This window comes from Suillus fuscotomentosus, assembly GCF_016647785.1.
Source record: "Suillus fuscotomentosus strain FC203 chromosome Unknown F5891scaffold_47, whole genome shotgun sequence".
NCBI lineage: Eukaryota > Fungi > Basidiomycota > Agaricomycetes > Boletales > Suillaceae > Suillus > Suillus fuscotomentosus.
The window spans coordinates 1-269,413 of NW_024539559.1; the positions used below are offsets into that span (position 1 = coordinate 1).

Here is a 269,413-nt window from a genome sequence, read left to right on the forward strand (position 1 = left end):
GCTGCTGCGACCCATACATTGCGGATGGGAGGATAGTGATACCGAAAGCTCTCAGCAATGAATGTCTCAGTCGGAAGAAAAGTGAGTGGGCATTTGTTGTTGCACTCCCAACTGCGAGGTTCACAGGATGTAATCCAAGCCAGAGGAGAGGTATAAAATCAACCCTTCCTGCCAGGAAGGCCGTGATTCCACGGATGATACGGCTCATTTGTCACACTCTATTGACAATGTTAGTCAACTGAGACATGCGGGAAATCGTTCATACTGAGTCCGGGTGGGATGATCCGGTTGTCCAGGAGACGGCTCTCTCAAAGTCATCGCCGGCCGATCCTTACGACTGCGCATGGGAGGATGATGCTTCGTTGCCAGAAAAAACAACAACAACGGGAGATAGCACCGATATACATATGGATGCGGGCGGCAGGACTTTGCGATGACCACAACTGCCGAGGATATTTCAGGATCCTTCCAACGAACATGGGGACTATAGTGCAAATCGGCACATTGTTCCCACCGATCGGTCTAGGTCGGATTCAATAAATTCATTCAAAGTGGATGACGTTGATATGGAAAACACACTTCCAGACATTCAAAAGGACAGCACCGAGGATCTTTACGATTGTGGGTGGGACGATCCGATGGATAACACAACTATCAAGGAGCAACCGGAAGTGTCTGAGATGAGAGAGGAAATTGATGTCATTGACCTGACATCGCCAGAGGGGAGAGAAGTTATAGACCTTACATCTTTACCTGCCACCTCAAGTAAGTCATATGTGACTTGCTGCATTCTTTGCTAATGTCCGATATATACAGGGTGGTCCTCTTCACCAGCTGATCCCAATGCGTTTGAGGAGGCCGAAGAGTCCATGCGTCGAGCTATCCAACGACTAAATAGCATAGGACATAATGACTGTGAGTATGTTGATCTTGCAGCTCCATCACGCCTGACCTACACATGAGGCAGTCGATCAATATATACACAGCATTGTCACACCAGCGGTCGCACGTGTGCCTGACCCTCGGCTGGCAATCACATTCATGGCAAATCGAAGTTTGTTTGGTGCATACGCAGATGCCAAAGATCGGGTGACCGAACTCGGTGCAGATGTCATTAATATTCACCGTTTGCTCAACATTCACTGCCGGATAATGGACCCACTAGATGCCATGATCACCAGTATAGAGCAGCGGCAGCCTCGCATGCATTGACTCAATTGCAGTATATAATTAGTCCAAATAACTTTCAATGTTGGTGTAAAATGAGCTAGTGAGCAATACAAGGGGGCCGGACATACAAAGAACTCGACCATCTAAGGCGCGGGTGTCATAACACTCCGAAATGCCTTAGGGCTTCACATAATCGTTGTACCGAGAGTTCGGCTTCCGGGAGCGCTTGCCTGCAGCAAGTTGTGAAGTCTTACTCCTCGTCCGTTTGGAGGGTGACCCATTGGTAGCTTCTTCAACCCGTTTCTTCCTTGGCTTCTCCTTAGCCTCTATTGAAGCCACTTTATCCTGTTGAACTCCTTGACATCTTTTCCGTTTAGCAGGAGATCCTTCCAAACATTCTTCGGCAGTCCTTTTCTGCCCTCGAGCTTTTGCGCCGACCACAGCATCTTTGCGCTCACGAGACGATCTACCAGCTTCCGTTGGTAGATCTGCCATCCGCTGCCTTGGTGCAATGGCTTTGCGTGTCACGGCGGATGCCGAACGGTCAGGGTCAGGGCCCTTTTGCACATGCTTCGGAGGGCCGTCTCTTGGCTTCTCAACCGCTGCACCCTTCTTTGATGATCTCATATCAATAGCAGCGGCCTGGATCGGAAATGCACCCTTTTTGCCTCGTGCGGGTTCAACAGACTTTTCACAAATATTTTCCTCAACCTCGCTGTCGGAGTCGTTGCTACCACGGATCAGGACTGGACGACCTCTAAGGTGTTTTGGCACAATCGCCGTTTGGCCACTAGGAATATCATCCTCCGATCCATTGGATTGTTCAGCAAGGGACTCGTCGCTGATTGTTTGTGTGTCGTCAGATTCTTTGTTTGATGGCCTCTTCACCTTATGATTCTTTTGTGCACGACCTGAAGCAGCGGTTCCATGTTGGATGTTCGTTTCCGGCTCTTGTCTGGCCCTTTTTGTCTTCACATTGATACCGGATTGCGATCGTCCTGCTGGAGACTGCTGCCGTGGACGTGCCTGCTTCCTTGGCGGATCTGACATCTCCTTGAGCTTTCTCTTATTCTTTCTCGCTGTTGTCACTGGTACTTCCATGTCTGCAGCTAGCACCATATCCTCTTTATCATTGTCCCACCAACCGATAAATTCCAATACGCGCTCTTCGCGCTCTTCCTGTCGGTTATACCAGAACTGTAGCAGTTCCGTGGCATGGATCTGCCTTAACTTTGAAGGCTCTGCGAGATTGTGTCCTTCCGGAAGGCACTCTGTTGGAATGATCTCGCCGCATCTAGGAATGACATACTTCCATGGGATTGAAATTTTTGGATCCCCACAACATTTTCCTTTTAACAGTGAGATTACTTCCGAGAGGCAAACAGCGACCTACTGTAATGCCAAGTCAAAAATGTGCGCACGACTGCTTTCTTTGTGTCCAGATCCATAGAATCACATGCAGGGAGCACGGGATATCCGTCGTCTCCAACATCAAGGATGTAAGTCTTGTCCTGTCGACCTTTTTTGCGAGTTGCAACTGCATCGCCATCCAAGTTACCATCTAATTTTCGTCAGTCTCCGCTACACGGAAGCCGGTTTAGGACTCTACCAAATGCGCTCTCTGCATATGAATCCCATTCCGGGAGGATGGCATCCCATTTGCGAGTCTTCATGAAAGAGTCGGCACCACCATATTCATTGTTATAGTCGTGACTGCCGGAAATGTGAGAAGCTACTGATTGCATCCATTGGATCACTCACCCGGCACATGAATCTTACCCTCTTCATTTTTCCAAGCTGACACAACAAAGACCCTCATTCCCGCCCGGTTCCACATCTCGGTTGCGAAATGATGAATCATGTCATCACTTTTTTTCCTGGCAATGTCGGACTTGACATCGTCCGGAACACCCTGACAGTTCCATATATCAGCCGTCTCTTTGGCTTCTTTGAGTTCTTCTGGGGACAAGGATGCAATGAGGAGGTTGAGCTGCTTGGTGTAATGGTTGATCATTTCTTTCATCCCTGGCTTAGCTCCAGTCTCGTCTTGTATTGTTTTTAATAGTTCTTTCTTCCGGAGGGTGTCTATAACACTTCTTTCGGTCCATCTCTGCCCCATCTTGATAGGGGGTTTAGCCGGCTTCTTCTTCATTCCTTGGTTTCGGAACCATGTCTCGTAGACCTACCGAACATCAAAGCTTATTTGGTGCTGAAAATGATACAATACTCACCGCTTTGCGATCTTTCAGCAGTCATATACCCATCACTGGAGCCTTTGTCCGAGCCTCAGTTGCAGCTGCTTTCAAGACCTTGTTGCGGTCCGATACCTCAGCCGAGTCCCATTGCTCAATGTAGGACCGCAGGATAGCGACCTCATCTTCATTTAACGCAGGCTGTTTGTTAGATTCAGATTCAGAGCCAGAGTCGTGATCAGACATTATATACTACGGAGGATAGTGATAGGATGTACTGGGGTGTGATGGTGAGTGTGTGTTTGTTAAATGTTTGTAATAAGAGCATTTATGTGCCCTCCCTTCATTTCGGCTATTAAGCGAGCAGAGGTTGCTGCTGTAATTCTACTGTCCTATATTTCACACAACTTCATACCACGTTCATGGGTAAATCTAGGGTAAGGATATTGAGTCCTCCCAGAACAGTTCAGCTGGTCAAATGGAAAGTAAAAAAGACCAGTCGGGGCCGGAAAGGCAAATGGTGTCCGGTGAAACGACACCAGCCAAGTCAATCCGCACAGTCATCTCCAACAAAGTCTCCCACAAAACAAAGCTCCAGTACGACGCTCCCTCAGTACACACCTGACTTCACTTTCCATAATGCAGACTGGAGTGATCATGGCCCTATTGGTTCGCTTAACGTGTTGTTAGCGAAAAAAAAGACCAAGGTATGATACTCTGCGTTCTTCACCCGTTCAAAGCTGACCAGGATCTCAGAGCCCAAACGATTATCTCCGGGAATGGATGGCTCGGAAGGACGATTACCTTCTGAGAGGGATGTCCACTCCCCATCGACAGGAATGTCTTGACTACCAAATGAACGACTCAAATTTTATGAAAATGATCAGAATGAGTTGAGATATATTCTTCCTTACATATCTAATACTAATGCTCTCCAGGTGGTTTCCTATGTCGGAAATATCGAGAAGCAGTGAAGGGAGTGTCCGAAAGCATGACGGCATTTGAGAAGCTGAATGAAACCGCAGATTCTGCCATGGTCGAAGCTTGGGTGGAACAAGATCGAGAAGCACAATTGCATCGAAGCACAGATCCATCGGCAATGGACATATTCGACGTCCAGCTGCAAAAGGGTGAGTCATGGCCGATATACGTCCAATCTGCACCATCAGTGATCAAATGTTCATAGCACCGACCAGGAAACAGCAAGAGTTGGCTTTACTGTCTTCTCGGACCGGTAACGGAGGAGGGCACGCAAAACGCGGTGCTGCTACGTGGATCGCATCCGGTATCACTATAGAAGAGCTGCAAATATCTCTCTTGATCGACATCCGGAGGTTGGGAAAACACTCCACCGAAACGCAGCGCCTGGAGATAGTGAGACGTCGTACAAAGCTGCAAAGTAGGATAGATGAATTTACAACCACGGCAGTCAATCATTTCGGAGAAGACTTTGATCTGGATGACGATATCAGAGATCTCGAGGTTGAATTTATAGATGACTCAGAGGGCGAAGGAGACGTGTTTACCGAGAGTGACCATGATTCCGACCATGTCCCTCAATGCAATTTCTTCCGTCCCGAGAAGGTGGTTATACCTCTCCCATCGAATATTGGCATCAAAAGGTGTACTGTGCTGGGTGTCATCCACCTTGTGGGTCAGGAAGTTGCACTTCGGGAAGGGCAGGCCAATGACACCCTGCAAGCAATCCGAGTTCTGCTAGCTGATAAGGCTGTGCTCTTCCGCACCACAGTTCGTCTGGCCAAATCCCAGGCAAAGTCAACCAGGGCGTGGACTCAGGTACATTCGGTGGAAAGGGTCATCAGACAGCAAACGATGATTTATTCGAAATGCCGGGCGCAACTCGGCAATCTACAAGCTCACAACCTCTTGGAGAAATATCTCCGGATGGAGAGAAGTCATCTCAAAGCTACTGCCGCTGTAGCCGATCCCAATGCTCGGGGACAAAGAAACTCCACGCTTCCGTGGTTCTGGTCTCTTGATGTTCAGGGAGATTCTGTCAGCAGCGATTGGATGAATGAATGTCTGTAACGGTTCACTTATTATGTTAACCCATCAATGACAGGGCACAGTTTACAGGGTTCATTGGCTTCGCACGAAAGCATTGCGTGATCGGTGGTCGGAAGAACTGCTACTGGTTGGCCATGAAATGGGTTGGACTGTGCAGTTCTTCCTGCACAAGGCACGCTCATGGTTATCACGCATCACCCACAACGGCGATCCACTCCCAGAAGGGCACAAATGTTATGCAATTCGGCAGGCCCACATGTACCACGACTTGGCCGAACATGCACGTGCAAGTTTTCTAAAGGCAAATCCAAAGTTCACGATAAATGCTTGATTGTTGAATGTATAGTATTATTAGTTGATCGTAGCATAAATAATATATGTCATTCAGGATGCATTAGATCTACCGGTCCGGGCACAATCATTTGAACAATGGAAATTGTTCATTGTGAATTACATTACCGGATGTGGATTTTGAATCTCCGACAACACATATAAACCAGGAGGTCAGGCCCGGTTGTATCTCCCTACTGTTGTTATCATATCAGAAATCATGACCAACCAGATTCCTGCACTCTCCGAGTCTCGCGTCGGCACGTTGTCCATTTGGGATGCAGCCCATGTGTTCGAATACGCCACCTCCAGATTCACTGCGATCCATATTGCCCAGATGACAAAGCAGAACCCATCAAGCGCTTACCGGCATTCATTTATTCAACACCTGATTTGGGAAGTGGATGTAAGTTCATTTCCAATCCTGTGCGGACCGCTTGACTAATCTGGAGTTCCAGCGGTTTGTGACGCCGTTTGTCGGCATGTGCGCAGCTATGAATATCAATACAAGTATGCCGACATATCTCAGAAATGTTCTCTGGCTTGCTGCTACCTACCAAACAGAAGGTGATCGCGTCAATCTCTTTGAGAACTTCCGGAACTGTCCACATGATGATGCTGGCGATGCAATATCTGGCCATCGCGTTGTTCCAAGATACCGGCACTGTTGGTGGACGGCCGCATTCCATTATTTGCCTATGCAAATGCCTCTGCGGTTCTCGGTAGCCGAGGTGAAGGACCTAACGGCTGAGCACTTCAAACAGCGGGTAAGTGATCCTGAATATACTTCAGTATAGATGCTGATTGTTATGCACAAATAATCAGCCTGCCTTGGGGTTGATGATGCCTGAACCGATCATCCACCCACGCAGTGAGGACCTGCTGCTTCAACAACTTCAAGTGCTCCGGACTGAAGTCGCCCGACTCGGTCTCGACCTTGGCCACCTCCTTGTCAGTAAGCTTGAGGCCACCGGAGCAGCTGTGGATGCAATGAATCGGCTGGAGCAGCCGGTAGACGAGGTCCGTGACGCAATGGCAGCGTCCCATGCAGCCGTGGCCTTATTGGAGCAGGATTACAACAATGGTCGGATAGGAACATCCCCTCGTGGAGATCCATTCCCTGAGTTACATCCCTTTGTACGCTGATGCAGAGCCATTATGTAAATAGTCACGGAAGCGAATTTTATGTGTAGTAAAGTGATTCGTTTGTATGTAAATATTATGTAGCCTATCTCCGGCATCTATGAAAATGTTACAACGGGATGACACGCGCCGTTCCTATACCCCCGGATGCCTTGTGTTTGCTATTAATAATATTGAGGAGTGTGATATTTTACATCATAAAGACAACCGCAGGTTGGACATTATCCGTATAAGATGCTAGCTGTGCTTGCAGGACTTACCGTGCCTCCACCATGATATCCGATGAGTATTGGACTACCTACCATGAAAAACTGGCTGAGAGTGATCTACATACGCACACAACGTCATTCATTCCACAGGATTGGGCTCTGAATGCCGTCGACATAGCAAGCAAATGGGTAGAGCAGCAGTTCGCTGTGCATGTTGCCGGGAGACCTCTTGTTCCTACGCCTCCGGAACTCGATCCTGAAACTGCGCTTGCTTGCGGACACCTAGCCTTTGTGCTGGCGGAAGCATATCAACATCCCAGTGAGTTGAGGCATTGATTATTGCTACTCTGCTCTGACAGATGTAGTCAAATTGGATATCGATATCATTAGGTACAACGAGGCCTTGGCCAAACAGGAGTCAGGGTTGAATGACGCTCGTGAAGAAGCATTGTTGGCAAAGTTTCCTCCTGCCGAACGCATGTTCTTAGATAGCCCATCGGTGGTGATTGACGCTGGTTACCGGATCATTCTATGGTATCTCCCGGGTGCGTTGAATTGGTCTCTGCAGGTGGGCGGAGATTCGTTCAAAGATGACATGACACTGACCAAAGCACGTAAAGCGAGATATGTTCATTGCCACAGTCGGTATGGGGGACTTGTTGAGAAAAAGCATCACCACCAGAAATGAGTCAACTGGCAGGACAAGCAAATGGTGGACCAACAATTCCAACTTCCGCGCAGCCATGGAACCTGGTTTGATTCCCGGGTGCATCAATATTTCTCCCTGCTGGTTCCAACAGGGGCGGGAGGTGAGCACAAGTTTCGCTGTAATCACGTCATCCTGAATGACAGTAGTGTCAAGGCCCACCATCTCGGGATCCCAGGAAAAGGTTCATACCGGAAGTTTCGGGTACCCTTAAAGGCGATAGCAATCTCTCTTCAATTATGGATATGCAGCGGCCGGCTCTCCTGTCATCTGCTGCCCTTCGGGTGATGCATCTGCAATTATACCGGGCCTCGATGTCCACTCATGTTAAACTTGGGCTTTGGGCAGCGGAGCAAGGGCAAGATGAGATGTACCGCTGTTTGCAACATTGGGTGTCGGCATATACCGGTGCCGCTGTTGTATGCAACAGAGACACGCCGGGTCATCGTGATCCCAAATGCCCCCCGGAAGGATTTGACATTCTTACTTCGATCGGAAGCTATGACAATGCAGTCATGAATCTGACAAATTTAGGAATTGATCTAGCTTATAATCCGGGCGTCATGGTCAGCTATTCTGGCCGACTTGTGAGGCACGGCATCCAGGTTAGTGAGGGCGATAGAATTGTATGGGCCTGGTTTATGCGGGATAGCGTGCACAACCATGCTCGAACTCCCTGGACAGAGTATGCAAAGTACAATTTGGCCGACTTCGCTATGTACCACCTTGCCAGATACAATCAGGCTGATTTTGTTCGGTACCGGACATAATCGTACTGAATGTTTATGAATCCCTTTCGTGTACCCGCTATATCCGTATATTTTACAAATGTATAAATTTGAGGATATCACAACGTTGCCGACCATACGATTTCATCATCGGTTGGAATTCCGACATTGCCGTTGTCATAGCTTCCGAGATGGTGCAGTCGGTATGCTTGGTTTGTCAAGCCAAGTTTGCCTCTGATTTATTTGAAATCATTACACCTCCTTCCTGTAATACATATATATATATCCGAGATCGTGATGATCTGCTTACACATGAGGGAACTTGAGCGGTTATTTGGCCCTCTCGGCCTTCATACATACATATGTACACACATGGTGATATAAATATATACTACATTTATTTGTTTCTCGGGATATGATATATTATCTACATGGGCAGGTCACTTTGCACAGTTTGCTATCAGGACATCCAGCTGCGTCATAATGCGGCAGTGGACGTTGAGTAAATGGTGGACAGCTGCAATGTCCTCACCCAGTTCCGCCACTCTGTTTCTTGCCTCCGTGTGAGCCCCTATACTGCCTTGAGTCCCGAAGGAGGTCGGTATCAACATGGGGTCGAGGACATGCTCGGCAGTTGTTGCAATGCCGTTTGCATTGTGATGAACTACCGAAGATGTCAACGGCAGTCGCTCTACAATCTGAACACTTACTATTGTTAGGCCGAATGTCATGCAAGATTCGGATCGCAGACCTCATAGAGTGTTCTGCATGCTCGAAGACATTTGTTTCATTGTCTTCTAGCAACCTCGGCCAATGCTCTACAGAAAATCAGGCATTATGATACAATACATGTATGGAAGCATTTACCTGCTTGCTCACCGGAAGAGGCAAATGCATTCACTGTGTTACTGCCGGTGGCAGTTTGTCTGCTGACTTCCGGGGCAGCCCATCCACAGTCATACGGATCATCCCCTGCCGATCCTCCATCTTCGGATGCTACTATGCCAACATATTCCTCTGTCACATTTGAAGAGGCTTCTGTCGCATTCATATGGTTGTCCCATCCACAGTCGTAGGGATCCGCTGCCGGCTCACCCGATTGCAGGATGGCCTGGTCATCCATCGGATGATCCCACCCACAATCATAGGCATCCGCTGCCGGCTCACCCGATTGCAGGATGGCCTGATCATCCATTGGATGATCCCATCCGCAATCATAGGCATCTTCTGCTGACTCACTCGATTGCAGGATGGCTTGATCATCCATAAGATGATCCCAACCGCAGTCATAAGCATCTTCCGCTGACCCACATGATTGCGGGATGCCTTGATCATCCGTATGACGATCCCACCCACAGTCATAGGGATCTTCCGCTGACTCGGCCGAACTAGGATCATCCCATCCGCAGTCGTAGGAATCGCCATACCTTGTTCCGGGTGCTGTCTCCGCGTAGGTGGAACATTCCCCTCCGGGTAAAGTTACTTGCGGAGTCCGGGCAACATTTCCGGATGTTTGCTGGCATTCCATAGCATACATGTCTTGCACCATTTGTTGAGTGATGAAAGAACCTTTGGGCTAATGGGAGACTCACCGGCCAGCATACTCCCTATCTCGTCGAAGTGGCCGTTGAAACAAAGGTCGTATACTATGATGCATTGTCCGGTGAGTGAAAATCATTGCTCTCGAATGAACGAACTCACCTTGATCCCTTTGTGCGAACAAATCATTAAGCTTTTCGTGGTCGGTAAGAAACTATTTTGTCAAGTCGTATTCTGTTGTTGCACCGTTGTTAGTATTCTGGCAAAGACAAAGCCGTTCTTACTTTTAAACTTCAGATAGTTTTCCAATCCGACAACTCCTTTCATCCTGGGTTTCCTCGACAATGCAGGAGGAGTCCACAACTCCAATGGGACGTAAGAGACCAACCAGTCGATCAGACCCTTATCAGAAGCACGCCCTAGCGCTACCGGACCGTCTTCGCTGGCATCGCTGCTGTAGGTAGAGCAGGTGGAGGCGATATCGCCAAGATATGGCTCTTCGGGAGTAAGAAACCTAACTTTTTTGAAGGTCATGATGGTCTGGTTCGATGAAGGGAGTCGATGATGATTGCAATACAAATCGACTGGTGCCACTGTGGTAACTCAATGTAGTGGAACAATGGTAGATGTGGCATACTATTACGTCATAATGAAATCCATGGGTCGTGCATCAACAGCACTCGGAAAGAGCCACAACCGACTCATGAATATAAATCCCGACCCGTGTGCAAGTTTTTCAAAGTCCACTTTTTGTTCCTTCCATTATACCATAACACCTGTTAACCTACAACATTTTATTTTTTTAATTTCATCATGACACCTGCTGATACAGCTAACGAAGCGCTGGATACTACGCTGGCGGCCGTGCAATTGCTGATCAAGCGGTGCACGTTGTTGGAGTCTGGCTATCCAGAGGCCCTCAGAATCTCGGATGAGATTGCCAGACGCGTGGTGAGTACTTTTTCTTGCTCGCACTTCATTATCTCATCGATATTAACACATTCGCCGTAGGCGAAAGACTTAAAACTTCATGGAGGGAATGCGACATCCTTTTCCCCGCAGCTACTGTCATGCACTGCCGTTGTGCGAGAGTGCTCAAAGGCTGGCACTTTTCAGACAATGCCGGATTGGACATCCATGATAGACAATGATCCGAGAATCAAGGGTCACCCGCGGTTCAACAAGACGCTAAACTACCGCTCTCGTGCAGCAGATGAGATTCCCATTCTTTTGGATTCTGAACTGGTGACATCGTCCGGAACTCATGCGGCCGTCCATTTTGCACCGTTGGCCATAGCGCCTCCACCCACCTTGTCTCCTCTTCCCATAGATAGGGCCTTTGTCAATAGTCCTTCGCAGGCAATTGCACCGCCGTCGCCTTCTCCCACCTCAATGGCGCTGGAACCTCTGACCCCGCTTCCCGTGTCTGCAGTTTCTATCCCCTCCAAATATAACCTATTTGTGCCAGGGACAAAGAACGCTAAGACAGCACCAAAGGCCGGAAACAGGAAGAAGAGGAAGGCGGAAGATAACGGCGCGGAAGAGGTGAAATTGGGGAACATACCGAATGCTCCATCTCGGTTGGGCAAGTCGAGTCAGAAGAGAAGCAAGCATGTATCGGGTGACGACCGGAATGAGCATACTGACATCGCCTCTGTCATAGAGGTAAGTCCCGTTATCCTAGCTCAGGCACTGGTGACCCACCATTCTTATTGTTCCCTCCGATAAGAATGTGGCACCGGAACGTTCAGATTCGACCAAGATGGCTGATGAGAGAGGTTTCTGGGATGCAGAGACCAGGGTGTGTTAACTCCATTCCACCTACCACCGATTCTGACTTTGATATTGACAGCCCGTTGAATGGGGTAGGGATTCTGCTATCGCCACGGCAGCAGAGGTAAGCCAGTGAGTTTGTGCATACCAATCTTAGCTAAAACATGCAAAGTTTTCCGTTTGTCACCACCCGCAGAAGTGTGATAAGTGTAGCAAATCGGGGGTGGCCTGTCTTGTCCTTCCGGACAAGAAATTCAGATGCATTCGACTTGCCTGCGCTAATTGTGATGAAATGAAGGTCACATGTGCAATCAACGGAGTTGGTGTCCAGGAGAGAATGCAAGCAAAAGCCAAGGCCATGGCAGCCGAGGCAGTTGCCAATCCTACCAGACGCTCCAAGTCGCGTGCTCCGAAGTCCCGAGTTATTAACAAGACGGTGGTTAATACTAGGTCCCGGAAGATGCCCATGCCGCCCAATCGGTCATTGTCTGTAGTTGAGGACGATATAGTAGAACATGAAGGTGAGTGTTGCCGTGGCACTGATGGTACAGAAAACTTAAGCAGCTTCAGATTTGGCCTTGGCGGGTGAGCCGAAGTACATGGATGTCGCGCCGGCTCAAGCAGAGGTTCTGCCAATCCCAACAATGGGCTCATGCGTGTCCGTCGAGCCCCAAGGACAATCAGTAGCACTCGTGAATCCTGTGGAATGTGAGCCAACTGCAAGGGACATCCTGCAGAGCATTCAAGACCTGGGCAGGCGACTTGATGGTCTCGCTACTAATGACAGGGTCGATAATTTGGAAGAACGACTCGATTCGGTGGAAGAGGTGGTTGGGCGGCGGTTGGACGTACTGGAGCGAAAACTCAGATACTCGGATTCGGAATGGAAAGCAACATCGTCATCGCTCAGACATTTAACCATGTCCCTTCGGGATCATATGGATGATCTGACCGCACACCGTCCTCGGATCGACACCACTGCGTATGCTCCCCCTCACCATGGGAATGTGCACCTTCCGGCTTGGCTAGCTAATCACGATGACGATCCTAACATCTCTGCCATCGGTAGACAGTGGACTCACGCATGGGATGCGTCCGTTTTGACTGGTGTCCACGGCCATGTCGGGACTTCTGCATCTGCTGCACACATCGCCGAAACTCCGGATCCTGCAGTTTTGCCGGTCGATGCGGATGCATGCGTTGAGCTCTGCAGTGAACTTTCAACTATATCCGATTGATAGGTATCGGATCCTGACACTCATAATTGTATTACTGTCTTTACTTGTTTTCATTACATACTGTTGCACATATTACAGTGACCTATTTCCGTATAATACGAGGGAACGGACGTGCATAATATCCCGTATGATATGGGCCAGCGGACCATGGGCCCATGATCAAAATATCCTCGACTATGACGGATGGGCCGGGAGGCAAATTATTCCCGATGGAGGCGGGTGGGCCCATGCAGGGGATATATAGAGTAGATGAGTGGGCCGATGTACATGAATATTAGGTAGACGGGTGGGCCGAGGTAGTTGGATATTATGCAGATGGATATATTAAGGTAGATGTGTATGAGATAGATGGGTAGGTACTTGTTATCACATTCACGGGTGGGCCCAGACACATATTAAATTAGATGGGTGGGCCGAGGGTATTATACAATATTGTATTATACGGGTGGGCCCAGACGCATATTAATTAGACCGGTGGGCCGAGGGTGTTGTATGGGATGTTGTATTAGACGGGTGGGCCGAGGGTGGTATAAAATATAGATGGGTGGGCCCATGTGTATCATAATTGTAAACACGATGGAGCTGAGGTAGTTGTACATCAACCAAATCAGAGGAGGTAATAAAATCAAAGTTACCAAGTTCCTGGAGCAGCAGGTGATCTCCTGACATGGCCTTTGATGGTGCACAGGTTGTCTTGCAAAATTTGGAATCCGGGGTGCGAAGCTTGTGTTACCCTATGAGAAGCCAAGTTCCGATTACCAACCTTTGGGTCAACCGTACTCAGAGGAGGTAATAAATCAAAGTTCCTGAGTTCCCGGAGCAGCAGGTGATCTCCTGACATGGCCTTTGATGGTGCACAGGTTGTCTTGCAGAATTTGGAATCCAGGGTGTGAAGCTTGTGTTGCCCTATGAGATGCCAAGTTCTGACCACCCAAATTTGGGTCAACCATACCGACTTCCAAGTTCCGGGACCCGGGAGTCGACAAATGAATATCTGATGACCAGCACACTTCCAATCAGGTAGTATTTCATTGAGCAATGAATCATCCAAGGGGTCTCTTATCAGACTCGGTAGTCAATATAGGCAAATGATAATGAAAACATGAAAGTTGTTATTATGCTATTTTTCAAACCCGAGACCCTGAAACCCATTGTTCAACATGTCCATTTTTCACTCACTGCACAAATCACCAAGTTTCGAGTGCCAAAGCGTGAAACTTGAAACCCAGTGTGCAACATGTCCATTTTTCATGTACATTACACAATTCATTGAGTTCCGAGTGCCAAGTGCCGAAACCCGAACCCCGAGACCCGAAAATATGTATGCAACATTTCCATTTTTCACTTGTTGCACAAATCACTGAGTTTCAAGTGCCGAAACCCAAAACTCGAAACCCGGCATGCAACATGTCCATTGTTCAATTATATTACACAAGTCATTGAGTTCCGAGCTCCGAGGGCCAAAACCCGAACCCCGAGACCCGAAAATATGTACACAACATGTCCATTTTTCACTCATTGCACAAATCACCGAGTTTTGAGTGCTGAAACCCAAAACTTGAAACCCGGCATGCAACATGTTGATTTTTCATTTACATCACACAAATCATTGAGTTCCGAGGTCCGAGGTCCGAGACCCGAACCCCGAACCCCGAAAATATGTGCACAACATGTCCATTTTTTACTTGTTGCACAAATCACCGAGTTTCAAGTGCCGAAACCCAAAACTCGAAACCCGGCATGCAACATGTTGATTTTTCATTTATATTACACAGATCATCGAGTTCCGAGCTCCGAGGGCCGAAACCTGAACCCCGAGACCCGAAAATATGTACACAACATTTCCATTTTTCACTCATTGCACAAATCACCGAGTTTTGAGTGCTGAAACCCAAAACTTGAAACCCGGCGTGCAACATGTTGATTTTTCATTTACATCACACAAATCATTGAGTTCCGAGGTCCGAGGTCCGAGACCCGAACCCCGAACCCCGAAAATATGTGCACAACATGTCCATTTTTTACTTGTTGCACAAATCACCGAGTTTTGAGTGCTGAAACCTGAAACTCAAAACCCGGCATGCAACATGTCCATTTTTCATTTATATTACACAAATCATCAAGTTCCGAGTGCCGAGGGCCGAAACCCGAACCCCGAGACCCGAAAATATGTATGCAACATTTCAATTTTTCACTTGTTGCACAAATCACTGAGTTTCAAGTGCGGAAACCCGAAACTCAAAACCGGGTGTGCAACATGTCCATTGTTCAATTATATTACACAAGTCATTAAGTTCCGAGTTCCGAGGGCCGAAACCCGAACCCCGAGACCCGAAAATATGTGCACAACATGTCCATTTTTCACTCACTGTACAAATCACTGAGTTTTGAGTGCTGAAACCCGAAACTCAAAACCCGGCATGCAACATGTTGATTTTTCATTTACATTACTCAAATCATCGAGTTCCGAGTGCCGAGGGCCGAGACCCAAAGCCCGAAACCCAACATCATGTACACAACATGTCCATTTTTCACTCATTTCACAAATCACCAAGTGTCGAGTGTCAAAACCTGAAACCCGGTACTTCAAATGGACACAAATTGTATTTGTATGTATTATCCATTGGTGTAGGGCTCAAATAACCTGGGAATTGTATTTGTCAGTACTCGGTACTTGGTACTTGGGACTTGGGACTTGGGACTTGGTACTTGGTACTTGGTACTTGGCACTCAGTGATCGGTGGTCAGTGGTTGGTACTTGGGACTCGGTACTCGGTACTCGGTTCTCGGGACTCGGTACTCGGGACTTGGGACTCGAGACTCGGGACTCGAGACTTGAGACTTGGGACTCGGGACTCAGGATTTGGGACTCGGGACTCGGGATTCAGGACTCGAGACTCGGGACTCGGGACTCAGGATTCGGGACTCGAGACTCGGGACTCGGGACTCGAGACTCGGGACTCGGGACTCGAGACTCGGGACTCGGGACTCGGGACTTGGGACTCGAGACTCAGGACTCGGGACTCGGTACTTGGTACTCGGTGATTGGTGGTCAGTGGTTGGTACTCAAGACTCGGTAGTTTCTCCCTGATACCCACCAAAAAACCCACACCCACAAGGTGGGTGTGGGTATATCATGGGGTATGGGTGGGGGTAGTGCTACTCATACCCCGGGGTTCACCCACACTATTCCCTATCGGTACTCGGTACTCGGCACTCGGTGATCGGTGGTCAGTGGTTGGTACTCGAGACTCGGTAGTCAATATAGGCAAATGATAATGAAAAATGACAGTTGTAGTCCATGTCAAGGTGAGTGATTTGGTAGTCTTTCCTTGTCATTCAGCAAAACATCAGCAATAATGAAAAAATGAAAGTTGTTATTATGCTTAACTCCTTACCAAAGGTTGTAGTCCAAGTCCAGGTGAGTGTAGTGGTAGTCTTTTCTTGTCAATTGGTTATCTTGTTACTCATTACGCAGTACTTGGTACATGGTAATTGGTACTCAGTATTTGGTTTTGATACTCGGTATCTGGGAATCAGTAGTCAGCTTAATCAAGGTTGTAGTCCGAGTCTAGGTGAGTTTATTTGTAGTCTTTTCTCGTCCATTGGTTACCATGTGACCAAGATATAAGCTAAAGAAATCCAAAACATCAATAATGACAAATGAAATACATGTGTGCAGTAAGTGAGTCTAAAGATAAAGAATGAATATTAATAGCGAGACTTGCACATTATGTCGAGATATCCAACATGACAAGCCTGTGATGTGATCAGAGACCTGGAATAACACCCATATACATCCATTATAATAGCTTAAAAGCTTAGAAATATTCATGAAGGATTGATGTAATGATAGGCAAAATGATGTGTGGAGAGTGACAGTAGACATCTTTTATATAAAGTCACATTTATATATGATTCAGGCCAAAAATATCATTACAAATATGTAGGATAGATTGTAAACTACCCAAGGAACCCATACTGCCTACTGCCCTGAGGGTAGGGGGTGGGTAGAAGGGATATAGTGAAAATATGAGTTGACCCAGCATTAAAGTCCTACCACTGCTCAACTAACCATTTTCGATGCTTTGGGTCTTTGAAGTTTCCCACACTCAATTTCTTACCCATTTCACTTCCTCAGTACTCAATTCTTGGTTGATTTGTCTGTAAATTTATGTCTATGATACTTAAGATATTTGAAATGTACCCCAGGTTTCTGATTATGAAGATTCAATGTTTTGAAGGCATGGGCCCCTTATCAGGCAAAATGGCAAGTATGCACACTAGCTCACAAACTCCAGCCTATTGTGAGCTGATCTTGGTCATAAGAAGCAAGAATATAAGCTATGCTCATTATATATTAAAAGGTTGGATCATGGATGCAAGGGCAAGATACTGAAAATTGTGAAAAAATGTCACAAGTGCAATTGTCTATGCTTTGTTCCTGGAGAAGGATCCTGTGTGTCCTGGGCTGGTTATATGATATATCTACTCCGAATATGCTCAGGAATAGACTCCCTACAGTCCTTGAGGTCCAGCTTTACAGGGAAAAACCCCCAGCGGGTGAACCACCAGAAGAGGGGGAGGTACACTATACAATAAAGGATTACCCTATGGTCCTGAGCTCCTGATACATTGTTTCTATTGTTGAATAGATGATTGAGATATAATTCCAAAGTCTGTTCACCTAGAAATGAACACATAGGAACATATTTTGTATTTTTATGTATATATGCAATATCCATTTAAGCACCAAGTCTCAACTACCGATTACCAAGTCCCGACACTTGATAGTTGATAGTCAGTATTTGAGCTCCGAGTGCCAATATTGCCTACCAATATCTCAGTCAAATGATAACCAAACCAAGACCCAAGTTCCAAACCTGACTACCGAATACCAAATATCAGTACTCGGGACTCGGGACTATTGGCTGGAGTACCCAACTATTGATTCCCAGGTACCGAGAATTAGAACCAAGTACCAAGTACCTGACTACTGATTCTCGGGTACCAAGTATCAGAACCAAGTACCAAGTACCCGACTACTGATTTGAAGTACCGGGTTTCGGGTTTCGGCACTCGACACTTGGTGATTTGTGCAATGAGTAGATGGGCATGTGGCATACATGTTTTTGGGCTTCGGGTTTTAGGATTCTGCCCTTGGCACTCAATGATCTGTGTAATGTAAATGAATAATGAACATGTTGCACACTGGGTTTCGAGTTTCGGGTTTCAGCACTTGAAACTCGGTGATTTGTGCAACAAGTGAAAAATGGAAATGTTGCATACATATTTTCAGGTCTCGGGGTTCGGGTTTCGGCCCTCGGCACTCGGAACTCAATGAATTGTGTAATGTACATGAAAAATGGACATGTTGCACACTGGGTTTCAAGTTTCACGCTTTGGCACTCGAAACTCGGTGATTTGTGCAGTGAGTGAAAAATGGACATGTTGTGTACATATTTTCAGGTCTCAGGCTTTGGGTCTCAGCCCTCGGCACTCGGAACTCGATGATTTGTGTGATATAAATGAAAAATCAACATGTTGCACACTGGGTTTCAAGTTTCACGCTTTGGCAGAACTCGAAGTTGTTGATTTAGATATCACCCAAAACCTGAACACCCGAATGTCAAATTTTCAGTGCCGAACCCCCAACCCTGACTGCCGGGTGCTGAGTCCCGAAGTCCGGAACTCAGGATTTGACATTTGAGATGAATGAAATTTTTCAGACATGTTTGAATTAATCTACGTATATCTATAAACATTTCACTAACCCCTGAACCCTGAAAGATATTTTTGTTGTCTTACATACCAAATTCCGAGTTCCGAGTTCCGGGACCCCGGACCCCTGAAACCCGGCAGTCCACAATTTCGGAGTTCGGGGGTTGGTAAAATGTGTATGGATATATGAAGGGTTGGTTTAAACATTTTAAAAGATGTCTCATATCAAATGTCAAGTCCCAAGTTTCGATTTCTGGGTTTCAAGAGTGCTGAGTCCCGAAGCCCGGAGTCCCGAAACCCGGAGTCCTGAAACCCGGAAATCAAAACTCGGGACTTGACATTTGATATGAGACATCTTTCAGAAATGTTTCAATCAACCTTTCATATATCCATGCACATTTTACCAACCCCTGAACCCCGAAATTGTGGACTGCCAGGTCTCGGGGTTCGGGGGTCCCGGAACTCGGAACTCGGGAAATTTGGGGAGATCAATAAAATTTGATTTACCCATGTTGAAAATATATTTTTGTTCTACATACCGAGTTCCGAGTTCCGGACCCCCGAACACCGAGACCCGGCAGTCTCGGGGTTCGGGGTTCGGGGGTCCCGGCACTCGGAACTTGGGGAGATTTGGGGAGATCAATAAAATTTGATTTACAATTGAGTTGATTGGCAAACACATTGACTTACCCATGTTTGAAATATATTTTTGTTTACACATACTGAGTTCCGAGTTCCGGGTTCCGGACCTCCGAACCCTGAAACCCGAGACCCGGCAGTCCACAATTCTGGGGTTCGGGGGTTGGTAAAATGTGTATGAATATATGAAAGGTTGAATGAAACATTTTTGAAAGATGTCTCATATCAAATGTCAAATCCCGAGTTTCAACTTCTGGATTTTGGGAGTGCCGAGTCCCAAAACCTGGAGTCTTGAAACCCGAAATTCGAAACTCGGGACTTAACATTTGATATGAGACATCTTTCAAAAATGTTTCATTCAACCTTTCATATATTCATACACATTTTGCCAACCCCTGAACCCCAGAATTGTGGACTGCTGGGTCTCGGGTTGTGGGGTTGGGGGGTCCAGAACTCAGAACTCAGTATGTGTAAACAAAAATATATTTCAAACATGGGTAAGTCAATGTGTTTGTCAATCAACTCAATTATGAATCAAATTGTATTGATCTCCCCAAATTTCCCCCGAGTTCCGAGTTCCGGACACCCGATACCCGAGACTCAAATTGTATTGATCTCCCCAAATTTTCCCAAGTTCCAAGTTCCGGACACCCGACACCCGACACCCGGCAGTCTCGGGTATCGGGTGTCCGGAACTCGGAACTCGGGGGAAATTTGGGGAGATCAATACAATTTAATTTACAATTGAGTTAATTGACAACACATTGACTTAATCATGTTTGCAATATATTTTTGTTTAGACATACTGAGTTCCGAGTTCCGGACACCCGATACCCGATACCCGAGACTGCCGGGTGTCGGGTGTCGGGTGTCGGGTGTCCGGAACTCGGAACTTGGGAAAGTTTGGGGAGATCAATACAATTTGATTCACAATCAAGTTGATTGACAAACACATTGACTTAACTATGTTTGCAATATATTTTTGTTTAGACATACCGAGTTCCGGACACCCGATACCTGAGACCCGGCAGTCTCAGGTTTCGGGGTCCGGGGGTCCGGAACTCAGAACTCGGTATGTCTAAACAAAAATATATTGCAAACATAGTTAAGTCAATGTGTTTGTCAATCAACTTGATTGTGAATCAAATTGTATTGATCTCCCCAAACTTTCCCAAGTTCCGAGTTCCGGACACCCGACACCCGAAACCCGGCAGTCTCGGGTCTCGGGTATCGGGTGTCCGGAACTCGGAACTCGGTATGTCTAAACAAAAATATATTGCAAACATGGGTAAGTCAATGTGTTGTCAATCAACTCGATTGTAAATTAAATTGTATTGATCTCCCCAAATTCTCCCAAGTTCCGAGTTCCGGACACCCAATACCTGAGACCCGGCAGTCTCAGGTTTCGGGTTTCAGGGGTTGGTACATCTCGGTTTGGGGTTTGGCACTGAAAATTTGACATATATATTTTTGTGGGTGTTGTGCTTCTGGTGTCCATGCTTAGAAATAGGATTTGTTGCACACCAGGGTTCAGGTGTGGGGTTTTTCCACTTCAGTCCTGGATTATTGGTCAATGCCACACATGATCGATTCATGTTTTTGTGCTTAGGGGTTTAGATTTGGTGGTTGATGGTAGGTATATGCACTCATAGTGTACATGTATCCTATGTGTTTGATTCGCTGGTGGCTACATCAGCTGTATGTCTTGATGGAACATATCTAGGCTCACCCATATATGTAATACACCCCCGACGGCCCGCCCATCTATGTATTATCCCCCACGTCAGCCAACCCATCTATGTAATACATCCTATGTTGGCCCACCCGTCTATATAATACATCCTGCATCGGCCCACCCGTCTATATAATTATACCCCACCTCGGCCCACCTGTCTATGTAATAAATATTTTATAGCACCCTCGGCCCACCGGTCTATTTGATATCCCTTTCGTCGGCCCACCCGTATATGTAATACATTCCATGTCGGCCCACCTGTATATGTAATACACCCTACGTCAGCCCACCCGTCTATGTAATATTTCCCTACCTCGGCCCACCCATATATGTAATACACCCACGTCGGCCCGCCCGTCTATATAACAATATTTGCCTTACATCTCTCTTCAGCCCAGCTGTCTATAATATCCTACTCTACATATTACCCAGATGGGCCCACCCATCTCCATGAATGATCATATTCCCCCGGCCCATCCGTCAACATTAAGGATATATATATCATTGGCATACATGGGCCCACCCGTCTCCATCGGAAATAATATGTGTCCCGGCCCATCCGTCATCATCGAGAATATACACAACATGGGCCCATGATCAGCTGGCCCGTCTCATACGGGATATTATGGAGGTCGGGTGGCCCGTATAATACGGAATTTGTCACTGAAGGGGCTCACTGTTGTTGCACCTGGCAACGCTCACCTTTTTAATATTGAAGTCAAGCGCCACTGGAAAGTGTCAAGGATATCATGCCGCAGAAAGATATGAGTTCTTAATAAGCACAGTATTGAATGGCACACAAGTGTTCCCTGATTTTGCTGTGTTGTAGAGTCTATACACATCTGTCTCATTGTAGATTACGCATTCCTCCTTCAGGACATGCTAGTGCTTCACTTTCCCACTTGACTTAGACGTATTCCGCACCTCGCGCATTATCTACATTTATTCACAGAGTAATTGCCACAAGGAGTCAACAGATCCTCATTATATTGTACGGATCCTCACTACAAAAATTGTATTCGAACTATGTGAATCAAGAGTCGCCTATCTTCCCTTCAAGGAAGCCATACTGCTTCTCCTAGGTCTATGGCATCCATGATACGCGAAATCCCATCATACAAGGACCGTGCACGACTATATGAAGATGTTTTCACCCCAATCACATGGGGGGAAGTGCGTGGCCTGTGATTCAATATCAGATACTGGAATTAGAGTGAGGAAAAAACCGCACCATGTATCAAAAACGCCAACATGGCGACCTCGGTTGACAAGGTAGAATGGTCCATTTGCGTCAGCAGATGGAATATCAAAGGTGAAGCTATTGTATTGCTGCTGATGCCTTTCCTCCCCATTGAAGGTTGTTGTGGTTGTTGGGAGGATGGATGAAGATGGAACCGAGAGGGACACAGGAGGCTGAAGAGTCTGCACAACAAGGGGGGTGGGAGATTTAGTCTGCGCAGTGGGAACTGGAGTCTGCAAAGTGGAAGCTGGAGTTACAATGGGAGAGGTCACGAGATGAATCTGGGTAGTGGGGTGAGGAGCAGGGGGCTGAGGAGTCTCCAAAGTGGAAGGTGACTGTAACTCGGTACTGTCGACAACAACTCGAATGAGATTGTGAGCGTCGTCCAGGGAGAGCGTCAACGAGGATAAAAGCTGTATTACAGCATCTGCCAATAATGAGTGAGAATCAATGATCAACGACAAAACAACGTACCAAGGATAGTTTGACCTTCACGGTCCAGACGGTTGTGGTTCACCATGAAAATCAGTAAGGACAAAGAAGAGACGAATGAACTCGCGAGTCTCCAACTTAGATGACCTTTTATGCACGAGCCGTTGGATGCATCGTTGACCGTTAGCAAGAAGGAATATGATCAGGTACAGTGCTGTATGACGGTTTAGGATTATTACATAAGCGACTTTCACAACTGTATGCATACATGGTAGAGGAATTTCCTGCCACATTGTTTACCAAAACTGACAGCCGTTCACGCACACGAATGGCAAAGGTACTGCCACTGTCATCCAAGAATCTAGGTAAGTGGAAGATCAATGTCAGATCGCTTACTAATGATTTCACAGCTGATGAGTTTGTCGCTGGGTGGTACTTGGCGCGTTTCGCGAGCATGAGCACCTCTGCTAGTGCTGCTTTGCCCTCTGCAGGGGCAACATCATCCCAGGTGATCCATTGCACTGAAGAACTATCACGAACTCTACATGCCTTGTGGCCGAACAAGAAGCGGAAGAAGAATCCCAAGCTAAATTCCTACTTGCACACTTCCAAGCCATCAGGGATTCAGCATCGTCAGCATACTCAGTATCAAGTTCGCGTGGATGGATCTATTAGCTACACACGGTCATATCTCAAGCCTCCTAAGAACACCCAGGCAACAACCCAGCCTAAGTCGACAACATCAGCCCTTATCCCTGCTCAATTTGATAACACTGTTGAATCATGGGATGTCGATACCGTGCCGTTCAACGATGAAGATGTAAGAATAGGTCACGCACCAGGAGTAAGTTTTAGATTCGGATCATGTGTTCTCATTGCTCAAAGTGTGTAGGATCATCCGTTACTTGTGTGGTTAAAGGATCACCCTCTGTTTCTTGAAGAGATATTGCATCTCGAAGGCAAGGGCAACCTCAGGAACGCGCCGTGTTCTGGGTGCAGTGATCTTTCCCCCAACTATCATTGTGAAGACTGTTTTGGCGTCAATCTCCAATGTTCATCCTGTATCAAAACTGCACACCAACTCCATCCACTCCATAGATTGCAGGTCAGTTGTCCGTTTTGATAATATGAGATGTTCTGACCGAGCTCTGCAGAAATGGAATGGAATGTTCTTTGAATGTGTCACCCTGAAAGCCCTCGGGCTCCGAATCCAATTGGGCCATGCACCTGGTCAGGTGTGCCCCAAACCCCATCGTGCCTTCAACGATGATTTCGTTGTCATGGATTCTCATGCTATTCATGAGGTATCACTCGACTTCTGCGGTTGTTCAAATGCAGTCGCACACGTACAACAACTTCTTTGAATCTCTTGGTTTCCTTCCACGACGGCCAACCCTAAAACGGCAGCAACATTCCGTCTCCTGGAGGAATTCCATATATTGTCTTTTGAGTCTAAGGTATCGGCTTATGAATTTTACAATGCTCTTACGCAGAGAACCAACAACACCGGTCTGGCCCCTGTGAAGGTTAGTAAGTGTGTTGATCAGCACGCTCGCAACAAAGCTAATGCGATCACAAAGTCTCGATATGAGTGTTTCATGTGAATGTTACGTGAATGGCGACATTTAACCATGCTTAAGCGGTCTGGCAGAGGGCATGACCCCAAAGGCTTGGATGCTACAGTAGAAGGAGAATGTGCTGTGTTGTGTCCAGCTTGTCCGCACCCTGGTAAAAATGTACCAGACAATTGGGAGAATGCTCCTCAGGCGAAACGGTGAGTCGGAGGCTCTATCATATAGGTGGATACTTAACGGTTTTGTCAGTTGGATGTATGCATTGTTTGTCGCCATCGACGCCAACTTCCGTCTCAAGCAGAAAGTTGTTTCCAACAATATCACGGACCCCAGTTTAAGTCGCGGCTGGACTTATTTTGTAGAGGAGGCAGGGTACAAGGAATTCCTCACAGAGAAGATCGACATTGTTCAAGAGGTAAGTCTCTGGTCCGCTGTACTGCGGTGGTTACCTGCTGATCGTGTTTAGAAATCTACTTGTTCCAGTCATACTGCAGTCAACATGGCAGACACGAAGATCAACCGGGGCCTGGCTGCTACTGGTCTGGGCACCATCGACTGTGCCCGTCACAATATGAAACGGCCAAACGCAGTTGGAGACCTTCAAAAAGGTGAAAAGTAAGTATTATTGAACTTCGGGATATGCATTGACTGACAGCCAATAGGTATATAAATATGGACTACTTATTCTTTTCAACCCTTCGCCATTTGTCCCTGAAAACTCTCAACATCTCCTACAATATTGCCTGCCAGTGGCATAAAAAGCTATGGCAGCGTATGAGCACATTCCCTACTTCAATGCAGTTCGATCACACTTCCAAGGCCATCTCTTTCTTCGTGCCGAAGTTTCACTTACCTGCGCATGTCGAGAAATGCCAGACTACCTTTTCGTTCAACTTCAAACGAGGTGTTGGTCGCACGGATGGCGAAGCACCAGAATGTGGGTGGGCCAACATCAACCCCATTGCATCCAGCACCAAGGAGATGGGACCTGGTGCATGGTGGGATACCTTAGATGATTTTTTCGGCGACTGGAATTGGAAAAAAGTTGTTGGTCTTGGTTCGTATGTCTCTTGTGTTGGGGAGTTGGGCTCATTTGTTTTCTCAGGTAATACTATGCAGCGCAAGCTTAAAGAAGCTGTGCCTCAATGTGCGGATCATCAAGCAGCCCTTAACGACCTTGAAGAAGGCCTTAAAGAGGAGTATGGGGAGGTTTTAGAGCAATGGAGATCGCAGGTGGAGGCCTGGGAGAATGATCAAAGTCAACTTAATCCCTTCAAGCGAAACTCAGATGGTATGTGACCCATTCACCATTACGAAGTACTGACACATTGGTTTTCATTTCAGTAATAACACTAGCGTCTGTTCGGCTAGCGCTGGCCAAAGAAGAGGAACAAAGCATGCAGAGCGGTGCCCGTATCTCACTTTATGAGGATTGCTCCCCTAGTATATTGATCAGTTTGGCGCTGGAACTTGAGTAGCAACAGTACATCTTTTCATACATTTTCACTTGCATGGTGACTCATACTTTCTCTCAGACGGTGCTTGAGAGCTGACAAGGATGGTCGTGGTTTACACGTCACGGACAATCAAGAAGGTAAATTAGTCGAGTGTAGTAATGCATTACAGTGTCGCCTTGATTCCTGGGTCAAGATCCAAGAGCTCTATATGCCCAACATCGCGGCCATGCGGATCTCGGACAATGCAACCGCTGCAAACCCTTCCTCCATCTCTTCCACCGCTGAAAGCTTCAAGTTATGGTTACCTTCACAGATCGGGAGGTCTCTACCTTGCGATCAATCCCTGCAGAGGACAGAATGGCAACTTTGATACGCTCAAGGCCACAATGTGCTTCGCTCTTTGCGCTCCTGCCTGCACGCTCAAACAGCCATTCTCAAGCACAAAGACCGACACCTTCAAGGACAAGGGGCGAATACCAGAGCTCGCAACACTCTCAAGGTGATTGACATTAGGATTGAATCCGCTACTAGGAGATATGAAAGTGCACATAAGGCACTGGTGGTTCTAGGTAATTTGTTGAATGAGTCCGGCTGGCAATCTTCGCTATGTCCCTTAAGCCGCCAAGACATACGCTCGATGTCCGACATTCTTTGGGGAGAATCCAAAGGCAGACGAAAGCTCTCGTGGATCTGGAATATGCGGGGCGCTGGTGGAAGCAAAAAAGATGATAATGGAGCTTTGGAAGGTAAGCATTATCCGAGAATGAGTTCTCTTTCTAACGATGCTACCTACAGACATGAGGATTGAATGGTGCAAAGCGAGAGCTTGCACAATGCGATGGGAGGAGGAAGTAGCACTCCTTCGAGAGGAAATGTGTCGCATAGGAGCATTCCTGAGGTGGGAAGCGAGGCGTTGGGATGAAAGGCGCAATGAGGTTGTACCGACTGACACGGAGCATGAGGATGGGTGCGTAGTGTATGCACATCGTCAGGCGCACTTGCGCATGCAACTGGCAGCCTCGTTTGAGGTGAATTGGGCACAGACACTATCTCATCTGAATGTGCAGGATGGGTCCGAAGAATGTATTATATAGCCAGTAGCTAGTAGTACATCTACCAATATATATCGTGCATCAAACAAGCAGCGGGAATGGCAGGGGATGCATCAAACAAACAGCGGGAACATCGGGGGATGCATCAAATAAACAGCGGGAATGGCAGGGGAGCATCAGCGATGAGGAGTCATGCATCAGAAAATATCGGGGGATGCATCAAAACAACAGCGGGAGTGTGCATCAGCTGGGAGGAGTCATGCATCAGAGAACACCGAGGGATGCATCAGAACAACGGTGGGAGCGTGCATCAGCTTCAGATAATGCATCAGTGTTATAGGGAGACAAGTGATGCATTAGGGATGAGTGGGAGGAGTAATGCATCAGGTATACAAGTATTGCTACTATGCGGGGGCACTACAGCTGTAGGATGAATGCATCACAGATGCTCTACAATTAGAGCAAGTAATGCATAAATATGACACGAACCTGTGATGTTTTTTTGTCAGACAATCATTACCACAGTTTGGTTCATGTTTACTGTGTGAAGCTGTAATTAAATGTATACTTTGTATGGTCTGTATCATGTGTGCAGTCTGTATCATGTGTGCAGTTTGTCTGCATTGTAACAAGATGTACAGATTGTAGGGGTATGTGACAGCATTGTAAAGGGGGGACTTTCTTGTGTAATTGTAATGTTTGTACAATGCTGTACAATCTTGTACACTATTGTACAGACACCCCCTAGTTTGCTGATGTGGTCATCCACATCTGATACTGTCTCTGAGTCTGATGTGTCAAGCTCAGCAAAATCTGTTTTCAAACTATCAAAGAATAAGTGCAGAGGGAGGGGGCTCTTCATCAACATATTCTTCGGGACTTGGTGCACAGAACCTCAGGCTGGGCTTCAAGGCATTGACTCGAACTTCGGTTCAGAATTGTCTTGGTTCAACAACTGAGTATTTCGCCTAGGTCTTTTTGAGTGTGCCATGAGCAGACTCGGATGGGTGAGTAGTGCAACTTTATTAATTTTTTTGGGGACCAAACTATAGACATTCCTCATTTTTGACCCCAGGGTCAGACAGGCTTGAAAAAGGAGTCGATCGCACTATTTCTCGAGATTTTAGGCACTAGTTTGAGGTACCGGCCAAATTTTGGGGTCTGAGTGACCACAACATCGTAATTGGCAGCTTGAATCGTACTTTGTACATCTGTAAATAGTCTAATTATGCTTAGTGTGTCGTTATCCAGGTGTTTCAGAAGGCTGTGGAAAGGTTAACCATACTTGTCGATTTTGCTTGTCCGCAACTGTAGTGTCCGAGAACGACTGTAGCTATGACATGGCAGGAAATGAGCGTGAGTGCTAGTACAAGTGAATCCATAGATAAGTAAATGCGTGCATGCACGTATTAGTGAACAAGGTACACATTACAAACCACAATCATTGACCGCTGTCATGTATGCAGGCCCGCACACATCTACCACTCTTCGTCTGCTCGCAAATCCACGGGTCCAATCCTCGTTCTTAGGTCCTGAACTTCTTCAGCCTTGATAGTATAGTCGTTGATCAATCTAACAATCTCATCCAGCGCATGGTCCCCCCCGTTACGATTGACAGACACATGGTGGGATTGAATTGCTAAGTGAACATTGCTTTTGCCCGCCCCCTCATAGGCTCTGATGGCAATTTTAATGATGTGAGGAGAAATAGGCCCCGTCGGTGCAAGCAGGAACAAAATCTGCATGATGCATGTTAAATCCACGATGTATGTCATAATCCGCCGCAAGACAATGGTTCTAGATTGGTCACCTTATGAACTACGTTTCGAACGGAAACAACGTTCATTTACTTACTTCTGTTGATAGGTATCATAAGCCAATTTAGCCAAGACCGCCCCTGCGGCAATCGGCACAACAATTGGTAGGGCCGGGCCAGCCAGCACTGTCAAAATCGATGCAATTGCCGCGACCACGGTGAGGCCGAATCCACTGCAAATGTTGCTGTAAATTGAAAATGTCTCGGAGTATAATAACAAATAACTCACAAAGCTTGTGCTGCACGTGGAAGGGCGGCATTGTCTATATCTTTTAGTATCAGTTCTTTGAACTGGTCACTGGCCAAGTGCTTCACAGGAACGTGTCAGCAGCCTGCAACATAAAATTAGATATATATCTTACAGATTTAGTGTCGTTGAAGTTCCAAACGTCAATGATGTCCTTGTGAATCACAGACAAGCAATCCAACATGGTAAAGCCTGCAAAGTTCATGCTCGAAGCGAGACCTCTCCAATATCCTAGAAATTCGGAAGTCATCAAGGCGCAGAAGACTGTGACGAAACTAACTTTTCTCGCCGATCCTGTGGAGAGTAATAGTTTGAATTTGAGGCTCTACCAAAATAATAGTGGTCGTGCGTACGCAATTGATGCCTTAATTTTAGAACCAATGTCTACTCGCTGGGCCATCATCATGACCAATGCCGCTTCTGAGGCGACAAATGTTTCGACGTTCGTGGTTGTAAGATCGACCAGTCGTCTTATGGTGCTCTCGTGCTCTTGCTTCGCTATAACGGTGTTTCAGCATCGAAAACTAGAGAAGTGAAACCCCTTTACCAGAAACAGTTATATGCAAGATGTCACTCCCAGCTACTTCCTTAAGCGGCCGGATACACAGTCTATCCAATTCGTCAACTTTGAGCTGTTCGAGCGCGGCTTCATCATATTGGTCGGAATCAGCAGCTTCGAGCTCCAATTCGCTGACAAAAACGTCATGCTTGGTGAAGACAGCAATAATCGGAACTAGATTTGAGATGTAAGTTATGAGAAACTAAATGAAAACATTGCGCACTATCGCCTAGTATTTCCTGCCTTGATTTGAGAAATTCCTCTACTCCGTTCTCAAGCAAACGTCCATTGGCATGAGGTATCGAGAGGCAGAGCCTTCAAGCAGTGTCAATATGGAAGAGTGGCAGCGGAAGCCAGAAGACCGTACCAGACCGCGTGGATTTTGTCCTGCAATTCGGGCTCGTTGCGGCGGCGGGCAATGAAGTCTTTTGCAGTCTTAAATATCATGCTATCGCCAGCTTCAAATCCCTGACTATCGTGGACAACAAATCGCTCATTTTCTGGCGCAGTGAATTCCTCGTTGATATCCGCTTCACCACGCTTGTTTTCATCAACTTTCTGTGAAGGGATAGGTGAATATCAACAACTGTCCCCACGTGGCACTAATTCACGGACTCACTACTTCTTTGATTTTGAATGCCTGCTGAATCAGTGATGACTTTCCGACTCCGGTCTACAAAGTGGATGCGTGAGTCGTCTATGTTTGAAGACAATGTCAGAGACAGACCTTCCCTATTACCAGTAGCCGGAATCTTGGGCAAATCTCTAGAATACTGCTGCTAGTCGACTGCAGCTGTCTGATATCAATAATGTGGACGATGATTCCCAGTTTGCTTCTAACATAAGAGACCAATACACTGACCGTATTGTAATGACAACTGTCAGCTTCCTCCGAATCACCTTATACACTATCACATCAAGTTATAAGTTTAATGCGACACAGCTGAAGGGAAATCGGTTCACCTCGTTGGCCGTCGTGATCCACTATATTGGCCAAGATGTCTTTTCTGTTTAATGGAAAATTCACGGCGATCTTCCGCGGAAACAAGCCCGTAGTATGGTAACAGTGTACAGATAAGGAAACCTGCTCAGTGGTCACCGGACTGTGTTACGATGTTCTGAACGAGTTGCTCCCAGTCACATAGTAGGTAGAGCTCACATGGCGGGGTCGAATTTTTTACTAAGGTCCCTGTCTTGATCCGAGATGTAGCGGATCTCCTGTTGCTGTGAATCGATATTCAACTCGGCAAAATCGACCTTCTTCTTCGAAGTATCATCAAGGCGGATGACAATATCTAGGAAGAAAAATGTTCAAGGGTGAAATGCACGGTAAGTGGGAATTTCTTACTGGAGATGTAGAGAGGAGCAGAGGAGGCGACTACGGTAGGGGTATTTCCAGACATTATCCTTCGAATCGATGGGAGTCAGTGGAAGAAAGGGTCAGGAGTGAATGGATGACGGGAGAGCAACAAGTAGTAGCCCTGGGACGCGAACGTCGTATCAGCGCTTGTTTGCACGTGCCGACCCGATGCCAGTAAATATGCTTGAGACACTTGCAGAAGAGTCTTGTCAGACCTGGAAGCGCTGGAAATTTAGTGACCTTTCATTCGGGACTTGACGCAAGAGGCCCGTGTATTACATGGACCCACATCGCAGGGTTTAGACTGCTGCTGAATTTGCAATAGCTAATAGCAACTTGCTCGTATGCTGCATGTATGCAAACAGCCGTAAATAAATTAAGTATGCACCATTACATAATCATTGCACTCCAATGGTGTCGTGACCGGCATTACAACACCTCAGGCAGCACTTTTCGGTGCCTATAAAGGGTCTAAGAGACCCGGTTTCTATGTTGTGGGAAACTAGTCTCTGAGACCCACCCTCCCACCATCTAATTATAGTTCTTGCTCTCGTATTCCTTCCCGGGCCTCCAGCACCTCCCTGCGTGCCTCCATTAACCCTCACAATAGGGCTCTAGCACCACTTTATCCACCATTCAATCATATTTTGTACTCTCGCATTCCCTCGTGGGCCTCCAGCACATCCCTGCGGGCCTGCATGAACTCTAAAAGTGCTATACTACTTCATCCGGCATCTGAACTCTTAGGCTCTCGTCTACGCTGTCTGTCGTTTGGTTTTCACAAGGTATGTCACGAACCTATCTCGTGTCTACCTCGTATGCTTATTCAAGATGACGTGGAACCCTACGAGTCTCCATCCCATATTCCAGATCACGACCCTCCGCCATATAGCTTCTCGTCAGGTTCTACGGTTGTAGTGTTAGAACCTGACATAGCGTCGCCCTCCTCATCTCTAGGCACCTCATTGCTCTTCTCCTGCGCATATCATTGCTCTCCCTCCTCTTGGCACCTCATTGCCATCCTCTTGGCACCTTGTTGCCCTCCTCTCGGCACCTCGTTACCCTCCTCCTGCGCACCTCATTGCCCTCCTCTCGGCACCTTGTTACCCTCCTGCGCACCTCATTGCCCTCCTCTCAGCACCTTGTTACCCTCCTGTGCACCTCATTACCCTCCTCTCGGCACCTCATTACCCTCCTCCTGTGCACTTGTTGCCCTACTTTTGGGAATTTCTTCCCATGTGTCACATGGCTTTGCGACAAGCTGTCTGGCGTCTGTAATATGTATGGTCTTTGTGCATGTAAGTTGATGGCATTCTTCTCGCCATGACTCCAACTAAATCCCTCAACACTCGTAAAGCTCAACTTGTTTCCTCTGGCCTTGGGCAACACTTCATAAGCCCAAGGAAAGCCAGGGATAGGAGGAAAACTCAAACACTTGTTGAGTTGCCTGGCGCACAACTCAAATGTCGTCGTTTACTTGCTCAAATGCAACGACTCTTGGATCATGCACCCTCCCAAACAGGGTCTTCTCCTTGTACCGTGTTAGGAGGTCATGCCGGTGAAGTCAACAAGATGAACATTCTGGACGACTTGGATTTCACAGGCGCTGAAGTTGAAACATCAGGGGAGTCATTTTCTGATAGGCCTGCAACCTTGGGGAGCAATTCACACAAGCGACGTGTTCTCCCCGATAACCCGACGAATATATTATACACTAACTGGCGAAAGCTCATACCTACCCTTGTGGACCCGCATTTGAAGTATTATGCCCGAACTATTGGTCAAGGCTTGGACAAGCCTCACAAAGTGATCTCAGCATGTGCAACTCTCTCCTGCGCACAGAAAAAGACTGATTTATTGTGTCTATTCTTTGACAGTAAGTACTCATGCTTTCAGCGCACCTGATGATCTAATGAATGTCAAACACATCAACAGGATTTGAATTGATCGAAGTACTGAGCTGTGAATGCTCCAGCCTTCCGCAGGTCCTCCTTCATCATGGGCTGTTCCCTACTGCACCTTTACAACCTCGTATGGCAGTATCTGTTGATCTACTCTCCTTTTATCGCGCACTTTTCGAGCGCTCTTGTGATGCAATCAATGCTCTCGCATCGGCTCTCAAAACGCACTATTCATGCAGAGGTTTTCAAGTTACTGACTCGCAGGTAAGACATATCCATATGAGATATCACATCACTGAACTAGCCCCAAGGGTGAAATCGTGCAGGACCCATTTCATCGTGGTCTAGGCCATGCTGTACAGTGGTACGATATCCTACAAGTCGAAATCGAACAGCAAGTAGACACAGTCCTCCAACACAGTCGAGACTGTGTGGCTATTCACCGACCACCTCAACCACCTACTGTAACCAGCAATGAAAGTTCAGCATCAACTATCTTGCACTTTGGCCGATGTGCACCACTTCTTGCACAGCGCTGCCCAGCATGCTTTGGTGGGACACTGTATGGGAGGCCCATTGATCAAGGCGCGGACATACATGTTGCTACAGATGGCAATTTTCATCATCGCCACCGACGTTCTGCGGGTGATTGTCCTCACTTCTATGAACCAACTTACTTCCTTTCAAAACAGTTTGTTGATGCAGTTGGACGTCGAATTGATGGACAATGTAAGCGACCTCCGAAGCCACACACATCCCTCGTACCTGATGAAGCTATCGACCAATGTGAGAATGCGTATGAAGCAGCTGATGGGAAGAAACAAAAACCGCGATGGACAGCTTCGACGACATGGGAATCATGGCCCTCATCTGCCGTCATGATATTCCCTTATTTTTCGCTAACATTGATTCTCCGGGCGAACAGCAGAAATATTCGGTAGCGCTGATAGAACATCTGTTCACATTACTCCCTCCTCAAGCCACAGTTGTTACCCTCTATGATGTAGGCTGTGTTCTCGCTCGGTCCCTCTCAAAGGTATGTACACGATTGTAATCGGATTTATTGCTAATTAGTTTTAGTTTGAGATTCTCCCCCCTGATGTTGTATCACGTCTGCGCTTTGCAACTACGGCTATGCATGCCTATGGTCATGAATGGGCCTGTCAGCTGGTGTACAATCCACAGATGTGTATAGGCCTTGGCTTATCTGATGGCGAGGGGACTGAGCGGCTGTGGTCGCGGTTTGTTCGGTTGATTGGTGTAGAAAGGTCGTCATCAGTATGTTACATTATGTTCCATTTAACAACATACTAACTACCTTGAGTCATTCAGCGCCAACGCCGTCTGTGGTTAATCGACCGTCAAGCAACTGCAATAGGATCAGAAATGAAAGCAGACCTTGGAGACTGGATCAAACACCGTCTCAAGCGGGGCATCAATGCCCAGAGCTCTGCTGCCCTCGACATTATCAACCGCTGTGAAATGCCTGTGGAGGACCTACAGGCTCAGTGGGCTCACCAACGACAATCCCAGCTCTCGATTCGCACTCATGAGTTAGCTCATAATTCACACACAACGAGTACTTATGTTGGATGTTTCTAGATGCTCCTGCTCGTCTCAAGAAGGAGCTGGATACTGTTCTCGCTCTACAAGCTGACTTGGATGTGTCAGATCGAGCCCTGCAGACTACTAGGACTATGCTGGAGAAGGAGGCATCATCCGACGACACCTTCAATGTCCTCGCGAGCCTACAAAGGGGCCACGATCGTCTAATGACTAAAGTCGAAGCATTATACTCTTCTCTTAATGTTCAGGATAGATTCCCCGAGCTTGACGGAGTCAATCTTAACTTCGTCCAGGTCCTTCTTATGGCACGTGATCTTAAGATAAATATTCGAAAGCGTGCTATTGCCAGCTTTTTTGAATGGGATAAGCTTGATCGTGCTGTAGGTGGATCCCACCAAGCATTAGGTAACCCTTCATGTATGACCATTCCTCCATTCTAACCCTATTGTTCAGGGACAAAGCTTCATCAACACACTCGCAAAGCTATAGCAAAACGCCAACCTGCTCTCATGACGGCAATTAGAAAATTCAATTCTTACTGTGAGCGCTTAGAGTTGCTTTACAATCCTGCTTGGAATGTCCCGCTTCCTACTCCCCTCCCGACAAAATTAGCTGAACTACGTGGTGACCAGACGTTAATGCAAGATGTCTGGGTTACACCCTCGATTGGAAATGTACCCCGATGGTTGGAAGACTCAGACGTTAGGGACGGAATTCGTGCCCTTCTTAAACGCGACTGGTGCAGGGAGGAGCAAAAACGCTTAGGCATGGAGGCTGACAATTTGTGTCGCTTCTTTGAAGAAGAGCTGACAGCATTGGAGCTTTCGATTCGATTGTCCCAAAGTAAGTATGGTTCTCACTACTTAATCATTCAAGGTTTCATTGACGACATTCTTATTTATAGATGAGCGCTTCCTCGTTCCATTAGAACAGAGGCGCTCACATTTTCTCAAACTTAAGGTGCAATGGTCAAATGCACTAGCATCTTCGGTTCGGTTTAGCAGCCGTGCAAAAGAGGCACTAAACAAGGCTATAATCTACTCTGGAGGTACTCATGGTACCCCTCTTCATTTGGCGAGTGTGATGGTGCAGGATCCTGTTCCGGAGGATGAGCCACTACTGCCCGAGGCAGATGACCCCGTAGAGGTTGAGCCCGAGCAAGCTGCACTTGCTGACATTCTGGAGGGTCATAGTGCTGGAGCGGATTTCAATGAGGATCAAGACTTAGTGTCTAATGTTTGTGCTGACATGGTCTGGGATTGCCCTGAGGTACGTCAATATCGTTGATAGGCCAAATATCACTAATGTATTGGCAGGGTCTCCTAATTGATGACTTCTGCATCCCATCTCAAGACTTGCATGTCATTGTGCCTGGACGCATAGTAACTAGAACCACGTCATCAACTGGAGCCTTCCCCTCCCAAGTGTTCGAGCCGAGAGACATAGCTTTTCTCACTCATCCGACCGCATTCCTCAATGATGTGTGTATTAACGGTTGCGCTGTCCTTCTACAAATGGATATGCCAAATCCTGCTGTGGCTGTCTTCTCTACGCATGATCTTCCTCGCATCCGCTATAATGCAGCTGACGATATGCTCTGGTGCAATACATCACGGACGCGTTATTGGGAGAAAGATGTGTGGGTTCTTCCTATTCATAGACCATCTGATGTTGGGCATTGGGTTGTTTGTGTAATCTACTTGTCAAGAAAAGAGCTTCATCTCTTTGATAGTCTAGCTGAACGGAAACCATGGAAACAGGATGTCAAAGTCGGTTTCCTTCAACTTTCATCCAATGCTCATTTTGATAGATTTGCAGGATATCATGAAACTCATCTGTCGACTTCTGATGGTGGCACGTCAACGAAATAAGAACATTCACATTGACTTGGATAGATGGGTAGCTCGTCCATTGACTGTAAGTTCAATGACTTTTCTCTCCTCTTAGCCCTCCGTTTTTGATGATGCGCGCAGGTCAAACCTCTTCAGACTAATGGTTATGATTGTGGTGTATGGGTATTAGCGACAGTCATTGCTGTCCTACGTGGACGACAACTTATGCAACTCTGAGAGGATGAAATGAGTGATCTTCGATATTATCTACGATCTCGCATACTTTCTATACCACTATTCTAGCATGCATGTAGGTTCAAGCCAAGTTGAATTAGTGTAGTATGATGTCTAGACATATGGATTCTTCCCAGCAATTAGCAAGTCCTTCTCCGTTTGATACTTCACGATCATTCGTGCTACCCACTGGTGGTAGCATTCAGCCATGATCTTATGTCTTGCACATGCTTGAAAGCGGGAGACACAAGTATGAAGCTCATTCCAGCCTGAAATCAAACTCTTCTGCACCTCTCGAATCTCCTTGAGAACCCTGTCACTCTCTCCCATATTATACATGGCTGTGCGGTGTGCGCAAGATTCCCTTTCGACCTGCAAATGTCGTCCATGCATCACATCGACGAGATTACAAGTAAAACGCTCTTCCTCTGGTGAGTCAGGTGGATCGGGGAAATCGTAAGGAGGTGATTTGTCCCATTGCGAGAGGTCGGATTCGTCGATCAAGTTTGAACCAGCAAGGGATTGGTGAAAGAGATAAGAATGGGGCAGGGGGAGAGCCGCAAAATGAAACAAGGAGGATGTCAGAGGTGCTTCAGACAGGATCTTGAATGTACGAGGTCCACGTCAACCATGACACTTGGCGTAGGCACAAGCATTCTGAGCTTGCCTCGTCATTTTACCTCTGTAATAGTGAAAACTTGTGAATCAGACTTGGACAAGAGTTGTATAATGCTTACCGTTGTGACTGAGAATATGATTCTCTGTGTCGTTGTGAGGCATCTGCTTTCTCGTCTAATGTAAAGTACTTTGCTCGTCGGCCCATGATGATTGGGATAAGTAGATGAATTGTAAAAATGGTCCCTAACAAGATCACAGTTGTTGTGAAGTCCGTACTACTGGTACATTGTGCTGCATTGGAGAAATAGAATACCGCTGGCAATGATTGACTGTGGTGTTCTTGTTCAAAATTTGGTATTAATACAATGGGGCGCGCTGCTGGAGTTCATGAGGCTAGTTCAGACACCTTGAATGCTAGTGAATGCCCGTATGTTTGTCTTTTTAATTCAGTATGATGTATATATTCAAGCTCATTGGCTTACAGATGGTTTCCACCTTGCAGGAGGCTCCCAGTAGCCTCAATGCCAAGCCTCCAGGCAAACTCTGCGTCAAGGCTCATATGTGCCGTGTTACATGCACGTCACACCGCGTCACAACCACGGCAGGCTCGGCAGGACGACATCAAAGCTGCGCCCATGTCCTGATGCCCCATTTGGTAAGTCATGCTTTTCGGCGCTACCCTCATTTAATGCTTCTTCGAATTTATTACTCACATTCCAAAGATTTCTATGGCCTCTTTTGTGTGTTATCCATCAACTCTATCCACTCTCTTGTTTGTACTCTATCAGAACATGACTGCGACCATATTCAAGCCCTCGCACCTTGTCGATGCTGCTACGCAGACGGACGCCCATTCCTTTACAATTACTCACCTTGTAAGCCCCCCAGTCAGTTTCATATCCAGATTCTGCTAATCGCTTCTAGCTTGTAGATGCGGCAGTATTGACAGAGGACCCAGGAGTTAGTGAGGTTACTGCCAGTCTCCAAGTCAACGATGAATGGAAGGCCCTTGATGGTATTCCTTGTATTATAGGTGGCATAACGGTGCTTGCTGGTAAGTCTTGTGAGTTCACTTTTACACTAATTTTGACTTAATTTCAGCTTCTGTTGGTGGCACCCTGCGCGGGCGTGCCAAAAATGACTTCCCCTGGAAAAACCTGCCTAAAGAACTAGCACGGCTCGGATGTTGCCTTGTGAACTATCCGGAAGAGACTTTGATGCCTGGCGAGACTCGACCCACGCTCAATCGGAGCAAAGGCATCCACGATTTGACCTTCCGTCATCGTGATAATCTTGTCAACGCTCTCAAGACAGGTACCCTCACTATTCGAGCCATCACAAGCGATGTTGCCCGAGCACGCCTTATAACATCCAAAGACCCAATTATCATAGGCGAGGCACCCTCACATCGTTCAATTCACTCTCGCGGGCGACGTATGTTTGCTGACGGTGATATTGACCGCAAAGGGCCTCGCCGTCTCCCCTCACCTCCTGCTACACCATCTACTCATTCTGCTACACCATCTACTCACCCTGCTACACCTGCTACTGCACCTCCTCATTCTGCTACCCCTGCTACTCGTCGTCGTGTCCAAGTTTTTGTAGAGATATCGCGCCCACCGCTGCTGCCAGCTTCTAGAGCTGTGCACAAATCAGCACCCCCATACATCACTCACACCAAGGACCTCATTCCACCGATAACTTCTGTTGAGCCGCTTTCGTCTACCTCTGAATATGCCGAGGATTCTGATGATGAAAGTATCACTGTGGATGAGGAGCCGTATGTTAATAAGAGTGGTCGTCCTGCTAAGTGTCTCAGACGTTGATGGGTATAACTGCATAGATATCATGTTAGTATAATAATTGTTTTCGAAGTTGTACTTTAATTTCTGACATGCAATATCAAATCTCATTTGATATGCAAACTCGGTAGAAGTAGAGCTGATCACAGTGAAATTGACGGTCCAGCAGACAACAACATTTGAACCGCAGATAGGCTCGGAAAATGCGCGGAGGGCACCGGACGGGTCTTTGCACTGTCTACTACTATATCCCTACCTAGCTGTTTCTGCAGGTAACTTCAATCTCGCTTGGGCATTTGTCCAATAGTTTATGTTTATAAACCATACATTCTCTTCTAATCTACTACTGTACATACAAGTATGCACTACATAATCTAGTTGTCTTATGAACGGAGCGCTCAAGAGCTTTTCCAGCACACCTGTGACCATGAACGGAGCACATCGGTACCTGGTGCAGGGATTTGGTGAGTCTTGAGGGCCAGACAGAGACGGCACATACCTATAATCATGAACGGAGCGCTCATGAGCTTCTCCAGCGCACCTGTAACCATGAATGGAGCACGTTGGTACCTAGTGCAGAAATTTGGTGAGTCTCGAGGGCCAGGCAAAGATGGCACATACCTATCATCATGAACGGAGCGCTCATGAGCTTCTCCAATGCACCTGAACTTGGCAGTGTATTGAGGAGCCTACGAATAGGAACCAGGAGATCCATGGCCTCGACATAGCGCCCTGCATAAGAAAAGGTGAGCATACCTTCAAGAAATTCATACTAACAACACTCACCTCACTGATCTACACCACTAGCGAGACCCATCGTCCGGCCAATGAGTCTTGGATGTCAATTGTGCCAATTGTCAGTGGTCCAGGTCCAGGTGGAGCGCGATTGGCAATCGAGCCCAGGAAGCAAGCAAGCGCCGTGGTTGAGTCATCACGCGTCACATGTCACGTTTGCAGTCTCAAGCAAGGACTGCAAACGCCACTGGTGGAACCATCAATTTTTCGTAGGAAGTAGAGGTAAGTTCATCCTTTCATAGATAAGTTATCTTTAGTCATGACTCACAATATGACATTCATTTTCCAACCTCTCTGTAGCCTCTCTGTAGCCTCGCTGGCCTCCCCAAACACTCCCCTGCTTACTTCCTCACTCTTCAGCTATGACCAGCATCTAGCGTCACAATTACTGTTTCTGGCTACCCCTTCATTTTTGGTAACCACTTCGATTCGAAGTTTTGATATCCAACATTTGGGAGTCTAAATCATCAATTGTAAAGTAAGTCACCTGTACTTTTTAATGCTCATTTCAGCCTTTCTGACACGATGATACCACCAGTCCGAGTCTTCAGCTGCAAAGTAAGTCATTTGTGTTTCCTTATGCTCAACTCTATGTGTATCTGCATCTGTATTCGGTGCTGTACATCTTCACATCATCCTTAATATTCTTTCAGCCTTTCTGATATGATGGTACTACCAGCGGGTCTAGACCATATCTTCGGCTGCAATGTAGGTCGCTTGTGCTCAACCTTATCTGTATTCACATTACTAATGGGAACCTCTCTTCAGCCTCCTGAGGCTCCCCACACCCTCACTCACCCTCACTCACAAGCTTTTGCATCTCGGTCACTATCCGAATAAATTTAATGTCTTGTACGTTTGTTTAGCTTCTGTTCTACCGTTCCAATCTAACTTTTTTAGTCCAAATGAAACTATGGATCACTGTTGCACAGAGGGACCCGGTATCAGCTCAAACGAGCCGCATAAGTATCAGGGCTCCAGTGCTTTATTTTTGTGTCCCTTCCGAATTACCACCAGATTTTTTCTCTAGTATTTCGCATACAGGTCAGTAGGCATGCACTCACATTCTTCTTCTATGGACTATCATTGACTACATACTGCAGAAATGACTCAAGATGCCCCCGATAACCCACCATCTTCTCACTCGAGCTATGTGGGCCTATCTTCAGATACCTTCGATTACATGCAAGAACAGTTCGGTGGCGGTCGTCGATGTGCAACACCACCTGTCGAGCTTACTCCTTCACGACTCAGGAGTAAGCTGAAGGCCACAGCGCGTGATGTTGGCCTTGTCAAAGGTGCATCGATCCGCCGCCAGGCCTATGAAAACCTCACTGTGGGAGATCAAGATCCCACACCTGTGCAGTCTAGTACAACAGACTTCACGCATATGGTGGCAGACGGCACTTCGACAAATGAGACATCATCGCTAACGGGCCACGTGGCTAGTAGTCGACACGCATCGCCATTTCCGACTACACATGCTCCTGCGCAGCTCCAGGATATTTTTTACGGCTCTATGAGCCAGCAACCTGCGTGGATGGATCCCAACTCTTCTGACGCCTTCAGCATGATGGGGACTACATCTTTTTTACCTGGAGGATCACAACATCACCTCATCACACAGGACATGAACCGCTTAGCACCGCCCCCAAGTTTTAATTTCCCTACAAATTCATCAGGTCAAACAATGGCTTCTCGTGCATGTTCCCTAGAGCCTCATGCTACAGGCCAAACACCTTCAGGATTTACGCAGGATTTTTCAGGCGAAGTCGCACCATTCATCCTTCGGCCTGTTCCGTCATCATCACCTCAAGATCATGCGCCTCCCCTCCCAGCAACAAACATTATTCCACCAACACCATTTCAGACTAACACTTCCACCTCGACAAATTCCATTGGCGTGGTCACTACTTTTCATCAACGCTTTCCCGAAGAGCATGAGCCAGTGACCCATCAAGAGGGGAATACAGTCACCGGGCGTAGGTCCGCAGAACTGAACACAGCACTCGATGTAGGGTTTGCTGCAGTCGAGCGCTGCTTTCTCGATCTTTCTACATCTACTACACTTCCTGTTTCACAGTTAATTAACTTGTTCTTGAAGAGTCGTGGACGCACCGTGAATGGCACCAACTACTGGAACTTGTACGCCAACTACTTCAAGGAGCACATCAAGACAGAGCTTGCACGTATTGGCCGAGAGGCCCCAGCCGGAGGTGGCACACCTAGTGAGTACCATATTACGTCTTGTTGCACAGGAGCTTATATTTCTTACAGGTGCAACCGTGCATACTCAATGCTACGACAAATTCAAAGAGGCGTATCCTGAATCTTATCAAGACCTTCTGTTGATGCACAAGGAGGCGTTACTCCTTGGATCGTCTACCCAGACAATAGCTCAGCGGGGACAGGGATTCCAGAAGCATTATCGAAGAGTAATACAGATTGTATGTTATCTCACCCGAAGTTTCATCATCACCTCATATTGTTATCTTAGCTTGACTCTGCTTCCGCTAAGTGTGGCTTTGAAGCAGCCGTTGTCTTATGTGGCAAAGTGGTAAATGAAGATGGATCACTGGGTCACTCGTATAGTATGCCGGGTGCTGCAGGGGTAAGTTCTTTGTTGTCTAAATCCTTACATATACTTAGCAAGATGTAGTTCTGGCAGACACGATGCCGAGCCAGTGATGATGCCATCATCGGACATCTTAAAGCACACGTGTAGTAAGTATGACCATGACTACATTTATGCTACGACTGACACTGTCTCCAAACAGCAATAACACATCGTTAGCTACGGTGGATGAAGTGTTCCATGACGATACCCACAGCGACTCATTGACCCCCCGCTCGACTTCAAACAACGGTCGCGAGCAGTCTCAGGCTCCTGAAGGACGTGATGATGGTTTAAAGTGGGTTAAGCTCGAGCTGATCAAACAAGTCGGTATGTTTGAATGTTACTGGTCTTTTGGTTCATCTGACTAAATGTGCACTAGCCCAGCTTGGGGGCAAGTGTGCCTGGGACGAAAACTTCCCTTGGAAAGGCATGTCCAGCGCACTTGCTGATGCCAATATCTGCATTAGAGGGTATCCGGCTGACAGATGTCTCTTGCCTGGCGAAGCTCACAATGAGAACTCGAAGAACAAGGGTATTGGGGCGCTGACCCAGAGAGAAATCGTGGTGCTCGTGGAGGCATTGAAGTCAGGAACTATGCAAGTTGTCAAAGTTGACAAGGTACATCGAGGTAAGTTTTGATTACGTTGTTGTAAGAACATTATAATTCTAATATTATTTGTAGCATCTGTTATGGCCTCCGAAAGGCCGGTCATCACAGGCATAGCGCCTCCCTCTGACTGGCCACATGCCGGTGCTCGACGACTGTTTGTTAATGGTGACACAGACTACCATGGCCCAGCTCGTCTTAAGTCTAGCAATGCAGCTACCAAAGTCAAGAAGGCCGATAAAGCGACAAAAGCCCCACCACCACCTGATGATGATGACGACGACAGTTCAGATGATGACCATCCAGTGGTACCTGCTGTTCGTAAGTTCCGAAAAGCTAACATGCGAGTAGAAATCGCTGCACCACCACCAATACCACCCCCGTTTAAAGTTGTTGCACTACCACCCTCACGCCCATTCAAAATTGTTCCAAAGCCAGAACCGACTGCGGCACATGATGAGGTGATCGAACTTACTTCGGCCGGGGAGAATGTCGCCACAGAGCCTGACAGCGAGTATGAAGAAGCACGTGGAAAGAAGAGAAAACTGAAGTCTAGGAATACATCGCATGCATCAAAGAAGCCAGCCTCATCCAACGAGAAGGCTGACGTGTCAAAAGTGGGGAAGAAAGCTGCACATTCAAAGCAACCCAAAGTGCCTGCCTTACCAACCTCAACAACTTCTCCAACGAAGGGTGGCCCTCTGTCCCCATTGACAGTGGGGTCATCGAGTGTGGCGGCATCACCAGAGCCTAAGGCTGGGGGTGAGTACCCCCCTTTATTCTAACTTAACTCTAGTTGACTCAAGGTGTATAGCTGCAGCAGTAGCATCACGTCAGGATGGTCCTTCTAACGTGCGCACAAAGGGTAAGCCTTTTCTTTTCTAAATCAAATATTCTATCTATTGATCTACCCTCCATCATCTACCGTCTAGTAAAACCACGTCCAATCACCAGGGAATCCAAGGGTACAATGAAACATGCTCTTCGGATGGCATACAGCCACTCGGACGGATCTGAAGTGGATGAGGGTAAGAAGATGGATGTGGCTGTGAAGAGTGCTGTCTCCCCTGCTTTAGATAATGTTGCCGTGGAAACAGTACAGGAAGACTTGCCTTCAGAGGCTCAAACCACCAATCCCGTCGAGGAGGATCTTCACCATATCGTTCACGACCCTCATAACCCTCCAGATACCACACACCAAGCTCATGATGAGCTTCCTGTCCATCGTAACCCTCCCGAGGGTATCCAGCGAGGCTCCAATGAGGCTGTCCAGCGAGACCCTCATGAGGGTGACCCTATACATCACCCACGGGAACCTCAACGTGAGGTTGTCCCTCTCCGCAATCCTCACGAGCCTCGTCACAATGTCCTCCATGACCCTCGAGACATTCCCCATCACGCCCCTCGCGACATCTTGCGTGACCCTCGTCAGCCTCTTCGCAGTCATTCTCGTGAGCCATGGTACATGCACGAGGCTGTGCATCGTCGTGAAGTCCATCATCTGCGTGAAGATTCTCCAATAATTGAGCGTGACGCTCTCCACCCTCGCGATGCCTTCTATCACCATGACCTTCGCAATCCCCGTTATCCTAGTTTGCAACCTCACGACCGTTACGGATCCAATGAGCCTCATGCCAACAGTGACTTCACCACACGGGATAGCTCTCCAGCCTTGGAGGTATACCGTGATGACCATTATGCTCACGGTGAGCGTGAACGTACATACCCAGGTCGATACAGCCCAGTACTCGGTCCTGAATATGCTCATGAAAGCGGATATTCTCGACGTGATGATCTTGATGAGCGCCGGGCATTTGGTGGAGGAGCTTACCGTGAAAGCGGATACCCTCCAAGAAGAACTCGTCACCTGGATTCCAGATGGATGGATCGTCGTAATGCTCCATCTTTGGACTATGCTCATCATGAAGCTGTGCCCCGATCATTCAGTCGAGATCCAGTCGACTCTCCACGCCCTCCTTCATCTTAATTGACTTTCGATATGGCCGCACTTGTGTTTTTTAGCTCATTATGTTAGCTCATCTTCGTGCTTGCTTTGTTTTTTCGCAGTGATAGTTTGATGGTTTGCTCATTCCTGCACTTGTCCTGTCGTACTCTTGCCCCGTCGTACTCTTGCCCTGTCATACTCTTGCCCTGTCCCTCTCATACCCTACTTATGTTGCTATGGACCTTGTTGTTTTGACTTTGACAATATCAGTTTAGTGGCTCCAGCAGCTGCTCTTGTTTGCTTCAGAACAGGCTCAATATTGTTAAGAATGACCATAGTGGGGTGCGATATGTTTTATTAGAATAACATAAGTACAAACAATGAATATAATTTCAACGAAGAAAAACATGCGATGAGATAAGACGACATAGGCGTAAGTAGAAACACAGCGGATATGACAAAGAGGAAAACATAATGCATGTGCGAGGAGCACCAGAGGCTGCATATTATCTTGAGGGCAGTGGGATCCACTGGCACGATAACATGCTTGAGGGCTCTTCTAGGAGCACGGTGTGCCACGGACAACCAGAGCCAACCCTTCAACGAGGCCTACAAGGGTACTCCAGAGGATTTAGGGAGACTCTCTCAACGAGGCCTATGAGGGTACTGTGGCGACTCTGGAGGATTTGAGGGAGACCCTCCTAGGAGAGGGTTGTCTCAGAGATGTGTTATGTCCTACTATAAAACCGGGTCTGACAGACCATGGGAAGCACTAAAAAGTGCTGCCAAGGGTGCATTACAATGTTTTTGTCATGAATATTCATCACCAAGTATAACAGATTCCTGTCCCACTGAACCTGCAACCCACTACTAAGTTACACTTATGTAGCTCGAGTTCAAAGCTTAGTCAAATGTATACTTAGATGAGCACTGTGCACATATGTACACGTATTAGTGAACTAGGTACGTTTTGGAAACTACAAACCATTGTCATGTATGAAAGCCCGGTGACCGTCTACCACTCTTCCTCTACTTGCAAATCCACGTGCCCAATCTTCGTCCTCAGGTTCTGAACGTCTTCAGCCTTGATAGAATGATCCTTGATCAATCTAACTATCTTCTCCAATGCATCGTCCCCTCCGCCACGGGTGACAGATACACAGTGCGATTGAATTGCTGAGTGAACATCGCTTTTGCACGTCCCCTCATAACCTTTGATGGCAATTTTTATGACGTGACGAGAGATAGGCCCTGTCGGTGCTAGCAGGAACAAGATTTGCATGATACATGTTAAATCCACGATGTATGTCATGATCCGCCGCAAAACAATGTTTCTAGATCGGTCACCTTATAACCACCTTTCAGATAGAAACAGAACGCATTCACTCACGTCCGTTGATAGGTATCATAAACCCATTTAGTCAAGACCACCCCTGCGGCAATGGGTACGACGATTGGTAGAAGCGGGCCGGATAGCGATGACAAAATCGATGCAATTGTCGCGACCACGGAGAGGCCGAATTCACTGTCAAGATTTCTGTAAATTGAAAGCGTCTCGGAGTACAATAACTAACAACTCACAAGGCCTGTGCTGTGTGTGGAAGGTCGACCTTGTCTAGATCTTTTAGGATCAGTGCTTTGAACTGGTCACTGGACAAGTGCTTCGCAGAAACGTGTCAGCGGCCTGTGACATGAAATGGAATATATATCTCACACAATGAGGGTCGTTGAAGTTCCAAACGTCAATGATGTCCTTGTGAATCACAGACAAGCAGTCCAACATGGTAAAGCCGGTGAAGTTCATGCTCGAAGCGAGACCTCTCCAATATCCTAGAAAATTGGAAGTGGACAAGGCACCGAAGACTATGGCAAGACTAACTTTTCTCGCCGATGCTGTGGAGAGCAAAAACATGAAGTTAAGGCTTTTACCAAAATAGCAGTGGTCGTGCGTACGCAATTGATGCTTTAAGTTTAAGACCGATGTCTACTCGCTGGGCTATCATCATTGCTAATGCCGCTTCTGAGGCAACATATTTTTCGACGTTCGTGGTTGTAAGATCGACCAGTTGTCTTATGGTCCTCTCGTACTCTTCGTTCGCTATAATGGTATGTCAGCATCGGGGACTAGATAATTTAAACCCCTTTACTTGAAACAGTTGCGTGCAGGATGTCGCTCCCAGCTGCTTCCTTAAGCGGCTGGATACACAGTTTATCCAATGTATTAACTTTAAGGTCTTCGAGCGTGACTTCATCGCATGATTCACCAGCGTCGTACTCCAATTTGTCGACAAAGATGTCATGCTTGGTGAAGACAGCAATGAGCGGAACTAGATTTAAAATATGAGTTATGAAAAACAAAATGCAAACGCTGCGCACTATTGCCTAGTATTTCCTTCCTCAATTTGAGAAATTCCTCTACTCCGCTCTCAAGCAAGCGTCCATCGGCATGAGGTATCGAAAGGCAGAGCCTTCAAACAGTGTCAGTATGGCAGAGTGGCAGCGGAAGCCAGAAGACCGTACCATACCGCATGGATTTTGTTCTGTAATTTGGGCTCCTTGCGTCGGCGGTCAATGAAGTCTTTTGCGGTCTTAAAAATCATGCTATCGCCAGCTTCAAACCCTTGACTATCGTGGAGGACAAATCGTTCATTTTCTTCCGCGATGAATTCCCTTTCGATATCCGCTTCACCACGTTTGTGTTCAGAAATATGCTGTAAAGGACATGCGAACGTCAGCAACGGTCCCCACGCGACAGTAATCCATGGACTCAACTACTTCATTTATTCTGAATGCCTGCTGGATCAGTGATGACTTTCCGACGCCGGTCTACGAAGTGGATGCGTGAATCGTCTATGCTTGAAGATAATGACAGAGACGGACCTTCCCTATCACAAGTAGCCGAAATCTTGGGCAAATCTCTAGAATACTGCTGCTAGTCGACTGCAGCTGTCTGATATCATCAATCATGATCGGGTCAGGTTTCTTCTGAGATAAGAGACCACTATACTGACGACGTTGTGACAACAACAGACATCTTCCCCTCAGTCATCCTATACTCTATCACATCGAACTATAAGTGTTATGCAGTACAGCTGGAGGAAAATTGGTTCACCTCGTTGGCCGTCGTGACTCACTGCATTAGACAAGATATCTTTTCTGTCTAATGAAAACTTCTTGGTGGTCTTCCTCAGAAACGTGCCTATAGTATAGTATTGATAGTGTACAGACAAGGAAACCCGGTCAGTGGTCACCGCACTGTGTTACAATGTTCTAAACCAGTTTCTACAAAAATAAGTAGGCTCACATGGCGGGATCGAACTTCGCACTGAGGTCTTTGTCTTGTTCCGAACTGTGGCGAATCTCCTGTCGCTGTGAGTCCAACTTCAACTCGGCAAAATCGATTTTCTTCTTTGAGGTGTCATCAAAGCGGATGACAATACCTGGGAAAAAAAAATTAAGGGACAAATACACAACAAGTTGAAAATTCCTACTGGTGATGTGGAGATGAACAGAGGAAGCGACTATGGCAGGGGTATTCTCTGACATTTCCTCCGAGTCAATGAGATAACGGGTAAGGGGGGAATGATGATGGGAGAAAAAAAAGTAGTAGCGAGTTCGTATCAGCACATGTTTGCATGCTTGAGGCTTGAAGTCCTGCAAAATCTGAAAGCGCTTGATAGACTAATAATTTACCGTTCGTTCGGGACTTGGCACAACTCATGTGGTACATAGACCCGCATCCCAGGGTTCAGGTGTTCACTGCCTCGACCCCTGAATTCACACTAACGCCAGGAAATTGGTCGTCCGACTAGCATGAGGCAGCTGCATGTAAGTCTGTATGCACCATGATGCAGCGATGCTGAGAAAGATGTGATTCAAGGCGCTTACCACAATTAATAGGTGCATACCTGCCAAGATGGATGTTACATCATTACATATGTGATAACATTTGCGCCAGCCACGGGCGTCCGATTGAGGGCGGCCTATGATATGATGAGAATCGAAGATGATGATGGTCTTGTCTTACAAATTACATAAATGAACGTACATATGTAATAACATTTGCGCCAGCCTCGGGCGTGGGTGACGTTCGTATAGCCGCCGGATCTGGGATTGAAATCTCGTTTCGGGCAAGCGCCTCGCGCCCATATACTCAGGGGCCATTAGATAGAAGAACAGCAGGGTCCCGGGTCACCAACACAATAGGAATAAAAGGTCCAAAGCATCGGTGTGACGGGGATTCCAGTTCCCCTTACATGTACAGGGTCCTGGGATATACTGTTTTAAATTATCATAAGAGTCCCTACTGTAGGGCGGCTATGGGGATGCTATCCCAGCTGTCCGAATTAGACTCACTCACTAGCCACCTCTTCATATGTTGATCCTGGTATCCGCTCGGTTTCAAGCCTGGCTGAACAAGTGGGCAAGGAATATATACTCGTTGCTTGCCAGCCTTGGGCTTAGCTGGAAGTCGGCACAAATAAATAATGAGTTTGTTTTTTTATGCAAATTTATGTTTCGTGTAATTTTGACCAAGTGTCTACGGATCAATAGTCTGCTTGACCTCACTGAGCAAATAAGCAAGGAGTCATCCCGATACCCTGTCGCTCAAGGCAGTTTTGGGGACGTCTGGAAGTGCATACGTAAGCACCCTCGAATCACGGTAGCCTCCTTCAGGTTTGGACCTGTAAATATGCACTCATACTGTCTCCCTTTACCAGGTTGCAGTAAAGTGTCTGCGACTTGAAATTCCGAACGATAACTGCAAGACAAAAATTACCGAGGTTCGAATGGCACCACGCACCAGTAATACCACGTGCTTATTTGCTAATGCGTGACACTTCAGAGGCTCGAACACGACTTGCAGCGGAATACTAAGCTGAAACACGCCAATCTGTTACCTTTGTTGGGCATAACTCAAGGATTTGGTCCACTGCCTGCTATCGTCTCCCCATGGATGAACAAAGGCTCACTTACCATACTTCTGGAACGTGATTTCCAACAACTCACTCTCACTCGAATGCTTCAAATTGTGGGTCCTTCTTCGTGGTATGGCTCGTATCTTAATCTTTGACACTACAGCTCAAAGATGTCGCTTCAGCTATTGAGTACTGTATGCGGCAAACCTCAGTATTCGACGCAAAGCTAATGTGAATATTAGTGCACTCCGAAAACATAGTACACGGTGATCTCACCGGCGTGAGTACCACAGAGATCTCCTTCAAAACAATTATTGACGCGATCCAGAACAACATTCTCATCGATGAGAACGGCAAAGCCTTCGTGGCTGACCATGGAATTCTCATTTTTTGTGCCGAGCTCCATGGCACGTCATACATCAGAAGCAATGTGCGATGGGCTGCACCTGAAAACTTTCAAGTTCCGGAAGATGACGAGTCAATAAGCTCGCCCCAATTGGCATCAGACATCTATTCTTTCGCGTGCATCATGTTGCAGGTTTGTCGGTGGATCTTGACATCATGCGATGTAATTATCGATCTCTTTGTAGGTCTTCACAGGAAAGGTTCCGTATTCTGAATTTCGGAGTGACCATCAAGTTACCGTACAGATACTCAGAGGCCGAAAGCCTGCCCGACCAATGACTCCATCCATCGCTGATGCTTTATGGGATTTCATGCAGAAGTGCTGGCTTGATAAACTGGAACAAAGGCCTTCAGCCAACGAAGTCCTGACATTTATACAGGGACAGCTAGAAGAAAGCTCCTGTTCTCATGCGACTCGTGATGCCACGGCAGTTTCCTAGCTTTGTATGTCATATGCTCTATCTTGTGCTCTGTCCGACATCATGTTCGCGAGATTCCATACCTTGATATCTCTCACAGCTGCGATTTAAGCGTACAGCTATCATGTTAACATGCTCACAGATGTCCTCGACATCGCACCAGCTATTTTTCACAACGAATGTAGAATAGTAGATACACGATATGCTACACCAGCTTTGACTTATGCACATTACTAGTATTTAATCCTACTAGGGTACATACTAGTACTTAGTCATTATGAGCGCCGTCTGCACTGCAGAAACCTATGGTTCCTGATTACAACATGATTACTCAAATTAGCAGGATACGTTCCAGCGCTGGTTCAATTCCCCTTGACTAGTAGTCAACTTTCGTGTCAAGTTCGATGGTAAATACGACAGTCCAAGTTGTAGCTGCTACTGCGGTATGTTGGCCACTGTCGGATGTCGTAGTCGCCCTCAGTTACTAGACCCCTTCAGCTTCGCCAATTTGCATTTTTCGATGCTCACCCTGTGAAGGACGTCCATGACCTTGCTAACCCACCCGATATTTTCAAAAACGCCTCGGAAATCTCAACTGTCACCTCATCCAGTGCTGGGTTGCTCGTTGCGGATATTCACGGCAGTATACACACTCTAAACAAGGAGTTCGTATCGACAACGAGCTGGGTCGCACATGTGGGAGGACGAGTAATGCACATGGCAGAGAGGAGTGGTGTGTTGGTGACAATTGGGGAGGAGAGCGCAGTACGAGGTAGTTTGCTCAAGATTTGGGATCTTGGGAAGACGGACAAGAGAAACCAAGCACCAGTGTTACTGAAATCTGCCAAGGTCCAGCCTAGCAACAAGCCTCATCCAGTGAGTAACTCACTACGTTCAGCTTTCACTCGGTGAGCTTGTAATTCAGGTCTCTTGCTTTGCACTTTCTTCTGCACTGTCTTTCCTTGCCATCGGCTTGGCCGACGGGACGGTGCTACTTTACAGGCATCTGGACCAGTCGCTGTCTTCCACAACGTCCCTGACTGCACTGCCTAAGACACGGATCATTCATGAATCATCCCCTGAACCTATCACTGGCCTTGGTTTCCGAGAACTTCCGAGTCCCACTAATGCCGATGCTAAGGATAACAACTTGCACCTTTTCATTGTGACCACGAACACGGTACACTTGTACCACGTGTCTGGCAAAGGGAGTGGGGGATCTAGCGTGTTATTAGACGATATTGGATGTGGATTAGGATGTGCGGTGATGGATTGGCGCGCCGAGAAGATCGTGCTTGCGAGAGATGAGGCAGTATATGCGTATGGTTTACATGGGAGGGAGCCGCCATATGCTTATGAAGGTGAGCGGATCGGTACGAACTCAAGTACTGAGAGGTGATGTTACGTCTTTCACAGGCTACAAGTCGTCGATCCACACCCACCTTAACTATGTGATAGTCGTTTCACCACCCACAACAGCTACAACGACGTCATCTGCTACGCGAAAGCTTGCAGCGCAAGTGGCAGGTGGAGACGGTGATGCGTCGAGGGTGACTGTGTTTGACATGGAGAATAAGGTAGTTGGATATACCGGGGTGTTTGCGGAGGGTATCAGAGAGGTGATCTCGGAGTGGGGAAATATCTACATCCTCACAAATAATGGGCAGGTGCGTCCTAACGATGCTCAGAACTGTGGCTTGACTTTCAATCTGACGTCACTGCCCTTGTTCAGCTGACTCGCCTTGCCGAGAAATCCACCTCTGCAAAACTCTCCATGCTGTACGCAAAGGCTCTGTACCCACTTGCACTGAGTCTCGCGCAGACACAACACCTCGACGAGAGCTACGTGGCTGATATTCATCGTCAGCACGGTGACCACCTCTACACGAAAGGAGATTGGGATGGCGCGATGACGTGCTATCTGAAGACGACAGGTTGGGTGAAACCAAGCTATGTCGTTAGAAAAGTCAGTTATTTGTGTTTTTTTCCAACAAAATAGATCTGACGATGGTGGCGCAGTTCCTGGACGCTCAGCGCATTCACAACCTCGTTACCTATCTGCAAGAGCTACATGCCCTTGGTCTGGCAAACGCTGATCATACCACTCTTCTGCTTAATACCTACACCAAACTCAAAGATGTTGCACGCTTAGACAGCTTCATTAAAACAGAGTCTCGACGCTCTGGTGCGGCAGAGTCGAACGGCGACCTTCCATTTGACCTAGACACTGCTATCCGGGTGTGTAGGCAGGCAGGATACTTTGATCATGCCAGCTACCTTGCGAAGCGCTATAAGCGACACGAAGAATATTTGAGGGTCATGATTGAAGACGCTGGGAAGTATGGGGAAGCATTGATGTATTTGAGACACTTGGGAGCAGTCGCGGTAAGCCTTATCTTCGTTATTCGGTTTTGGTTTTTTTTTCCTGTATGAGGCTAATACATTTATATAGGCGGAAAGCAACCTCGCTAGGTATGGACGCGCTATGCTAGATAATCTTCCGGAGGAGACGACACAGCTTCTTATTGACCTTTGCACCATCTCTGGGCCCCTCATCATCCCTGAAGCAGAGGACACTACTCCACAACAGTCGAGCGCACCAGCAAACGCCCCATCTTACCTCTCGTACCTTGCCCTCTCCCGTACACCCGCGCCTGAAGACAAAGTTGAGGAATCCAATCTGGACAAAGAGGAGGACCTTACGGAACCTCAAACAACGCAGCCCAGCGCACCAACACTATCCAAAGAGAAACGACCTTCACCTACACTCTATTTCGCACATTTTGTTGATCATCCGTCATATTTTGTCCGTTTCCTAGAAAGCGTAGCCGCACGTCGGTGGGGACAATCACTTTCCTCTCTCCCATCTTCTCTTCTAGATACCAGTCTGGACAAAGACGAAGACCTAGAGAAGTACAATCAGGCAGCAGTTTGGAACACGTTGCTTGAGCTCTACCTTGACGGAGGCTCTCCAGAACAACAGGAAAAGGCACTCAAAGTTCTGACGAGCGACACTTTACCGTGCGATAAAACACATGCATTGATTCTTTGCAGCAGCTACAGCTATACCCGAGGTCTGGTCATACTTTGGGAGAAGCTGGGTATGTATGAAGACATTTTACGGTTTTGGATGGACAAGCACAACACATCGCCATCCGAGTCTTCTGCATCAGCAGAGGTCGTGCAGGCCCTCCTACGATATGGCCCAACACACCCGCACCTCTATGAGCTGGTGCTGCGCTTCTTAACAAGCACGCCGGAGCTGCTCACGCGGCACCAGGCGGACGTAGAGAAGATTTTGGAACACATCGAGAAGGAGCGGATAATACCTCCGCTTGGTGTAGTCCAGATACTGAGTAGGAATGGAGTAGCGAGCGTAGGCCTTGTTAAGGACTGGCTCATGGGACGCATCAAGGAAGCAAGGGAAGAAGTGCAAACTGTGATTTCTTTACATTTCTTTCTCATTTTCACGCTGATGATTTTTCGTGTGATAGGACCAGCAACTGATCAACTCATACCAGCTAGAAACGAATGCGAAGTTGAAGCAAGTGGCTGAACTAGAGGACCCCATGCATGCAAAGGTGTTTAGTGTGACGCGCTGTTCTCAGTGCAGCGGGCAGCTCGATCTCCCCAGCGTCCATTTCATGTGCAACCACTCGTATCACCAGCGGTACGTATTTTGCTTACTTATTAACTGTCCGAATTATTCCTTTCACCTCTTCTGGCTATCTCGTGATGTCAGTTCTAATGTACATTTCATATAGATGTCTTCTGGACCACGAGACAGAATGCCCGCTTTGCTTACGCCAACATGGGATCATCCAGGAGATTCGGAGGAATAACGAGAGGATGGCAGATCAACACGAGCTATTCCTCGCAGATGTGCAAGATAACGGGTTTAAAGTGCTTGCGGGTGGATTTGGTAAGGGGGTGCTAAATATGACTCGATTGGACGATGTTGCTGTATAACCTGTATTGCGCCGTGCTATACCTCTGCCACATGATCTGCATCTGTTACGGTATCAAATAGTAAGTTATCAAATACATTTCGTTAATAAGTTCGGGTTGATCCACAAGCGATGGGCATTTGCAGATTAGTTCGGTCCGACCCAACCATCGATTGCTCGTCCTTTTATACATGCAGTGGTTTCGTCTTCAGCCGGCAGACATTCCATGTCTCCTGATCCTTTGAACTTAAAGCGAAATCCCAGTCAAGTATGTGGATGTAGTTTGGCCCGTTTCCATGTCCATCCGACGATAGGACTCGGTCCTTGAGATCTGCATGGGGATCAGTGAATTGATCACACGCACCTAAAGCATGGTCCTTCCGAGATTAAACTTCTGGAAGAGAATACCGCCAACACATCACCGAACCACTATCCTTCGCATCTAGGGTGCCGTGTCTCTCGGCTCGAACTAATAGCAGAGAATCCACAATCGGCGAGGTCGAGATCCTTGACATCACCGTCAACAGAGCAGTTTTTTAATTGGGAGCTTATGAACTCTATACTTAGACGCGCACGCACATCACTCAAGTTTCCGTAGATGGTGGACCGTAAAGCTCAATATGATGCATACATTAGTAAGTCACCCTTATCGGATGGGTGGTCTAAAGCGTGGTCTTACAGTGGTCAGAAGAACAACACGAGTCATATAGGCGCCGCCTCGAGTTATTATCATAGAAGAGATAGATCCATTTATTTTAGGATGAGCGCATACTTCTCAGCGCTCGAAGTCATGATCAGACGACAGGCAGCGTTTGCTAACATTGAATTGGTTATCAAGATTCACATCCACCACAGGGTTGTCGCCGAAGTCGATGCATCGCGCATAGCTTGGGCTAAAATTTCGATTGGTAGTTCTATATCCCTGACCACGCCTCAGGAAATCTGATGAACTCGGTGTCTGCCTTTACTTGATGCGTTTATGAATAGGATAGGCGTTTATGTGGTGGAAGGTCAGCTCCAGCGTAGATTTCATTCAATCCCAGTTGCGGCTTTCCTGGTGCGCCTTCTGCAATTTCTATTCCCGGGAGCTATCAGTTGATCGCGATATCAACGGGAACCGTTGTAATCCTTGTGTATAAGACGAAAAACAATTGTTGCTGAGAAAGCACATCGACATCCTTTTGTGCCTGTGTTTTCCTATCGATATGTCGATTTTCACTCCTCTGAGGGCTCTTGCACGTCAAGTCCCTCTTTACCATGATCGACCCAGCTCACCCTCTCCATCTGACGTTACTCGGTTCTCTTCTGGTGAGCGGCAACCTTATTTAGGCCAGACCTCCTTTGAATATACCTCCGAAGACGGGGAAAGCGGGCGCGATTCCATCTCTGAAGGGGGCTCGCAACTTATTCATTTAATTCCGACCGCAACTACTCAGACATCAACGTGCAGTTTGTTCACTGTGGACACAAGCATTGCTACCGGGAAAACCAAATTTCCGACTGCTTCGGGTGGACTTGCAGATGTCTACAGATGCATATTGAACAGGGGCGCGAGTCCGGAAGAAGTATGCCACACGTCGATCATCCATGCTTACGCTCACCTAAGCTCAGGTTGCAGCCAAATCTCCACGGTATCCAAGTCTTACAGACGCCGTGGCAATTGCCAGAATAAATCATGTATGTTTGGGTAGTATCTGAAACCTCCGCGTGTCTGAACTTCTTTGGAACACAGAAACTTGAACGCGAAATCAAGATCTGGACCGGATTGAAACATCAGTATATATTGTGCCTGCTTGGCATCGCAACAGGTTTTGGTCCATTTCGAGCATTGGTTTCCCCCTGGATGCCGAACGGGACATTGAACTCCTATCTTCGTGAAAATACAACCCTTGCGAGGTTGGACAGGCTTCGCATTGTAAGTTTCTCTTTCGACGCCGATTACCGGAGCTTACTGTTTCTCAAAGCTTAAACAGATTACCGAGGGGCTCAAATATCGTAAGTAACATATTGGCTTGGAGACGACCGGCTTGACTGTATACTGCGGGCAGTCCACGACAATGACGTGATTCACGGCGATCTGACCAGTGTAGGTTTACCTACATTATACCTTTCGTGACCCACTGATCATTAGTATAGAAAAATGTCCTAATCGCTGTTGATGGATCCCCGCGCCTTGCAGACTTCGGTGTTTCGAATATCATGGTAGAATCTAATCCGGCATTCTCCTTCCACAATGGCGCAGTTTGTTGGGCAGCTCCAGAACTCCTCTTCCCGGAAGGTGAAACCGTGCCATGTGCCACCAAATCCAGTGATATATATGCTCTTGGGTGTATCATGCTTGAGGTCAGTGCCTCATTTACGTTTTTTTATGACGCTAACACGGTATTCGCAGGTATTATACAGCAAAACACCCTACTGGTGGATTAGCCAGAATGCCGTGCAAGTTGTGTCATCAAAGTACAAAGGCCAAGAGCCCATAAATAACACCATGCAAATTCAAGCACGTCATCTGGATTTCTTGCGGCGGTGCTGGTCAATCAATAGTGAGAGTCGTCCATCAGTGGAGGAGGTACTGGGCTTTCTCGCTGAGAAAGCTATGTCTGACTGGGTCTCATCTACATAATATCGCTGTTCGGAACTGGTTCATTCTCGTCTTTTTTATTCTAGCTGCCTCATGTTGAGAGCCGATGTGTCCGAGGGAAGTAAGGCCGAGAGAGAGAGAGCTGAGAAAGGAAAGGACGATACGGCCGAAGAATAGAGCACATCGAGTGCGAGCGTCTCCAAACGGAGAACGTCGACGACGTGTCAACGTCGGCAATCTTTTCGTTCTTTAAGTATATATTTTTCATCAAAGCTATTGCTGGCAGACTCACCGTATAAGAGGACGCTGTTTTCGTCGAAACGTCTCAGATTCGAAACGAATACTGAGACGTAAGTACAAGTCCCACTGTAACGTTCGAGCGCAAGCGCTGACGTACATCTAGTCGTACCTTTGTTCTAGGTACAAACAATTGTTAATAGAGATTCGAAACGAATACTGAGACTCGTACCTTTGTTCTAGCGTGTCGTAAAACCTCCCGCGTGTATCGTTCCTCCACAGGTTATGAGCCCTGTCTCCTCCATGGACTTGTCGACTCCCAGCACCAATTCAAACCTTTTTAACATCCCGAAGCTCGCCGAAGATGGCTCGAACTGGATAACCTACAAGGAAAGGACGTTAACGGCTATAGGTGCACGAGGACTTACGAGATATACCGATGGACGAGCTAAAGAGCCTACGCCTTTCGTAAAGAGCTCTACGGGGGCCGTTACGAAGCCGGATGGTACAACACCTACGCAGAAAGAAATCGATGAGCTCGACGCAAAGACCGATGAGTATCAACAAAAGAACTCACTCGTAAAACAGCAAATATTTTGCACGATCACAGATCGGCTGCTGTTACGTGTCCAAAAGTTAGCATCCGCGTCCGAAATCTGGAAGGAAATATGCCACATACATGAAGGCAAAACCGAACTCGTCCAGATAGATCTGAGACGGAGGCTCCAGGAGACGAGGTGCGAAGAAGGTGGTGACGTCAAGGCTCATTTTTCAGAGCTTTTGCGCCTGAGGGAGTCGTTAGCTGGAATGGGGGTAGCCGTCATTGATACGGACTTTCATGCCATCATCCTAGGGTCCTTACCTGAATCCTACCGGCCGCTACTGTCGTCGATGAACGCAGCGGCCAAGATAACGAAAACTCCCCTCTCGCCCTACGAACTCATCACCATCATCACAGAGGAATACGAGCACCGGTTACTCACCGAACGACGTCCCAACAAACGCGGGACCAACAGTGCGCTCTCCGCGAGAACAAATGCAGGGAGGAGCACAAGCTCGCAGAGCTCGGCTCCAAAATCCAACCCCGACGCAGTCTGTACGAACTGCGATCGTAAGGGCCACTGGAAGAGTGACTGTTGGCGAAAAGGTGGAGGAAAAGAAGGTCAGGGGCCGAATCAACGGCAGAGACAAGGAGGACGCACCCAAAAACAAAGTGCCAATGTAGCCAAAGAGCCGGAGCCAAAGGACAACTACGCTTTCGCTACGTCAGACCTCGCAGTCATAGCAAAATCGATGGACGTACCTCCAGAGCGCCGAGGAGCAATAGTAGACTCCGGCGCGACCTCTCATTTCTGCCCGGATAGGGCAAAATTTGTATCCTTCGTTGAGATCGCCCCGCAGAAGATATACACTGCGAATGGAGCTACTGTCAATGCGACAGGACGAGGAGACGTGAGGATGGACTTACCGTTGGGCTCGAAACGAACGACCGTGACGCTAAAAGACGTCCTATATGCCCCCTCCATGGCATTTACCCTTATCTCCACCAATAAGATCGCCTCCGCCGGTTTGGCCGTGCTGTTCGAAGGAGGAATGTGCAGGATACTGTCTGCTCCCCCCGAACGAAGGACGATCGCAGAAATACCCCAAGTCCAGGGACTTTACGCTGTAACGTCCGACCGTAAGCATCGTGCCAACGTCGCCAGGACAAAGCTTACCATCAATGATGTCCATCGTGCCCTAGGGCACGTATCACATGCGGCCCTTCTTGACGCAGTCAAGAAGGGCCTAATCCTGGGCATAGACATAGATCCGGCGCCCGCCATCCAGTTCTGTGAAGTCTGCGTGAAAGCTAAGTCAGCTCAGCAGTCCTTCCCAAGAGAAACGAAGATGCGCGCACTTACATACGGAGAACTAGTCCATACGGACCTCTGGGGACCGGCGCAGACGACGAGTTTGGGAGGCTGTAAATATTATGTCAGTTTCACGGACGACTTTAGCCGGCAGACGCGACTCGAGTTCCTCAAACAAAAGAGTGACGCACTTACCGCGTTCAAGTCCTATGAGGCATGGGTGGCCCGTCAATCACCAGGTGTGCGCGTGCGCAAAATCCGTTCGGACAGAGGAGGAGAGTATCTGAGCGCCGAGTTCGATCAATACTTGCGTCAGCAAGGTATAGAGCGGCAGCTAACAGTGCACGACTCACCCCAACAGAATGGTGTCGCCGAACGACTCAACCGGACACTCGTCGAGCATGCGAGAGCAATGCTCCTAGGCAGAGATATGCCAAAGTACCTGTGGGCCGAGGCCGTTAGTTACGCCACTTGGCTCAAGAATCGCCTACCTTCAAGGGCGATCCCAGGTAGCACGCCCTACGAGTTGGTGCGCAAGTCCAAGCCGGACTTGTCGCAGGCCCATGAATTTGGGGCCAGGGTCTTCGTCCATATGCTGGAGGCTGGTAAGCTGGAGGCGAGGGCGGAGGAGGCAGTTTTTGTGGGGGTAGACGCTGAAAGTAAAGGATACCGGGTGTATTGGCCCGGCAGACGGCGTGTCTCGGTGGAGAGGAATGTGACCTTCACGCCGATCCTGGCAGCCGATGGTATGCCGGACGAGGGGGAGTCTGCTGTAGTCAACGAACATAACAGCGGCAAGGGTAATAATAACTCACCTAGTAGCGTCCAGCCCATCACCATGCCACAGCAACCTCAACCATCTACTCCTCAGCAACCTCAACCGTCTACTGCCCAGCAACCTCAACCATCTACTCCTGAAGCGAGGTCGACGAGGGTAAGACCACCCCCAGGGTACTATGCGGCGCTGAATGAGGGCCAAACGGCAGCCCTAACCATGGAAAGCCTGTTGGAAGCGTCAGAACTCGACCTCTTGGATGAAGAGGCGCATATTCACCTAGCATTGGCCGCCGTCCAACCAGAACCGACCCTCCAACAAGCCTTGAAGGGCCCAGACGCTGCAGAGTGGCAAGAAGCCATCAATTACGAAGTCAGTCAACTCGAGAAGCTAGGTACGTGGGAAATCGTAGACGCACCTCGAGGCGTAAACCTTATCCCATGCCATTACGTCCTGGCCACAAAGCGCGGGCCGGACGGCGAGAAGCTGAAGCTTCGCGCGCGCCTAGTTGCAAATGGGCAGCGCCAGAAGTACGGGGTCGATTTCTTCGAAACCTTCGCCCCCACGGCCAATATGAGCACAATACGTGCAGTCCTAACGATGGCTGCTCAGCACGACTGGGAAATACACCAAGTCGATATTAAAAGTGCGTACCTATATGCGAGTCTGCAGGAGGACATATATATGCGAGCGCCCCCTGGATACTTGAAGGATGGTCAGGAAGGGAAGGTACTGAAGCTGAAAAGAAGCTTACCTGGACTCAAACAAGCAGGATATGAGTGGGCGCAGGAGCTAGCTGGAGCCTTCAATGAAATGGGCTTCAGCAGGTCAAAAGTAGATCAAGCCGTTTTCTACAAACGCACCTCGCGCGAACACGTCGTCATCACCGTCTCTGTCGACGACATGGCCGTCACCGCCAACCATATATCCCATATCCATCGGTTTAAGTCCGAGCTGCGCGCGCACTTCGAGATTAGCGACCTAGGGGAGTTGAGCTGGTTATTGGGGCTGAAGGTGACGAGGGACCGCGTAGCACGCACCTTGACACTTTCACAGAAGGCATACGTCGAGACGATCCTCGAAAGGTTCCACCTGGAGGACGCGAAGGTCCTGCACACGCCCATGGAACCAGGTACTGTCCTTTCCATAGATCAGTCCCCTGCAACACACGCCGAACTCCAAGCTATGCGAGACATACCATATCAACGCGCGATCGGTTCGTTAATGTACGCAGCTACGAGTACCCGGCCAGATATCGCTTTTGCGGTGGCAACACTGTCGCAATTTATGAGGAATCCGGGGAGACCCCATTGGGAGGCCACCAAACGCGCCCTGCGGTACCTGAAAGGCACCGCAGACTATGAGCTGACGTTGGGATCCAGCGAGGGAGGAATTGAGGCGTTTGTCGATGCCGATTGGGCATCGCAGCCACATAGGCACTCCATGAGCGGGTACATCGTACTGCTCCATGGAGGCCCCGTTTCGTGGAGCGCGCGCAAACAGCCTATCATAGCCCTGTCAACAGCTGAAGCTGAGTACATAGCGTTGACCAGCGTGGCAAGGGAAGTACTTTACCTGCAACTCCTCATCCGCGAGCTCTACGACGTCCAAGACCTCCCCACACCCATCTTCTGCGACAACCAAGCTGCTATAGCGTTAGTCTCGACGGGAAAATTCCAATCGCGCACCAAGCACATAGACCTGCGATACCACTTCGTACGCGGCCACGTGAAGGACGGTACCTTCAAGATAATCTACTGCCCCAGTGACGACAATGTCGCGGACGCGTTCACGAAGCCATTGGCACGTCCCCGACTCCAGAGGTTGAGGACATTGATGTGTTTGGATAACGCTCGAGGGGGAGTGTTGAGAGCCGATGTGTCCGAGGGAAGTAAGGCCGAGAGAGAGAGAGCTGAGAAAGGAAAGGACGATACGGCCGAAGAATAGAGCACATCGAGTGCGAGCGTCTCCAAACGGAGAACGTCGACGACGTGTCAACGTCGGCAATCTTTTCGTTCTTTAAGTATATATTTTTCATCAAAGCTATTGCTGGCAGACTCACCGTATAAGAGGACGCTGTTTTCGTCGAAACGTCTCAGATTCGAAACGAATACTGAGACGTAAGTACAAGTCCCACTGTAACGTTCGAGCGCAAGCGCTGACGTACATCTAGTCGTACCTTTGTTCTAGGTACAAACAATTGTTAATAGAGATTCGAAACGAATACTGAGACTCGTACCTTTGTTCTAGCGTGTCGTAAAACCTCCCGCGTGTATCGTTCCTCCACACCTCACTGGCATAGTGCAGTGTTCAAGTATAATATAGGATCGCATATCCGCTGGCTCGGTACCTCATGGCAATGTTATTGTCCATAGAATCGTACGACTCATGCATACTAGTCTATCGTAGAATCAGAATCTATAACTATGGCTATAGTACAATGATATGAAAGACCTGAGTCCGGGAGTTCACATTCATTTTTTCGAAAACGAAAACAGCTTTAGGACGGTCAAGCGGCAGCATTCGGCAGGATGAGTCGGACTCTGAAACATGCGCAACGTGAAAATTGAGTAATACGGTACTATCCCACAGAAGTCGGCAGTCACGCAAATGTCACTGTGAGTCATGATATGTCACGTAGGCCAATTTTAAAGTCAGTTCGGCAGTCAAGCAAGTGGGCAAGGTCAATTAGTATTCGTTCGAATGAGCAAGTATAGTATTGAATAGTAGATATACCTAAGTACGAGGGCGACTGTTATTAGTGCCGTAGTTGTAAAATCGAGGTGGATATATAGGGAGACCATGTGCATTGTGACATGACGAAACACGACTCACATTCTGTTCTTTTGCTGCAGTATAACCCATTTGCAATTCTCTGAATTGAAACCTGAATGCGTGGCTCATATGTCGGGTCTGACGAAGCTCGCAGCTTTCCTCGTCTACCGCTGCTAACTTAAACTTGTGAATGCGGACGCGCAGCGCTGCACCAGTCGGCACTTCCAAAGTGGGGGTGCAATTTGAAACTCCGTCATGGCATGTATCGGCAGGTGACATTTCTGCGTGACTTCGGCACTTTCGACTATCTCACTCAATTCTGCTTTAATCGTGGTCGTTCAACCTCGTAATGAGTTGTATTAGAGAGAGAATGATACAGATGTTAAGAATTTTGTGTTTAAGTAGCTAGAAATACGAGTTTTGTGAAAGTGCCGACTTCTGTGGGGTGCCGATTGCAGTGGAAGGGATAGTACTAGTACGACGCACTTGGTGGTTTACTGCCTATAGATCGCTTGCCCAAACCATGATAAAACATAAGCGGCCAACATCGCATGCAGCTGCAAAATATGTTCCTCCCAGGGCCTGCAAGAAGATGGCCCCTCTTGTGCTAGCTCAGTTGACTTGGATTTCAACAGAGAAAATGTTACTGACACAGACGAGACGGGTGACACGAAAAAGCCGCCGCAGCGCGTCATTATTCAGTATGTGTATTGTCAGTATATCTTGAGAACTGAATATTGATTCAGCAGCTTGCTGGTGTTCAGTTTGAAAGGGCGTGGTATTTTGAGAATAGTCCCGGGTCTACGCTAATCTAGGTTGCAAAACTGTTGTATGATAATAATTTATCTTTCGATGTGGCAAGCACTTGGGTGAGCAACAATGGTGGTGTCTTTGGTCAGATCTTGTTGAGTTGACTTCTGCTCTGCGCAGTGCGCAATCTACAGGTAAAAAAGGAACAGACATAACATCGTCTTCATTGTGCAGCATCTTACGGGACTACAGAACCCTATCCCATAAAAGCGGGTTTTGAGTACTAAATCGTGTGGCAATATCCTCCAACCTTGTCACTATAATTGGTATACACTATCGTGATATTTCATTACACGACGACACTTACCGTGGCCCCAGAAATCTCATGATATCGTCTATCGTCGGACGATGGGCTGATATCTCATTCAAGCATGGTGAGAATTGTTGATACACCCCATGACTCTCTATGCCCCTGAAAGGTGCACGTCCCTTCTGCATAGCGCCCATAACTTGTAGAACACTTGTTATCCACGCGTAGGGTTGCTTTCCCACAAAGATCTTGGATTATTGTAAGAAGACTGTTTTCGTGTATTGACAATCCGACAGACCTGAAACACTATGCAGCCATACGAATAGACATCCCAAGCTTTAGTTGGCTTCTCGTCTTTAGCTTCATCATCATCTTCATCTCCGTCTCGGAGAGCCTCTGGGGGCATCCAACGTACGTTTCCTGCGTGACAGGAGTTGAATGTAGCGTTCCCTGCCTCGGCAAGAACCATCGATAGACCAAAGTCTGCGAGACGGAGTCGACCGGTGCTGTCAACCAAAACGTTGGTCTGTCATTGAATTCAGCTACACACTACATGTGGATTGGGATAAGACCTACCGCTGTCAAGTCGCCGTGCACGATACCCTTGCCGTGCACTAAGTGGATAGTCTTTAGTAAACAGCGCGATCGCTACATCTGTTAACAACGAAACTCACGGTAACTAATACCAGCAGTTACCTGCCATACCTGAAATCATGGCTAAGTATAAGCTAGTGCAGTAGTCATTTGACACTTACAAGCTCTCGTTTTCCAGGTTCGGACAGTCTGGGGAACTTGCGCTTCAAGTAATCGTCCAGCGATCCTTCTTCCATCCATGGCGACACTAATGCTGGAAGTAGCCCGAATTCTTCAGCGAAAGTCACGCCCTCGAGAGGGAGAATGTGATCGTGTTCCAACTGTATCCAAACATAGGCCTCACGACGAACTTTCTGGGGAGTAGATGTATCAGCGAGTGGAACTGCGTATCAATATCCGCCCTAACCTTGCCTATCGCTTTCAATATTTTCGCATCTGTTACTGAAAGGACCCTGATAGATTTGACGGCGACCTTGATTATAATGAATGATGAGTCTTCTACCCATGTCTAAACTCACAGGGCGTTGAGTTCCAGATCGTGTAGTCATTAAACATTTCCAGATGTCACCAAGCCCTCCTGTACAGGTAGGAAAGTTGCCATCTCTTACGATGTTTGTCGCAGGAATAAGGTCTGGTTCAATTTTGAATTGAACTGACTCCTGCCAATGATATTAGTATATCGTCAACGTGAAAACATGGAAGCCATATTGACTTACGGGTGGGAGATCGCCCATTGCGAAGTAAAGCTAGATATCAGAGTTCAAAATGAGACAACTGGGATGTAGGAGACGAAACGGGCATCTCTATATACCACTACTGAAGAGATAAATCAACCATGCCGTCAACCCAAAAATACCACGGCCATGAGGCCATGCGACCTGGTTGAGCCCGAAACCTAGCGCCTTGATAGCGAATGTAATGAAAAACCCTGAGAGGCTGTATTATTCAATGGTCGTATACATCGGTGATTGGTATACTCCACATTTTCCATCAGACTCGGCGGAAGATAGTTTGCGATGCACATGTTTGATTATATGAATCCCTACCATGCATTCACACACATACAAGATTAACGCTCACCTATTCAAATCAAACCTTCGATCGAAATGTTATGCTTCAAAATTCATTATGCAAGTACATGCGTGGCGCTTGACAATTTTTTCCCAGTTATCGATCGGAGGCAGACTCGAACCGGGCCAAGGACTGTATCACCCTGTGCGATGATTGAAGAGTAATGGCATTTCGCGATATCGAAGATCAGAACACTTCGAGCCGGAAACGATTTTGGGTAAGGCCGAGGGAATGTGTAGTAAAGCTGCACGGGATCAAGCTTCCTGTGTGTGAAGCAAGTTATATGGCTTTATGTGGCCTAGATCATGACGCTTGTCTTGTTATTAAAGGGTTGCGCCAGCCAGTTATTGTGTAGCGCCAGATCATAAAGCTTTCACCTGTCATTGGCAGATACGATCAATATCAGAACACTAGTAGTAATAACGCCATGAATGATTATTTGAGTGCTGCGTGACCTGGAGAGAAATTAGCTAAGGGAGATGGTAAGATTTTTTTTCCCCCCAATGAGCGAGCTCGTCCCACTGGCCGACTGTCGAACACCTAGAGTGTCAGGACCGAGGCGTCAAACATCACTTTTCAGACACTAAGCACGTACCTTGAATGAGGGATCACATAGTCTAACCATGATAAGTGTGCGGTTAACTCGGGAAACTACCCAGTCCCGACATCAAACGTTCTATGTAGAAATGCGAACCCCCGATAAAGCTGGACAAGTGAATGAAACGAACACTTGGGGTGGATTTTCCTCAGCATGTCTCATCTGAGGCCATAGTGCGACAAAGAGATGTGACTGAGCATAACCATGAGGCTCCTTGGACTGCGTTCACGCGTGAGCCTTTTCTGAATCCCCAGTTGAAGAGCGAGCCATCTCAAATCTGGTGGAAAGCAATAAGAGAAACGGTATGTTCCTGGCGGGTCATCCCGCGGCAATTCTCCACGCTCAAAATTGGTCAGGGAGCGGTCAAGTGTGTAGATGAGTCTACAGGATCACTGTTTTTACTGCCGTTTACGGACATCCCTTACATACCTTTAAGAACTTCCAGAGCGCTGAAGATTTCGGTTTGACTGTAGGCACTGCCAACCAGTGCGTTAGTGGAGTCCTTCGTGATGGTCTGATAGAAGACCTATATGTTTCTAAGAAGATTTCATCCATCGCGTGACAGAATATCTGGACTGCTGCTATATGTATCATGAAAGCATTCACGATTGGATGAGGCGACTACTCCCTGAGTCCCAACAGAATTGTGTACCCGCGCCCAGATCTGGTGTCTTCTAATAACAATGTGGGCGTAATAATCACGAAATAAAGGCGTGTGCTGCAGTGGTGACCGGTGACGACGAGCGCTTTTAAAGTCGTGGACACATTGAAGGTGGAAGGAACTTGATGACGTCATTTACATAACGAAAGAACTTTTTGTTAGTGAACACTGCCACAGTGCGGCCTCGTGTTGGTACATCAAGCTTACATCTTGCAGTTTGTAGTATCAAAGTTCTACACAGACCGGCATTAGTGATGGTGTGACAATTCACTGCCCCACCACGCGGTGTCTGTTGAGCGTCTGTAGTATTCTCAATTATATACCTGCAGACCAACCGCTTCAAGTTAACAACGATATCGTCTCTACGGCTGCCTTTCGCCACCTCGAACGCTGTGGCCTAGCATTGCTGTTATCCTGTAATGGGTAATTGCTGCTCTCAAAAATCTGTGGTAAGTTCATGCCCTTGTATTCAATGTGAATAACAATCACAGATTACCTCGGGCCTCGATAGAAGGGAAATGGCAGTCCCCAGCCCCTTCACCGAGTTGATTTCAAAATTAAGCCAGATAACATTCCTACGACAGAAGTCACAAAACTTGAGTCGTTTCCCAGTGGTACAGGAGGGCTCGGTGATGTCTGGAAGTGTTCTTGGTCTCGACCTCAGGTTGGAACATTCAAGGTAATTCTGCACTCGATCGAAAATTCACAATATCAGCTACCTTTTAGGTTGCAGTCAAATCAGTCAGGGTTCCTCAAGCAGATGATACAGAACTGGTGAATAGGACAAGCAAGGTAGGAGCAAGAACCAACTGAAAGTCGTCGTGTTCACCCATTTTAACTCACAGAGAATTCGTCGCGAGGCTTATGTTTGGATCACCCTAGAGCATGAAAATATTCTTACTTTCAATGGTGTTATTGATGGCTTCGGGCCACTCCCTGCCCTAGTTTCTCCGTGGATGGAAAATGGATCGCTTGATAGTTATTTGAAAAAGGGATGTGTTCCTTCCAAGACCGACAAACTGAGAATGGTATGCACCGTATCACAACATTCGGACGAGCTCTAACATGTCTTTAGTTAAAACAGATGGCGGCTGGCCTCAAGTATTGTGCATCTATATTTTTTCTGTATCTGGATCAGACATGCTCACCGACTTGTCAGTACACGACAACGAAGTGGTTCATGGCGATTTAACATGTGTACGTGTTAAAAGTCGTATCTCTGATGTCTTAGTATGACAACTCGATCTACAGACCAATGTTCTACTCAGCGCCGATGGGAAGCTCCATCTTGCGGACTTCGGTCTCTCAGTAATCCTTTCAGAATCACAAAACTCTACCTTCAATTCGTGCCACCAAGGAAATGTGCGGTGGATGGCACCTGAGATGCTTGCTTTACCTGAGCAAGGGGGAGTGGTCGTACCAACCAAAGCTGCCGATATATATTCATATGGTTGCATCATGCTTCAGGTGTGTTCCCCACCATTCGATTGCATGTCAGTTACTGTGCTGATCATGTGCAGCTGTTTTGTGGACGTGCACCTTACCTCTGGCTAACGCAAGCATATCACATCATTACTGCAAGAGTCTCAGGAACAGAACCCTTCCGTCAATTCACTGACATTGAAGACGTACACAAGGAGTATTCGTTGAAATGCATATCTGTCAGATCCGGAGATCGACCAGTGGCTTCCGCGATTGCGAAGTTCTTAGGAGCAGAGTAACAACAATACGATGAACTAGCTTAGGATGCTGTGTACTCGGAACAACATTCATGTGTTTCCTAATTTATCCTTGTTTACATACACTATGAAGATTGGTAATTGCATGTAGTCTGCTAGCGCATTAGTATTGCTCCTACATAAATACAAATACAGCTAGTGAATCATACGACACTGAGAAGTGAGAGCGGACACGGAGCAATCTGATATATGGTAGGACACGCCCGGAGTTAACATAACAACAAGAAAGAGGATCACTTCAAAACCAAGACTTTATACAAACGAAGCCTCATTCAACAGTGCTTCTTGAAGATGATTTATTACCTCTTCTACTGACGGCCGAAGCTCACTCTCCGTTGACCAGCACCGCCGCATGAATTTCAGGTGATTACGCTGGATTTCGATGGAGGAGTCAACGGGCTCTGTGCGTTTGAGCTTAGCAGAAGTAACGTGCATGGCAGACTTCAGCCACCAGTAAGGCTTTTTCCCATATAGGACCTGCACGCAGGCGAAGTTAGTATCACCAGTCAGCCAACGCGAGACCACGAACCTGAAGCATGATACCGCCGAGAGCGTATATGTCAGTGGATATCGTTGCGCATTGTATGGGTTGCTCTTCTGGGGGGTCAAGAAGCTCTGGAGCGACCCAACGTACTGCACCGGTGTGGTAGGAAAAGGCAGGGTTGGATTGCACCATGATATTGGAGATACCAAAATCTGCAAGACGAGGGGACCCGTCGGCAGCAACCAGAACATTACTCTACGATTATCATAAGATGATTCCGGTTGCATGGCATCTGTGAACTTACGTTGGTGAGGTCGCCGTGTATGACGTTGTGGTCGTGGACTGCAGAAAACAAAGTTATATTTGTGACATCCAAAGTTGATCCATCACTCACGATACCGGAGCCCCTCAGTAATTTGTTCAAGCTGTTTGAAAACGTAATAAGTTCCCGTACTCGTCGTCGTGGATATGACTCACCAGCCGAAGCCTATTTATCATCGAGAGGGTCTCATGTACATGCTTAAGGTAAGAGTCCAAAGTCCCGTTGGGCATCCAGGGGGAAACCAATGCGCGAAATGGGCCGAACTGCTCTACAGTGCCATGTAAGGGCAATACATATTGATGCTTTAACGCGGCCCATATACGGATCTCGCGGTCAAGGTTCTGCGTCTCACAAGTTCATATGTGCCGCCATCAGACCGGCACCCAACATACCTTGTTGATTTTGACAATTTCAAGATCACTTAGACTTGGGAATCGTGGGGATTTGACCGCCACCTGAAGTCATAATCAGGATATGCAGAAAAAGCAAGTTCATGAAATACCTCATCAGAGCTTGCGCCACGGTTCCATTTACACTTGTAAACATCTCCCAAACCACTCGAGGCGGTTGGGTAGCTGGTTTCCCGGTGGATATCACTTGGATTGATACAGGGGACACTATTACTGTTCCATGTTTATAAAGTCCTGCTGAGGCAAAGAAATGACATACAAGTCCTCTGTATCGTCGGAAGGCTGAACAGGAGATGTTTGGCCACCTGGTGCATGGCCAACCTGTTAAAGTGAGATGAATGGATGGCTCCATGGACAATGTCAACAAACGTACAAGACCATGCAGGAATTGTTGAACGCGATCGAGCATGTCGACGAGAAATCACAGTGGAAGATGGTCCTGTTCCCTAGCATCGATGAACTACAGTCTTATATGCAAAAAACACTAGTGCGACGATATCGCAAAGTTATCCTACCGATAATTACGGTGGAAAGAGGCTGCGTAGGGTTCAACCGAGGACACCACGACTAGTATTGGTCGAAGCAGCGCTGTAGATGAATTAGATCGATGATGAACGCTGGCCTTCCACTACAGACGCTCACGTTATTAGGCGTCGAGGGGAAATTCCACTTCCGATCTATGGCGGACAATGAGACATCTTGAAACGTGTTGTCAGGGATGTGAACAGCAAGTGAACAGCACTGGCAATACTGAAAAGAGCAGTCGCAAAGCCATATTCACTCTCGGCGGCTAAGATAATCCTCATGGAAAAGAGATAAGAGGTTCGAAAAATATGTCATGTTAGTTCTAACATCGCCTGCTACAAAACGATGTTAAAGCAAGTCAGTCGTTCTGCGAGGGTCAATGTTTGTTATTGAAGGCTTGAGCCAAATCGAAGCAATTAATGGCTTGTGCGTTGGCCTTGTCTGAGTCAGTCTTGACTGAGAAAAGCAACTGATGACTGAATGCACTGAATTGGCCCGTCCCATTCTACCTGCACCAATGATTTTCGAACCACTCGTTCATATAGTAATAAGGCATGCAAGGCGTCTTTAACGCTCGCACTGCATAGGACCTCAAAGAAACATTCCCACGTATGACAAGTTCTATTGGCAACTGGGCCATATTGAAACCGCACCTTGATCGTGAGGTTTTCATGCAATATGACTCATGCTCCAAGATATGGAACAGATCGGTGATGTAAGGTGACATGTCGTGACAGGCGAGGGTAAGGTTCCGTAGTTCTGATTCTTGTTTAATTCGATCATCCAGCGTTGATTCGCGGGTTTCTGCCACCGAACCCTTGAACAGGTCAGTCCTCTGCCTTGATCAATCATGAATAATTTCCTTCGTTTCAAATCACCAATATCTGCACCTAGAGGTTTGGGGCTTGCATAACAAGACTCGCATCCCCTGACTATCATGTAGACACTGGCTTTTAGCTCATGTATGGTATGAGTCACCTGCACAGGGAAAAACCTTGAAGGTTTTGCACGCAGACCTAAAATGAACGTTTGCAGCATGTAAACCAATACTAATTTGTACATACCTTCATGATCATCGCTCCAAGGGAAGTTTCAGGACATTGCCGGACACTAGTTGCTAATAGTACCATGTTGAATAAAGTGGTAGTGATCGGCTGGCGCACAAGATCCACTGTGGTGGCAAGAAGTTAGTCAGGGTTAGTTAGTCCCGTGGTACAGAGAGGCACCTATTGATCTCTCGGGCAACCAGCCAAACAAAATAAGTATTGGAAAATAAACTTACCAATGCGCATCAACGCTCATGCATACAGACTCCGAAGTTGGAACCTAGCGACATAACGCAACACTGGCAAGAAGCGCGACTCCCAAATATTCAACTCTATCTCTCCGAGAACATCGTACCATAGATCTCCTCCCGTACGGAATCAGTGTCGGCCTTTCCCCGACATCGTGCTGATGGGGGGTCCACGGAGTGCACGTTTACCGTATATTCAACACGTCATACTACATACACACTTACGATAGATAAGCGGCCCCCGTGAATATATCATAGGCTACATCCGGCATGGGTCTTCAACTCGAAAGGACAACAAATTTTTTCTTTAAAAGAAAAATGCCCACTGAATCATGCGTTGGAATGCTGAGTGGACACAACTGCAGTGACTAATCTATACAAGTCCAACATGAGATAAGTAGAGGCGACTTGCTGAAAAATTCGAGCTTACATAATAGTAGGAATGCACCTCACCACCGTGAAACCTCAACGTAAAAATGATATCATAAATCGATTGGCGATCGATCAGCTCTGTGTTTGTTTAACTAGCGCAGTAATATGATCTGATCCTAAGAAGTTCAGAACATCAACGGCAGAGGGGCGACGTCCTATATCACCCCAGCATTTTTCGATGAAATCCCAGAAAGAATCTGCGTCGTGCGGACTCGATGGCCTTGTAGGCTTCTTACCCTTCAGTATCAGGACAATGACTTGGTGATCGCTTCGCACATCTGCGTAAGGTGGTCTGCCTGTCATAACCTATGGAATCTTTAGTCGCAAACTAACGCAACCACTAGGGAACGCCTCGAACCTGAAGCATGATGCATCCGAAGGAATAGATATCGCTGGCTGGTTGTGGAGTCAATGATTCTTCGCTCTCGGGGACCTCGAAGAGTTCTGGTCCAGCCCACCGCACGTTGCTCCTGATGTATGAAGTCCCTGAGAGCTCAGAACACATGGTAAGAATTCCATGGTCTGCTACGTGGACATTGCGGTCTGAGTCTATCAGAATGTTGTTCTGGCGTTTCAGATCAGAACTAGAAGGCATGTATCAGACAACAAGTACATACGGCGGTAAGGTCACCGTGGACAACGCCCTTCGAGTGGACTGTAATGCTGTTACTTATTGTTTTCACAAACTATTGAAGATTCCACACACGGTAGCTGATGGCTGCAGCGACTTGCCGTAACTAAGGTTCCAATGAATACCATGATGTAACAGCACTTCTGAGAAGCAACTCACGATCAGGAGCTTTTGTTTGATGGTCATTTCTGTGAAATGATGTTCAAGATATGTAGTGAGCGAGCCGTTGTGTATCCAGGGAGAAACCATCGCTGGAAGTAGCCCGAACTCATGACTGAAACCGAGCAGAGGCAAAAGATTTTCATGATGCAGTTGCTTGCGTGCACGAAAATCGCCCAAGAGTCTCTATGAAGACATGAGGTTTGAACAAGCGCATCACATACAAAGGGGAAACCGATAACGTACTTGAGTAACTCGGGCCCTGAATTCGTCACCTGCGACATCGATCCTTATAGATTTGACTGCCACCTGTCATGGATTCAGATTGCAGGACAGTCATACGTGTAGCATGCTTGCCTCCAGGCCTGGACGGTTGGATGCGATATAGGTGCATTTCCACACATCCCCGAAACTACCGTGCGCTATTGGGTGAGGCGAGTCCTTGGATACAAATCCCGTAAGGTCGAGCAAGCTGCATGAAAAGTCGCATGAAGAAGTGCATGGCCACAAGGTATTATGGACTTACTGGTTGTCGGGGTCTATCCCACTATCACTGGTGACAGACGGGCTGCTTCTCCACCACAACAGCTTCCTCCTGACATTCTCTAACCAAGACCTGCAGTGGGACAAGAAAGGTAGAATCATTTAGTTTAGTAGACTCATAGGTGTGCTCTTTTAACGAGGCAGGTTGAGCGCAGAAACAATAAGACAATAGTATATTAGTACCTTCTTTTACAATATGAATAGTTGGAGATTATTTGGCCAACAGTCTAGTGAATCAAAAGTCGCGCTAGACGTCCTCCGTTTCTTCCATTGGATCAACCAATAACCGGCTGACTTTCCCCAATGGGCTCCCTTATAGCAGCACTACCCGCGACAATAGTCACTTCCTTGCCTTCCGCCTCGTCGTGCAGAGTGAATGAATCGACTTCAAGTAGACGGAACTTCCCGTTTGAATGGGCGTTAATAATCGTAAATTTTCGTTCTCCGCCAGGGTGACTACAACATGGACATATTGATATGAACCAGTCGAGTCCTGCGGTGTTTTGCCTTGAGACATACACATTGCTAGAACAGAACAGCCTGCATGATACTATATCATTTCATTCATTCGCAGGAGACAGATAGAACGGCCGTACTGCCACAGTTTAGGCGCATGATTCCAACACAACCAGGTAGGGGTTGGCAATATAGCAAGCCTTGGAGTGTGCGGATCGAATCGTGGATCTCCCAAGCTGGCTCTCCTAAAATCGATGAACCCCCATATGTTTAATGTGCACGGAATCGATTACCAAACTTGTCTGATACAAAAACATGAGTTAACACATAGCATCTCTATAGCGATACATTAAATCTCGGACATCAACAATAGGAGGTCGTTGTGATGACTCAACCCAACATTGCTCGATAAAGTTCCAGTGACAATCTTCGATGGCAGGGATGTCTGGACGCTTAGGCTTCACACCTTTGAGGATGGCCACAACCACCTGGTGATCACTGCGAATGTTACAGTATGGCTGCTTGCCCGATAAAACCTGACATAAATGAGGACAAGAGCGCTGCAAATACACGTTGTCGACAGACCTGGTATGCGATGCATCCAAATGAATAAATGTCACTTTCTAGTCTTGGTGAGCTAGATGCATCCTCGGTGTCCGGAACTTCGAAGAGCTCAGGCGCAGACCATCGTACATTACTCCTGATGTAAGAGGTCCCGTTCAGGTCGGAACATGTAGTCAAGAGCCCATAGTCTGCTACAATAGCTCTTCCGTCTTTATTGATGAGCACATTGTGGAGGAACGATACACGCGGGAGGTTTTACGACACGCTAGAACAAAGGTACGAGTCTCAGTATTCGTTTCGAATCTCTATTAACAATTGTTTGTACCTAGAACAAAGGTACGACTAGATGTACGTCAGCGCTTGCGCTCGAACGTTACAGTGGGACTTGTACTTACGTCTCAGTATTCGTTTCGAATCTGAGACGTTTCGACGAAAACAGCGTCCTCTTATACGGTGAGTCTGCCAGCAATAGCTTTGATGAAAAATATATACTTAAAGAACGAAAAGATTGCCGACGTTGACACGTCGTCGACGTTCTCCGTTTGGAGACGCTCGCACTCGATGTGCTCTATTCTTCGGCCGTATCGTCCTTTCCTTTCTCAGCTCTCTCTCTCTCGGCCTTACTTCCCTCGGACACATCGGCTCTCAACACTCCCCCTCGAGCGTTATCCAAACACATCAATGTCCTCAACCTCTGGAGTCGGGGACGTGCCAATGGCTTCGTGAACGCGTCCGCGACATTGTCGTCACTGGGGCAGTAGATTATCTTGAAGGTACCGTCCTTCACGTGGCCGCGTACGAAGTGGTATCGCAGGTCTATGTGCTTGGTGCGCGATTGGAATTTTCCCGTCGAGACTAACGCTATAGCAGCTTGGTTGTCGCAGAAGATGGGTGTGGGGAGGTCTTGGACGTCGTAGAGCTCGCGGATGAGGAGTTGCAGGTAAAGTACTTCCCTTGCCACGCTGGTCAACGCTATGTACTCAGCTTCAGCTGTTGACAGGGCTATGATAGGCTGTTTGCGCGCGCTCCACGAAACGGGGCCTCCATGGAGCAGTACGATGTACCCGCTCATGGAGTGCCTATGTGGCTGCGATGCCCAATCGGCATCGACAAACGCCTCAATTCCTCCCTCGCTGGATCCCAACGTCAGCTCATAGTCTGCGGTGCCTTTCAGGTACCGCAGGGCGCGTTTGGTGGCCTCCCAATGGGGTCTCCCCGGATTCCTCATAAATTGCGACAGTGTTGCCACCGCAAAAGCGATATCTGGCCGGGTACTCGTAGCTGCGTACATTAACGAACCGATCGCGCGTTGATATGGTATGTCTCGCATAGCTTGGAGTTCGGCGTGTGTTGCAGGGGACTGATCTATGGAAAGGACAGTACCTGGTTCCATGGGCGTGTGCAGGACCTTCGCGTCCTCCAGGTGGAACCTTTCGAGGATCGTCTCGACGTATGCCTTCTGTGAAAGTGTCAAGGTGCGTGCTACGCGGTCCCTCGTCACCTTCAGCCCCAATAACCAGCTCAACTCCCCTAGGTCGCTAATCTCGAAGTGCGCGCGCAGCTCGGACTTAAACCGATGGATATGGGATATATGGTTGGCGGTGACGGCCATGTCGTCGACAGAGACGGTGATGACGACGTGTTCGCGCGAGGTGCGTTTGTAGAAAACGGCTTGATCTACTTTTGACCTGCTGAAGCCCATTTCATTGAAGGCTCCAGCTAGCTCCTGCGCCCACTCATATCCTGCTTGTTTGAGTCCAGGTAAGCTTCTTTTCAGCTTCAGTACCTTCCCTTCCTGACCATCCTTCAAGTATCCAGGGGGCGCTCGCATATATATGTCCTCCTGCAGACTCGCATATAGGTACGCACTTTTAATATCGACTTGGTGTATTTCCCAGTCGTGCTGAGCAGCCATCGTTAGGACTGCACGTATTGTGCTCATATTGGCCGTGGGGGCGAAGGTTTCGAAGAAATCGACCCCGTACTTCTGGCGCTGCCCATTTGCAACTAGGCGCGCGCGAAGCTTCAGCTTCTCGCCGTCCGGCCCGCGCTTTGTGGCCAGGACGTAATGGCATGGGATAAGGTTTACGCCTCGAGGTGCGTCTACGATTTCCCACGTACCTAGCTTCTCGAGTTGACTGACTTCGTAATTGATGGCTTCTTGCCACTCTGCAGCGTCTGGGCCCTTCAAGGCTTGTTGGAGGGTCGGTTCTGGTTGGACGGCGGCCAATGCTAGGTGAATATGCGCCTCTTCATCCAAGAGGTCGAGTTCTGACGCTTCCAACAGGCTTTCCATGGTTAGGGCTGCCGTTTGGCCCTCATTCAGCGCCGCATAGTACCCTGGGGGTGGTCTTACCCTCGTCGACCTCGCTTCAGGAGTAGATGGTTGAGGTTGCTGGGCAGTAGACGGTTGAGGTTGCTGAGGAGTAGAAGGTTGAGGTTGCTGAGGAGTAGATGGTTGGGGTTGCTTAGGAGTAGAAGGTTGAGGTTGCTGTGGCATGGTGATGGGCTGGACGCTACTAGGTGAGTTATTATTACCGTTGCCGCTGTTATGTTCGTTGACTACAGCAGACTCCCCCTCGTCCGGCATACCATCGGCTGCCAGGATCGGCGTGAAGGTCACATTCCTCTCCACCGAGACACGCCGTCTGCCGGGCCAATACACCCGGTATCCTTTACTTTCAGCGTCTACCCCCACAAAAACTGCCTCCTCCGCCCTCGCCTCCAGCTTACCAGCCTCCAGCATATGGACGAAGACCCTGGCCCCAAATTCATGGGCCTGCGACAAGTCCGGCTTGGACTTGCGCACCAACTCGTAGGGCGTGCTACCTGGGATCGCCCTTGAAGGTAGGCGATTCTTGAGCCAAGTGGCGTAACTAACGGCCTCGGCCCACAGGTACTTTGGCATATCTCTGCCTAGGAGCATTGCTCTCGCATGCTCGACGAGTGTCCGGTTGAGTCGTTCGGCGACACCATTCTGTTGGGGTGAGTCGTGCACTGTTAGCTGCCGCTCTATACCTTGCTGACGCAAGTATTGATCGAACTCGGCGCTCAGATACTCTCCTCCTCTGTCCGAACGGATTTTGCGCACGCGCACACCTGGTGATTGACGGGCCACCCATGCCTCATAGGACTTGAACGCGGTAAGTGCGTCACTCTTTTGTTTGAGGAACTCGAGTCGCGTCTGCCGGCTAAAGTCGTCCGTGAAACTGACATAATATTTACAGCCTCCCAAACTCGTCGTCTGCGCCGGTCCCCAGAGGTCCGTATGGACTAGTTCTCCGTATGTAAGTGCGCGCATCTTCGTTTCTCTTGGGAAGGACTGCTGAGCTGACTTAGCTTTCACGCAGACTTCACAGAACTGGATGGCGGGCGCCGGATCTATGTCTATGCCCAGGATTAGGCCCTTCTTGACTGCGTCAAGAAGGGCCGCATGTGATACGTGCCCTAGGGCACGATGGACATCATTGATGGTAAGCTTTGTCCTGGCGACGTTGGCACGATGCTTACGGTCGGACGTTACAGCGTAAAGTCCCTGGACTTGGGGTATTTCTGCGATCGTCCTTCGTTCGGGGGGAGCAGACAGTATCCTGCACATTCCTCCTTCGAACAGCACGGCCAAACCGGCGGAGGCGATCTTATTGGTGGAGATAAGGGTAAATGCCATGGAGGGGGCATATAGGACGTCTTTTAGCGTCACGGTCGTTCGTTTCGAGCCCAACGGTAAGTCCATCCTCACGTCTCCTCGTCCTGTCGCATTGACAGTAGCTCCATTCGCAGTGTATATCTTCTGCGGGGCGATCTCAACGAAGGATACAAATTTTGCCCTATCCGGGCAGAAATGAGAGGTCGCGCCGGAGTCTACTATTGCTCCTCGGCGCTCTGGAGGTACGTCCATCGATTTTGCTATGACTGCGAGGTCTGACGTAGCGAAAGCGTAGTTGTCCTTTGGCTCCGGCTCTTTGGCTACATTGGCACTTTGTTTTTGGGTGCGTCCTCCTTGTCTCTGCCGTTGATTCGGCCCCTGACCTTCTTTTCCTCCACCTTTTCGCCAACAGTCACTCTTCCAGTGGCCCTTACGATCGCAGTTCGTACAGACTGCGTCGGGGTTGGATTTTGGAGCCGAGCTCTGCGAGCTTGTGCTCCTCCCTGCATTTGTTCTCGCGGAGAGCGCACTGTTGGTCCCGCGTTTGTTGGGACGTCGTTCGGTGAGTAACCGGTGCTCGTATTCCTCTGTGATGATGGTGATGAGTTCGTAGGGCGAGAGGGGAGTTTTCGTTATCTTGGCCGCTGCGTTCATCGACGACAGTAGCGGCCGGTAGGATTCAGGTAAGGACCCTAGGATGATGGCATGAAAGTCCGTATCAATGACGGCTACCCCCATTCCAGCTAACGACTCCCTCAGGCGCAAAAGCTCTGAAAAATGAGCCTTGACGTCACCACCTTCTTCGCACCTCGTCTCCTGGAGCCTCCGTCTCAGATCTATCTGGACGAGTTCGGTTTTGCCTTCATGTATGTGGCATATTTCCTTCCAGATTTCGGACGCGGATGCTAACTTTTGGACACGTAACAGCAGCCGATCTGTGATCGTGCAAAATATTTGCTGTTTTACGAGTGAGTTCTTTTGTTGATACTCATCGGTCTTTGCGTCGAGCTCATCGATTTCTTTCTGCGTAGGTGTTGTACCATCCGGCTTCGTAACGGCCCCCGTAGAGCTCTTTACGAAAGGCGTAGGCTCTTTAGCTCGTCCATCGGTATATCTCGTAAGTCCTCGTGCACCTATAGCCGTTAACGTCCTTTCCTTGTAGGTTATCCAGTTCGAGCCATCTTCGGCGAGCTTCGGGATGTTAAAAAGGTTTGAATTGGTGCTGGGAGTCGACAAGTCCATGGAGGAGACAGGGCTCATAACCTGTGGAGGAACGATACACGCGGGAGGTTTTACGACACGCTAGAACAAAGGTACGAGTCTCAGTATTCGTTTCGAATCTCTATTAACAATTGTTTGTACCTAGAACAAAGGTACGACTAGATGTACGTCAGCGCTTGCGCTCGAACGTTACAGTGGGACTTGTACTTACGTCTCAGTATTCGTTTCGAATCTGAGACGTTTCGACGAAAACAGCGTCCTCTTATACGGTGAGTCTGCCAGCAATAGCTTTGATGAAAAATATATACTTAAAGAACGAAAAGATTGCCGACGTTGACACGTCGTCGACGTTCTCCGTTTGGAGACGCTCGCACTCGATGTGCTCTATTCTTCGGCCGTATCGTCCTTTCCTTTCTCAGCTCTCTCTCTCTCGGCCTTACTTCCCTCGGACACATCGGCTCTCAACACACATTGCTCTAAGAGGAAACGGGGACGTGAGCAGTGTCACATATCTGCATACCACAGTTGCTTACACCTGTGAGATCCGCATGAACCACCCCCTTAGAGTGGACTAGGCACAATATACTGTCAGCTTATCTTAATGCAATGCAAAAATGACATGGCATACGATATTGAAGACCAGCAGCTACATCAGCGAGCTGTTATGGCGCTCGTGAGTTGTGGTGCAGCTAATGATCATCGAGGAAGACTTACCAAACTGAACTTGTGAGCCCCAGAGAGGCTGTCATAATTTTTACCAAGATACGTGCTCAAGGATCCATTGGTCATCCATGGAAATACGATGGCTGGTACTGGACCAAATCCGTAGGCAATCCCGTACAAGGAAAGAATGTTATCATGACGCAGTAGTTTCCACTTGCAGAAGTCATCCATTAACCTCTGCAAATATATTCATATCATTAAAGCGAGTGTTCTACATCATATCGGCCCACCTCGCTGACGATTTTCTTGAAACTGTCATCCTGAATTTCGATCCTGACACATTTAACCGCCACCTTAAAACTTATCATCAGACGTCAGAATTTACCACGAAACTCATACCAACCTCCACATTGCTATCTTTATCTGAGAACACGCACTTCCATACATCACCGAAACTGCCCTGGGCAGTAGCATATGCCAATTCCTTCATGACCTTCATGGTGAGGTCGACCGGGCGTCTAAATCAGTTGAAATTTTTAGCAAATGAGTCAGCTTTGTTCAAGGTACAGCCCTACGTCCACTCACTCGTTATCATTGGAGTTTACATCCAGGTGTGTCGCGCCCGACGTTTCTGTTTCCGGTTGGACTTTCCGCCATTTCTTAGGCAGCACACTCAGGCTGAAGATCCACGCGGAAAGAGTATTCATCTGTCGCCCTGGCAACGCAATGAGGTCGAAATCTTATAGGCCCGGGGCAGTTGGGGTAACCACAGAACGAGGATAAATACTAAACTTTGCGAGATTCCTGCCCTTATATCGACGTTTGAGAGGCTGCTGGCTGTAGTAGATACTAGAAACCAAGGCGCTACATTGATGAGAGTATTTACCACGACCACAGGAATATGCCGTGGCAGGAACGTAACTGTCTTCTGTAGTGCTTCCCATAGGCTACCAATCAGAATTCGAAATGCTTGAACTGCTCAAGGTTCCTTGGTCTCAGTTATGTCCTGTAGTGTATCAGAATGCACAATGCCCAGAGACTCCGACAGGACTTCCATACCCTTGGCTATGGTCAACGAATAGAGGATCTCCCGACCAAATGGAATTCAATGCTCCGATGCTCGCGCAGTAACGTTGATTATATCACAAAATTTCGGTGCCGATCAGCGATATGCCATACAGCTAATTATGCGAGTGCAAATGGAATCCTCGTTCCTTAGCAGTCCATAAAATCGAGGTAAGTTCCTAATGATACAGGAAGCAATACACATACTTGAAGCATAATTTCTACATAAAATTTGATACCACATCGCCTTGATCATAACTCGGAGAATTATTACCACTGCAGAAGACGCACTTTGTCAATAGCCACACCTTCTTTGATTACTGGCTAGTTGTAAAAGACGTAGTCGCTTAAGACTCTGTGTTATACATGAGCACGTTGACAAACCAAGAAAATGGGTATCAGTGTTATTCGGCCGAATACCACTCACGTACATCCTGCATGCATTGCAGTCCAAATGTAGATTTGTTATATCTCGCTAAACCATCGCAGAATCTGAGTTCACTATATCGTAACTCATGAGTGACTAATAACAGTTCAGATAAAGAAGAATGGCGTACAGCATCAACATTCAAAGTTACATCATGCAGAGCTACTATATAAAGGTATCGACAACGAGCTGTGGTGTTGTTATAGCGGGTACGACTCGACAATCAGCACACATACCGTAAAGATGATCCATGAGTTAACGAAGTGGCGGGATTTCGGACTTATTTGAGTTTAGAACAATATAAGTGTATACAACACAACGGAATAAGCCAAAAATGTAACGCACCTCTATTGTGAGTTAATAAGACGAAACGTTCACCTAATCTCTCTCGCTCATATTCCTATTCACAACATGTGGGAGGGCGAGTAATGCACATGGCAGAGAGGAATGATGTATTAGTGACAATTGGGGAGGAGAGCGCAGTATGAGGTAGTTTGCTGAAGATTTGGGATCTTGGGAAGACGGACAAGAGAAACCAAGCACCAGTGTTACTGAAATCTTCCAAGGTCCAGCCTAGCAACAAGCCTCATCCAGTGAGTGACTCACTACATTCAGCTTTCGCTCGGTGAGTTCGTAATTCAGGTCTCTTGCTTTGCACTTTCTTCTGCGCTGTCTTTCCTTGCCATCGGCTTGGCTGACGGGATGGTGCTACTTTACAGGCATCTGGACCAGCCAATGTCTTCCACAACGTCCCTGACTACACTCCCTAATACACGCATCATCCATGAATCATCCCCTGAATCTATCACTGGCCTTGGTTTCCGAGAATTTTCGGGTCCCACTAATGCCGATGCTAAGGATAACAACTTGCACCTTTTCATTGTGACTACGAACTCGGTATACTTGTACCACGTGTCCGGCAAAGGGGGCAGAGTATCCAGCGTGTTACTAGACGATATTGGATGTGGACTGGGATATGTGGTGATGGATTGGCGCGCCGAGAACATCGTGCTTGTGAGAGATGAGGAAGTATACACGTATGGTTTGCAGGGGAGGGAGCTGCCATATGGTTATGAAGGTGAATGGATTGGTACAAATTTAAGTCCTGGGAGGTGATGTTACGTCTTTCACAGGCTACAAGTCGTCGATCCACACCCACCTTAACTATGTGATATAGTTGTTTTGGTCACCTGCTACGCGAAAGCTTGCAGCACGAGTGGCAGGTGGTGACGGTGATGCGTCGAGGGTGACTGCATTTGACATGGAGAATAAGGTAGGTTGATATACCAGGGTGTTTGCGAAGGATATCAGAGAGGTGATCTCGGAGTGGGGAAATATTTGCATTCTCACAAATAATGGGCAGGTGCGTCCTAACAATGTTCAGAATTGTGCATTGCTTTTTAATCCGACGTCACTGCCCTTGCAAACTCTCCATGCTGTACGCAAAGGCTCTATACCCACTTGCACTGAGTCTCGCGCAGACACAACACCTTGGCGAGAGCTACGTGATATTCACCGTCAGCACGGTGACAACCTCTACACGAAAGGAGATTGTGATGGCGCGATGACGTACTATCTGAAGGCGATAGATTGGTTGAAACCGAGCTACGTCGTTAGAAAAGTCAGTGTTTTTTTCAACACAATAGGTCTGACGATGGTGGTGCAGTTCCTGGACGCTTAGCGCATTCACAACCTTGTTACCTATCTGCAAGACCTACATGCCCTTGGCCTCACAAACGCTGATCATAGCACTCTTCCACCACTCTTCTGCTTAATACCTACACCAAACCCAGAGACGTTGCACGCTTAGACAGTTTCATTAAAACAGAGTCTCGACGTTCTGGTGCGGCAGAGTCGAACGGCGACCTTCCATTTGACCTGGACTGTAGGCAGGCAGTATACTTTACTCATGCCAGCTACCTTGCGAAGCGCTATAAGCGACACGAAGAATACTTGAGGGTTATGGTTGAGGATGCTGGGGAGTATGAGGAAGCATTAACATATTTGAGACACTTGGGAGCAGCCGCGGTAAGTTCAATCTTCGTTATTTTTATTTTTATCTTTTTTCCTGTATGAGGCTAATACATTTATATAGGCGGAAAGTAACCTCGCTAGGTACGGACGCGCTATGCTAGATAATATTCCAGAGGAGACGACGCAGCTCCTTATTGATGTTTGCACCATTTCTGGACCCCTCACCATCCCCGAACCAGAGGATACCATTCCATAACAGTCGAGCACACCAGCAAACGCTCCATCGTACCTTGCCCTCTCCCGTGCACCCGCACCTGAAGATAAAGTTGAGGAATCCAAAGCGGACAAAGAGGACCTCACAGGGCCTCAAACAACGCAGCCAAGCGCACCAACACCATCCAAAGAGAAACTGCCTTCCCCTACACTCTATTTCGCGCATTTTGTTGATCACCCGTCATATTTTGTCCGTTTCCTAGAAAGCGTAGCTGCACGTTGGTGGGGACAGTCACTCCTCTTTCTTTCAAACACTAGTTCGGACAAAAACGAAGACCTGGGGAAGCACAGTCAGGCAGCAGTTTGGAACACGTTGCTTGAGCTCTACCTTGACGGGGGCTCTCCAGAACAACAGGAAAAGGCACTCAAAGTTCTGACGAGCAACACCTTACCGTGCGACAAAGCACACGCATTGATTCTTTAGAGCAGCTACAGCTATACCCGAGGTCTGGTCACACTTTGGGAAAAGCTGGGCATGTTGAGGACATTTTACGGTTTTGGATGGACAAGCACAATGCGAATCTTCCGCGTCAACAGAGGTCGTGCAGGCCCTTGTACAAATATGGCGAAACACACCCTCACCTCTATGAGCTGCTGCTGCGCTTCTTGACAAGCACGCCGGAGCTGCTCACGCGGCACCAGGCGGACGTGGAGAAGATTCCGGAACACATTGAGAAGGAGCGGATAATACCTCCGCTTGGTGTAGTCCAGATACTGAGTAGGAATGGGGTAGCGAGCGTAGGCCTCGTTAAGGACTGGCTGATGGGACACATCAAGGAGGCAAAGGAAGAAGTGCAAACTGTGATTTCTTTACATTTCTTTCTCATTTTCGCGCTGATGATTTTTCGCGTGATAGGACCAGCAACTGATCAGCTCCTACCGGCTGGAAGCGAATGCGAAGTTGAAGCAAGTGGCTGAACTAGAGGGCCCCATGCATGCAAAGGGGTTTAGTGTGACGCGCTGTTCTCAGTGCAGCGGGCAGCTCAATCTTTCCAGTGTCCATTTCATGTGCAACCGCTTACATCATTAGCGGTATGCGTTTCGCTTACTTATTAATTGACTGAACTATGTTTTTCCTCGAAACCTTTTCTGGCTATCTCGTGATGGCAGTGCTAACATACATTATAGGTCCCTGCTAGACCATGAAATCGAATGCCCGCTTTGCGTACGCCAACATGGAATCATCCAGGAGATTCGGGGGAATCACGAGATCAAACACGAGCTCTTCCTCGCGGATGTACAAGATAATGGGTTTAAAGCGGTTGCGGCTGGATTTGGCAAGGGGGTGCTAAATATGACTCGGTTGGACGATAACCGGTATTGCGCCGTGCCATACTTCTACCACATGATCTGCATCTGTTATGGTATTCAATAATAAGTTATCAAATCAATGTCGTTCATAAGCTCGGGTTGATCCACAAGCGATGGGGTATTTGCAGATTTCTCCACACATTGATTACTCGTCCTTCCATGAATTCTTCTTCAGCCGACAGACGTTCCATGTCTCCTGACCCTTCAAACTTGAAGCGAAATCCCTAGTTTGGCCGTTGTTCCATGTCCATTCAACAATGAGACTTTGTCCTTGAGATCTCGAGACTATGGAGATCAGTGAATCAGTATTGCTGATCAACACGCACCTAAATCATGGTCCTTCCGAGATCAAACTTCTTGGGGAAAATACCGCCAATACTAATCGAACCACAATCGAGAATCCACAATCGGTGAGGTCAAGTTTTTTTTTTTCATCTTTGTCAACAGAACGGTAGGAACTTATGAACTTTATACTTGAATACGCACGCTCATCACTCAAATTTCCGTGGATGAAGCTCAATATGATAGATCATGATCAGGATTCAGGACGCAAGTTCCCCTTATCGTATGAGTGGTCTTACAGTGGATAGAACAACACGAGTCGTATAGGCGCCGCCTCGAGTTGTTATCATAGATGGGATAGACTCGGAACCATTTCATGAGCGCATACTTCTCAGCGCTCACATGATCAGACGACAGGCAGCATTTGCTAACAAAGAATTGGTTATCAAGATTCACATTCCATCGCAGGGTTGGCCGGTGCTTCGCAAGCTGTTTAGGCCAAAGTTTTAATTGATAGTTGACCACGCCTCAAGACTTTCTCCATTTGATGCGTTTAGAGATGGGCGTTTATGTAGTGGATGGAGTCAGTATCTAGCATGAATTCGATCCATACTAATTGTGGCTTCCTGTGTGCCCTCTGGAAATTCTACTTACCGGAGCTATCGATGGATCGCGATATCAGACGTAACTGTTATAGTTCTTGGGTATAAGACGAAAAACCACTGTTGCTAAGAAAGTACATCCGCATCCTCTTGTGCCTGTACTTATCCTATCGATATGCCGGCTCTCACTCTGAAGACTATTGCACGTCAAGTCCCTCTTTACCTTCATCGATCCAGCTCACTATCTCCACTACTCAGACATCCGAGTCAACGTACGGTTCGTTCATTGTGGACGCAGGCATTAAAACCAGCCAAACCATAATTCCGACTGCTTCGGGTGGACTTGCAGATGTCTACAGATGCATATTGCTCGGCGACGCGAGTCTGGAAGAAGTATGCCACGCATTGATCTTCTCCATGCTTACGCTCACCTACGCTGAGGTTGCAGTGAAATACCCACGGTATTCAAGTCTTACAGACGCCGTAATTGACAAGATAAATCATGTATGTTTGGGTAGCCTCCGAAAGCTCCGCTCGTCTGAATTTCTTTGGAACACAGAATCTTGAACGCGAAATCAAGATCTGGACCAGATTAAATCATCAGTATGTATTGTGCTTGCGTGGCACCGCAACAGGTTTCGGTATATTTCGAGCATTGGTTTCCCCCTGGATGCCGAACGGGACGTTGAACTTCTATCTTACTCATAAGAATAAAACCCTTGCGGGGATGGACAGGCTTCACATTGTAAGTTTCTCTTTCGATGCCGATTACTGGAGCTTACTGTTTCTCAAAGCTTAAACAGATTACCGAGGGGCTCAAATATCGTAAGTAACATATTGGCTCGGAGACGACTGGCTTTACTGTATACTGCGGGCAGTCCACGACAATGACGTGATTCACGGCGATCTGACCAGTGTAGGTTTACCTACATTATACCTTTCGTGACCCACTGATGATTTTTATAGAAAAATGTCCTAATTGCTGTTGATGGGTCCCCGCGTCTTGCAGACTTCGGTGTTTCGAATATCATGGTTCAATCTGACCCGGCATTCTCCTTCCACAATGGCGCAGTTTGTTGGGCAGCTCCAGAACTCCTCTTCCCGGAAGGTGAAACCGTGCCATGTGCCACCAAATCCAGTGATATATATGCTCTTGGGTGTATCATGCTCGAGGTCAGTGTCTCATTTGCGTTTTTTTTATGACGCTGACACGGTATTCGCAGGTATTATACACCAAAACACCCTACTGGTGGATCAAGCAAGCCCACCAAGTCATAGCATCAAAGTGCAGAGGCCAAGAGCCCATTTTGAAAGAAAACACCATACAAATTCAAAAACATCATCTGGATTTCATGCAGCAGTGCTGGTTAATCGACAGTAAGAATCGTCCATCAGTGGAGGGGGTACTGGACTTTCTCGAGAGAGCTATCTCTAACGGGGACCCATCTACATAACGTTGCTGCTCGGAGCTGGTTCATTCTCATCTTTTTTTGTTATAGCTACCTCATTGGCATAGTATATAGTGTCCAAGTATGTAATACATGATGGCATATCCACAATTCAAAATTTTAACAGTATGAATAATGATATTTTGCAAGAGCAGAATTATATCCTGCTACAGTTCGCACGGGTACAATATCAAGGTCTCATCAATTCACTGATGTCTCAGATCTGGTAGAAAGTGATAAGAGAAAGGGTATATTCCTGCAGGTTATCCCGCAGCAAGTCTTGACGCTCAAAAATCTGATCAGGGAGCGGCCAACTGTGTATATTAGTACGCAGGATCCGCCGGCCACGGACATGCCTTACTAGTAGATACCTTTGAGAACTTCCAGAGCGCTGAAGAATTCTGTTTTACAATAGGTGATACTTGCAACCGGTGCAGCGTTAGTAGAATCCTTCGTAAGATTCTGATAGAAGACTTGCATTTTTCCACAAAGATTTCATGCATCGCGTGACATGAAAGTATGCGGCATCTTGCATCGAGGCGACTGCGGGAAGAACACTCCCGAGTCCCGACAGAGTCTCGTGTGTTCGGTGCACCTGCACGCGGGGATCTTCCGGAAGGAGCTTGATAACAACTTTGCACTGCTAATACTCCCCGTCACGGAGTTGTCGAGTTTCCGAAACAAATTTTCACCCAAACTGGCATTGATGATACGGTCTGAACGTTGAACCCCACTACGCGGCGTCTGTTGAGCGTCTGTATCCTCTGTTATATACCTGCAAACCAACCGCTTCAACAATGGAATCGCACGGCTGCCTTTTCCTTTTGTCACCTTGAACACTGTGGCCTAGCACGGTTATTATCCTGCAATGGGCAATCTCTTTTCTACAAATTCTGTGGTATGTTCTGCCCTTGTATTCAATGTGAATAGCAGTCACAGGGAAACCGCCAGCATTCTCCCCCAGTTAATTTCAAAACTGAGCCATACAATATTCCTGCGACAGAACTCAAAAAACTCCAGCTGTATGCCAATTGTGCAGGAGGGTTCGGTGATGTCTGGCTGTATTCTTGGTCTCGGCGACGACATCCAGTTGGAACGTCCAAGGTAATTGTGCACTCGATCAAAAATTCACAATATTAACTACTTTTTAGGTTGCGGTCAAATTAATCAGGGTTCCTCAAGCAGATGATACGGAACTGGTGAATAGGACAAGCAAGGTGTGAGCATGAATGAACTGAAAGTAGTTGTATTCATCGATTTCAACTCACAGAGGATTCGTCGCGAGGTTCATGTTTGGATTGACCTAGAGCATGATCATATTCTTACTTTCAATGGTATCGTTGATGGTTTGGGGCCACTACCTGCCTTGGTCTCTCCATGGATGGAAAATGGATCACTCGATAGTTATCTAAAACAGGGACCTGTTCTTTCCAAGGCCGAGAAACTGAGAATGGTACGCACCATATCTTGCATCACCGTGGGACGCGTTCTGACATGTTTTCAGTTGAGACAGATAGCGGCCGGCCTCAAGTATTGTGCATCTATTTTTTTTTCTGTATCTGGATCAGACATGCTCATCGACTTGTTAGTACACGACAAAGGAGTGGTCCATGGCGATTTAACATGTGTATGTGTTAAAAGTCGTGCCCAAGATGTCTCGTTATGACAACTCGATCTACAGACCAATGTTCTAATGAGTGCCAATCAGACGCTCCATCTTGCGGACTTTGGTCTCTCAGTGGTTCTTTCAGAGTCACAAAACTCCACCTTCAATTCGTGCCACCCAGGAAATGTGCGGTGGATGGCGCCCGAGTTGCTTGCTTTACCTGAGGAAGGGGGAGTGGTCATGCCAACCAAAGCTGCCGATGTTTACTCGTATGGTTGCATCATGCTTCAGGTGTGTTGTTCCCCATTCGATTCTACGTAAGTTACTGTGCTGATAATGTGCAGGTGTTTTGTGGATGTGCACCTTACCTCTGGCTACCGGATGCGTTCCGCGTTATTGCGGCAAGACTCACAGGAACAGCACCCTTCCGTCATTTCCGTGACATCGAGGACGTACACAAGGAGTTTTCGTTGAGATGCATAACTGTCGATTCCGGAGGCCGACCAGTAGCTTCTGAGATTGTAGGGTTCTTACCAACAGAGTGACAACAATATGAATGAACTAGCCTAGGATACTATGTACTCGGAACGACATCTATGTGCTTCCCGATTTATCACTGCCTTGTTTACATACACTATGAGGACCGGCATTGCATGTAGTCTGCTAACGCATTAGATTTAGTATTGCTCCTACATAAATACAAATACAGCTAGTGTATCATACACATACGACACCGAGAAGTGAGAGCAGACACGGAGCAATATGATATATGATAGGAGACACTTGAAGTTAATTTATCACCCCTTCTACTGATCAATGGACGAAGCTCGCTCTTCGTTGACCAGCACCGCCGCATGAAATCCAGGTGATTAGGCTCGATCTCGACGGTGTCAATGGGCTCTGTGCGCTTGAACTTGGCAGAAATAACGTGTACGACAGACTTCAGCCACCAGTAAGGCTGTTTCGCATAGTCAACCCACCACCCACGATATTAGAGCCCCTCGGCAATTTGTTTGAGCTATTGAAAACGTAGAAAGTTCCCGTACTCGACGTCGTAGACAAAACTCACCAAATCATGACAAAACATAAGCGGTCGATATCACATGCAGCTGTAAAGTAAAGTCTGTTCCTCCGAGAGCTCACAAGATGGCCACTCTCGTGCTAACTGCAGGCTGACAGCAGTTGACTTGGATTCCAACAGAGAAAATGTTACTGACACGGACGAGACGGATGACACGAAAAACCGCCGCAGCGCGTCATTATTCAGTATGTGTGTTGCCGGTATGTCTCGACAACTGAGTGAAGTTGATTCAGCAGCCTGCTAGCGCCCAGTTTGAAAGGGCATGGTGTTTTGAGAATAGTTCCGAGTCTACGCTAACCGTTGCACAATAATAGTTTGAATTCCGATAGTACGCACTCTACAGGTAACAAGGAACAGATATAACATCATGGTCACCGTGCAGCATCTTACAGGACTATAGAACTTTATCCTACAAAAGCGAGTTGTAAACACTTAATCGTGTAGCAATACCCTCCAACCTTGTCACTATAATTGGTACACACTATCATGGGATCTCACTACATGACAACGCTTATCGTGACCCCAGACGTCTCATGACATCGTCCATCGTCGGGCGATTGGCTGACATCTTATGCAAGCACGGTGAGAATTGTTGATACACCGCATGGCTCTCTATGTCCTTGAAAGGGGCACGTCCCTTGTATATCGCGCCCGTAACATGTGAAACACTTGTTATCCATGCGTAGGGCTTATTCCCAAAAAAGATCTTGGACTATTGTTAGAAGACTGTGTTCGTGTATTGACAATCCGACAGACCTGAAATACGATGCAGCCATACGAATAGACATCCCAAGCTTTAGTCGGCTTCTCGTCTTTAGCTTCGTCTTCGTCTTCATCTCCACTTCGGAGAGCCTCGGGGGGCATCCAACGTGCGTTTCCTGGACGACAGGAATTGAAGGTGGCGTTTTCTGCCTCGGCAAGGATCATCGATAGACCAAAGTCTGCGAGACGGAGGCGACCGGAGCTGTCAACCAAAACGTTGGTCTGTCATTGAATTCAGCTACACACTACATGTGGATTGGGATAAGACCTACCGCTGTCAAGTCGCCGTGCACGATACCCTTGCCATGCACTAAGTGGATAGTCTTTAGTATACGGTGCGATCACTACATCTGTCAACAACGGAACTCACAGTAACTAATACCAGCAGTTACCTGCCATACCTGAAATCATGGCTAAGTATAAGCTAGTGCAGTAGTCATTTGACACTTACAAGCTCTCGTTTTTCAGGGTCAGACAATTCCGAAAACTTATGCTTCAAGTAATCGTCCAGCGATCCTTCTTCCATCCATGGAGACACTAATGCTGGAAGTAGCCCGAATTCTTCAGCGAAAGTCACGCCCTCGAGAGGGAGAATGTGATCGTGTTCCAACTGCATCCAAACATAGGCCTCACGACGAATTTTCTGGAGAAGATGTATCAGCGAGTGGAACTGCATATCAATTTCTGCCCTAACCTTGCCTATCGCTTTCAATATCGTCGCATCTGTTAATCCGGGGACCCTAATAGATTTGACAGCAACCTTGATTATGATAAATGGCAAGTCTTCTACCCATGTCTAAACTCACGTCGCGTTGGGTTCCAGATGGTGTAGTCATTGAGCATTTCCAGATGTCACCGAGCCCTCCTCTACAGGTAGGACAGCTGCTATCTCTTGTGATGTTTTCCCCAGGAATAAGCTCTGGTTCGATTTTGAATTGAACTGACTCCTGCCAACGATATTAGTATATCATCAACGTGGAAGCAATATTGACTTACGGGGCGGAGACCACCCATTGTGAAGTCAAGCTAAAACTCAGAGTTCAAAATGACAGGTGCTAGGCAACTGCGATGTAGGGGACGAAGCGAGCATCCTTATATACCACTGCTGAAGAGACAAATTAACAATGCCGTCAACCCAAAAATACTACGACCATAAGATCTATGGCCTGTTTGAGCCTGAAACCTAGCGTCTTGATAGCAAGTATGATAGAAAATTCTGATGGGCTGTGTCATCGATGGTCTTGTCCATCAATGATTGATATACTGTACATCTTTCATCAGACTCGGCGGAAGATATCCTGCGATATACATGTTTGATTACATGGATCCCTAGGGTGCATTTTACACACGTACAAGATTAACACTCAAGCATTACATTCCTAGTTGCATACCTTTCTCGCGACTTCCCCATCCAAAGCTACGATGGAAGTAGCATATCCAAATTCATTATGCAATACACGTGTGCCGCTTGATCGTTTTTTGTTCCAGTTATCTATCGGAGACAGATTCGAACCGAGGCAAAGACTGTATCACCCAGTGCGATGACTGCGGAAACGGTATTGGGTAAGGCCGAGGATCTCGTGTATATAGTCCTGCACGGGATCAACATTCCTGTGTACATCAAGCTATATGGCCTTTATGTGGCTAGATCATAGCGCCTATCGTGTCGTTAAAGGGTTACGCCAGTGATTGTGTAGCGCCGATCGTAAAGCTCTCACCTATCATTGGCAAATATGATCAATACCGGAACACCAGTTGTAACAACATGATCTGAGTCCTGCGTGGCCTAGACCGGGATGGTGAGAATTCTTTTGTCTTCGATGAGCGAGCTCATCCCACTGGTCGACCGTCGAACACCTAGAGTGTCAGAACCGAAGCGCCAAGTACTACTTCTCAGACACTAAGCACATACCTTGGATGCATTCTAACCGTGATAGGCGCGCGCTTAACTCGGGAAACCATACAGTCCCGACATCAGACGTTCCAGAATCTATGCAGGAATTTGAACCGCGGATAAAGCCGGACGAGTGCAATTTTTGAAACGAACGCTTGGGCTTGATTTTCCTCAGCATACGCCTCATTCGAGGTTAAAGAAATCTAGTGTGACAAAAAGGTGCGACTGAGGAAAAAACATGAGGCTCCTTGAACTGCGTTCTTTCTTGAATCCCCAGTGTTGAAGAGCGAGTCATCTCAGATCTGGTGGAGAGCAATAAGAGAAACGATGTGTTCCTGTGGGCCATGATCCCGCAGCAAATCTCGACGCTCAAGAATTCGGTTTGATAGTAGGCACTGCCAGCCAGTGCATAATTAGTAAAAACCTTCGTGATAATCTGATAGAAGACCTAGTAATAGTATTATTTTTTTTCACAAAGATTTCATCCATCGCGTGACAGAATATTTGATGAGCGCTGAGTTCAAATAGAGTCTAGGCTAACGGCAGCTGCCGAGAGAATTTTGCACTGCCACAGTGCGGCCTGTACATCATTGCGGCAGTTTTTGAATTTGCTATCAGCGTTTCAGTCAGACTGGCATTGATATTGTAATGATGACAATTCACTGCCCCACTACGCGGCGTCCGTCGAGCGTCTGTATTCTCAATTATATACCTGCAGAGTCCAGACCAACCGCTTAACACCGACATCATCTACGCTTGCCTTTCGCCACCTTCAAGTTGAACGCTGCGACCTAGCCTTGTTATCCTGCAATGGGTAATTGCTGTTCTCAAAATGAGGTAAGTTCGTGCCCTTGTATCAAATGTGAATAACAGTCACAGATTACCCTCGGACCTCGACAGAGGGGAAATGGCAGTCCCAAACCCCCTCACCGAGTTGATTTCAAAATCGAGCCGTATAATATTCCCGCGACAGAAATCACAAAACTTGGGTTGTTTCCAAGTGGTACGAGAGCACTCGGTGATGTCTGGAAGTGTTCATGGTCTCGACGATCTCAGGATTCTGAGGTCACTGTGCACTCGATCGAAAATTCACAATATTCATTACCTTTTAGGTTGCGGTCCAATTAGTTAGGGTTCCTCAAGCAAACGACACGGAACTGGTGAATAGGACGAGCAAGGTAGGAGCAAGAACGAACTGAAAGTCATCGTGTTCATCCATTTCAACTCACAGAGGATTCGTCGCGAGGCTTATGTTTGGATTACCCTAGAGCATGACAATATTCTTACTTTCAATGGTGTTGTTGATGGCTTTGGGCCACTCCCTGCCCTAGTTTCTCCATGGATGGACAATGGATCGCTCGATGATTATCTGAAAAGGGAACGTGTTCCTTCCAAGGCCGACAAAGTACGCGAGTTCTGACATGTCGTTAGTTGAGACAAATGGGCCATGGCGGCCGGCCTCAAGTATTGTGCATCTAATTTTTTTCTGTATCTGATCAGACATGCTCACCGACTTGTTAGTACATGACAAAGAAGTAGTCCATGGCAATTAAACATGTGTACGTGTTCAAAGTCGTAGCTACGATGTCTCGTTATGATAACTCGATTTACAGACCAATGTTCTAATGAGTGCCGATGGGAAGCTTCATCTTGCAGACTTCGGTCTCTCGATGATCCTTTCGGAAGCACAAAACTCCTTCAGTCCGTGCCATCCAGGGAATGTGCGGTGGATGGCGCCTGAGATACTTGCTATACCTGAGCAAGGGGAGGTGGCGAAATCAACCAAAGCCGCCGATGTTTACTCATATGGTTGCATCATGCTTCAGGTGTGTTGTTTTCCATTCGATTCCATGTGAGTTACTGTGCTGATAATGTGCAGCTGTTTTGTGGACGTGCGCCTTACCTCTGGCTAACGCAAGCGAACCACATTATTCGCAGGAACAGAACCCTTCCGTCAATTCACTGATATCGAAGCGGTACACAAGGAGTATTCGTTGAAATGCATATCTGTCAGATCCGGAGATCGACCAGTGGCTTCTGCGACTGTAAAGTCCTTAGGAGCAGAGTAACAACAATACGATGAACTAGCCTAGGATGCTGTGTACTTGGAACAACATTTATGTGTTTCCCAATTTATTACTGCCTTGTTACATACACTATGAGGACTGGTATTGCATGTAGTCTACTAGCGCATTAGTATTGCTCCTACATAAATACAAATACAGCCAGTGTATTATACGACACCAAGAAGTGAGAACGGACACGATATATGATAGGAGACACTCGGAGTCAACATAAGGACAAGAAAGAGGATCACTTCAAAACCGAGACCTTATACAGGTGAAGTCTCGTTTGACAGTGCTTCTTGAAGATAATTTATCACCTCTTCTACTGATGGACGAAGCTCGCTCTTCGTTGACCAGCACCGCCGCATGAAATCCAGGTGATCAGGCTCGATCTCAACGGAGGAGTCAATGGGCTCTGTACGTTTGAACTTGGCAGAAATAACGTGTATGGCAGACTTCAGCCACCAGTAAGGCTGTTTCGCATGTAGGACCTGCACACAGGCGATGTTAGTCTCTCTAGCCAGCCCACACGAGACCACGAACCTGAAGCATGATACCGCCGAGAGCGTATATATCGGTAGATTTCGTGGCGCATTGTATGGGTTGCTCTTCTGGGGGGTCAAGAAGCTCTGGAGCGGCCCAACGTACTGAACCGGTGTGGTAGGAAAAGGCAGGGTTGGATTGTACCATGATATTGGAGATACCAAAATCTGCAAGACGAGGGGATCCATCGGCAGCAACCAGAACATTGCCCTACAATCACCATAAGATGATTCTGGTTGTACGGTATGGTATGTGTAAACTTACGTTGGTGAGGTCACCGTGGATTACGTCGTTATCGTGGACTGCAGAAAACAAAGTTATATTTGTCACATCCATAGTCAATCCATCACTCACGGTATTGGAGTCCCTCTGCAATCTGTTTAAGCTATTGAAAACGTAGTAAGTTCCCGTACTCGGCTTCATGGATAAGACTTACCAGCCGAAGCCTATCTATCATCGAGAGGGTCTCATGTGCATGCTTAAGGTAAGATTCCAAAGTCCCGTTGGGCATCCAGGGGGAAACAAATGCGCGAAATGGGCCGAACTGCTCTACAGTGCCGTGCAAGGGTAATACATATTGATGCTTCAACTTGGCCCATATACGGATCTCGCGGTCAAAGTTCTGCGTTTCAAAAGTTCAGATATGCGGCCGTCAGACTGGGCCACAACATACCTTGTTGATTTTGGCTTTGTCAAGATCACTTAGACTTGGGAATCGTGGGGATTTGACCGCCACCTGAAGTCATAATCAGGATATGCAGAAAAAGAAAGTCTATTGAAATACCTCATCCGAGCTTTCGCCGCGGTTCCATGTACACTTGTAAACATCTCCAAGACCACCCGAGGCAGTTGGGTAACCGGTTTGCCTGTTGATATCACCTGGTTTGATACAGGGAACACTACTACAGTTCCATGTTTATAAAGTCCTGCTGAGGAAAAGAAATGACATACGAGTCTTCCGTAGAGAGGCGCCCACTTGAAACATGATCGTCGGAAGTTCTATTGGGAGTGTCGACACTCGGGGTCCGGCTTGCGGTACTGTCATCAGCGGAATGCTGAATAGAAGATGCCTGGCCATTTGGCGCACGGCTAACCTGTTGAAGTGAGATGGATGGATGGCTCCACGGACGATGTCAACAAACATACAAGATCATGAAATAACTGTTGCAAACGTTCGAGCATGCTGACGGGAAATTAGTGGGAAACAGTGCTGTTCCCTAAAACCGATGAACTACAGCCTTTTATGCAGGAAACACTAGTGCGGCAATATCGCAAAGTTATCCTACCGATAATTACGGTGGAAGGAGGCTGCCTAGGGTCGAACTGAGGACACCACGACTGATACTGGTCGAAGCAACGCTGTGGTTGAATTCGATCAATGATGAACACCCTTCCACTACAGACGCTCGTATCAGCAGGCGTCAAAAACTCACTTCTGATCTGTGGCAGACAATGAAACATGTTGTCAGGGATGTGAAGAGCACTGGCAGCACCGGAAAGAGTAGTGATTGTGCAAGGAAACACCTACTCTCGGCGGCTTTGTTAGCAATAGATAATCCTTGTGGCAAAGAGATAGCGCTTCGAGAAAGATGTCATGATAGTTCTAACTTCGCCGGATACAAAACGTTGTTAATACGAGCCAGTCGTTCAGTGAGGGTCAGATTTTATTCTTGAAGGCTTCAGCCAAATCGAAGAAATTGACGGCTTGTGCCATCAGCCTTCTCTGACTGAGAAAAGCAGCTGATGACTGACTGCAATGAATTGACCCATCCCATTCTGCCTGCGCCAATAATTTTCGAATCACTTGTTCATATAGTAATAGGGCATGCAGGGTGTCTTTGACGCTTGCACAGGACCTGGAAAAAACATGCCCACGGGTGACAAGTTCTAAGATGAAGATACGCCGCAACGACCTGTGCTGTCGTTCGACCGATCACCAAGGAAATTGGCAACTGGGCCACATTGAAACAGCGCTTTAGTCGCGAGGTTTTTATGCAATATGACTCATGGCCCAAGATACGGAACAAATCGGGGATGTAAGGTGGCATGTGGCGGAGGGTGGGGGTAAGGTTCCGTAGCTCTGCTTCTTTTGTAATTCGATCATCCAGCGTTGATGCTCAGGTGTCTGCAACCGAACCCATGAGGAAGTCAGTCCTCCACCTTGATCAATCATGAATGTTTTCCTTCGTTCAAATCACCAATATTTGCAGCTAGATGTCTTGGGCTTGCATAACAAGACCCGCATCTCCTGATTATCGTGTAGACACCGATTTTCAGCTCATGAGTGACACAAGTCACCTGCACAACTCGAAAACCCTAAAGCTTCGTAAGCAGACCTAAATCGAACGTTTGCGGCATGTAATTCGATACTTATTTGTATATACCTTCATGATTTCCGCTCCAAGGGAAGTTCGGAATCATTGTCAGGCACTGGTTACTAATAGTACCACGCAACGAATGGATAAAGTGATGGGCTGGGGCGCAAGATCCACTGTGGTGGCAAGGGGTGGCTGAAAAGACGTTTGCCTGCCTTCCTCGCCGCGGCACAGAGATGCACCTATTCTTCCCTTTGGAAACCAGTCAAACAAAATCAGCATTGACAGATAAACCTCCTATGCTTATCGACACGCACACATACAGACTGAACCTAGGGACCTTCACGCCTTAAGGCGGCGTCAACGTCCCTGCAGCCGCATGGACCATTGTACAGCATCGATTAAAACATAGAATAGCCACACACCTCGAAGCACAATACAGTATGCAGTCTCCACCATAAGGCCCTGCCCCAGGACAAGAAGCGAGGGAAAAATTAACTAGGGACCAGGATCACCCGCAGCGCGACGCTGGCAAGAACGATGCACGACTCCTAAATATTCAAGTGTTTCTCTCCACGCACCTCGCACCACAATATTCCCTCTGCATCTTTGCCCGATATCATGCTGACGGAGTACGCGTTTATCTGTTCGACATATATCAGACTACATACACAGGGACACTTACAATAGATAAGCAGGAGTTAGCCCCCGCTATGTTTGACATAGGATCTTCGAGCCAAAATGACAATAAATGTGATTTTTTTTTATAAAAAAAACAAGACACGCTCACTGAGCCACGCATCGCGATTGGCAAGGCGCGTACGCTGAGTGGACTGCGGTGACTTCCTGAAAAGTTGAAATATCCGCCGGCCAAAACCGATTATGTAATTATGTACTAAATAATAAACCGTCAATGATATATACATAAACAAATAAAATAAAATCGATCAGCTCTCTGTTTGTTTGACTAGCGCAGTGACACGGGTTGATCCTAAGAAGTCCAGAACATCGACGGCAGAGGGGCGACGTCCTATATCACCCCAGCATTTTTCGATGAAATCCCAGAAAGAATCTGCGTCGTGCGGACTCGATGGTCTTGTAGGCTTCTTACCCTTCAGTATCAGGACAATGACTTGATGATCGCTTCGCACATCTGCATAGGGTGGTCTGCCTGTCATAACCTATGGAATCTTTAGTCGCAAACCAACACAACCACTAGGGAACGCCTCGAACCTGAAGCATGATGCATCCAAAGGAATAAATATCGCTTGCAGGTTGTGGAGTCAATGACTCTTCGCTCTCGGGGACCTCGAAGAGCTCTGGCGCAGCCCACCGCACGTTGCTTCTGATGTATGAAGTCCCTGAGAGCTCAGAGCACATTGTAAGAATTCCGTGGTCTGCTACGTGGGCATTGCGGTCCGAATCTATCAAAATGTTGTTCTGGCGCTCCATGTCAGAACTAGAAGGCAAGTATCAGACGACTAGTACATACGGCGGTAAGGTCACCGTGGACAACGCCCTTCGAGTGGACTGGAATGCTGTTACTTATTGTTTTCACAAACTATTGCAGATTCACATACGGTAGCTGATGGCTGCAGCGACTTGCCGTAACTAAGGTTCCAATGAATACCATGATGTAACTGCACTTCTGAGAAACAACTCACGATCAGGAGCTTTTGTTTGATGGTCAATGCTGTGAAATGGTGTTCAAGATATGTAGTGAGCGAGCCGTTGTGTGTCCAGGGAGAAATCATCGCTGGAAGTAGCCCGAATTCGTGACTGAAACCGAGCAAAGGCAAAAGATTTTCGTGATGCAGCTGCTTGCGTGCACGAAAATCGCTCAAGAGTCTCTGAAGACATGAGTTTTGAGCAAGCGTATCACATACAAAGGGGAAGCCGATAACGTACTTGAGTCACTCTGTCCCTGGAATCGTCGCCTGCGACATCAATCCTTATGGATTTGACTGCTACCTGTCACGAATTCAGATTGTTGGACAGCCATACGTGTAGCATGCTTGCCTCCAGGCGGTTGGATGCGATGTAGGTGCATTTCCACACATCCCCGAAACTACCGTGTGCCACTGGATGAGGCGACTCCTTGGATACGAATCCTGTCAGGTCGGGCAGGCTGCATTAGAAATTACACGAGGAAGTGCATTGTCAGAACTTGTTACAGGGTACAATGATCATGCACTTGCTGGTTGTCGGTATCGATGATCTCACTACCACCGATGGTAGCTATCATAACAGACGGACGGCTTCTCCACCACAACAATTTCCTCCCGATGTTCTCTAATAAAGACTTGCAGTGGGACAGGAAAGGTAGAATCATGTAGGTTGGTAGACTCATGCATATGCATTGTGCTCTTTTAACGAAGCAGGCCTGCACTACATACTAGTACTGCACAATAGCAGAAACAATAGTCAATTCATTAATTGTCATTTTCCATTCCACCCGCAGTCTCGTGAATCAAAAGTCACGTTAAGCCACGCTAGACACCCTTCCATTGAATCCGCAATATGTACTAGAACCAACGGCCGGTTGATTTTACCCGATAGACCTGCGAGACCTGCACCCGATCAACGCGAATATTACGCTTCATTTCACTGGAACAAGATCTTGCGGTCCTCACAGTAGCACTACCTGCAACAATAGTCACTCTCTTACTGCTTGAACCACCTTCTCTGGGCGTTCCACCACTGTGGTGTACACTGGTAGTAAATGAATCGACTTTAATTCTGGTGTGTAACGTTGTAGCCCAATTGCAAACAGAACGCTTCAATTCCCGTTGAAATGCGCGTTAATGCAGAAAATCTGGAAATTGGCCGGTCTATATAGACTTATCACAGACTCCGCATGCAGGTCCGTGTTAAGTCTATATAGACGACCAATTCCATGTTCTCCGTTAATGGATTGTGGAATTTCATTCTCCGTTGACCATCACGTCACAACGGTGACTACAATGGCATAGCCATAGCCATATTGATATGGGCGGTGTTTCGTTTTGAGACATGATACACGTTGATGAAACAAAGTAGCCTGCATGATCCGTATATCACGTTTCAGCTTGTGTAAATGGCCAAATAAAATATATTTACACTCATTCGTGACCAAGACTACCAGGCAACTTGAATATCATGATAGCAAGCCTTGGAGTGTGACGGTCGAATTATGCATTACCAAGATTGATTCTCCTAAATCGACGAACCCTCATTTTATGTGCACGGAACCCCAAGAAGTCGATGGCCATGCTTGTCTGATACAAAAACATGATTTGAAGGCCGTCGCCGTAAACGGCAAACACTAGCGGACGATCAGACAACGAATAACGTGGATGAGCAAATGGAATTTAACGGTGAGGTAAGAGATAAGATCCGCAACGTATGAGTAACGCAGTATGAGTAACCAAACATTCGTCAATACCGTGTGGTGTTCAATCGCGGCGTCGATTACATGCGAAGACCGTAAGCCCTGGGTTAACACATAGCATCTCTATAGTGAGACATCAAATCTCGGACATCAGCAATAGGAGGTCGCTGTGATGACTCAACCCAACATTGCTCGATAAAGTTCCAGTGACAATCTTCAATAGCAGGGATGTCTGGACGCTTAGGCTTGACACCTTTGAGGATGGCCACAACCACCTGGTGATCACTGCGAATGTTACAGTACGGCTGCTTGCCTGATAAGACCTGACGCAAATGAGAACAAGAGCGCTGTAAATACACGTTGTCGACAGACCTGGTATGCGATGCATCCAAATGAGTAAATGTCACTTTCTAGTCTTGGTGAGCTAGATGCATCCTCGGTGTCTGGAACTTCGAAGAGCTCAGGCGCAGACCATCGTACGTTACTCCTGATGTAAGAGGTCCCGTTCAGGTCGGAACATGTAGTCAAGAGCCCATAGTCTGCTACAAGAGCCCTTCCGTCTTTATTGATGAGTACATTGCTCTAAGAGGAAACGGAGACGTGAGCAGTGTCATATATCTGCATACCACAGTTGCTTACACCTGTGAGATCCGCATGAACCACCCCCTTAGAGTGGACTAGGCACAATATACTGTCAGCTTATCTTAATGCAATGCAAAATGACATGGCATACGATATTGAAGACCAGCAGCTACATCAGCAAGCTGTTAAGGCGCTCTTGAGTCGTGGTGCAGCTAATTATCATTGAGGAAGACTTACCAAAGTGAACTTGTGAGCCCCAGAGAGACTGTCATAGTTTTTACCAAGATACGTGCTCAAGGATCCGTTGGTCATCCATGGAAATACGATGGCTGGTACTGGACCAAATCCGTAGGTAATCCCGTACAATGAAAGAATGTTATCATGACGCAGTAGTTTCCACTTGCGGAAGTCATCCATTAACCTCTGCAAATATTCTCATATCAATATTCGAGCGAGTGTTCTACATCATGTCGGCGCACCTCGTTGACAATTTTCTTGAAACTGTCATCCTGAATTTCGATCCTGACACATTTAACCGCCACCTTAAGACTCATCATCAGATGTCAGAATTTACTACGAAACCCGAACCAACCTCCACATTGCTATCTTTGTCTGAGAACATGCATTTCCATACGTCACCGAAACTGCCCTGGGCAGTAGCATATGCCAATTCCTTCACGACCTTCGCAGTAAGATCGACCGGGCGTCTGAAAATAATTTTGGTACATAAGTCAGCTTCATTCAAGGTAAAGCCCGTCTACTCACTCATTATCATTGGAGCCTACATCCAGGTGTGTCGCGCCCGACGTTTCTGTTTCCAGTTGGACTTTCCGCCATTTCTTAGGCAGCACACTCAGGCTGAAAATCCACGCGGAAAGAGTATTCATCTGTCACCCTGGCAACGTAATGAGGTCAAAATCTTATAGGCCCGGGGCAGTTGGGGTAACCACAGAATGAGAATAAATACTAGGCTTTGCGAAATCCCTCTTTATATCGACGTTCAAGAGGCTGAGTGTAGCGGCGCTAGACTTATGGGAATTTGCCACGACCACCGCAATGCCCCGTCGCATCAACGTAAAAACGGTTGGACAGCCGTCACTTGTGTAAATTTGGCAAAGGTCAACTTGAACTGTTCAAGTCTTAGCTGTATCCTGTACAGTATCAGAATGAACAAGTCCCAGAGACTCTGGAATTCCATGCTCTCGGCTATGCTCCCAATAAATTGAGGATCTCTTGACCAAATGCTTAAGATAAGGCGAACACTACGCATTTTTTTCGGTGTTCTCGGGCCGATGTTCGCGCAGTAACGTTGGATGTATAAAATTTCAGTGCCTACTAATCATCCGAATGCAATGGAACTCTCGTTCCTCGGGAGTCTTGGAAATCGAAGAGGTAAATTCTTGATAATATTTACAGGAAGCAATACACGTACTTGAAGTATAATTGTCCATACGTGATATCACATCATATTGACAAACATTAACGTTAACTGCAGAAGAAGCACCTCATCGAAAACCACACTTTCTTTGATTACTATGTAGCTAGCTGAAAAAAGACGTAGTCGCCTAAGACTCCGTGTTATGCACGAGCACGTTGACAAGTAAGCCAAGAAAGTGGGTATTACTCTTATTCGGCCGAATGCCACTCACGTAGATTCGCTATATGATCTCGCTAAGGCATCGCAGAATTTGAGTTCACTGTATCGTAACTCATGAGTGACCAACAGTTCAGATGGAGTAAGAAGAATGGCGTACAGCACCAACATTCAAAGCTGCATGCAGAGCTACTAGCTAATTATATAATTACCTTGTGATGCCGAAAGAGCTTCAAGCTTCAAGCTCGGGTCCCAACTGAGATTTGTCTGCTCGTAGCGATATGCTGGTCTCAAGACATAGTATAGTAACACAGGGAGCAGCCTTAAGATGGAAGGGATCGTGTCGGACCCAAGATCGAAACTTGAAATGTTGAAGACTCACGTAAACTCATCCTGAACTATAATTGAGAGAGATCATCACCATATCATAGTGCGTATCCGGATCTCGCGCTGCCGCCTGGTATATTTGTGGGGTCTCTGAATCTTGACTCGCGGCGTATGTCGCTAGTTCATAGCCATCGATATCCTATGTAGCTATGAGGCGACGATCATGATACAGAGTACGCATGAGGCGATCAATTGACCAGTCTCACCTTTGAGACTGTCACAAGGCGGTTGGTGACGGATTCAGATTATAGCCATGCATCAGGGAAACGTAATTCACTACAGAATGCTACAGAGCGCTCTGTAACATTCCGTAGCACAATCCAACCCGCTGATAGGCTGATTCAGTCGATATTGAATAGATCTAATACTTGATAAACGTCAGAACATATGCGCTGTGGCAGACCGTGCGCGTGATCAGCGGAAAAAATTATGATGTTCACAAAATCAATCATGGTGTGGTAGTAAGTAAACCGTAATTACAAGTTGTAAGGCTTTAGACCACTGCCAATGGTCCTGGCAAACAAATCTTGAAGCAGTGGATTAGAAGTACTATTATGTGACTCATCTGGAATACTAATCTTTACTTGAACCGATGCAAGTCACGCTGACAGAATGTTCATGGATTTATATACTGACTTTCTGGAATAAAAGATGAAATGTTAAGACGCAGCCATAAGTGTCTCGAGTCTACATAGCCAGCCGTAGTATGTTCCTCTAAGATATTTCTCACGCTTGCAGTGCATGTTGACTAACGACAATGAAGTATGCCACAGGAATGACCTTTCGATTGCTGACTATGGTTCTAAGGAGGCCCTTGGCTCACTAGGGGTAGAGCACGGTGTAACAAATCTAATCGGTGTAGGTATGACAATAGATGCCGAACGTCCTACCGCAAAGTGCTGTGATGCTGTTAAAATGGAGACCTTCCTGCGCAACCTGGCGCAACCCTATGTCAAATCTATGATGTGAACTACTATACATCGGCGGATGTTTGGATGGGTCACGGTGCATGTATTGCATTCGATGGCGCTAATAGGGACTGCAGCTGTGAAAAGCGATTGTAAGAACGTCATACATCCAGCGCAGTTCTCAGGAGTGGGAGAAAACAGGGTCCCAGGAGATAGAATAGGGTCTACCACCACAAAGTGTATTACAATTCTTACCTGATCCAGTACCACTGCCGAGGGCAAATTGCCAGATTCATCGCCTGTATGGTGTTCAGAATCCTGATGAGTAGCAGCTTGACTCGGCTAGATGGAAGTTCATTGAGAAGTACGACAGGTTTTATTGGTAACACGTACACCTGCGACTAAGTTCGTCATACTCGACCCAGATCCTCCCGCAGCACCAGTCCCTGTACCACTCTGAGTCAATCCCGTAAGTCCCTCCTCTCTCGGGACAATATCTATGAGGAAGTCGAACTGGTCTGACTTCGCAAGCGCCTTGGCAATATCAGCGCGCGACAGTGTTCGACGCTTATTTGAGTCAGCAATAATAAATGCACGAGCAGTTATTTCCGAAATAAAGACTTTGATAGGGAAGTTGCGTGAAATTTTATGTGACAAAGTGGGGAAGAGAATGTGAACATCAAGTTTTTGTGACGAAAAGGATAACACCGGACGCACTTTCACACGCTTTGCAAAATAAGATGGGTGCGTCTGCTGCGATCATCTGTGAACGTAGTAAGCGAGAACTCTGCATTGTTCTATGACGGAGTGACATACCTTTACGTCTGGATCGCTCTTCATGACTTTCTTAATGCGAGCGAGAGGGAGTGGAGGATGCCTGTAGTCTGGTGTCTCTTGCTCTGCTGCATCCACTTGCCGCTGCCAAAATGAACGAAGGAAATCATTGAGGGGCTCCCCGGACTGCACGTATGGGGTGGTGGGCGACATTAAAGAATAGGTGGGAAGATCTGTCGATCGTATAGGGTATTAGTAACCTTAACCCTAGACTAAGGGCAACCACAATTTATTGGGCTTGCTCAACAAGCGCCCATCCAACCAGCTTTATTTCTGAAAATTTCCACTTGCCACTTTGTCACATTGGACGCGCTGAATTTAATATGCGGGCCTTGGTAATGTAGAAAAGACTCTTCGTTGCGGGAAACTATACCTGCTGTGACTATGCAGCAGACTCAATCAAGCTTGGTATGAGTTACAGCTTCAATATGTGCAAGGCTGTGTCTACATATACATAAGAGGGTGCCCTCTATTCAATCTCAATCCCATGGAAAGTGTTTTGAGAGTTCAAGTGGATAGGTCCGTTAATATCCATATCATTTATTTTCATGTCATAAATAACCATCTTAGTTTGGTTGACTTGGAGAAGTCACGCAGTATAGAACAGCTGTCTTCCATGACGATAGTATGCCTAGGGGAGGCGGAGAAGTTGCAAGTTCATATCGAAGTGGCGAGCTGCGGTGAAGAACTCCAGATGCAAGGTCTTGATGGAAGGTCAGGGTTTATTACTTGCACGTTCCCAGACCCTTGATCCGTGGACAAATATGTTTTTGGCCATCAATCACAGGCAACTACTTCACTATATCCCGCAAACTCCTATCACTGGCAGTCTGTCGATTGCTTTTGATGCATGTGGTGGATTAGCTCTGCGTTAAATATGGTTCAATTGCAGCGTGGTGAGTCGCCTAGCGCTCGTCTGTATCCATGAAGGAAAATCATTTATGTGCACCAACCTTTCTTACTGTGTCTTTCCCCATGTGCAGTAGTAGAGCATGGTCTCTTCATCCTTCATCAGTATTATTTCGTGGTGTTGGTCCATTCTTTGTTTTCAATTCTCAAGAGGACTGGCCGGATCAGATCCATGCATTGGTAGTAAAGATCCGAATGCGGACCATGATGATGTTCCAAACGATGCTGTCAATGGACCATCTCGTGCTTGTTGTCAAGAACATGAGCTTTTAGAGCGCAAGTCTGTAAGTGATTCTTGAAGATCCTTCCGCTGTGGTGCATCTTCATACCGATTTATGGAAGAACTGATTTATACTACGGCAGACTACTGAAACTTTGGTCTCGCCCAGAAGTCAAGACTCAGCTGGCGATGTTTTACGTGCTAGATTCTCGTCTGGTACAGCAAGTTTACTTTCTAGAATGCCAACTCAACTTTACACCACAGATCCACACCATAAACCAGTGAAACGAACATACAAGCTCCAAGTTTTCTCCAAAATGCTTCAGACATTCCAATTTCGGGTGACGTCACTTGGAGTATCTCCCATCAGTTCTCCACAGTCAATTCCCCACCCGAATCTTAATGATCAAAGAAACCAGTGAGACCTCAGCCAAACATTACGGCATCGAGGCTGACTTCAATGATTCAGAATGGATAGCCTGCCTGATCTAACTGGCCAACTAAACCGCACAAGTGCTTATGCTACTTCTTTCGGAGGCCTGAGTGACATCTGGCGATGTACATGGGACAGAAGTGGTAGCATTATCGCAGTGAGTGCGTCCCGATGTTCATGTTCGAGTCTGACGAAGACATACAGGTAGCTGTGAAGTCAATCAGGAGTCAAGCACTAGATGAAGATGATGCGAAGAAAAAGAGCAGGGTGCGTAAGTGTACTCCGTACAATTCGGTGTTGCTTATTGGTTGTTATAGAGGCTTCGCCGCGAGCTCAAAGTTTGGTTGAGACTTAGACATGATAACATCGTTCCACTGTACGGCACTGTATCAGGCTTTGGCCAATTCGTTGCCTTGGTTTGCCCCTGGTATGACAACGGATCGCTTTCAAGTTATCTGGAATCCCACGGCGAAAATTTGTCCATAATCAATCGTTTCCAACTGGTCTGTCTTGTATGCAATGATCTGTCTGAAAGCGTACTCATACCTTCGTAGCTCAGTGACATTTCCGCGGGTCTTCAATATCGTGAGTGACTAGCTTAGTTTTGCAACATAGTTGATAATGGTTCTTTTGCCCAGTTCACTCGTGCTCTGTTGTTCATGGCGACCTTACTGGGGTGAGAAGAGGGTTTCCTGAATTTGTTACTGGTGATATTCACATCTGCAGTCCAATGTCCTCATCTCATCCGATGGGAGGGCTCATCTATCCGACTTTGGTCTCTCCGTTATAGTTGCGGAGTTCGCGGGCACGTCATATTTCACGTCTGCCTTGAATGGCACTGTGCGATGGATAGCACCCGAACTTCTTGCAATTCCTGAAGAAGAAGGCGCAATCACGATCCCGACATCAAACAGCGACGTATATTCGTTTGGATGTATTTTTTTCCAGGTTTGCCCAATATTACATTCCTTCAACACTGAGCCTCACCCTTGCGCCAGGTATTGACGGGAAAAGCACCTTACTCCGAGTTCAAGCGAGACGCACAAGTTGTGGTCGCAATTTCTCTCGGAACAAAACCGTTGCGTCCCGAGTTTCCCACGATCATTGATAGCCATTGGAGTTTTATTCTGAATTGCTGGTCTACTATCGAGGACTGTAGACCATCTTCTCAGCAGGTAGATGAATACATCAAAGGCCAGCTTCACTTCTTACAGCATGACACATCATCTCTCGACTAATCTCTTGAGTCTGGCTTACCATCATGACTGTCTGTACGGACCTTACTTCTTACTCGTGCAACAAAACCTATTTGAACCAAGTCCTGTATTCTCGGATGTTCCTCTATATAGTAAGCACCGTATAACAATCATGGCTGCAACTCTTCATTCGGTATAACTAAGAAGTGGGCCACTCACATCAGTAATCCGTCACAGGCTATTATCTCATACAACGAGGCCACGCTCTCCATGAATAGCTCCTGAATGTTGTTGGAGCACCCAAATCTGTCGTGAAGAAGCCAGTGTCACAACACCTTGCATATATGTCATAGATCGCTCTGATGGCGATCATCCACTATCTAACACTGCTCACAAGCACTGTCGTTCGTCTTACCCAAATCATCTCAGTGCTGATCACCTCATTGCTAGAGCGTCAAGGATGACTTGATGTCTCGCTCGGGATGGTAATTACAGTGAGCGCTCTTTGCGTCTGAATCTTATTCTTTGAGTTTCTCCGGCACCGGTATCTCAGGCTGAACCTGACAGGTCAACGTGCCAACCATAGTGATCTACCAGATCTAGGGCCTGTTTTCTTGCATAAAAGGTGGTATAATGACTTGTGTGGTACTGTACTTATTCTCTTCCTACCTTACTGTTACTTTCTGATGTCGGAACAGAACGCCGAGTCACCAGTTAGCCCAACTCGTGGCTGGTCCACAAATCCAATTTGGGAAGCAGTCCTCCGTATTCTGCCCTCCTTGAAGCCACCTGTGAACGGCTGTTCCGATCCAGTTGTCCTAGTGTGTAATTCTACTTCCTTTGTCAAGAGTAACTGTCGAACCATTTACTGCAGGATCAACCTTGGATCGACATGTTGCATCACATAGAGGCATTACAGCGAGTCACAAGCCATGAAGCTAGTGAACCAATGTTGGTGGCTCAGCGATTCTAGCATTTCACTCTAAATCATATCATGGCAAATCAGAAACCTTCACCCAATAGACGGCCTTCCTGATCTCAGTGGACAGATCAGGGACAAGGGTGCCTTCCCTGACAGCATTGGCGGATTCAGCGATGTATGGAAATGTACATGGATTGGGAAGAATATGAATCTAAAGGTTGGTCTGAATTACGCCCGTCAACCCCGCACTGACTGTCCTCTAGGTTGCTGTCAAAACAATCAGAGTTCAACCTGATGTTAATGATAGAGAGAAGAAGAGTAGGGTAAGCTGTCTACATCCTCTGTGATCCCACGATCTCATTCCGTTTTAGCGATTGTGCAAGGAGGCAAAGATATGGGCCACCCTGGAAGATGCACACATTTTGCCGCTCATCGGACTTACATGGGGGTTTGGTCCTCTTCCAGCCCTAGTTTGTCCATGGGTTGAGAACGGTTCACTGCAATCTTATCTGGAATTGAAGAATAGGGATCTCTCTTTGGAGTGGAGATTCCACATTGTAAGTACCTGTTCGATCCTCTGATTTCACCAAACAAGGCCGACTTACGTAGTTGATACTCCAAGCTCCTAGGATTGGTATCAGCGATCTCATATCGTGAGTACTCTCGAACAAGTACACGGCGATTTTTTATTTATGGACTTCTAGTTCATTCGAAGGACGTCGTACATGGTGACATCACAGGAGTGGGTTCATGAACTATAATCATGATATTCATTCGGGATTTGACATTTTCATCTGCAGTCGAACATACTGATTAACGGACGAGGGGAGCCACTTTTATCAGATTTTGGCCTCTCCTCTCTGGACGTGGAGCTCACGGGAAATTCATACTTCACATCCTGCAAACCAGGGAATGTACGATGGGCTGCGCCAGAATTGTTGATTCCCCTGCAAGACGGATCTCCGTGCCGTGCGTGTGTAAAGAGCGATATTTACTCTGTGGGCTGCGTGATGCTGCAGGCAAGTCAGTCAGCCATGTTGTGGTAGAATATTGCTGATATGATGTTGGTTCTACGACAGGTACTTTCTGGCCGCGTGCCCTACGATATTTGGACCGATTTTATGGTCATCAACGCGAAGTTCAACGGCAAGGAACCTCTACGAATTCTCGAACCTCCCATTGATGACCGTCATTGGGAATTCATGAGGCGCTGCTGGCGTAAGAAGCAAGAACGATCTGTAACAGTCAAGGATATAGCCGACTTCATCAGAAGGGAACTGGATGATTCACGGAAGTTTGGAAGGTTATAACTTGAAGTGGTTGCCTAGTACATATACTGAGTATTCTTTACTGCATTTGACTCGTTCTATCGAGTACTATATATATAATATGTATCTGTGTTGTATCTGTGCTAGTTTAGTCTCGCCGGCGGCCGCCGCGGCGATAACTTTGAAAAGGTATCTCAGAGAAGAACCAGCGCAAACAGCAACTTGAACCAAACTTCGAAGTTGAAATGCTCCATGCTCCAACCCCCCAATATCGCAACATCTCATGACGCGTGTACGGAGAGAGGCGAATTGAAGCTTGTAGCGGGAGAAACGCTTGCCATAATGCAGTGACGATGAATTATGTGAAAATTTGAATCATTTCACACTGCTAGCGCCTTAGCGACTATAAGTTAACGTACATTTGCATTCCTCTCAAACTTTGCCCCCGAAGTGCTGGCACTTACTGTAACTGATGTCTGAGTCTGAACACGACAACCGTTTTTCAGCCCAGTCATGGGTTGGAGCTGTCATTGAATTCCTCCGACAGTTGCCTCTTCCGAGTCCGGGCTGGTGGCAAGATCAGGTAAGTTCCACTTTTTTTCTATGCTCAAGCTCGAGCAGCACCTCCTCAGTCATTCGTGTACCTTTTCCACAGTATGCTGACGCGCATTGCATTCGAATTAGGCGCATTCCACCAACCGTCAGACAAGGTATCATTCATTTCTACTCACTTGAAGTCACTTCAACACTAACGTACACCGTGTTATTCAGTGGTATTCTTACGGGACAACTAGAAGGAAGGGGATCCTATCCTACAACATACGGAGGGTATTGTGATGTGTGGAAGTGCAGCTGGAGGAGGAAGGATTCCGGAACCATTGGGGTATTTATATCTCATTGGTGTTTGAGAGTACATTAACTGACGAATCACAGGTAGCAGTTAAATCTGTTAGGATACACGGAAGTGACTTAGACAAAGAACGGAAGAGCAAGGCGAGTCCTTCGGGTTGGCCTTCCTGCTGGTGTACTCAATGTGAAATACAGAGATTGAGCAAGGCAATTGAAGGATGGCTGGAATTGGATCACGATAATGTGATGCCAATTTTCGGCATGGCACTTGGATTTGGCCCATTACCAGCCTTGGTGTGCCCATGGATGGAGAATGGCACTCTGACACATTACTTGGAGCAGAACTACCATCAAATTACCGCCTCAGCCCGAAAGGCACTGGTAAGCAGTCATCACAATTATCACAATTGCTGTCCCATTTCACGAGATGATATAGCTTTTGGAAATCATTTCCGCAGTTCTTTATCGTACGCATTGAACTTTCTTCTACTACTTCCGCCAATTTAAGTTTTTGTGACAGTGCATGATCATGGCGTTATCCACGGAAGTCTTTCTGGGGTATGGATTATTCGATCCTATTAGGCGACATTAATTCATCGTTTTAGTCGAATGTCTTCATCAACGATCTCGGACGAGCATGTGTGGCTGACTTCGGGATGGCAGCTCTACTATTGGAGTTTTCTAGCGAGTCATATTTCTCTTCTTCCATTGGAGGGGCGGTGAGATGGATCGGACCAGAGCTTTTCCAAGTTCCGGACGACTCAAGCGATTCTGTGGGCTTCCCTAGTACTCAAGGTGATGTATATTCCTTTGGATGTATCATGCTTCAAGTGCGTATTTTTGCGTGTCAGTGAATATGTCCTCAGCATCGCCCCTAGGTTCTTTCTGGCAAAATCCCATATCATTACTTCCAGCGTGACACACAGGTCTTCTTTGCGATATCTACAGGCGTCAAGCCATTGCACCCAGACACCTCCTGTGTCAATGACGCTCAATGGAGCGTTATCCAGCAATGCTGGTTGGCTCCACGACAACGCCCCATTATGGAAAAACTCCACTATCTCGTTAATGAACTAGAGGTCTGATTCATGAGGCTTCCTTGTTACGGCCTTACGAACCTTGTCTCCCTAGGTGCTATAGTCCTAGCACAGCACGAACCCGCGATGATTTGCACTATTGATAGGTACCCACCGCCAAGCTCGGGTTCTTGGAGTTCGCGTGTTATTTTTCCATAATCACTTGTAATGTTTCATATCCGTGCTATGTCCCAATGTCGAATACTGAGCGTGCGCAGGCTGACGTATCACATTGTTGTCGACACTGTTCAAGAGACGCTGATCCTAAGCATCACATCAGCACGTTTTTCAAGACATCAGCCTCCCACAGTTTCGCCACCGTCGAGGGCACGATGGGTATGCGTGTTGAAGTATCTGATATCGGAAATGACGTGACTCATATCCGACTTTGGGTTCTGACTTGAGTGGCGACTTGTGGCGACGAGCTATTGTACCTATTGATCACCGGTGTGTCATGCACATGCGGGATTTGGGCATCAATGTGTCCATGAATCATAAATCCTCAGCTGTCCATACACCTGACTTGATTCATTTCATGATGATCCGAGTTGCTTCACAAATGGAGATAGGTCATGGCGAGAGTTTCAAACAGTGCAGAGTCAGGTATGTATCTCCCCAAGCTTGCGCCTACATGCCATCCTCGCTTAGGAAACGAGACCCTGAAATAGAATTGAAGGTATCTGTGGTTTCGTACATAAGACTGGGCCATTGAATGTGCAAAAATATCCTGGTGACGTGACAATCTCAAATACAGACGTATGAGCAAGATAGGGTACTAAGAAACGGCCGCATTCTAGTTATCTAAACGCTTGGTGCCTGGAGGGTCAGGCCTCAGGCCTCAGGGTGAACCTAATGTGCTTGTTTTTGGACACGGTAGGCAGGACTCATTGTAAATAATGCGTGGCAAAAGTCGTACAGGACATCGCTTCGAGTGATGCAATTGATTAGCGAATTTCGGGGTTTATTCGAATACTGCTACCAATTCAGCGACGAGTTCGGAGAAACGTGACTTCAGTGCTCGAGGGTCGAGGTATTGCTGTACTACAGGATGCCCACCATGATATCATCGGCGGACCATCTGAGTGAACATACACCGAACCTGGCAGACTACATGCAGTTGATGAATGATCAAATTGCAGCGGGAGTACGGCACGCCCAGAGAAAGTATTTACGGAAACGGCGTTAATGTTCTTCCTCTGCAACAAACACCGCGGGCTGAAGATGTCACAATCACAAGTGTATGTGTGCAAAACTGACAAGAGAAGACGCATTTCAAGTCAACGCCAGCGATTTGATAGGTCTGATAGAGAAGGACTCACTTCTTAAACAGCAACAGAGTGAATAACCAGAGGATACGCACAATTTCTATGTACAGCTCGCGCTTATATTTCCATCTTGACATCGACTTCGTGCGGTGATTGGGTCTCTCCTATGGTTTTTTGATGGCGTATGCTATTTTTCACGCATTGCCATACTTCCGCCGCGGCTTCTCGTGCCACCTCTCTAGCCCTTACAAGTTCAGCCTGATCAAATGATGACCCAGGGCGAGCGCTGTAAGTCGACCAAACATCCTCGCAGGGTGGAGCACTTCCTTTTATCGGCCCTGACAGCGCGAATCCAAACAAGAAAGCAAAACATCCACCTCCCTCAAGCACAACATCGTCGGCTACGTCAACCTCCACGGAAATAGCGCTTCCCTTCTTCACTCTACCGACAGGAACTGCGCAAACCACACCCCGCATCGCGATTGAACCGGCGTTGATAAGAGCAAGCGTGCATGCATTTATTTCGGCTGCGAGAAGGGCATAACCGGGGGTCGGATTCGTCAGGGCTTGAACGACGACCTGGATGAGAGTGCGAGGATGTTGTGCGAGAAGACAGGAACGTTCTACGATCTCTCGTATTGCCATTCCACGTGATTTCTCTGCCGTTCCTGGAACCGATGAGAGTGGACGGACGTACACTTCGACGGTTGCGCGAGCGGGGTGCTCAGCTGCTAGACGGGCTGTGATGGGACCACTGACTGAAGCAAGAGCTGAGCAAGAAGGGTGGAAGGAGAATCTAGCTGATCCGTCGACGCCATCGAGGCCTTCTTCGGAGGAGATGCTGATCGATCGCAGAGCTGTGGATGACATGGTCGTATTAGATGGCCGTTTCAAGTTGGATGTTCATGTTTTTGCAAAGGGAGGGAAACCTAAAAATGGGGTTAGGGTTCCTGATCAAATTTCTCACATGCTCATGGAGGATGAACGAGTTCTCGCTTATATCTGTAAAACTCCTTTGCCTTGATATTTTCCAAGGCTGGATCGCAGCATGAAGAGAGTAATAGAACACATTATTGACATGGAAGTACTCTCCGCGCGCTTTTTTACGTTGTTCCGCGAAAAAATGACAATTATCTTGATCCCCAATCCCATAACACAAGTATGACTTTAATTGGTAGGATTACTGGAGGCTCAGTTCGTATTCAAGGTCTGACGTTACTGACAGAATCTTGTGGGAGGCTCATTAACGCGAATACTGGCACTGGGAGCTGCAGACTGCATCTGAAACATCTCAATTCTTGTTGTGTTGTCATGGCCTAACATTTAATCAATATTTGGCGAGAGCTTGTTCCTGACAGTGTCTACTGGCATGGCACGTTGGGAAATCGATACTCTGGTGGTGAGTTTAGAGGCACACAAGTCGATCCCACGATTGCCTGAATCGATAGTAACATTCCGCCTGACCACTGATAACAAGTAAACCGAATTATGTACGACATGTATGAGTAAGTCCCAGTGAGATAAGTAAGTTGTACTTCTGCGAAGATGTCCTAAACCCTATGACAGCATTTATGAAGTCTTGTCCGCCCCGCTGGATCCTACAAAGACATCGATAAGCCTGTCTTCTGAAATTACTCGTTGCCTCTGGAGCAGATAAGCCAGTAGAATATCTTCCCGTAAAGGCTCTGCGTCATATTCCAGTAAAAACGCAGGCTTTCCATTTGACACTGTGGCATGAAATGAACATGATGCTATTGGTCTGTCCAAGTCATATTGAGCGTAAACCTGCAAGACAGGCAGTGGTGAGAAAAGGTACTTTGGTGAAGAAGAGAACTCACCTTTTGACGATGGCTCGAGATTATCTTCCACACGTATGGCCCGTAATCGGTCCCCATGACAAAAGCAGTTCTACAGTAGCTAGCTCATGAATTCTCCAAAGGTCGTCCTGCAGGTAAAGCACGGCTTACGTTCCGTCTGCAAGCCTAGTTTTTCGGAGCCATTTTTGCACGCTGATCGGTGCGTTACCATTCCGTTCTGGGAACGAAATAGTATTTGGGAGAATTTCTCGCTGGTGGAAGATAGCAGCAATCCGACCAGGAGTACGACGGTCGTTGACTATCATCTGTTTCCCATCGTCGGTGATCGTGTACAGTGGGATACCAGGGTGTGCGTAGAATGTGGCATTCTTTGAATCAGTACTGGTTAGGAAGTAGGGTGTAGGCGGAGTGGGGTTGACGAGCGTCGTTGTAGAGTCCATGGTGGATCGATGTCTGAGACGAGTCTGGGAAATGTCAATGGCGTCAGCGTTAAATCTGGCCGAACATGAGAAGCGACGAAGTGTCACTAATGTTTACACCTCGATTGAGTAGGAGTACGTACCTTGTACCCAAGCCAGTTCGCTACATGTGGCACGAGAACTTTTCGCATGATGATCTGGGCACGTATCAACCATCATCCGGTAAGAGTCCTGTCAGTCGGACTCAAACATCCATAACAATATCGAGTTTCAGAATCAGGACGAAAGCCCACATTACGATCTAGATGAAAGCAACCGTGTCACGAATTTCCTCTTGGGGACTTTGAGCGCTGGGTGACTGAAGTTTTGATTTAATTAATAGGAATGATCATTGAACATTCTATAATGGGCTGTCTGGACTCTGGGGACTGGGGTTGTCCCGACGCTAATGGCCATCCTGATGTTCGCCATTTGGTGCATACAGAGGAGTCGCAGTCCCAAATTGTGCGTACGATGAGCATGTAGACGTAGTACAAGTCAAAATCAGCAATTAGTAACTAAATATAATTCCCACCCGATTTCTGACCGCAAGTTCACAGCTACTTATATATCTTAGACCAACTTTAGACTACCATTTAGACCATATGTCGACCGTTCGTGCCACATACACAGCCCGACATTTTGTTCTATTCGGGTCAAGATGTCAAGTTCACCGTAGCTTGCCAGGTCGGACCAACCTTCGAGGATTGGCAACCTCCACAGAAGGAGTAAGTCGGTGCGAACCTGCTAGGCCAAGCATTATCCTCACACACTTCTATTCAGACCCTCAAGAAAACAGGCCTGTACGAATTTCATATCAAGAACGATGCGAAGATGGTGCCATTCGCCGGATATCAAATGCCTGTTGCCTACGGGAACGTTGGCCAAGGTGCGGTCACAGTCGGCTTTGAGAAGCATCGCAATAATGATTTATTTCTAGGTGCCAGTCACGCCCACGTCCGTACCGATGCTGGTTTATTCGATGTTGGGCACATGGTACAATCCAAGTCGGTCGAGTTCTGCATTCATCATTACCAAACTGCAAACTGAAACAAAACAAGTTTCCGGGGACACACTGTTACAGCGTTTTTAGAGTGGTTAACGCCCTCGTCGCTAACGTCCCTCGCCCCGTATACCTCTACCTTATCGGTTCTCCTGAATGAAAAAGGCGGCATTATCGATGACACCGTCATCACGAAGCACTCAGAAGATGCCTATTACGTGGTGACAAATGCTGGAAGACGGGACAGGGATCTTGCGTGGTTCAAAGAGAAGCTTGAAGAGTGGAATGCTAGTGATAGCGCAAAAAGTGGGAAGGTAGAGCACGAGATCTTGGAGGATTGGGGACTTGTTGCATTGCAGGGTCAGTGTGACCTAACTGGTTTCTCTAAATTCTGACTGTGTTTCAGGTCCTGCCGCTGCGCAGTATTTGCAGCGCTTGACCTCCTTTGATTTACGTGAGCTAACGTTTGGCAAGTCTGCTTTTGTGCCCATTGAAGGTTTCAACCTGCACGTCGCTCGGGGAGGCTATACCGGCGAAGACGGGTTTGAGGTGGACACACATCGACTATTTTTAAGGCTTGCTTTCTCACAAAATTTTAGATCTCGATACCACCATCTCAAACGTTGGATGTCACTAAATTGCTTTGCAACGCTCCAGTGCAGCTGGCTGGTCTGGGTGCTCGGGACTCTCTACGTGTAGAAGCTGGCATGTGTTTATATGGTAATGACTTGGATGAGGATACTACACCTGTCGAGGCCGGTTTGTCTTGGGTAATCGGTGAGAATCACTTCTCGTGAGAATGATGTAATGAAACTGACTGCACGTTCAGGTAAGGAACGTAAAGAAACTGGAGGTTTTATTGGAGCGGAAGGGGTACGTAAACATTTGAAAGATGGCCCTCCAAGACGCCGAGTGGGATTCATAGTGGATGGTGCACCCGCACGACGTGAGAGCAGTTGCTACCTCATTTCGTGAATTTGATGCTAACACTTCACAGAGGGCGCCCAAATATACTCATCGCCTCAAAAAGAATTGATTGGCGCGGTCACATCAGGTATTCCTTCCCCCATGCTTGGGAAAAATATTGCGATGGGCTATGTGAAGTCTGGCTTCCATAAGAAAGGTACCGAGGTTGATATCGATGTCCGAAACAGGATGAGGAAGGCCATCGTTACACCGATGCCTTTCATGAAACCAAATTATTGGAGGGGATGAACAGGGTGGACCTGTGTACGCTTTCGCCTGCTCAACTTAGGCGATCGACGATAATTTTATTTACACTAAGTAAATGTATCAACTTCTGGTATGCATGTCTTCTTCAAGTCCGCGCGTGCGTCCCCGTATACAATCCCAAAGAATGGTACCCCCCTTTTAGCTGGGGGACCAGTTCACCTCAAGAACATCTATGGCTTTCCAAACCAAGCGCTCTGCATCTCAGATCCATGACGTGGATCCACATCCAGGCAATCACGGTGTATCAACGTGATATCCCAATACCGTTCGATTTTGCTCGAACTTGCCCCCGCCGACGACGATGTTCTTTTCAGATATTCTTAGGCGTTGTTCAAGAATCAAGAAGGATATGATGACGTCGTCACGAATAAGCTCCGCTTCTCCCTGCATGATCACTGCGAAGTTTTGAGTTCGTGTTCCCTGTTGGAGGTGCGCAATAGGATTGGACATGTCATCCTTCCGATATAACTGACAGAACGTAATTCACGGGAGCAAACGTCAGAGTGGCACAGAGGCGATGCATCGCGTGTTGACTTACAGCAAGCCGGTAATCGGCGTCCGACTTCCAAACATAAGTTCCATGCGCAGTCTCGATGGAGTGGATATGACTGTGGTACACTGTCAGTCACCTGGACTGCGCTCACCTATACTAGCCCACGTACTGTCCGTTCTCAAGCTTGCTTTTCTGCAGCCATTTACTAAGGTTTATTGAAGAGCCACCATTTCTGTTAGGAAACGTGATGGTGTCTGGCAGGATATCTCTTCTGTCGATCCGAGCCAACAGATGATTGCCACGAGCATCATAGATGTCTGTCCGCTTGTCTGACTTCGCGTCGGTGACCACCGAGTACAATGGAGAAGCCGGTTGGTTATTGAATATCTTTGTGTTTTTCATATTCTCTAGGCTGAAATTGTATGATTTAGGTGGGGCGGGTTTTGTCACCGCTGAGGCTGTTGCCTGCATTGTGCGAAAGATGAGCGAAGGTAGGGTGTGCTTTGTACTAGACGCATGGGTGACACACCCAATTTATAGAATACAAGCTTTTGAGGCTGTGCAGCTAAGACATTCAAACGTCATATGTCAGGCGGTACGATGCGGTATGGAGTAATACAGCCCCACAGATACAGCTTAAACTGTTCCTGGATATAAACTACGAACCAGTAAGGAACCATGCCTAAAGATCTCGTGTGCACAGGTTGGGAGATACCGCCGTGACCGTGCCTGGCACTGCGGTCCCGCCCTCGAGAGGTACTAAGAAACACGGATTGCGATGTCTTCTTTTTACCCGTTTAGGCTAACCTAATGCCGACGACAGTACATGTGATTCGGTGCTAAGTATGCTGTATCAGACTTTGATCATTAACACTTGTCCATTGGTTCGAGCAATGTCTTCTAGAAACGGACCTTGCATCGGTTGTAGAAAATAGTGTAACGACAGATGAGAGCTTTCGTCACGTAGCTCAGAGCTCGTATTGATAGTCTCGCTGCTTGCGTCACCAGATGGCCTCCGGGAGCCGCGTCGTGCGTATGCGGTACACATCTCGTGCGCCCAATTTGTCATGATTTGCAAGCTACCGGCATGACTGTGGCTGTTCTTATCTCTGGTGCTGCTGTGAATACAGGCTCACCCATAGTGTGGATTATAGCACAGCTTATGCTTACCGGGCTTCCTCAGCAGGCTATGGCTCGTGGATCCTCTGGGCTCGGTTAGGCCCGCGCTTCTAGATCCTGTATACATAATACAGACCTTCCGGTACATCGCGATTAGAAGGCTGGATCAAATTTCCCTTGGGTATACTGCTCATGCACCATGGCGGAGACAGAAAGATGCGGAACAGGAGGTTAGAAGACAGACGCAAGTACTAACAGCAAAAAACGCGCAGTAGCAACGCAGTAGTATGACGACGCCCTAATAGCCACCGAGCCGCCGGTTATGGCGAGCTTATACACTAACCTATTGTAGGGTTAGGGTCAGGTAGTCACTATCGAACTTTGATATTGCCATCTAACTATCGGATACAATGTCTGCCAGCATAGATCAAGAAGATGCACTTGTAACGTCCACCGATCCTCTCCATGTGAGCCGTATCTGTCAAATGTTGACTCGACTTGTGATACTAATCATGAATCTCATCGCCGATGATTAGCCCGCAAATCTTATATCAGAGTTATGTGCATCCTTCTACAGATTGGGATGGGTGACCGGTACTGGCGGAGGTATCAGTATTCGCACTGAGTTCGTTTCTTGTCGGCTGTACCTTACCCGCACTGATCGGTTTCCGGTAGCGATAAGGTGTACATCGCTCCCTCGGGCGTACAGAAGGAGCGCATCGAGCCTTTGCATATATTCGTCCTGCCTTATCCCCAGGCAGAGCCGTCTCCACATACCGATAGGATTTTCCTTCGTCGCCCAAAGTTGAACTTGAAAGAGTCTGCATGTACCCCGCTTTTCTGGAATGCTTTTACGGTCCGTAACGCTGGCTCCTGTATACACACTCATTCTCAGAACGCGGTGATGGCAACACTGCTCTGGGAGAAAGAGAAGATGTTCAAAATTTCCCATCAAGTGAGTCGGGCTAGTATGCTATGAGCATTTCATACTGATCTTGTTTTACAGGAGGTATTGAGCTTTTACTTTGTATTCTCCTTTCATTGATCTCTCGAGAGATGATCAAGGGTGTCCGAATTGGCGGAAATGGCCCGACCCTTTCGTACCTTGACACCCTTGAGGTCCCGATCATCAACAATACGCCTAACGAAGAAGATTTAAAGGACAGCATGAAAGAGGCCATGGAGCAGTATCCCAGGGCCGCTGGTATCCTCGTTTTGCGTCACGGTATCTATGTATGGGGTATGTCATCGGCCGATCACTTCGGTTTCTACGTGTTAACTTCCTCCATCAGGCGACGATTGGCAGAAAGCGAAAACACAGACAGAGGTCAGTCACAACACATTTTAGATTTAGGTTAAAAGCTTAATCATATCAGTGCCTGGATTACTTGTTGGAAATAGGAGTCAAAATGAAGTTAGCTGGTTTACCGACGGTACTCAATGAATGAGCGCTGGATGCTCAACCTGTGATCTATTTAGGGAAACGAATGTTACAATTAGCACCTCGCCACTGATGCCATCACAGACCTGAACCACGAGACTTCGGAATATGAGTGTAACAACCTCCTGTGACTATATCGTTCTACTAACGTGACCATGATGTGTTTCGGTTACTCACGTTCTTATGCCCCGTTTGCATGAACATTAATCCTGGTGGGTATTGGATGCAGATACACGAGAAAATGCCGTTTCTCTTTGAGTTGTAATCGATTAGCAACCTTTTGACTGCATCACATGCACGAGAAGCACGGCCCGATTGCACAGATCCCTGCATTCCCTAGAATCATAGTGCCGTGAAGAATTCTGCCACCCAGGCTGGCTGCTGACGACGTATACAACAGTGTCACGTAAACATCTGGATGTAATGTGCGATCGTACCTCCGAGTCCAATTACGGCAAGAGTAAGATTCAAGGGGTCGAGAGGCATACGCTGAATCAACAGGAGGAAGTAATTTCATTGGTCAAAGACTCAAGATATACAGTAGATTCGATATACAATAGAACAGTAATACAATCGCGTTAGGTTCATGCAGTGGGTACGGAAAGGACTAGACTACGGAGATAATGCCGCAAGTCGCTCATCTGTGTCTCCTCAAGGTTTGTAAAATGTCTGCCGCGCAACACAGCAATCATGGCTGCCAATATCCACAGCCCACAATCGTAAGCGTTGGTCTGGCATGGAGCAACCTGATCCAACCAGGTCAGCAAGCAACGTTACATAGTGTGAGCAACAGAACCTACGTTTAACATCCGACCTCGCCAGCCCTCGAGATCAATTTGAACGTCGCTGTGTAGTCGACGTGCTATAGTGAGGTACCGTTGGATCAATTTCATGATGTCCTGTAAAAAACATTTCGGTCATGCGGTTATTACCTAGTATAAAAAATAAAAGAACACACCTCTACATCCGGTCCCCAAGCTTCCTCATCAGCAAGACTGTCAAACAGATGGAACTGTTTAGTCTTGAAATAGATTATACAGATCACCCAATGGCCGCCGACGACATTTGTTCGATGGATTGGGAGGATCCACACATCTTTCTCCCAATAGGAAGTCCAGCATGTGTTGCGCCAGATGCGCTCGTCAGCTGCCTTGGCCCTGATGCGAGGAAGGTCGAAGGTGGATAATATAGCGCAGTTCACAGCTGGGATTTTGAACTGGGAATAGAGGATTGCAGCGCAACCATTGATGACCCCGTCATTGAGACGTGCCGTAGGAGAATTGAGACATGCAATGTCCTTTTGCTCAAATATTTGACGATAGAATCCATCACGTGGGGGGCGGATCCTTGTAGTGACTACGTCGGGTACGATGGGAAGGCGGTCTTCTGGTGGGATGCAGAAGTCGTCCATTAACAAATCCTACGCAGACCTTAAGTAAGGATATGATATCCACGACGGTTCACGTCAACATACCTTGGAAAAGCCACTAGCATCACGCATGTTAGTATTGCCCTCCAGGGAGCCGGCTTGCTCAACCTCAGACTCCGTGGGACCTGCTGGGACCTGTACCGCATCCTCACCGACAGGATACGCACCCCCTAGCAACGATTGCATGTTACGCGGGTTATGGTATACTGAAGGGGCCTCAGAGTACGTGGTGTATTGAGGCTGAGGTACAAAAGACTGAGCAACAGGCGAATAGTTGGCGGTATTGTAGGTGCTGCCGGGCAATGGGCCTGGTCGTCTGATGGTAAGCGTCGAAAGGAATGGCTACAAATATGGCGAACTTACCTTGGAGAGGTTGACCAAGCGAAGGATTTGTACCCACTGAGATCCCTCCTGTGACATCGAAAGATGTACTATGGGGTGCTGGTTGTTGCACGAAGACGCGGTCTCGAAAAGCCGTGAACGATGTTGAAATCACACTGTTGATAATAGCATCGAGCTCGTAGAATTCTGCTTGAGGGTCGACGGTACTATTATATCCGCACGGATGCCCCGTCGCGACATCTGACAGGGAGTTGTCAAGAAGCTTGAAAAAGCGCCTGCGGGTCTCCTGAATTTCCTCGCGGACACGTCCTTCTAACATGTCAAGGTGATCGAGACATAATTGTATGGCTGGTCTCGTTGAATCTAGTTTAGACATCTTTCTTAGACGCGAAGACAACAGGTTTTGTAGCAACGATCTGGATGAATTTATGGTAAGTTCATGTCGTCGTCTATGAAGCATAAGTAGGCTTACTTTGCGTTTGCAGATTCCAGTAGCAAGGGAAATGGTGCAAATGTGGCAGAATATGGCAAGTCTTTGCGAGAGCGGGGAATGAGAGACAAACGTTGGAGGCTTTTATCTAAGCTCCATGACCGTGGCAGTGGTCGACTTATGCCTATGGAGGGTCTAGTGGATCAAGGTCTAGTGGATCGAGGGTCTACTAGTGGATCAGTGCCCATTTTGGGCCTGGTGGGATCATGCCATAGTGGTCTGGTGGGTCCGTGCCACTGGATGGCCTGGCGGGTTCATGCCCACGATTCTGGTAGGCCCTAATCAAGGCAAAACTGACATTCTTCATGCCTTTGAAACCCTGGTCCGGATCATCCTCGCGAGCTGCATGTTGGTAACTTAAGGTTCTTATAGATATTGGTGATTGAAGGAGGGATTGGCCATAAGTATAGGGTGAGTCCAAGACGAGTCAGAAGTGAAATTAGCGCGCGAACAGCCCACGTCCGTGGCAAGGTTCCGGTTAGCGCTTAGGCACGCATGAGCTGCTGCGCTCGTCGCGCTGTACTAGGCAGTAGGATCTCGTGCACCCGAACAGTTTTTCCTAGTAATCAAGAGTTTTGTCACTTGAACGGACAAGTTCGATTCTTGCCATGGGCAGGACCACGGTGGGCGATGAAACGTAGCAGCGTAAGGCGCCTACCCCCGAATAATATTATTGCTTCGAGTACACGGCCAGGAGGAGGGACGAAAGTCGCATTCTTGGAGGTGAATTCATGTGTGATCGTTTCTCTCGAAAAGCTCGCATGGTCCAAAGATGATGCCTATGCCTTTCAGTATTGAACTGGTACCGTCATGTACTGCGGCAAGTTCGTATCCTGCGTCAGATATTTTAGAGAGGAGCTGCATGACATTAATTATTCGAGTGTAGATAGCAAAGAGGTATGGCGAGGACTATGCGGAGAGACATCCTCTAGAATTAGCAGCATAAGCAAGTGGTCAAAATCCGAGAAAAACTCGAGCGACCTCTACACAGATGGAGAGGGCGCAAGTATTCTAACTGAGACTCACGGGCGGTCTATGTCAAGGTGATACCCTCGACGTGGTCGGCGCAAGCTCCACCCTAGGAATTTTCAATGGCGTATCTTCAAACTCTGCCCATCCGCCTCGAAGCCCGATCTCCACCACCCGCTCGACGATTCTCGCCAGCTCATTATTCCGTGCACGTTCTGATTCGACATCCCCCAAGCTTTCCTGGATTCTCTCCAGACGCTCTGTGAGTGATGCGACGTTCGCAGAGAGCTCCTCAATTCGTTCGTTAACGTCGCCTCGCTGTTTGGACTGACTTCGAGACGATCGCCATGTTTCGCCTATTATTAACAGTGCGGCGACTGAAAACAAGAAACCTTCTGCTAATGCATTGGCACCATTTTCGATTGCTCTGAGATGCGAATGAAAAAGAATCGGATATGAAAATGATGAAATGCACACCTCGTTTCTGATAATGGTTTGACATGTTGCCTGGCCGGTTCACCGAGGATATTCGTCCTCAGCTTAATTTCGCCCACATGCATCCTCTGAGCAAGGGAAATACATATCGAACGGAAGGTTTCGTGCCTAGAAAAATCTCAGAATCTGAATAAGAATCAACAAAAGTTGAACCACTGCACATACTGCTTTGCCTGGTTCTTTATTTGTGCGGAGATGGGCTTCGCAAGTGTCTGTCACATCTGGACTGAGATCTCGAGGTAATGCAGGAATTTGGCTCGACTCACTCGAATAACAAGGGTAGCAAGTTTGACGGTAGCCATGTCGCTGTATGTTGGGGCCGGAGTCTTGCTAGTCAGAGCAGAGCAACGTCAAAGATACTAGTTTAGAGCACTATGCCGAATCCGCACGTCAGCTCAGAGCCGTCGGACCTGAACTAACTTGAACACCCAAGAGTTGTCAATAGACTACCAGAGGAAATGTAAAACAAGTAGAACGAGACGTCTTCAATGAGCGGGATGGCACAACTTATACCTTTCGAAAGACACAGCACCTCCGGGTTGCTGAACCAAAGCCTTCGCACTGTCGACCGCTTATTGAGGGGTCGCTCAATCTCATTATGTAAGCCCCTCTTAGCGCTGTGTCTTGTGGGTTTTAGTACTTATTGACTTGCTATTAACAGCGCTTTCTTGTTCACTAACTACGATGAGCTCAACGATGGACTCAGACCCGCTATTGGCTCTACGTCATGCGATCAAAACCAAATCTCCAATAACGTATGTCGCAAATTCTGAGCCTACAACTTCCCTTCTTGCTGCATCCCACATCGTTCTGTCTCCGACTCTTTCGCTTCCAAAATCAACTACAACACGCTATTCGAAACCTGGAACCTCTGCATCTTCGCCGTCGGATTTCTTCACCCTTGAAGCCGTATATTTAGCATGGCTCCTCCGTGATGCGCCTGTTGCAGAATACATGAAACAGGCTCGGGACAACGGTCTTGCAGTGGGATTCGTGAGCGTTACGGAGAGGAAGAGCATTGTCGAATGGCTGGAAGGCAAGGTAAATGATTTGAAACGAATAGTGCCGCTTGCAGGTATGTGGATATATAAACCCTACCTGGAGATGTCACCGAGCTTCCTGCAGCAGCAGAGTCGACAACACCTCCAGGCACACCTACCCACCCCGGCGCAGCCACAATGCCCCTCATTACTCCGAAGCGCACAGCGCATACTGCAGATACCACCACCACTCCCTCAAAGCGACGTTACGTTGCTGATCAACAAGATGTTGAAGTTGTAAAACGGATCAAGCAGAATGAGGTTGAGCTGCGCGACAGGAATACCGTACTACGAGGAACAAAACCAAATGTAAGTCTGAATCCTATCTTGTATCTGTTTTACCAACGGCGTTCCAGAACTTCTCTGCCTTACGAGCTACATACTCTGAAAGATTGAAGAAGCTTAAGGAGACAAAACCTGGGGCTACCCCAGTTTCTGCGCCAACTGCTGGTCTTCCCATGCAGTCCCGCAAAGCTAGTAGGTTCTCGTTTTAAACATCTTACTCAAAACTCTGATTGGCTGCAGAAAATTTATACCCTATCATCATGATTTCCTCTTCTCCGACTGCTCTTATAACTATGCATAATGTCAAGCGTTTCCTTCAAGAATCACTGTGCGTTCTGCTCCACAAACCAAATAGTTTTCGTTATTGATGTCTTGCTCTCGTAGATTCGAGTCTTCCTCGGCAGCGCGTGAACGTGCTGCAGCTGCAGGCAATTCCCGCGCTGAGGATGTCATTCATATTGACAGGCGGCGTGTACCGCCTTCTTCATCCTCACAACCTACGTCTACGTCTCGCGGGGACATTCAACGGTACTTTGTTGTTGATAGCACTGACGCTTTGCAGAAATTTGGTGCGGATGCATGGGAACGTGTTGTCTGCGTGATGACCACCGGTCAAGCATGGCAGTTCCGTCCGTACCGGTGGAGTGAGCCCCGAGCTCTGTTCCATCACGGTACGCGGTTCTCCTCTCACTGATTCCAATCGCTGATGATCCTGGGCTGCTTTAGTGAAAGGCGTATATGTTTCATGGGCAAATGATCCGCCCAACACAAAGATTAAAGACTGGAATGTTACGGAACTGAAGGTGTGCCTTGGCCTTTCCATCCTTTCATTTAGGCTTATAACATCACGCTAGATCGACCCACACAGACGACACATTGACAAGTCTGTTGTGGCGCATTTTTGGCAGCTCATTGATGACTGGACAATCGCCAACAAGCCGTGGTTGATCAAGTCATGATGTATGATGTTCTGCTTTCGATCCGTTATTGGTGGCAGCGAGCTGCTGAAACAAGGATCAGCTTTATTTCCCCGTTTTTCACTGGTTTGTACCTTTTGAGCCTCCTTTACCGGAGATGCTCGCTTATGTATCGGAATTTCATTTCTTGTACTCAACAAACATAACATGTAAGGACCGACGACCTACAGGTGAATCTGTGGGCGATTATAAGCCAAACATAGAGAATGTGAAAATAAGAATCGGAAGTGTCCATGCAAGCTGGCTATGTCAAGGATCACGGCGAGAGTCTCGCCTGGATGGTAGCTATGAGAGCAGTGGTCCAAGTTCACGTCATGACCATGACAATATGCTCAACCTGCAGCTGCATGCGGCTAAAATTTGCAAAATGTAGGTTACAAGGTGAGTGGACTGCTTACATGCCATGTAAGTACAAAGTTGAATCACAGTGTGGGCGAGAACCAGTCTCCCATAGTCAGACCATGCACGAACGAAGACAGCCGTTCTTTTTCGCCTTCGAACATCTCGCCCCTCGATCATTCCTTGATATTCACGATCTGCCACTCGATCTGTCTGTTTGCCCAGAAAGGCACGACTGTCTTCCCCTCACTGCTATATTTAGCCTGCACACTCACCCCTTGCACCTTCTCAACAAAAACCTTCGGAGCATCTGAATCCGCCGGAATCTGATAAAATCTGCGCCCAAAATTACTCGTAAAATCAGCCAACCTGTCGATCGCACCGAACGAATCGAGGAGGTGCGCGACGAGTGGGAGAAGGATAGGAGATGTATAAACCCCTGCTGCACACCCGCTTGTCGCTGTCGCTGTCGATTTTGAGAGGCTCGGATGCGGTGCAGAATCAGAGCCAAGGAAGAATTTCTTGTTGCCGGATTTGATAGCTTCTTGAAGAGCGCGACGATCATCTGGAAACTTGGCGACAGGTTTGCAGAAGTGGAAAGATTGGCCTGCCCAATCATCGACTGTGAGGGAGAGGTGGTGCGCTGTGATTGTGCATGCGACATTGTCACCGCAGGCTTTGACAGCATTGATGGCTGCTGCAGTCGTTGCATGTTCGAGAACGATACGCAGCTTGGGATATTTGTTCGCTAGGTTTGCGAGAACGGGAAGGAAACGTTCCTCAGCGTTGAGGACGCAGATGTTTTTGGAGTGGTCGGATGGAATTTCTCCGTGAAGGTTAAGCACGATGCCGTGCACCTCCATCGCTTTGAATAGCTCATCGTATTTATCATAACTCTCGATTCCTTCGTCCGAGTTCGTGGTTACGCCACGAGGATACGATTTGACGCCGACAATACCCGCAGCCTTCCAATTCTTGACATCGTTGGGATGGAGAGCGTCGGAAAGATAGAGCGTCATGAGGAACTCCACTTTAGATGATCCAGAGTAATCCTTCAACCTTTTCTTGTATTCGATTGCCATCTCTGTAGTGGTAATTGGAGGCACGAGATTTGGCTGCGATCGTCAAATTGATCGTTGTCCTATGAACTGAGATGTAATCAGCACGTACCATGACATAGGCAAGATAGAAACCACCCTTATAGACGTGGGGGGTAACGAGCCTTGATAATTCACCATCCCTGAGGTGAACATGAAAATCGGCGGGGGCGGTCACTTCTATTATGTCTCCATAATTTGCAGTGGACATGATCGTGATGGAGAGAGCTTCATCTAGCCAAGAGTTCATATTATATATATCCGGTCCGTTCCAGCCCGTTCCGAGGTCGCCTTCGCGATCAGTGCGATGAGCTGTCGTCGGGTACTATATGCATAATTACAATCACTATAGCTAGACACTGGTAACAAGACAGACAAAATGCATTCTGCACCGGGAACCTGACAGCACTGGTGTTTCCACCGCTTCAGAAAATGTAACAGCACCATCACAGTCAGAATTTTAGAGCGCGTATGACTTCTGGAGAAATATTACAGTAAGTCACTAGTAACTAGAAAATATTGAGGGCGAGATCAAGTCACATGCATGGGTCGAGAAGTCGAAGGGGCGTTTCGAATAAGTGAATCCTGAGACTTTCTGGAGTTTAAGGACTCCGCTGGCTCTTAATTCATGTATTTCGAAAATCGCTATCAGGATCTGCAATTAATTCGAGGGTAGGAATAAGGGTAGCATCCGGCGCCGAGTCACCACAATATCGCCGCCTTCTGTTCCGTCAACGGAAGGGTAAATTATTCGTGTATAAAAGGACGATAGTCACCGTATCCCAAGCTTCCTTGAATCCTAAAGCGGGATCACAGACACCCCGCCAGATCCTTTGCTCCCGGGCCAGTGAAGACATGATGAGGCGGGCACAAACGTGCAGGACAATAGGTATGCGGGTGTGCAGAAAGAGGGGCGGGCGGGCAACACAGGAAGGAGGCGGATGAGAAAGATGAGCAGGAGGACAGCGAACATGGCGTGACCATAAGGTAGACTTGGGGCGGAGCCTGAAAACAATGTTCTATATGCAGCGGCGGGGAGACGGGAGGTGTTCATCAGTGCTTGAAGTCAGCGATGAGCTACCATATGTGTGCCTATGTTGCTGTGAATATGAACACGTCGCTGTGCAGGATAATCGGATTTAACCACATAACTCACTTGCGCACCTTACTAGGGTCCGGGATCTGCCAGCAGTAGTTGGTCGAAATTGAGCTGGCAGCTCGAGGGACACGTCGCAATAGTGAGTCATATCTTTGGCATCATGGCTGATGGTGCAACACCTAGTTCGGGGACGTCAGTACAGTTGCTTTCGAAAAAATTTCGTACTGCTCGAGCAATATGAATGTATCTGAAAATGACAGGCTGTCTCTACTCTTGCTCGTGGTCCACTGAGCAGTCAACTTCTAAACGTTGTGGCTGCGCTGGCAGGGTCGCTGCATGTTCAAATGGAGAAGTGATGAGTGAGATTAGGTTTTCATACGAAGGTCATACGGTCGTAACCACTCAAATAGGTTCTTGCAGGTTCTGTCTAAATTTGTGCCATTCGACAGCAACAACAATTCTGCCAAATCAATCAGAATCGTGCTAACGCATGATATAAAAGCTGGCCGTTGTCCTATGGTAGTCCCCCATCCTTAGCGATATCATTCGAGAACCCCCTCAGAAGATTCCACATCACTTCACACAGCAAATGCATTTTTCCCTCCTCGCCATTGTTGTCGCTTTGACAGCATCCATGTCTGTCAATGCAGCAACTCCATGTCTGCCTGGCAATGAACCCTGGGCGACTTGCCAGACAAATAAAGATTGCTGCGATGGCTATATTTGTTTCTATCATGTGAGTATGAGCAAGTCGCTGTGCATCCATTGCTCACCTGTGCACCCTAGTATCCGGGATCAGACAAGATCTGCCAGTTACCACTAGCAGTCGATTGAGGACTGAGCCGGCAGCCCGAGAGACACGTCGCGACAGTGAGTCATGTTTCTGTTTTCGCTTTGGTATTATCAGGGTTGATGGTACAATATCTAGTTCAGAGCCAATCGGTAAAGTTGTTTGTATATATACAAGCACTCGCCTTCAGCTCATAGAGTTACGAAGGTGTAAGCCTATGCCATTCAATGCAATGTTCGCACAGTCTTGTTCTTCGTTCGTCTCTGATAATAAGCACAACGTGTCTCTTCACGTTCTGACTGTCGATAACGCTGTACACAATTCACCGTGAGCAAAAGGATCTGTTCTCAAGTCGAGCACGGTTCAAATTGCTTGAGCGTAGTGGGAGGAACCGTCTCGGAAGCGTCGTCAGTAGCAATAACCATGTCAGAAGGTCCTAATGCGATGTCTTTGACAATCACAATGCACCGATCTCCGGCAATGCTCCGCACAGTGCCCTGGACGACGACATCCTTGCCAGCAGTAGGCAGAGGAGTTTTGCTGAAGCGTGGATGGCTTTGAGGATATATGCATAATTATAATCACTATAGCTAGACACTGGTAACAAGACAGACTAACAGACGAAGTCTATTCTAGCCCGGGGATCCGACAGCGATGGTGTTTCCACCGCTTCAGAAAATATAACCGCACCACCATAGTCAGAGAATTTTGAGAGCGTGCATGACTGCTTGAGAAATATTAAGTTATACAGAAAAACAAAAGGCAACGTACTAGTCTGACTTTCCACATATTTATATGATGTATACTACTATGTTTATACATAGGTGAACATGATAGTCAGTGTCCAATAGACCTCCAATTCACATGATCGAACATCCCTCACACCATCCTTCGCTCAGTAATCCCGCCTGCTCCAACCATCCGGCGCACCCGTTTCTCGCTCTACTCTCACCGGTACACCCAAGTCCGAGTGCGGTGGCTTTGATGGCGCCCGGTGAACGGCGGACCTCTATCGTCAGCTCATTGTCCTCCTTCTCGTCCATTGGCGTGGTGTAAAACCAAAGAAGTTTCTGCTCCGACGCGAGAAGCTCTACTCGGCCTTCGGATGCAGTGACAGTGATGTCGTACCAGTCGTCCTTGAATATGACTGGCAACATTGCCGCTTGAGAAGTCAGGGGAAGGGTGAGCGCGGATGATGTATATACGCGAGGTGTTGTTGTTCCTGATGTACTGCGGCTGCTCCCTTCTTGCTCGACATCCATGGAATCATCGACTTGGTCCTGGGCGTTAGAACCGAGTGCTTTAGTTAAGCAAGCGTCTGAGGCGAAATGGACGAGAGGTAAGAAAATTTCAGTAGGTAAGGAGCTATCCTTGCACAATCCTTTCTTTCCTGGTACTAGGTCATCATCATCGTCAACAGGTACATCGTCTGCGTTGACCTTGATAGTAAGATGGAAGGTCGCTTTGGATATGTCGAACTGGATATTCGTAGGAGTACCAACCACCGCTATTGGCCATGGGCGACAGAAAGCGCGTACGGCACGAGCGCCGTTTGTAAGGAATGAAAGGAGGGAGGCGGGTTCGTACTGCACAGGTTCGACCTCTTCGACGCTAGAGGTGGCATAAGGCGAAGAGTACGTTGGAAGAGTTGATATAGTCAAGGTCGATGCTTGTGCTGGCGCCAACGAACCCATTGAAAATTTGGAAGGTATCCGCAGGGCTGGGACCCTTTCCGCTTCTCCTGTACGTAGGTCATCGCTACACCATAAGCTGAGATCCTCCATATTCCACCCATCCCCCCACGGGTGCGAGCTATCGGAGCAGTATGTCCATACTGTCCAGTTCAAGCAGTTCTCACCGTCCGCCGCGTTTAAACTTGCATCAAGCGCACGCTCTTGCCGTGAGTAGTCGCCCTTGTACTTGCCACCATCAGTGTATCCATACGAGCGCTTAGCATCCATGTCGAAAGGTGTTCCAATCTCTCCAATGATAGTTGGGTATCGCGCTGGACCGGTGGGTGGAAGCGCACCTAGTTGCGTCGCGTCTGCCTTGAGATAGCCGAGCTGGGTTTGAAGGCTGCTCCGTATGGCGCGTTCACCTATGCGTAAAGCCTGTAACTGCGTTGCATATTTTCCCCGTATGAGACCAAGGGCATCCGCGTTGAACCAGTTCCAGTGGCGTGTCACGAGCGTCAGACCATCGTAATAATGTGTTGAATAGCATGCCCTACCCAGCAACAGCTCCTCAGGTATCGAAGGAGGCTGTGCAAACACGGGCGGCTGCACGAACGCGATGGCTTGTGGGTGGTGCGCTCTAATTGCTCTCAGGTAAAGAGTGTATTGGGGAAGGAAAAAGGCGCGCAGAAAATGGACGGGTTCTTGTGTGCCTGGAACATGTGCAAAATAGTTGGGCTGCAGAACGTATCCGCTCTCTACATCCCATACATCGTGCAAGGCCCATATGCATTTGCCGAGTGTCCAACCAGGGTCACGTCTCCAGCCCCAGCGCGGGTGAATGTTTCCTGGCTCTGTTGAGGGGTCAGCCCATGCCTTGACACCGTTTGGGTCGATGGTGACACTGCCATCACGCTTTGGACCCATGGAACCAAAAGAGTAGTTGTCAAGCGTCTGGACCTGGCCCATACCGAGACGAAAGCTCTGCGCTGGGTACGGAACGGTGCCCTTCTTGAGCGTGGAACCCTGCTGCTGTGGATATGCATTGAGGTCATCCCATGAAATGAGCCCTTCTGCTGGCTCATTCATGCTGTCCCAACCGATGACGACTTCGTCAAGAAGGTCACCGGCTGCTGCCACTCGCTGCGCCAACTCTGCAAAAGCGTTTGCGAAATGCGTCTGGAGGTATTCCTGAATGTTGACTCCATCAATGATGCATTTTGGCGCGAAGGTTGAGCCGCCGAAAAAGAGCGCGAACATGGTTTGCGAGACAAGTTTTCCGTAGTTTGTTGACCATATCATGGCAGGCATTTCTGTGGGGTTGCGGGACGCGGGAGTGGGATACTCGCAATGAATTATGGCTGCTTGGGTGGCACTGAATGCACATGGATTAAAACCGCATGCAACGAGTGTCCAATAAGGCGCTCCCGAACCGCCTGAAAACCGAGACCACTGAATGGCAGATTAAGAAACATAGCAATGTATTTGTGAGGAAGCTTACGGTATCTTGGTGAGGATTCAAATAAACTTTGAACCCATGTGCTTTGCATTTCCGCAGTATCTCTATTGTATAATCCATAAAATCATGGTCATATTTCCCTCTGGTCGAGCCACTGTCATCACAGGCTGGAGACTACGTTGATTAAGCACTCACGGTCCTTCATGTTCTAGGGCCTCCCAGGTTACAGGAAAGCGTAGCATATTGAAACCCCAACCCCGCAGGCGGGCGAGGTGTTCGTCCGCGTCCTCCAGCTTCAGCGGCCGGCCTATGAAGCTCTCGCTACCAATCTTAGCTTCTTCCCAGAATCCATCTAGGACTTGAGAAGACTGGTTCACGGGTGCCTTAGAGGAGCCAGATAGGTTTACGCCACGTAGTAGAAGGGTACGACCAGCGTTATCGACGAAGTTACCATCGAGCGTATGTATGAATGAGGCGTTCCCAGATGGTACACGAGGCATGGCTGCGACAGCAGAAGTTTTATTAATCCGAAATCCTTATTTTTCTAGCAATTTCGCCGTCGTTAGAAGCGCAGTAGTTGTACTGGCGTGGTGAAGGACTGTGGAGAAGTACCAGCTCCAATTATCGTACCACAAGTAACAAAGGCACACAACAGGCACAATTAATATGAAATGCCGGCGGTATCGTTACTTATGGTAACAGCTGCTCCGACGGGACGACGTCGGAGGCAGTGTGACGGTTTGTACCACCTGCACCTAGTCTTATCTCAGTCAAAATAGCTTGTAGCAGAGCTCAACACAACCGAAACAGAAGTAGGTGGCAAAACAACCCGAAGTTCATGACAGGAGCTACTTCCCTAGACATGCGTAGCAGCGACACCATATGGAACTGCAGAACACGCACGCATCGACAGGTGTGCTTGCAAATGCACACTGCGGCTTCTCGCTTGGCGTCAGTGACCCTTCGGCTTGGGAAACGCGAATTCGTGGGATTAGCCACTGTGGAAATAACTCAACTTATCCTGACCTCGTTTCCTCGATAATCAGAGTCGGACAATGGATTTAGGGCTGGAAAACATTCATGTCCTTGTAACAGGTTCAGTCATTCTCTCGTCGGCTTGCTCATGATTTCCTCACCCACGTTCCAGGCGCAAGCGGAGGCATTGGTCTTGAGACCGTCAAACTCTACTTGTGTAATTCCATCGCCTTTGTGCCTTCAGAGATGTGACTGACATCCAGCTTTTCTTTTCAGCCCTCGGCGCAAATGTGACTGCACATTACAACTCTAATTCCAAACCCATCCAGAATCTCCAAGTCAAATTCCCTGCACTCCAATGCGCACAGGCAGACCTCTCCTCTGAGTCTGCCGTGAAGAGTATGTTCGATGCGCTCTCAGGGACCCCGTTCGGCCCTGTGGCAGTAATCGTGGTCAACCACGGCATATGGTCGCCCCAGGACGTACCTATCGTTGATATGACCATTGAGCAATGGGACCACACCGTCAGTGCAAACCTCACCTCAAGCTTCCTGGTCTGCCGTGAGTTCTTGCGCCACTTGCGTGCAGCAACAGAAAGCGTGAAAGATAGGGCTGCGATTGTGCTCATCGGGAGCACATCAGGCAAATACGGCGAAGCGAATCACGGCGATTATGCTATCAGTAAGAGTGGTGAGTTTTATGTTTGTCGTGAATCGGTCATGTGCTGAGCGCGGATATGGGCAGCGATGATGTATGGCTTGACGACGACACTCAAAAGTGAGATCGTGAAGATCGCACCGAGGGGACGTGTGAATTGTATTGCACCTGGATGGGTTTCGACGCCGATGGTACAAGAGGCCCTGAATGATCCGGCCGTCAGCGGACCTCTATTAGCCGCGTGAGCCACGGTCATTTTCTTCACCTACTTAGTGGCTTATCTTCTTTATCAGCACTCCGTTGAAAAAAACTTGGGACACCTCTGGACGTTGCAAACCAAATAGTGGTAGTGTCTTCATCTGTGATCTCGGGACATGTGACAGGGCAAGTGATCTTTGTAGAAGGCGGTTGTGTAGGGGACATTTGAACAGTGACTGAATGAGTCAAACACAGGATCGTGGCTCGCGTCAGTATATCATGAAAGTACATATTTGGGCAGCAGACACGTGAAGTATATGTTGTGAGCTCTGCAGCCTGAGCGTGATGATCGTATAACTAAGCACCCCGAAACGGACCTCTGAGATTGCCCAGTACCTCCAATTGAAGGGGGAAACTACCCAGCAAGCCGTGCATAGTTAGTGGCAACAAAATGGCAAAAATTACAGTCAGGGCGCTCGTTCTCTGCACTTGCTGTGATCCATCCCTTCCTTGGATCGCTTCTAACAAGGTAAGTATCACGCCAGCTCGCCTTTGTACATGCATAATCATGACTAATAAGACTGTCCTCAGATTGCTCCGTTTATGGAAGGTAATTTGAACTTAGGGTCGAGGGCTGGTGTTACCGCGCTTATTTTCTATTGGATCTGCACTTAAAACTTAAGTTTGACTGCCGGCACGTCCAAGGTCAGACTGGCCTGTCTGCATTGACTCGGAGTGTCCTTGAACGTGATCACAAAAGCAGGAAAGCCAGTGACTTGCGTTCGCACCTTTTCATATCACCGGTTCACTGCATCAGGCATTTGACTGCCCAATGGCAAAGCTATAGATAGATTTATCTAATACATAATATAACAAATATATATCACAATTGCAGATGTCAAGATAAAGGAATAGATAGGCAGACTACCATGGTGGAATCTACCAAAGCTACAATATTGGTGGAACTATGTAGCAAGTTGTGATCTAGTGGCACACTGTTATTTTCTATTAGATGTATCTATGCCTACACTAATTGCTAGTAATGGCAGCATCCACCATCACTAACAGTGTGGCAATATGTGACACTGAGCTATCAAGTCATAGCATACTGTTGGGTCTCCACCATATGTATCTAGCTTTAGATAGGCAGACTCCAGTGGCAGCATTTATCATCACGAACAGTGTGCCATCATGTGATACTGAGCTATCAAGCCATAGCACACTGTCGGATTTCCACCATACGTATCTAGCTTTAGATAGGTAGACTCTAGTGGCAGCATCTATCATCACCAACAGTGTGATAACATGGGACACTAAGCTATCAAGCCATAGCACACTGTTGGGTTTCCACCATATGTATCTAGCTTTAGATAGGCAGACTCCAGTGGCAGCATCCACCATCACGAACAGTGTGCCATCATGTGATACTGAGCTATCAAGCCATAGCACACTGTCGGATTTCCACCATACGTATCTAGCTTTAGATAGGTAGACTCTAGTGGCAGCATCTATCATCACCAACAGTGTGATAACATGGGACACTAAGCTATCAAGCCATAGCACACTGTCGGATTTCCACCATATGTATCTAGCTTTAGATAGGTAGACTCTAGTGGCAGCATCTATCATCACCAACAGTGTGACAACATGGGACAATAAGCTATCAAGCCATAGCACATTGTTGGGTTTCCACATATGTATCTAGCTTTAGATAGGCAGACTCCAGTGGCAGCATTTATCATCACGAACAGTGTGCCATCATGTGATACTGAGCTATCAAGCCATAGCACACTGTCGGATTTCCACCATATGTATCTAGCTTTAGATAGGTAGACTCTAGTGGCAGCATTTATCATCACGAACAGTGTGCCATCATGTGATACTGAGCTATCAAGCCATAGCACACTGTCGGATTTCCACCATATGTATCTAGCTTTAGATAGGTAGACTCTAGTGGCAGCATCCATGATCACCAACAGTGTGACAACATGGGACAATGAGCTATCAAGCCATAGCACACTGTTGGGTTTCTACCATATGTATCTAGCTTTAGATAGGTATCTTATAGTGGCAGTATCCACCATCACCAACAGTGTGACAACATGGGACAATGAGCTATCAAGCCGTAGCACACTGTTGGGTTTCTACCATATGTATCTAGCTTTAGATAGGTATCTTTTAGTGGCAGCATCCACCATCACCAACAGTGTGACAACATGGGACAATGAGCTATCAAGCTGTAGCACACTGTTTGGTTTCTACCATATGTATCTAGCTTTAGATAGGTATCTTTTAGTGGCAGCATCCACCATCACCAACAGTGTGACAACATGGGACAATGAGCTATCAAGCCATAGCACACTGTTGGGTTTCTACCACATATATCTAGCTTGAGATAGGTATCTTTCAGTGGCTGCATCTACCATCACCAACAGTGTGGCAATATGTGACACTGAGTTTTCATGTCATAGCACACTGTGGGTTTTCACCACATATGTCTAGCTTAAGATAGGTAGGCTCTGATGGCAGTATCTACCAGCATTGACTGTGTGGCAATATACGACAATGAGCTATTATGTCACAGCTAGCTGCTAATATCTTGTCAAATATACAAACCCTTACAGGTATGGCTTCTGATGGTAGAATTCACCATTAATAACTATGTGCCTAGGATATAATGACAAGTTATCTTATCGTACCCAGTTGCCAATATTTTGGCAAACATACACATTCTGGCAGAGTGATCCATTGTATTGCATGGGCCAAAGAATCATCAATTGCATTTGAAATCTATTTACTACAGAGCACACATATAACAGCATCAAACATTGTGAACAACTAATTAGTATTGCCCCATGCTCGAAGAGCAGTGCGTTTTTCGCGAATTTTTGATAGCACGCTGTTCTTGCTGGTGCTTCGCTGTGAAGAGGAGGAATTAGGAAAAATGCGACTGTAAGGTGTTAATGTAGAGTTCGAAGATTAAAGATGCATCACAAACCGTGTCCACCAAGTCATCAGGTCGGCTACTTCTTCACATTCGTCAGGATCCTCCAAAAGATCAAGAATACTGTGGTAGAAGGTTTCCGAGTCCGTGACCGTGTCCGTGCGTGAAAATACTGATGAAGAGCTTAATGAAAACCGAACCTAGGGTAACAGTGAGTGGGGGATCATTATAAAACTTCCAATGCACCTGTGTGGCAATGTAAGCTAGGGATCCTTTCGTTACAGATTTCATCCCGTGGAGGTATGCGTTACCGGAGCGCGTGGCTTTTGGCTCCTTTTCCACGGAACTTGGAGAGGTAAATACGTGTTTGAAACCCTATTAATAGAAATGGCATTTAGTAAGAACTTGACCGCTAATAATGACCTTACGAAGACAAGTATGTCGCTCCTCAATAGACCCTGCCATGGAGCTTCAGGATCATAGACATACCCAGCATACAAAAACATAGGCCATTGGTCGCCACGGACCGCCGTTTCGCCACTTTTGAGGCTCTGCTTGGTTCTGTGTAATATTATGACAGTAAACTTATTGAATGATGGAAAGACTTACTCTGCATTCGACCAGTCAAGGTCTGCAGGGCAGAGCAATGCACCGGTCACTTCGTGATTGAATCCACGGTCGGATTTAATATTTCGGGAGAGGGGCGGTATGAGTGGCTGTCCTCGGGGCATAAGCCATTCGATGACGGCAGATTTAAGCGTCTTGGTGTCGTCACCTCGCGCACCAGACGCTCCTTTGCCCATCTACAGGGAGGTGACTACGAATACACCTTTAAGCATGCAAGACTTACCAATTCTCCGACATGAATGATGTCCTCCTCCTCGCCAGCTGTCAGACGCTCTAAGAGACCAGGATAGGAATCTACAAGCTCCATAAACACCCTATGTTCACGTCGAACACTAAAGTTAAAATTAATGTAAGACACTACTAATATTCAATCGGCACCATTCCACATACTCAGCTGGATAATCTTCTATCAAAGAGTCTTGTAACTCTTCGAGCCGAAGAATGCCTCCAGTTAGGAGAGAGGGATAATTGCATAGTGCAAATACTGTTCGACCGAAGTGTCGACCATGGAGAACGAGGGGATTTGATGAGGTACTGATTAGGACACGTCAATAGTGGTGCGTTTCACGACGTGAAACATGGCTTACGCTTTTTTACGTGGGCCCATATAAAGTGCAGAACCACTACATTTGCGTGAAGAGCTGCCAATGTGGGGATTATTCTCATCGCCGCTCATACTAAGTTGAAGGAACAGATGGCTCTCACAACACCAGAAAACGAGACTTTATATGTTCGAGTACGCCATCAGGATTGAAACGGGAGTGAACCAGCACCCTATGCCATAAATATCATAGATGGCGCAATATGTGAGCGTCATCCGAGCGTGCCATCCGAATCGGGACGGAAGTGAACACTATCACCTACCAAGAATGGCATAGATGGCGCAATATGCGAGCGCCATCCTGAGCGTGCCATCCGAATCGGAACAGAAGCAAACACTAGCGTCTTAGAGCCATAAGTATCTTGGATGGCGCATTATATCATCTAGCAGTGAAACTGGCACGCACGTATATATATATGTAGATAAATCACTGGCGCTATTACAGCAGCAATCAATATCATTATCGGTGGGACTTGGTATGCTCGACTTCACCTCGCAGAAGCGTTTGAAACAGTGTATTCTCGTCGCAACTAATATCACGCTAAGGTAAGTTCTTCAATGTGGTATACAGTACGAAACTTACAAGGTTCACCTGAAGTTTCCAACTCCCCCCAGTACAGATACCAATCGGCACTGAGAGCAAGTGAGTGATACTATTACAAAAAAACTCAGAACAAGACCCACCATGCAGGCAATAGAGCAACACAAACTACAAGTAAAAGTGAGATTTGAAATTTAGACCTGTCCGTTGTCTAACAAAAGACCCACCTAGGCGTCGGCGAACAATTTAAACACGAAACAGAATTTGAGCTGCATCAAGTCAAAGAACAGCTCAGAAACGCGGAAGAGAATATCGCGTACCTCTCAGATAGGGTTATGACGTACAGGTATAGGTGGCTGGAAGAGTATTACCGTGCCGACAACCTGGAGCGTCATATGCCTAATGGCATCCATGTACCCGACCTTGGTCAGATTCCCCTAGGTGCCCCCTCTCCCGGCTTCTCTACAGAGTTCTTGGCCTGGGATGACATGTGAGGGTTGAAAGAAGAGCGAGATAAGATGTCTAACAAAATCCATGGGGGCCCTGTGCTGACTGTATCATGTGGCGAAAAAACTAAATTCATGACTACTGAAGTATAGTATGGTCATAGTCTATCACATCATGTTTTGTACCTGTTCTACAAGACATATCTGCTCGAAACGCAGAATAACACAAGTCATAGGTGAAAGCGCAACTTCAACAGTATTTTTTTTTACATTACACTTTGTGACAGTAAAGATCTGACCACAAGAATCCCCGTCTAGAACGAGAACCCGTTGATTTTTTTTGTGTGGATAAGCTGGGCTCAAATCTTTGGAGGGGATATGGTAATGTTGAATCGCAGCGCCTGCATTGTTAGATGTGCAGAATACAGCAACACAATTTTCAGGTGTGGGTCCGTTAGCACCGCAAAAAGGGTCAGGGCAAGCCGTTGACACAAATCGTTTATGTAACCTGCCTCCCATGAAGCCCACTCCGACTTTCAATACCACATGATGAAAAAGGAATGTCGAGGAAAACTCCTTGCTCATTAACCAAGGCAACAGGCCTGCGATAAAATAACATGAGTAAACATTTGATTCCTCCACCGAGGTACTCACCACTGTCTTGGAGAGACACTGCTCTGGTGTCAATATTATCTTGAGTGTCCTCGGGATTGACAATCCAGCGATCAAATGTCGACGAGCTGGGAGCGATGCTCGATAAAGGGTGGTCTACAATACCCTCTGGGTCGGCGGCCCAGGAGGTCCATGATGACAGGCTTCTGCCTGATGAGCTAGATGGAAGTCGGACAGGCGGGGGGGTAATGCTTCGATGTTGCGGCATCGTCGTGTACGATCTTCTCCGGATGTCGCAGAAGGAAATCAAATCTGGACCTTCCAATATAGCACCATTTAATCTCATTCCATAACTAACAATCATTAGCAATTTAGTCATCGCGAATATTGGTGCGGTGTTCACCTGGTGACAACGTCCTGGCGTCTAAGAGTAGTGCGCGCCTGCCCGTGCACAGTGACAGTGCAAGTGTCGGAAGCGACGTCGTGTAGTGTAGCTCGGTAACCTTTTCGGTCGCCCCCAACAATGAAAACTTCATGGCCAATAATCTTGTTGAATGAATCCAAGCTCACATTGGATTTCTTGATTACAAAGGTGATAGGGACATCAATCTGCAGCAGGTCAGACATGCTCGAGTCGATGTGTTTGATACTTACGAGGGAGTGATCACTATCAGATAGAAGGGTCAAACGAGCAGTTTGGAAAGTCGACGCTCTGTACGACCCCTTTGCTTTGATAGTCTGGCCCGCGGGCGATACACACAACGTCTCCAGGCCTCACGTCATAGCCCTTGTCTTTTGTATATCTTAGCGTATTGGGGAGCTTGGTCCGCTGAACGATGGTTACAGGAACTTGGATTCTGAACGGTCCGACACCAGACTCCACATCATCCCCAGCCAAGACAGGGCTTGCATCACGAAACCACAACATGGTTCCCCCCGTTGGAATCCACTCCACGATGCCGCATTTCTTCCAGTGCTCGCCCGCAAGCACTTCAATATGATCCCCGACTTGCAGAGATTCGGACTCAGGGGGCGAGTATAGGTGTTGCTGCGTGGGCAGCGATGAATGGAGGATGTGATGCAAAGGGCAACGGTCTAAATAGTACCTCGAAACAAGTACCTATGCAACTGAGTGTTAGATTATTTTGATATTGATTGCATAAGTCTTACTTCTTCTTTAGAGACTCCTTGGCAAACGTGAAATACATCATCGCTAATTTGAATGATTTGCCCCTCCAAACCCAGGTATGGACCTGCTACCACTCGAACTGTCGTCACCGACACAAAAAATATGTTCCACATCCTCGAGTCGAACGTCAATTGACCTTCGGTTTCCATCAAAGATCGTTTCCAAGCACGCGGAACCTAAAACATGATCTGTCGAGATGACTGTACCTACATTAGGTCGAAGTTCCCCTGCGATCACTCTGGCCTGAATCGCCTATGCGCATGAACTGCAAGGAAAATGCAGCCAGTGTTTTCTTGACGAAGGGTGTGTCAAATCCGGATTCCATATGTAGTCGAATGTCATCTGCATGAGGAGAGGCGACAAGTTCTAGGTGATCACGGTGAAAGTTCTTGAGTAAAAGTCCCTTGTAATACTGTTCTCCTTTATAAGAGAATCCTATAACTTTCCCATCACAGATCACTGTCGCGAACCGTCCTGACCATTTGGAAGGCGAAATCGGTCGAGTAGGGCCACAGATCTACCAGGCATGGGATAGAGGAAACGCCAAGGGAGGAATTAAAATAGCGATGAGATGATTCAACGGATCAGAATCCAAAACTGTAGCCTATGTCGCCCTTGTAGTTGCCGTGTTTGATTCTCACCCACGCTGGGCTGGGGAGTTTGGAGCATGAACACTCTACCGCTTCGCATTCATCTTCTGAAATTCGAAGATACTGCTTGACAGCGAAAGTGTGTGATATTGGAAGCGATGCCGTGATGGTTCTAGGACTGTCTGCAACAACATACAATTGGCCTGCTGTCCAGATCGACACCGTAACATGAAACCCTTGACTGCCGAAGTTGTTCAGCGATGTAATCTGTGCTATTTCCTGAGATGCAATGAGTGATATGTCGTGCCAGTTTGTTTTTAAATCAATAGACTGTACTGGTGACATGAAGGAGATACATCCTAGGTGCAATCACAGAGGAAGACAGGGCGGCATCACCATGGTGGGCCTGGCGCCCTTCTGATGAAAGGGATGGGTTCTCTGCGAACCTATCGAACAGGGCGTCGAATGTTGTAGCTAACCTATCCTTGGCTGACGGTTCCGATAATGTGTACAACCTTCGGTGACTGTGCAGAAGGCCCATCTGCATCATCGTCATCCTCCTCTCCTTCTGTTCCATCTTCTGCTTCGGTCAAGATGTACGGATTAGACTATATATGTTGTTTATTATTGTAATCAAGTCATCAGAAATGAAGACACGCTTACTTTGGGACGTCCTACGCGATCATTGAACACAAATCCTTGACAATCGATCATGCTGACTTCGACTACATTATTGTTTAGTATCCTAAGTCATCAGATCGGAAATGATAACACACCTTATGACTATGTGATAGTTGAGCGGAAGTAGATGACAAACAACTGTCCGGCCTCGATGAAGACGAGAGCAAGAGAATGTGCCTTGCTCTCACGGCGCGAAGATTTGTCAAGGCGATGCTGTCACAACCATCACCAGAGAACAGCGCATCTCTGGCATCCTTCCAGTTCGCTTCGCAATGTATCGATTACCGAGGTATGCAGAAAACGCCTCCTCCATCTGAGGGTACATCATGTCTGTAGTGAGATACTGTTCAAGAATGTCCCATGCGCCTGAATCTGTCAATGGCGATGGCGCAGCTGGATAATTCGCTGTCATGCAAACAAGCTCATCAGTGAAGATGACCACGATATCTCATCACAACTTATCGTCATCAGTTCGGACAGCGTTTGGGAGCATGCTCATCATCACTACATGCCGCGCATTTAGACATTCTGTCTGGGCTGCATCAATCTCTGTAGCACGTAAATAACCCACAGCCTCACATACTATGTGCGATAGTCTACTCAATTATCCAAGTTCTAGGTGGTGGTAGCAGAAAAGAAGCCTACAAGCGCGTAGGCTCAGTACTCGAGGTGAACGACTAATTTAGCTTAGCAAATGTGTTATTTTATTATTACTGATGGAATATGAAGTATAGTATAGTAAAGTAAAGTACTTGTGCGGAGTTCCGCAATGCAAAAGTACATTAGTATGAACTGCGGCCATCGTGGGAGATACACATTTAATTTGCAGACCGTAGTACCTGCGCTTGTCTAACGGGATAGAGTTGCCAATGGCTATACTGCATTAGGACACAGGCTGGCAGGTGCGGTAGGAATGTCAGGAAAGAAGTTTCGTCTTTACAGAGCACTGGTTTATATACGGAATGACTAATCTTCATTGAAACCCAGCCGGCAATTGCCCTGGATTCAGAATCACTCACGCCTGTTTCTACAGACTCAGTTTTTTCCGTAGAGATGAATATGTTATCTCTAATAATCCTGATTACTACTCGTAACTACTCCTGTATACATATTTATCAAATTCTGAGATTCTGAAGTTGTGTAGACACATGGGAACCAGTTTGCTATCTACTTTATTCCAAATTTAATCTAATATGTGTGGGAACTATGACCGTATAGTACTTATGGCGCAGATGGGGTTTGGAACATCGGGTGAAGACGTATGCAGTCATGAGCGCATGTACCGTCGTGCCCTCATTTTTGTGTCTAGTAAAAGGCTGGGGTAAGGCCATAGAGGGCAACAAGGACAAGCTATCGCAGTGATAACACCAGCCAAAGGAGTCCGCACGCCCGAACTTGACTTCAAGGCAGAGCGGGAGAACGATCCTGTAGCGGGATATGCATGGAATATAGTGCCGAGCGTGTTCGTGACGCCTATGCGATGAGCTCTTGGTTGGGATTGATCTTGTATCCATTGACCCGTCCAAATGCTGCAAGTAGTGTGTCAAAAGGGCATAACGGTCAGATGATCAGTGACTTACATCTGGCAATGGCGATGTGCTCAAGGAGAATTATGGTGGCGACAGGGATCTGTGGCCCGAGGGCTTTGACGAACTCGCTATCGATGACAGGGACACCCACAGTTTTGAAATCCTGCAGGAACAGTTTCCAAGATGGCAATCGGATATTTACCGGAGGCGGTTTACGGTGTCAGGCAGTACAGCCAAGAAGCGAAGGTCACCACTATCACCACAAAAGCATTTCTTGTAATTGAGATGAAAAAGAAAAGTCAGGCTGGACAAGATACCATAAGAGTTTTGTCATAGGAAGATTACACAGATTACAGCTTACCTCGTCTGGGGTACCATTTGGATAATTGGTTACAATTGATGTGAATTGCAGTAGAGCGAAAAAAGGCCTGTGAGACCCCAGGCAGCATCTAGTTTCGTACGGGGAAGCCCCTTGAGAGTATTGATGATAACTTCGTACATGGCAGCTCGAGTACTATGAAATATGTCACAAATTGCATTTCGTTCGAAATCAATGACGCCCTTACCTGAACCCGGTAATGCCCATGAGGGCAGGAACCTGACCTGCAACTATATTTATCACAGATCCAGTCATATACCCGCTGACTGCTGGCACGGGTATGAACTCGACTGATCCAGCTGATGCGCAAGAGGCCAATCTGGCCGCACGTTTGATCATCTGGGAGGTGGAAGGTTAATGTTCTTGGAGACTGAAGAGACTGAGAGGAGAATACTCACTTCACGTGCCCACCACAGCGTCTTCTTCGTCTCTTGCTGCATACCTGCGCTTACTACAGAATTCATGTGCGATCCATTCTTCTAGCAGGTGTTCTTTGATCTGGCCGTTGGGGAAACAGTCTGCGAGGTCACCGATGAGGCCAAAGGAGAGTTTCACAATGGAATCGGATCTCTCCTCGTCTGCTAGACATTGGTGGACTGAGCTCGAGGATACTGGGTACGTGAGGTAGTAGTGCGGGTGCTAGGGACGGTTGTGAGTGGCAAAATGAGTCTACAAGAAAAACGCAAACTTTTCTCGGTATTCTTGAATCCAGTGACAACCCCAGTGTATGCCTCTAGAATTCCTTCCCGTAGTTGAGCGACATAGTCCATGAGATCAAAGTCAAGCTAATGAGCACCAGTTAGCACTGAACACGTTCAGAAATAAACCAGCTCACAGGATTAGGTTGCACAGAGCCCGCTTGTCTCAACACGTCCATGGTTGTATTCAAATAAGAATCAAAAGCAGGTCCAATAGCGAGCGCAATATCGCCAAAGCAAGATAGTATTGATATCTTGACATTGCAGGTTAAGAACGTTGCTCTGCAGGTTCTCTAGTGAAACGTTCATGAACGCGCCTGCATACTGGGCACTCTGATCGCCAAGTGCACGTGGGATATCTCTGATGATGCCGACAGCAACCATGCACAGCTGGGTATTTTCATGTGCTTTGAGGGCGGGATACAGGAATGGCAAGAAAGCTTGAATGTATGGTGTGAATCCAGCTTCCAATGCTGGCAAAGAAGCTCAACATCGGGGTGGGCGTGATCGAGAGGGAAACGTACCGGCAGCTAGCGATCCAACAACCAGGAAAGCATCTTCAAGCACTGTTGATGTCTTTCCTGCTCCTTGGATAAGCTGGAGAACGAGGGTCATGATTTGATCTGCCATTGGTTGAATGCCTCTGCTGAGCCTCCGAATAACGCTCTGTGGATGTATGAGCTACAACACGAAATAACGAACATGATGGCATATGATGACAACACTGCAGAGATTGCTCTGTAGCTCATTCCAGTTATTGCGGTCGTCAACGCTGATGATTTGGTTCTTGAAATGGACGTAAAGATACAAGTAAAATCATGCAGTGATGAAACACACCTGCATGTTCAGAAGTTGCTCCATTCTCTGCAAAATAGCAATGACGGTGTTTTGCATCACAGGAATACAATCTGTAGTTGAATGGGATACATAGGATGTGATGGCTTCATATGCAGAGGTTCAGAAGTTGGATTCGTTCGCAGGTCCTATGAAACAAGATCAGACTGAAGGTCACGTGAACCAACAAAAAAGTAAAAAGTACGGATGTCTCGGTAACCCACAGAAGGGTGCTTACTATCCCCTCAAAATATGGTGAGAGCAGGGCTCTCGGAGGCAGAAGTGATATATTCGTCGAGGTATATTTCGATCTGATCAGCGAGGTTCATGAGTGCCCAACAAGGTATGACCCTGGTCGACCTGTGTCACGCCCTAAGTTGGTCACGATGCGCAGGGCGATCCGAAAGACCATTGACGAGTGCCGGGATTAGAGGATGAAGATGCACGTCAGGCTTGATCGTTATAATTAGAAGATCGCAGATTCATCCGAGTGTCCATGCTGTTGTATCTTTCACATGCAGATTCTCATCATTCATAATGCCGATCAGAAGGGGAAGCGCCTGGTTGACGAGAGGGGTGAGAACCTGGGGATCAGGACCCTCCAAAATAGAGCCAAACAGCATTATGGCTGCTTTGCGCTGGTGCCAGTCTTGCGCCTTGATGTGTGCCTCAATGAAGGGGATGACAGCGGGAACAATTGCATCTGCTACGGCTTGAGCCATGTAGTTGAGACAAGTACCGGTGCTCATGGCAAGGTTCCATTCACCTTCGTCGGTGTTGGAGCAGGGGAAAGGGTCTGCGCCCAAGGTCTGGCTGAGAGAAGCAGATGATGATTACTGATGCGACCAAACTCAGTACTACTTGCTGACTAAGCTATGGAAAGAGCTGATGGTGCTCAGTGGCTCTTGTCCTTGGAACCCCTAGGAGGAGATTAAGAAGAACCGGGATTACTTCCGGCAGGGCAACCTTGGCAAAATGCTTGGACTCTAATTCGGCTCATCGTATTCTGCAGCCTGCAGAATACGTGATTGGTTTGAATAGTATTTGTGCATCCCGCGTACCTCTCGTGCCTCATGGGCGAGTTCAATCTCTTCCTCACATACAGTGGTCCAGAACTCTATGGCTTGCAGTGCGACCCGTTCATCAGAATGTTTCATGCCCATCACAGTAAGCTGGAAAGTATGTTCTGTCAGGAGGACTCAGGGCAGGATAAACAAGCGGTCGTGCGCCAAACAAAGCCTGTTCCATATAAAATGCCATCTTGTCGTAGTACAGTGCCATAATCTTCACTAAACATTCGAAAGCGCCGACTTGGTACAACAATTCAGATGGTGAGTCTGAACAATGTGTTGGGTCTTGCAGAACCTAGCTGCTATTCGACTCTAAAGGGTTTCTGGACCAGGCTCAAGGCTCAGAGGAGAGGAAATATCATAGAAACTTGCTTATCTCTCAGACTCATACTGGTAACTGGTGAAAAGATTGCTTGATTATGTAAGCTACAAAAGTGCCAACATAAGGTAAGGTAAAAACAGTCTCTACAAGCCCAACCAGAAATGAATCCCTACAGCGCATCAGTAAAGCAAACACCAGAGATTGAAAAAAAAAGTACTTCTCAGTCAAAATTGTCCCGTACGAACTCCAGGGAGTCGAATAGCGCATGGACCGCAGCAAGCTGTACTTCCGACGATGACTCCTCCTTGCGAGCGCCATGAATTACAGCCGTCAAAATCTCATTCAACCTCAATGCCAAGACCTCCGGTTTCAGTGGCGCGAGATGAGGACAAAGTGGTTGAGTGGCACAAGGTAAACATACTATAGTTTCACAGATGTAACCAATAGCTTGCAAAGTGGCAATCTTCAAGTTCGTGTCATCAGACGTGTTGATAAAACCGAGAAGAATTTCAACGAGATCTGGCCATTGGCCGACAGGTAACTCTACGGCTGCGATCGCAGAAACGACTTGGGCAGCCACAGCACCTGCTCTTGGTTGAGGAGATGCAAGAGTTAAAAGGGATGCCTCTTTGATCTTTTGTCTAGCATCGACATCGAGGGCCATCCATCTTGCAGAGTACTCGTCTTGCCTTGTTGAATCCTATACGCGATGTTTAAAGATCATGACAGGTCACTGAAGAACGTGTTTTACGTACACGGGCAGAGAGAGCATTTTTGAGTGCAAGACCAGCAGCATTGCAGGTATGGATTTGAGAATTCTCGTTGCGGAGCTCATCTGATAACATCAACATATACACCCAAGTACGATAAATCCACAAACAAAGGCCAATGTGGTGGCTATCCGTGGGCCAGCCCATTTATGAGGGTACTTTGCATCTACAAGCAATGATGATCTGAGCCATGGTTTGCGACATAACTGCCACTGGTCCGATAGAAACATCTTTCGAAGTCGCAAAGAACTACGAGTAAATTTAGCACCGCGATTATCCAAAGTAGCGTGCACGTACGCAGTATATAAGAACACCAACGAAGGATGAATACAGACCGTACTGCGCAGGAAGCGAGGCAAGCTACGAAGGCTTGTCAATCAACGGGAACAAGATTCAAGACAGAATATTACTATTGCATATGACATTCCTTACGGGACTAGCACCATCCCTATGGTAAGGCCAGCAATAAGGTCGCCAGTGAGCCATCCCAAATCTGAAAATGTGTATGATTAGCCTGAGCTTGTCACAAGTTGAAGGGAAAATGCAGTATCTTACTGTATCGAGTGATCCATCCAAAGATTGGGAAAAGACTGGTCAAGTATTTCACCGCCTAGAATAAGACAATCCAAATCGAGTACTCAGGGCGAAGAAAAGTAAGGATTTGTACCTCATGCCTTGGATCTTTCACAACCTGAATGCCCTTCAAATAGGTTTCAGTGGAGATTGTGGTTACTGTCTGCTCGAGGTTTCCTATAATTCTATTGCCAACATGCTTGCTGTCGAAAGCATGGTCGAACTCCTGAGTCAGTGGCTCCGAGTCAAATGGGCCCACCGGGAATGAGAGGCTCAGGTAGATATTTATGGGTAGATAGGCGCTCAGCAGTGGACAAATGGAGCAGATTCAGGCGGCTTTGTTCAAGGCAATCAAGACTGGCTCCAAACAACAGGTTATCACTACAGTTCGCAACGTAGCACGGTCGCCTATAGAGTTTTCTGTGATGTTGCGAAGAATGGCTAGCCAAACGAAGGACGTAACATGATGCCGTGGACGGAAAGAGCCGCAAAGAAGGCAGTAACATAGCACGACGTGCTCGAAACTGGTACTGTTGCACCTGGATACTCGGGTACTGCCAGCAGGTGTTTGATTCGGAAAGTCAATCACTATATCATTCCTTTCAGCGTCATAATTGTTCTCTTTTCTCATCTCTCATCTCTCAACAGAGTATGTGAGGTTATAGTGAGATTATTGTAGTATGATTAGCGCCATGTTATCTTACATTAGCGCCATGTTAGCTTACAAATTAGAGAAGTGAATGAAACCTTAGAGGTCAAATGGACTATGAAATGACTTGCAAATACTATGCGCGTCAGTGAGGTCTGCTTCCTATCCATATGACCAAGATGGCTAACAGTAACGAATGCAGATTACCCTCCTGTACATATTATCTATTCAAGTTATTCTGACATACCGTCAGTTTGGGCAGGAGGGCTATTTCTTCCGAGGATAATACATCGTCGGTATGTAGGCTTTTCCGACGAATTTCTCAACATTCACTACATTGAATATCAGCCATCCGCCATGCTTAATCGCGGGGGAAACTTACGCATGTAACCACAAGTACTGGTCGCGCATTCCGCAACGTACTCCCCTCGGAATACTCCACGGGTTCGCTGAAACACCGATACCTCGACATATCTGTCGCCTGTTGCACAAAGACAACATGGATATCGAAAGACGTGCGCCTCACTGATATGCCGCAAATCGTGAAGGGTGGATTTTACTGCCCATGTCGGTTAGTTGGCCTGTAAGGCGAGTTCAATCAGTGAGTCAAGCACTGACCAAGTCGAATGCAAATATTGAATTCACCATGGGTAAGTTGACAGTTCCCCTGTCTGAGCATGGTATTGAAGTATACCATGGCGAGCAGTAATGATCCGAACCAGCAACTTCACAACGTTAGGGTCAGCTTCGAATTCTATGGGTGAGAGTGTTGAACATTCAGAGCATGGAGAGGGCGGCACTGACATCTCAGGCTATACAGATGGGGAACAAGACTCAGGTTCTCAGGGTTTATATAGGCGACCGTATGTCTGCCCATATCAATATGGCGATAGCCGCGCCATCACCTGTGCGCATTTGGCTATGGACGAACCATACGGCAATTGCTGCCTGCTCCATTCATCATTTCCAGCGGATTGGCTATGGGTGCACTATTCCATCGACACTTCGTTTAAAACCAATCGAAGACAGACGGCATACTTCGATTAGCCCTCCATGTCAGGTATCAAGCTACACTTGCATCTGCAAGCGAACTTTCACAGCACAGAATTATTTGAGCACACATAAGCGCTCGTGCTCGCACACAAAAAAACGATTGTCATCAGCTATCACCTCGTTCAAGGAGTTCGTAGGTCGCAGGAAAAGAGCGCGTACCTCACCTGGCCTTGTTGAGGATGATGGATCGCCGAGCATGTCCAATGTGCTCACCGCTCACTTCAGCCCGGGTGATGTCGGTACTTCAATGGCGACTCATTGTTGTGATGCTGGTGTAGCTCCTCTGCCTACCCAATCGACCTCTTGTGGAGGAGGGATCGTGACCCCAGATCTCGAAGGAGGAGACATTGATGAAGGGGAGGAAGTCAGTTTGGCACAGCGGAGAACAAGACGTCAAAACCGCCAGCTGCCTCTGAGATTCAGGGATGTGCTTCCTCAACCTCCGCCTACAGTACCTATGGAAGTGCGAGACCAACCTCCGGAATCTGTTGGATCTGTAGTCACTACAGATCAACGACCTGCCTTACCCATGCGCAAGGTTTTTCGTACCCCCCCAAATATATTTGGGCTAGTGCGCCAATACTTCTCTTCGGAACCTCCATCCCACGATCCGGAAGAATACATCACACTCGCAGACCTTTCGTTTATACCAGGCAGTCTTCCTGTCACTGAAGAACCTCCTACGTTTGCTGCGTCGAGCAGTGACTCCCAGTACCATCCCTATCCCAATCGCTCGTCCTTTCAGCTTGGCGATTGGTACTGGAATCAGGGGATTCAAAAATCGCAAGGTGACTATGCTAAACTGCTGGAGATTTTAAGCGACGATACTTTTAATACTGCCGACGTGTCTTCTACCCATTGGAAGAGAATCAACCACCAGCTGGGTGCAAATAAGTACGATGAAGGAGATGAGGACGAATGGGAGGACGAGGATACTGGATGGAAAAAAACCCTGGTTTCCATCGAGGTTCCCTTTTCCCGCACCACTGATACACCAGGCCCTCGATCCTACCAAGCCGCAGAGTTGTACCATCTGTTCTCTGGTGGCTGTTATGCGGGAAAAACTTGCTAACGCTCGGGATGACAAACTCTTTCATTATGAGCCGTATGAGCTCCGTTGGAAGCCCCCTCACCTGGATCGCGAAGTTCCCATATATGGGGATCTGTATACCTCTCCGGCTTTCCTAGATGCCCACAGTCAGCTGCAAGAATCTCCAAGGGAGCGAGGTTGCGACCTGCCCCGAGTAGTTGCTGGACTGATGTTCTGGTCTGACGCTACACAACTCACGTCGTTTGGAAATGCCAAGCTATGGCCTACCTATATGTACTTCAGGAATGAGTCTAAGTATCGTCGGTGCAAGCCGTCGTGTAACTTAAGCAATCACGTCGCTTACTTTGAAACGGTAAGCGTCCCAATGTTGTGGGTTTCAATGTGCACTTAATTTTGTGCTTCCAGCTCCCAGACTCATTTAAAGATTTTGCCGGCTGGTACCAGCGAGGGCGCAACCCACTGCCGTCGAGAATTATTTCAGGAGCAATGGAATATCTTATTAGACGAGGAGTTTCTAGAAGCATATGCTCATGGAATTGTCATTCACTGTTGTGATGGCATCACGCGCAGATTCTATCCTCGGATATTCACGTACTCTGCGGATTATCCTGAGAAGTGCGTGACTCTTCCTTAGTCGAATAGTGCTCATTCTAACTTGACCAGAGTACTTATAGCCACGATCCAAAATTTAGGAGGGTGCCCATGTCCTCGCTGCCTCATTCCAAAGGACCGGATACAGAATATGGGAAGGACTCGGGATAGACAGCAACGCAAGACCCTGGAACGCAATCCTCAAAAGAGGGGAACTTTGGTCAGCGCTGCACGTAAATTGATTTACGAGAAGGACTACTCAGTCGGTAGCGCGCTGGTGGAAAGCATTCTTAAGCCAGAGTCCTGGGTACCCACCTCAGTGAGACTTGATCCCCTGAACGTTGCTAAGTGCTAATAATCCCTTAGAACTCCTTCATAGACCGTCTCGGTCCAATGGGGTTCAATATCTTTTGTGCTCTGGTGGTAGATCTTCTACACGAGTTTGAGATCGGTGTTTGGAAGATGCTATTCATTCACTTGTTGCGCATTATTTCGGCCCAGGACAAGGACCTGATACACCAATTGGACAAGAGGTACGGTGTCAGATACCACGTTGCTTGTTGCATCCAGCTGACCTCTACTATCAGATACAGGTAGACTCCGACGTTTGGTGCAGCCACCATCAGAAAGTTCTCAGCCAATTCTTCCGACATGTCGCATATGGCGGCTCGAAACTTTGAGGATCTCCTCCAGGTATGAGCTCCGTACGTATTGACGTTGGATAGACCACTGACGATGTGTACAGTGTTCAATCCCTGTGTTTGACGGTCTTCTTCCAGAACCACACAATGGGACTGTGCTTAAGTTGCTTTTCACTATGGCTCATTGGCATGGGCTGGCAAAGCTCCGGATGCACTCAGATTTGACCCTTGAGATTATGGACGAAGTAACATCGACGCTTGGGAAACAATTTTGTGAATTCAAGACTACAGTTTGCGCTGCGTACCAGACCCGCGAACTGCACAAAGAGGTTGAGGCTTGTGCTCGATGCCATGCGAAGAAGGCGGGGAAACAGACAGCAGGGCATAAAGGAAAAGAAAGCTGTAACCTGGAAAAGCAGGCGCAGTCGACTCAAAATGTGCACCGAACAAAGGTATTCAATTTTCAAATGTACAAGTTTCATGCATTAGGAGACTACATATCTACAATACGCCGGTATGGCACATCTGATTCATATAGCACTGAACTGGTGTGTCCTAACTCATTCAACTATGAACTAACTTGTTGACTTTTTAGGGTGAACTTGAACATTGTTCTCCCAAAGCCAGATATTGCCGCACCGATCGCAAATCATTTGTGAAACAGCTGACTCAAATTGAACGTCGGCAAGCTCGCATTCGCCGTATTGGGGACAGAATTGTTCATCGCCCCCATGTGGAAATCTCCGAGTTGGCGACAAGCCCTGAAGCTCACCACCGTATCAGCCTCACCCAAAAGTACCCTGTGCACATAGGATCATATTTGCGCAGTCACCAAGGTGATCCTGCTATTATAGTGAGTCTGATCGTGCATACCGAGAAACATCTAACATGGTCGCGCAGAATTTTGTTCCGAAACTGAAGGGCCACCTACTGCATCGCATCAATACTTCAAGAGATTCTCTGTGTCCTATCCAAGAACATGATATCAATACACTCATTATTAAGGACGATCGGATGTATCGTCATAACATCGCCAGGTTTAACTACACAACCTACGATGTTCGCAGAGCCCAAGATGTGATTAATCCGAGGACTTCACACTGTAATGTCATGGTTCTTCGCTCCGACACCGACATAGAGGACCAAGGGCACAGATATATGTATGGCAAGGTACTAGGTATATACCACGTCAATGTGATCTATATCGGAAACGGTATGATCGACTACACTCCCTCTCGAATGGAGTTTTTGTGGATACGCTGGTATGAGCCCATCGATCAATGTTCCACCTGGGAGACCTCGACCTTAGACTGACTCACCTTTCCGCCCCTATTGCATGAGCACTCCTTCGACTTTCTTGATCCTGCAGATGTCCTCAGGGGTTGTCACATTATACCTCGTTTCTCCAGCCGCAGGAAACATGTTGATGGATTAGGTATGTCGGCAAACGCGGGGGATAAGGATGATTGGTGCGAATATTTTATCAATCGGTGAGTGAGTCGTATTGTGTCATTGATCAGTAATATTAAATTCTTCATGTCAGGTTCGTGGATCGTGACATGCTTATGCGATTCCACTTCGGGCTTGGTGTTGGACATGTATATTCCCACCTTCAGCGAGATGGTAGCGCGGCGCAGTCTGTATCTACTTCTCATGTCAAAGAACATGATGATGACAACGGTAGCCTCGGAGACGAAGAGGAAGCTGCGCAGGACGATGAAGACGATGAAAATGAGGGTCCGTTGGTGGACCCCACTGAACGGTGGTATGACAGTAGCCAGGAATCACTAATAGAGCAGTATGAAGAAATGTACGCAAGCGAATTAGAATTAGATTACAAGAATTAGATTACATTGTAACGGAGAACGTAATTACAACTACTGTAGGCATCGATGGCGTCGAATGCTGCGTCAAAGACCACTTCAGGCATGTGAAGCGTCGAAGTGTCTCGTTTAGTTGGGTGTCCTGACCTTAGAGGAGGTATGTATGTCAGATAATTGGGTACCGAAAAAGCTAAAGAAGGTTCAGGCATCCGTTTTGCGACAGTGTCAATGTGTCTCGCTTAATCTGGTGTTCAATAATTAGAGCTTTAGAGGTGCGTTTGTAGGGTGGTTCGACGGCGACCTAACCAAGCACCATTTAAAAGCTGCAGATATCTCTCTGCCTTGCTCGCAACTACAATGGCTTCATCTTCGCATCACAATCCCCAGATCGGCACACCAGCACTATTTGATTCCTTCATATTTGAAAGTATCGGCCTCATGCCGCTTTATGTCAGTTTTTTTGTCCTTTCGAAGTTAGTACATACACTCACCTGGTTTCTTTCAGGGTGATTTTGTTGGCGTGGACGATGTCGACTTCATGGCGTATTTGGCTCTGGGACATGGGCCGGCATTGTACCCTCTATACACGAGTTCTTGTATTTCTGAAGTGTTTACGTATCATTTATTCTGGCCCTAGTGTCGCATGGCACTACATGACCAAGTACCTAATCGATTCTATGGGGGGACTACACACTCACTCTTTCCTAGCTGAGAGCACAAATCTCTCTATATGCTTATGTATTGACATCAACTGTTCATCTTTCAGCCTTAGAGGTCACACAGAGCAAGGAAGTCCCTGTGTATGTCAGTTCCGTAAGTCGAGTCTCCACCGTGTCTACCCTCCCACTGAGCAGCCTTGTAGCTTTATCCTCAGATCGAACGATTGGATTTCCCTCCTAAGTCTAAAGGATAGGTCCTGATAACCGTTTTTATGTTGTATATGACTTCGTAAGTCCGCCCCCCAATTCTACGTATCTCTCGCGTGACGATACACCATAGGTTGGTTCTGAAAACTCCACAACTATTGTTCATCTCGCGCGCCATCCCACTGGTTATCACCCTTGGGGTGACATTGACTTTACTACCTTCGCGTCCATGTCAGACAGTATTGATCGTGCTATCATTCCTGATGAGTATATTGCTTCGGACACCGTGATGTCGGACGACATAGGCCACGCCTACCGTTCCAATGACGCTACCTTCACGTCTACGTCAGACAGTGTTGGTCATGCGATCATTTCTAATGAGTATATTGCTTCGGACACCATGATGTCGGGCGACGTAGTCCGCGCCTACCGTTCCAATGACGCCGTCATGACAGATACACATTATGGTGATCGACATATGACATCCGAAGATCTAACTAGCGACAATACATCTGAGGTAGTCATGTCGAACTCGCCCACCATCTATTCCTGGATTTCATACTCGGCTAACATGACGGATAATGGCGCCCCCAGTGTCTGTCAATCTCGTGCAGACCGCAGACACACTCGGACCAAATCCAACAAGAAAAAGGCAGAAAAATCAGCTAAATCCGAAAAGTCAGCTAAACCCGAACAGTCAGCTAAACCCGAAAAACCAGCTCCATCTGAAATGGGCCTCAAAAGCGTTATGAAAAAATACCCAGGGTGGAAAGTGGCCTTTGCCCACCTCCGGTCCTTACTACGAATAGCGGTCTGCTTAGGCAGAGTCGGCAATCCCCACCTACTCAATTTTGAACGGAAGGCAGATGCTATCCGTGATACCTGGCCTCAAGCTCTCCTTCTGGCCAATATCAGGGCTGATGATTTGGAAGAAGGTCAGGAGATCGATTCCTCTGATACCTGCTAGATATGCTGACTCCTTTTTAGTTGCGTCGCTTACCAGCAGCACTCCTATGTCTCATGAAAATGTGTTGAAACTCGTCTGTATAGATTTTTACTTTCATCATTCTTATATCTTACCCAGAATAGGCCAATCCTTCGCTATCAGAGTTTATATACGATGCCAGGCACTTAGCGTTGTGCACAATCGGCCACTCTCATGCAGGCTTTGGCTTTGACGACGTACCTGCGGGTGTATTGTTGCTTGACCTAGTCCAGGGTGTGCTTCAGCAGTTCATGAGACCAAAATCAAATAGATTTCCGATCAAAGTGCGTGTTCCGTACCTCCTTCAATTGTCATTCTTATTTCAACCGCAGGATAACGGGTTTGCTTGGTTCTTTGGCTGCCAAATAGCCAAGGAGATCATGTGGCACATTATTTTTCGTTCTTCTCCGACTCATGGTGTTCGACTCGTGTTGGCCGATATGGAGCCGGCAACATTCAGAAATGTTGATCATCCGCCGTTTCCAACTATGTCTCTGTTGGGGTCTAGTGTGAGTGTATTTCCACTCTGTTTTCATTTAATTGACTCGTGTCCAAGTGTTACAGTGCTGTTCTGGAAAAATACTCGGACTTAACAAACATCCCCGTCGACCTACTTACACAGTATCCAGCCACAGAAGATGTGTACGACCAACTCTGCGAGACGGCTGTCGAACTTGTGGGGCAGTCCGATGACGAGGATCACCCGAAACTCATGACCGACTTGTCTAACCTATGCAGGATTGTGTAAGTTTGTTTCATCTGCTTTCCGCACTATTGCTGATGTAAACGCAGCATCGACGATGTCTATCGGCTTGGCCGACCGTCAAAAAAGGTAAGCGCAGAATAGATGGAGTTGAGCCCTATATCCATGTCCCCATCTGTATGTCGTGCTGTAGTCTTGTCTTGGAATGCGCATCGATATCCATTGAGTCGCAAATGTGTTCGGTATAGTCTAAGATGAAAGTGGACTCGCCAGAGTAAGCATGATATACCAAACGTCTCGAGTGAGATCCTGGCAGCCAGAATGTTCAAAGTAAGCAATGATATCAATGTCCAAGTTCCTAACACTTAAAACGCAAACCAGGCACTCTTGTCGTCCATGTTTTAAGTCTAAGAGACGCTCAACGACACGGAACACTCTTCTCTCATGTATACTTCAACACAGAGGCCCCAATGACATACTCCTTTCAAACAAATTCCAAGCCTAGGAGGAGTTCAATCTCGTTCAATTCTTCCCACTGCCTCCTCAACTCGTCTCGCTTTTCCCCGACCATAAGCGTCAGGATACACCTGTCACGACGGGACATCGGGACGGCAGGGTGGGGCGCACGCGCTCCGTGGGGATCATCTCGCGCGTGCTCTTGGTTATCCTGCACGATAACTTGCGCGTAGTCCCAGAGAGTCTAGTAAGTGCAGAGTTGGTCAATGATACACAATCACTGATGATAATTGAACAACTCACCATGGCGGACGTCGTGATCGCGACACATATTACAGTGACCTATTTCCGTATAATACGAGGGAACGGACGTGCATAATATCCCGTATGATACGGGCCAGCGGACCATGGGCCCATGATCAAAATATCCTCGACTATGACGGATGGGCCGGGAGGCAAATTATTCCCGATGGAGGCGGGTGGGCCCATGCAGGGGATATATAGAGTAGATGAGTGGGCCGATGTACATGAATATTAGGTAGACGGGTGGGCCGAGGTAGTTGGATATTATGCAGATGGGTATATTAAGGTAGATGTGTATGAGATAGATGGGTAGGTACTTGTTATCACATTCACGGGTGGGCCCAGACACATATTAAATTAGATGGGTGGGCCGAGGGTATTATACAATATTGTATTATACAGGTGGGCCCAGACGCATATTAATTAGACCGGTGGGCCGAGGGTGTTGTATGGGATGTTGTATTAGACGGGTGGGCCGAGGGTGGTATAAAATATAGATGGGTGGGCCCATGTGTATCATAATTGTAAACACGATGGAGCTGAGGTAGTTGTACATCAACCAAATCAGAGGAGGTAATAAAATCAAAGTTACCAAGTTCCTGGAGCAGCAGGTGATCTCCTGACATGGCCTTTGATGGTGCACAGGTTGTCTTGCAAAATTTGGAATCCGGGGTGCGAAGCTTGTGTTACCCTATGAGAAGCCAAGTTCCGATTACCAACCTTTGGGTCAACCGTACTCAGAGGAGGTAATAAATCAAAGTTCCTGAGTTCCCGGAGCAGCAGGTGATCTCCTGACATGGCCTTTGATGGTGCACAGGTTGTCTTGCAGAATTTGGAATCCAGGGTGTGAAGCTTGTGTTGCCCTATGAGATGCCAAGTTCTGACCACCCAAATTTGGGTCAACCATACCGACTTCCAAGTTCCGGGACCCGGGAGTCGACAAATGAATATCTGATAACCAGCACACTTCCAATCAGGTAGTATTTCATTGAGCAATGAATCATCCAAGGGGTCTCTTATCAGACTCGGTAGTCAATATAGGCAAATGATAATGAAAACATGAAAGTTGTTATTATGCTATTTTTCAAACCCGAGACCCTGAAACCCATTGTTCAACATGTCCATTTTTCACTCACTGCACAAATCACCAAGTTTCAAGTGCCAAAGCGTGAAACTTGAAACCCAGTGTGCAACATGTCCATTTTTCATGTACATTACACAATTCATTGAGTTCCGAGTGCCAAGTGCCGAAACCCGAACCCCGAGACCCGAAAATATGTATGCAACATTTCCATTTTTCACTTGTTGCACAAATCACTGAGTTTCAAGTGCCGAAACCCAAAACTCGAAACCCGGCATGCAACATGTCCATTGTTCAATTATATTACACAAGTCATTGAGTTCCGAGCTCCGAGGGCCAAAACCCGAACCCCGAGACCCGAAAATATGTACACAACACGTCCATTTTTCACTCATTGCACAAATCACCGAGTTTTGAGTGCTGAAACCCAAAACTTGAAACCCGGCATGCAACATGTTGATTTTTCATTTACATCACACAAATCATTGAGTTCCGAGGTCCGAGGTCCAAGACCCGAACCCCGAACCCCGAAAATATGTGCACAACATGTCCATTTTTTACTTGTTGCACAAATCACCGAGTTTCAAGTGCCGAAACCCAAAACTCGAAACCCGGCATGCAACATGTTGATTTTTCATTTATATTACACAGATCATCGAGTTCCGAGCTCCGAGGGCCGAAACCCAAACCCCGAACCCCGAAAATATGTACACAACATGTCCATTTTTCACTCATTGCACAAATCACCGAGTTTTGAGTGCTGAAACCCAAAACTTGAAACCTGGCATGCAACATGTTGATTTTTCATTTACATTACACAAATCATCGAGTTCCAAGTGCCAAGGGCCGAGACCCGAAGCCCAAGACCCGAAAATATGTATGCAACATTTCCATTTTTCACTTGTTGCACAAATCACCGAGTTTCAAGTGCTGAAACCTGAAACTCAAAACCGGGTGTGCAACATGTCCACTGTTCAATTATATTACACAAGTCATTAAGTTCCGAGTTCCGAGGGCCGAAACCCGAACCCCGAGACCCGAAAATATGTGCACAACATGTCCATTTTTCACTCACTGTACAAATCACTGAGTTTTGAGTGCTGAAACCCGAAACTCAAAACCCGGCATGCAACATGTTGATTTTTCATTTACATTACTCAAATCATCGAGTTCCGAGTGCCAAGGGCCGAGACCCAAAGCCCGAAACCCAACATCATGTACACAACATGTCCATTTTTCACTCATTTCACAAATCACCAAGTGTTGAGTGTCAAAACCTGAAACCCGGTACTTCAAATGGACACAAATTGTATTTGTATGTATTATCCATTGGTGTAGGGCTCAAATAACCTGGGAATTGTATTTGTCAGTACTCGGTACTTGGGACTTGGGACTTGGGACTTGGTACTTGGTACTTGGTACTTGGTACTTGGCACTCAGTGATCGGTGGTCAGTGGTTGGTACTTGGGACTTGGTACTCGGTACTCGGTTCTCGGGACTCGGTACTCGGGACTTGGGACTTGAGACTCGGGACTCGAGACTTGAGACTTGGGACTCGGGACTCAGGATTCGGGACTCGGGACTCGGGATTCAGGACTCGAGACTCGGGACTCGGGACTCGGGACTCGGGACTCGGGACTCGGGACTCGGGACTCGGGACTCGGGACTCGGGACTCGGGACTCGGGACTCGGGACTCGGGACTCGGGACTCGGGACTCGGGACTCGGGACTCGGGACTCGGGACTCGGGACTCGGGACTCGGGACTCGGGACTCGGGACTCGGGACTCGGGACTCGGGACTCGGGACTCGGGACTCGGGACTCGGGACTCGGGACTCGGGACTCGGGACTCGGGACTCGGGACTCGGGACTCGGGACTCGGGACTCGGGACTCGGGACTCGGGACTCGGGACTCGGGACTCGGGACTCGGGACTCGGGACTCGGGACTCGGGACTCGGGACTCGGGACTCGGGACTCGGGACTCGGGACTCGGGATTCGGGACTCGAGACTCGAGACTCGGGACTCGGGACTCGGGACTTGGGACTCGAGACTCGGGACTCGGTACTTGGTACTCGGTGATTGGTGGTCAGTGGTTGGTACTCAAGACTCGGTAGTTTCTCCCTGATACCCACCAAAAAACCCACACCCACAAGGTGGGTGTGGGTATATCATGGGGTATGGGTGGGGGTAGTGCTACTCATACCCCGGGGTTCACCCACACTATTCCCTATCGGTACTCGGTACTCGGCACTCGGTGATCGGTGGTCAGTGGTTGGTACTCGAGACTCGGTAGTCAATATAGGCAAATGATAATGAAAAATGACAGTTGTAGTCCATGTCAAGGTGAGTGATTTGGTAGTCTTTCCTTGTCATTCAGCAAAACATCAGCAATAATGAAAAAATGAAAGTTGTTATTATGCTTAACTCCTTACCAAAGGTTGTAGTCCAAGTCCAGGTGAGTGTAGTGGTAGTCTTTTCTTGTCAATTGGTTATCTTGTTACTCATTATGCAGTACTTGGTACATGGTAATTGGTACTCAGTATTTGGTTTTGATACTCGGTATCTGGGAATCAGTAGTCAGCTTAATCAAGGTTGTAGTCCGAGTCTAGGTGAGTTTATTTGTAGTCTTTTCTCGTCCATTGGTTACCATGTGACCAAGATATAAGCTAAAGAAATCCAAAACATCAATAATGACAAATGAAATACATGTGTGCAGTAAGTGAGTCTAAAGATAAAGAATGAATATTAATAGCGAGACTTGCACATTATGTCGAGATATCCAACATGACAAGCCTGTGATGTGATCAGAGACCTGGAATAACACCCATATACATCCATTATAATAGCTTAAAAGCTTAGAAATATTCATGAAGGATTGATGTAATGATAGGCAAAATGATGTGTGGAGAGTGACAGTAGACATCTTTTATATAAAGTCACATTTATATATGATTCAGGCCAAAAATATCATTACAAATATGTAGGATAGATTGTAAACTACCCAAGGAACCCATACTGCCTACTGCCCTGAGGGTAGGGGGTGGGTAGAAGGGATATAGTGAAAATATGAGTTGACCCAGCATTAAAGTCCTACCACTGCTCAACTAACCATTTTCGATGCTTTGGGTCTTTGAAGTTTCCCACACTCAATTTCTTACCCATTTCACTTCCTCAGTACTCAATTCTTGGTTGATTTGTCTGTAAATTTATGTCTATGATACTTAAGATATTTGAAATGTACCCCAGGTTTTTGATTATGAAGATTCAATGTTTTGAAGGCATGGGCCCCTTATCAGGCAAAATGGCAAGTATGCACACTAGCTCACAAACTCCAGCCTATTGTGAGCTGATCTTGGTCATAAGAAGCAAGAATATAAGCTATGCTCATTATATATTAAAAGGTTGGATCATGGATGCAAGGGCAAGATACTGAAAATTGTGAAAAAATGTCACAAGTGCAATTGTCTATGCTTTGTTCCTGGAGAAGGATCCTGTGTGTCCTGGGCTGGTTATATGATATATCTACTCCGAATATGCTCAGGAATAGACTCCCTACAGTCCTTGAGGTCCAGCTTTACAGGGAAAAACCCCCAGCGGGTGAACCACCAGAAGAGGGGGAGGTACACTATACAATAAAGGATTACCCTATGGTCCTGAGCTCCTGATACATTGTTTCTATTGTTGAATAGATGATTGAGATATAATTCCAAAGTCTGTTCACCTAGAAATGAACACATAGGAACATATTTTGTATTTTTATGTATATATGCAATATCCATTTAAGCACCAAGTCTCAACTACCGATTACCAAGTCCCGACACTTGATAGTTGATAGTCAGTATTTGAGCTCCGAGTGCCAATATTGCCTACCAATATCTCAGTCAAATGATAACCAAACCAAGACCCAAGTTCCAAACCTGACTACCGAATACCAAATATCAGTACTCGGGACTCGGGACTATTGGCTGGAGTACCCAACTATTGATTCCCAGGTACCGAGAATTAGAACCAAGTACCAAGTACCTGACTACTGATTCTTGGGTACCAAGTATCAGAACCAAGTACCAAGTACCCGACTACTGATTTGAAGTACCGGGTTTCGGGTTTCGGCACTCGACACTTGGTGATTTGTGCAATGAGTAGATGGGCATGTGGCATACATGTTTTTGGGCTTCGGGTTTTAGGATTCTGCCCTTGGCACTCAATGATCTGTGTAATGTAAATGAATAATGAACATGTTGCACACTGGGTTTCGAGTTTCGGGTTTCAGCACTTGAAACTCGGTGATTTGTGCAACAAGTGAAAAATGGAAATGTTGCATACATATTTTCAGGTCTCGGGGTTCGGGTTTCGGCCCTCGGCACTCGGAACTCAATGAATTGTGTAATGTACATGAAAAATGGACATGTTGCACACTGGGTTTCAAGTTTCACGCTTTGGCACTCGAAACTCGGTGATTTGTGCAGTGAGTGAAAAATGGACATGTTGTGTACATATTTTCAGGTCTCAGGCTTTGGGTCTCAGCCCTCGGCACTCGGAACTCGATGATTTGTGTGATATAAATGAAAAATCAACATGTTGCACACTGGGTTTCAAGTTTCACGCTTTGGCAGAACTCGAAGTTGTTGATTTAGATATCACCCAAAACCTGAACACCCGAATGTCAAATTTTCAGTGCCGAACCCCCAACCCTGACTGCCGGGTGCTGAGTCCCGAAGTCCGGAACTCAGGATTTGACATTTGAGATGAACGAAATTTTTCAGACATGTTTGAATTAATCTACGTATATCTATAAACATTTCACTAACCCCTGAACCCTGAAAGATATTTTTGTTGTCTTACATACTAAATTCCGAGTTCCGAGTTCCGGGACCCCGGACCCCCGAAACCCGGCAGTCCACAATTTCGGAGTTCGGGGGTTGGTAAAATGTGTATGGATATATGAAGGGTTGGTTTAAACATTTTAAAAGATGTCTCATATCAAATGTCAAGTCCCAAGTTTCGATTTCCGGGTTTCAAGAGTGCTGAGTCCCGAAGCCCGGAGTCCCGAAACCCGGAGTCCTGAAACCCGGAAATCAAAACTCGGGACTTGACATTTGATATGAGACATCTTTCAGAAATGTTTCAATCAACCTTTCATATATCCATGCACATTTTACCAACCCCTGAACCCCGAAATTGTGGACTGCCAGGTCTCGGGGTTCGGGGGTCCCGGAACTCGGAACTCGGGAAATTTGGGGAGATCAATAAAATTTGATTTACCCATGTTGAAAATATATTTTTGTTCTACATACCGAGTTCCGAGTTCCGGACCCCCGAACACCGAGACCCGGCAGTCTCGGGGTTCGGGGGTCCCGGCACTCGGAACTTGAGGAGATTTGGGGAGATCAATAAAATTTGATTTACAATTGAGTTGATTGGCAAACACATTGACTTACCCATGTTTGAAATATATTTTTGTTTACACATACTGAGTTCCAAGTTCCGGGTTCCGGACCTCCGAACCCTGAAACCCGAGACCCGGCAGTCCACAATTCTGGGGTTCAGGGGTTGGTAAAATGTGTATGAATATATGAAAGGTTGAATGAAACATTTTTGAAAGATGTCTCATATCAAATGTCAAATCCCGAGTTTCAACTTCTGGATTTTGGGAGTGCCGAGTCCCGAAACCTGGAGTCTTGAAACCCGAAATTCGAAACTCGGGACTTAACATTTGATATGAGACATCTTTCAAAAATGTTTCATTCAACCTTTCATATATTCATACACATTTTGCCAACCCCTGAACCCCAGAATTGTGGACTGCTGGGTCTCGGGTTTTGGGGTTGGGGGGTCCAGAACTCAGAACTCAGTATGTGTAAACAAAAATATATTTCAAACATGGGTAAGTCAATGTGTTTGTCAATCAACTCAATTATGAATCAAATTGTATTGATCTCCCCAAATTTCCCCCGAGTTCCGAGTTCCGGACACCCGATACCCGAGACTCAAATTGTATTGATCTCCCCAAATTTTCCCAAGTTCCAAGTTCCGGACACCCGACACCCGACACCCGGCAGTCTCGGGTATCGGGTGTCCGGAACTCGGAACTCGGGGGAAATTTGGGGAGATCAATACAATTTAATTTACAATCGAGTTAATTGACAACACATTGACTTAATCATGTTTGCAATATATTTTTGTTTAGACATACCGAGTTCCGAGTTCCGGACACCCGATACCCGAGACTGCCGGGTTTCGGGTGTCGGGTGTCCGGAACTCGGAACTTGGGAAAGTTTGGGGAGATCAATACAATTTGATTCACAATCAAGTTGATTGACAAACACATTGACTTAACTATGTTTGCAATATATTTTTGTTTAGACATACCGAGTTCCGGACACCCGATACCTGAGACCCGGCAGTCTCAGGTTTCGGGGTCCGGGGGTCCGGAACTCAGAACTCGGTATGTCTAAACAAAAATATATTGCAAACATAGTTAAGTCAATGTGTTTGTCAATCAACTTGATTGTGAATCAAATTGTATTGATCTCCCCAAACTTTCCCAAGTTCCGAGTTCCGGACACCCGACACCCGAAACCCGGCAGTCTCGGGTCTCGGGTATCGGGTGTCCGGAACTCGGAACTCGGTATGTCTAAACAAAAATATATTGCAAACATGGGTAAGTCAATGTGTTGTCAATCAACTCGATTGTAAATTAAATTGTATTGATCTCCCCAAATTCTCCCAAGTTCTGAGTTCCGGACACCCGATACCTGAGACCCGGCAGTCTCAGGTTTCGGGTTTCAGGGGTTGGTACATCTCGGTTTGGGGTTTGGCACTGAAAATTTGACATATATATTTTTGTGAGTGTTGTGCTTCTGGTGTCCATGCTTAGAAATAGGATTTGTTGCACACCAGGGTTCAGGTGTGGGGTTTTTCCACTTCAGTCCTGGATTATTGGTCAATGCCACACATGATCGATTCATGTTTTTGTGCTTAGGGGTTTAGATTTGGTGGTTGATGGTAGGTATATGCACTCATAGTGTACATGTATCCTATGTGTTTGATTCGCTGGTGGCTACATCAGCTGTATGTCTTGATGGAACATATCTAGGCTCACCCATATATGTAATACACCCCCGACGGCCCGCCCATCTATGTATTATCCCCCACGTCAGCCAACCCATCTATGTAATACATCCTATGTTGGCCCACCCGTCTATATAATACATCCTGCATCGGCCCACCCGTCTATATAATTATACCCCACCTCGGCCCACCTGTCTATGTAATAAATATTTTATAGCACCCTCGGCCCACCGGTCTATTTGATATCCCTTTCGTCGGCCCACCCGTATATGTAATACATTCCATGTCGGCCCACCTGTATATGTAATACACCCTACGTCAGCCCACCCGTCTATGTAATATTTCCCTACCTCGGCCCACCCATATATGTAATACACCCACGTCGGCCCGCCCGTCTATATAACAATATTTGCCTTACATCTCTCTTCAGCCCAGCTGTCTATAATATCCTACTCTACATATTACCCAGATGGGCCCACCCATCTCCATGAATGATCATATTCCCCCGGCCCATCCGTCAACATTAAGGATATATATATCATTGGCATACATGGGCCCACCCGTCTCCATCGGAAATAATATGTGTCCCGGCCCATCCGTCATCATCGAGAATATACACAACATGGGCCCATGATCAGCTGGCCCGTCTCATACGGGATATTATGGAGGTTGGGTGGCCCGTATAATACGGAATTTGTCACTGAAGGGGCTCATCGCGAACCCAGGTTGTAACGCTTCCTCCTGCTGCACCTATCTCGCGGTGTCGTCAGCCCAAGAATGCGGGACGGACTATGCTATGCGGTACGTGCTACAACCTACATTGTTTACTTCATTTCCATCGTTAACTTGCTGAGTCTGTCTCTGACAGTTTCGTCAGTCCACACAGGTCAAACGCTGCCAACGACTTACCATGTTTGCGTTTTCGCTATCTTGGACTTGGGCCATAGTGTGTAGAAGGGGTACAATATGAAGATGTGCTCGATACGAAGTAGTGACTTTAAGTGTGAAGCTTACGTAATACAAGTGAGCACGCACAGTTCTTGGGTATCCTCTATGACGTCCTCATCTGGGCTCTTAACAGTCTGTCTCTATGCGGTGCAAGCTGACATTTTCTCATCTTTTCATTTGATGACTTCGACGGGCAGAAACATAAGTCTTTTCGACAAACCAAGGTAATGCTTTCGCATGCATTACATGATTGGTAGACAGTAAGCCCCGAACCTTGCATTCGCGCCCTTATTTAATAATTTTAGTGCTCAAAGCATCACAAGGAATTTTCGGATGCGCTTTTCGCACCATGCTGCTTTTCTCAATAACCTTGGACTTGCACAGGCTCTACGAGAAATATCGATCGACGAACTTCAGATCATATCTTTACCTTTGGTGTGTGTCTCGGTGGGCTGCCTTTATACTGAATCAGATAGCCTGTAAGTCATCCCAATTTGTGCAACTCTTCCCTTAACATGTCTTCGAAGTTTCTAAGGTTGAATTCGGGAACGAGTCAAGTGGACAACCATCTCCGAATGGCATTGCATACTCCTCTCGAATCGTCTTCGCAGAAACTCCCGTCTTCCTGATTCTCTCTTGCGCTCCGACCAAACGACTCTCCCATGATCTCAACAAATCGAACTTCTACAGTAATGTGTCTGTCCGAGACTTATCCTTCCAGTCTCTTCCCTCCGCTCCATCTTCTTCATCAAATCCCAATCTTGTTGCGTTTGCAACTCCGGCTTCTGAAGCACTTCAACTTGGCCGGTCTGTGTGGTCAGTTGCACAGAACGTATAGATTTCTTGCATTAATTCAATCGATCTGTAGGCATAATTCACGGACTCGGAGGAGTGGCACGCACTGAAATCAGCTCCAGACGGTACACTCTCGCCAACTACGCCTGCGGTGCCGGAGTCCGCCAATGTCGTGATGCCGTTCACCTGGGACACTTGTCATCTCCGCCCTATTCAACACACTATGTCGAAGCCCTTTGGTGACGCCTTGGTGGTCTGAGGTCAACATGGTCGATGCCCTCATGGTCTTCTCCTTGATCTTTGCGCTGATCACCTAATGTATGTTCTCTCCTGCTTTTATTGTGTAATGCGCTCAGAGTGTCTCGCAGCCAACAACAATTGCTTCCCCGCATACTTGCCAATCTCATCCTACTTGACTTTCGACGACACTGGATTGCAGTATGACGCTGCTCGGGTGGTCGCCAATGCCTCTTTCAATATAGTGCAGCACGAGGCTTACTGGCCTATCTTCATGACGGCAACCGTGGCTGTTGCATATGGTGTTGCATTTGCTGCTTACGCCTCAGTAGTTGTGCACATATTCTGTGAGTTCTTTTGGTGTCGACTTTCAGCCCTGCCAATCAAACCCATCGCAGTGTTGCGTTGCTCACGATGCCCGGTATATCAAGTAAACCTGATGATCTCACTCCTAGGCCGAGCAGAGTGGGCCTGCCAACTCTTGGTCCTACTCCTGAGGCTCGGGCGAACAATTCAGTCGAACTCCCTCCATCTCCGATTCCTTCATCCACGCCATATCCTCGCAGGACCTCTTCAGTCTCTGTAGGCTCTGCCTCTGAGCCCTTGAAATCATCCTCTGCGTTTACATTGAAGGGCGAAATCAGACATTCCACAGATCTTCTCGTTGCCGAGATTGTCGTAGACTCAAAACTCTATCCAGTGGGCTACGAAGTTCTTATTACACCTCGTCCACGAGACAATGCGAAGTTTATCTCCCTCGAAATCTCCCGCGAGAACGACATGGAACCGGCTTCCAGTGCAAGTACAACTGACCTGCCCATCAGTTCAAGCGTATACACCATTCCTGCTCTGCCACTGCACTCATCAGGACCGAACGCTGACCGGCCAATCTGTGTGTTGCCCCATTCTGGCAGTCTTATTGCAGCGTCTCAGCGGTAGTCTATGCCAAGCCCCGTAATACTTCTCCTCTTCATCACGGCGGAGATTCTCCCTACGGATATCTCTGTCCGGGCTGTTTGCGTTGCTCTCGCTCCACTCCTCGCTGGCATGCTCCAAGCAATTACCGATCCCTCGCTGCCTTCCAATTCCATGATTGTCACCCTCGTGCAGGACTGGATGTTTGCCAACATCGTGGACATCTGCACACCACCTTGCCTCAGTTCTTTACTTACCCGTCCTCTAGCACCTTTGAAATCACATCGCTTTGTAGGGAAGCATCGACCTCCACCATCTCTTTAGTTGTTGTGCTATGTACAGCCCATTGCTCTGGTTCTTTGCCGTCGATACCTTCCTCGCCAACCCGTTCTACTACCTCGCTCGCTGTTTCCCTATCTTACTAGAGAAATATCAACGTCCCAGTATTCCTCGCAGGCATCAGCTTCGCGTCTTGGCCAATTGTCAGCTTCGAGTGGGCTAGCATCTATCTTTGTTGAGTACGTTTTGAGTTCTTAAAATTGACAAGCATACAGCTTATATGCTAGCCCAATTTACAGAGTCATACAACTCGAAAGCCACCCGCGTCAGCACTTAATACCCGTAAGTTCTTTGCCGTCGCCGTTTCCGTTTCCCTAGTGCACTCTGCACCGGCTGCATTTGTTTTCCAACACTGCACCGGACCATCGGCCCAGAGGGCTCTCTCCGCCGCCTTATGAGATTTTCTCTAGAGCGTTTTTGCATTCCACTATTGTTCTGACTCGGACGCATTTTACAGCAGTTGATTGTGTCACGTGACGAAGCCGGAATCAAAATCTCGTCGCTAATTAATTTGATTGCCCTGATGTCATCATAGTACGCCATCCCGCCCAAACTAGGACAAGGTCAAAGTGCATCGTCGGTTCTGTATTATAAGTGTATAATAAGTATCCAACGATCGTGCGAGTATCCCTCGAGCCTTTTGCTCCCTTACTAACTTTTCAAAATGTCAAATATCATTTCAACTTTCCTTTCTACATCCCAGCCATCTCTGGATACCCACCTTGAAATCGAATACACCGAGTCTGCACTGAGATCTTGGCTTCAGGCACGGGGGACTAAAATTGTTAGTATGCTCACATGGCTTTCGTGTTGGTCTCTCATAAGTTCACCTCCAGCTTCCAGACTCCCTGTTTGTTGCAGTCTCCGTGCTGCTTGGATCAGTAGACCTCCATGACCTTATATCCCTCCTTGACACGAGCCTCAGAGAGGTCGCGACGCGAAAACAACTGCAGCCAGAAGAGGAGAGTGGGACAGCACTTCCTGTGCAAACTGGGCGATGCCTGATGGAAGAGATGATGTATAGAGCACAAATGGAAGTTTCCTTGTTCAGTACAGCTATGGCAAACTTGTGCGAACAGCTGAACACTACAACTAATGCAACTAATTCACGTGAGCTATTCTGTTCAAAGGATCGTACCAAAAAATCAATTTTATTCTTAGCTACATCATGTCTTACTCCAAAGAAGTTGTCCGTGGACGCTGTCGATTATGCAGGATCATGTCAGGAGTTCCGTTCGGCCCACTTTGACTGCTTCCCACCTACACGATACAAATGCATGGCGTGGCTTTCCGCATGCCACAAGGCGTCGGCTCTTACGTCATCGCATCTTCACGATCGTGCTACTGAAGTTGGTGACAACGCCGGCCGAATACTACTTCATGATTCCCCACAATATCTAAAAGATTCTAGTCTCCATAAACCCCCCTTAAAGGTGAGTGCTACTAATAATACGAGGGACTCGTTCTGACTTTGTTCAGCCCGGTGATCGAATTCCTTACCTACCCATTTATTTGAAGGCTCTTGTTGGTGATATGACATATCGTGCATACGTGAGCGCATCTGTTGCAGAAACCAACAAGTCACTAGCACGCACCTGCAATAGCGACAGCTCCAATGCAGAGTCCAAAAAGCTGGACGAACTTAAATCTGACTTCCGTATTATGTACTTGAAGAAGCAACGCGCACAGGCCGAGGTGGACATGTTTGCTGAAGCCATAGCACGTATTGTTGTTGGTGAGCGTGATAATTTTTTTGCTTCGAGTTTCCTTAAATTAACATGGATGTCGCTCGCAGAAGGCACGTCTGATGGAAGTGCCACGACATTTGAATCACATCCACCTGACCACATTAATGATTGGTTTGACGATTGGAACTCGACCTCGTCTTTATCTTCTTCCAGTGCCTCTGCACACCTGTGACACCCTTGTTGTTGTACCACCTTCACGAGTAAGTGCTTCCTTCCCAAAGTGAAAATTCGTTCATAAATTTCACTTATGTATAGGTTGTACATCGCCCTTGGTTTATGTTATTCTTGCTGCATTTTCCATCACTATATTTATTGATTTTCATCTGCATTATGACTGCGCTTTTGACAGGTAGATGTACATCCCACCCATGAAATATGTATTCGACTCACCTGCTCTAAAGTCACCCCTCTTCTCTTATTGTCCTTCACATCAACTTGCTTCTTACCCATTTGCTTCGAACTTGGTTTTGATATATAGTATCGGAATTTGCTCTGTTTGACTTGTATGCAACCCGAAATACTGAAGTATATCTGGTACCCTCACTGATTTCAGTTATAGACTACTACTGTATCTCATCTCTCGCAATATTCATTCTTCCATTTCGGACCTGTGCAGATCCCACTGCGAATCGTGTAAGAGACTTACCCTTGAGTTTATATTGGATAGTATGCGATGGTCGGCGTAGTTGTGCACTGCTGCTTATCCCTGTAGCTTGTGGATCTGAGATCTCGAGTTACAATCAAGTACCGCTGAGTGAGATTTTGAGATGCCGCACTTGGCTGATATGCGATACCCAGCATTGTACTGCTCTGTAATCACTTAGCACCATTGGTCCATTGACAAACTCAGTCTGAAGTAATCCATGCCTGTCAAGCTTTGTAGATGCCAGCCATGTTGATGGCCGCCAGACAGATAAGTGCAAGCAGACCGTCACAATTGTAGTTTTTGCAGCTTCTATACAATTTAAATAAGATATATAAAAATGTCACAATGCATTATAAGTCTATTCGAAATGTGATGATTTGCAGTCATTCAATTGCAGGATATGGACAGCCCAGTTATCAAAATGTTGTCTGCTTTTAATATGTACATCACAGTGATATTCCTCTGGCATGAACATATCTTGTTTCGACACCATGATAACAATGTATAATTCTCATCTAGACATATCATAATGGGTATTATTTGTCAGCTCTTATAAAATATGCATCATAATGACAGGTCTATGATATAGTCATATATTCTGTCAGATACTTGTTGCATCCTTGTAAGATGCATATCAAAATGATAGGTCTATGATATAGTCATATATTCTGTCAGATACTTGTTGCATGCTTGCAAGATGCAAATCAAAATGATAGGTGCATGATATAGTCATATATTCTTTCAGATTCTTGTTGCATCCTTGCAAGATGCATAACAAAATGGTATGTCCCTGGCATACTTGTATATTTTTTCAGACATATGTTGTGCAAAGATAATAATGTATAATTCTAAATAAAGATGTATCATAACATATCATAATGAGTTTTATTTGTCAGCTCTATCTGGCCATATCAATTCCGGGTTGATTTCCTGATGCTCCGAACCGAGTCTGTACATTTTTGCACAAGTAAGCTTGCATCACGCATGGCTTCGACATCCGATCGACACTCTCGTCACAATCAGGGCTCAAGCTGTCAAGCGCTCAAGATTGCAATTATGTTGATCGACGAAATGATGCATGGCAATATAGGAAATTGAGGGACCCGGCCGAAATGTAGATTTTCATAGATGAAGTTGTTTTCAACACACACACACCTTGTAAGCTTAATTCCACTACTTTAATGAATCTACACGAAGTGATTTGTGAGCCAAAATTAATAGTATCGGCGAACTCAAGAGCTACGGACAAGGCGATGCAGATTAATGAGAATAAATGCCGCTGAGTATGGACCGGGACATGCCGGTTGAACCCCCTAATATTGTCGACGCGCTGATTGAATTATGGTTTGTCTTGTCAGCACTCCCTCTCCGCACCAATTTACTTGCAGCGTGACAGACGTCTAACGAAACAAATGCGTTGCCGAATATGTTTTCCGTTTCAAGTGAAAACGGATGAAAACCGAGCGGTTGCCAAACAAACCCTCAGTAAGTAACTCCGCATCAATTCATGCAAGAATTGGACGATTCGAGCATGCATTTCTGTTGCCTTCATGATCTTGTATCGAAGTTTACTCCCTTGAAAACACTTGGCATTACAAACAACAGTGCGTCTTGTGCATGGAAACGAAGAGGCGGTATCATAAACACGCCAAATTAGCATCAGGTCGCCACAATGATAGCTCAGTTGCTCGCCTACCCTGCTACCTCCGTCATCGTACCCTCCCTCTAAGTATTTCGGCCCTAAAGGAGTCGCATAGCAAGAACAAAGCTGAGCGCTGGGAGCACCTCTGGCGCACATCTCCCCTCTGGCTCTTGCTCGCAGCTCTCACTCCAATGCTTGCTCACACCTCCTCACTCGTGGCTCTCACTCTCATTCTCACTTGTTGCCCTCACTCAGGCTCTCGGTCATCGTTCTCATTTATTCACCTCAATACACGTGGACCCATACCTGTACCCGTACTATTGCCTACCCTCACATTCTCAAACGTTCCTTCGTCAAACTCCGCCAATTTCCCAAAACGTCTCACCAGCTTCTACATCTTCCTACGCACGGGACATGCTCCGCTTAATGAGCCCTATATATACAAAAGTCAGCCAGCCCTTGTTATACAAGATAACAATCTAGGATCTTCCACATTCGGTCCGAAGGACATGCTCCCTCATCAGATTTGGGCGCTTGAACCCTTGTCCGCAACTAGGACAAACAGCCCTAATCTTCCCCTCGTGCACCTCGTTGATGTGACGAGCGAGGTTGTCTTTGTTGAGGTGCGTCGAACACCCGTCCCTAGTGCATTTTACTTTGCCCTTGGCTTGGCTCGCCTGCACAACGGGAACAGGCAGTTCTGCGTCGGGTCTGGCTGAAGAACTTGATGGGACACGCTCCTTGAAATCCATGTCCTGGAGGGGTTGCATAGCGGGCTCATGGACGGAATCGGACGTGCCACGGAGCGATAAACCTGGGGATGCATTGTAAGTGTCTCAATTAAAAGCTGCGAATGATAGCAAATTCACCGCGGTGAGCAATAGCATTGCGGCCATCGAGTCCAGCTTGGGACTCTACGATGCTATCACATCCGTCGGAATCCGTCATTGTGACATTTGACTGGTAATTGTCAAGGATATTTCTAAAGCGACTGCGCATATCCTGTATTTCCTCATGCATACGACGCTCTAAGCTGTCGAGGCGGTCGAGGCACTGGAGACATGACTGCAAGACTAGTCCCGTTGGTTGTTGGTTAGGGACCTGCCACGACTGTGATGACGACGGGCTTTGTAGCATTGGTGTGGATGAATCCATGCTGCGCTCACGTTTGTGAACTATAGGCGACTGCGAATGTGAGTAGAATACTTGCGAGAGTTGGGAGATTGAACTCAATTTATATACCTATGCTCCGCAGCGTGTCTGACAGGCGTAATCTGGACTTCCCTCATTCAAGAAGATTGGAGACCTCATGTTACATGGCAAGCTTTAAAATGAAATACCAGCACCCGGTATGGCGACAGTTTGTCTTACGTGTGACGGAATTCTGAACCAATGCGAATAAACGCTTTTACGACATCATGGGATGCTGTCATACTAGGCAGGACACTTGATATTCCGTGCATAACAAGGAGAGAAATAGCTGGGTACCGCACACGAGAATGACTTTAACGTGCTTGCAGTGCTAGTCTCTATTCATCTGAGAGTCCCTCAACTCTGCGTGAGGGGCAATGGCAGCGGCCATATCGATCACGGACACCGACTGCATTAATCATCCATCATCCACACATGCCATGCTGGATGATAAGAAGATCCAGTTAAATCTGAGCGTTTCATCCAAATGACTACTGACACCGATACATTTTGATCCACGGTGGAGTCCAATGAATGAGTAATGTGGCAAGCCTACACCATACTTATCCTAATCACCGGCCGACTTTTTTTACCCGATGACGGTCCAGCGAATCTTGCACTCAATCAGCGCAATTTATTCAAGTCTAGTTTGTGTCATTGTAGCTCGAACAGATGCTCAAAAGGATTCAATTATGCGCGTTATGACTGTGAATTTCCACAGACTTGCATGATTCATATGTCATTTTCATTCATTCGCAGGAGACAGATTGAATATTCAAGAAGTTGATTGTCTTGTAGCATCTAGTATATATATATATAGTGCAGCGATAGGAGGGCGCTGTGATGGCTACCCAAAATTGCTCGGTGACAATAATTTCTCGGTGACAATGATGTCTCGGTGACAATAATCAAGCAGCCATGTTTGAACCAGTTCCTAGGATCGGACCTTTTATCGCTGTTCCTTAAACCCTGGACTCAGATCACGGTGCTTGGGCTTGTCCGTTGCTCTGACAGTCTCGAATCAAGAACTTCCCAACGATGGAAGCTCCGTTCTGTCGACGCACATTAAATTTATGCCAGTACTTTGGGTACCGAGTTTACTTGCAATCTGTAGACCAGTCTCCGTCAGGCAATCTCTTGCCCGTGACTGTCAGTCGCATCATTGACCATTTTTCGATGTTCACTGGTGAACAATACCTTGAAATGGTGCGCGCGCATGCACCGTCCGATTTGCTTTGGTGGGATTCCTAGGCGTGATTTTTTCTCGACTCATCTTCCCTGTCCCTTTTGCAATGGACCATCATGCGCCGCTGCTCGGCGGTCCATGTGTTCTCGCTTCAACATTCTCAGACGCAGACACTCGATGCTCAACGTCATTTTGTGAATTATTGTTCGCTCTCCCGGTGATGCTGTTGTTGCACAAGATCCAGAGCTTCCAAATATCCGAATGTTCGAAGAGAAGCGAAAAATCATCCCCGACTCCTAGGAGGACTTTGTTTTGATTTTGATGATCGATTTTCTCCCTGTCATTCTCGTGGTGGGGTGTATACCCCATGAGCTTTATTCGGCATCGGATGTTTCATTTTTTGAGTCGGTCTAGATTCGTTCTTGTTTTTGTTAGTCTTACTCATTACCCTTAGATTATCGTCACATTCGTCCTCGAGAACGTTGAAAATTTGTCGTTCATGACGTTAAATAAAATTGTATTAAATGATTGATGTCCTGACAGAGTTAGTGGGTCGAGAAGTAATTTGGTTGACGTTCTCGTGGTCAAACTGAACCCTGATGTTGATAGTTTCCCCTCTCTTTGGTCATACAAACGGCCATCTAATAGCACGACCATGTTATCCACATCTCTACGATCGATCAGCATCTCATGCGAAAACGGCTTTGATGGCGTTGGCGGATCAGCTAAATTCTCCTTCCGTCCTTCTTGTTCAACTCTTGCTTCAGTCAGAGGTCTCATCACAGCCCATCTAGCAGGTGAGCACCACCCTGCTCGCGCAACCGTCGAAGTGCACGTCCGCTCCCTCTTACCAGTGCCAGGCAAAATTGGAAAGAGACATAATTGAAATCGTCGTCTGCAGCTTTCCCTTCACCATCGTCATCCCCAACACCATCATTTTCCTATTCATCTATCAAAACCCCCATCGTCAGTATAGTGCATATGTGAACGTGCCTCAATCGACGAATCTGGTTTAGATCTCGAAGTTCACGAATCACCACATGATGGCAGAAAGATACATCAATATGGTTAATGATCCATAAATTGTGATACATACTTTCCTATAGTTATCCATCAGTCTAGGATACATCCTGTTAGTATAGTTATCCTGGCTTCTAAAAGCAGAAATTCATTCCTATTTGACTCGTCAGGACTTCCCACAATGGGTGACTATCCGTAGGCTGAAATAATGCGGAATAAAATAAGATAGAATAAAAAAGACCATATAAGGAAGTCGTGCCGCGATGCCGCTGTTCATTTGTGTCGGATGTTCAAAACATATTATTTTGAGGCTCTTACAAACTCTAAATCTAGAAGGGGCCCCCCCCCCCTTACAGATTAATCCGGATTATAAACAACAGATTAAATCCGTTTTGGGCCACTACACCTAAGTTATCTGCTGACTAATCCAAGACTTGAGGTCCGCCTGACACATGTTCAGCATAGTGAAGGTCGCCACCTGGTCCAAACATTTTCCAATATACGCAGTCCCATCCCTGAGCTCCCTGGCGAAGTTTTCAGCTGAAATTTTAAGATTGCTATCAGCAGACGACACTGACACGTACCACTGCGACCGGCCAGGGTACAAGGTGAGCAGTGCCGACACCATTCTCTCCCTATAAGTCTAGACTTGCAAAAACAACTCGTTCCCCAAGCTACCGCAACTGTTTTTTTACATTAAAGACTTGTTTTCCTGTGTATACTAATGTATTCCTGTGACCACCACAGGGTCGTTCTACTAACTACGAACATCTAGTTTTGACCGAATTATTTTAATCCAGATGCGTTACGGTTGTGTTTTCTGTACATATTAAATTTTGCAGATATCTTTCAAAGTCCGTTATAATCTATTCCGCATTATTTTGCCTACGGATAGTCACCCAATATTGCCACACCGCATTTTTAGCCCCACAGCGTGGGAATTACCCCACAACGCCCAAAACATCGACCATTTTTGGAATCTCCACAATATCAATTATTCCCACACCCTCCCCACCTCAGTGCAGCTTCACCACTACACCAAAACAGGTCCCCCTTCATATATATGTATAATATAATATAATAGACCACTTTTTTTGCTCATTTATGTACCTGCTCCTCCTCCAGAGACCATTTAACATATAATAGGATACAGAATACTTTCGCATTTTTGCCCCTATGGTAGGGAAGTGTCCCAGGTTATTCAGAACATGTTTAGGAGTATACATGAAGAGATTCCCATCTTTATTTTACCTCCTGGAGCCTTCTGCATCAATAGATATAGCATATATATGAGAAAATACAAAATATGATCTCATTTTAGTATTTCCAGGTGGATAGACTTCAAAAAATGATCCCCAGCATCTATTTAACAGTAGGAACAATGCATCAGGAGCCCAGGACCATAGGACAAGACCTTGTTGTGTTGTATATCTCCCCTCTCCTGGTGGTTCACCCCCTGTGAAAATTTTTCCTGCAGTACTGGACCTCAAGTATGGTAGGGGGTCTATTTTTATTCATATTTGGAGTATATATATCATATAGATAGCTCATTACACCAACAGGATACTTCTACAGGAACAAAAACATAGAAAATCACATTTTTGATGTTTTTGATGTTTTTCAGCATCTTACCCTTGCACAGATGATCCAACCTGCTCATATACAATTAGTGTAGCATATATACTTGCTTTTTATGACCAAGATCAGCTACATATAGGGCGGAAGTTTGAGATCTGATGTAAAGGGGACATTTTTACTGATAAGAGACCTCTATGATAATCAAGGGTATATTTAGTGATCAGAGGCCTGTAGTACCTCTCATATATATATTTGAAGATAGCCTTGAAGTTTCAGAAAGATCCATGAAGTATTGAGTGAATGAGAAGCAAAATAATATATGTGTGAAAAGTGACAATACACATCTTTTCACACAAAAACATATTTATATATAATACAGGTCGAAGATTTTATTAAAAATATGTAGGATACATAGTAGACTACCTAAGAAACCTATGCTACATACTGCCCTGAGAGTAGAGGATAGGTGGAAAGAACGTAGTGTAGATATGAGTTGACCCAGTATTAAAGTCCTACCACTGCTTAACTGACCATTTTCGATGTTTTGAGCATTTGAACTTTCCCACACTCAGTTTCTTATCTACTTCACTTCCACAACCCTCAGTTCTGGGTGGATCTTTCTGTAAATTAGGGTCTATGATATTGAATATATTTAAAATGTGCTCCAGGTGTCTGATCATTAAAAATTGATAAGTTGAACATATGGGCCTCTAATCAGTAAAAATGTCCCCTTTACATCAGATCTCAAACTTCCGCCCTATATGTAGCTGATCTTGGTCATAAAAAGCAAGTATATATGCTACACTAATTGTATATGAGCAGGTTGGATCATCTGTGCAAGGGTAAGATGCTGAAAAACATCAAAAACATCAAAAATGTGATTTTCTATGTTTTTGTTCCTGTAGAAGTATCCTGTTGGTGTAATGAGCTATCTATATGATATATATACTCCAAATATGAATAAAAATAGACCCCCTACCATACTTGAGGTCCAGTACTGCAGGAAAAATTTTCACAGGGGGTGAACCACCAGGAGAGGGGAGATATACAACACAACAAGGTCTTGTCCTATGGTCCTGGGCTCCTGATGCATTGTTCCTACTGTTAAATAGATGCTGGGGATCATTTTTTGAAGTCTATCCACCTGGAAATACTAAAATGAGATCATATTTTGTATTTTCTCATATATATGCTATATCTATTGATGCAGAAGGCTCCAGGAGGTAAAATAAAGATGGGAATCTCTTCATGTATACTCCTAAACATGTTCTGAATAACCTGGGACACTTCCCTACCATAGGGGCAAAAATGCGAAAGTATTCTGTATCCTATTATATGTTAAATGGTCTCTGGAGGAGGAGCAGGTACATAAATGAGCAAAAAAAGTGGTCTATTATATTATATTATACATATATATGAAGGGGGACCTGTTTTGGTGTAGTGGTGAAGCTGCACTGAGGTGGGGAGGGTGTGGGAATAATTGATATTGTGGAGATTCCAAAAATGGTCGATGTTTTGGGCGTTGTGGGGTAATTCCCACGCTGTGAGGCTAAAAATGCGGTCACATTGGATAATCTGTTTGAGCAGTGATTTGTAAGCTGGCAAGTGCCCAAAGCTTCTATAAATGATTCTCCTCAAGGATACATCCTGTTGGACAATTGGATAGTTATAGGTAAGTATGTATTGGTATTTATGGACTGTTGTCCATTCAAGATGTATTAATATAGTGCTATGGGCTGCACAAATCACATGAGGAGTTCTTCTTCGCGGAGCGCCCTTATGCACGTGTTAGCATCTGGTCTGAATTTTGAGTTTGGGTACGCTTCAGCCATCACATTCACAACATCTCTCTTCGTTTGGAGGTCTAGTCATGATGAACCTAGACTTGCTCATGTCTTGATATTTGCAGTCTGACTGTCTGAGTCACCGCCTTCTATCTTATCAACATCCTAACGTTGCAGCTTATCACCCTTGGCGACATATCAAGATAATCGCTTCTGTGAGCACCAATATATGAACTAACCACCACGGTCCACATCAGGCATTTGACCTGAGAATGGCAAAGATTTAGCTAGATTTATCGAAGCTATATTACTAAAAATATATATCACAATTGCAGATCACATGACAAAGGAATAAAAAGTTAGACTAAGATGGTGATTTCTCCCAACCCTATAATATTGACAGACCCATGATATCTACTTGTGATATACTAGCATACTGTTGTGTTATTGTCAAGTGTGTCTATTCATACATAGGCAGCCTCTTACTGCAGGGTCCATAATTACTGACTATATGCCAGGGTCAGATATTATATTATAAGCTACAGCATAATGCTGGTCTTCCACAAAAGATGGCTAGCTTTAAATAGTTAGCTTCCGATGGGAGGATCTGCAATCACCGGCTGTATGTCAGGGTCAGATATTATATTGTAAGCTACAGCACAATGCTGGTCTTCCACAAAAGATGTCTGGCTTTAAATAGTTAGCTTCCAATGGGAGGATCTGCAATCACCGGCTGTATGTCAGGGTCAGATATTATATTGTAAGCTACAGCACAATGCTGGTCTTCCACAAAGGATGTCTGGCTTTAAATAGTTAGCTTCCAATGGGAGGATCTGCAATCACCGGCTGTATGTCAGGGTCAGATATTATATTGTAAGCTACAGCACAATGCTGGTCTTCCACAAAAGATGTCTGGCTTTAAATAGTTAGCTTCCAATGGGAGGATCTGCAATCACCGGCTGTGTGTCAGGGCTAGATATTATATTGTAAGCTACAGCACAATGGTGGTCTTCCACAAAGGATGTCTGGCTTTAAATAGTTAGCTTCCAATGGGAGGATCTGCAATCACTGGCTGTGTGTCAGGGTCAGATATTATATTGTAAGCTACAGCACAATGCTGGTCTTCCACAAAAGATGTCTGGCTTTAAATAGTTAGCTTCCAATGGGAGGATCTGCAATCACCGGCTGTATGTCAGGGTCAGATATTATATTGTAAGCTACAGCACAATGCTGGTCTTCCACAAAGGGTGTCTAGCTTTAAATAGTCAGCTTCCAATGGGAGGATCTGCAATCACTGACTGTGTGTCAGGTTATGACATTTAGCTGACATGCCACAACATGATGCTAAGCTTTGAGCAAACACGTCTATGACTATATAGCTAGCCTCTGATGGAAGGATATGCAATTGCTGGCTGTGTGCTATGGTATAATAATACATTATAAGCTATAGCATGATGCTGGTTTTTGATAAAAAATTGTCTAGCTTCAGTAAATAGCTTCTGATAGGAGGATCTAAAATTGCTGGCTGTGTGTCAGAGTATGATGCTGGGCTGTCATACATGACATGATGCTAGGCTTTTGGCAAACATGTCTATGGCTATATAGATAGCTTCTGAAGGGAGAATCTACAATTGCTGACTGTGTGTCGCAGTATGGTATTAGGTTGTCATGCCATAGCACAATGTTAAGCTTTTGGCAAATAAATCTACTGTTACATGGGCTGCTCGAAAGCTACGATCAAAGATGCTGATATCACTTCAGAAACTGGTGTCAACCTTTCATGGCATACATCAGATTTACATTCACACTATTAGGGGGTTATTCATCAACTGCTTCATGATTGACATGCTTGACAGACAGAATTACAGACAGAATAGCACGAAATAAACTAAGTAGTGTTAACATTGACTCGTGCTTGCAAGGCAGCACATTTCGCCTGAATTTTGGACAGCGCACTGTCTTTGCTGATGTCGCGCTGCGAAGATGAAGAATTAGGAAAGATGCACCTATGTTAAGGTGTTAGCATAGACAGCCTGCGACTAGATGAATCACGAACCTCGTCCACCACATCATGAGGTCGACGACTTCCTCACTTTCATCGGGATCCTCTAACAGGTCGAGGATGCTGTGATAAAAATTTTTGGAGTCCGTGACGGTGTCTGTGCGTGAAAATACAGACGATGAACTCAATGAAAACTGAACCTCAATGAATAATCAGAAGTGCGAGGCATACTTTATCAAATCTTCTACATACCTGTGTGGCAATATAGGCCAGTGACCCTTTGGTTACGGACTTCATGCCGTGAAGGTAAGCGTTGCCGGAGCGCATCGCTTTTGGGTCCTTGTCTACCGAACTTGGGGACGTAAATACATGTTTGAAACCCTGTCAGGAGAGATGAGAGATGTTCATTGCTAAGAGAATGAGCCTACAAATATGAGTATATCGCTCCTCAATAAGCCCTTCCATGGATCTTCGGGATCATAGTCATACCTAGCATATAGGAACATGGGCCACTGATCACCACGAACTGCGGTTTCACCGCTCTTGAGACTGAGCTTGGTTCTAAGTCGTAGTGTTATGACATTGAGATGATTGAACGGTGGCAAGACGTACGCTGTATTCGACCAGTCAAGGCCTGCAGGGCAGAGCAATGCACCGGTGATTTCATGATTGAACCCGCAGTCCGACTTGATGTTTCGGGAGAGGGGCGGTATGACTACCTGTCCTCTGGGCACAAGCCAATCAAGAACAGCAGATTTAAGGGTTTTAGTGTCGTCGCCTCGCGCACCAGAGGCTCCTTTACCCAGCTGCAAAACGGTGAGTATGACGAGCTTCCAGTTTTAAACACTTACTAATTCTCCAAGGTGAATAACATCCTCATCCTCACCCATTGTGAGACCATCTAAAAGACCAGGATATGACTCTATTAAATGCATGAACACTCTATGTTCACATCGAACACTAACATTGTGAGTATTCTTAAATTCTGGCGGCATGCAATTGTCACAACTACACTTACTCCGCTGGATAGTCCTCTATGGGAGAGTCTTGTAACTCTTCGAGCCGGAGGATCCCTGCAGTCAGAAGAGCAGGGTAGTTGCATAGGGCGAACACCGTCCGACCAAAATGTCGCCCATGAAGGATGAGGGGATTTGATGATGTCCTGGTCAAGAGGACGAGGTCAGGAAGGTAGTGGTTCACCAGTTGGCATACTTACGCTTTTTTATGTGGGCCCAATTGAAGGGCTGAACAACTACGCTTGCGCGAAGGACCGCTGGAAGAGGGATTGTTCTCGTCACTACTCATAATAAGTTGAAGTGGGCGACTGTAATACCATTAATAAACCAGACTATTTATATGTCCAAGAAAACAATGGCGTGATATATAAAAAAACTCGCCATCCGAGTGCCATAGATCTCATAATGAAAAAGTCTTGCCATCCGAGCGCCATAGATCTTGTTATGGAAAAAATAAAGTCACCACACGAGCGCCATAGATGATGGCACGGCGTTTGTTTCGCCTGGTAGTACGAGATTGGTCATCATCGCACGTATAGATACATAAATCACTTACGCTGTCGAAACAACTACTCGTGACATTTGGATCAAGAATGTCCAGTTCACCCCCTCGGAAGTGTCTGCGACGATCCATCCACGTTGGAAGTAATGTTAAGCTAAAGTACGCTCTTCAACATGCCACACAGCACAAAACTCATCCAAGTTCACCTGAAGCTTCCAACTTTGCTTAGTGCACACACAGATGAGCTCTGACATCGATGAGCTAGACACAGACAAGTGAGTTTTAAAACGTTGCAGAGAGCAAATCAAAATTAGACTTACCGTGCAGGCAATTCTGTCAGATTAATGAAATGGTCCCTAAAGGAACTCAGACAGCTGGTGAGAATTGATCATTCAGAGACTGAAAACCATACGACGAACGGGTCTGAAATTCTTACCTAGGCAAGGACGAAGAGCTCCAAGACAGAGTAGAATTGGAGCTGCGTCGTCTCAAAAAACAACTAGAGAACGCAGAAAATGTTATTGCGCACCTTTCAGAAAGGGTGAATACGTACAGATACAGATGGCTGGAAGAATATTACCGCGCCGACAACCTCGAGCGCCATATGCCGTGTGACATCAATGTGCCTGTGCTTGGTCAAATTCCGGAGGGTACAGCATCTCCCGCTTTCTGTCCAGAGCTCTTCACTTGGAATGAAGGAGGATCAGAACAAGGAGATGGGGCTTCAAAATGGGGTGACAATAAATTGTTAGAACAGCATGGCACCAAAAAAAGGACCGCACCTGGTGAATGGGAGGATTATGGAGCCGAGAAGAATCTGTTGGCAGAGGATGAGATGCGCAGAACATAAGTTTTGGTGTGCTTACCACTGTTTCCAATGGGTTGGCTTGTTGGGACAATTTTATGGGTGTTCTTTGCATTGCAGCCTGTCACGAAAATAACGTTGGGCAGCGCGCTACTTAATATCACAGCGGTAGGCGCACCGTACGAATTGACAATACAGCCGCAGTGCGTGCCCGACTCTTTTAATTAACTGAGGCCCGTCATTTCAAAATCTATTCATGCTTTAGGTGTAACATATAGGAAGGTAGTCAAACTAATTAAATTAACCTAAGGTAACGCTAACAACATTAAGGTAAAAGATGTGATCGAGGTTAGAAAGAGGGACTCATCATCGACAGGAATGGGTACATATAGTGAACGACTATATTCAAACTCAGCCGGCATTAAGCGCCAGTGTCCCGACAAGCTTAAGTAATATAAGATTGTATGATAAATACATTCAGACCTAGGTTACAAAAGTCATTATAGTCTACTGGTTTTCGATTGAATATTACGTTTATGCCCGTGTGCTTTTGCGTTCGAAACCAGTCGCATACATTCTTTTTTTGCCACACTTAAGCCAAAAGGCACCCTCCAGGTGTTGCCGTCTGAGTTTAAATATACTTGCAGTCGTTCAGTATATCAACTGTGCTCTTCGCATAATTCACTTCTTTTCCGACTCACAAGTTTCAACCAATAGTATATACGTACTACATAGATCACAGATAGATTATACTTACTAGTATGTTACTTTATATTTAGCACGTATGTGAACTAGCAGAGTAGTACGGGTGGTTCGATGCGGGCACGTCACTGGCAGCTTTAGCATGCGTAGTAATAGTCACTATGCATGACGCCTTCCATACTTCGTACTTGGGGCTTCGCTACATACATTTTCATCTCGGAATTTGTCTGTACTATATGTGGGCCTGACTTGAGTGCCAACAACTTAGTCCTCACTGGCGACGGTCGGTCCACAATCCATATCCAAAAATTACTACAGGACAATGGTGCGCCATCGGTCCATTGTGCAGCGCCCACCACAATTCTTACAGCCACATCCGTATGTATTAGCTAATCCACCAAAGTGATTCACTATAAAAGCTGACCTTGCGCATTAACAGGGCTTCTTTCCAACTACCTCAATACGATATGTTAGTACATAGATTAGCTACCTGACAGTCGATTCAATAGACTTTGAAAAAAGTATGTCAAAAATGAAGTTCGTCGCAACCTTGAAATTGATGCATGTCTACAGATCACACAAACTCATGTCCAAACGCGCCGGATCACCTTACGGTGGTGATGAACCTACCCCGAAGCACCTTAGGATCGGTGAAGGTAAGTCGTGATTGTGATATAGTAGTTTATATTGACATTCATGAGTGATGCAGGGAATAAAACAACCCCATCGGCACTTTACGATCCCCTTGCATGGGCAATTCTTTGCCAGTTCCTCACCAGCGACATGTCAATGGATGAAATGGACGCTGCTCTTGAATCACACCTCGGCAGTCGATTCTCTGCAGATGACTGGGAGGAACCGCGACGTCTGTTGTTCTCCGGTGATGGAAATAACGCGCAGTCCTTGGCAAACTTGATGGAACTGAAGCTCAGGTATGTACCCGAGCCCGAATCTCCACGGGCCATACCCGTTCAACGATTGCGCAAACCGCGCAAAGTAAGTCCATCATGAACTGATAATTTGATCAATTGATTAATTAAACAATTGTAGAAGAACAATCCATATATACTCGATGAGGCCGAGGAGGAGGAGGAGGAGGAGGAGGAGGATGATGAAGAAGAAGGTAGAACATCTATGCGGTTGCCGAACGTGACACATTTGTTGGGCCCATCAGCCAAAGATAGGTTGGCTGCAACCTTCGATAACATGGTCACTCGGTTCGAACAGAATCCGACCACCTCATCACGCAGTCGCCAGTTTCCCACTGACGACAGAATGTATCTGTTTCATGTTCAAAGTAGGTCTGATTTTTAATGGCATAGTATATACTCATTGCGTCACAGGAACTGCTACTGAATATATCGCTGCACACCTTCGGAGACGAAATTTTTCAGTTACTGTGTCAGCTTGGATACCAGGCCAGCTTTACGTGGTGGCAGACAGCCCCAAAACTATTTTACAATCACTGCCTTCCTCCCTTTATCACACCATGAAAGACTATACCCGCATCACGGATGAAGAACGCGAAGCGGTCAATCGTTTACGATCCAAGCTTCCCGACACGGTGTGGGTGAGGGTCACGAAGGGCAAGTACAAAGACGACGTAGGCAGGGTCTTTGAATCCAAAGAGGACCTTGTTGAAGTCTTGATTGCTGCACATGACTTCCCCTATCAAATGCCTCAGGGAACTCGAGCGTTGGTCGAGCGATCTCGCCTTCCAGATAGCAAAGGCACTCAGGCATCCGACATCATTCGGAATGGTGAAGTAATAGGGTGGTCATACAAAGGAGAGAGTTATTACAAGGGTCTCCTAGTCAAGACTTTCCACCGCGACCACGTAGAACTTGTCGCCTCCCCTCATATCAACGACATTCAGCTGCATCTAGAATCTGGGTGGGACCTTCCCTTCCTGAAGGACACCGTGGCATCGTTCTCGATGCAATTTTTGCGCGTCGGTGATCCGGCCAGGGTCATCAAAGGCTCTCTTCGTGGAGAGTCCGGTACTGTTGTCTCCACTGACCATACCTGTGGTTCCGTGGGGTTGCAATTCGACTTCGATGGATCTCTTGAAGAAACAGAACTTCCACTCCGGGACATAGAACGTGTCTTTCGGTGAAGGTACAACAATTCAGATGGTGAGTCTGAACAATGTGTTGGGTCTTGCAGAACCTAGCTGCTATTCGACCCTAAAGGGTTTCTGGACTAGGCTTAAGGCTCAAAGGAGAGGAAATATCATAGAAAACTGCTGAGCACTCAGACTCATACTGATACTGGTGAAAAGATTGCTTCCTTATGTAAGCTACAAAAGTGCCAACATAAAATAAGGTAAAAACAGTCTCTACAAGCCCAGCCAGAAATGAATCCCTACATCGGGTTGGTGACACTATTAGAGTTGTAGCTGGTCCATACGTGGGCGTGGAAGGTCACGTCATCCAAATGTGCGAGGATGTGTTTCACGTTTGCCAAGAGATCTCCAAGGAAGTGGTTAGTTTCTGGCGGTATTAATATTGTTTGGAGGATTGACTAACTCGTAACGCTTAGGTCGAAGTTTCAAAGTATTACTTGGATCAGCGTCCTTTGAGGCACACTCTCAAATCCCACCTACCAATACAGCAACATTTCGAGCCTCCCTCCGACTCTGATTCTATTGAAATCGGCGATTACATACAAGTCCTGGGTGGGGAACACACTGGCAAACGCGGCATTGTGAATTGGTTTTCCAAGGGGGATACTTATTTGTGGTTCCAGGACATCCTTGCTGCCAACAACACAGAGTCTAGCCTGGTTGACCTGTCGAGTATCTCAGTTCCTGTTGCAATGGTTCAGCGGACGGATCTCACCCAGACAATTACCTTTACGAAAGAAAGGGGTTATGATGTGAGACCTGGAGATACTGTGGGTGTCGCCTGTGGGCCGGAGTTCGGGGCAAAAGGGCTCGTCCAGCATGTAGACATTCCAAACGCTCGCCTGAGTCTCATATGTGATGGCGACAAGTCACTCGTAAGTATCATTCACTTCAACTCAAACATTTCTGACTTATGACAGATCAATGTTCCAATCCGCTTTGTCATCAAAATGCACAACGTCAGCTTGGATTCTTTTAAGAAGGATATCGAGCAGGAGGTCTTTGTTATTGGGGGTGATCGGAAGGGCTACCAAGGCACCCTCTTGAGTCTTTCCCTCGAGACTTGCACCGTTGCTGTGCGCGGGCAGGTGCGTGCTACGCTCAAACTCCACGACGTTGTCACCAGGTGAGTGGTACTTATGTTTTTGCGGTAATTTAAAGGCTGACCAATGTTAAGGTATGGGATGAGGTTAGATGGTGTCATGCTCGAAGGCCCGGAGCTATTTTCATTCTGCGAAATGCGGAGAAGGTCGTACTTGGCCCCCCCACCTCGAAGTGTCACTCCGCCTGTCGAACAAGTTCCCTCTAGCTCGTCGGCTTCAATCATGGATCCTGGTCTTTTGCCATCCAACGAGTGGTCCGCACGGTCTGAGAGCCCCAGGAGTGCTGATATGACGCATGACCCTTCATCAAGCGCCAATCCCAGCTCATCATCGGCACTCCAGACATGGAGTGTTGATCAACTCGACATGCGGGACAGCATCGAGGCCAGAATGGAGAAAGCACGAGACATAGGTAAGTTTTCAAGGGAGATATCACAATGTCTACTCATGTTATTGTAGGTCCACTACCTTGGTTAATGTCTAAGGAGTTTTCTTCAAAGCTCTTAACGTATCACGCGTTGCTGAAGGTGTCGGTGAGGTTCATGGGTGGCAAGCTACAGAAACATTTTGTGTCGACAGCTTGCCCTGACCGGTTTTGCGGTGAGAATGGACCCTCACCCGAAGGTTGCGTGGCCGTATCCTGTACATCCAACAGTGCTGGCGCCGCACTTGAACACTACCACATCCCCGCGAACGATTTGAGCCCGGCTCCTCCGCGCAAGAAAAACCAAGAGTGCCTTATTCTTGATGGGGTTCACCGTGGACTTATACGAACTGTAACCAAGTGTGAAATCACCAAGAAAAACACTGTTGACATTAAGATCACGCCTACAGTTACCATAACTTTGCGTTCCGATCAGATATGTCTGGTGGAACCTGCTCAAAATTTGATGCAACGTTAGACTATGTACTGTACTATACAAGAATTTGATTACCTAGACTGTTCGGGACAATCCATACAGGAGATATATATATGTGTGTACCTTCTATTCCAAATTTGTAAATTAATGACAGGTGTCAACTCATTGATTTCGTGAATGACTGCGACAACCTGCTGAACCAAATATGTGGTGCTCCAGATGGTTGGGTGGTTTCACAGCAACAAGCAACGGAACAAGAATGGATATTGATATTGTATATATACGCAGGTATGTGGAGCCGCAACATTCTTAGTATTGTACATATCCTGACCTCTAAAATGCAGGAACTCGGATGGCACAACCTGCCCCCAGATACGACAATGCCAATGATGAAACATTTGATGGACTGTATGCAAATGCAGTCGAACCCTTTGCCCTGTCGTCAGACCCATCTTAAGAAGGTGACAAGATGTTTGTTGTCGTATATCTCATTCCATTGCCCCAACTTAACTCATTTGTTGCTCATCCAGGTTCAACATTTACATTTATGACTATTGCAGTAAGCACACATTCCGTAAAATAGCTCACGAACCACTCGTAGAGGCTGATGTACTACTAGACTCTGCTCCCACCATCAACGCACGTCAGGGTCTACTTTTTGAGTATGTCCTTCTTACCTGAGTGTTCAACTCACTTAATATGCGTCACTCCAGATGGCGGAGGATTTCTTTTGGGTACTTTTCACCACAAAAGCAACAGAACAGGTATGGAGGACGAAAACGGTATGTCAGGCCATGCGTACAGCCAGTCGACTATTCGCGTTGTACTGATTTGTTCATCTGATTTTGTGACACAGATTGTGCAGTAATATCCCTCCTGGACGCAGCAACAAATGATCTCGCGCAGCTCATCAACCACCTTGATCTGCAAGCGACGCCGGATATGTCACCTCTGAGTGGTCGTTCGCCATCTTTGTTGGCATCTTCCCAAGCTGGCAGCCCTACAAAACACATGATCCTAGAAAGCCCTATCAAATGCCTCCGCGCAAGCGCCGCGAGCGTCACGTCACTCTGCCCATACTCCAAGACAATATCCACCGCTGTAGTTTCATCCATCGGGCAGCATGTCGCACCGTGGGCAATGCTCAATGCTGGGATATCACCTGCGAAATCACCGCCAAGGGACTCCCATGCGCCAGCATCGACCTTTAAGTTCACGCACAAGCGCACAATGAGCCCTGCGCCTGCGGCAGAACCATAGCCCGTCTTCAAAGCACTCCGCCCCGCGAAAAGCAAGGTGCCTGTCTCAGGAGTCTTCACAGCACCTATGAGCTTACCATTCACGGGCAACGCAGATCATCCACCATCATCACGCACGTTTAGCTCTGCACATTCAAAGGTCAGTTCTCGTGCGTCACTTGGTACAAGCCCTGTGTTCAAGAAGGCAAGAGGATATGAGAGGAAACCATCGTCCTTTGTGCCTATAGAGCATGTGCATTTGCGATTGCGCTGCGACACCACCGATGATATTCCGAAACTGCTTGATAGCCCGAGCTTACTGATTCTCCCTGATGCGCGCCGAAACCTTGGTCTTGCAGGGACGTTAGGCACCTCCTGTGCCCAAGATCCCGTCATTGCAGGCGGAACTGGAACGCGCGGGGGATAGCACATTCAGTATGGACTATGTGTCGCAGGAGTTCTTACCTCAGGGCTTCCCGATGGATGTGGACACTGAACCGTCGCTGCTTCCTGGAACGGATAGTTTTGCCACGACAAATGACTGGGAGAGGGAGGAGGAGGAGGACTTCCTTTGCGCAGAGCGGCCTCAACTCTTGAGGAACGCTAGGTCCACGAGGTCCATGAAATCGCGACCATCAGATGGACAGCTCAATAGGAATTTAAAGTTTGGCGGTAAGCCATCACCTGCACCCTCTGCTGAAAAGAATGAGGAGCCACTTACACTATCGGATATCATCCCTCCTTTGGCTGTTGCCAAGTCCCTCTCCGCAACTTCGTTAGCTGCTGATGACTCGGCTGTTCTCAAGTCCATATTTGCAAAAGCTGTCGAAATTCCCTCACCTCCGTCTCGCGTTCGCCTCGATTCAGACACTAGCTTGAAGCGCATCAGACGTTCAGCTGGTCGCACTTCAAATGCTCCAGGTCACTATAGACACTCTTCAGAACTGAGCTTTGCAGGCTTTGACTCATTTGCAGAAGTGAGAAGGGGATTCGAGTTTCATGACAATCGTCCGAATTTCTACCCTCCGCCAGGAGCCACTTCGCGTAGCGACCACAACAAACGTGACTCTATGTTCAGCATTGCGTCTGTCTCGTCATATGGACAGGTTATCAATCATGGGTCTACAGATCCTTTCGATTATGGGGTATTACCACTCCCAAGCCTTCGGGAGTGTCCTTCCTCGGACGAGTTCTCTTTCACTATGTCTTCTCTTGATGATACATTCTCCTTCATGCAAAAACAACCTCGCAGGAGACGCGTTGACAGCGATACCTCCAGCTTCTACTTCCGTACCTCAATGCACTCACAGCTGCACCCATATAATCGTATTGCTGCTCATCCTCGCCACTCGTCTGCAGTCTCTGTCTCTTCGTTAGGTCCACCTATCAGCTTATACAACTGCAACAGCTATGGACACAACCGCAGCAGTTATGGATACCGCCGCCGCAATGACTCGAGCACTAGCACGAGCAGCGTTTCGCAACCATACGTTCATGGCGGGCGTGCCTCGTGGGCTAGGCATCGCCCCGACTTTTCTGTGGATTCCATGCTCAGTGACTTCTCGGAGATTCACCTGGGGAGGCCAGGACTGGGAGACAAGATGCTTGACTCTGCTTTGGATCGTGGAATGCCACTGACCGCTATTTCTGCATCGCCACCTGAAAGCCCTGCCAGGAGCATCGGAAGCGAGCAGTTCCGGAGTGGCCAATACGTGAATCGCATGTCCTATGATTCGATCATGGACATGGACCATGAACATCAACCAGTGCCCAATATGGAAGACTCGCTCTTTGAGAAAACTTGCCATAGGACATCCGTTTCTTCATCTGACTCTGCGTTCTTTGCTGTGGACTCCTCGCATGCACCACCTCAATTCAAACGGTTATCAAGCTACAGCATTGCTAGCATTCATAGTCTGCAGAAGGAAGATGACACCATGATCAGCGTAAGTTATTGGAATCATGCTTGTGAATTGGTTATTTACGTTTTCTCTTGCAGATGCTTGGTGGTGGCCATGTTCGACGCCGCTCCGTAGGATCCATGATCGAAGCCTCACCTTGTCGCCAAGTTGAAAAAAGGAAACACATGGCATCTGACACTCCCCAGCCAAATTTCCTTCGTAAGGTTGATGACTATGAATCTCCAAAGAGCCGAGTTCTTGAGACCAAGCCGTCGATTGCTTCGACTGCATATTCAGTGAAGTTCGGTGACGAGCGCATGATTAGAGCAAAGCACGGTCTTTTGGAGAGGCAGAGTTTGGAGAACACGGTGTTGATCGCAGAAGGAGAGGAAGATCTGTCAGCATCTTGTGAGTTGGTCGTTTGCAATGGATGTCTTGGTCTTGCTCACTGGGGTTTTAGTCCGCATCCCTGTCTTTACCCGCCCTTCTTGTGCAGGTCATTCTCGCTCCAACACTTGTACGTCTATGAGTTCTGGTGCTGAGACACCTCCACTTTCAATGGATGGGTACTCCACATTCTCGGAAGGCTCGCAGTCCAGCATTGACCTCTCACATGTCAACTACATGCTTTCTGACATTACTCACCCTCTGTCAAACGCTACTTTGGACTGAGTCCGACCACGCGCTCGTGGCCACGGTCACCAACGACGTATCTCTCAGGCCCGTGCATCAAGCACATCCATTTACGAGACCATTGAGGAGGAACTCACAACATTGCTTGCTCCGACATCATCCCTTCAGTCGCTTCCAAGTTCTGCGACAAAGAATGTCCAACTTCCTGATTCAACGACAAAGACAATTGGTCGTGCTCCCGTATTTATTCCTGATCCCGCTGAGACTGCATCTATGGATTCGGTGTCGTTGTGGGATGATGAGAGAGGAATTATGGCGCTACGCAAGTACTATGCGCTTCGCGACGAAGCTGAAGATACCGTGACAGAGAGCCAGCGACTCTGGCTTGACACACCATTTTCCGTCTTCGCAGTTCAATGTGAGTACTTATTACCTGTTCACTGTACTGTAATGAACGTCGTTATCAGCATTTGATCCTCCTAGTCATCCTTCCGGCATGCAAGCGCTCTTGGAACATTCAATGCAGAACTACGGGCCTTTACCTTCAGAGTTGCGCCCTCGACGCATGCGTTCTCGCGTCAACTCTCGACCTTCACCCTACCCCAGGACGTTCAAGACCTCTTTCACATCTTCTCCAGCCACCGAGCAAGTGAGGGTGGCCATTGTTGCAGCTGTCGCAGAAAACGCTCCCAATGACAATATGCGCTCCCAAGGTCAACCGAAGGCGCTGCAACAAATTTCCGTCAACCCTAACATTATGTCACCCGCGATCGAAAACACCAAGGCAGGTGAACTCATGAAGGACGCAGCAATGTCACCTGGTAAACTCGAGCGCGTGTTCGGCCTCCCACCCCGTCCCCGCATGGGCTCGGTCGCACGAAGAGCTGCCTTGGGTTGGGTGAAGAGGAGCACTGGCCGCAATGGTTCAGAGAATAAGGAGAATGCTAGCATAGGTAACATCTCTCTGGCAGCTGTACCTGGTAATATGTCGCAAGGCTTGGGCATGACGTGAGTATGATATCGCATCTATGTATATACATTCCGCTGACCCGTTTCTATAGGCCATCAGAAACATTAAGACTCAATCGACCCCGTCCTAGGGGAAGGCCCACTCCCGCTTCGGTGAGGCCCATCCGTATTTGACAGGGCTAGAAAACCTGTCGTCGTTTTCCTACGTTAACTCCACTATGCTATGACTGACCTATGCCATATCCTTTCTTCTTTTCTCATACAATCAAGCTCATGGAAAACAATGACTTGCAAACATTATTCGTATATTTTGTCTGTCACAATTGCCGGTTCCTGGTGATTGTGTCCTGTGCAGCAGTCCATCGTTGGCAGCCTGCCAGACTCCTTCGAACAACCTCGGATTCCAAATAACATCAAGTCAAACATCACGTGGACCCATGCTCCAAATGGGACACCTTCATTACCTCCGGCTTCAAATACCGTGAGTCAACTATATCCCAATCTATCCGATCTACCACCTAATTTCACGTCTTCAGACTTCATTCAATCTATGTCAACATTGAAAGACCTAGCCCCATCGACGTTTCGGACAGACTTTGAACAAGTCTTCGGTGAACATTTTATATGTGTACATTGTTGCCCTGACCCCTTGTTTCTCCCTCTTCACGCTGTATCAAACATACGTACTGACATTATCAACCTATTCATGACCTCTGAATCCCTGCCGTCTGTATCATGTGTCCCTGTGAATGTATATCAAGGATTTGCCGGCTCTATGGTGAATACAAGGAACCTTTTTGGTAAGCTCTTCAATGTTATATTGTGTTTACTGTAGAAATACACGTAATGTATCTGCCTGACTTGGAGAGGAACCCATAGGCAATCGATGTCACGAAGTTGAGAAATGTATTGTAGTAGGTAGTACTGTAAGGTAATAATGAAATATATACAAAAAATGTATCTGCAAATAAAGTAGATTGAGCGACTTATCCTACTAAGGAACGACTCGGATGAGCGGGAAGCGTCGGCCTAATGTTCGGCCGTTACAAAATAGGCAAGCGAGGGCGGCAGCAAGCTTACTAAGTACTTTAAGGCAATATATATATACACACAAAGTATGTACACTTGAAAATACACAATATATCGAGCTCATCGCGTGGAGCAACGAGCGGGAAACATCGACGTACTACTAGGATTCGGCCACTATCCATAGAGAATGGGTATTGTGATGACATAATGTTGTCCCAGGCCACAGAAGACCGGTGGAGCCCGTTTCAGGAACTGCCGACTGAGTTTGATTTTATCGAGTCATTCACTATATAAGCCTCCAGCACTTCAACGTACTCTCTTTTCCGTTCTCTCTCGTCTGTCTCAGTAGTCATATGTGTAGTGCTTAGTACCTACTATTACAAAATGTGATGTTTTCCAAGTAAAGTTAATAATGAAGTAAACCTGCATACGCGCTACCTTAGAGGTTACTTCGCCTTCGCTCTGAAATAATGATAGAGCTGATGTAACTTGAATACTATGCCGCAGTTCGTTCCAAATGACGTAAGGAATGTGCGCAAATTGTGCAAGCGGCCCGGAGTCATGCCGAATGGTGAGATCACACCAACTTATCACAATTTACGTCCTTGACATAGTTTTCAGACTAGTGAACAATTGATACTATTTCGGTTGACCCCAACTACGGTCTAGTATGAGGTGCAAGATGCAAATTGTACGAGTTTTCTCCCCTCTGGTTCATATAACATACTCATACGTAAGCTGCAGCTACCGTAGTAGGTCTAACCGCCCCCTATATTTGTTCCAACATCACGGTACATCCTACAGAGCCATACGGGTTTCTAAGCAACTGCCGGTAGCGTGCGGGGCGATTGGTGATTTCTGACAGTTATAGGCAAGTACATTCGCGCGTAGGTTTGGACACCTACCTCTCCGAGGATAGTACACTGCAGGTACGCAGGTTCTTCCAACAAACTTTTCGATATTTACTAAAATCATCAGATAAGCACATCTACCTTGGTGACGCTCAAATGATGAGCCCACTTACGCATGTACCCGCAACTACTGGTTGCACATTCTGCGACATATTCCCCCTGGCATACTCCGGCAGTGCGTCGAAATATAGACGACTCAATGTATCTGTTACCCTCGGCGCAAAGGCAACATGGGTAGCGGAACGTATGTGCTTTGCGATAAGCCTCAAATTGTGAAGGGTGAATTTTATGGCCATATCGGTCGGTTGGCCTACAGTGTGCGTGAGTATCAAATTTCCTCATAAAAAAGATAACTTGCCACTGAAACATTGTCAGTTCTGCCGTTTGGGCATGATAATGCAGTATACCATGGCGGCAAGTGAGGATGGCCACCAGCATCTTGACGACTTCGGGGTCGGCAACCGATTCGAATTCCGTGGATAACGTCGAACATTCAGAAAGTGGAGAACTCGGTGCGGACATCTTAGAATGTAGAGATTGCAGATGACCGAGCGTTTATTTCCAGCATTTATATAGTCATGCGACCGTTTCGCATCCTGGACTGTATTTCGCTTTATCCCACCATTTGATTATTATTTCGCCATTGCCATATCCAGCCATTTGCCTGCCACTCCTGCGCCATTTCTTTGCCATTCGCCGGAATTAATTCTTTCTATGAATCTTCCGGCGACAGACTGGCTTCACTCATTCCTCCATGCCAGCATCTGGCTACACCTGCGTGTGTAGGCGCACATTCACTGCGCAGAACCACTTCGCTCAACACCAACGCTCGTGCTCTCAGACAAGAAAGCGCCTTTCATCAGCTATGTCCAATTTCAAGGAACTTTTAACTCTCAGAAAAAAGCCGCGCACTTCGAACCATGATGCTGAGCCTGTGGCGTTCATGGGATCGCCTTGTCAATTGTCTAACTCTCCTCCCAATTCCCCAGCTTCACATGAAGCTAACTATGCAATAGAGCCCAAGATTCCCGCTGCACCTCCGCTCAACCCAGCTGCTACCAGAGATCTCATCATCCCTGACTGCGATGTCGGAGGAGATGTGCTCAGTTTGGCAGAGCGAAGACCGAGACGTCAGAATCGCCAGTTGCCAAAACGATTTAGGGACGTTCTTCCGCAGCCTCCACCTACTGCGCCGTTGGGCGTCTTCCCTCCGGCACCTATCGGTCGTGAACAAGTCGCCTTGTCCAACAACGCTGTACCCTTATCCTCGCAATCCATGTTTCGCAGCCCTCCAAACATATTCGGGCTAGTGCGATGATACTTCTCGTCTGCACTGCCCTCCCACGATCTGGAAGAGTATGTCACCCTCTCGGATCTCTCGTTTATTCATAGCAGCTCTCATGTCAATGAAGAATCCAACTCACCCCCCACTCCGGGCAGCAATTTCCAGTACCATCCTTATCCTAACCACGCCTCATTTCAACTTGGCGATTGGTATTGGAATCAGGGGTGCAGAAGTCGCAAGGCGATGTAGAAACAACAATACAATGAGGAACAAAAGAAGCTCCTGACTGTATCTGTAAAAGTTGTAAGGTCGCGCGCTGCCTAGTCTGCGTTACTTGAGAAGCAAGTGCGTTCGACCCTATAGGGGAAGTGAGTGCAGCAAGGATCTAGAAGTGTGCGCTTAAGCAAAGCGCGAGAAAGCGCAGGTGCGCGCAAGGTACAAAGGCGCGGGAACGCGCGCGCGTATTAGCGCGAAGCACGGGAAAGTGCGCGCGCGTATGCGGAAATGAGAAACTAAGCTTAAGTAGTGATATAAAGCAAGATAAGAGATATAAGAGTGCAAAATGTAAAGGAATAGCTTTCTACTATATTCTGCTAAGTAGTAAGTGGGTAGTAACTAGTAAGTGAAAAGTAGGAAAAGTAGGTCCAGTGTAGTATGTACTGCTAGCGCTTATATAGCGCGCCTAAGCGCGCTCATGCGGAGCCGAAGCACTACCGAGTAGGTATGTAAAAATATATATGAGTGAGAAACTATGATAAAAATAAAGGTGGAACTATGCTAATAAAGGAAATGGAAATATACATACTAGGGAGCTTGGTGGACAGTGGATGGATGCATCTGGATGGCTGGCGCTATAGGGCGCGCAAGCGCGGGAACGCGCGCGCGCGTATACATCGTGAAGCGCGGGAATGGTGCGCGCATGGCGCGCGTTGCGTGGGAAAGCTGCGCCTCATATAGAGATAGCTGCGGGTAGCGCACAGAGTAATGCTATGAGTTCGTGCTGTATACTCCTTGGTGAAAACTACCATATCACGCCATGAGAGGCATGATTCTCTACAGCGACTTCAGAAAACTGTTGGAGATTGTGGGCGATAGCGCCTTTGACGTTGCTGAGGTGAACTCCACACCTTGGACGAAAATAAACTCCCAACTGGGTAGCAACGAGTACAATGAAGATAAAGAAGAGTGGGAAGACGAAGATGCCGGTTGGAAAAAAACACCCGTGTCGATTCAAGTGCTGTTTTCTCGTACGACTGAAACACCAGGCCCTCGCGTGTACTGCTGTTTTCTCGTACGACTGAAACACCAGGCCCTCGCGTGTACCAAGCGGCCGATCTCTATCATCGCTCCCTCGTGGCCGTTTTACGGGAAAAACTAGCTAACGAACGAGATACTAAACTATTTCATTACGAACCGTATCAGCTGCGCTGGAATCCACCCCACCTTGATGCCGAGGTCGCCATACACGGAGATCTTTACACATCCCCGGCTTTCCATGAAGCCCACACGGACCTCCAAAATTCTCCTGGGGAGCTTAACTGTGATCTTCCTCGAGTTGTGGCCGGTCTCATGTTCTGGTCTGATGCCACACAACTGACCTCGTTTGGCAACACCAAGTTATGGCCGACTTATATGTACTTCGGCAACGAATCCAAGTATCATCGTTGCAAGCCATCGTGCAACTTGAGTAATCACATTGTGTACTTCGAGACGGTACGGTTCCTCAGTATCTCGTTGTATTGTTTATCTAACATCACACTTTTAGCTTCCAGACTCATTTAAGGACAGATGAGGACTCATTTGACTTCCTTGATCCCTCAGATGTGCTGAGAGGTTGCCACATAATACCATCTTTCGAGAAGGGCAAGAGACACCCGGACGGATTGGGCATGTCTGGATGTGCGGGAGATGCTGATGATTGGCGCGAGTACTTCGTTAATCGGTGAGTTAGTGAAATAAACAGTGCATACCAATAACGAACTCATGATTTCAGTTTTGTTGATCGCGACATGCTAATGCGATTCCATTTCGGTCTTGGGGTCGGACACGTCTACTCTCACTATTGTGGCGCCCTTCAACCAGAAGGGAGCACAAAGGGCATACCGGAGGATGACATGGACTTTGATGGAGAAATCGATGACCATGACAGCCAATCGGAAGAGGAGGAAGACGGTACTTCGAGAGTAGAAGCCATCGGAGAGCGGTTCAGTGCCAGTAATGAGTCCTTATTGGAACATTTTGATGAGATGTACGACAGTGAAGTAGATTTAGATTACGAGAATTAGCGGCGAATGATCATACAGAGTACATTTTAGCTTTTTGGGTCAATCGATGGCCATCAATGGCACATTTTTTTCTTATGCACATCACCATGATGTGTGATAAGTCACAAGACCTTACATGTAATAAGGATGGCATTGCGATGGCACTCGCATAATTTTTGGCACACAGGCGTTTATTCTTAAAAGCATGTCGGCTCTCTACCTTCCAAGATAACGATGATGTTCCTCTGCAGTCCAGACAGCAGTGCACCTTACTTCGACTCTATTCTCTTTCGAGAGAATGTGTTGTTGACCTTCTCGGTAAATTACACTCTTTACTTCAACGCCAGCGAGACTGACTCTGATATAGTTTGTCCTCAAAAATTGCCCTGAGGCGACAGCTATGTTACCTTTCGTAGTGTTACGAACTAGGATAGTTCTTATAACAACAAAGGCTCGACAGAGCGTTCACGTTGTTGAGGTCTTGTATAGCTCTTCAAATAAGAAGAGGTTCGTAGACTTTAGTCAAAGGAGTGCTTTGACAAAGAGTTCGGTTCAGACGTCTTAAGATTGGTGGTCTTAAGCGAAGGAAGTGTTCAGGGTAAAACCTAGTAAGATTGAAGTGACGTTTCTAAGTAAAGTACACGTGCTTAAATAGGAAACTTATATGCGCACGGACCAGGGCTACGGTGAGATAATAGTACAGAGATCGAATGCGGAAGTAAGACCAAGAAAGGAAAGCAAGCTGCTAAGAACGTAAGGCATAATGGCAGATACGTGAGAAGTAAAGAAAGTAGAGCGGTTGTAACATTACCCCCTTACTAGGGTTGAAGCCACCGGATTCAATCATCCTGGTTAGCGTAGTAGATAGGATCGTCCGAGTAGTCGAGGGCATCTGGACCTTCGTCTGGTCCGTCTTTCATGCGTTCTAACTCATAGAGCTCTTCTTCTTCCCTACATTGGGCGGCATACGCGTCATCCAAATTATTCTCCCAGAGTGCGAGGGTTCGGTAGAATCCATCGTCCTTCCAGGTTAAAGAGGTGGGGGATTCCCCAGTGTAGTGCGGGCAGTAGAACGAAAGATGGCCTGGAGATAATTCTCGACAGACGCGGCAGTAGTATTCGGGGCAATGAACTTGCCTATGTCCGAGCGTCTTGCAGTATCTGCAAACGCGATTCTCATCTGGATTAGAAGAGGTCGCTCGTAAGGGCGATGGACCCGGTTTAGGGCTAAGTGCTTCATCGGCGCTGGTGGCGCGTTTCTTCCCCTTATCAGTACGGGAACGCTGGCCTCGTACTCTCTTTCTGGATGGGGCGGTTCGTCGTATAGGATGGTGGACGGCAGCATCTTGTCGCTCTGCCTCCGCGATTAGCTCAGCGGAAGTGGCAGGTTGGGTACTTCCCAACGCTTGTATCGGTACGATTCCATCCGTAAAGGTATGCGAAGATAATGAGTTTGGGATGACGAGCGGGGGATGAATATGGAGTGTAGCCAGTGCGTTGGCTAGATCTTGCACCTCGTAGTGTGAGAGGTACTGATGATTTGGGTCAGCAGCGATTTCTTCGCGGGTGGCGGAAAATGCAGTATAAAGATGAGGAGGATGTTCGATGGTTTCTACGGCGGGAGCGGGGACGGGGATTGCTTGGGGATTTTCTTCTCTTAGGGATGCCATTATGGCTTCCGTTGTCTGCGCAAGATTATTAACCGCAGCCAATAGCTCATTAGGAACGTTAGCGGGAAGAGTAGGTACGGCGTCTTGATAAGAGGGAGGAGGGACTCCATCTGTGGTTGCGGGGTTCGTAGGAGAAGGCGGGCGAGCAACTCCTGCGGTCTGCTCTGCAACAACGTGGATGACGGTTCTAATATCATCCTTAACTTCCTCAGGAATAAGACGCAAAGCAAAGTTGCGTATGCGCCTCTGCATATGCATGAGGCTGTGGCGAACTGTGTTGTCTTCGACGAGGCGGCAGACTCGCTCGATGATTTCAGTGGCTCGGATGATGTTGATGAGGAGGTTAATAGAATGGGCGTTTCTTTCGAAGAGCACTCTGGTGAGTTCGATAGCATGTTGGGGGCAGAGGAGTGCTGCCTCGATGAGGGTGAGGTCTTCAGCTTGGGTGATGAAGGTCTCGTATCGTTCGTCATTGGAATCAAGGGGGGCGGTATCGAAAGTGGAGTGGTATGGGAGCGTGTAGGTGGATGTGGGGAAGGGCATTCTGTTTGTAGGTTTTGTATTTGGGTGAGAATGATGTCGTCGAGGTACTGAGTAACCTCAAAGCGCGTTTCTGGCTTTATAGGCTCTAAGGGTCTCTTCGGCATTTTCCAGATTCTTTTCGGGGATCCACTCGTTGCTAGCCGAAGAATACCCTTTCCATGATACCAGATATCGACGGCGATTTCCGTTTCCTTTATGTGCGAGGATTGCTTCTATTTCATATTCTTCTTCTTCTTCGAGAATATCAGGTGGTGGTTCTGGGAAGTTCGGACCGTGTACGTCATTTTCGCGATAGGAGGATAGTTGCGAAGCGTGGAACGTAGGGTGGATCTTCCATTGCGGCGGTAACTGGAGTGTAAACGTGATAGCGGACAGTACAGCCGTGATAATGAACGGGCCGTATCTCTTGGGTGCCAGTTTCCGGGATGGGAGCTTTAGTCTCAGATTGGCAGCGGACAGCCATACCTTATCTCCGACTTTCCATGGTTCGTACTTCTGTCCGAAGGATCTTTCCGCCATGCGTTGCATAGCAATGTTATGACAGGAGACGGCTTCTTCTCTTATCTTTTGAAGAATTCTGACTCGTTCCTCAGCAGCGGGAACGTCCGATTCCGGGAGTAAGTATGGGAGAGCTTTCGGCTCGTATCCCATCATGATAAAGAAGGGGGATGCATCTTTTGCGGAGTGTCTTCTGTGATTGTGAACAAATTCTGCCATAGGGAGATGTTCCACCCATTCGGAAGGATTGTTCTGGCAATACATTCGAAGATACGTCTCAAGTTCCTGGTTTAACCGTTCGGTCTGTCCGTCGGTTTGTGGGTGATAGGCAGTGGAGGGGGCTAAAGAATAATCCAGGAGTCGCGCAAGTTCGATCGAGAATCTGGATAAGAACTGTGGTCCACGATCGGAGATTACTTTGTCATGGAGACCAAATCTTTTGAAAACGTGTTTTAAAAATAGCTTCGCCACTCCTTCCGAGGTAATTGTTTTATGGCAAGGAGTAATGATCACCCCCTTACTAAGTCCGTGGTCGACCACGACCATGACACTATCAAAGCCAGATGAAATGGGGAGATCGGTAATGAGATCTACAGAGAGCTGGGAAAAGGGGCGAGTAGCCATAGTACTGATAGGGTGTAGGGGTGGGGTCACAGGGTGAGTGTCCACCTTCATCTGCTGGCACGTAGCGCAGCCATCGACGTAATTGCGGATATAAGTGCCCATACTGGGCCACCAGGCTTCCCGCTTGACGAGTTCTTCGGTTTTAAAGCGTCCGGGATGTCCCGCAGAAGGGTGATCATGATGCTTCCGGAGTAACTGTGGTCGATGTGCGGGAGGGATATAAGCTCTATCTTTGTAGAACAGAATATTATCGGCGATACGCCAGTCGCTAAGCGATGATTTCATAGGAGGCAGACATAGGCCATTAAGGGCATCTTGCGCGGCAGAGAAGAGGGGGTCGTCAAGGGGTGCGGTGGAAGCAATAGCTGCTCGTAATTCATCATCAATTAGGCGGATAAACATGGAATCAGGGAGGAGGACGGCATCAGCATTATCTCCCGATCCGTCACCATGGTCCGGCCGGCGAGAAAGGGCATCCGGAACTGCTAATTTTGTACCGGGGACGTGATATAACTGTAAGTCGAAAGAAGTGAGGAGTAGTTGCCATCTGGCCTGTCTTCTGGATAGGCGTTCTGCTTTTGCGAAATAGAGGAGGTTCATATGATCAGTAAATACAATAACCGGTTGTGGATGTCCTTCGAGGTAGTGTCGCCAATGGGTGAGAGCGCGGATAATAGCCAACAGCTCGCGATCATGAATGGGGTAGTTTCTTTCGGCAGGGCTGAACGACTGCGATAGGTATGCACACGGGTGATAGACACCATTAGTGTCAGTCTGTAGCAATACTCCTCCTGATGCGACAAGAGAAGCATCCGTAGCGATGGCGAATTGATGGTGGGGATCAGGGTTCTGAAGAACAGGGTGTGAAGTGAAGCATTCTTTTAGCTTCTCGAACGTTTGTTGGCACAGAGGCGTCCAAGAGAATGAGACATCTTTCTTCGTTAGGTCGATAAGGGGTCGAGCTATATCCGAGTAGTGGGAAACGAAGGTTCGGTAGAAGTTGCAAAAGCCCAAAAAAGATCGAACATCTTTTACTGTTTCAGGGGTGGGCCAGTCTTTGATGCCTGCCGTCTTCCCTTTATCCATTTCTACGCTTCCCGGTTTGATAATCATTCCAAGGTATTCCACTTCTTCCGCATCGAACGTGCATTTCTCCGGTTTAACAAATAATTTTTCTTTTCGAAGTTTGTCTAGAATGATGCAGGTTCGTTGTTGGTGTTCTGTGGTTGTTTCGGAGAAGATGAGCATATCGTCCATGTAGATGACGAGCCATCCTTCGTTGAGTTCAGCTCTGAACGTATCGTTCATATACGCTTGGAAAGTGGCGGGGGAATTGCATAATCCGAAGAACATGACCGTGGGTTCAAACAGTCCTTCTTCCGTGATGAACGCGGCTTTCCACCTGTCATCCGGATGAATCCGAATGTTATTGTATCCGGATCGAATATCAATTTTTGTGAATATCTTCGCGCCATGTAACCGTTCAACCAAAGATGACGGGAGTGGCAGGGGGTACGCGTTTTTGATAGTTTGGTCATTCAAGAAGCGGTAGTCCTGGCACGGCCTAAGTTCTCCGCTTTTCTTTCCTACAAAAAAGAATCCGCTTGCTTGAGGGGATTTAGATTTCGTGATGAACCCCTTGGCAAGGTTTTCTTCGATAAATCTTTTTACTGCGCTTCGTTCGCTGTAGGAAAGGGGGTAAATTTTGGACGTCTTGGGAATAAATCCGGGCTTCGTTTCGATACGATGGTCGATACCGGGCCTCTCGGGGGGTAGTTCGTTCAAGCCGTTTTTTGCGAATACGTCAGAGAAGTCATGGAGATACTTCGGTACCAATTCTTCAAAAGTTTTTTTCTTCTTTTCTTTTTCTTCGGAGGCGAACTCCTGTGCTTTGTTACTAAACTTGGAAGATTCTTCGACTTGTCGGAGATATTCTCCTTCGTCCGTAAGTTCGGTTAGGGATGATGGTGACGTACTCCAAGCGTCTTCTTTTGTATTGAACTTCTTAGTGAAGAAGGTTTTCTGTGGTCGAGAGGTTTGCTCGACATATTTTTTGATTTCGGCAGATTTTTTTGTTGCTGGGAGGGATACCGTTTGTTCGGTCCAGTTTATAGCGGGGTTCATGGCTCGAAGCCAGGGGATCCCTAGTAGGATCTGGTCCTTGTCTCCTAACTTGGTAATGTTGAATTTTCCTATCATCATCCTTTGGTCGATTTGGACGATTAGCGTGCAGTACCGTTCTACTGGTCCGCTGCTGAAGTAGCTTCCATCGGCGGTTTTAATATAAAAAGGTTTTTCGAGTTTCTTGGTTCCAATGTTATGTTTCTTCACGAAGTCCTCGGAGATATATGTTCCCGATGCTCCGGAGTCAATTACTGCGGTGGTTTCGACATTTTTCTGACGCGTTCGGGATACGAGGGTTATGGGGACACGAAGTTCTTTCTTTTCACCAACTGTTCGTATTAGGCGTACAGGTTTTGCTGGAGATGCTATCGTCGATATAGGTCTCCTGTTTAAAAATCCTCATCAATTCTTCTAGCTTCTTCTTCTTCCTCTACCTTCCTCACTGCTGGGTAGGGGGCTTTCTTCTTCTGCGGACATTCCCGTGCCCGATGTCCGATCTGGTGACAGTTGAAACATTTCCCTGTCCTCATGTATTCTTGCTTGGCTTCGTCGGTGATCCGATCGATAACCATGGCGTCCCTATCTCTGGCTGGGATATATCTTTGATCTCCGCGACCGTTCTTCTTCTGGATTTGTCGGGAAGGAAACCTGCTTCTCCGAGCTAGCAATCTTGCGTAGCAATTATCCAGATCGACTACCGCGGCGATGTAGTCATCGAGGTTCTTGGGTACTCCTCCCGCGTTGAACATTTTGGTTAGAAGTCCTCCGTTGAGGCCGTTTTCGAAATGATAGATCATCATATGTTCTTCTTTGATCTTTGCTTGGGCAAGTAACCTTTTGAAGTCTGCAATGTACGTCTGCAGGCCTTCTGGGCCTTGTTTTAATTCCAGGAGTCGTGCCAATGCGGTCCCGGATGGGTCAATCGGTCCGAAGGCTTTGTCAAAGCTTTCGTTAAACTCTTTCAAGGTTCCATAGCCCTTCTTTTGTCCAGTTGAGTCGATGAATTGGGCTTCTGCGAGGAATTCTTCTTTCCATGACCTAGCATTTCCTTCGTTCATGAACGAGGAGATGAAGATTACTTTCTGAGTGTCGGTTTTATAAATTTCCGAGTTGATATCAATGTAAGCATTGCATGAGAGCATGAATGACTTGGACTTGTCTCTGTCGCCATCAAATGTGGGAGGATGGTTGATCTTGAATTCTGTTGTCTTGGATGAGGCCGACATGTTCAATGGTGGTACAGGAGTACCAAGGTTCAGGGCTTGGAAGGTAGGGGTGAGTGAAGTCAGGTTGTCGCCTTTTTCTTCGCCTGCACTAGCTGTCTTGCTCAGTCAGGATCTTTCTGTTCTGGTTTCGAGGTTTCTTTGACACGTATGGATATAGGTGTCCTTCTGCACTTCAATCTTTTGTTACGAACTAGGATAGTTCTTATAACAACAAAGGCTCGACAGAGCGTTCACGTTGTTGAGGTCTTGTATAGCTCTTCAAATAAGAAGAGGTTCGTAGACTTTAGTCAAAGGAGTGCTTTGACAAAGAGTTCGGTTCAGACGTCTTAAGATTGGTGGTCTTAAGCGAAGGAAGTGTTCAGGGTAAAACCTAGTAAGATTGAAGTGACGTTTCTAAGTAAAGTACACGTGCTTAAATAGGAAACTTATATGCGCACGGACCAGGGCTACGGTGAGATAATAGTACAGAGATCGAATGCGGAAGTAAGACCAAGAAAGGAAAGCAAGCTGCTAAGAACGTAAGGCATAATGGCAGATACGTGAGAAGTAAAGAAAGTAGAGCGGTTGTAACACGTAGGGTATATTCCTATAGAGACAGTTCTCTATCCTCTTTATGTATGTATTTGCATGCCTGATTTTTTGGCGATATCTCATTGGCGGCGCAGTCTACACAAGCAGGTCTTGCGAACGTAATTTTTTCTTTTTTTCGAGGGGGTTTGCTGCATACGCTGACTGCCTCTCTAGCTGAGATCACAGATTAAATTGTCTGCTTATTTGCAGACTCCGTTGGTACACAATGCAGCCTATGAGCCACGGCCAGACTTCACAGTGCCCATCTATCTGGCAAGTTGAATCTAGACAGCACCACGTCTTCCAACTGATTAGTCCCGCAGCTGGAACTTCAGTCTCATACATTTGATCTTCCCTTCATAGGCCAAAGGTTGGGTGACGACGGCAATCACTACAACTTATACAGTTCTGTAAGTGCAGTTCGCAATTTTAACTTGTCTCACCTGACAATACCCATAGGTAACTGATGATAGCGACTCCGTTGTTCATCTCGCACTTCATCCTATGGGCTATGAACCTGTTCATGTTGTGGGATTGCCCATTCTCGACTTCACATCTTTCCCGCCGATGCCGGATATCGTGTTTGATCTGACACAGACGCCTTTCATACCACAAGACCCGGGTATGGTCGCACCTCGTTCCAGCTGTGAATTGTCTGTGCGGTCTCCCGCTGTCAATCGTTTGTGTTACAACCCTATTGCTGTTACATCTCGCGCGCATAGTTTTACCGCCGACTCTTCAGAGTCGGGTTTGGTCGCATCTAGCTCGATCATTGGCTCATCCATAGTGGAGACTTCCTATATGGGTTCCTCCCCTTATCCGGCAAGCGGAGGTGATGCCAAGGCCAAATCGACTGGTGCCAAGCACAAACTCACACTAACCAATATCATAGCTGACTACCCCAACTGGGGAAAGGCTCTTTCCACCCTTCGTTGCATGTTACGAGTCCTTGTGTGCCATGGAGATTCTCCCAATCTGTTCTTACTTGTCATGGCCGATTATTCTACAGAGCGAAAGGCGCTGATTAGTTCCCTTTGGTCCAATACTCTGATTAGGTGTGATTTGGAGAAGAAGGACTTGGAAAAGAGTGAGTAACGCGATTCTTCTGACAGCCCGCTAATCTCGTAGTAGTTACCACAGCAGACAATAAAGTCATGTCTGAGGCGGACATCCTCGCTCTCGTTCATGTTATCTTCATTTTTCCGTACCTGTCTCATCCCAGAACAGGGCAACCCTTGGTTCACTCTTTGGATGTATGACAACAAGTGTCATGCGTCTACATCAATCAGGACCAGTCGCGCTGGCTTCGACCTCAGACATATCTTCGGAATTGCGCTACATGATAAAGTCATGTCCATCATAATGAAGCTGATGCCCCCACAGTCAAATCGCCTTCCGCTCGCCGTGAGTGTTGTGAATTGGCTTTGGTGTTCTAACTCTTATAGTGTCGCACAGATTAATGGTTTGGTGTGGTTCCTCCGCGAACAAATCACAACAGAGATGGTTTACCATGTAGTCTTCCGGCAGAACACCAAACCAGGTCATCGGATTTGTCTCGCTGACCTGGATCCCGTAGCCTTTAGGCAGGCGGCATACCCGCCCGTGGCCACCTTGTCCTTAGTCGTAACCTCTGTCAGTTGCTTCTGCTCCACATGTCGTTTTCAAACACTGATTTCATCAGTGTTACGATGTCTTGTTAGACTCCTTTGACGACGAAGTCAAAGACTCCTCTGAGTTTACATCTCCAAGCCAGATGCATATGCAAATTTGCGAGACACTTCCCATGCTATTCGAACAATCTGACGACCCGGACCACACGACATTCATGACCTCTATGAACGCATTATGTGACATCAAGTAAGTTTACATATGTGTGATGTCTGTGTTGCCAACTAATAGGAATGTAATGTGCAGGAAGGGCGATGTCCAACGGGTTAGCCGGCCTAGGCGCGGAAAGAAGAAAGTGATTACCTAAATTACATTTCGTTCATGTGCCGTTTGTAAGGAGGGCTCTTGAAATGCAGTGTCTTCCGTTTGCAAAACTTTGTGACTTCGAGTCTTTCCTTTATTATTGCGGCTAGATGCCACCTCATCGTGTGAGGTGATTTTATACAAGGTAAGCAACAATAACAATACCATTATCATGCTCATCTATGCTGCTGAGGGGCTTCGGAAGAAGCCACAACTTCCATAATGCAAGGACTTTTTATAGCTTTGTCGATGGCGCACGATGGCACAATGGTGTACCTAAACCTATGGTATAAGCGAGGGCCTAGACTTCACTGCATTCGAAACGTGTGTGAATTTAATCATTTGTTATCGTCATTGCTATGTCTCACGTTTTTATAGTTTGATCGCCATGATGCGCCATAGCTGGGCCATTGCTCCCAAACCGAATGTATAGTTGCCTCAATATTCCATTATCGTGTGAACATCCCTGACCTCTTGTTTTTTTCTGCTCACCATTTTCAACATGTCAAATATTATCCTTTCTACGTGCAACTCACTTTTGAACCTCGATGTTCTTGGAATTGAACACAATGAGAATGACCTAGCATATTGGCTCCAGACAAAAGGATTTGAAATTGTCAGTGCACTTATATGTATTTAATATTGTTCCCTCATTTCTACATTCCCAGCTTCCAGCTCCCATTTTCACCGCATCTTCCGTGCTTTTTGGATTGGTGGATCCTCTTGATATCAAGGCTCTTATTGAAGCGAGCCTACAAGAGGACGCAAGGCAGACAGGCCTCCAGCATGAAGAGGAAAGTTGCTTGGAATACCTCAAGCGAGGAGGCCATCTTTTTATGGAGGAACACATGGATCGTGCTCAAATGGAAGTATCGTTGTTCAGTACCACTATTGCGAGCTTGTGTGAAGAACTGGACGCTAGATGTCACCCAAGTGAGCCATGATGTTCGAAGAATCTTGTCCGACACTCTAAAATTACTTCTAGCTCTATGTCGTGTTGATCCAAAGAAGCTGGTCACAATCAAAGCTGTTGTGTTTGTGGGAGCACGCCAAATGTCCGTTCAGTCAATTGCTTCCAGCCTACAAAGGCTGTTCAAGAAAAATGCTATGCATGGCTTCGCACATCATCGCAGTCTCAGGATATCACACAAGATTCCAGTGCCAGTCGAATACTTCATGATTTCCCCTTAACTTCACAATGTCCCTGTCCGCACGACCATGTCCTTAGGGTAAGTCCTGTTCATATTACGAGGACCCAGTATTTTGACACTGTACAGCCCGACAATCAATTTATTCCACTTCCTCATGTCATGAAAGCTTGGGTAGATAACTTCACATACAGTGCATATACAAACATGTCTTTGGCAGAAGCTAATGCGCCCCTACACCCCGACCACGGTAACAGCTTCACAGCAAAGGAGTCTAAATCACTAAATGTGCTCAAGTCTGACTTCCACATTCTGGACTTGAAGAAGCAACGCGCACAGTCAGAAGTTGACATGTTGTCTGAAGCTATTGTACGCATCGCCGAGTTCCACCATAGTGATGATGGTGAGCATGTAGCATTTTGAGTTTTCTCTCACTAAGGTTATATGTAGGTACTACCGAGACGGATGAATCCGATTCACTTGACGACTGGATGTCAACCTCATCCTTATCTTCCAGTTGCTGGTCACTCTAGTGATGCTCTTACTTGTAGATGTACCACCAGGTCTAAGTTCCCCGCATGCTGTTTCACTGTCATATTATTACGCATGTCAGTCATATGATGAACTCTATTTATGTTATTTCTGTTCCTGCTTGTCTACTACTATGATCAAAATTTTGTATCTGTTTGCGTGCAATGGAAGTAAAGCTTTTGGGCCATAGATATTTTAACATCCAGGGGATATACATGGTCGCTCACCCTATATCCGAGTCATCACTTTTGCAGGTGTCCAAATGAGGATCTGAACGCATGTTGGTACTTAGGTAAGGTTTTGTGCTCAACTACGCTCAAATCTGAACTTTGTATCCGATAGGTAATACCTCGATCTGAGCAACTTAGACATTCATGTCCAGGATATCTCGTCTACTCATGTTTCATCAGACTTTTGGTGAGATCTTTGACTATGATTCTGTATCTCGAATCGATTACTAATTTTGTTCTAACCCCTATGTAGCAGTGCTTGTCTCCGCCAAGTTGAATGGCTTGAACCTAACAACCTAGCAGGGTTCGGATACAAAAGATGAGGCGGGACGCGTCTGGTTCGACATGCTTTGTCAAACGCTGTCTGTGCATCTCACATATTTTCCATGACGAGCAGTTGCTAGTGCTCTCTTAGGTGTCTTGTTCTCCTGTTTCGTACCACGTGCGCCACTGACAAGCAACTACTTGACAGTATTTGATACTTTGGTAATGCAGACTCAGTGTTAGTGGTTGCTACTTTGTTGAAATTTTAGTTTATTGGGATTATTTTAGGATAGGGCCGCACGCTATATCAGACATCATGCAAGTAACATTCTATTCTACCGACTACTAATTCATCCTGCCATTCCTCTAACCCGCTCCCTAATACCACCCTTTCGCTTTTGCACTGCCTCCTGAACACTCGCTCGCTCTCCTTGGGACCTCATCGACTTGATTTTACAGGTATGTCAGCATTAGTATTCGATTCTCTGCTCAACCAGTGTCGTTAATGTACCTTGATAAGACCTTCAAGATGCGTCGCCGGCACCACCCTTTTCTCCATTGTCCTGTGCGAACCTACTGGTGCCCCGTCTCTCTCTCTCTCGGCGCAATATTCTTGTTTTACAACTAGATTGGCTACACATTTGTTTAGATAGATCATTTTTACAAACCTCTCTATATGCAATATGATCAGTATATGATCACAAATCGATCAATAATGTCAAGTCGCATTGTTTTGCGGACCCATGAGTACGAAAAAGTGTGTTGTTTCACACAATACAGAACAGTGTGCTAATAGTTCGTGTTTACCAGCAGCATCTACCTTTTTGGGTCGTAGACATCGCCACATACAACTTCTTCAGCCACTCACACATCTGTTCCAACCTCAGGTCTATCAGCAAACGTGTTCATCCGATCAGACTGCAAGGAATACCTTTATCTTCCCTTGCAACTGCTCTATCTTGACATTTACATTCCCTTTCTCTCGTCCCAATGAGACCTAATGCAATGGCCAGGCCAGAAATTGATGGAACGACGCATGCACACAAACCATCTCTCTCCTTTGCCGATTCTCCTGCACTTGAGCGTACACCACATGGTATGGCCACGTTCCGTGCACTTGAATCAGAAACCGGGCTACCAAGAATCCCGAATGGGTACGGTTCATCTGCCTCTACAAATGATTGTGGCAGCGAAGCAGACGAAGCATTAATGTCAATGGATAATGACTTTGGAGAGAAACGCAAGCTGTGAGCCTCACCTTCTTGTTCTTCTGCCAATTCTCCGTCCATTACTAACTGTAGTACCTCTTCACTTATTTAATGCAGAAACGGTTCATCTTATGGTCCTCGTAAATGCGCACGTCTCATCCCTGCTCCCTTTGCGCCTATTCCCACCGCAGACGACCCGAACTCGAGCTGGTGGTGCTATGTTCAGTCCGACTCACTTCTCGCCAATGGACTTCCAGCTCTTCCCCAGCCCTTCGTTGCATCAACCCCCATCCGCAATTTCTGTCCGTAGAAAAGTATAAGGATAAAGGTACTCTCGCGCCCAACATCCTCCTCACTGTCATGAATACGAACATTAAAACGCTCAAACGGGTCCGATGGATGCACGCTAAGTTTACCACGCTCAACCTGAATGTAGAAGAGGGTGGAATGGGGGACGAGCTGCCAGATATTGGGGAAGAAGGCAGGGTTGACAAGGTCATAGATGAGCGACCATGGCAAGCAAGATATGCTGACCTTGGACAGGTCAAGGGATCGGTGGAACTAGAAGTGAGTGAGAAGAATGCGGATGAGTGTCTGAAATGGATGAATCGGAAGGTAATAGAGCATAAAGGATTTCAAGGTGCGTTCCAAACTCCTCTTTCATCATCATGCACTTACTTTTGTTGTATTTCCAGGGACGTCAAGCATTGCACTGGATGTGATGGTGGGGGTAACATCTGAGTATTTGCTCAATGTCGGTCGAATGCTACGATTGATGTGCGATGAGTATGTGAAGAGCATGACACCAGAGGTAGTACATCTCACATGTTTCACTCATCATTAACTTACTGGTAGTATGCTATAGGAAATCATTCTTCATACACTCTTCGAGAGTGGAATCGCGAAGATTCAAGATCTTGAACTGTACATCAAGGACGACATCATCCGGCATGGTTCGCGCCTTATCAACCTCGAGAAAAAGCTTGTTGGAGCGTATCGCAAAGCTGTAAGTAGCTACTCACTGGAACATTCACTGTACTCATCATATGCACACATACATAGGTGGAACTTATCGACAATGGCACACTTTTTGCTGGTGAGGATTACGAAGGTGACAACAGTGCCTTTGTTACAGGTGGGTTTTATGACTCACTTGGTGATGATTTTCTCGGGTTACAGGAGCTTGGCGTCGCTGCGGAATTGGGGCTATCGAGTCTCACTATCCCAAAGAAGCTACTCAAAGGGAAATCACGGGGAACAGCAGGGGGTGCTATCGAGTAGTACGTCTTTGTCTATCCAGTCTCCTGAATTGTCATCTAATTTTGTTCCGCTCTCAGAGCAAAACTCAGAGAACAGCTACCACCATATCCATCATCTCCTTCGCTGCTTCCTATCACAAGCAAGAATGTGGGCAATCAGATCGGGTTATTGTGTTCCTACTTTCAAGTGCGGCTTTCGTAGTACTACAGCGCTTCTACATATTCACACTCCTATGTATAAGTGTTGCAACATATTATGACTCTGGTGACAGTCTGTGGCACAACCAATTAACTAGTAGCAGCCATGGGCACAGTGTCAGCCACGACACACGCGGCCGCGGCGCGCCGACCAATGACTGTGGGTCACGTGGCATGTTGTGACCATGAGATTGGTAGGATGGGTCAGATGTCTCGGATGAGTCTCGGGTCCTCTCGTCATGGTGGCAAGTACATTTTCATTGCTTTCGAGTTGACACATTAACTCACATCTACGAATAATCATTTTCATAGATTTCATTACTACGGGTCTCAATGAACTGTGTCTCCTACAGGAGCCCTTGAATGAACCTGTTCTGCAAAAAGCTTAATTTGGTTGCGGTTTTGCTTTGGTTTTACCACCAAGCATGGCAAGGGTACTGCAGACATTTATCTTGTTCCCCTTCCAGATTCAAAGTGGAAGGCCTACTACACTCTGTTAACCTATCTTAATTCATTGACCAATTTCCCTCAAAAGGTGTGCAATCACGTTCCTTCGAGAGCACTTTCTGACTCTGGAAGCTCAGTCCCCTCAGCAACAGCCTGAGGGAGGCTGATCATGGCACGCTTGTCATCGATAGGAAGCCTCGGGTTGGGGATAGTGTTCGTCCCATCACAATTTTGGTATTCACATCTAGCTAAAGGCTTGAAGGTGATTTCATAGCGGACCGTTACAAGGCTCTTTGTCTGCATGTTATGATTTGTTCGTGCCTTTTCCTCTATGGAAAGGGATTGACTAACACACTTACAGGGTACAACCGAACACCTTACCTGAAGTGAGTGGTTTGTCAGAACTCCTTTGATTCTTTTGTAATCCGGTTTGCAGCTTTCCACCAACATGGCCAGTCTACACCCCAGCTGCAAAAGTACAGTATTACCCACACGACGTTTGGACGGCCTCGACGATCACCAAAACATCTTGGAACGATAGCACTAGGGTTCTGACCGTTAAGCACCACATTTTTTCCACTGGATCTGGCAGTCGCCTGAAAGTTCCCGACATCCCTGGGAAGGTATGTAATTCTCGAACTCATCAAACGTGACTCATGGACGCAGGCAAGCTTCAAAGGGTCTGCCGTGCACTCGTCAGAGTTCAATTCTGCAGCTGATCATATTGGTAAGACAAAGCAATCGTAGTCGGATGTTGCATTTCTGGTTGGTTTGTCACATCTTTTGTATCGAACGAGGTCTAAATATTTCATCAGCACATGACATTGCTCAAGATTTCTGTAGTCACGGTGTCGACATCACAATGTGTGTTCTTTGGTTCAAGTTATATCATTTTCATATCTCACAGAATACTAGGTATCAATGATCGTCGACATTCGTGATCTCGACGGAGTCAGTGGCAGCAATGCTAGGTGATAATTGTTCCCATGGTCGTCGGTAGCTTTAACTTGGATGGGTTCATGGATACATTCATGGAGGTACATCACTACGAAGCTTCAGAGGATATCCTCACTGATTGACCATATGCATTGCACAGTTCTTTGGCTGGGACTTCAGCTTGTTATGGCAGACCGCCAACCAAAGACATTGTGAAGCATTTCTCTGCGCTGATCGTGTGATTGAAGTGGCTGGGTCTCATCAGTATATGATGCTCATGATTAGCGAGGCTGTGAAGCCCGTTTATCACGAATGGTTTTCTGGTGAGCAGTTCTGGACAATCTGAAAATCGAGACTCATTCTAGTGTCCTTCAGCCTTCAAGTACAAGTGTACTTCACGTTGTGTCACAAAGGGAGACGAAGCTGTTACTGCGAGCAATTATGAAATGGCTGTTGAACTCTATTCAGCAGGGATAAGCCTGGACTCTTTGCGAGTCTCTTTTTGCGTGCCGAAGTAAGGCAAATTTGACACGAAGGCTCTATACAGAGGCCCTTGACGATGCAGAAAAGGTGCGAGTGATGTTTATTGTCGAGCTCAAGTGCTGATACCAGCGATGCACAGGTCATTGAACTGAGCACTTCGTCTTATACTGGGTACAAATTGAAGTATGTAATGCTTCATGAAGTACAACGCTACGATGAAGCGATTGAGGCGTTTAAAACCACACTTTTCAAGTTGGACAATGCAATTGACCCGAAGATACGAGGTAAGCACCATGTACCTTGCGTCAAATAGAAGATGGATAATCCATTCTCCAAAGTTGTGTCAGCAATATGCCAGGTCAACAGGTTGGCACTCCATGTACATGACACATTTAACAAAAGATTTTATTGTTTTCAACATATACACTCTAGGCTAGTGCTGCACCACCTCCGGTCCAATGACGTCCACCTGCTTATCGGGTACCCCAGGGTTTTTTCGATGGATTCCCACCAAAATGTTCCCATGCATGTCATCACTATCAATTCAGTTTTGTTTTCCTGACCTTGATATCCTCAGTCCTCTGCACGAAGCCATCCCCACTCTTCAGCACCGCCAGGCGACACAGTTTCTTGGTCGTTTATTCCACTGCAACCGCAGCCCCTCCAGTGCTCATGCTACGTCACCATCCTCCCCTCTCGACTGGGCTCGAAATATTCTGAAACGGCATGCACAACGTGATGAAGGTATCCAATTGCAAGGGCGCAGCCCTGCAGTTGCCAAGGTTCCATATGCGAAGGGCAAGCGTGTATGTTCCTTCTCTTCCTTGATCGTCCTACACCACTTAATTTCATGTAGAGAAATGCCTGTGCGAGGGAGAAACGAAACCTTGCCTAGCTGTCTATAATGACGACTTCCCACTGAGCTGGCTGATACTTACAATACCTCACTACCTTGGGCAGTTGTTAGGCAGCTGCATCAACATATGGTTCCTATGATTGCTGAGACTGCAGACAAGTATGTTGGATGATTCGAAGGCTCACTTCCAGATACATTAATCACAATCGCAGGGCGATTCTAGATGGATTGGCGTAAGGTTGGCTTCGAAACCAATCTTGGCATACATGGAGTAGGTAGCGAGTACATCTATCATCGACGGGAATATTAAAATCAAGAATGGTTCCGCAATTGAGTCCTTCACAGAAAACGGCCTTCAATTTGCTGATGGCACCGAGCTACAGGCAGATATCATGGTATTTGCTACAGGGTATAATCATATTTCACTTTGACGAGCAGGACTCATAATTGCTTACAGTTATGGCGATCCCTGTGACTTCATGCCTGAAGTCTGGAGATGAAATCACATCAAAAATCACCAGGGTCTGGGGTTTAGATGAAGAAGGGCAATCTGCGGGAGTGTGGAGGTACTGCAGGCATGATGGTTTGTAGTTCGCAAATGGAATTTTGCATTGTTCTTGTTATGGGCGCATCAGTTTCATTTTGATTAACAGGTAATTTGGCTCTATCGTGTTTTCACAGTCTCCAGTTGGCCATGTGTGAGTTCCTTCCTTGTGGTATATAGAGCGTTGCTGATGATCGAAAATATAGAAATAAAAGCAATAGAAGGTATTTTGAATAAGGCGGATATTGTTATTTGATGACATTTCAGAGATCTGCTTATGATCAGGGCTGGAAGACCTGTAAAATGTATGAGTACTTATTGTGTGAATTAAAGGTGTATGTACAATGAATTCAAGGCAATTTTCACTGGAGCCCTCATACAATGGTCACAGTAGTGCTTGACGGGCTGAACACAATTGATACTGAGCCGTTGTCTGTGCCTGATATGTTAGATAGGATCTCACTTGTGATAATATCATCTGATCTTAAAGTTAAACATAATAATGTATTTTGAGGCCAGTCAAGAAATGTTACATTATCACAGTGCCATCACCTTATGATACATGTATCAGAATTATATCACCCTCATAAAATCATATAATTTCACAACTGAATGTGTTTCAATGCCAGTCAATTATAATGGTTGAGTCATACTGTTGATGGCTTATAACACACATCGAATTGTATCTCCCTCATAAAATCATATCTTATTTCATATATGTGTGACACCATGATAATATCATATCATTTTGCAGCTGAATGTGTTTCAATGCCAGCCAATTATAATGGTTGAATCATACTGCTGACGGCTTATAACACACACATCGAAATTGTATCTCCCTCATAAAATCATATCTTATTTCATATATGTGTGACACCATCATATCATTTTTCAGCTGAATGTGTTTCAATGCCAGCCAATTATAATGGTTGAATCATACTGCTGACGGCTTGTAACACACACATCGGAATTGTATCTCCCTCATAAAATCATATCTTATTTCATATATGTGTGACACCATCATATCATTTTTCAGCTGAATGTGTTTCAATGCCAGCCAATTATAATGGTTGAATCATACTGCTGACGGCTTGTAACACACACATCAGAATTGTATCTCCCTCATAAAATCATATCTTATTTCATATATGTGTGACACCATCATATCATTTTTCAGCTGAATGTGTTTCAATGCCAGCCAATTATAATGGTTGAATCATACTGCTGACGGCTTATAACACACACATTGAAATTGTATTTCCCTCATAAAATCATATCTAATTTCATATATGTGTGACACCATGATAATATCATATCATTTTGCAGCTGAATGTGTTTCAATGCCAGCCAATTATAATGGTTGAATCATACTGCTGACAGCTTGTAATACACACATCAGAATTATATCTCGCTTATAAAATCATATCTTATTTCATAAATGTGTGATACAATCATAAGAATATTTAAATCTAAAACTAGACACATAATAATGTGTTTTGTTTGTCATATATATCTGGTCATAACAGTTTCAGGTCAATTTCCTGATGCAGTCAGTCAGGGCCCTCAGTGTCATGGCAAACGCCACAATTGTAACGGTGGATACATCATGATTGAGCCTCCCTCCTGGTACTACAAAGATTAACGATGCTGCTGCAGTGGCAGGAAGGAGAGATAGCTGGTATGACCCCTTCAAGACCTGGTCTGAGGTAAGTACGCATGTCGAGGATTACCACACATTTCACGATGTTTTGTTAGACATATACCTTTGATCTTTTGGTAAAATTGACCGAGGCACAGCACAAACTTGTTCTCGGAGGTAAACACAATCTACTCTCGAGGTTAAATGAGTAATCTGGCGAGCAACTTCTGTGGAGTGAGCAGTCTGGTCCCCAAATGTTGACCCAATCATGTCGCCACGCGCTGCATCAGCAGAAATTTTGATTTTTCTGGAGCAGCAAGCAGCACTGGTGCTGTACTTGACATCACCGAGGCACTTCCTCAATTGCATGTGAGTAGTGCTTTTTGATGTAGAAGATGTAGAAGTACTTAAACGACAGATGAATGATGCAGGATGTCAGGTACAGGATGATACAGCGCAGCATCAATGCCATCCCACTCCAGCTGCAGCGGTGTGCGCTTTGATCGGACGCATGCCATTTATACCCTTGATTTCGAACTTGATCTGAACTCTGGGTCTTTTCACGATTGGTCTTGGCGTTCATAGTCTGTGCTGTCGCTTACAGGATGTGTACAGCTCTTGTTCACTGAAAACCTGACTTATGTCGAGAAATATATGCCTCTGCTCTGCGAGAAGTCATGCAGTGAAATGGACTTGGATGCAATGTTCGAAGGAATGCACTGAACAACAAAGTATGTCAATAAATCATATCTATACTATGTGTAGTCCATATCTTGACTGGGATTCTGGAAATAATAGGCAACAACGCCCATAGATGACTGTACTGATGTAGGAATGCCTAGTATCGAATGATTCTCCACATCCCATACCCTTGTCATTCCATTGTTTAGCAGATCCACGCACCACTCACCCTACAGCTTGACTTCAACAGACAAACAATACTCCACCGGTGTTTGGGCGAACACCTTGCCTCTCTCGATGTCCCACAATCTCATCACCACTACCCACATCTTCCGGTCAGGAGACAACAGGTAGCTTACTTGTGGTGCGCCTTCTCCATCTCGTTAGTCTTACCCTATAGGTTATTTGGTCACCACTCTCCAAGTTCCATACTCGCAGGTTGCTGCTTGAACAGGCGTTGATCTGATATTCGCCTGGCAGGTGGAACGAGCTGTGTTGTCCATATTTCTGGCAGGGCGTTGTTGCTGACATCCATCTAGCGTTGCAGTACGTGATTGTTACCCGAAGCAACTGGAAACGATTGGATAGTAGACAGTGGTTGGGACCGAGCAATAGCAATGTTCCATCTGGATACTGATGAGATTGCCGTCAGGCAGACTGCCGAATGAGCTCTATTGCAATGAGATAAATGAAGCTAGGTATGTATGAGTGCTATGGTCGAGAAGGCAGTACAGGATCATTAAGAGTGACCAGGGAAGGCAAAGAAGCAGAATCCCGGAATATGCAGAAGTTTCTTGGCCACTCTGTCAAGTCTAGATAAGGGACACAAGTGGAGTATAACATTTCTAGCGCCTGCCTTGACATTATCTTCCGCGCTTTCTGGGTGGTCACGCTAGTGTCTAGAAGACATCTGTTGCACATTTGGCATATCTGAGGGCCTGACTTAAGAAGTCGGGTGCATCAGTTGGGAGGAGATCAGATCAGATTGTCTTGTCCGAATCTGCAAACCAGAATGATCTGTACAGAGCTGTACAGAGCTGTACAGCGCACAAGCTCTACAGCTTGGTCCCTACTAGCCAGTTTGTCACAGTAGCTCCTTACTTTGTGGATATCTGTACAGATACTCACAGACCACCCAGTAAATAACAACTACCTGTGAAATTGCACATTTTTTCACTGTCTATGTATGTACAGACACTCACAGAGCACTCGGAGAGCAATCATTGTGCACACATTCATTTATGTACAGTCAAGGTGTTTAGGAACGATGGCAATATATTCAATCACATGGTATGGAAACATCAGTATACTAGTAGTAGCAAAATACAAAACAAAAAACGGCTCCCAAACTATGGTAGTACTGTAACTCGGACACAGGAATGTGAAGACTTAGTCGAGGATGATTTGTAGATGGGTGTGTTTGGTCTCCTCAGCACCATCGAGTTTTAGACATGCGGCCCTGGGTGAAAATAATCAGCATCCGAAATTTCAATAAAAAAAGGTTGTTCTTGCCATCCTGTTTCAGCCCATTCCTGAAGTTGTGCTACTAACCTGGGACCGTGATATGGATGTTGAAGAATTTGATCGATCATTCTGACCATCTGGCGGTATATCGGGCCGTATTCCTTGGTGGAGAACTTGGGATAAGATTTGCCGTGACCGTTTTTGACGAGACCGTCAAGGACACAGTTGTACTATAAAAATGTCAATACATGATGTCAAGGCAGAAAGTAAGAAAGTACCGCAGCAGAAACCAAAGCCAAACATGAGATGGGCAATTGCTTGTGAAAGATATCTGGCCTCTTCCAGGCAATTCGGTATGGCCCCATGTAAAAGAATCCAATAACTGCGTCAAGAAGGCCAGGATGAGCGAAATTCCTTGTTTTGCCCTAGTGATTTTAATGTATGTCGTCAGAGTCAGTGCACAATCACTCACCAATGCATCCAATCCAAACCGTAAAAACTCGGATTCCGAAAGTAATTGTGAAGCAGCATTCTGGACCCACATTGCATGTTCTTGAGTGGGGACTGACATGGGGGGAACAAGTGAGTATGCAAGAGGTGCTAAGCCTATGGCAGTTGTCTTGAGTTCTGATCGCCAGGTCGAAAGATCGTCATATAACTTCAATAAAGACCTATTGTATCAGTGAGACTGTAAATTAAGAGAGCGAAACACGTACCAATTGAGCCATGTTACACTTTTGCTCCGGCCAAACCCCTGGATTGCAACATGAAACAAATTAGCGCAAGAAGAAGCAAACACGCACCAGCTTCGAATTGTTTTCCTTCCTTGTCCCAAATGACTAAAGTTGCAATGAGAACTTCAGTTACTGACCCTGGAAGATCATCAACAAAACTCGGGAACAGATCGTCAAGTGCGTGTTCCACACGACATTCTCCCTTGGTGTGCTCAAGGAAGCTTTTCCAGCGCAGCCCGTACCAAGCTAATAGAGTAGGTTTGGGCCCATCTTCTGACCGTTTCGTCTTTCTGTTTCTCCGGGGAGCCTGTTGGTCATCAGCGTGCTCGGCTACTTGATGAAGCAGCTCAAGAGTTTCAGGGTCGGGAAGGCGGGGCTGGCCATTTTTCTTGTGGTGGGACTCCAACACATCGCTAGGCTTCGAGGTATGCAAACGATCACTGTGAGCCTCGTTCAGAATAAAAACCATTTGCTCACCTCAGAACGTTGTGTCTGTTGTTGCTGTTGCACTCCTACCGAAGGATCCAGAGAGCCCTTAAGAGCAAAAAGAATAAGAGCAATGCCAGTAAATCCATGTCAGCATACCTGGGAGTCACTTTTCTGGTGGACGGTCGAGGATTGAGAGTTTGCTACAGTGTTTTTATTGAGGCTCGTCTGAGCAGCCGCGTCATCCTCATCGTGGGAGTACTGAAAATCAAATTCAGGTGAGAGATGACGAACGACTCGAGGCTGCGAAGGTAGCGATTTGTTTGAAAAGCCTGTAAGATTGAAAGAGGGAACAACATCAGGTGGATCTCAGTACGATAAAGGAAATTACCTGGATGGCCATTGTGACATTGGTACCCATTCTCATTGGTGTGCTCATCCTCGTCTGACTCATTCTCATCCTCTTCCCTCTCCCCATCCTCGTCCTCATCCCCATCCTCATCCTCATCCTCGTCTTCATCATCGCTGTCGTTGGTGCTGCTGACTTTGGGTCCGCTGTTCAATAGCTGGGATTCTCGCAGTATAGATTGACACCTGACATTGTTGTCCTCCTCGAAAAGGGCTGGATCCAAGTTTTTTTCCATGAAGGTGGTGAGTGGCAGTATGATATTGCGTGGGTTTGGATCACGAGCTACTTTCGTAGCACGCTTCTTGACAGCCTTCGAGCCAACAGCGACATGTGGATTGTTAGCCTCGTGAAGACTACGGCCAGCACTGGGAGGAGCAACCAAACCAAACCTTCCGCCAGGTTGGTGCATTGAAAGACCAGGACCTGTGTTATCAATGCTCACAGGACCATTGGTAACTGTTAGTGAACTATAAGGTGGAGGAACCGCCTGAATGCAAACATCAGCATTAGTAAAAACGAATACTTACATGCCTGACCTTTGAACGACCCTTCCGTCCTTTACGAGCTGGTTCCGGAGCCTGAGGGTTCACTGGGATACTAGGACTGAGGGATGTGGAGCCCTTGGGAGGACGACTTCGAGACTGAGACTCAAGGACTGCACCAATCTTTTCTAGCTGGCTGTTCCTACCTCCGGTCCCTGCGTTGGGGCGGCCAGAATGTCATGGAGCACCATCTTCAGCTTCAGCAAGGCCAAGGGAAACAAGTGGTACACTGAGTGTTTCGGTGAGGTCCATAGCCTGACAAGATTTTTTGGGTACACCTGCCCTGCCAGTTGAAGCATCTGAGCCTTTGCGCTTCAACCTCTTCTTCTTGGGGCTGTTAATAGCACGAGGAGGCATGATTGCAACTACATGGAGGATAGAGAAAGAGGTGAAGCCTGAGTCTAGCGATTCATCAAGTCGCAAACTCACCAGTCTTTTATATAATAATATCATGCCTCGGCGCCGGGTGGACCAACAGAACGGCCTTGATGTGAGTAATGGACAGTATTACATTTCAAAAATGCATGCAACATCACACTGAAGCGCATACCATGTAATAATCAATGCTGCATGTTTCGAGTGACTCATCTTGATGAGAATAAATGTGTGAAGTCAAGTTGCCAAGAAACATAATTTATAAGTCATACAAGTCACAACAACCAAAAATGCAGTACATTGGGTCAACGTGAGAATGAGAGTACAACAAAGTAGCAATGAAAAATGATGTTTACGTTGAATAATCAGCCTGTATGTATGCTAACCATCTGACTCATTGTCAGTCTCCAAAATACCATCAGCCTTCCGATGCTTGGGTAATTCCATGGGGAAAGATTGCGAAGCAGCACGCTTCTCGACACGGTCTGTGAGAATAGCAGCAGATTTTCTGAGCATCTTGACAGTGGAAATGAGCTCCTCATCATCCGGAAGGCGGTCAAGATGAGTGTTCAATAATGTAAGGATGGTGTTGAAGGAAACAGGGTTCTCCATGTTGTCCTTCAAAGCCGTAAGCCACTCCTTGGCGAGAGGGATTAAGTCTTTGAAGTAAGGATGGATCTCGTCTACAAGACGGTGTTCCTCCTTCTTGGTTGCGAAAAAATTGCCCTTGAAGGCCACGCAGGATTTGAGGTCCATGTTGTTCCAGCGATCAGGTATTGAGTTTCCTATCATATCCTGGCGTACCTAGCCATGGGGGCCACAGAATTTGATGCAAATCCAGATGAAGTTGAAGAAAAGTGATTTGAGGTCGTCTGAAAAGCATTGAATGACATGCAATACAGGCAATGCCAAAGCGTTTGAAGACATTTTCGGGATATATTTCGGTTTCTTTCCGCCCAGCACTGCCTGTTGTGCATCTGAGAGTTGGGCGAGAAGCCCGTGAGACATGAACGGGATTGTTCCCTGTAGATTGGATGAACAGATCAGTACTAGATGTACTGTAATTAACTGAACACACTTACCGTACCACCGATGGCATACTTCAGATCTGGGTTGATGCGCACTGCGAACTCCCAGTCAATTAGAAACCCTTTACTACCACCTCCTAACAGATCTACAATCATTGTGTTATTTAAGCTGCAGTCGCGGTGTAGAACCTTGTGTTCCTCCACCGCCGTGCATTGAACTGAAATTAGATTTGTCAGTTCAAAGATTGCCAATCAAAAAAAAACACTTTACTGATGACAATGTCCCTCAGCGCTTTCACGAACTCTTTAAGAGTTCAGAACATATGCAGGGGGCAAGCGCAGGGCGTCAAGACAAGTCGAATGTGTGAGCGACTGGTCCCTGCAATACTTAGGTGCTGCGGTTGTTTTCGATATTTGCTGGTCACATCAGGTTCTCCATTCGACCTTTCAACCACCCACCAATCCACCAACTCGGGAACGCCAGGGACGCCAGGCATGCACTTCAACATTTCGATCTCATTCAAGATCACCTGATCCTCCTTACCCTGAACCCAATGGTCTTTGATGATGAATTCCTTATCATCCAAAGAGACCAAGTAGCAGACAGTTCCGCGACTAACAAGGCCGCGACTCGCAAACAGGATCCTTGTGATCGTGTAGATCGTGTCCCTGACACGAATTTTGCCACACGGTTCAGGTGACTGAGCTGAATACGGGAATTGTGAAGGATGGGGTGTAGCAGAATAGATACTGTCAGGCTCCTCAGGCGCTTGGGATGCGAGGTTGAGAAGGGGGGCGCTGGAGATGGCAGTGGCTTGTACCAGGTGGGGATCCTCCAGATTCTTCATAGAAATGTGTGTACCATCGTCAGCATGCAACTCTGACTCTGACTCTGACTCGGACTCTGGTTCTGGCTCTGGCTCAGACTCGGGCTCTGAGTCGGGATATATCGTCTCGATGACAGCACTTGGTGCACCCTCAACATCATTGGGTGGTGGATAAGGGAGCTCAGATGTGGCTGCAGCCATGATGTGATCTGCAGGTTGCCATTTGGCAGGGAGGTTCTTGATCAGATGATAGTTATTGGTGTGGCGTTGGGGAGGAGAAATGTGTCTTGTGAAGGAGACTATCAAGTCATAGCCTATGCACTTGAGGCTGCCGAAATGAAGGGCAGCAATAATGTGAGCAACAATGCTTGGTTTTCGGTAGATATTGAAGGCAGGGGACACGACACCACTGGCATGATCATAGAAAAGGACTCTGAGCTCCCGGTACTCGTTGGTGAGTGATAGTACAAGCGCAAAGCGCCTCCAGGTCTGCTCGCTCAGCATGAGATATGCATGACTATCAGCAGCTTTCACGAGTCGCAATGCAGGTTGATATGAACTGTGCGTCAGCTCAGCTGATACCCTGATATTCCCCCAATTTGCTGTGATCTCATCTGATAAGAGGAGATCGGGTTTCCGGTTCACCTCACTACCAGGTAATGCTTTATGTGCATGGGCCGCAGTCCACGTGTGTGTCGCAGTGGGGTTGGCTAGTAGTTTGGGCTCTGCCTTCGCTAAGCAGATAGCCAAAGCATTGAAGAATGATGAGAAAATTTCTTCATGAGTTGCTTTTGCGGTTTCGCCAGTCCCTGCATTGCCCTCCGAATCTAAGCTTTCAGGTGGTTGAGAGTGAGTTGTTGATTCAGATTCGTTTGTGGGAGCAAGAGTTGGAAGGTCCCAGTTCCATAGCTGTGCATCAGTATCATACAATGGCACCAGGTCGTCTGGTGAATTTTTGCTGAATTTTGCTTTGGTACGTTCGTTGTGATAAAGGATGTTTTTGAGTGGGATCTGGAGTGTAGATAGATCCGGTAGAGGTATGCTGAAAGGCTGAAAGATATGAGAGAGCATGTGTCCCAGCGATTGCGAATCAGAGGGTTCATCTTCCTGTGTAACTAGATGATTTAGTTCCTCAGCTGTGTACTTGTTCATTGTAAGGGCATCGCCTGAAACAGCAGCAGGGAGCGAGACCAATGACGACAACTTTATTCCATAGCCACCCATCCTGAAAAAGAACTGAGGTGGCATTTGTTTGGTATACTCTAAGCTATAATATGACAACGGTGGGAGCAACAAGATGCCCTTATCGCACGGCGTCACTACATCCATCAATGCTTGTTGAACTAAGAATATATCAGAAAGAAGCTCGTTGACAACCAATAGCACGAAAGTTAAAAATACAGGCAGGAAGCTACATAGAGAGCGGAAAGAATGTGTTCTTGTCCCAAAATCTATTTACCCAAAACTCTGACGTGTGCTCCATGCTGTTCTGTGAGGTAAAATGGCTGTCTGCACTGGCTCCAAAGTGAGGAATGAGATTAACAGGAGCCTTGATCTGCGTCAGTGGTATAATATCGCCCACTAATGTACCGTTGGAATGTTTCGCCCTTCTAATCGAGTGCAACTGTGTGGCAGGATCACGAGCACTCATTGTACCATCAAACCGGTACATATAGACAAGGAAACGGTCCTCCCATGACCAATCCGTGTTGATTCTTCCAACTGGATGCATGATAAGTGTTACGAACTAGGGTAGTTCTAACAACAGTGACTCGACAGAGTTTCGAGCTGTTGAGTTTCGTGAAGTCCTTCAGAAAAGAAGGGGTTCAGTAAAGACTTAGTCGAAGGAGTGCTTCAACTAAGAATGCTAATTCAGACGACTTAAGATTGGAGGTCTTAAGCGAAGGAAGTTCTGGTAAAACCTAGTAAGATTCAAGTGAAGTTCTACAAGGCTAATACACATGCTTAAATAAGTCGATATGTGCGCACGGACCAAGGTAGTCGTGAGATATAAGTACATAGTTCAAGAAAGGCAAGTGATCATAAATGAAAAGCGTACTGTCGGATAAAAGGGACAAATAAGCGAAAGAAAAGCATGATTGTAACATTACCCCCCTACTAGGCATAAAGTCACCGACTTTAATCATCTAAGTTAGCGTAGTAAATAGGATCATCACAATAGTCCAAGTCGTCAGCACCTCCCTTTAGTTGCTCGGAGCGATAGAAAGCTTCTTCTTCCTGACACTGCGCAATGTATTGCTCATCTTTGGTGTTTTCCCAGAGAGCTAGTGCGGTGTAAAATCCCTCATCCTTCCAAGTCAGAGTGGTAGGCGTACTGCCTGTATACCTAGGACAATAGAACGAAAGATGTCCAGGACTTAACTCTCTGCATACTCTGCAATAGTAGTCTGGGCAATGTACTTGACGATGCCCAAGAGTTTTGCAGTATCGGCAAACCCGATTTTTGTCTGGATTGGATGAAGTAGAGCGTAGCGGGGAGGGACCAGGTCATGGGCTTAATGCTTCGTCTGCACTAGTAGCTCGCTTCTTTCCTTTTCCTTTATAGGACTGTCCACGTGTCCTCTTTCGAAGAGCGGTGGATGATTTTCGTTCGATAGGGTGGTTACAAGCGACATTTTGTCGTTCCGCCTCCGCGATTAGCTCAGCTGGAGTAGAAGGAGCAGTTGCTCCTAGCGTCTTGACAGGGATAATCCCGTCTTTGAACGTATGCGTGGATAATGATTTAGGAATGGTCATTGGAGGATGAATATGAAGTGCCTTGAGCGCGTTTGAAAGATCTTTGATTTCGTAGTAGGAAAGATATTGTTCATTAGGGTTATCTTCTATTTCTTCATGAGTAGGTTCAATGGGAGGGGATTGTTCTTCTATATGGAGGGCGGCGATCATGGCTTCCATGGTTTGCGTGAAACTATTGACAGCAGCCAATAGTTCGTTAGGAATATGAGGAGGAGGTACAGGTACTGCGTCATGGTAAGATGGGGGCGGGTTGTCAGTTGTTCTATTGACAGGGGATGTAGAAGGTGGGCGAGCAACACCTGCTGATCGTTCTGCGACAATATGGATGACGGTTCTAATATCATCTTTAACCTCATCAGGAATAAGATGCAGAGTAAAGTTGCATATGCGCTTTTGAAGGTGCATAATGCCATGTCGGACTGCTTCGTCCTCAACAAGGCGCATAAGTCTTTCGATAAGGTCTGTGGCTCTGATGATGTTGACAAGGAGATTAATGGAGTATGCATTTCTTTCGAAGAGGATTCTATTGAGTTCAATAGCGTGTTGGGGACAGAGCATAGCTGCTTCAATGAGGGTGAGATCTTCGGCATTGGTGATAAAGGCTTCATATCGGTCTTCATCAGTTGCGAACGTAGTGGTTGAGAAGGTGGATTCGTAGGGGAGTGTGAAAGAGGTTGGGAAAGACATTCTTGCTGGAGTTCTTGGGTTTGGGTAAAGAGTATATCGTCAATGTAGTTTTTGATTTCAAAGCGAGTTTCTGGCTTTATAGGCGTCGAGGGTCTCCGCGGCATTTCCCAGGTTCTCTTCAGGAATCCACTCGTTACTGGCGGAAGAATATCCTTTCCAAGATACCAAATAACAGCGTCTTTTCCCATTTCCTTTATGCACAAGGATGGCTTCAATTTCGTATTCTTCTTCTTCTTCTAGAATATCAGGTGGTGGTTCTAAGAAGTTCGGACCGTTGTAGAGACTCGTGTGTCTCATGGTCTGATATGGTGCTTTACACTAGGAAGTACATAGCACGAACTTGTAGTGTCACTCTGTGCGCTACCCGCAGCTATCTCTATATGAGGCGCAGCTTTCCCGCGCAACGCGCACCATGCGCGCACCATTCCCGCGCTTCACGATGTATGCGCGCGCGCGTTCCTGCGCTTGCGCACCCTATAGCGCCAGCCATTCAGATGCATCCATCCACTGTCCACCAAGCTCCCTAGTACGTATATTTCCATTTCCTTTATTAGCATAGTTCCACCTTTATTTTTATCATAGTTTCTGTTACGCACTCAAATAGATCTGTTATGCGGAGCCCTAAGAGGGGCGTCGTCCGCTAACGTTCGTGACGTAACCGGAAGGGTCCGGTGTAGCGACTGAGACTGGCGACGTCGAGTCGGCAGATATCAGAGACGCGCGTGTCACGTGACTTCTAAGACGGATGTCTTCAAAGTCACTGACGTTCTCAAAGTAAGGACAGTCTTGTCCGAACGATGAGGTGGTCGATCGAGGTAGACTTAGGCGCGATGAGCACCTAAGAAAAGATACTAGAGACTGAAGCTGAGGGGGCTTCAGAGGGAAGTATGTTCGAGGGAAGATTGAGTAGATTCAAGTTAGGGAATCTAGTACAGAGTGACCAACTACTTATACTAAGTGGAAAGGGTTAAGGGCAAGGCTACCGTACTGTAGGTAAGGGCAAAGGGGAAACGGAAAGGGTATAGGTACGATGGTGGCAGAGCCTGATTAGTGATGTAAGGTCGAATGCGGAATGAGACCGAGAAACGTTGGAACGAGCCAACGGTAAATGATACAATGTGCAGCATGCACGAGTCAAAGGAAAGATAAGACAAGATAAGGAAAGCCACATTGGTGGCACGAGTCAGAACGAGTCATAGCCCGAAGGCACATGCGCACGTTGGTGCGATAGGAGGGGGATGAGGGATGGGAACGGTCCCGAGGATCCGGTCAACGGATAGTCGGTAGAGAAGTGCGAGCCGGAGGCATACGAGGGCGAGGACGAAGGGGAAAAATGATAGGGGGGCCATGTAGCCGATGTTACTTGTAACATTACCCCCGTTTCAAGGTAGAGTTCCACGAACTCTTTAATCGTCGTCCAAAGGAACGTAGTCGTCCTGGTTGTTATACCATGCGGGGTCGAAGTCGAGGTCTTCGAGCCAGGAGGCGGCTTCGATTGCATTCTCTTCGCGTTCTTGCTCAAGGCGAGCAGCGTCCTGGTCATACGCAGCTTCGAGCTGCTGCATGTCCCTGTAGAACCGGTCGGAAGAGGTTCCACGACGAAGGATCTTCCTGCCGTCAAGTCGAGGGCAGAAAGGAGTGAGATGTTTTGGGGCAAATTGCCCACAAATGCGGCAGAAGTATTGCGCGCAGTGTTTCTGTTTGTGTCCGTAGACACGACACTGGCGGCAAACAACGTTGCTGCGGTAGACCTGGGTGGTCTCGGTGGCATCACGACGCGCGTCGTTGATGGCGTCTTCCTGGGCTTCCTCGCGAGGATAGTGCCTAGTGAAGTTCTGGGTGCGCGGTTGATGCGCATGGGAGAGGGGTAGTCCTAGGGACAAGATGGATCGTGCACGAGCACGGTGATTTCGGCGGTGCGGAGTGGGAAGGGGTTCCGGGGAACCAATAGAGAGGTGTGGGACCACCTCAGTGGGTACCCAATCGTCGGGGTTGAGAACAGGTGGTTCGGGAGGACACTCATCCAACTCTGGGATGGTGATGGAGATGGTGTCGGCATCGAGAATGGGGGAGGGGTTACGTGGAGCGTAAAGCTCGCGTTCGTATTCGTTATAGAGACGGTCGATCTCGGGGTTGGTCAACTGGGTGACGTTGGGGATCTGCTCTGGTGATTCAGAGCGGGGTAGTTGGGGAAGGAAGGGGGTCGGAGCTCTGTCATAGACAGCACGCTCGACGACTGCAAACGGGTCGGGAGGGGGATTAAATGCCCGCTCCTCCTCGACGGCCATGACGGCGGCATGGAAGTTCCTAAGCTCAAACAGATTTAGCAAGGCTCGTTTGATCTTGCCTTGGTTGTATCTGGTTGAGACGGTGGATAGGGAAGTTTCCCTAGCCAGGTCAATCCTGGCGATGTCGCCGGTGAGGGCATCGGTGGCCCTGAAGGCTTGAACGAGGTTCGTGGTTATGTCGTCGTTGGTGCGGTTGAGATAGTTGTCGAGTCGGATTGCGTACTGGGGATCGCAGATGACTGCTTCCCAGTAGGCCCGTTGCCTGTCTTGGACAACTGAGCGAAGGGATGGTCGTCGGAAGACGGTGTAGGAGGGCCTATCATGGCCATGCGTTGGCTGGCTCGTCGGGTCGGGGTCGGAGGCAGACGCATGAGAGGTAGCGGATCGGTGCGAGGAAACAGACGACACTGAGGCCGACATAGTGGAGCGTCTTTCCTTGGGTAGTGGCGTAGGTGGGGTATTGGGTAGTGGGTCTCTGTTTGTCGACGGGTGTGGATTTCGTGGGGCGGTGGCGATTGCGGATTTGTTGGCGATGGAAGGCTTTGGTATCGGTGTGGATGGGTTCGCTGGTGGGGTCAGCCCTAGTGTAGTGAGGGCGGTAGGAGAAGTTGCGGTGGCGGTTGTTGATCAACATGAGATGGCGATTGAAGCGATCTTGAGTCGCTTCTTATACGCCTTCAGGAGCTCCGCTGCGGACTTCAATTCTGTTTCGGGGAGCCACGTTCGTTCGGAGGCAGGATAGCCAACCCAAGACACGAGGTACCGGCGACGCGATCCGGTACCCTTGTGTTGGAGGATAGCTTCCACTTCGTAGTGTTCCTCTCCATCGATAAGATCAGGAGGAGGTTCGGTGAAATTCGGTCCATGCACGTCTGTCTCCTGATAGGAGGAAAGTTCCGAGGCATGGAACGTGGGGTGGATACGCCAGCTGGCAGGCAGCTTGAGCTGGAACGTGATGGGGGAGAGGACCTTCTGGATTGGGAAGGGTCCATATCGTTTCGGGGCGAGTTTCCTAGAAGGGAATCCGGTGATCAGGTTCGTGGCGGATAGCCATACCTTATCACCAACGTTCCATGGTTTGTAACGCTGGCCATAGGAACAATCAGCCATGCGTTGCTGCGCGAGGCTGTGGCATGCAAGGGCTTCTTCGCGGATCTTGGCGAGTGATTTGACTCGGTCTTCGGCGGTTGGTAGGGTAGAGTCGGGGAAGAGATGGGGGATGCCTCGTGGTTCGTAGCCCATCATGAGATAGAAGGGAGAGGCATTTCTGGCAGAGTGTCGTCGGGAGTTATGAACAAATTCGGCCATAGGCAAGTGCTTTGCCCATTCGGAGGGAGTCGTCCGGCAGTAGATCCGGAGGTAGGTTTCGAGCTCCTGGTTGAGCCGTTCGGTCTGGCCATCTGTCTGAGGGTGGTAGGCAGTGGAAAGTGCGACTTGGTAGTCGAGGAGTCGTCCTAGCTCCTTTGCTAGCTTCGAGGCGAATTGGGGGCCTCGGTCCGAGATGATCTTGTCATAGAGTCCGAAGCGCATGAACACTTTCTTGAAGAAAAGTTCGGCTACTCCTTCCGCTGTGATCGTTTTTCTGCAAGGGCAGAGAATTACCCCCTTCGTAAGCCCATGGTCTACCACGACCATGACAGAATCGTAGCCGGCGCTCTCGGGGAGGTCGGTGATTAAATCAACCGAGACCTGAGCGAAGGGCCGGAGGGTCGAGGAGGGTATCGGGGTGAGAGGGGGTGTCGTGGGGTGGGTGTTAACCTTCATCTGCTGGCACATGGCGCAGCCATCGACGTATTTCCTAATGAAGGAGCCCATTCCGGGCCACCAGTAGGATTTCTTGACGTTCCATTCGGTACCGGAACGCCCGGGGTGCCCGGCGGTTGGGTGATCGTGATGTAGAGACAACACGCGATGCCGGAGGTCGGGGGGAACGTAGGCACGATCCTTATAGAAGAGAACACCATCGGTGAACCTCCAATCGGAAAGTGCAGACTTCATGGGGGGTGCGCACACCCCGGAAAGGGCGTCCAAGGCTGTTTTCACAGTCTGGTCGGAGGGGTCGTCAGAGAGTCGTTGAAACTTGTCTGCGAGTTCAGCGTCGATTAGACGGGTGAACAGGGTGTCGGGGAGGAGGATACGATCCTCGTTATCCTGACCAGCTATAGCGTGGTCCGGACGGCGGGACAAGGCATCCGGTGCAGCGAGCTTTGTTCCAGGAACATGGTGAAGTTCCAGATCAAAGTTGGTGAGCGTGAGGTGCCACCGGGCCTGTCGTCGGGTGAGTCGTTGCGCGGAGCGGAAATAGATCAGGTTCTTGTGATCCGTGAAGACAATGACTGGGTGAGGGTTTCCTTCGAGGAAGTGCCTCCAAGCCTGAAGGGCTCGGATGATGGCAAGGAGTTCTCGGTCGTAGATCTCGTAGTTCCGTTCGGCCGCGTTGAGGGACTGGGAGAGGTAGCCGCAGGGATGGTAATCCCCATTGCTATCCGTCTGGAGCAAGACTGCTCCGGTCGCGAAGAGCGAGGCGTCAGTTGCAAGTGCAAACTGTCGCGAGGAGTCGGGGTTCCGCAGAACCGGTTCGGTGGTGAAAAGCTTCTTCAGATGCTGGAATGAAGCCTCGGTAGAATCGGACCAAGAGAAGGGGATCTCCTTCTTGGTTAGGTCGAGGAGCGGGCGTGCGATGTCGGAGTAGTGGGGAATGAAATGACGGTAGAAGTTGCAGAATCCAAGAAAGGACCGCACGTCCTTGACCGAAGAGGGTTGTTGCCATTCGCTGATGCCTTTCAGCTTGGCAGTGTCCATAGCGACCTGTCCAGGTCGAATGATCATACCGAGGTACTCGACTTCTTGAGAGTCGAAAGTACATTTCTCGGGTTTGAGGAAGAGAGACTCTTTGCGGAGTTTCTCCAACACTCGGCGGGTCCTTTGCCGGTGTTCGTCCAGGTTATCTGAAAAGATTAGGATGTCGTCCATATAGACGATTAACCATCCTTCGTTCAGTTCTTCTGAAAATGTCTGGTTCATGTAAGCTTGGAAGGTGGCAGGTGAATTGCACAATCCGAAAAACATTACCTTGGGCTCGAAGAGCCCGTATGAGGTGGAGAATGCGGCTTTCCACCTGTCGTCGGGGTGAATGAGGATATTGTTGTATCCTGATCGTACGTCGACCTTTGTGAACCATTGCGCCTTGTTGAGTTTCGCAAGCAAGGGTGGTATCAAAGGGAGTGGGTACGCGTTCTTGATCGTCCATTCGTTGATGTATCGGTAGTCCTGGCAGGGGCGGAGAGAACCGTCCTTCTTGCCGACAAAGAAGAATCCAGCAGCTTGAGGAGACTTCGAGGGTTGGATGAAATCTTTGGCGAGGTGTTCGTCCAAAAATGCTTTGACAGCGTCGGTTTCCTTCGGTGAGAGCGGGTAGGCTCGAGAAGACTTCGGAATGAAGCCTTCCTTCGTTTCGATTTTGTGGTCTACTCCCGGTCGTGAGGGAGGGAGTTTGTTTAGACCGTCCTTTGCGAAGATGTCAGCAAAATCATGAAGATAGGAAGGTACCAGTTCTTCAAATGATTTCTTCTTCTTCTCCTGCGCGTCCTCCATAGCAAATTCTTGAGCTTTGTTGGAGGTCTTCGTGTAGTCCTGCTGAGAAGCGAGGATCCAGAGGTTCCGGAGAGGTTTTGCTCGTCTATGGAGAGCTTTCCGGATTTCTTTCTTCGAGGTCCCGTCCTTGGTGAGCGGAGTGTCGAAAGAGATGTTCTCGATGATCCGGACGGATGTTCCGTCCGAAGCATATTCCACTAGAACTTCATCGTCAGTGAGGGGATAAGTGGAGATCTCCTCAACTTTATCCGCGAGATGGGTCTGTCCGACCCAGACATCGTCCATGGTATTGAAGTCGGTGTCTTCGAAGGGCACGATGATTGGCGCCGTCTTCTTCTTGTTACGCTTCTTGCGTTTCTTGATTTCCTCGAGGCAATGTTGAGTGCCTTTGGGGAGTCGCTTGAGGGGCGAAAAGTCCTCGTCGTCGAGTTCTTCTAGGACAGCCTTTTCTCCACGAAAGAGATATGGCTTGGCCTTGCTTTCTCGCCGGGAGGCGTTGAGTTCCCTCTCCACCTCCTTTGACCTATTGGTCGCGGGCAGGGAGATCGTGTTGGCCTTCCAGTCGATATTGGGCATCATGGCACTAAGCCAAGGTTTTCCAAAAAGTAGATCATCATGCTTGGAAAGTTTCGTTACGTTGAACTTTCCATACATAAGTCTCCGATCGAGACGAATGAATAGCATGCAGTATTGGGTTACCTGTCCTGCCGAGGACGGGCTTCCGTCTACTGTGGTGATCCGGAAGGGTTTCTTGAGTAGGTGGGTCCGGATCCCATTTCGCTTGACGAAGTCATAGCTAATGAAGGTCCCACCTGCCCCTGAGTCGATGATGGTGGTCGACTGAACGGTTTTGGCACTGCAAGAAGAGAAAAGTGTCACCGGGACACGAAACTCGTTGGATTTACCAACAGCTTTAGTATACAATGCGCAGATAGAGGGAATTGACCGTTCGACAAGCCCTCTCTTTAAAAATCCTTTCTTTTGACGAGGTTGACTTCCATGTCTTCCTCGTCAGAAGACTCGTCAAGCTGGCGGACGCCAGACTTGCTTGGCTTCTTGCCTTTGTCTTCTTCGTCGTTCTTGTCTCCTCGGCGCACCTTCGGGTGGAACCGGGAGTCGTTTGCTCGATGGCCTTTCTCCTTGCATTTGAAGCAAAGGCCTTTATCGAAGCACTTCTGTCGTTCCTCAGGCGTGAGGGAACGATCAACGTCCATAGCATCAGGATCGCGTTGGCGGACCTGAGGCTTGGGGACGTGCCGGTGCCCGGAAGGGCGTACCGATCTGTTGTTGGACACAACTGCTCTTGATCGCTTGTAGTTGGCTTCCAACTGTGTCGCGGCAGTGTACCATTTATCGATGGTGCTGGGGACGACCTCCTTCGTGTAGATGGCGGTTCGAAGTCCTGGTTTCAACCCTCGTTCGAAGAAGTGGATGAGGGTGACGTCCTGCTTGAGACTAGCAGTGGACGACAGGGTCTTGAACGTCGTGATGTAGGGCATCACGTCGCCAGTTTGGGTCAAACCATGAAGCTTGGTTAGAGCTTCAGTCATCCGGTCGACCGGGTGGAAGGATTCGGTGAACGCCTTCCTGAAGTCCTTCCAGCTACCGAAGTCGACAGGAGTCTTGTCGAAGGCTGCTCGGTAGAAGGTGTCGGCCCAGACGCGGGCGTCTCCATCGTTCATATACTGGAGTGCAACAGCGACCTTGGTTTGGTCGGAGCTGTAGATCGTCGAGTTGATGAGGAAGTATGTCTCCACCGAGTACATCCAGCGCTCGGCATCATCGATGCTTCCTCCATAGTTCTGTGGTACTCCAGCCTTTAGTTCAGGCCTGGATACGACCACTGTCGGTTGTGGGGTGGGGCCTCCAGACATTCTTGTTCCAGGGTTCGAGTTGAGGTTACCGTACGGTTGTTCGTCGGGAAACTCGTCGGAGGACGTATGGTCTTCTTCCGATTCTTCTTCTTCGGAGTCCGGAGTGTTGGGATCGCGTTCCCAAGGATACTTCGGGGTCCAGGTAGTCGTGGTGTCTGTCGGTTAATGGCCGTGCGGATGGCAGGGCGCAAAAAAGGGAAACTTGAATCTTTTGTTACGCACTCAAATAGATCTGTTATGCGGAGCCCTAAGAGGGGCGTCGTCCGCTAACGTTCATGACGTAACCGGAAGGGTCCGGTGTAGCGACTGAGACTGGCGACGTCGAGTCGGCAGATATCAGAGACGCGCGTGTCACGTGACTTCTAAGACGGATGTCTTCAAAGTCACTGACGTTCTCAAAGTAAGGACAGTCTTGTCCGAACGATGAGGTGGTCGATCGAGGTAGACTTAGGCGCGATGAGCACCTAAGAAAAGATACTAGAGACTGAAGCTGAGGGGGCTTCAGAGGGAAGTATGTTCGAGGGAAGATTGAGTAGATTCAAGTTAGGGAATCTAGTACAGAGTGACCGACTACTTATACTAAGTGGAAAGGGTTAAGGGCAAGGCTACCGTACTGTAGGTAAGGGCAAAGGGGAAACGGAAAGGGTATAGGTACGATGGTGGCAGAGCCTGATTAGTGATGTAAGGTCGAATGCGGAATGAGACCGAGAAACGTTGGAACGAGCCAACGGTAAATGATACAATGTGCAGCATGCACGAGTCAAAGGAAAGATAAGACAAGATAAGGAAAGCCACATTGGTGGCACGAGTCAGAACGAGTCATAGCCCGAAGGCACATGCGCACGTTGGTGCGATAGGAGGGGGATGAGGGATGGGAACGGTCCCGAGGATCCGGTCAACGGATAGTCGGTAGAGAAGTGCGAGCCGGAGGCATACGAGGGCGAGGACGAAGGGGAAAAATGATAGGGGGGCCATGTAGCCGATGTTACTTGTAACAGTTTCTCACTCATATATATTTTTACATACCTACTCGGTAGCGCTTCGGCTCCGCATGACCGCGCTTAGGCGCGCTATATAAGCGCCAGCAGTACATACTACACTTTACCTTACTTTTACCTCCCAATTACTAGTTATCACTTACTTACTACTTAGCAGAATATAGTAGAAGTCTATTTGTCTATACTTCGCATCTCCCTTCTCTTTTCTTGCATTATATTATCACTTGAGTCTAGTCTTTATCATTTTCCGCATATGCGCGCGCGCTTTCCCGCGCTTCGCGCTAATACGCGTGCGTGTTCCCACGCCTTGCGCGCACCTGCGCTTTCTCGCGCTTTGCTGAAGCGCGTACCTCTAGATCTTGGCTGCACTCGCTTCCCCTTTAGGGTCGAACGCACTTGTCTCCTCAGGTAACGCAGACTAGGCAACACTCGACCTACAACATTTTTAGATACAGTTAGGAGCTTTATTTGTTCCTCTCAGTATTGTTGTTTCTACAACTGGGGCCCACCGCGAGGGGAGCAGTCAGCAAGATCTACTTTTGCGCATCTTCGCACTTCACGCTATTTAACACATAAAGGTCAATCTCTTTACATATTCAAAAGCTAACCAATTTTTAGTTACGCATTTTCGCGCCTTGCGTGCGCGCTTTCCCACGCCTCTGCGCCTCACGCGCGCACCTGTGATACGCCTCGCGCACGCCTGCGCTTTTTCACGCTGCAATGCCTTATAGAATGCCCATCCACGGCACAGCAAACGCACCCAAGTTCGATGGCACTACAGACAACCTTGCCGAGTTTATTGACACCTATGAGCAGCTTGCTGATGAAGCAGGACTCCAAGGACTCGACCGCATCAAAGGTATCATCCGCTACCTTGCGCGCGATGATCGAGAACTATGGGGAGGCATGCCAGAAGTGGCAGTAGATAATTACAGCGCCTTTTTAGATGAGGTGAAGGTAATGTATCCTGGATGGGATGGTAAAAGACGCTACGCGCTTGCGGACTTGCGCGCCATCGTGCGCGAATACGCTAACAAACCAATGCCCTCTTGCACAGAATTAAGCAATTACCTGCGCGCATTCAGGAAGATTATGCAGCCACTCATGGACGAAGACCGTATTGGAAAGGCCGAACACGACCACTTATTCATGGAAGGAATCCCTAGCGATGCTCAGGCGCAAATCCGCTTGCGCCTTATGATCAAGTTCCCTGACCACCACCCATACGACCCATACCCATTCATGGACGTCTTTGCAGCTGCGCAGTTCCTATTACCTGCGCGTGCTTTTCCCGCGCCAAGCGCACCAGTTAGCGCGCCCATAGTAGCACCAATTGCCACCTTAGTCACAGCAACTGCGCCAGTGCAAGCTAAAGTGGCTAAGTACAAAGATCAATACCACGCGAGTCACGCAACGCAGGATACGACCATTAGCGCTAATGCAACAGCTGGACTCTTCTATCGCGCACCCTCAGAAGCTGTACTTGACAAAAGGCCACCAGTTCCTATTCACGCGCCTCACGCGCGCGCCTTTCCCACGCCTTCGCGCGATTTATGCGCACCTCAACCATCAACTGCGCCAGCATGCAAAGCCATACCAGAATGCACCACTTTAGATCACGAACTCAAGCGCGCGCTCACAAAGCGCAACCAGAAGCGCACTGCAGGCGCCTCTTCACCATCATCTTCATCAGCACCATCTCCTTCACAATCCGCATCATCATCACCATCAATCGCATCATTAGAAGTCAGGGATGACTCTAATCATCTATTGCACACTAACGTGCCATCGCTCGAATCGCACGCGCCTATCGCTATCACATCGCGCGCGCCTACCGCTATCGAATCACCAGTAGTCAGGGATGACTCTAATCATCTATTGCACACTAATGCACCGCTAGAAACATGCTCGCCCCTCGCTATCACAACACTTAAGGAAGAAATCTCGCCAATCATGCCATCACCATCACCGCTACCACCGCTCGCATCATCAGAGGTCAGGGATGACCCTAAACATCCATTGCACCTTGGCGTGCCTATAGAGGAGCCTTCTGCCGCATCAGAGGCTCAAGTCGCACCTTGCATCAACCAGAGTTTGTCTCTGGAAATTCCAGATGTCACTCGCGATCACGCGCACATCGCACTTTTTGCTTCCAGTGACTATCGCATGCCGGTAAAGCATCCGTGCATCACGCCATCTAACCACCAAGCAGAGCATGTCTCAGGCGACCCTGGCGCGACTCAGGCGCACCATATTGCGCCTGAGGACGCGCAATGCGCGCGCCTAGAGGCGCGGTATATTTTTCCTCATCTTGTTTCGCGTTTTTTGTCTTTTTCATGTTTGAAGCTCTTAAGGAGCTATATGACCATTCCAAACACTTTAATTTCATCTTTGCACTACCCATTGTTCACGCGCCATGATTACGCGCATCGCGCAATATGCGCGCGCGTTCCCGCGCCTCGTGCATTCATAAATTTAGCAGAGTTTTCACATTATCGCGTTTCAATCACTTCCCCCCTTTTAAATCACATTTCTTTCATTCAACACAAGACATATTCCAATCAGTCATCCAGGCGCGACTTAGGCGCGCGCCTGACACATACATACGCGCCTAACCCCCCTATTATCACCTTTAACTTCGCACTTCGCACATTGATTCGCATTTTTCGCGCTTTTGCTTACCATGTCAATTTTGTTCCTGCGCGCACTGATGTGCACTATTCTCTTTCGCCCATGCGCCTTCTGCGCCTTGATATACCACCCTTACAGCCCATTTGCGCAACATTTGCGCCTAATTCCACACTATATACATTTCTCGCTAACACATTTGCAGAGAAATGGCCATTCCTTGCGTGTTCGGCCACTATAATCAAATTCGCGCGAAATCACACCAAGGCGCGCACATCGTGCGCATCCTATCAGCTTGTAGGGCGCCCCTACACCCCTTGCAGCGCCTCCCATTGGCGCGCCTTCAACCTGCAGCGCGTTGTGCAGGAATTCATTCTGCCAGTTACAAGCCCCCCCCAAGTGCGCCAGCCTCGCTCATTTCCAACCCTACCTTGGGTAAAGCATCAGCTCGCAAGAGACGCGAAGTGCGCTAGTCACGCGCTCAAGGAGGAGGATCAAGCGCCTCAGCCGTGCATCAAAGAACAATGTATACCATCACTGTTTCATAGGATACCATTCGTTTTACCCTGGGTTTCGTCCAGCGCGCTTTCATTTTTGTTTCTCTCATTATAATGCTGTCCAAAGACTAATAACACACTGATATATGCATATAGAAATCGCCTAGAAGAACATAGAAGAAAAACAACACAACAACCTTAGATTGTGCCCGCCTAGCTCAATAGTATATTTTCTCTTCGCACGCATGACGCGGCACCATGCTCCTTTTTACCTTAGAACGCGCACATATGCGCGCAATATTCCCGCGCCCATACGCCTCACGCGCACACGCGCATGTTCACGCACTTTGCGCGCACATGCGCCTCGCGCGTGCGCACTTCCTGCGCTTCATTTATAAGAAGGTATAGATGTTGACAGCTGTACGAAGAAGACAAGTCAGATAGGACATCTGCAAGTTACTGTTTTTCATTCGCATTATCACATATAGTTTTACTCACAATGTTCACACTCTTTAGCATCTAATATTTAGCGCGCCTAGCAGGACTTGGTTTGGACATGGATTGGATTGCTCTTGGACCGCGCCACTTCACATCACACCCACGCACGCATACTGGACTCCAGGATCATTGCACAACAGGTCCTCACAGCATACAACACATGCGACACTCACGCGCTGTCATGCATGGTATGTGATTCATACCATGTCAGATATATATAGAGAGTGATAAGGAAGATATGAGAGACTGTCTGGCCCTTTGTCACTAAGTTACCTCTCTATTTTTCCTTTATTTCATTAACGGTTCTCAAAGTCGAATGTAGAAAAAAATTCACAGCAAGATTTTGCGTTGCCGGTACGGCATGTTCAAACTCCGCCCTGCCCTGTCACTCGACATCGTCATTACTGGCGTCGATGGTGCCAAAGATTCAATCCGATCACCAATCGTTGTCGTAATAAACGCCCTGAATCATGTCACGCTCTGGACAGAGAGGTCGAGGTGGTGGAGTTCGAGCCGGTGTGTCCGCCAGTACGGACACTGGGAAGAAATGCACTATTCATTGGGAGGGGGTTCGTAGCACTCGTACGGAACGTCTCCTTGCCTGGTGCAAGGAAAACGAAGACGCACGGATCAAGCTGTTCTCCGATTCCGCAAAGGATGCGAAGGAGCAAGGTCGGAAGAAGAAACAGAGCGGAACTTCGAGAGATACCTTTTATTCACAGGTCGCACAAGCCGTATTTTCGAATGACGAGGATCCGGAGGTCCAACGACTTTTCAAGGAGGACCCAAAGGCATTTATCAAACCAGTTTCAACTCGTTTCGGCACATATGTATCCCGTTCCTGCATTGTTTCTCCTCCCACTAGAATCACTGATCAGATGTTTTAGGCTCAAGAAAAAATATAACGAGTTCAACAAGGAGCTCAAGCAGTCAGGAGCCGGAAAGACATATGCAGAGCTGCAAGAGGATCCAACGATGAAGTCGTTGATTGGTAAGTTTTAGCCGCTGTTGAACTGCACATGTCTTAATCGTATCTCTGTTAGATACAAAGCTCGAAAAATTTCCCTGGTGGCCTGAGCTTCATGGCTGGTGGCGCACAAACCCAGCTTTCAATTACGCCTTCTCTACAGCGGATACAGGGCAAGATTTTGCGTCCGCTGCATTAGAACATTTCGCTATCTCAAAGCAACCACAAGCACCGGCCGCAGGCGACGATGACACTCACACAGATGAGGATGCCGAGGACGGAGAAATAGTTGAGATCAGCGCTCATACTACAGGTGATGCTGGCATTATAGATGCACCAGATGATATGATGGTTGACCAGCCCCCCTCCATGGAGTCATTCGAATCACCGTTGTCAGCACCATCCCCGCTGTTATTTTCGGACCATGGTCCTAGCGACACGCCCAACTCATTCTCACTCGCTCCATTACCACACTGGTACCAACGACCCCAACCTCCTCCCATCACAACTTCCAACACACATGGCGTGATATCGCTGAACTCTCCTGAGCGCTCACCAGTACCCAATCAAAGCACCACCCACAATTCACCTTTCTTTTCTGATTTCAAGGAGTCATCAGCTAGCCCTCAATCCACACCCATTGACTCAGAAGATTCGGACATTGGTGCTAGCCGAGCGCTGCAGTCTCTTCGCGTCAGCTCACTCAAAGGAAGTCGCGCAAGTTCACCCTCTCTTTCTACAAAGCAGTCTCGTGCACGTGCACCTACTCAGAGTGCTTCACCTCAATCTAGTCGCCCCCCCTCTTCATCACGCAAACGCCCTGGTGGCAGCACTCTCGATCAGACCTCTGCCGCTGCAGATAGGATGTCTCAGACGGCAGATTCCATAATGACGCACCTTAACAGCAAACGTGAGGATCGTGTGGAGCACGAACGCTATAAACGCATGAAACTTGAGACCGAAATTTGGGCTCGTGATCTCAAGGCCCGCAGTGCTTGTGATGAGCGGGAGCATGCGATGCGTCTATCTGACCAAGATCATCAGCACCAGCAGGAGAGGATGACTCAACAGATGGAATTTGCAAGAATTGAGATTGAGCTATCTCGTGCACGTCGGGAGGAGGAGGCTCGAATTCGTCGTATTGCTTTGGAGCGTGGTCTTGATCAAAACTAAGTAGGTTTGCACTATGTTGTCATGTAACAGGTTTTCAGGAAATGCATTCCATGTTGTACTCGATGGTGCCAACTCAGAGAGCTCACTAAAACGCTCCTTTCTCGAGCAAATCTCAAGCACAACTGACCCCTCCTAGAGCTCGCCAAAACGCTCCTTTCTTGAGAAAATCTCAAGCGCTACTGACCCCTCCTAGAGCTCGCCAAAATGCTCCTTTCTTGAGAAAATCTCAAGCGCTACTGACCCCTCCTAGAGCTCGCTAAAATGCTCCTTTCTCGAGAAAATCTCAAGCGTGACCTTGCGAGCCAAAAGGAATATGTATAGGTACAAGTACATTTAATATAATACTAACTACCTTCGCTCCAACAACGAAAGCAACCGCGTCTTTAACGTGTTACGAAAATCCTGCCCCACAGTTCCAATGTAAGTCTGATCACCTACTGCGCCACCGTGTTGCTGATCATCCTCTCCTCCGTCACCGTCAGCTCGCCTCAATCTCCGAGTTTGCTGATAGAAGCATATGTTCGAGTCTTCGCGGTTTTCTGTTTCCTCAATTTCAACAATTAAGTTGTGCAGAATGAAGCACGAACGGATCCACATGTTCGCGTAGTCGAGGTCCTTCTGGCTTTGGATTGGGATGCGAAGCTCCCGCAGTGATTGGAACCGGCCCTTGATAGAGCCGAAGAAGTGCTCTGAACGAACGCGGACCTAGACACTGGGTGAGGACGACAAAAGTATATTAGTACTGATGCTCACTGTTGACAGGTTATAATTGAATGTCCTTTGCTCGGCCGTCAAAGACCCTCCCGCTGGCCGTTTGTACAGCGGCACACACCAAATTCGCGCAGCATACGCCGAGTCCGCCCACAACCACTCTCCCACACCAAAAAACGACTCGGGATGCCGGGAGACCCTCGTTCGTGCAAATATGTTCGAGTCGTGAAGACTCCCGGGTACGCCAATGATGTAGTCAACGATACGCAGATTATGAGGGAATATGACGACCTTTTGGATTGTAAGTCGCTGCGCTGCACACTGAGCCGATAGTAGATACTTACCTGGGCTGTTAGAGAGTAGTCAGAGTTCTTGTCAAAGAACCCTTCGCCGTGCCAACCGGGCTTCTCGTGTAGAGGGGACGGAGTCCCATCTACACAAAGGAAACCGCCGCGCCACTCACGACATGTCTTCTGCTCCACGTACGCTTTTTCCCGCTCTCGCTCAATCTGGTCCTCACGATCGAGCGGATCAAAATGTATGGCGCGATCATGCAGTTGCAAGATCGCGATCATGACTCGCTTGTAGCAGTTGTAGATGGTCCCTACGGACACTCCAGCCCAATCGGATATGTCTTCAGTAGTCGCAGCATTGCCATAATGGCCGACACCATTGAGAAAGATCGCGAGCTGGACGGCGACAGGAAGTTGTGGATTATTCGAGTTATTATGGAAAATGGGGTGGGCTTGGATTAACGTTGTGAGTTTGTTGAATACCTCTGCATCAACGCGAAGCTTGCGGCGAAACTTTTCAGGTGAGAGCAGCGCCCATTCTTGCAGCAGGTGTAACTGCGGTGCGCGAGTCAGAGATGGACGCACGTCAAGTACCCGACACTTCTCCACTTCATCATGCAGTGCCCCGATCGCATCAATAAAGTGCGTAAACACTTGATCGCACATGTCCGGGATATCGAGTGATAGGACATCAGAATATGCTGTTGAAAGCGAGGTTACTAGAGAGCTGATGGACAACGTGGATATGACGGATGACGTCGGGGACTCCGGCCATGTTGGCGATGCGGTCCGTATGCTGACATCTGACCCACTATCACCATCCGATCCCTTATCAGAGCTATTGTCAGAGCCCTCCTCGAGGAGCTGATCCACCATAAATTCAATCAACTCCATGTATCGCACAATCGTAAGGTCATTTGTCGTTTGCTTCAGACCACGAAGTAGTTTTTTGCGATCTGATTCTCGAGGCATCTTCCGATGTCGTTGCAGAACGTTATCAATATGATGGTCACGGTAAGGTATGATGATGATGGGCGGTGGTAAGATATGAGCTTGATTTGTCATCATCGGAGTTCTAATTATCGGCAAGTCGCAAATTTCTTACCTCTTGAAATTTCTACGATTTTAACTTTGAGGACCGCTATTGTCTTGTATTTTATTTCTCACTTTACAGGCTTATTTTACCTTGTATTTGTATCAAGCATGTGACCTTCTGTTTATTTCTCATTGTTTATTTTTATTTGGCTTCTTTCAGCCACCAAGTTTTGTATCTCTATTTATTTCTGACTGTTTATTTGTATTTGGCTTCTTTCAGCCACCAGCTTTTATTTGTCATCACATCATGTGACTGGGAAATATTCTGGTTTGTAACATTATTTAAGCTGACTCAACATGTTTAGTCATGATTGGCCATGCTTTGTAACAACATTTAACATGACTCAACATGTTTAGTCATGGTTTGTCATGGTTTCTAATTTCTTTGTAAGATTACACTGTATTTGTAATGTACTTAGTAATAAGCTGATTCATCACCTGGTTTGTAAGCCACATTCTTACCAATCCATCTGATTAATCATGCTTAGTAAGGGGGTTCCCAAAAGGTATAAAAGGACCCCATTTTCACCCATGAAATACAATCCTCCCACTTGACTCTTATCTCAAACCGTGTGAGACCACTAAGACTTAAAGTCCAGGCCAATATAAGTGCCTTGAGGTAATCTAAGATATCATTATCTATTCTAAAGTTATATACTACCTTACAGGGGTCGACTATATAACTTTCATTATCGTTATTCTACTCTAGGTTATATACTACCTTACAGGGGTTGACTATATAACCATTGAACAGCTCTCATTCTAAGCTTTACGTGTATTCATAAGACTCTCCCTTTCAACGGAAAGTGAGACACATCTAAGGACGACAAAGTTGAAACAGACTTTCATAGGTTGAAACACGACCTACTAGGCTGAAACAAACCTAACAAATTTATCCAGAACACAGAACATTCCACAACAACTTCGTATAAGACTACACAAGAAGAGGACAACAAACTAAATCCTCCCAAGAACTCACCACGTTACCTCCCACGAAGTAGAAAAGTCGGAGACCGTGGACTTAAGGACTGGCAAGAAGTCTTCACCGTGTATAATTGTGTTGTCATTATACACAACTTTCATATAAGACCCTTAAGTAACAAGACAGCGCATTCTCGCGCCTTGTGCGCGCGCACTTTCCCGCGCTTCACGCTGTACATGCGCGTCTCGCTCACGCTTCGCGCACCACATCCATATCGCCAATTGCATCATCACCCCACACCCATGGCACACTATTCACATCAGAGTCACCCTCGCAATCCACCATGCTACGCTTCATTCCCGCGCCTTCACGCATAGCGCGCGCACATTCTCGCGCCTCACGTGTACCATGCGCGCAACTTCCTGCGCTTCACGCACATCCACGCGATAATTCCTATGCTTGCGCATTCATCGCCCAACAACCCAAGCATCATACAGGCATCGCACTCGCATACTATCACGCAAAATCCTCACCACGCGCGCGCTGAGTGGGGACACTCAGAATTCAAAGTCCCTGGGAGATGTAGAGACTCGTGTGTCTCATGGTCTGATATGACAGCTTTACACTAGGAAGTACATAGCACGAACTTGTAGCGTCACTCTGTGCGCTACCCGCAGCTATCTCTATATGAGGCGCAGCTTTCCCGCGCAACGCGCACCATGCGCGCACCATTCCCGCGCTTCACGATGTATGCGCGCGCGCGTTCCTGCGCTTGCGCACCCTATAGCGCCAGCCATTCAGATGCATCCATCCACTGTCCACCAAACTCCCTAGTACGTATATTTCCATTTCCTTTATTAGCATAGTTCCACCTTTATTTTTATCATAGTTTCTCACTCATATATATTTTTACATACCTACTCGGTAGCGCTTCGGCTCCGCATGACCGCGCTTAGGCGCGCTATATAAGCGCCAGCAGTACATACTACACTTTACCTTACTTTTACCTCCCAATTACTAGTTATCACTTACTTACTACTTAGCAGAATATAGTAGAAGTCTATTTGTCTATACTTCGCATCTCCCTTCTCTTTTCTTGCATTATATTATCACTTGAGTCTAGTCTTTATCATTTTCCGCATATGCGCGCGCGCTTTCCCGCGCTTCGCGCTAATACGCGTGCGTGTTCCCGCGCCTTGCGCGCACCTGCGCTTTCTCGTGCTTTGCTGAAGCGCGTACCTCTAGATCTTGGCTGCACTCGCTTCCCCTTTAGGGTCGAACGCACTTGTCTCCTCAGGTAACGCAGACTAGGCAACACTCGACCTACAACATTTTTAGATACAGTTAGGAGCTTTATTTGTTCCTCTCAGTATTGTTGTTTCTACACCGTGTTCGTTATTTTCGCTATAGGACGATAACTGAGAAGCGTGGAATGTGGGGTGGATCTTCCATTGCGGTGGTAATTGGAGTGTGAAAGTGATCAGTGATAGTACTGCGGAGATAACAAATGGTCCATATCATTTCGGAGCGAGTTTCCGAGATGGAAGTTTTAACCTGAGATTGGTAGAAGATAGCCATACCTTATCTCCGACTTTCCACGGTTGGTACTTCTGTCTGAAGGATCTTTCTGTCATTCGTTGCATAGCAATGTTATGACAGGCCACTGCTTCTTCTCTTATCTTTTGGAGAAGTTTTACTCATTCTTCTGCTGCAGGTACCTTTGATTCAGGGAGAATATGCGGAAGAGCCTTTGGTTCATATCCCATCATGATGAAAAAGGGGGAAGCGTCTTTTGTTGCATGTCTTCAATGATTGTGGACGAATTCAGCGATAGGGAGATGTTCTACCCATTCAAACAGGTTGTTCTGGCAATATATTTGTAGATAGGTTTCCAGTTCCTGATTTAGCCGTTCTGTTTGTCCATCGGTTTGTGGATGATATGCAGTGGAAGGAGCGATGGTGTAATCAAGGAGTCGTGCCAATTCTAGCGAGAATTTGGAGAGAAATTGGGGTCCTCTGTCCAATATTACTTTGTCATGAAGACCAAAGTGTTTGAAAACATGCTTTAGGAAAAGCTTCGCCACTCCTTCGGAAGATATAGTTTTGTGACAAGGGGTAATGATCACTCCCTTACTAAGCCCATGGTCTACCACGACCATGATACTGTCGAAGCCCGAGGATACAGGGAGATCAGTGATGAGATCAACAGAGACCTGCGCGAAGGGACGGGTGGCAGTGGTTGCAATAGGAGTTAGGGGAGGGGTGGTAGGGTGGGTATCGACCTTCATTTGCTGGCAGGTTGCGCATCCAACAACATATTTCCTAATAAATGTCCCCATGCCGGGCCACCATGCTTCGCGTTTGACTAATTCCTCCATTTTAAAACAGCCAGGATGCCCCGCAGTGGGATGATCATGGTGCTTCTCTAGGATTCGATGCCGATGATCAGGTGCAATATACGCGCGATTTTTATAGAAAAGGATATCATCAGAAATTGACCAATCCGAGAGAGAGGATTTCATTGGGGGTAAGCAGAGACCATTCAAGGCATCTTGTGCAGTAGCAAAAATGGGATCACGAGTTTCCGAAGATAAAGCAGCTCGAAGATCATTGTCAATGAGTCGGATAAACATGGAATCCGGTAGTAATACTGTTTCCTGGTTATCAGCAGATCCGTCATCATGGTCCGGTCGTCGGGATAACGTGTCTGGAACGACTAACTTCGATCCAGGAACATGATGTAGTTCTAGATCGAAAGTAGTCAAGAATAGCTGCCAACGGGCTTGCCTTCTAGAGAGTCGTTCTGATTTTCGGAAATATAAGAGATTCATGTGATCGGTGAATACGAGGATGGGGAAAGAATGTCCTTCTAGATAATGTCTCCAATGAGAAAGGGCTCATATTATGGCCAGTAATTCCCTGTCATGGATCGGGTAGTTTCGTTCCGCTGGTCCAAACGACTGAGAAAGGTAAGCACATGGATGGTAGTTACCATTCTCGTCTGTTTGAAGCAACACTCCTCCAGAGGCAACAAGAGAGGCATCCGTTGCAATAGCGAAGTGTCGAGAAGGATCAGGATTACGGAGCACCGGGTGACTGGTGAAGCATGCCTTGAGCTTTTCAAATGTTTGCTGACATAACGGGGTCCAGGTGAATAGTGTCCTTCTTAGTTAAATCAATGAGAGGTCGGGCTATATCCGAGTAATGAGAGATGAAGGTTCGATAGAAGTTACAAAATCCTAGAAAGGAGCGAACTTCTTTTACTGATTGAGGGACAGGCCAGTCTTGTATTCCGTTTGTTTTGTCTTTGTCCATTTCTACGTGCCCCGGTTTGATGATCATGCCCAAGTATTCCACTTCTTGAGAGTCGAAGGTACATTTCTCTGGTTTCAAGAACAACTGTTCTTGACGGATCTTTCCTAAAATAACACGAGTTCGTTTTTGATGTTCTTCAATCATGGTGGAAAAGATTAGGATATCGTCCATATAGATGACCAGCCATCCTTCGTTAAGTTCCGCTCGGAACGTGCTATCCATATAGGCTTGGAATGTGGCAGGAGAATTGCATAATCCGAAGAACATAACCGTTGGTTCGAATAATCCTTCTTCCGTGATGAATGCCGCTTTCCACCTGTCTTCGGCATGGATACAAATATTATTATATCCGGATCTAATATCCATTTTAGTGAAGAATTTAGCACCATGTAATCGTTCGACCAAAGATGAAGGAAGTGGAAGGGGATACGCATTCTTTATCATTTGGTCGTTTAGGAAGCGATAGTCCTGGCATGGACGAAGTTCTCCACTCTTCTTTCCTACGAAGAAAAACCCGCTTGCTTGCGGAGATTTTGATTTGACAATAAATCCTTTAGCTAGGTTATCAGCGATGAATTTTTTAACCGCGAGTCGTTCATTGTGGGAAAGGGGATAGATTTTGGACGTTTTTGGAATGAAACTAGGCTTCGTTTCTATCCGATGATTGATACCGGGTCTTTCCGGGGGAAGTTGATTTAGACCGCCGTCTTTTGCAAATATATCAGAGAAGTCGTGGAGGTAAGAGGGAACTAGTTCTTCGAAGGTTTTCTTTTGTTTGACTTTTTCTTCGGATGCGAATTCTTGAGCTTTATTACTGTACTTTGGTGTTTCATTTGGAATTTCTTCTATTCTCTTGAGATATTCTCCGTCATCCGTAAGAGCTCCGGGGAATACCGGTGAAGTTGTCCATACATCTTCTTTGGTATTGAATTCTTTGAAGAACATTTTCTTTGGTCTTGATGTTTCTTTTACGTACTTTTCTACTTCTGTAGATCTCTCCATTGCAGGGAGAGAAAGAGTCTGACTGGCCCAGTCAATGGATGGGTTCATCGCTCTAAGCCAGGGGATTCCTAAGAGAATTTGATCTTTAGTTCCTAACTTTGTGATATTGAACTTTCCGATCATCATTCGTTCATCAACTTTGATGATGAGCATACAGTATCGCTCTACTGGTCCACTACTAAAGTAGCTTCCATCTGCGGTTTTTCCAGTTTCTTGGTTCAGATTTTGTGCTTCTTTACAAAGTCTTCGGAGATATAGGTTCCGGCTGCTCCGGAATCGATTACTGCATTGGTTTCGACATTTTCTGGATGTGTTCGCGAGACAAGGGTGATTGGGACACAAAGTTCTTTTCTTTCACCTATTGCTTGTATTACACGAATTGGTTCTTCTGGAGATACTACCGTCGACGTAGACCTCCTCTTCAAAAATCCTCGTCGACTCGTCTTGCTTCTTCTTCTTTTTCCTCCACTTGTCGAATGGGTGGGGAAGATCCGTTCTTTTTCTGAGGACATTCCCTAGCGCGATGCCTGATTTGATGGCAGTTGAAACATTTTCCGATCCGCATGTGCTCCTGTTTTTCGACTTCGGTAAGCCTACCGATTCTGTCAATCACCATGGTGTCTCTGTCCCTAGCAGGGACAAATCGTTGATCCCCGAATCTTCTTTTCTTTTGTTGGGGAAAAGAATTTGCCCTAATAGATTGGAGCCGCATATAGCAGTTATCCATATCCACGACTGCGGTAATATAGTCGTCTAGGTTCTTCGGAACTCCTCCAGCATTGAATATCTTGGTAAGGAGTCCGGTGTTCAGCCCATTCTGGAAATGGAATATTTTCATGTGTTCTTCTTTGATCTTTGCTTGTGCGAGGAGTCTTTGGAAGTCTGTGATGTAGCTTTGCAGTTCTCCGTTGCCTTGCTTGAGGTGAATGATTCTTGCTAAGGCAGTTCCGGAAGGGTCAATAGCTCCAAAATCTTTGTCGAATACTTCCATGAATTCTTTCATTGTTCCATATCCTTTCTTTTGTCCAGAGGAATCGATGTGTTGGGCGTCCGTCAGGAATTCTTCTTTCCACAGCAGGGCATTTCCTTTATTCATAAATGAGGTGATGAAGATGACGCGTTGTTTGTTGGTTTTGTATAATTCCTCGTTAATGTCCATGTATGCATTGCAGGATAGGATAAAAGATTTAGACTTTTCTCGATCTCCATCGAAGATGGGCGGATGATTAATCTTGTATTCGAATAGTTTTGATGGAGACGACATGTTCAATGGCGGTACGGGGGTACTGAGATTAAGGGCTTGAAAGGTGGGAGTGAGTGAAGTCAGTTTGTCGTCTCTTCTTTGCCTGCACTAGCTGTCTTGCTCAGCCAGGGCTTGTCTTTGTTCTTCTGTTTCTTTTCTTCAGAACACGTGTGGATACAGGTGTCCTTTTGAAAGACTTGAATCTTTTGTTACGAACTAGGGTAGTTCTAACAACAGCGACTCGACAGAGTTTCGAGCTGTTGAGTTTCGTGAAGTCCTTCAGAAAAGAAGGGGTTCAGTAAAGACTTAGTCGAAGGAGTGCTTCAACTAAGAATGCTAGTTCAGACGACTTAAGATTGGAGGTCTTAAGCGAAGGAAGTTCTGGTAAAACCTAGTAAGATTCAAGTGAAGTTCTACAAGGCTAATACACGTGCTTAAATAAGCCGATATGTGCGCACAGACCAAGGTAGTCGTGAGATATAAGTACATAGTTCAAGAAAGGCAAGTGATCATAAATGAAAAGTGTACTGTCGGATAAAAGGGACAAATAAGCGAAAGAAAAGCATGATTGTAACAATAAGTCTAATTTGACCAATTGTGTGACCTGAAAGATAATAGTGAGAATGTATTCAGCATGATAGAAGGTTGTAACATACCACGAAGACCATGAGCAGGCCAAAGGCACCCTAACTCATTGTTCACAATAGCTGAGTCGTACCTACCAGAGTTCCAGACATCAGAAGGCAGCACACAATTCAGGGTCTGCGCGGGCCGTATGATGCTACTGTCGTGAAACTCTGTGTCCTGTAGGTGAAGTTTGAACCAGATTTGAATTTTATCAAATGGCAGGGAAGCAGTAGGTCCAGCCCTCCTGGCTCCCCCAATTGTGTGGACATAATTCTGTCCATGGGTAGCTTCATGACGAAGAAAATCAGCAATGGCCAGCCGTAAGTCAGGAAGGCCGAATTTGATAGCAGCATCATTGATGGAGATGGATCTGATGGATGGGGAATACGTGAGATGATAGGCCGTGCGTCCGATGACAAATGTGCGCAATGGCAGAGGGACAGTCCCAACCTCCTTATGCTGGAGGATCTTCGCAATCGCAAAGTAATTGGTGATTGGGCGCGAATGTCCAGGACATTTTATAGTGGCCGTAAATTCCGTGGGGAGGTCATCATCATCATCCGCATCAAAGTCAACATCATCACCAATATTGTCATCCTGTAGCCTCGAGCTTGCCATACCATCCACAAGACTCATTGCAAGGTCAAAGCGACGGCACTTATCAACCCGGTCAAGATGTTGACAAATTTGAGGATCATAGTTGTTGTTGTTGCTTGATCGTGCGGGGTCTTTAATCTCTGTAATGTGTGCATGCTCTGTTGTGTCTGCAGTCCATTGCATGGCGACACCAGTGTTGCGGATGCTGGGAACTATGCTCTGCATGAGCTCCAATTTGGGAATGTACCAGTTATCAATAACTTTGTTCTTGTTGCCTCGACGAAATCCTCCAGCTGTGATAGCGTGTTTATTGGCATGAAATTCATCGAGGGCTCCAGAAATGCGCTTGATGTCGTCTTCATCAATACGTGGTGACTGGATGAGATACCGAAATTCCATCAATGCTCGGACAGCAGTGATCACAGCACTAGGTGCTGCATCCGCACTGACTGCAACAATCGAACGCTGAATGTCACATTGAGTTCGACCTGTAACCTGTTTTAGCTTGGAGATACCACCATAAAAATGACGAAAGCCAGTGACGGGCTGCAACACAGAAAACCAGAAATCAATTTCCATATCCCTGACTGCACAAATCATCCACTTGACGTCGTGATCGTAGAATTCTCGGTGAATGAGATGCAGAAATTCTGGAGTGAGGAAATGAGACGGTTCACCAAGGGTCCAGTCCTGCCAGAAAGGTTTAGAGACACCGTTCAGGCGAAATTTCTGCGCTTCGCGAAAGAAGGCTTCAATGTCATTGGGATCCGCCCTTGTTTGAACGACAGCCAGCTGTGCAAGTGTGGTTGATTTTGTGCGAGGTTCGTGACGGAAAGGGTCTCCGAACTGTTTGAACATGGCCATGGTGACTGGAGATGTTTTCCCACTGACAGTAGCTAGCATCATAGCCTCTGGAGTGTCAACAATATAGCTCACCAGGGGGGTAAAACAATAGCGGCTATGTCCAACAGGGTCTGATAACATGACTCCTTCACATGCAGCCTGCTTGAGCAGACGCAGGACGATATCTAAACATTCATGAATTAAGCGATCCTCGAGTACACCTCGCATGCGTTTATTCTTATGTATAAATTTAGGTACGGGGAGCAAGGCGGTGAGTACAAAGGAGTTGGACAATGTCTTGAGTCGTGTGGACATGTTGATATTCGCAAGGCTGACGAGAAGCGGGTGCGCAACTCTGTCGCCCATCATTGTGGATATATTCGTTTTGTCAGATGATAGAATGGTTCCAAGGAGTGTTGCACCTTTGGGTAGGGCAGACTGTTGAGAAACCAATAAGTTCAGTGACTGGTGCAAAACATGAATATATACCTGCATATTCCATGCGTCATCGCCTGTCATCCATTCTGAATATACACGACACAAGCGTTGTGCAGTAGTATAGACCCTGTGAGGCGTGAAGTCTAACCGATCGTGAAAAAGGGATGATTCAGAATGGCTGAAATACAGTCCAAGGGATCACGCCAGTACAAAATGATGGGTGATTTGGTGGGATGACTCGTAGAGAGCACTTGGGACATCCAGCGTGGACCACTGGGCAACATTTCTGCTCTGCCTCGCAGTTCCTTGGCTGAGGAAAAAGATATTGGAAGACCCTTGATCTTGACAAAAGACTTATCATCGTAATTGTAATGAAAATGAAACAATTTGCTTACTATGTCGAGTGATAAAAAACTGTCTATCTTCCCCATGCTCAATCCTGAGCGCAGTAACCACGATGCAATCTCCCAATCCTTCCGGCCACTGAATGGGTAATAGGGATTCTTGGCACGGTACACGCTATTCTCATCAGAATTGAATAAGTCGAGGAAGGTGTACCCCATGCCATACGTCCGAGAAGATTCGGGATACCGGTCGACGAAATCTGAGGCACCATTCAGAAGTAATCCCTCCTCAGAGGCCTGGCCACCACTCTCACCGCTACCTTCAAATGACTCGTCTCTATCTCTGAATGTGAACTCAACCTCAGCCTGAGACCCACCACCGGGAATATTCGGTTCGTCCAAGTCATCTGTATTCATAGAATCGTCAGATAGGTCCCACAGACGTATTAAATCCTGTAGCCAGGTGCTACATCCTGAGCGAGGCTGGCTCATGTGACGAGCAACAGCAACCTGATCTCTGAAACCGGCTTTACCGCATGAAGGACACTGGAAATTGGACATGATGTCCTCGCAAAGTCCGACACTTGTGAGTCGTGAGAAGCCCAATTCATAATCAATAACTTACTCTTTGTTTCTCTAAAATGTCAGCCCCACCAATCAGTCTTAATCTCAGCAATGATATCCCATCATCATATTCGTGCCTGATGCCTTGTACGCACACACACCCTGTTCAGCAATGTCCAAGTTGTCACTCGTGTTGTCACAATTCCAGCGGTATTTCTGACCTGTATGATATAGCCGATGGTATCGGGTCAATGGTAAGTCAATCATATTGTATTGCTTTCGCTCTAAGTAACATGGTACTTACAGTCAATCAACGACACCGATGAACTTGAAGCCAACCTCATCATGGACCTAGTGAGGGCGAGGCGGGATGTATTTAGGGTGGAGAAGGTGCTAGCGGATTGTGTAGTGCGAGAACGCGAAATCATGGCGAATCTTTCTAAGCACCAGTCCAATGTTTCGAAGAAAAAGCTCGACAAAGCAGATATAGGATTAGGGTATATGTGAATTACTTTTCAAAAATACGGTCTTTCTCACCATTCACTTGCGCCATGCAGTTTGCAAGGTAAGTCATATCTGTTCACATTCGCCATTGCAAACTTCATGTCTTATCACAGAACAATCCAACCGTCGTGTATCAGTAATTTTAGACTGATGACTCGAGCTATTCTTATTCTTTTGTGTTCAAGTTCGGCACGCGCATTAGTAGTACTAGTATGTACAGTACTACTACTATATATTGGTATTTCGTTGAATATAATGTTTGTATCGTAATTGGGGACAATGTGCAAATTCAAGCTAGCAATTCAAAGGAAGTTCCGAGCCTGCTACTACTCAGTACTAAGTACTAGTACTACTAGTAGACTTCAACACTTTAAAAAGATTGAGGCCGTTGAGCTGGAAACCATTGAATTTATTTTGAACAGTCTGACCTGGTTGTGAGCTCTGTGACCACTTTGGCGTCTGGGGCTGTACGTTCTGTGAGCTCTGTCGCCACTTTGGGTGGCTGGGGGAAACTGTCGAAAATTGCCATATCTGTGAAGAAATTTCTAGTTTGCAGATGCTCCCTTGGATCCGTTCTAACAGAATGGAATGTATATTTGGACCATGTTTGGTGCTGTTTGCATCGCAGGACCGGTAAACAAGACATGGCAACATTTGTCACTCCCTGCAGGCATATGCATGTCATGCGGTCGATCTCGATCAACGGTCTCCCAATTACAGCTTATCTACAGTGTAAAGACTCTCATGCATGATATATAGTCCTTCGGGCGCGCGAACGCCTTTCCACACGATTGCAGGCTTGATCTTATCGGGGGCATACCCCAACCGTTGCCTTTATATTCTGCAAACTTAATTTTGATTTTGGGGCACATGGCAGGTCAACGTAACCTGAATCTATCTCAACATAACCGAAACAGAATTATCAGCAAGTAGGTGGCAAAACACGACGAACAGTCCAAGGTTCATGACAAGAGCTGCTTCCCTAGACATGCGTGGCAGCGACACCATATGGAACTGCAGAACATGGACGCATCGACGGGTGTGCTTGCAAATGCACACTGCGGCTTCTCGCTTGGCGTCAGTGACCCTTTGGCTTGCAAATGCACACTGCGGCTTCTCGCTTGGCGTCAGTGACCCTTTGGCTTGGGAAACTTCGTGGGATTGACCACTGTTGAAATAACTCAACTTGGCCTGACCTCGTTTCCTCGATAATCAGAGTCAGACATTGGATTTAGGGCTGAAAACCATTCATGTCCTTGTAGCAAGTTCAGCCATTCCCTCGTCAGCTCGCTCATGATTTCCTCACCCTCGTTCCAGGCGCAAGTAGAGGATGTCCGATGACTTCTCAGGGATGCCGTTCGGCCCTGTGGCAGTAATCTTGGTCAACCATGACATATGGTCGCCCCAGGACGTACCTATCATTGATATGACCGTTGAACAATGGGACCACACCATCAGTGCAAACCTCACCTCAAGCTTCCTGTCCTGCCGTGAGTTCTTGCGCCACTTGCGTGCAGCAACAGAAAGCATGAAAGATCTGGCTGCAATTGTGCTCATCGGGAGCACATCAAGCAAATGTGGCGAAGCGAATCACGGCGATTATGCTATCAGCAAGAGTGGTGAGTTTTATGTTTGTCGTGAATCGCTATGTGCTGAGCGCGAGTATTGGCAGCGATGATGTGTGGCTTGACGACGACACTCAAAAGTGAGATCGTGAAGATCGCACCGAGGGGACGTGTGAATTGTATTGCACCTGGATGGGTTCCGACGCCGATGGTACAAGAGGCCCTGAACGATCCAGCCATCAGCGGACCTGTATTAGCCGCGTGAGTCATGGTCATTCTCTTCACCTACTTAGTGGCTTATCTTCTTTATCAGCACTCCGTTGAAAAACACCTCTGGACGTTGCAAACCAAATAGTGGTAGTGTCTTCATCTGTGATCTCGGGACATGTGACAGGGCAAGTGATCTTTGTAGAAGGCGGTTGTGTAGGGGACATTTGAACAGTGACTACGAATAAGTCAAACACAGGATCGTGGCTCGCGTCAGTACATGAAAGTACATACTTGGGCAGCAGACACGTGAAGTATATGTTGTGAGCTCTGCAGCCTGAGTATGATGATCGTATAGCTAGCACCCCGAAACGGACCTCTGAGATTGCCCAGTACTTCCAATCGAAGGGGAAAACTACCCAGCAAGCTGTGCATAGTTTGGTGGCAACATAATGGCAAAAATTACAGTCAGGGTGCTCTCTGCACTTGCTGTGATCCATCCCTTGGATCGCTTCTAACAAGGTGCCAGCTCGCCTCTGTATGATCTATATGATCATGACTAATAAGACTGTTCCCCAGATTGCTCCGTTTATGGAAGGTAATTTGAACTTACTAGTAGGGTCGGAGCTGGTGTTACCGCGCTTATTTTCTATCGGATCTGCACTTAACACTTAAGTTTGACTGCCGGCATGTCCAAGGTCATACTAGCCTGTTTGAATTCGATTGCAGTGACTCGGAGTGTCCTTGAATGTGATCACAAAAGCAGGAATCTCGCAATCGCTAGCCAATAACTTGCGTTCGCACCTTTCCATGTCACCGGTTCACTCCGAAAGAGCCTCTAATGAATTAGCTTGCGTCACGCATTGGCTTCGACATCCGATCGACGCCTTCAGGCCCAGGGCTCGAGTAAGATCAAGATTGCAATTATGTTGATCGACGAAATGATGCACGGCATACGTATAGGAAACTGAGGGACCCTGGACCGGTCGAAATGTAGATTTTCATAGATGAAGTTGTTTTCAACATACACACCCCTTGTAAGCTTAATTCCACTACTTCAATGGATCTGCACGAAGTAATCTTTGAGCCAAAATTAGTACGGCGAACTCAAGAGCACGGACAAGGCGTACTAGTGCAGATTAATGGGATTAAATGCCGCTGAGTTGCCTTGGACCGGGACATGCCGGTTGAACATTCCTAATATTGGGGGCCGACGTCGACGCGCTGACTGAATTATGGTTTTTCTTGTCAGCACTTCTCCCTCTCCGCACTAATTTACTCACAGCGTGACAGACGTTTAACGAAACAAACGCGTTGCCGAATATGTTTTCCGTTTCAAGTGAAAACCGATGAAAACCGAGCGGTTACCAAACGGGCCCTCAGTAACTCCGCATCAATTCATCCCAGTAAGAATGGGACGATTCGAGCATGCATTAACATTGCCCTTACCCTGTGTCGAAGTTTGCTCCCTTGAAAACACTCGACATTACAAACAACGGTGTTTCTTGTGCATGGAAATGAAGAGGTGGATAAACACGCCAAATCAGCATCAGAAGGTCACCACAATGATAGCCCAGTTGCTCGCCTACCCCGCTACCTCCGTCATCCTACCCTCCCTCTAAGTATTTCGGATTTGAAGGAGTCGCAAAGCAAGAATACAGCTGAGTGCTGTAAGCACCTCTGGCGCATATCCTCCCATTTCTACCATGTAGCGCCGCTCATTTGTGCTTGTCCGCACGAAGTATATGTTCACTTGTGAGTGTTTCGTCTTATATGAACTTGCTTCCATTCATTGCACTCATTTTTAGTCAGTATTTTTTGCCTAGTGATCTCACTTGCTTGTGCTTGTCTACTCTCGCAGTCTCATCTGCTCTCACTCTGGCTCTCACTCCAACTCTGGCTCGCACCTTCTCGCTCGTAGCTCTCACTCTCGATCTCACTCGTTGCTCTCACTCGGGCTCTCGTTCATGGCTCTCACTCGTTCAACCCAATATCCGTGGACCAATACCTGTACCCGTACCCGTGCCATTGCCTACCCTCACTTCCTTCATCAAACTCTCCGCCAACTTCCCAAAACGTCTCACCGGCTTGTACATCTTCCTACGCACAGGACATACTCCACTTAATAAGCACCTAGTACACCGCATACAAAGTCAGCCAGCCCTTGGTAACAATCTATGATCTTCCACATCCGGTCCGAAGGATATGCTCCTTCATCAGATTCGGGCGCTTGAACCCCTGTCTGCAGCCTGGACAAACAGCCTTAATCTTCCCTTCGTGCACCTCGTTGATGTGACGAGTCAGGTTATCCTTGTTGACGAGTGTCGAACACCCGTCCCTGGTGCACTTTACTTTGTCTTTTGCTTGGCTAGCCTGCACAACAGGGGCAAACAACCGCGCAGCGGGTTTGTAAACGGAGTCGGAGGTGCCACGGGGCGATGAATCTAGAAATCAATATTTTCAGTGTTACAAGGAAAAGCTGCGAATGATAGCAAATTCACCAAGGCGAGCATCCACACTCTCTGATGATGATTTCGCGACACGCGGGTCACCAAATGTCGGAAAGCCTTCGGAGTACATGCTGTACTGAGGCGCTACATAGTCGGCAAAACTGCGGGTGCCGTGGGGCAATAGACCTATACGCGGTAAGCATTTAAAGGAAAGATTGCGTATACAGCAGCTTACCTTCTGGAGAACCTGTGCCCTCTAACAGCGATCCTGTGACTCCAAACGATGTTCCATTGAATACAGGCTGTGGCACGAAGCCGTGTTTATGCGAAGATGCAAACGGTGGAATAGCATGGAAGCCATCAAGTCTAGCTTGGGAGTCGATAATGGTATCATATTCGCCCGAATTCTCCATCGTGACATCTGACTCGTCATTTTCAAGGACATTCTTAAAGAGGCTGCGGATCTCCTGGATTTCCTCGTGCACACGACGCTCTAACTTGTCTAGGCGGTCGAGGCACTGGAGACATGACTGCCGGACTAGTCTCGTTGAATGTTGGTCAGGGGCCTGTCCTGGCCATGAGGACGATGGGTTTTGTAGTATTGATCTGGATGAATCTATGGTGCGCTCGTGTCTCTTTCTATGGTGCACACGTAAGCTGTTCATCTGCAGACTCTGAGCGACAAGTGAAGCGGTGCGAATGCGAGAGAATACTTCGAGAGTTGGGAAATTGAATACAACACCCCAAGGCTTTTATCTTTATCATATGCTACATGCCCGTGGCGCGTCTGGCAGGCGTAGTCTAGACTACCTTGATCCAGTAAGTAATTTCCGTGCAACCTGCTACCTCATGTTGAATGGATTCGTCGGCAAGTCTTCCCGGAAATGAAAATGGAATTCATCGCCTGCGATTCGAGTCTCATCGACTTGGGTGCTATCTGTCATAGATTCAGATCACTCAACAGTCATGCGCGGCCTGTTTGCTTCCAGGTGACGGTCAATACGATATGGATGAATTTTCATACATCCCCGAAACAGTAGTGTGCTATGTAATTGGACGACTCTCATTAGAAGTCGGCGCGACTTACTGGTCGTCGGGATATGTCTAGCTACTGCGGTAGTTCTATTCGGACGGCCTCCGCTGCGGTGACTTCCTCCAGACCTTCTTAACCAAGACCTACGTTACGACAAGAAAGGTTCATTTAGGTTGGTAAACTCATACTTCATGATGTTAACAAGGGCAGCCCTGTTCTAGCAGATATGGCAGCGATACGACAGGATCCCGCTCTTCATCAATACTGATTGATATTGCCATTCCGAATCGGCTTCCAAACATAGCCCATATGTTCTCTTCCATAAAATCCGCGATAAAGAGCTAATTACCGCCTGCCATACCATCAGCGATTCACATTGGCACCTTACCTGTTGGTTTACCGTATGGTCATTATCTCGACGCCACCCGCCATAAAATTTACTTCTCTCTGAGACTTCAATTGACTTCGCTGAGCGCATCACATCGTGATGCACAGCCAACTCTGCTTTGTAACACGTACTTCGAATTATCCTCGCCTGATACTTCCCCCGTCATGTGTGCCATTTATCGCGGAGTTTTTCTGGGTCTTGGTTCCATTTTCACTGCCGCAGGGGTTATGCTGTCGTGGGCAAAATTAGAGATAGAATTAATGCCGCAATCCCCCCTACGGATTATTCTAATGTGAATAAACTCACCGCATCTGCATTTAAATGTGTTCCGGTGTTATTCTGTGAAAGGAGGGACTGGTACGGGAGCAACAACAGCAGGAGTATCAGTCATATCAATATTGTTGCATCAATCGTTGATCGGTCATCTTTATGAGATATGGACGGGAAGCATCACACATATACGTCATCTCGAGTGCTTGATTCGTCGGGAGCTTGAACAAGCTCTGGTCCGATCTATCTCACCACCACTCCAATGGAAAAAGACTCGCTAGAAAACTCCAATGGTAGAGCTGCTATCTCGAAGTCAGTCACACGTACTCGTCCGGCATCGTGAATACCCAAAGGCATTCGGCCGGAACCAGGAATTAGTGTCGCCTAATAGGATCATTGAAGTGATCCATACACCAGAAAGACTTCCGTGGATAACGCCATGGTCATGCACCGTCACAAAAGCTTGGATTGGCGCAAGAAATAATCAATGCGTACGATAAAGAACTACGGAAATGACTTTCAAGAGCTGCATGCTTCAGATACCCGTGCGTGCATATGGGGTTATCCATGGAAGGTATGGATGATATGATCGATCACACGGACAGGCGAATGTACACGCCTTTTACATGTACATGTAGCATAGGGTCCTCGGTAGTCAATTGTGCTTTTCTAGTCACAACCTAGATCGCATGATGTAACTATGATGACGGTTCCTGCTGATTGTACACACATAATTCCAATTGGTAAGACACAACGACAATACTGCGCGGTGTCCAATCATCGTTAATCACATGCGAAGACCGTAAGCTACACGTGGGTTAACACATAGCATCTCTATAGCGATACATCAGATCTTGGACATGAGCATGAGCAATGAGAGGTCGTTGTGGTAACTCAACTCAACATTGATCGATAAAGCTCTAGTAACAATCTTCAATGGCAGACGCTTAGGCCTTGACACCCCTAAGGATGGCCACAACCACCTGGTGATCAGTGCGAGTATTACAGTATGGCTGCCGGCCCGATAAGACACGAGAGCGCTGCGGCAATAGAGATGCATCTGAATGAACTGTAAATAGTGGTTTTCGTGAGCTTATGTAGGCACTGATCGAGATCTTCGGTATCCGGAACCTCGAAAAGCTCGGGACCAGCCAATCGTACGTTACTCCTGAATCCTAATGTAAGAGGTCTTGGTTAGATCGGAGCATGTAGTATGGTTCACTACAAGCGCTCTTTCGTCAAGAAGTACGTTGCAGGAACGAAGATGTGAGAAGCGTGACATATCTGCACACCGCACAATTGCTTACACCTGTGAGATCTGCATGAGCTACTTTGTTGCAGTGGACCGTCTATGCGCCATTTTATCTTAGTGCAATGCAAAATGATATGACACGACTTACGGAGACCAGCAGCTACACCAGCAAGGTATTACGATGCCCGTGAGTTGTGGCGCAGCTATACCATTGGGGACGACTTACCAGACTGAATTTGTGGGCCTGTCATGGTTTTCATTAAGGCATGTGCTCAAGGATCCATTGGGTATTCGTGGATATACGGTAGCTGGTACTCGACCGGACCCGTCCCGTAGGCAATCCCGCACAAGGGAAGAATGTTATTATGGCACATTAGTCTCCACTTGCGGAAGTCGACCATCAACGTTCAACGTTCAACCTCTGCAAATATGTTCGTATCATTATAGCGGGTGTTCTACATCCTCACACATTTAACCGCCACCTTGAGACTTATCATCAGATGTCAATTTGATACGAAACTTCTACCAACCTGCGTAGTATTGTCTCTTTTCTAAGAATCTGCATTTCCATTCGTCACCGAAACTGTCCTGGGCAATAGCATAAGTCAATTCCTTGACAACCTTCATGGTAAGGTCGACCAGGCGTCTAAATTGGTTAAAAAATTGCCATGTGAGTCAGCTTCATGCAAGTTGGAACTCTGCAAAAAAACTGCGTCTACTCACCCATTATCATTGACGTCTACATCCAGGTACGTCGAGCTCGACGTTTCTGGTTCTGGTTGGACTTTCCACCATTGATTGGGCAACGCACTAAAGATCCAGGTGGGAAGGGAAAGTATTTTTCGGACTGGCAGCGTAATGAGGTCGGATCTTTTAGGCCCCAGTGCAGTTTGGATAACCAGAAGAATGAGAATATTCGCAAGATCCCTGCCTTTGTGTTGACGTTCAAGGGCTGGCTGTAGACTAGCACCAAGGCGCTGGCATTCATGGGAGTTTACCACGACCGCAGGAATATGCCGTTGTACCAACATAAGGTTAGTCCCAAATTCTGAATGACGTTGATCAAATTTTTAGGTTTCTCTTCTCCTCGGTCGTCCAACCGGTCATCTAATAGTACGACCATGTCATCTGCAGCTCTGCGATCGATCAGCACTTCATGCGAAGATGGCTTTGATGGCGTTGACAGATCAGCTAGATTCTCCTTCCGTCCTTCTTGTTCAGTTCTTGCTTCAGTCAGTGGTCCCATTACAGCCCGTCTAGCAGGTGAGCACCCACCCTGTTCGCGCAACCGTCGAAGTGCACGTCCACCCGCTCCCATCAGTGTCAGGAACCGCAGATCTCGATATGAGAGATCGTAGAACGCTCGTGCCTTCTCGCACAACACCCTCGCACTTTCATTCGGGTCATCGTTTGAACCATAACGAATCCGACCCCCAGTTATTCCCTTCTCGGAGCTGTCCAGCATTGCTGGATAACGCTCCATTGAGTATCATTAATGCAGGGTGTCTGAGTGCAATGGCTTGATGCCTGTAGATATCGCAAAGAAGATCTGTCTGCCACGACGGAAGTAATGACAAGGAGCTTTATCAGAAAGGACCCATCGCAATGCTGAGGACACAATCACTGAGACATAAAATACGCACTTGAAGTATGATACCTCCGAAGGAGTATACATCACTTTGGGTACTAGGGAAGCCCACAGAATTACTTGATTCGTCGGAAATTTGGAGGACATCGACGGCAGAGGGGCGACGTCCTATATCACCCCAGCATTTTTCGATGAAATTTAGAAAGAATCTGCGTCGTGCGGACTCGATAGTCTTGTAGGCTTCTTACCCTTCAGTATCAGGACAATGACTTGATAATCGCTTCGCACATCTGCATAGGGTGGCCTACCTGTCATAACCTATGAAATCTTTAGTCGCAAACTAACGCAACCACTAGGGAACACCTCCAGCCTGAAGCATGATGCATCCGAAGGAATGAATATCGCTGGCTGGTTGAGGAGTCAATGACTCTTCGCTCTCGGGGACCTCGAAGAGCTCTGGCGCAGCCCACCGCACGTTGCTTCTGATGTATGAAGTCCCTGAGAGCTCAGAACACATTGTGAGAATTCCATGATCTGCGGCTACTTGGGCATTGCAGTCCGAATCTATCAGGATGTTGTTCTGGCGTTTCAGATCAGAGCTAGAAGGCGATTATCAGACAACTAGTAGTGCATACGGAGGTAAGGTCACCATGGGCAACGCCCTTCGAGTGGACTGCAATGCCGTTGCACAAACCATCGAGGATTCCACATACGGTAGCTAATGGCTGCAGCGACTTGCTGCAACTAAGGTTCCAATCAATACCATGATGTTGTTGAAGTCCGAAGCTGAGCCGGAAGAGACGCGGAACTGAGTGACATCGGACCAGGAACGAACGCATCGAGCGTCGTCATTCGGCCGAGTGTCAATACGTATGTTTCAGAATCATATATGTTTTTCTCTCCGACTTTTACCGTATGTTAAAAGGCTTCGCACAGCCGTTCGAGCATCTCAGTCCGTTTTGCAACGACTGAGATGTACGTGTGAGGCTGTTGCAGTCAACAGCCGACACTAACAGACAACAGGCAACAAGTACGTGGATGAGCGTATGGGATTGAGCGGTATGGTAAGAGATAAGATACGAAAAAAGGGGCAAGCAGCTCTATATACTATACGGTGTCCAATCAAGATGCGATTCTGTCACGTGTCGTAAGCCTCAGGCTTACACTCTTCCCCATCATCTTTTTGATCTTTCTTCCTCCCAGACGTCCAGCGCCTCACAATCCTCAACATCCCGCCGTGATAGCCATTCATCATCCGCTTCGCCAAACCCAACCCAGCGAACCAAGTATTTCTTTCCGTGTCCCACCTTTCTCTCATCAACGATCCGTTCAATGAAGTTCTCGTGCTGACCGTCTTCCGTCATGACCGGCCCTGGTCGAGGTTGTTCGCGAGATGGGAAGAGGTCTGTGTCGTTCTGGCGATAGGGACACAATTGACTGATATGAAATGTTGGGAATATGTTTGGCGAATTTGGCAGGTCCAATGTGTACGTAGACATTTCTGGATGTGCGTCGAGCATGAGGTACAGTCTGTCGTACCTGGGCATAAACTAAAGGCGTTTATGACGAGCGAGAGGGTCACGAGGAGTCTAGAACGACAAAGACAAGATCTCAGTTGTCTCAAATGAAAACTCTATAACGGTGCGTCTACCTAGAACAACAAAGACAAGCTATAACTAATGTTAGACGCATTGTAAACTCTAGGGACTTTTTGGCACGTACATCTCAGTTGTCTCGAACGAAAACTGAGATGCACATGCAGTACTGCTGGTAATCTTATAGTAAGTTGGTCAGGTACTGGAACATATGAATGAGAGACTGAAAAATAAACTAGGACGCGAGCCAACATCATATGTCGCTTGTTTTCATCCGTTTTGGCGCGTGCTCGAACCATTCTCCCCTTATCACTCGGATCCTTCGGACTCTCTCGACTCTGATCTCCCCCTGGCGTCGGATCTCTCGGCCTCGTACTCCAACACTCCCCCTCGAGCGCAAGCCACGCTCATCATCGTTCGCAACTTCTGGAGTCGCGGTCTCGGCAGGGCCTTTGTAAAGGCATCGGCCATGTTGTCCTCGGAGGGGCAGTAGAATAGCTTGAACGTGCCGTTCTTGACGTGGGAGCGGACGAAATGGTATCGAAGGTCTATCACTGCAGGCATTTGCCCATGTTCCTCCACCAAACATTCAAAAAACATTGATTGAGAAGATAGAAATTTCCCCTCATTTTTCCTGTCAAAACATTTAAAAAAAGTAATTCATGTTTCAATGATGTTCTGTGTGTGGGACATGATGCAAAAATTGGTCATGTTCCTTCAAGGATAATATTGTATTTTCCATCTATTGTCTTTGAAATAACAGCTTCAAATAATGTTAACTTTCTTATCTATGTTCTTCAAATATACTATGTTTTTCAAATGTTCTGTGTATATTTGAAAAACACAGAGAAGAAAATTAACATTATTTTAAGCTATTATTTCAAGGACAATGGATGGAAAATACAGCATTATCCTTGAAGGAACATGACCAATTTCTGCATCATGGCCCACACACAGAGCATCATTGAAACATAAATTACTTTTTTTCAATATTTTGACAAGAAAAATGAGGGGTAATTTCTATCTTCTCAATCAATGTTTTTTGAATGTTTGGTGGAGGAACATGGGAAAATGCCTGCAGTGTATGTGTTTTGTGCGTGATTGGAACTTGCCGTTGGACGCTAATGCGATGGCAGCCTGGTTGTCACAGAACACGGGGATAGGATTGGGGACGGGGTCGTATAACTCCCCGAGGAGCAACCTAAGGTAAAGTAATTCGCATATCACACTGGTCAGGGCGATATACTCAGCCTCTGCCGTGGATAGCGCGATCAGTGGTTGCTTCCGGGCACTCCATGCAACGGGACCTCTGTTCAAAAGGACTACGTACCCAGACATAGAGTGCCGGTGGGGTTGTGACGCCCAGTCCGCATCCACGAAGGCTTTAAGACCTCCGTCTGTCGAACCGAGCGTCAGCTCGAAGTCTCCCGTGCCCTTAAGGTAGCGTAGCGCCCTCTTGGTGGCCTCCCAGTGAGGCCTACTGGGGTTGCGCATGAATTGCGACAACGTCGCGACGGGGAATGCTATGTCCGGCCTGGTGCTAGTGGCTGCGTACATCAGCAAGCCAATGGCTCGCTGATACGGCACATCGCGCATGGCCTGGATCTCCTGCACCGTGGCAGGTCCCTGGTCAACGGACAAGGTGAGTGTAGGTTCCATCGGTGTTTGCGCACTCTTAGCGTCTCCCATGTAGAAGCGCTCGATGATCATGTCCACATAGGCTTTCTGGGAGAGTGTCAAGGTACGTGCACCACGGTCTCGCGTTACCTTTAGCCCTAACAGCCAGTTCAGCTCGCCCAGGTCCGTGATTTCGAAGAATTTACGGAGCTGGGACTTGAAGTGGGTGATGTGGGAGGTCTGGTTGGCAGTAACGGCCATGTCGTCCACTGAGATGGTGATGACGACGTGCTCGTCCGGTGCGCGTCTGTAGTAGACTGCCTGGTCCACCTTGGACCGGGCGAAACCTATCTTTGCAAAGACTCCTGCTAACTCCTCAGCCCACTCAAAACCGGCCTGCTTCAAACCAGGTAAGCTCCTTTGCAGCCGCAACACTTTTCCTCGCTGACTCTCCGTGAGGTAGCCGGGTGGCGCGCGCATGTAAATCTCCTCCTGGATACTGGCATAGAGGTACGCACTTTTTATGTCGACTTGGTGGATTTCCCAGTCGTTCTGAGCCGCCATCATCAATACAGCGCGTATGGTGCTCATGTTGGCTGTGGGCGCAAACATGTCAAAGTAGTCGACACCGAACTGCTGCTTCTGGCCATTGGCAACTAGTTGTGCCCGCAGTTTGAGTTTTTCGCCGTCGGGTCCACATTTCGTTGCCAAAACGAAATGGCAGGGGATGAGGTTAGCGCCGCGAGGTAAGTCTACTACTTCCCACGTCCCCAACTTCTCAAGCTGACTTATCTCGTAATCAACAGCTTCCTGCCACTCTACTCCATCCGGTCCATTTAACGCCTGTTGCAAGGTGGGCTCTGGTTGGGTGACTGCCAAGGCAAGGTGAAGGTGAGTTTCTTCATCCAATAAATCTACCTCTGACGCTTCCAACAGGTTCTCCATCGCTATGGCCGCTGCATTGCTGCCTTCATTCAGGCTAGCATAGTAGCCCGGAGGAGGTCTGGCCCTCGTCGTCCTTGGAGGAGTAGATGGTTGAGGTTGCTGAGGAGTAGATGGTTGAGGTTGCTGGGCGGTAGATGGTTGAGGTTGCTGCTGCATGGTAGTGGTGATGGGCTGGATGCTATGAGGTGAGTTATTATTACCATTGCCGCTGTTATGTTCGTTAACAGCAGTAGGCTCCCCCTCGTCCAGTGCATCTACCAGGATCTCTGCCGGTGCAAAGGTGAGGTTCCTCTCCACCGATACACGGTGTTTCCCCGGCCAGTACACCCTATAACCCTTGCTTTCAGCATCTACCCCCACAAAGATCGCCTCCTCCACCTTTGGCTCCAACTTCCCAGCATCCAGC

At 47.2% G+C, this 269,413-nt stretch overlaps 69 protein-coding genes across 69 annotated transcripts; 38 read left to right on the plus strand and 31 right to left on the minus strand.

Moving 5' to 3' along the window:
• Positions 1-566: 566 nt before the first annotated feature.
• Positions 567-1,212, plus strand: F5891DRAFT_982683 (uncharacterized protein; the record flags this gene model as incomplete). Its single annotated transcript, XM_041377240.1, has 3 exons — positions 567-765; positions 817-915; positions 968-1,212. The coding sequence occupies 3 exons, from the start codon at positions 567-569 to the stop codon at positions 1,210-1,212; spliced, it is 543 nt and encodes a 180-aa protein (XP_041222866.1).
• Positions 1,213-1,347: 135 nt separating this feature from the next.
• Positions 1,348-3,608, minus strand: F5891DRAFT_982684 (uncharacterized protein; the record flags this gene model as incomplete). Its single annotated transcript, XM_041377241.1, has 5 exons — positions 1,348-2,519; positions 2,564-2,731; positions 2,780-2,902; positions 2,932-3,352; positions 3,438-3,608. 5 exons carry the CDS (start codon positions 3,606-3,608, stop codon positions 1,348-1,350), a joined length of 2,055 nt encoding a protein of 684 aa, XP_041222867.1.
• A 176-nt stretch (positions 3,609-3,784) lies between these two features.
• F5891DRAFT_982685 (uncharacterized protein) lies at positions 3,785-5,721 on the plus strand (the record flags this gene model as incomplete). Its single annotated transcript, XM_041377242.1, has 5 exons — positions 3,785-4,069; positions 4,119-4,203; positions 4,301-4,492; positions 4,549-5,403; positions 5,453-5,721. 5 exons carry the CDS (start codon positions 3,785-3,787, stop codon positions 5,719-5,721), a joined length of 1,686 nt encoding a protein of 561 aa, XP_041222868.1.
• Positions 5,722-5,940: 219 nt separating this feature from the next.
• Positions 5,941-6,986, plus strand: F5891DRAFT_982686 (uncharacterized protein; the record flags this gene model as incomplete). Its single annotated transcript, XM_041377243.1, has 4 exons — positions 5,941-6,126; positions 6,179-6,487; positions 6,546-6,857; positions 6,948-6,986. 4 exons carry the CDS (start codon positions 5,941-5,943, stop codon positions 6,984-6,986), a joined length of 846 nt encoding a protein of 281 aa, XP_041222869.1.
• Positions 6,987-7,135: 149 nt separating this feature from the next.
• Positions 7,136-8,548, plus strand: F5891DRAFT_982687 (uncharacterized protein; the record flags this gene model as incomplete). The annotated part of the gene is made up of 4 exons (XM_041377244.1): positions 7,136-7,391; positions 7,432-7,617; positions 7,715-7,881; positions 7,928-8,548. 4 exons carry the CDS (start codon positions 7,136-7,138, stop codon positions 8,546-8,548), a joined length of 1,230 nt encoding a protein of 409 aa, XP_041222870.1.
• Positions 8,549-8,946: 398 nt separating this feature from the next.
• Positions 8,947-10,579, minus strand: F5891DRAFT_1191990 (uncharacterized protein; the record flags this gene model as incomplete). Its single annotated transcript, XM_041367539.1, has 6 exons — positions 8,947-9,170; positions 9,217-9,324; positions 9,374-10,045; positions 10,099-10,152; positions 10,208-10,259; positions 10,316-10,579. The coding sequence occupies 6 exons, from the start codon at positions 10,577-10,579 to the stop codon at positions 8,947-8,949; spliced, it is 1,374 nt and encodes a 457-aa protein (XP_041222871.1).
• A 279-nt stretch (positions 10,580-10,858) lies between these two features.
• F5891DRAFT_1191991 (uncharacterized protein) lies at positions 10,859-13,056 on the plus strand (the record flags this gene model as incomplete). The annotated part of the gene is made up of 6 exons (XM_041367540.1): positions 10,859-10,996; positions 11,057-11,710; positions 11,775-11,846; positions 11,898-11,942; positions 12,015-12,339; positions 12,383-13,056. The coding sequence occupies 6 exons, from the start codon at positions 10,859-10,861 to the stop codon at positions 13,054-13,056; spliced, it is 1,908 nt and encodes a 635-aa protein (XP_041222872.1).
• Positions 13,057-22,206: 9,150 nt separating this feature from the next.
• F5891DRAFT_1191992 (uncharacterized protein) lies at positions 22,207-22,911 on the minus strand (the record flags this gene model as incomplete). Its single annotated transcript, XM_041367541.1, has 3 exons — positions 22,207-22,333; positions 22,383-22,818; positions 22,866-22,911. 3 exons carry the CDS (start codon positions 22,909-22,911, stop codon positions 22,207-22,209), a joined length of 609 nt encoding a protein of 202 aa, XP_041222873.1.
• A 366-nt stretch (positions 22,912-23,277) lies between these two features.
• F5891DRAFT_1129937 (uncharacterized protein) lies at positions 23,278-26,948 on the plus strand (the record flags this gene model as incomplete). The annotated part of the gene is made up of 15 exons (XM_041364462.1): positions 23,278-23,667; positions 23,716-23,875; positions 23,922-23,928; positions 23,956-24,146; positions 24,231-24,349; positions 24,404-24,423; positions 24,475-24,597; positions 24,647-24,812; positions 24,864-25,005; positions 25,053-25,454; positions 25,503-25,688; positions 25,742-25,871; positions 25,933-26,175; positions 26,335-26,600; positions 26,650-26,948. 15 exons carry the CDS (start codon positions 23,278-23,280, stop codon positions 26,946-26,948), a joined length of 2,844 nt encoding a protein of 947 aa, XP_041222874.1.
• A 1,337-nt stretch (positions 26,949-28,285) lies between these two features.
• Positions 28,286-31,148, minus strand: F5891DRAFT_1048819 (uncharacterized protein). Its single transcript, XM_041362398.1, has 14 exons — positions 30,877-31,148; positions 30,688-30,823; positions 30,492-30,631; positions 30,391-30,436; positions 30,256-30,325; positions 30,148-30,201; positions 29,896-30,086; positions 29,752-29,843; positions 29,517-29,702; positions 29,323-29,467; positions 29,085-29,190; positions 28,952-29,031; positions 28,761-28,895; positions 28,286-28,703 (listed from the first exon to the last, which is right to left on the minus strand). Exons 1-14 carry the CDS (start codon positions 30,929-30,931, stop codon positions 28,385-28,387), a joined length of 1,755 nt encoding a protein of 584 aa, XP_041222875.1. The 5' UTR covers positions 30,932-31,148; the 3' UTR covers positions 28,286-28,384.
• A 1,063-nt stretch (positions 31,149-32,211) lies between these two features.
• F5891DRAFT_957315 (uncharacterized protein) lies at positions 32,212-33,137 on the plus strand (the record flags this gene model as incomplete). Its single annotated transcript, XM_041375474.1, has 2 exons — positions 32,212-32,764; positions 32,824-33,137. The coding sequence occupies 2 exons, from the start codon at positions 32,212-32,214 to the stop codon at positions 33,135-33,137; spliced, it is 867 nt and encodes a 288-aa protein (XP_041222876.1).
• A 5,071-nt stretch (positions 33,138-38,208) lies between these two features.
• On the plus strand, positions 38,209-38,652 carry F5891DRAFT_930541 (uncharacterized protein; the record flags this gene model as incomplete). The annotated part of the gene is made up of 1 exon (XM_041373944.1): positions 38,209-38,652. A coding segment is annotated over one exon (444 nt), but the record flags the coding sequence as incomplete, so codon positions are not given.
• Positions 38,653-40,741: 2,089 nt separating this feature from the next.
• F5891DRAFT_1192000 (uncharacterized protein) lies at positions 40,742-44,847 on the plus strand (the record flags this gene model as incomplete). The annotated part of the gene is made up of 10 exons (XM_041367542.1): positions 40,742-41,864; positions 41,914-42,083; positions 42,134-42,247; positions 42,296-42,360; positions 42,414-42,580; positions 42,633-42,881; positions 42,936-43,181; positions 43,212-43,622; positions 43,675-43,725; positions 43,793-44,847. 10 exons carry the CDS (start codon positions 40,742-40,744, stop codon positions 44,845-44,847), a joined length of 3,651 nt encoding a protein of 1,216 aa, XP_041222878.1.
• A 930-nt stretch (positions 44,848-45,777) lies between these two features.
• Positions 45,778-48,816, minus strand: F5891DRAFT_1280093 (uncharacterized protein). Its single transcript, XM_041370391.1, has 15 exons — positions 48,714-48,816; positions 48,110-48,664; positions 47,940-48,060; positions 47,817-47,875; positions 47,686-47,755; positions 47,581-47,631; positions 47,326-47,516; positions 47,182-47,273; positions 46,953-47,132; positions 46,759-46,903; positions 46,685-46,698; positions 46,520-46,635; positions 46,387-46,466; positions 46,196-46,330; positions 45,778-46,139 (listed from the first exon to the last, which is right to left on the minus strand). Exons 2-15 carry the CDS (start codon positions 48,349-48,351, stop codon positions 45,821-45,823), a joined length of 1,815 nt encoding a protein of 604 aa, XP_041222879.1. The 5' UTR covers positions 48,352-48,664; positions 48,714-48,816; the 3' UTR covers positions 45,778-45,820.
• A 364-nt stretch (positions 48,817-49,180) lies between these two features.
• F5891DRAFT_1048829 (kinase-like domain-containing protein) lies at positions 49,181-50,889 on the plus strand (the record flags this gene model as incomplete). The annotated part of the gene is made up of 7 exons (XM_041362399.1): positions 49,181-49,296; positions 49,360-49,468; positions 49,527-49,589; positions 49,652-49,841; positions 49,967-50,004; positions 50,053-50,262; positions 50,315-50,889. The coding sequence occupies 7 exons, from the start codon at positions 49,181-49,183 to the stop codon at positions 50,567-50,569; spliced, it is 981 nt and encodes a 326-aa protein (XP_041222880.1). The 3' UTR covers positions 50,570-50,889.
• A 63-nt stretch (positions 50,890-50,952) lies between these two features.
• On the plus strand, positions 50,953-54,517 carry F5891DRAFT_1192003 (uncharacterized protein; the record flags this gene model as incomplete). Its single annotated transcript, XM_041367543.1, has 9 exons — positions 50,953-50,991; positions 51,047-51,424; positions 51,474-51,909; positions 51,965-52,215; positions 52,281-52,514; positions 52,568-52,933; positions 53,001-53,987; positions 54,043-54,218; positions 54,313-54,517. 9 exons carry the CDS (start codon positions 50,953-50,955, stop codon positions 54,515-54,517), a joined length of 3,072 nt encoding a protein of 1,023 aa, XP_041222881.1.
• Positions 54,518-56,170: 1,653 nt separating this feature from the next.
• On the plus strand, positions 56,171-57,271 carry F5891DRAFT_1149570 (kinase-like domain-containing protein; the record flags this gene model as incomplete). Its single annotated transcript, XM_041365103.1, has 5 exons — positions 56,171-56,410; positions 56,460-56,490; positions 56,544-56,581; positions 56,632-56,838; positions 56,888-57,271. The coding sequence occupies 5 exons, from the start codon at positions 56,171-56,173 to the stop codon at positions 57,116-57,118; spliced, it is 747 nt and encodes a 248-aa protein (XP_041222882.1). The 3' UTR covers positions 57,119-57,271.
• A 6,465-nt stretch (positions 57,272-63,736) lies between these two features.
• Positions 63,737-65,127, minus strand: F5891DRAFT_1280097 (kinase-like domain-containing protein). Its single transcript, XM_041370392.1, has 8 exons — positions 65,087-65,127; positions 64,889-65,029; positions 64,777-64,842; positions 64,532-64,723; positions 64,451-64,481; positions 64,353-64,390; positions 64,075-64,302; positions 63,737-64,024 (listed from the first exon to the last, which is right to left on the minus strand). Exons 1-8 carry the CDS (start codon positions 65,102-65,104, stop codon positions 63,830-63,832), a joined length of 909 nt encoding a protein of 302 aa, XP_041222883.1. The 5' UTR covers positions 65,105-65,127; the 3' UTR covers positions 63,737-63,829.
• Positions 65,128-66,876: 1,749 nt separating this feature from the next.
• F5891DRAFT_1048880 (kinase-like domain-containing protein) lies at positions 66,877-68,580 on the plus strand. The gene is made up of 8 exons (XM_041362400.1): positions 66,877-67,149; positions 67,212-67,379; positions 67,427-67,492; positions 67,546-67,728; positions 67,776-67,806; positions 67,860-67,897; positions 67,952-68,167; positions 68,221-68,580. The coding sequence occupies exons 1-8, from the start codon at positions 67,120-67,122 to the stop codon at positions 68,419-68,421; spliced, it is 933 nt and encodes a 310-aa protein (XP_041222884.1). The 5' UTR covers positions 66,877-67,119; the 3' UTR covers positions 68,422-68,580.
• On the minus strand, positions 68,217-69,589 carry F5891DRAFT_1242698 (kinase-like domain-containing protein; the record flags this gene model as incomplete). Its single annotated transcript, XM_041369747.1, has 5 exons — positions 68,217-68,916; positions 68,969-69,178; positions 69,228-69,265; positions 69,318-69,348; positions 69,401-69,589. Coding segments are annotated over 5 exons (693 nt in total), but the record flags the coding sequence as incomplete, so codon positions are not given.
• A 2,389-nt stretch (positions 69,590-71,978) lies between these two features.
• F5891DRAFT_957352 (kinase-like domain-containing protein) lies at positions 71,979-72,882 on the minus strand (the record flags this gene model as incomplete). Its single annotated transcript, XM_041375476.1, has 4 exons — positions 71,979-72,212; positions 72,265-72,471; positions 72,524-72,561; positions 72,663-72,882. Coding segments are annotated over 4 exons (699 nt in total), but the record flags the coding sequence as incomplete, so codon positions are not given.
• A 6,586-nt stretch (positions 72,883-79,468) lies between these two features.
• F5891DRAFT_534672 (kinase-like domain-containing protein) lies at positions 79,469-80,620 on the minus strand. The gene is made up of 8 exons (XM_041372144.1): positions 80,582-80,620; positions 80,375-80,504; positions 80,193-80,307; positions 80,080-80,142; positions 79,841-80,026; positions 79,755-79,785; positions 79,660-79,697; positions 79,469-79,602 (listed from the first exon to the last, which is right to left on the minus strand). Exons 2-8 carry the CDS (start codon positions 80,494-80,496, stop codon positions 79,588-79,590), a joined length of 570 nt encoding a protein of 189 aa, XP_041222887.1. The 5' UTR covers positions 80,497-80,504; positions 80,582-80,620; the 3' UTR covers positions 79,469-79,587.
• A 1,089-nt stretch (positions 80,621-81,709) lies between these two features.
• Positions 81,710-84,903, plus strand: F5891DRAFT_982702 (uncharacterized protein; the record flags this gene model as incomplete). The annotated part of the gene is made up of 11 exons (XM_041377245.1): positions 81,710-81,763; positions 81,785-81,874; positions 81,924-82,359; positions 82,493-82,554; positions 82,585-82,644; positions 82,666-82,902; positions 83,031-83,309; positions 83,515-83,898; positions 83,958-84,329; positions 84,385-84,473; positions 84,657-84,903. 11 exons carry the CDS (start codon positions 81,710-81,712, stop codon positions 84,901-84,903), a joined length of 2,310 nt encoding a protein of 769 aa, XP_041222888.1.
• Positions 84,904-86,225: 1,322 nt separating this feature from the next.
• On the plus strand, positions 86,226-87,177 carry F5891DRAFT_957378 (kinase-like domain-containing protein; the record flags this gene model as incomplete). Its single annotated transcript, XM_041375481.1, has 5 exons — positions 86,226-86,468; positions 86,518-86,548; positions 86,602-86,639; positions 86,690-86,896; positions 86,947-87,177. The coding sequence occupies 5 exons, from the start codon at positions 86,226-86,228 to the stop codon at positions 87,175-87,177; spliced, it is 750 nt and encodes a 249-aa protein (XP_041222889.1).
• A 1,049-nt stretch (positions 87,178-88,226) lies between these two features.
• Positions 88,227-89,571, plus strand: F5891DRAFT_1113167 (kinase-like domain-containing protein). The gene is made up of 5 exons (XM_041363747.1): positions 88,227-88,275; positions 88,323-88,624; positions 88,676-88,798; positions 88,853-89,068; positions 89,122-89,571. Exons 2-5 carry the CDS (start codon positions 88,397-88,399, stop codon positions 89,320-89,322), a joined length of 768 nt encoding a protein of 255 aa, XP_041222890.1. The 5' UTR covers positions 88,227-88,275; positions 88,323-88,396; the 3' UTR covers positions 89,323-89,571.
• A 798-nt stretch (positions 89,572-90,369) lies between these two features.
• F5891DRAFT_1192014 (kinase-like domain-containing protein) lies at positions 90,370-91,634 on the minus strand (the record flags this gene model as incomplete). The annotated part of the gene is made up of 8 exons (XM_041367544.1): positions 90,370-90,564; positions 90,615-90,842; positions 90,893-90,930; positions 90,991-91,021; positions 91,072-91,263; positions 91,315-91,380; positions 91,427-91,567; positions 91,617-91,634. 8 exons carry the CDS (start codon positions 91,632-91,634, stop codon positions 90,370-90,372), a joined length of 909 nt encoding a protein of 302 aa, XP_041222891.1.
• Positions 91,635-93,210: 1,576 nt separating this feature from the next.
• F5891DRAFT_1280104 (kinase-like domain-containing protein) lies at positions 93,211-94,745 on the plus strand. Its single transcript, XM_041370393.1, has 6 exons — positions 93,211-93,351; positions 93,415-93,579; positions 93,627-93,692; positions 93,746-93,919; positions 94,128-94,340; positions 94,394-94,745. The coding sequence occupies exons 1-6, from the start codon at positions 93,325-93,327 to the stop codon at positions 94,478-94,480; spliced, it is 732 nt and encodes a 243-aa protein (XP_041222892.1). The 5' UTR covers positions 93,211-93,324; the 3' UTR covers positions 94,481-94,745.
• Positions 94,680-96,440, minus strand: F5891DRAFT_534851 (kinase-like domain-containing protein). Its single transcript, XM_041372145.1, has 9 exons — positions 96,270-96,440; positions 96,075-96,217; positions 95,908-96,025; positions 95,797-95,859; positions 95,560-95,745; positions 95,478-95,508; positions 95,388-95,425; positions 95,124-95,333; positions 94,680-95,071 (listed from the first exon to the last, which is right to left on the minus strand). Exons 1-9 carry the CDS (start codon positions 96,303-96,305, stop codon positions 94,847-94,849), a joined length of 1,050 nt encoding a protein of 349 aa, XP_041222893.1. The 5' UTR covers positions 96,306-96,440; the 3' UTR covers positions 94,680-94,846.
• Positions 96,441-98,141: 1,701 nt separating this feature from the next.
• On the minus strand, positions 98,142-99,875 carry F5891DRAFT_534863 (kinase-like domain-containing protein). The gene is made up of 8 exons (XM_041372146.1): positions 99,637-99,875; positions 99,458-99,566; positions 99,347-99,409; positions 99,103-99,288; positions 99,019-99,049; positions 98,931-98,968; positions 98,672-98,878; positions 98,142-98,619 (listed from the first exon to the last, which is right to left on the minus strand). Exons 1-8 carry the CDS (start codon positions 99,786-99,788, stop codon positions 98,386-98,388), a joined length of 1,020 nt encoding a protein of 339 aa, XP_041222894.1. The 5' UTR covers positions 99,789-99,875; the 3' UTR covers positions 98,142-98,385.
• Positions 99,876-100,915: 1,040 nt separating this feature from the next.
• On the minus strand, positions 100,916-101,819 carry F5891DRAFT_957359 (kinase-like protein; the record flags this gene model as incomplete). The annotated part of the gene is made up of 5 exons (XM_041375477.1): positions 100,916-101,131; positions 101,181-101,390; positions 101,448-101,485; positions 101,542-101,572; positions 101,628-101,819. Coding segments are annotated over 5 exons (687 nt in total), but the record flags the coding sequence as incomplete, so codon positions are not given.
• A 2,310-nt stretch (positions 101,820-104,129) lies between these two features.
• Positions 104,130-105,397, minus strand: F5891DRAFT_1048994 (histone-fold-containing protein). The gene is made up of 6 exons (XM_041362401.1): positions 105,332-105,397; positions 105,096-105,277; positions 104,997-105,042; positions 104,673-104,899; positions 104,535-104,621; positions 104,130-104,416 (listed from the first exon to the last, which is right to left on the minus strand). Exons 2-6 carry the CDS (start codon positions 105,264-105,266, stop codon positions 104,372-104,374), a joined length of 576 nt encoding a protein of 191 aa, XP_041222896.1. The 5' UTR covers positions 105,267-105,277; positions 105,332-105,397; the 3' UTR covers positions 104,130-104,371.
• Positions 105,398-106,712: 1,315 nt separating this feature from the next.
• F5891DRAFT_957277 (kinase-like domain-containing protein) lies at positions 106,713-107,913 on the plus strand (the record flags this gene model as incomplete). Its single annotated transcript, XM_041375472.1, has 7 exons — positions 106,713-106,832; positions 106,880-106,942; positions 106,993-107,178; positions 107,230-107,260; positions 107,314-107,351; positions 107,402-107,623; positions 107,674-107,913. The coding sequence occupies 7 exons, from the start codon at positions 106,713-106,715 to the stop codon at positions 107,911-107,913; spliced, it is 900 nt and encodes a 299-aa protein (XP_041222897.1).
• A 287-nt stretch (positions 107,914-108,200) lies between these two features.
• F5891DRAFT_534997 (kinase-like domain-containing protein) lies at positions 108,201-110,154 on the plus strand. The gene is made up of 11 exons (XM_041372147.1): positions 108,201-108,365; positions 108,439-108,516; positions 108,570-108,692; positions 108,746-108,822; positions 108,878-109,010; positions 109,108-109,116; positions 109,165-109,350; positions 109,416-109,446; positions 109,498-109,535; positions 109,594-109,812; positions 109,873-110,154. Exons 2-11 carry the CDS (start codon positions 108,505-108,507, stop codon positions 110,101-110,103), a joined length of 1,059 nt encoding a protein of 352 aa, XP_041222898.1. The 5' UTR covers positions 108,201-108,365; positions 108,439-108,504; the 3' UTR covers positions 110,104-110,154.
• Positions 110,155-110,289: 135 nt separating this feature from the next.
• F5891DRAFT_535026 (kinase-like domain-containing protein) lies at positions 110,290-112,088 on the plus strand. Its single transcript, XM_041372148.1, has 9 exons — positions 110,290-110,644; positions 110,746-110,771; positions 110,833-110,944; positions 110,995-111,054; positions 111,106-111,291; positions 111,347-111,377; positions 111,431-111,468; positions 111,516-111,740; positions 111,789-112,088. Exons 1-9 carry the CDS (start codon positions 110,534-110,536, stop codon positions 111,993-111,995), a joined length of 996 nt encoding a protein of 331 aa, XP_041222899.1. The 5' UTR covers positions 110,290-110,533; the 3' UTR covers positions 111,996-112,088.
• Positions 112,089-113,368: 1,280 nt separating this feature from the next.
• On the minus strand, positions 113,369-114,121 carry F5891DRAFT_957381 (uncharacterized protein; the record flags this gene model as incomplete). The annotated part of the gene is made up of 1 exon (XM_041375482.1): positions 113,369-114,121. The coding sequence occupies one exon, from the start codon at positions 114,119-114,121 to the stop codon at positions 113,369-113,371; it is 753 nt and encodes a 250-aa protein (XP_041222900.1).
• A 562-nt stretch (positions 114,122-114,683) lies between these two features.
• Positions 114,684-115,534, minus strand: F5891DRAFT_1049015 (uncharacterized protein). The gene is made up of 3 exons (XM_041362402.1): positions 115,219-115,534; positions 115,090-115,159; positions 114,684-115,036 (listed from the first exon to the last, which is right to left on the minus strand). Exons 1-3 carry the CDS (start codon positions 115,506-115,508, stop codon positions 114,821-114,823), a joined length of 576 nt encoding a protein of 191 aa, XP_041222901.1. The 5' UTR covers positions 115,509-115,534; the 3' UTR covers positions 114,684-114,820.
• A 518-nt stretch (positions 115,535-116,052) lies between these two features.
• Positions 116,053-117,870, plus strand: F5891DRAFT_535102 (uncharacterized protein). Its single transcript, XM_041372149.1, has 8 exons — positions 116,053-116,254; positions 116,310-116,415; positions 116,467-116,533; positions 116,588-116,889; positions 116,936-117,078; positions 117,129-117,306; positions 117,359-117,475; positions 117,527-117,870. Exons 1-8 carry the CDS (start codon positions 116,132-116,134, stop codon positions 117,742-117,744), a joined length of 1,254 nt encoding a protein of 417 aa, XP_041222902.1. The 5' UTR covers positions 116,053-116,131; the 3' UTR covers positions 117,745-117,870.
• A 126-nt stretch (positions 117,871-117,996) lies between these two features.
• On the minus strand, positions 117,997-118,726 carry F5891DRAFT_957271 (uncharacterized protein; the record flags this gene model as incomplete). Its single annotated transcript, XM_041375471.1, has 3 exons — positions 117,997-118,230; positions 118,301-118,370; positions 118,425-118,726. 3 exons carry the CDS (start codon positions 118,724-118,726, stop codon positions 117,997-117,999), a joined length of 606 nt encoding a protein of 201 aa, XP_041222903.1.
• A 1,058-nt stretch (positions 118,727-119,784) lies between these two features.
• Positions 119,785-120,822, plus strand: F5891DRAFT_1129944 (class II aldolase/adducin N-terminal; the record flags this gene model as incomplete). The annotated part of the gene is made up of 6 exons (XM_041364463.1): positions 119,785-119,841; positions 119,911-119,999; positions 120,050-120,329; positions 120,431-120,614; positions 120,667-120,701; positions 120,751-120,822. The coding sequence occupies 6 exons, from the start codon at positions 119,785-119,787 to the stop codon at positions 120,820-120,822; spliced, it is 717 nt and encodes a 238-aa protein (XP_041222904.1).
• Positions 120,823-124,114: 3,292 nt separating this feature from the next.
• F5891DRAFT_957371 (optic atrophy 3 protein-domain-containing protein) lies at positions 124,115-124,842 on the minus strand (the record flags this gene model as incomplete). The annotated part of the gene is made up of 4 exons (XM_041375479.1): positions 124,115-124,472; positions 124,523-124,648; positions 124,706-124,752; positions 124,807-124,842. 4 exons carry the CDS (start codon positions 124,840-124,842, stop codon positions 124,115-124,117), a joined length of 567 nt encoding a protein of 188 aa, XP_041222905.1.
• A 350-nt stretch (positions 124,843-125,192) lies between these two features.
• On the plus strand, positions 125,193-127,041 carry F5891DRAFT_1049040 (RNA pol II accessory factor, Cdc73 family-domain-containing protein). The gene is made up of 7 exons (XM_041362403.1): positions 125,193-125,615; positions 125,666-125,889; positions 125,937-126,057; positions 126,106-126,193; positions 126,250-126,536; positions 126,592-126,668; positions 126,720-127,041. Exons 1-7 carry the CDS (start codon positions 125,225-125,227, stop codon positions 126,822-126,824), a joined length of 1,293 nt encoding a protein of 430 aa, XP_041222906.1. The 5' UTR covers positions 125,193-125,224; the 3' UTR covers positions 126,825-127,041.
• F5891DRAFT_1049044 (dihydroorotase) lies at positions 127,042-128,604 on the minus strand. The gene is made up of 2 exons (XM_041362404.1): positions 128,352-128,604; positions 127,042-128,296 (listed from the first exon to the last, which is right to left on the minus strand). Exons 1-2 carry the CDS (start codon positions 128,526-128,528, stop codon positions 127,358-127,360), a joined length of 1,116 nt encoding a protein of 371 aa, XP_041222907.1. The 5' UTR covers positions 128,529-128,604; the 3' UTR covers positions 127,042-127,357.
• Positions 128,605-130,724: 2,120 nt separating this feature from the next.
• Positions 130,725-133,919, minus strand: F5891DRAFT_1113199 (glycoside hydrolase family 5 protein). Its single transcript, XM_041363748.1, has 3 exons — positions 133,495-133,919; positions 133,342-133,441; positions 130,725-133,292 (listed from the first exon to the last, which is right to left on the minus strand). The coding sequence occupies exons 1-3, from the start codon at positions 133,797-133,799 to the stop codon at positions 131,028-131,030; spliced, it is 2,670 nt and encodes an 889-aa protein (XP_041222908.1). The 5' UTR covers positions 133,800-133,919; the 3' UTR covers positions 130,725-131,027.
• A 118-nt stretch (positions 133,920-134,037) lies between these two features.
• Positions 134,038-135,463, plus strand: F5891DRAFT_1049055 (uncharacterized protein). The gene is made up of 4 exons (XM_041362405.1): positions 134,038-134,394; positions 134,447-134,491; positions 134,551-135,133; positions 135,200-135,463. Exons 1-3 carry the CDS (start codon positions 134,355-134,357, stop codon positions 135,000-135,002), a joined length of 537 nt encoding a protein of 178 aa, XP_041222909.1. The 5' UTR covers positions 134,038-134,354; the 3' UTR covers positions 135,003-135,133; positions 135,200-135,463.
• F5891DRAFT_1049060 (uncharacterized protein) lies at positions 135,018-135,463 on the plus strand (the record flags this gene model as incomplete). The annotated part of the gene is made up of 2 exons (XM_041362406.1): positions 135,018-135,172; positions 135,225-135,463. The coding sequence occupies 2 exons, from the start codon at positions 135,021-135,023 to the stop codon at positions 135,367-135,369; spliced, it is 297 nt and encodes a 98-aa protein (XP_041222910.1). The 3' UTR covers positions 135,370-135,463.
• Positions 135,464-137,967: 2,504 nt separating this feature from the next.
• On the minus strand, positions 137,968-139,376 carry F5891DRAFT_1192032 (uncharacterized protein; the record flags this gene model as incomplete). The annotated part of the gene is made up of 8 exons (XM_041367545.1): positions 137,968-138,079; positions 138,128-138,273; positions 138,320-138,448; positions 138,502-138,634; positions 138,683-138,876; positions 138,924-139,032; positions 139,091-139,234; positions 139,288-139,376. The coding sequence occupies 8 exons, from the start codon at positions 139,374-139,376 to the stop codon at positions 137,968-137,970; spliced, it is 1,056 nt and encodes a 351-aa protein (XP_041222911.1).
• Positions 139,377-139,779: 403 nt separating this feature from the next.
• F5891DRAFT_982724 (uncharacterized protein) lies at positions 139,780-140,336 on the plus strand (the record flags this gene model as incomplete). The annotated part of the gene is made up of 4 exons (XM_041377246.1): positions 139,780-139,847; positions 139,900-139,944; positions 139,974-140,022; positions 140,064-140,336. 4 exons carry the CDS (start codon positions 139,780-139,782, stop codon positions 140,334-140,336), a joined length of 435 nt encoding a protein of 144 aa, XP_041222912.1.
• Positions 140,337-140,647: 311 nt separating this feature from the next.
• On the minus strand, positions 140,648-144,162 carry F5891DRAFT_982725 (uncharacterized protein; the record flags this gene model as incomplete). Its single annotated transcript, XM_041377247.1, has 15 exons — positions 140,648-140,689; positions 140,817-140,890; positions 140,943-141,253; positions 141,304-141,446; positions 141,471-141,509; positions 141,555-141,638; positions 141,661-142,020; positions 142,071-142,265; positions 142,300-142,341; positions 142,731-142,958; positions 143,174-143,287; positions 143,343-143,404; positions 143,646-143,765; positions 143,944-143,956; positions 144,142-144,162. The coding sequence occupies 15 exons, from the start codon at positions 144,160-144,162 to the stop codon at positions 140,648-140,650; spliced, it is 1,848 nt and encodes a 615-aa protein (XP_041222913.1).
• A 1,289-nt stretch (positions 144,163-145,451) lies between these two features.
• Positions 145,452-149,043, minus strand: F5891DRAFT_1049068 (karyopherin Kap95; the record flags this gene model as incomplete). The annotated part of the gene is made up of 17 exons (XM_041362407.1): positions 145,452-145,587; positions 145,711-145,879; positions 145,957-146,053; positions 146,104-146,220; positions 146,243-146,439; positions 146,491-146,632; positions 146,669-146,752; positions 146,804-146,907; positions 146,969-147,037; positions 147,186-147,252; positions 147,316-147,609; positions 147,719-147,784; positions 147,862-147,972; positions 148,028-148,165; positions 148,434-148,553; positions 148,614-148,892; positions 148,948-149,043. 17 exons carry the CDS (start codon positions 149,041-149,043, stop codon positions 145,452-145,454), a joined length of 2,286 nt encoding a protein of 761 aa, XP_041222914.1.
• Positions 149,044-155,700: 6,657 nt separating this feature from the next.
• Positions 155,701-158,123, plus strand: F5891DRAFT_982728 (uncharacterized protein; the record flags this gene model as incomplete). Its single annotated transcript, XM_041377248.1, has 10 exons — positions 155,701-155,793; positions 155,849-155,939; positions 156,110-156,156; positions 156,478-157,144; positions 157,197-157,249; positions 157,299-157,478; positions 157,527-157,703; positions 157,751-157,938; positions 157,987-158,026; positions 158,091-158,123. 10 exons carry the CDS (start codon positions 155,701-155,703, stop codon positions 158,121-158,123), a joined length of 1,569 nt encoding a protein of 522 aa, XP_041222915.1.
• Positions 158,124-169,203: 11,080 nt separating this feature from the next.
• F5891DRAFT_1242789 (uncharacterized protein) lies at positions 169,204-170,028 on the plus strand (the record flags this gene model as incomplete). Its single annotated transcript, XM_041369748.1, has 2 exons — positions 169,204-169,683; positions 169,729-170,028. 2 exons carry the CDS (start codon positions 169,204-169,206, stop codon positions 170,026-170,028), a joined length of 780 nt encoding a protein of 259 aa, XP_041222916.1.
• A 679-nt stretch (positions 170,029-170,707) lies between these two features.
• F5891DRAFT_1192044 (uncharacterized protein) lies at positions 170,708-171,963 on the plus strand (the record flags this gene model as incomplete). Its single annotated transcript, XM_041367546.1, has 4 exons — positions 170,708-170,827; positions 170,880-171,153; positions 171,205-171,476; positions 171,523-171,963. The coding sequence occupies 4 exons, from the start codon at positions 170,708-170,710 to the stop codon at positions 171,961-171,963; spliced, it is 1,107 nt and encodes a 368-aa protein (XP_041222917.1).
• Positions 171,964-174,558: 2,595 nt separating this feature from the next.
• Positions 174,559-175,234, minus strand: F5891DRAFT_1192045 (uncharacterized protein; the record flags this gene model as incomplete). The annotated part of the gene is made up of 2 exons (XM_041367547.1): positions 174,559-174,893; positions 174,949-175,234. The coding sequence occupies 2 exons, from the start codon at positions 175,232-175,234 to the stop codon at positions 174,559-174,561; spliced, it is 621 nt and encodes a 206-aa protein (XP_041222918.1).
• Positions 175,235-182,726: 7,492 nt separating this feature from the next.
• F5891DRAFT_957368 (uncharacterized protein) lies at positions 182,727-184,145 on the minus strand (the record flags this gene model as incomplete). The annotated part of the gene is made up of 8 exons (XM_041375478.1): positions 182,727-182,844; positions 182,895-183,040; positions 183,093-183,221; positions 183,269-183,401; positions 183,453-183,646; positions 183,692-183,800; positions 183,859-184,002; positions 184,057-184,145. The coding sequence occupies 8 exons, from the start codon at positions 184,143-184,145 to the stop codon at positions 182,727-182,729; spliced, it is 1,062 nt and encodes a 353-aa protein (XP_041222919.1).
• Positions 184,146-184,598: 453 nt separating this feature from the next.
• F5891DRAFT_1192047 (uncharacterized protein) lies at positions 184,599-185,208 on the plus strand (the record flags this gene model as incomplete). Its single annotated transcript, XM_041367548.1, has 3 exons — positions 184,599-184,633; positions 184,686-184,735; positions 184,799-185,208. 3 exons carry the CDS (start codon positions 184,599-184,601, stop codon positions 185,206-185,208), a joined length of 495 nt encoding a protein of 164 aa, XP_041222920.1.
• Positions 185,209-190,422: 5,214 nt separating this feature from the next.
• On the plus strand, positions 190,423-191,213 carry F5891DRAFT_1242790 (uncharacterized protein; the record flags this gene model as incomplete). The annotated part of the gene is made up of 4 exons (XM_041369749.1): positions 190,423-190,512; positions 190,573-190,615; positions 190,667-190,735; positions 190,819-191,213. 4 exons carry the CDS (start codon positions 190,423-190,425, stop codon positions 191,211-191,213), a joined length of 597 nt encoding a protein of 198 aa, XP_041222921.1.
• A 66-nt stretch (positions 191,214-191,279) lies between these two features.
• On the plus strand, positions 191,280-195,051 carry F5891DRAFT_1242792 (uncharacterized protein; the record flags this gene model as incomplete). Its single annotated transcript, XM_041369750.1, has 7 exons — positions 191,280-191,582; positions 191,647-193,137; positions 193,191-193,500; positions 193,553-193,707; positions 193,813-194,143; positions 194,193-194,733; positions 194,787-195,051. 7 exons carry the CDS (start codon positions 191,280-191,282, stop codon positions 194,866-194,868), a joined length of 3,213 nt encoding a protein of 1,070 aa, XP_041222922.1. The 3' UTR covers positions 194,869-195,051.
• Positions 195,052-207,664: 12,613 nt separating this feature from the next.
• Positions 207,665-209,413, plus strand: F5891DRAFT_1192056 (uncharacterized protein; the record flags this gene model as incomplete). The annotated part of the gene is made up of 8 exons (XM_041367549.1): positions 207,665-207,715; positions 207,762-207,848; positions 207,898-208,525; positions 208,567-208,619; positions 208,666-208,842; positions 208,894-209,070; positions 209,120-209,295; positions 209,353-209,413. The coding sequence occupies 8 exons, from the start codon at positions 207,665-207,667 to the stop codon at positions 209,411-209,413; spliced, it is 1,410 nt and encodes a 469-aa protein (XP_041222923.1).
• A 498-nt stretch (positions 209,414-209,911) lies between these two features.
• On the plus strand, positions 209,912-211,090 carry F5891DRAFT_1192057 (uncharacterized protein; the record flags this gene model as incomplete). The annotated part of the gene is made up of 6 exons (XM_041367550.1): positions 209,912-210,025; positions 210,078-210,342; positions 210,395-210,441; positions 210,489-210,638; positions 210,687-210,960; positions 211,008-211,090. 6 exons carry the CDS (start codon positions 209,912-209,914, stop codon positions 211,088-211,090), a joined length of 933 nt encoding a protein of 310 aa, XP_041222924.1.
• Positions 211,091-212,587: 1,497 nt separating this feature from the next.
• Positions 212,588-214,071, plus strand: F5891DRAFT_982735 (uncharacterized protein; the record flags this gene model as incomplete). The annotated part of the gene is made up of 6 exons (XM_041377249.1): positions 212,588-212,829; positions 212,908-213,092; positions 213,119-213,430; positions 213,486-213,601; positions 213,656-213,796; positions 213,853-214,071. The coding sequence occupies 6 exons, from the start codon at positions 212,588-212,590 to the stop codon at positions 214,069-214,071; spliced, it is 1,215 nt and encodes a 404-aa protein (XP_041222925.1).
• Positions 214,072-219,057: 4,986 nt separating this feature from the next.
• Positions 219,058-219,875, plus strand: F5891DRAFT_982736 (uncharacterized protein; the record flags this gene model as incomplete). Its single annotated transcript, XM_041377250.1, has 6 exons — positions 219,058-219,108; positions 219,151-219,219; positions 219,269-219,329; positions 219,469-219,521; positions 219,592-219,642; positions 219,768-219,875. 6 exons carry the CDS (start codon positions 219,058-219,060, stop codon positions 219,873-219,875), a joined length of 393 nt encoding a protein of 130 aa, XP_041222926.1.
• Positions 219,876-221,222: 1,347 nt separating this feature from the next.
• F5891DRAFT_1192060 (uncharacterized protein) lies at positions 221,223-223,765 on the minus strand (the record flags this gene model as incomplete). The annotated part of the gene is made up of 11 exons (XM_041367551.1): positions 221,223-221,292; positions 221,385-221,527; positions 221,576-221,722; positions 221,770-221,955; positions 222,014-222,051; positions 222,101-222,449; positions 222,509-222,565; positions 222,617-222,789; positions 222,849-223,353; positions 223,403-223,563; positions 223,597-223,765. The coding sequence occupies 11 exons, from the start codon at positions 223,763-223,765 to the stop codon at positions 221,223-221,225; spliced, it is 1,998 nt and encodes a 665-aa protein (XP_041222927.1).
• Positions 223,766-224,164: 399 nt separating this feature from the next.
• F5891DRAFT_1192061 (uncharacterized protein) lies at positions 224,165-224,539 on the minus strand (the record flags this gene model as incomplete). Its single annotated transcript, XM_041367552.1, has 1 exon — positions 224,165-224,539. The coding sequence occupies one exon, from the start codon at positions 224,537-224,539 to the stop codon at positions 224,165-224,167; it is 375 nt and encodes a 124-aa protein (XP_041222928.1).
• Positions 224,540-224,587: 48 nt separating this feature from the next.
• F5891DRAFT_1192062 (uncharacterized protein) lies at positions 224,588-227,370 on the minus strand (the record flags this gene model as incomplete). Its single annotated transcript, XM_041367553.1, has 5 exons — positions 224,588-224,806; positions 224,866-225,029; positions 225,083-225,113; positions 225,165-227,049; positions 227,111-227,370. The coding sequence occupies 5 exons, from the start codon at positions 227,368-227,370 to the stop codon at positions 224,588-224,590; spliced, it is 2,559 nt and encodes an 852-aa protein (XP_041222929.1).
• Positions 227,371-252,762: 25,392 nt separating this feature from the next.
• Positions 252,763-255,590, minus strand: F5891DRAFT_1129953 (uncharacterized protein; the record flags this gene model as incomplete). Its single annotated transcript, XM_041364464.1, has 5 exons — positions 252,763-254,196; positions 254,341-254,685; positions 254,737-254,828; positions 254,873-255,026; positions 255,081-255,590. The coding sequence occupies 5 exons, from the start codon at positions 255,588-255,590 to the stop codon at positions 252,763-252,765; spliced, it is 2,535 nt and encodes an 844-aa protein (XP_041222930.1).
• An 80-nt stretch (positions 255,591-255,670) lies between these two features.
• Positions 255,671-256,248, plus strand: F5891DRAFT_1192071 (uncharacterized protein; the record flags this gene model as incomplete). The annotated part of the gene is made up of 5 exons (XM_041367554.1): positions 255,671-255,740; positions 255,828-255,847; positions 255,900-256,090; positions 256,151-256,158; positions 256,211-256,248. The coding sequence occupies 5 exons, from the start codon at positions 255,671-255,673 to the stop codon at positions 256,246-256,248; spliced, it is 327 nt and encodes a 108-aa protein (XP_041222931.1).
• Positions 256,249-257,768: 1,520 nt separating this feature from the next.
• F5891DRAFT_1049078 (uncharacterized protein) lies at positions 257,769-258,204 on the plus strand (the record flags this gene model as incomplete). Its single annotated transcript, XM_041362408.1, has 3 exons — positions 257,769-257,923; positions 257,976-258,001; positions 258,024-258,204. The coding sequence occupies 3 exons, from the start codon at positions 257,772-257,774 to the stop codon at positions 258,098-258,100; spliced, it is 255 nt and encodes an 84-aa protein (XP_041222932.1). The 3' UTR covers positions 258,101-258,204.
• Positions 258,205-260,044: 1,840 nt separating this feature from the next.
• Positions 260,045-260,984, minus strand: F5891DRAFT_1192073 (uncharacterized protein; the record flags this gene model as incomplete). The annotated part of the gene is made up of 3 exons (XM_041367555.1): positions 260,045-260,313; positions 260,371-260,505; positions 260,555-260,984. 3 exons carry the CDS (start codon positions 260,982-260,984, stop codon positions 260,045-260,047), a joined length of 834 nt encoding a protein of 277 aa, XP_041222933.1.
• A 4,091-nt stretch (positions 260,985-265,075) lies between these two features.
• F5891DRAFT_901868 (kinase-like domain-containing protein) lies at positions 265,076-265,554 on the minus strand (the record flags this gene model as incomplete). The annotated part of the gene is made up of 3 exons (XM_041373477.1): positions 265,076-265,168; positions 265,212-265,430; positions 265,486-265,554. Coding segments are annotated over 3 exons (381 nt in total), but the record flags the coding sequence as incomplete, so codon positions are not given.
• Between the last annotated feature and the right edge of the window lie 3,859 nt (positions 265,555-269,413).

Coding starts and splice junctions, on each gene's coding strand:
- F5891DRAFT_1048819 (XM_041362398.1), bottom strand. CDS start 30,931: ATGTCTGGAAATACCCCTACCGTAGTCGCCTCCTCTGCTCCTCTCTAC. Junction 29,844..29,895: donor GACAAAATCCACGCGGTCTG/GTACGGTCTTCT, acceptor CACTGCTTGAAG/GCTCTGCCTCTCGATACCTC. Junction 29,032..29,084: donor ACTTCAACGACACTAAATCT/GTAAGATATATA, acceptor GTTCCTGTGAAG/CACTTGGCCAGTGACCAGTT.
- F5891DRAFT_1280093 (XM_041370391.1), bottom strand. CDS start 48,351: ATGTCAGAGAATACCCCTGCCATAGTCGCTTCCTCTGTTCATCTCCAC. Junction 47,133..47,181: donor GAAGGAAATACTAGGCAATA/GTGCGCAGCGTT, acceptor TTTTAAATCTAG/TTCCGCTCATTGCTGTCTTC. Junction 46,331..46,386: donor CCACACACAGCACAGGCCTT/GTGAGTTGTTAG, acceptor AAATCTTGACAG/TGAATTCGGCCTCTCCGTGG.
- F5891DRAFT_1280097 (XM_041370392.1), bottom strand. Junction 64,843..64,888: donor GATCTGGAACTCAACGCCCT/GTGAGTTTAGAC, acceptor ATTATAATCAAG/GTCGCCGTCAAATCTATCAG. Junction 64,391..64,450: donor AACTGCTGGTATTAGTTACC/GTGAGTTTCGTT, acceptor CTATCCACTTAG/TGCACGGCAAGGGTATCGTG.
- F5891DRAFT_1048880 (XM_041362400.1), top strand. CDS start 67,120: ATGGGTAATTGCTGCTCTCAAAAATCTGTG. Junction 67,493..67,545: donor TGGTGAATAGGACAAGCAAG/GTAGGAGCAAGA, acceptor TTTAACTCACAG/AGAATTCGTCGCGAGGCTTA. Junction 67,898..67,951: donor TTCATGGCGATTTAACATGT/GTACGTGTTAAA, acceptor CTCGATCTACAG/ACCAATGTTCTACTCAGCGC.
- F5891DRAFT_534672 (XM_041372144.1), bottom strand. CDS start 80,496: ATGAATACTCTTTCCGCGTGGATCTTCAGCCTGAGTGTGCTGCCTAAG. Junction 80,143..80,192: donor ATAAAGATAGCAATGTGGAG/GTTGGTATGAGT, acceptor ATAAGTTTTAAG/GTGGCGGTTAAATGTGTCAG. Junction 79,786..79,840: donor GGGCTCACAAGTTCAGTTTG/GTAAGTCTTCCT, acceptor GCGCCATAACAG/CTCGCTGATGTAGCTGCTGG.
- F5891DRAFT_1113167 (XM_041363747.1), top strand. CDS start 88,397: ATGAATGAACTGAAAGTAGTTGTATTCATCGATTTCAACTCACAGAGG. Junction 88,799..88,852: donor TCCATGGCGATTTAACATGT/GTATGTGTTAAA, acceptor CTCGATCTACAG/ACCAATGTTCTAATGAGTGC. Junction 89,069..89,121: donor ATGGTTGCATCATGCTTCAG/GTGTGTTGTTCC, acceptor GATAATGTGCAG/GTGTTTTGTGGATGTGCACC.
- F5891DRAFT_1280104 (XM_041370393.1), top strand. CDS start 93,325: ATGGGTAATTGCTGTTCTCAAAATGAG. Junction 93,352..93,414: donor ATTGCTGTTCTCAAAATGAG/GTAAGTTCGTGC, acceptor GGACCTCGACAG/AGGGGAAATGGCAGTCCCAA. Junction 94,341..94,393: donor ATGGTTGCATCATGCTTCAG/GTGTGTTGTTTT, acceptor GATAATGTGCAG/CTGTTTTGTGGACGTGCGCC.
- F5891DRAFT_534851 (XM_041372145.1), bottom strand. CDS start 96,305: ATGCTCGAACGTTTGCAACAGTTATTTCATGATCTT. Junction 95,860..95,907: donor GCGGCGAAAGCTCGGATGAG/GTATTTCAATAG, acceptor TTATGACTTCAG/GTGGCGGTCAAATCCCCACG. Junction 95,746..95,796: donor ACAAAGCCAAAATCAACAAG/GTATGTTGTGGC, acceptor TTTGAAACGCAG/AACTTTGACCGCGAGATCCG.
- F5891DRAFT_534863 (XM_041372146.1), bottom strand. CDS start 99,788: ATGAGTCTACCAACCTACATGATTCTACCTTTCCTGTCCCACTGCAAG. Junction 99,289..99,346: donor CCAGGGACAGAGTGACTCAA/GTACGTTATCGG, acceptor TCATGTCTTCAG/AGACTCTTGAGCGATTTTCG. Junction 98,620..98,671: donor TTGGATGCATCATGCTTCAG/GTTCGAGGCGTT, acceptor AAGATTCCATAG/GTTATGACAGGCAGACCACC.
- F5891DRAFT_1048994 (XM_041362401.1), bottom strand. CDS start 105,266: ATGTCGCCCACCACCCCATACGTGCAGTCCGGGGAGCCCCTCAATGAT. Junction 104,900..104,996: donor ATTTTGCAAAGCGTGTGAAA/GTGCGTCCGGTG, acceptor TCCCTATCAAAG/TCTTTATTTCGGAAATAACT. Junction 104,417..104,534: donor CGGCAGTGGTACTGGATCAG/GTAAGAATTGTA, acceptor CGCTTTTCACAG/CTGCAGTCCCTATTAGCGCC.
- F5891DRAFT_534997 (XM_041372147.1), top strand. Junction 109,351..109,415: donor TGGAGTGGAGATTCCACATT/GTAAGTACCTGT, acceptor TGATACTCCAAG/CTCCTAGGATTGGTATCAGC. Junction 109,813..109,872: donor TGGGCTGCGTGATGCTGCAG/GCAAGTCAGTCA, acceptor GTTCTACGACAG/GTACTTTCTGGCCGCGTGCC.
- F5891DRAFT_535026 (XM_041372148.1), top strand. CDS start 110,534: ATGTCTGAGTCTGAACACGACAACCGTTTTTCAGCCCAGTCATGGGTT. Junction 110,645..110,745: donor CGGGCTGGTGGCAAGATCAG/GTAAGTTCCACT, acceptor CATTCGAATTAG/GCGCATTCCACCAACCGTCA. Junction 110,772..110,832: donor TCCACCAACCGTCAGACAAG/GTATCATTCATT, acceptor CGTGTTATTCAG/TGGTATTCTTACGGGACAAC.
- F5891DRAFT_1049015 (XM_041362402.1), bottom strand. CDS start 115,508: ATGGACTCTACAACGACGCTCGTCAACCCCACTCCGCCTACACCCTAC. Junction 115,160..115,218: donor ACTAGGCTTGCAGACGGAAC/GTAAGCCGTGCT, acceptor TAGCTACTGTAG/AACTGCTTTTGTCATGGGGA. Junction 115,037..115,089: donor TCTCGAGCCATCGTCAAAAG/GTGAGTTCTCTT, acceptor CCTGTCTTGCAG/GTTTACGCTCAATATGACTT.
- F5891DRAFT_535102 (XM_041372149.1), top strand. CDS start 116,132: ATGTCGACCGTTCGTGCCACATACACAGCCCGACATTTTGTTCTATTC. Junction 116,416..116,466: donor CTACGGGAACGTTGGCCAAG/GTGCGGTCACAG, acceptor ATTTATTTCTAG/GTGCCAGTCACGCCCACGTC. Junction 117,307..117,358: donor CGGTTTGTCTTGGGTAATCG/GTGAGAATCACT, acceptor CTGCACGTTCAG/GTAAGGAACGTAAAGAAACT.
- F5891DRAFT_1049040 (XM_041362403.1), top strand. CDS start 125,225: ATGAGCTCAACGATGGACTCAGACCCGCTATTGGCTCTACGTCATGCG. Junction 126,194..126,249: donor CGTTTCCTTCAAGAATCACT/GTGCGTTCTGCT, acceptor TTGCTCTCGTAG/ATTCGAGTCTTCCTCGGCAG. Junction 126,669..126,719: donor GGAATGTTACGGAACTGAAG/GTGTGCCTTGGC, acceptor ACATCACGCTAG/ATCGACCCACACAGACGACA.
- F5891DRAFT_1049044 (XM_041362404.1), bottom strand. CDS start 128,528: ATGAACTCTTGGCTAGATGAAGCTCTCTCCATCACGATCATGTCCACT. Junction 128,297..128,351: donor TCTATCTTGCCTATGTCATG/GTACGTGCTGAT, acceptor TGACGATCGCAG/CCAAATCTCGTGCCTCCAAT.
- F5891DRAFT_1113199 (XM_041363748.1), bottom strand. CDS start 133,799: ATGCCTCGTGTACCATCTGGGAACGCCTCATTCATACATACGCTCGAT. Junction 133,442..133,494: donor GCCCTAGAACATGAAGGACC/GTGAGTGCTTAA, acceptor TGGCTCGACCAG/AGGGAAATATGACCATGATT. Junction 133,293..133,341: donor TGAATCCTCACCAAGATACC/GTAAGCTTCCTC, acceptor TCTGCCATTCAG/TGGTCTCGGTTTTCAGGCGG.
- F5891DRAFT_1049055 (XM_041362405.1), top strand. CDS start 134,355: ATGGATTTAGGGCTGGAAAACATTCATGTCCTTGTAACAG. Junction 134,395..134,446: donor CATTCATGTCCTTGTAACAG/GTTCAGTCATTC, acceptor CCCACGTTCCAG/GCGCAAGCGGAGGCATTGGT. Junction 134,492..134,550: donor GACCGTCAAACTCTACTTGT/GTAATTCCATCG, acceptor TTTTCTTTTCAG/CCCTCGGCGCAAATGTGACT.